This window comes from Drosophila kikkawai, chromosome 3L, assembly GCF_030179895.1.
Source record: "Drosophila kikkawai strain 14028-0561.14 chromosome 3L, DkikHiC1v2, whole genome shotgun sequence".
Lineage (NCBI taxonomy): Eukaryota > Metazoa > Arthropoda > Insecta > Diptera > Drosophilidae > Drosophila > Drosophila kikkawai.
In genome coordinates this window covers 20867664-21115408 of record NC_091730.1, presented here as the reverse complement: position 1 = coordinate 21115408, position 247745 = coordinate 20867664, and the positions used below count along the sequence as shown (strand labels likewise).

At 42.9% G+C, this 247745-nt stretch overlaps 33 protein-coding genes across 55 annotated transcripts; 16 read left to right on the top strand and 17 right to left on the bottom strand.

Moving 5' to 3' along the window:
• The first annotated feature begins 2008 nt into the window (after nt 1–2008).
• LOC108078819 (uncharacterized) lies at nt 2009–4843 on the top strand. Its single transcript, XM_017172903.3, has 3 exons — nt 2009–2941; nt 3008–3676; nt 3739–4843. Exons 1-3 carry the CDS (start codon nt 2147–2149, stop codon nt 4567–4569), a joined length of 2295 nt encoding a protein of 764 aa, XP_017028392.1. The 5' UTR covers nt 2009–2146; the 3' UTR covers nt 4570–4843.
• Nucleotides 4844–5537: 694 nt separating this feature from the next.
• On the bottom strand, nt 5538–9214 carry Aef1 (Adult enhancer factor 1). Its single transcript, XM_070284946.1, is given in 3 exon segments — nt 5538–7337; nt 7405–8414; nt 9085–9214. Coding segments are annotated over 2 exon segments (1413 nt in total). The 5' UTR covers nt 8225–8414; nt 9085–9214; the 3' UTR covers nt 5538–6744.
• Nucleotides 9215–10717: 1503 nt separating this feature from the next.
• LOC108078836 (uncharacterized) lies at nt 10718–16087 on the bottom strand. Its single transcript, XM_017172927.3, has 5 exons — nt 15769–16087; nt 14439–14666; nt 13630–13845; nt 10918–13554; nt 10718–10842 (listed from the first exon to the last, which is right to left on the bottom strand). The coding sequence occupies exons 1-5, from the start codon at nt 15905–15907 to the stop codon at nt 10718–10720; spliced, it is 3345 nt and encodes a 1114-aa protein (XP_017028416.1). The 5' UTR covers nt 15908–16087.
• On the top strand, nt 10726–23891 carry barc (RRM1_TatSF1_like and RRM2_TatSF1_like domain-containing protein barc). 2 transcript variants are annotated; one of them, XM_017172930.3, is made up of 7 exons: nt 10726–10867; nt 18709–19481; nt 19535–19737; nt 22722–22888; nt 22944–23130; nt 23187–23323; nt 23386–23891. In XM_017172930.3, exons 2-7 carry the CDS (start codon nt 18722–18724, stop codon nt 23564–23566), a joined length of 1635 nt encoding a protein of 544 aa, XP_017028419.1. In that variant the 5' UTR covers nt 10726–10867; nt 18709–18721; the 3' UTR covers nt 23567–23891. The 2 variants fall into 2 exon arrangements, with proteins under 2 accessions (XP_017028419.1, XP_017028420.1); XM_017172931.3 differs by having other exon boundaries at nt 10739–10867; nt 18693–19481.
• rgn (regeneration) lies at nt 19765–70875 on the bottom strand. 2 transcript variants are annotated; one of them, XM_017172928.3, is made up of 7 exons: nt 70332–70875; nt 34227–34275; nt 24456–24648; nt 24080–24391; nt 23909–24020; nt 23582–23830; nt 19765–22668 (listed from the first exon to the last, which is right to left on the bottom strand). In XM_017172928.3, the coding sequence occupies exons 3-7, from the start codon at nt 24505–24507 to the stop codon at nt 20982–20984; spliced, it is 2412 nt and encodes an 803-aa protein (XP_017028417.1). In that variant the 5' UTR covers nt 24508–24648; nt 34227–34275; nt 70332–70875; the 3' UTR covers nt 19765–20981. The 2 variants fall into 2 exon arrangements, with proteins under 2 accessions (XP_017028417.1, XP_017028418.1); XM_017172929.3 differs by having other exon boundaries at nt 23582–23806.
• sa (spermatocyte arrest) lies at nt 40655–42022 on the top strand. The gene is made up of 3 exons (XM_017172932.3): nt 40655–40872; nt 40942–41523; nt 41776–42022. The coding sequence occupies exons 1-3, from the start codon at nt 40758–40760 to the stop codon at nt 41925–41927; spliced, it is 849 nt and encodes a 282-aa protein (XP_017028421.1). The 5' UTR covers nt 40655–40757; the 3' UTR covers nt 41928–42022.
• Nucleotides 70876–80982: 10107 nt separating the features above from the next.
• Nucleotides 80983–81668, bottom strand: LOC108078669 (uncharacterized). The gene is made up of 2 exons (XM_017172600.3): nt 81321–81668; nt 80983–81267 (listed from the first exon to the last, which is right to left on the bottom strand). The coding sequence occupies exons 1-2, from the start codon at nt 81482–81484 to the stop codon at nt 81177–81179; spliced, it is 255 nt and encodes an 84-aa protein (XP_017028089.1). The 5' UTR covers nt 81485–81668; the 3' UTR covers nt 80983–81176.
• Nucleotides 81669–83466: 1798 nt separating this feature from the next.
• Nucleotides 83467–89872, top strand: LOC108078580 (nuclear transcription factor Y subunit beta). 3 transcript variants are annotated; one of them, XM_070285365.1, is made up of 4 exons: nt 83467–84478; nt 87715–87966; nt 88497–88927; nt 89086–89872. In XM_070285365.1, exons 3-4 carry the CDS (start codon nt 88925–88927, stop codon nt 89752–89754), a joined length of 672 nt encoding a protein of 223 aa, XP_070141466.1. In that variant the 5' UTR covers nt 83467–84478; nt 87715–87966; nt 88497–88924; the 3' UTR covers nt 89755–89872. The 3 variants fall into 3 exon arrangements, with proteins under 3 accessions (XP_070141466.1, XP_070141467.1, XP_070141465.1); XM_070285366.1 differs by lacking the exon at nt 83467–84478 and adding an exon at nt 87542–87577; XM_070285364.1 differs by lacking the exon at nt 83467–84478 and having other exon boundaries at nt 87674–87966.
• A 167-nt stretch (nt 89873–90039) lies between these two features.
• On the bottom strand, nt 90040–101824 carry LOC108078882 (uncharacterized). 2 transcript variants are annotated; one of them, XM_017173009.3, is made up of 5 exons: nt 101165–101824; nt 95273–95519; nt 95080–95203; nt 92493–94957; nt 90040–92053 (listed from the first exon to the last, which is right to left on the bottom strand). In XM_017173009.3, the coding sequence occupies exons 1-5, from the start codon at nt 101714–101716 to the stop codon at nt 90216–90218; spliced, it is 5226 nt and encodes a 1741-aa protein (XP_017028498.1). In that variant the 5' UTR covers nt 101717–101824; the 3' UTR covers nt 90040–90215. The 2 variants fall into 2 exon arrangements, with proteins under 2 accessions (XP_017028498.1, XP_017028499.1); XM_017173010.3 differs by lacking the exon at nt 101165–101824 and having other exon boundaries at nt 95080–95222; nt 95273–95515.
• On the top strand, nt 96325–101123 carry ebd2 (earthbound 2). 3 transcript variants are annotated; one of them, XM_017173012.3, is made up of 3 exons: nt 96325–96568; nt 99019–99303; nt 99920–101123. In XM_017173012.3, the coding sequence occupies exons 2-3, from the start codon at nt 99244–99246 to the stop codon at nt 100955–100957; spliced, it is 1098 nt and encodes a 365-aa protein (XP_017028501.1). In that variant the 5' UTR covers nt 96325–96568; nt 99019–99243; the 3' UTR covers nt 100958–101123. The 3 variants fall into 3 exon arrangements, with proteins under 3 accessions (XP_017028501.1, XP_017028503.1, XP_017028502.1); XM_017173014.3 differs by having other exon boundaries at nt 96325–96577; XM_017173013.3 differs by lacking the exon at nt 96325–96568 and adding an exon at nt 98737–98941.
• A 732-nt stretch (nt 101825–102556) lies between the features above and the next one.
• Nucleotides 102557–105281, top strand: Mcm7 (minichromosome maintenance 7). The gene is made up of 5 exons (XM_017173069.3): nt 102557–102743; nt 102810–103179; nt 103241–103742; nt 103807–104864; nt 104926–105281. Exons 1-5 carry the CDS (start codon nt 102713–102715, stop codon nt 105125–105127), a joined length of 2163 nt encoding a protein of 720 aa, XP_017028558.1. The 5' UTR covers nt 102557–102712; the 3' UTR covers nt 105128–105281.
• A 12-nt stretch (nt 105282–105293) lies between these two features.
• Nucleotides 105294–117717, bottom strand: TrpA1 (Transient receptor potential cation channel A1). Its single transcript, XM_017172552.2, has 17 exons — nt 117153–117717; nt 115404–115641; nt 114957–115112; nt 112136–112292; nt 111983–112073; nt 111684–111879; nt 111157–111264; nt 110019–110207; nt 109381–109609; nt 108745–109325; nt 108372–108686; nt 107479–107586; nt 107046–107269; nt 106511–106988; nt 106290–106452; nt 105958–106230; nt 105294–105900 (listed from the first exon to the last, which is right to left on the bottom strand). The coding sequence occupies exons 2-17, from the start codon at nt 115536–115538 to the stop codon at nt 105605–105607; spliced, it is 3699 nt and encodes a 1232-aa protein (XP_017028041.1). The 5' UTR covers nt 115539–115641; nt 117153–117717; the 3' UTR covers nt 105294–105604.
• A 584-nt stretch (nt 117718–118301) lies between these two features.
• Nucleotides 118302–125333, bottom strand: mfr (misfire). 4 transcript variants are annotated; one of them, XM_070285289.1, is made up of 15 exons: nt 125318–125333; nt 124983–125209; nt 124565–124926; nt 124382–124505; nt 124141–124318; nt 123631–124079; nt 122319–123571; nt 122094–122265; nt 120810–122034; nt 120614–120750; nt 119484–119665; nt 119248–119368; nt 118835–119125; nt 118671–118771; nt 118302–118615 (listed from the first exon to the last, which is right to left on the bottom strand). In XM_070285289.1, the coding sequence occupies exons 2-15, from the start codon at nt 125160–125162 to the stop codon at nt 118438–118440; spliced, it is 4953 nt and encodes a 1650-aa protein (XP_070141390.1). In that variant the 5' UTR covers nt 125163–125209; nt 125318–125333; the 3' UTR covers nt 118302–118437. The 4 variants fall into 4 exon arrangements, with proteins under 4 accessions (XP_070141390.1, XP_017028611.2, XP_017028610.2 ...); XM_017173122.3 differs by lacking the exon at nt 125318–125333 and having other exon boundaries at nt 124141–124339; nt 124403–124505; nt 124983–125293; XM_017173121.3 differs by lacking the exon at nt 125318–125333 and having other exon boundaries at nt 124983–125292.
• A 962-nt stretch (nt 125334–126295) lies between these two features.
• Nucleotides 126296–148464, top strand: Tsp66E (Tetraspanin 66E). Its single transcript, XM_017173089.3, has 7 exons — nt 126296–126542; nt 126737–126809; nt 142244–142364; nt 143151–143249; nt 144628–144756; nt 146679–147038; nt 147095–148464. Exons 3-7 carry the CDS (start codon nt 142299–142301, stop codon nt 147242–147244), a joined length of 804 nt encoding a protein of 267 aa, XP_017028578.1. The 5' UTR covers nt 126296–126542; nt 126737–126809; nt 142244–142298; the 3' UTR covers nt 147245–148464.
• A 1636-nt stretch (nt 148465–150100) lies between these two features.
• On the bottom strand, nt 150101–176499 carry LOC108078734 (translational regulator orb2). Of its 7 annotated transcripts, XM_041775442.2 has the most exons (13): nt 176120–176499; nt 175037–175622; nt 171429–171531; nt 170043–170473; nt 169114–169175; nt 153225–154751; nt 152954–153164; nt 152615–152890; nt 152361–152567; nt 152197–152277; nt 151910–152122; nt 151467–151855; nt 150101–151412 (listed from the first exon to the last, which is right to left on the bottom strand). In XM_041775442.2, the coding sequence occupies exons 3-13, from the start codon at nt 171451–171453 to the stop codon at nt 150986–150988; spliced, it is 3849 nt and encodes a 1282-aa protein (XP_041631376.1). In that variant the 5' UTR covers nt 171454–171531; nt 175037–175622; nt 176120–176499; the 3' UTR covers nt 150101–150985. The 7 variants fall into 7 exon arrangements, with proteins under 7 accessions (XP_041631376.1, XP_041631375.1, XP_017028226.1 ...); XM_041775441.2 differs by lacking the exon at nt 175037–175622 and having other exon boundaries at nt 176120–176498; XM_017172737.3 differs by lacking the exon at nt 175037–175622 and having other exon boundaries at nt 151910–152098; nt 176120–176497.
• Nucleotides 176500–177381: 882 nt separating this feature from the next.
• GNBP3 (Gram-negative bacteria binding protein 3) lies at nt 177382–179085 on the top strand. The gene has a single exon (XM_017173040.3). It carries the CDS (start codon nt 177443–177445, stop codon nt 178949–178951), a length of 1509 nt encoding a protein of 502 aa, XP_017028529.1. The 5' UTR covers nt 177382–177442; the 3' UTR covers nt 178952–179085.
• Nucleotides 179086–179231: 146 nt separating this feature from the next.
• mRpL12 (mitochondrial ribosomal protein L12) lies at nt 179232–180089 on the top strand. Its single transcript, XM_017172571.2, has 2 exons — nt 179232–179374; nt 179439–180089. Exon 2 carries the CDS (start codon nt 179450–179452, stop codon nt 179996–179998), a length of 549 nt encoding a protein of 182 aa, XP_017028060.1. The 5' UTR covers nt 179232–179374; nt 179439–179449; the 3' UTR covers nt 179999–180089.
• A 1365-nt stretch (nt 180090–181454) lies between these two features.
• LOC108078633 (uncharacterized) lies at nt 181455–183829 on the top strand. 2 transcript variants are annotated; one of them, XM_017172557.3, is made up of 3 exons: nt 181455–181810; nt 182694–182852; nt 182915–183829. In XM_017172557.3, the coding sequence occupies exons 1-3, from the start codon at nt 181591–181593 to the stop codon at nt 183787–183789; spliced, it is 1254 nt and encodes a 417-aa protein (XP_017028046.1). In that variant the 5' UTR covers nt 181455–181590; the 3' UTR covers nt 183790–183829. The 2 variants fall into 2 exon arrangements, with proteins under 2 accessions (XP_017028046.1, XP_017028048.1); XM_017172559.3 differs by lacking the exon at nt 181455–181810 and adding an exon at nt 182428–182533.
• A 468-nt stretch (nt 183830–184297) lies between these two features.
• On the bottom strand, nt 184298–187718 carry ValRS-m (Valyl-tRNA synthetase, mitochondrial). The gene is made up of 5 exons (XM_017173067.3): nt 187560–187718; nt 185735–187491; nt 185229–185678; nt 184546–185175; nt 184298–184485 (listed from the first exon to the last, which is right to left on the bottom strand). The coding sequence occupies exons 1-5, from the start codon at nt 187651–187653 to the stop codon at nt 184435–184437; spliced, it is 2982 nt and encodes a 993-aa protein (XP_017028556.1). The 5' UTR covers nt 187654–187718; the 3' UTR covers nt 184298–184434.
• A 184-nt stretch (nt 187719–187902) lies between these two features.
• Nucleotides 187903–189476, bottom strand: LOC108078639 (spermine oxidase). The gene has a single exon (XM_017172567.2). It carries the CDS (start codon nt 189422–189424, stop codon nt 188003–188005), a length of 1422 nt encoding a protein of 473 aa, XP_017028056.1. The 5' UTR covers nt 189425–189476; the 3' UTR covers nt 187903–188002.
• Nucleotides 189477–189894: 418 nt separating this feature from the next.
• LOC108078834 (myotubularin-related protein 9) lies at nt 189895–193583 on the top strand. Its single transcript, XM_017172924.3, has 7 exons — nt 189895–190524; nt 190620–190870; nt 190945–191329; nt 191403–191878; nt 191938–192350; nt 192416–192513; nt 192569–193583. Exons 1-7 carry the CDS (start codon nt 190354–190356, stop codon nt 192647–192649), a joined length of 1875 nt encoding a protein of 624 aa, XP_017028413.1. The 5' UTR covers nt 189895–190353; the 3' UTR covers nt 192650–193583.
• A 561-nt stretch (nt 193584–194144) lies between these two features.
• Nucleotides 194145–196908, bottom strand: pix (ATP-binding cassette sub-family E member 1 pix). Its single transcript, XM_017172925.3, has 5 exons — nt 196770–196908; nt 196222–196435; nt 195555–196165; nt 194778–195494; nt 194145–194712 (listed from the first exon to the last, which is right to left on the bottom strand). Exons 2-5 carry the CDS (start codon nt 196432–196434, stop codon nt 194418–194420), a joined length of 1836 nt encoding a protein of 611 aa, XP_017028414.1. The 5' UTR covers nt 196435; nt 196770–196908; the 3' UTR covers nt 194145–194417.
• A 232-nt stretch (nt 196909–197140) lies between these two features.
• On the top strand, nt 197141–199501 carry Srp68 (signal recognition particle 68). The gene is made up of 4 exons (XM_017173031.3): nt 197141–197298; nt 197411–197760; nt 197822–198487; nt 198540–199501. Exons 1-4 carry the CDS (start codon nt 197202–197204, stop codon nt 199245–199247), a joined length of 1821 nt encoding a protein of 606 aa, XP_017028520.1. The 5' UTR covers nt 197141–197201; the 3' UTR covers nt 199248–199501.
• Nucleotides 199481–201806, bottom strand: LOC108078900 (uncharacterized). The gene is made up of 3 exons (XM_017173032.3): nt 201301–201806; nt 200428–200717; nt 199481–200371 (listed from the first exon to the last, which is right to left on the bottom strand). Exons 1-3 carry the CDS (start codon nt 201563–201565, stop codon nt 199571–199573), a joined length of 1356 nt encoding a protein of 451 aa, XP_017028521.1. The 5' UTR covers nt 201566–201806; the 3' UTR covers nt 199481–199570.
• Nucleotides 201807–204213: 2407 nt separating this feature from the next.
• LOC108078916 (uncharacterized) lies at nt 204214–206010 on the top strand. Of its 2 annotated transcripts, none has more exons than XM_017173053.3 (2): nt 204214–204467; nt 205520–206004. In XM_017173053.3, exon 2 carries the CDS (start codon nt 205529–205531, stop codon nt 205916–205918), a length of 390 nt encoding a protein of 129 aa, XP_017028542.1. In that variant the 5' UTR covers nt 204214–204467; nt 205520–205528; the 3' UTR covers nt 205919–206004. The 2 variants fall into 2 exon arrangements, with proteins under 2 accessions (XP_017028542.1, XP_070141482.1); XM_070285381.1 differs by lacking the exon at nt 204214–204467 and adding an exon at nt 205186–205327 and having other exon boundaries at nt 205520–206010.
• Nucleotides 205995–208904, bottom strand: Galk (N-acetylgalactosamine kinase). Of its 3 annotated transcripts, none has more exons than XM_017173051.3 (6): nt 208766–208904; nt 207854–208035; nt 207621–207794; nt 206833–207566; nt 206364–206568; nt 205995–206303 (listed from the first exon to the last, which is right to left on the bottom strand). In XM_017173051.3, the coding sequence occupies exons 2-6, from the start codon at nt 208027–208029 to the stop codon at nt 206117–206119; spliced, it is 1476 nt and encodes a 491-aa protein (XP_017028540.1). In that variant the 5' UTR covers nt 208030–208035; nt 208766–208904; the 3' UTR covers nt 205995–206116. The 3 variants fall into 3 exon arrangements, with proteins under 3 accessions (XP_017028540.1, XP_017028539.1, XP_070141481.1); XM_017173050.3 differs by lacking the exon at nt 208766–208904 and adding an exon at nt 208261–208431; XM_070285380.1 differs by lacking the exon at nt 208766–208904 and adding an exon at nt 208103–208121.
• Nucleotides 208905–209640: 736 nt separating this feature from the next.
• On the top strand, nt 209641–212124 carry LOC108078945 (protein phosphatase methylesterase 1). The gene is made up of 6 exons (XM_017173094.2): nt 209641–209838; nt 209909–210107; nt 210184–210293; nt 210624–210935; nt 211001–211219; nt 211281–212124. The coding sequence occupies exons 1-6, from the start codon at nt 209765–209767 to the stop codon at nt 211588–211590; spliced, it is 1224 nt and encodes a 407-aa protein (XP_017028583.1). The 5' UTR covers nt 209641–209764; the 3' UTR covers nt 211591–212124.
• An 8-nt stretch (nt 212125–212132) lies between these two features.
• Nucleotides 212133–213329, bottom strand: LOC108078947 (UPF0193 protein EVG1 homolog). Its single transcript, XM_017173096.3, has 3 exons — nt 213018–213329; nt 212455–212826; nt 212133–212399 (listed from the first exon to the last, which is right to left on the bottom strand). The coding sequence occupies exons 1-3, from the start codon at nt 213208–213210 to the stop codon at nt 212224–212226; spliced, it is 741 nt and encodes a 246-aa protein (XP_017028585.1). The 5' UTR covers nt 213211–213329; the 3' UTR covers nt 212133–212223.
• Nucleotides 213330–213563: 234 nt separating this feature from the next.
• Nucleotides 213564–221017, bottom strand: smg (sterile alpha motif domain containing protein 4 smaug). 3 transcript variants are annotated; one of them, XM_070286135.1, is made up of 4 exons: nt 220572–221016; nt 216064–218555; nt 215419–216004; nt 213564–214531 (listed from the first exon to the last, which is right to left on the bottom strand). In XM_070286135.1, the coding sequence occupies exons 2-4, from the start codon at nt 218430–218432 to the stop codon at nt 214490–214492; spliced, it is 2997 nt and encodes a 998-aa protein (XP_070142236.1). In that variant the 5' UTR covers nt 218433–218555; nt 220572–221016; the 3' UTR covers nt 213564–214489. The 3 variants fall into 3 exon arrangements, with proteins under 3 accessions (XP_070142236.1, XP_017028382.1, XP_017028381.1); XM_017172893.3 differs by lacking the exon at nt 213564–214531 and having other exon boundaries at nt 214550–216004; nt 220572–221017; XM_017172892.3 differs by lacking the exons at nt 213564–214531; nt 220572–221016 and adding an exon at nt 219655–219958 and having other exon boundaries at nt 214550–216004.
• Nucleotides 221018–221570: 553 nt separating this feature from the next.
• LOC108078887 (ubiquitin-protein ligase E3B) lies at nt 221571–225813 on the top strand. Its single transcript, XM_017173017.3, has 7 exons — nt 221571–221977; nt 222036–222525; nt 222578–222958; nt 223012–223625; nt 223678–223796; nt 223856–225033; nt 225091–225813. Exons 1-7 carry the CDS (start codon nt 221823–221825, stop codon nt 225373–225375), a joined length of 3222 nt encoding a protein of 1073 aa, XP_017028506.1. The 5' UTR covers nt 221571–221822; the 3' UTR covers nt 225376–225813.
• Nucleotides 225814–229611: 3798 nt separating this feature from the next.
• On the top strand, nt 229612–231680 carry Doc3 (Dorsocross3). The gene is made up of 5 exons (XM_017172560.3): nt 229612–229837; nt 229907–230075; nt 230215–230482; nt 230847–230984; nt 231064–231680. Exons 1-5 carry the CDS (start codon nt 229747–229749, stop codon nt 231613–231615), a joined length of 1218 nt encoding a protein of 405 aa, XP_017028049.1. The 5' UTR covers nt 229612–229746; the 3' UTR covers nt 231616–231680.
• Nucleotides 231681–233130: 1450 nt separating this feature from the next.
• Nucleotides 233131–234409, bottom strand: LOC108078635 (uncharacterized). Its single transcript, XM_017172561.3, has 3 exons — nt 234148–234409; nt 233567–234094; nt 233131–233508 (listed from the first exon to the last, which is right to left on the bottom strand). Exons 1-3 carry the CDS (start codon nt 234337–234339, stop codon nt 233278–233280), a joined length of 951 nt encoding a protein of 316 aa, XP_017028050.1. The 5' UTR covers nt 234340–234409; the 3' UTR covers nt 233131–233277.
• Nucleotides 234410–237831: 3422 nt separating this feature from the next.
• On the bottom strand, nt 237832–245534 carry Doc2 (Dorsocross2). The gene is made up of 5 exons (XM_017172536.3): nt 245117–245534; nt 243732–243888; nt 240035–240302; nt 239835–239972; nt 237832–238765 (listed from the first exon to the last, which is right to left on the bottom strand). The coding sequence occupies exons 1-5, from the start codon at nt 245205–245207 to the stop codon at nt 237995–237997; spliced, it is 1425 nt and encodes a 474-aa protein (XP_017028025.1). The 5' UTR covers nt 245208–245534; the 3' UTR covers nt 237832–237994.
• Between the last annotated feature and the right edge of the window lie 2211 nt (nt 245535–247745).

Here is a 247745-nt window from a genome sequence, read left to right as displayed (position 1 = left end):
ATTGCCCAACTGGCGGTTTCGCACTTTGGTACATTAAAGCACTGGCACTGGGACTCGCTATGACTTCTGGCTTCTGGCCATTCGGCAGTTGGAAGCTGGAAGCTGGCAGCCGTGCCGCCGCTTTATGATAAAGTATTCCCGCCAATGGTCACGCAATAAATTTTTGACATGACTTACGCATGTCCAATAAGGCTGATGGGGGGCAATAGATATGAGTGGTGGCCGTTCTGCAGATCTAAGTGATCCGCTGCAAAGCACTTGTACAACTTTTATGGGAGTCAGCCAAAGGCCACACGGCGTATGAGCGATTAAATCTGAAGTAATATCTGGAAACCTTGAATGTCGTGGGGCTGTTAAAGTTGATCTTTAAATAAAAAAACATGTAATAGAATGGGGTTTATTTTTCAATGTGATATGATTTTGACAGGCCTACACCAAGGTGCAATTCGGTAAGCTAATTAAGTAGATTGTTGACTTTAAAATATTATTAAATAAAGTATATATGTATGTATTCTTTGTTTAGCTATTAAATCTATTGATTATTTTTCTTCTTTTGTTGTAAGACATAAAAATACTTATAGAAAAATATGACCTCCTTCTTGTTTAATTTAATCGAAAGTTGTCTCCATATATTTTGTTTTTTAATTTTATGTTATGCGTATTTCCCTTTTCTGAAGTCGCACCTTTATAATTGCAGCTCTGCCCCAGAAATGTCAGCGATTAGCCGGGAATTTAATTTGGCTGCACCCTAGCCACCAACAACAGACAATTTCCATCGGCGCGAAGAACCGCCTACCCTCAGGCCTATTTACATATGTAAATAATATATATAAATCAAATTTCCAATAACTCAATTTCACATGCACGCGGGCAGGTTCAAGTTGGGCAGAAACATCTGTAAATCGATTGATTGCACTTCGCCTAAAGATTGCAATTATCCAGCGGCAGTTAAACAAACGTCGTTAATTACATAGACAATCCTTCAGGCAGTCAGTCGGTCGGTCTGTGTGAGAGAGCAGCAATTATAATTGGCGTTTATTGAGATACAGCGATAAAAGCCACTGGTAATTGACATTTAAGGTAATTCATTAACGCGGCTAACACGTAGGGGAGTCAAAAAGCCAAATACCAAACAGGTGGACTGCCGAAAAAATACACCTTTAATCATGCACTAGATTTGGGGATCGGTTTTTTTTTTAGAAAATGTACGACTTAAAAAGTTGCCTCAATTTTTGTTGTCCAATTTTTCAGCGCACACATTTGCATACGAACCGCAACGGCGCCACGATTCTCTTCGGTTCCCACCAAGTTGCGCGGATTTGGAGACTCGAGTTGTTAGCGGCAATTATTGTAACATGCGGACGGGGCTGCATAAATCAGCTTAATTGCTATATTTAAATTCTAAATTTGGAGTTTTTGCCAAGTGCGCCGTCGTCTAGTTGTGCAAGTGACACGGTCAGGCGTCCGTTTTTGCGTCCGAAATGATATTAATGCGTGGGTTTATTTTTCGGGCAGCAACTGTAATTTATGCAAATTAATATATATATTTATTTTGACATTTTTTACCGTTTCTTGAAATAGTTTTGAATGGCTTTTAAATGAGAATTTGATTATATTCATTTTAAAGTACTTGAAAGCCAAAACGGACTAGATTTTGAGTAAATTAATCATTTAATATTTAAATACCTAACATTAAATGCTTATGATACATGGATTAAAATAACCAATGTAGAAAAATAAATCGTATAACATTTTTCTAATAAAAGTAACATTTTTAAATGTTAATTTCAAATTTAAATCCAACCGCCAAGTGTTGGTAAGCCTTATCCTTTATCGATAAATTGATTGATATTCGATTGTTCTCATGGGATCGTGGAATGAGTGGTGTTATTCGAAACCTTTTTAAAATAAGTAATTTTCAAATATTTTGATTTTGTGATCGGTGTAAACAAATTTGTACGATTTTTTTTACGATGTTATACATTTTCGTAATGTTTTATTCGTAGTCCGATATTTTATCCGTAAAAAAAATCGAAAATCGATAGTAGAAAATATCGGTTTTAAGCCAGCTGCTTTTCAACATCAAAATTCCGGCTAAAATACGCAAATTGCGCCTTTTATCTTCGTTTAATTTTGAGGCGACGAAATGTCGACGACCAACGACGACACACCGCTCAAGAGCGACAAGGATCTCGACTTAAACGAACTGGCCAAACGAGAGCTCTTCTCCTCGGACGTAGAAATGGAAGTGCACGAATCCGATACGGAATTCAAGGAATCCAATTTACCGTTATTGGGTAAGTCGGACAGCGTGGAGACGATTCCCTTTCGCCGGGACAGCGTGGAGACGGTTCCCTTTCACCATGAATCTGGGGATGATGCCAGGCCGACCAGCGTGGAGTCGGAGCCCCATAGTAGAGCCAGCGCAGACAGGAAGAGGCGTGGAAAGGACAGTACGGATACGGAACTCCATAAGACGGGTCGCCGTAAGACCGACAGCAGAGTTCCTGAGACGAAAAGTACCTTGACCGATTCGGATGTGGAAATGGTCTCAGCCAAATCGGATGCCAAAGAGTCGGAACCAACAAAGCAGGCGCGCCGCAGGAAGACCAAGGAGCGACCGGCACCCCCGCAAGCGCCACCGCAGAAGCTAAACTGGAAGCTGAACCTGCGTATCTTGATCTCTAATTTGTACTTGAGCAGCGAGGACCGCCTGCCTGGCGCCTGTGTGCCCAAGTGTTTGCACAACACCGGCCAGTGTGTGGACAAGCACCGCAACTCCATTCTGCCAGACGCCCCCAGCTTCACAGCCACTCAGGCACTGAGGACTACGCTGAATGGTCAGCACTACGACACCTTCCTGGACATCTTGGAGATGATGGTGCTGCAGTGTGTCTATCCTGGCGACCGGATCTTCGAACGGCTCTTAGACATGACCATGGTAAGGGAGGCTGGCTACCCCTGTTGCTTTAGTGCACTGCAATAATTGGATTAACTCTCCTTTCAGATACTCATAGCCAAGGACATGAGCGTCAAGGAGCTGGGCGACACCTACAACAAGCTGATACGCACCTTCTTCCTCCTGATCGATGCCTTTCCGCCCTGCTGGACGGCTCTGCGTCCCTACTACCTCAACTTCCTGGGCGTCGCAAAGCCCGCGGGGCGGGAAAAGCGCACGGATAATTCAACACCCCAGAAACTAAAGTTCTATTTGGATCTCCTTGAGGAGAACCTGGCTCAGTGTAGCGACGAGGACATCCGCGAAAACACAAAGTTCTACGAGAAGTTCGTTTTCAATTACTCCGAAGAGGAGGACGCCAACATGTCGCAGGAGACGGTGTTCCTGCGTCACGTCCATCAGTACGACTGGCTGAGTGGCAAGCTCTGCCTGGACGACTTCAAGAGGATGTCGGCTTCGGTGCGCCTGGCCAGACTGTGCGACGTGCTTAACATACTCACCTGGATCCTGGAAATGGAGTTTCTTTTGTGGCTGGACCACAATCGCCTGCGCCAGGCGGAGTCCGAGTTCTTTCAGGAGGACACCAAGCCGTTTGTATCGATCGTCTTTGAAATGACGGCCAGCACACGGCTTACCGACATCGTTCGTCAGGTGATGCGATTGTACGGACTGGCGGCGTCCAAGTCCATGTATCCGGAAAGACAAAGGATTCTCCAGGTGAGAGCTGGTGAGCAACCAGTTAGAAATACATTAAATAATGGTTAATCTACTTCCCCCAGCGCCTAATAGTCCTCGCTGTGGAAGCTAGCAACACGGCGGAACTGAAGTATGAGGATAACAAGGCGATATTTCCGCATCTGGGCCCCCAGACCCGCCTGCTGATCGCTGAATTCTTCAAGATTTTCAAGTCAAAGAATCCCAAGCACATCAGCACATACCTGAAGACCATTCCGCAGCTGGCTCAGCCCTATCTGCGCTACGAGTTCACAGATCACTTTCTGCAGCTGTTCTACTTTCCCAAAAAGCTGCCCTTCGGTCCGGAGAAGGTTTGCGACGAGTTCACCGCTCGCCAGTGGGTGAAGTACAAGCCCAAGAGCGAAATCGAAGAGGACGACGAACAATTGTCGCGGGAGGATTACCTCAAGTTGCTGCTCAATGCGCTAAAGGACTACGACGCCTGGCTGAACCTCGCAGGCTTCTGGAAGTGCCTGAAAAACAAAAGGCAGGTGCAGCCAATTCAGACGCGGACCAGCAGTCCGCTCGCCACGCCGGTGGGCGTGATAACCGGCGACACGGGCAAGGTGTTCATGCTGGACGAAATGGAGGAGGAGGTGCACACCTGGAAGAAGCGCATGGACACCAAGGTGATTATAGGCCGGCCTAAGGTTAATCTACCGATCGCCAGGATCAATACGGCCAAGATGTGCGTGCGCTATGGCGAGGATGTGCGTCAATTGCGCTACCTCCGCCGCCTGCTGCAGAACGAGGTGCAGAACGAAGAGGGGATCGATGTGTCCGATTGGCTGAGCTATCTGAACGCCTTCCTGGGCGACGATGAGCCCATGCCACAACCAGGGACTACGTCTGCCAACGAATCGGAGGCATCCTAGGCTATCATACTTGTATACATTAAGCTCACGAAAGTTCAAATCATGTTTAAGTTATTCAGAGTTCATTGAAGGAAGCGCTCAGCGGTATCGTTTTGAATAAGATGCATTATTTTGCCATTGTTTTCGTTTCTGTATTTCTCCGTTGCAAATATATATATATATTTATGCGGTAACTAAATACACAATTACGTACACATTTACATATATAAATACAGCTACTACGCTTGTACATACATTAATAAATATATATGTATATATGTGTATAATTATACAATATTATCGCGTTTTGTTTTTAAGCACTTTTTTGCTTGTTTGTTTTTGCCTTTGCAGCTTTCCATTTGCCTAACGATTCTTGTCTTTGTTCATTGTATGTCTAAATTCTTTGCGGTTTTACATTTTACACATTCCAACTAATCATTATAATTAGGCTCTTAAATGCTAATCTCACTACGTCACTTATGTTTGTAATGTATATAATAGGCGCAGGCGTGGGAGAGGGAGAGGGAAGGTAGGAATTGGAAGGAGGGGAAGCTGTGTGCAATTAATGGTTCCTCAGAGGGATGCTCTGCCAGGATATTGGGATGTGGGCTGTCTGGCTTTCAATTCGTTAACACTACACATTTATCAACATTTATTTATTATTGTTTATTCCATATAGGCTAGGGTTTTCGTTCTCTTCCCGGCTTTGCAATTGATTCGTATACATTTAAGAGTTTTCGTTTCGTTTTCGTTTTTGTTGCGCTTTAAAATCTCTAGGAACTTGAGGCAGGAGACGGAGAGCCCCTGCTGCAGGTTTTAAATGTATTTAAAGAGGATCTGAAAGGGTATAGTCACGATATATAGTCAGTCGGGGGAACCAAGGGTAACATATGTAGGATCAAAGACCTTATAAAACCAAGAAGATCTGTCCACAAAATTACTTGAATTCATGTGTGTGTATTGCTATTGTTTATCATAAAAAGTCGCAGTTTTGTATTTTTAGAAAATATATTATTTTCATCTTTTTAAAAAGGATTTCTTGTTTTTGTTTTTACAATTTAGTTAAACTCTTTTCTTAACTTCGCCTACGCCGCTCTCCTCGCTCTCTATCTCGGTCTTTATACATATACAAATTGGAGTTGGGCGTTTTTTGTACAGAACTTATGGTCGTAATTAATTAAGAATTAATTAGTTTGCGTTTACTTCATTAACTAATATTAGACAAGGGCCTTGTGTGGGTGCTCCAATCGATGCCAGGATGTAGAAATTAAAACTACCAGGACTAAAATCAATTAAAATTAACAAAACGCTGCTCTTTTAAAACTATGGCTCTTTAGGGACTACGAAATTAGGTTATTTTCGACCACGCTTACCGACTATTAGAATTTTCTTTGCAATTAAATAATTAAGCTAGGAATTTCCGTTAAAACAAATTGAATTTGTGTAGGCCCCCAAGCTCGGTAAAAATCGCCTCACAAGAATCGGCCACCGCCTGACTAAGTCAGCGAGTGTGTAAAACAATTGCCCTTAAACGTTAAAGGTCTAATAAAAACAGTTTAAAAGTGAGTGTTGGATTAACAAATTTAAAATTTGAAACGTATTTGCCACTTTGTGAAGCTCAGCCTGTCCGCCTTCGTTCGTTCATCTCAACTTACACGCAATGACTTTTAGCTTATCTTGTGTTAAGTATTTCCTTGTTTTTTTTTTTAAGCAATTTTTAGTTTTCATCTAGAGTTGCTCCTAGTTACAGTTAACGGTTAGGATTACTTTTAAGTGAGTAGGAGAGAGTGTGCTTTATTCTATTTCTGTTGAGAGGTCTTTTTGCTGCGGGGTTCTAGTTTTAGCTTAGACTTTAGGGACTTCTGTCTTGCGGCTATGCGGGAGCTCTCTCTGGGTGCTCTGGATTGGTTGCTTGGTTTCGGTTAGCTACTTTTGAAGCGTTTGCTATACATTCATCTTGGTAAGTTCTTACGTCACACATTTAAACCTTAACAACAACAACAATGTTTCGCTACAATTAAACAACTAACAACAACGTAAGCGTACACACCAAAACCTGGCTCACTTTCGGATCGATGATTGCTGCTCCTCTTGCTCAGGATCCTCCTCCTGCTGCTGCTCCACATCCTCCTCCTCCTCCTCATCCTCATCCACAGTCTCCTCCTTGAGCATGTACTCGAGGAGCAGCTCATCGACTCATCCCTCGCGCTGCGTCGACGCCGCAGCCGCTGACGTTGTGGCTGTCGTCACGCCATTCGATGGCGATTCGACCTTGATCACTCCCAGCTGCTGCAGCTCCTCGCGCGTATGCTGGATGCGGCCCACCACCACACCGCCCATGGTCACAAAGCTGCCGTCCGCTGTCACCGTGCCTAGCTGCATTGCACCGGACAAATCCCCAAGAGCGGCCACATTAAAGTGGTGTTGGTGGTGCGGCGAGCCGTCCTGCAGGTGCTGCTGCTGTGGCTGCTGTTGGGACGGTGGCGGAGGCTGCTGCTGGTGGTGCTGGTGCGGTTGCTGTTGATGTTGCTGGTGGTGGTGGTGTCCTGACAGGACAACACTGCTGGGCGGAGGCGGAGGCTGCTGCTGGTGATGGTGCTGCTGCTGCTGCTGGTGCTGATGGTGGTGTGCCGCCAACGCCATCCGTCCCAGTCACCCCTCCTCCTCCTCCGTTTTGATCTTGACAGGAACGTAGACCTTGTCCATCACATGGATCTTTATGTGGTTGTTGAGCGTGCTGGACTGACGGAACTGCTTCTTGCAGATGACGCACTCGAAGGGCTTTTCACCTGCCATAAAAAGGAGAGATGTGCAAGATGGAAGATAATCTGCGGCTGACCCCAGTCAACTACTCACCCGTGTGGATCTTCACGTGATTGGCCAGGGTGCTCAGCTGACGGAAATGCTTAGGACAGTAGTTGCAGTTGTAGGGCTTCTCGCCCGTATGGATCTTCAGATGGTTCGTCAGCGTCGACGATTGACGGAAGGTCTTATCACAAACGTTGCATTTGTAGGGCTTCTCGCCAGTGTGGATCTTCACGTGGTTGGTCAGTGTGCTCAGCTGCCGGAAGCGACGATCGCACACGGTACAGTGGAAGGGTTTCTCCAGCTCGCGGGGTCCTCCGCCTCCTCCGCCGGCATTGCCATTGCTACCAGGCCCACCCTCGCCGGAATGCTCGCCATGCCCGTTGGTGCCCAGATAGTGATCGCTGGACATTGTCGGACTGTGCGAGGTCAGATGAGCCAGATGCGGCGGTTGCGACTGTGGCTGTGGCGCTGGCTGCTGCTGCTCGGCCGCTGCCGCCTGGGCCGCCGCTGCCTGGGCAGCTGCCATGGCCGCTGCTTGAGCGGCGCTATGCGCCTCCGCCGAGATCCCGCTCAGGTGCATCTGGAAGGGCAAGGCCAGTTCCGTCGGCGGCGGCGGTGGTGCAGACGGCGGTCCACTGGGCTGCTGCTGCTGTTGCTGCTGGTGATGCTGCTGCTGTTGCTGCTGCTGTTGCACTGACGCCGCCGCTGCTGCCATGTGGCTGGGATGCGTGGCCTGGGTGACCGTATCATTGTTATTATTGTTAGCAATGGTAGTTTGGGGCTGGGTGGCCACAATGACGATGTCGCAGTTACTGCTCATCGCCGTGGCAGCGGCATGGGCATGGGGCAGGCTCTTGATATGCATCATGAACTGCTCGCTGGGATCGGGTAAGGGGGTTGGATTTGGACTTGGATTTGGTGCTGAATCTTCTGGTGGCGGGTAAACTGGATCACCGCCTGTGACTTGAACAGAAAGCTGGCTAACGAACTAAGATCGATGCTTCACAAATGCCACGACATGGTCATCGCTTCACTGTTGGTGTTGTTGCTGCTAGTGCCTGGAATGGAGATTGGATCGGAGATTGGGTTTTAGTAAAGAGTGGCGGCCTGGCCTTTTGGTATGCAAAAATATGTGAGGAATTCCCAGACACACAAAAAATACCTAACTGCGAAATTATAAATCTAAATTATTCAATAGCTGACACACTTCCCCAACTTGTGCCTCTCTCCCTCTTTCTATCTGCGCCAATCCCCGCCAGAATTATTTTTTTTCTGACATTTTGGGTGTTTTCCCAAGGGCATAAATTATGGAGCATTCCGATTATGCATTTTTAAAATCAAAATAAATAGGCGGCGGGCGCTCTTCAAAATGCATGTGAAATATTTTCAAGCGCTTTTGGTTTTTACGTCCGCTCGGACAGGTTACCTGCCCTTTATCCACAGTGGACACTCGACAGCAGCGGAAAATAGCTTGATTAAGCTTTGTAAATAATAACTAACTCAATAGGTGTACCGCAAAGGGTGATGGAGGCACCAGGCGATTCGATTTAGCTTCGACCGCCTTCGTAGAGCTCGAGCTACCAAATTTGATGACAATATTATTATAGCTGTGATACAGATATCGGTCATATGCAATCTCGGCCACGCCCACCAGCGCCCACAAAAAATCTTGCTCTATATGAAAGCCTGAAATTACTGTAGGAATTATTTATGACAGTTTAAAATCACCTTTCCTAAATGACACTCTTGAGAGAATAAGTTTTAACTTTAACTTGTTCACCGTAGCGAGCTTGCACTGTGCTTACACACACACACACAAACACATACACCCTTGAGCGCTCAGGTATCTCTCTTGGTTTTTTTTTTTAGTGGAACTGACAGCGTGTTACTTTCTCGCAAATTACATGTGTTTTCCTAGCAACTTGATCGAAATCCCGCCGTGCTGACCAACACGAAACGCTAGTAGACGACAGGCCACACCAGGACTTTCTTTGGATTGCAATCTCACTAATTTTGGGCGGGCTTTTGGTGAAAAATTTTCCCTTTTTCAAAAGCAGTTTTTCCACTAACACGTTGCCTTTGCTCCGCCACTCGCCCCTTTGGCCCACGAGCCACAACCACTTTCAGTCGCACACACAGACACCAGGGCAGCACACACATGCACTCACACGCGCACACACACAGTCGCGTACTCTCAGTGTAAAAGCTCTTTTGAGGTTAGGAGACTTTTAATTTTTGGAGCTCGGTGGCCCCATCAAAATGATCAATGTTTTCCACAGGGCCCTTAAAAAATCCTCCAAACTCCGGGCTCCATTTGGGTTTGTATTTGGTGGCTGGCATGCACAAACGCGCACACCTCTCGGCGCCCACACATTGACCTACCTTTCCATTTTGTGGCTGTGCTGTGTGGGGCCTTTGGCTTAGATTTCCCCCCGTTTTACATCATTTTCCGCATTCGATTCGCTTTGGGGTTTGGTAATCGGGAACGGTGCTCGCGCTTCGCTATCGCTGATCGAAAAGGGGGCCTCACAGCATTATCCGCGGCTGGTTGTTCATTTATAAAAAGCGTATAAATGTTAGAAAAATAGTACAAATATTTCTTTTTTTTTTTTTTACTGTTTCGCGTACAAAATAGACGCGAACTGAACTGGTGCAAATTGGAGATGGGCGATATTTGGGGGACCTGTTACTTGCTCCCAAGTATCGTGTCACGCTTCGCGGTCGTGAATAGCTGCGAAAGTTTTGCTCTTTGAAGGATTTTTCGGGTTGTAATTTAAGAAATATATATCAATTTATAGTTTAAAAAAAGTTTACATAGAAATTTAAATAGAAATTAAAACCATGTTGAAACCAGATCGAAACAGATTTACCTATCAAAAATTGATTAAGCTTAGCTTGGGATAGTTAAAAAAAAGACAGTTCTTTGTTTGCTTAAAAAAAATGTTATTAACCAATTGACATAAATATTTACTAATTTTTTTAATTTTTTTTAAATGATCGATGTTTCTAAAATTCATCTTGAATTAATTTTTGGCATGTGAACTGGTTCCAGTTATGCCATTCACCTGTGAATGTTTTAATTTTGCATGTGGTATTTTTTACAGGTGGAGAAACATCGATCTTTTTCGATATATGAAAGTAAAACATCGATGTATCATCGATGATTCCAAAAATTGTTAAAACATCGATGCATCGGTGTTCTATCGATGTTTCTCTACCTCCAGTATTTTTAACCCGCCCAAATACGGTCATACTGCCCGGTGCAGAACTTATTTGCTTTATTGTTTATTATTCTTGGTAAATTGTACTTTAAAATCAAATGCAATTGCTTAAAAAAGTGCTGGCGCGGTTAGTGCTTGTTTTATAAAATCGTGCAGACCCGCGACGACGCCTGCGGCTGGTCGCCATGTCCATTGCTTAAACTCAGCTCGCTGTTCACCTTGTTTGTGTTCTTGTTGTGCAGCGCAGCCGGCGGACGCGTTTCATCTGTTGGCGAAAAGAGTTGATTCAGGTGAGTCTCTTTTACGGGAATTGCTACAATGTAAACTGCCTAATGATTACCTTCGATTCTGACCGCCTTTTCGTTGCGGCACGAGAGCCTGTCCATCATCTGTTGCATGAAGCCCTTGGCATCCTCCTCCTTTTGCTGAACGACCGCCTGCACGTGGGAGTTGGCGCGCATCTGCATAGCCCGAATGTCGTCCTGCATTGCCTTTTTGCTGCGCTCCACCACCGCGTCGAGGGGATCTTCGTAGGGATTGCTCGAAGGCTCAAAGGGATTGCTCGGCTCGAAGATGTTTCCGTTCCCGTTGCCATTCCCTGTTGAATTGTGTATCGAGTTCACGGAGGCTGTGGTTCGCTCATCCTCTTCGCCGGATCCCAACGTGGTTGTCGTCTTGGGTGCCCCCTCTTTCGAGGACACGTCCGGCGTTGAAACTGGTGTGGTTTGCGGATCGGCCTCACGGGCCGCTTTAATCTGAAACAACGACGAGATATTCTCCTTGGCGCCCAGGACCTCGCTAGAAATTTTGCTGGTCACCGAATCCATAGCCCTGCCCATGGAGTCCTTTGTGTCGGACGCTGCCTTGGCAGCATTGCTGCCCGCCTGCTCCACGGCGTGCATGGCATTGCTGCCCGCCTGCTCCACGGCGTGCATGGCATCGCTGGCCATCCGCTGGGCACCTTTTCCTGCGGCACCCACAGCCCCGCCCACGGCACCTACTGCGCCTCGAGCTCCGGTGGCCATTCGTTCGCCGGCAGCCTCCATGGCATCCTTGGCGCCGTACGCCGCCTTTCTAACCGCTGTCTGGATGGAGCTGCGCGTGGAGTCCATGGCATCCATCGCTTCTTCCCCGGCCTTGGCCGCCGCCTCTTCTGTGTTTGTTACGATTTTGTCCACCTGCTCCTCCACGTGGTGCAGCATCTGCTCGCCATCCGATTCCAGGTCCTCTAGCGAGCTCTCGTGCGGTGTGTCCGGCATTTGTTCCTCCACCTTGGCCGTGACATCCACGCCGTTGTTGATGAAGCGAATCTCGTTGATCACCTTGCTGCTGTCCTTTGAGTCATTGGTCGTGGTTATCTCCACGGCCAGCTGCTCGTCCTCTTCTGTGGGCGGCGTTGGAGTGTTGACCTGAATAGTTGCCGCAGGCACCTCGGCCACTGTCTCCAAGCTGTCCACCAGCTCCGGCGAGGTGCGATCCAAATGATCGTGATCCATGGCCGCCTCGTACGAGAAATTCCGTATAGGTGTCTTCTTGATCGTTTGCGGTGTGCTGGAATCGCTGCTCTCGGGATATGGTGTTCGAGGACGCAGTAGCTTCTCCTGGCTGCCAGCACCCGCCGCCGTCACCATCGACTCTTGAGGATTTACTGAATGCATCGAATGCGCGGATTTGTTGGATCTTAAAGATTCCGTTGGGGATTTCGGGGGCGTGGGTGTGTGTGACGGGGGCGTGGGCATTTTCTGCAGGGAATTCATGGGTTTTATAGGAGATTGCTTAGCTGGTGATGCCTTCAAGGGAGAATCCATGGTTTTACCAGCTACTTCCTTGGTTGCCATTTCATTTATTGGTGATTCTAACGGTGCTGTGGGCTCCATTGACTCAATTTTCAGCTGACCTTTGTTTGTTGGGTGATCCTCCTTTTCCTTTTGCTCATCAGTTATGGAATCTTCCATTTCTTGTTTCTTATTTCCAGAAGTTATTGCTGATTGATCCTCCATTTGATTTTTTATCTCTTTTAAAGGACTGCTTTTTCTGTCCTCATTTCCGTTAACTTCTTCGAGTTCCTTGGCCTTAGACTCTTCGCTGTCTACATTTGCATTTGTATCCTGGGACTCAGATTTCTCTTCTTTTTCGTTTGCATCCTCCTCTTTGCTTAAATGCTTCACTGCCTCCATGGCTGCCGCTGTACCAGCACCGGCTGCGGCTGCCAAGCCCCCCACAGTGGCTGCCATCGATCGCTCCTCGGCCTCCTCCACTCCCTTTTGCTTGGTCAGACTCCTGCCACTGTGGGACCTAACGTGCTCCTCGTTTCCATTCGCATCTGGCGGCTGCAGGGCGAAGCTGCGGCTCGTATAGCGATGTGGGTCCGCTGAGCCGCTAACCGTAGCCGATGACATCGAGGATCTTGGTATGCCCTGCACGAGTATGTGCTGATCCCCGACTGCGATGTCCAGTAGTCGGAGGTTCTTGAACTTGGAGATCTCGCGGAAGGTCTTCAAGTGATGGCCGCTCTCCGAGAATGTGGTGAAGAACTTGTTCGCCTTGCTGAGAACCGCATAGAAGGAGAAGCCCTTGAGGAGCTTCCAAATCGGACCGTTCTCCTCGCTGTCGTAGTCATAGAAGCGCTGGAAGACCAGGCTCTTATTCCGCACGGATTCAAAGCTTCGGTAGATGCTGCCTGCATTGGTCACGATATACACCTCGCTGGTCTTGGATATGTGCATAAAGATAATCTGCTCCGTGGGCGGCAGGTTCTTCTGCAGCTCAGTGAAGCGCGGAAAGACGAACTCATTGAGGTGGCCAGTGAGGAAAAGGTTTCCGCTGGCGGTCAGGACAAGCGTGGACTCCGGTCCACAGGCAAACTGCTGTACCTTTGCATCCAGACGAATCTCTACCGGATGTCCATCGTAGTCTGCCTCAAGTTCGCCCAGCTGCTGACGGGCATTTGACCCGCAGCCAATAAGCCGTCCGGTGCCTTTTCAAAAGGGATTTTAGTATTTGGGATTAACTTATCTGTACTGCATTTCTGTCTCCTTTCTCTACTACTTACTGGTTAGCACGGCAAAGTGCTCGTTTCCCGCCTGAACTGCCATGAAGTTGTCCGTCTCCTCGCTCTTGGACAGGTAATCGTCGAATTCCTCCAATCGAAACGGCTTTCGGATAATAGCACAGGTCTGCTGCTCCACCAGTGCGGTGGTGAAGTGCTGGGCCACATGGGTGTCTTCGGGGAAAATGTTGCGACCCGTAAAGAAGATCTCATTGGAATCTGCGGAGATGGTGGTTTTCTTATTTATTTTTTAATTAATCAGAGAAAATTACTATTATGTACATATATAAAGTTTTCCCATCTAGTTTTCTTCAAATGTAACTACTTTCAATGCTAAAAATCAAACCCAAAAAGCTTGCCATAGCCACACAAAGAAAACTTTAAACTTTCTTTATATTCTAGAATATTAATGTTTACGTTTGTCTTTAAACTGTCTATAATCTTTATTATTTAAACAATCTAACAAACCTTGTACATAGATACTTCTTAGTAAGTTCTATCGGTAGAGTAAAATTGCCTGGATCTTTTCCAGCTAATAAGTCTGCAATACTAATATTAAATATATATATTAAAGCCTTGTCTAAATACATATGTCATAGGCTCTAAATATGCTCAAAATTATGCTTCCTTAACGGAAAATAATAGGAGTTGGAGCTAACTGAAGTAAGCCTGCAATTCAATTACCAAATTGCTGGCATTGACAAACTTTTGCAGCAACTCAAACTTTCTGTTGGGGCCAATTCCTTTAGTGGCACATTTCTCTCCTAAGTTAACCAACTTCCTTCAGGACTGCTATTTGTTGATTCACTCACGTGTCAGCATCACGGCCCAGTTGTTGCCGAAGGCGGCGTCGCAAATCTTTAATCCCAGTGTTTTCAAGGCCTTCACGCAGGTGGGCTTGGTCACAATGTCCCCATTGCTGGCGCTGTTGTTGTTGTTGCTGTTGCTGGCACCCTTCCTGCTGCCGGAGGCTCCTCCATGGCCACCAATCCCGAGCTGGCCGTAGTGGTTCTCGCCCCAAACAAATAGCCGGCCAGATTCTGTAATTGATAAGAGCGCGGTTTGACATTTGCTTTTGGCTTTCCTTTCTGCCTTTCGACGGCTTTTGTTTTTATTTCTGTTTTTGTTTTGTTTTATTATGTTTGTGGGGGGGTTGTTCCCTTTTCTTGACTTTTATTGATTGGAGAATGTGTGCGAGTGTGTGGGCCCTTCCCTCAATTCCCCATTCCCCCAATCCCTCAATCGCTCAACTGTTTAACTGCTCCCCCGCAGAAGTTAACGCCTCAATTACGATTGCCGCCTCGGTGTTCTAGGTTCAGTTTCGGTCTCGGAATTTGATTCGGTTTCGGTTTAATATTTGGGGGTTTTCTTTCGTGAGTTTGCTCCATATTTCAGGTATTTTTACGCCGCGTCTGACCCCATTAGTTGTCGATGTTGCCGTGATTTGAAGTGCTTGGTGGTCAGCTCGCCTCAGTCTAGCGCGGATTTTAAGCTTATGTAATGCGGGGTTAAATGTGGGACAAATGTGTACTACTACACGGTAAAATAATTAAATTATTTATTAATAGATACCAATGGGCTGTTAATTAATTAATAGTGAGTTGATCTTGCTGAGCTAGTCACTAAAGCTAAGTTATTATGTTTATTGCTCTCGGAAGTATACCTATATATTAAAACATCTTATTAAGGTGTGTTTGAGTGCTAAAAAGAGCCCTAGAATTAATCCTTTATTTATATTTAGTTGATTTAAACATTTCCTATTCAATTCCTATTGAAATTTAATTTAAAACTTGATCTTATACCAATTTATATCTTTTCAAGTGTAGTTTTCGGGCTTAAATATTTAAACCACCCCTGCAAATACACCTAATCCTGGTCAGCAATTTGTCCGGTTGCGAAAGCCGGGCTTTGTAGACGTAATTTAGTAATTCAATGAACGAAAAGTAGCAAGACTGGGCCAACAGAAGAAAGTGAAAGTACCCCCGGGCGTTCAGCTTATTATTATTTAAAGGAAATTGCACCAAACATGCAATGCAGCACCGGCGGCAGCGGGCACAGACAACCAACTTTGACTTGGCCACTTGACCGGTGGAGCTTCGGTGGGGATTGGACGTCGGCGGATTGGGGTCATGTAGTAGTTACCACAAATGACAGCGCTCTGATGGGGACCGGATATCAGGCGCTTCACCGGATCGTTCTTGATGTAGAAGTAGCTCTGCGTATTCTCCGCCAGATGGGATTTGCCCAGGGTAAATATGGCTCCGCTGCTAGGAATGTCCATGATGGGGTCACTGTCTGGTCTCTTTTTTACTTGAATTTAAATTATATATACGACGGATTTGTGTAAAACTTTATTATTGATTTTAGTATTAGGAGTGCGTTTTGGCTTATTTTTATTCGCCGGCTGCAGTTCAAATGTCTATCGGTGCCCCCGGGCGCCGCACACACTTATTGGTACACAACAAAGCCATTTGGAGTTGCGTGCTCCGGGCTGCGGATTCCCGATTCCCGAGGCGGAAATGCGGCTGGACGAGAGAGAAAGCGAGAGCTAGTTGGCCGGCACTTGCGGTCAGTCGGACGATTCAGCGCGTACTGGTCAGCGAGGACTAGGTCTAGCTAGGACTAGGACTAGCTAGCTGGCCACTAGCCACGACTCTAGCTCACACACACACACAGTCGGGGCTCGGGCACGACCCACAGCAGTGGGGGTGCCATCAATATTGGGCCATTTGAGAGCCGGCCCTTATAAGTATGCTACGAGTGAGTGAGTTCCCGGCCAAGAGTGAGTCACCCTACTCCTCCGGCCACGATTTTCCCGAGTTAAGTTATTCCGTGCGCCAAAGAGCGAGTATGGGAATTCGGGTTTTTCTTTTTTTTTTTCCCCCATTTTCTTTTTTTTGGCTTTTCCCACTCTCTTTGGTATTTATGGCATTTTGTGAGTAATGTTTGCAAATCTCTCGGAATACGGAGTCCGGAATACGAGCGGCCACGTTAAAAATAACATTATTATATATGTGACTGGGGAACTGGGTTGCTTTTCCATTTTCCCTTTCATTCCCCCCTCCCCGACCTGTTGACATTTGCATAGAACGGAGTGTCCAGCCGAATATATTCGCGGCATTTTTTCTGAAAAGTTAATTAATTCGTTTTGGGCCCTCCCCTCTGACTTTTGGTCGCAGCTTAGCCGAAATTGGATAACGATTTTTATGGCGGCGCCGTCATAAAAACGGGGCCTAGTTGCCGCAAGTCAAGTCTCTCCACATTTGCGGACTTTCGCAGACAATTTGCCACAATTAATGGATTTCTGTTAACATCCGAAGAAGGTCTTTCATTGGATTCCCGTACTTACTTATGCAATAAATGCGTTGTCCGTCGACTGGGAAAGGCCAAAGGTGTCCAGAGACCGGACACTGGAGAGAGAATAATAGCCACGCGTGGCAGGGATCTGGTGTAAAATTAAGAGTAAACTTAAGGGGAGAACAATCGGTATAATTTATATATTTTCTTTTATTAAAATAGTACAGATTTTCCCTCCTTTAAGAATATTTTTACTGGTTTTTAAACTTGTAATAATGATAACTTCTAGGTTTCTTTTTAACTCTCGTTTTCACTTATAGATTGAAGAACTTCCAGTCGGGATCTTTAATATGTGAAAACTTTACTTCAACTCTCACAAAATTCTACCTTCTTTAGGCCAAGTTAAAGAAGCTCGACTGTTGCGAGGACTGCATTCGTTCTGTTTTCCTTTTATTGGGCTTTTTGTATTCTATTCTGCATTGCAATGGGTTGCCAGCAGGCCTCAGTTTGGTGTCTAAACTTTCCATATAATATGTGCGCCAGCTCGTTGGGTTATTCATGTGAGAGCCGAGCCGTGAGCCGTGAGCCCTTCGAGCATGTACTCCAATGTCTATGTAATTTATGAATCCCCTAACAAAGTTGTTTGGCCTGCAAACTGCAATTGCGCGCCTTGTTGGCCGCCTCGTCTCGCCTTTTGCCGCTCTTCGGGATGCGGGTTACGGGGCTGTTGCATGTGCCAGTTTACCCAGAGGGGGAATCCCCGATGGTTCCGCCCTCAGCCGCTGACTTGGCAAAAGGCGAATCTTGGCTCATGCAAATGCTGCCCACTTGCTGAGCTGAGCGTTGAACTCGAGCGTTGGCTCTTTGTGGTTTTTGCGCCTATTTTTAGTGGCCTTTGACTCGTTGTAGTCGTCGTGACAATTAGCCGGAGTCCATTGAACTCCGGTTCGATTGGGTCAAGATGTTCCGGATGACGTAAGGTGAAGGAGGAGGCGGATCAACTAAAAAAACCCCGGCACGGGTCAGCTGCCGGAACTCTCAGACGATGTGTCAATAGGCTGACAAATCTATTGGGCCACTATGGATTGGTAGTTAACGGGCCAAAGGTTGATTGAACCTGCCATCGGCGGGCTCCTCTCCTCCTCAGCAATCCCGGGTTCAAAGCAATCGATCCGGGAGGCAAGAAGGGTTCCCCATTCCCGGGACCCAAAAATAAACGAAATTAGTTGACCTTCAGAGAGCGAATTACCCTCCGTGTGTTGTGTGTGTGTGTGCTTTCTTGGGATTTGTGTGTTGGTCTTTTCTTGGACCGCCCAGAAAGTGGCGTGCGCTTTTCATTTCATTTTATTACCTTGCCTCAAAGCTTGACCCACACACACACACACACACATTCATTTACACCCTCACCTTCGTTTTGGTGAGGGAAAATGGCAATCATTGTGTAAATTGTTTACCTGGCCAGGCCTGGCGAAAGGTGCAAAAAGGAAAACTTGTTATTTTCCTGCGAGGCTTCTCGGAATGCCCACTACCAGCTCCCCATTCCGAGCAGCCGCCCACTACCTCCCATTGCTTTCTTCAATGTCAAGCGATATGGGCACGTTCCTGCAATTTAGTCTTGGTTGCTTCACGTGGTGATTATTTGTTGTCCTGGGAGCCAACAAAAATAGGGGAAAAAATGTGAAATTAGCTGGGAATTAGACGATTGTCACGCCCACGTAGCCGTAGGAAAGGAAACGAAAGGAATAAACCAAATGTAGTCTACTTCTCAGCTTTCTTTAATTACAGAAACCCCCCCGAAATGAGCGACGAAGGTGAAAGTAAGTCGGAGCACGAAGAGCAACCCAATCCCAAACCTGAGACAGAGGAAAGCAAGCAGCAAGTGGAGGAGGCTCCCAGCTCGGATAATAATGAGGTAACAAAGCCAAAGGATGAAACTCCTTCCCAGGACTTTGCCGCCTACGAGGAGCACATGACCTATGCACCGGACGGCGGGGCCATCTACACGGATCCCAGCACCAGGCAAAAGTACAAGTGGTGCACCAGCCAAAACAACTGGCAACCACTAAACGATGCCGAAGAAGGCGGAGATCCCTACGAGAACGAGCACTACAAGTGGTGCCCCAAAACCCAACAGTGGCTGCCCAAGAAGCAACAGGAAACCGAGACGGAGCACTACAAGTGGGATGAAAAGCAGCAAAAGTGGCTACCCAAGCAAAAACAAGGACCGGACCAGGATGTGGTCTATGGCGTGGATGAGAATGGGGATCGTACTTACACCGACAAGGATGGCGCCGTGTTCTTCTGGGATGCGGCCAAGAATGCCTGGTTTCCCAAGATCGACGATGACTTTATGGCCCGCTATCAAATGAACTACGGATTCATTGACAACACTTCGGCGGGCGAGAAAGAGAAGGCTGAAAAGGAAGCGGCCGAGGCCAAGAGAAAAGAGGAGGAACTCAGGCGAATGACGGCGGAGGCAGAGGCGGCCATGGCCAAGGATAGTGAAGCCTCCACAACGGCAGCGCCAACGGGCAAGCGGAAGATCCAAGAGCCTCCGAGTAAGTATTAAAACTTATCTAAAGGATTATAGCCAAGGAACACTTTGTTGCAGAATGGTTCGATATGGATCCCACGCAGAACACCAAGGTGTATGTCTCGAATCTGCCCCTGGACATCACCATGGATGAGTTTGCCGAACTGATGGGCAAGTGCGGCATGGTCATGCGGGATCCCCAGACCCAGAAGTTTAAGCTGAAGCTGTACGCCGAGAAGGATGGCCAGATCAAGGGCGACGGCCTCTGTGACTATATCAAGGTGAGTGAAATGAGAACAACATTTGCTTTGGTTTTTTTTTTGTTTTGTGTTTTTTTTTCTTGTTTCAAACTTTATTTTTCTTTATTTTTTGTATCTTTACTTCTGTTGTTTGCTGGCTTAACTAGTTTTAATCTTGCATAAATATTATATGGTAATTTTATCATATGTTTTCGTATTTTCTGTTGCTGCCCTTCCTCTGATTCGCTGACTATTTAGGTTTATTCGCATTCATTTCTCCGTGTTTCAGTTTTGTTTTTGCAGAGTATGGTGATAATATTTAAAATTGGTTAGTTTACTATTATTAAAATGCTTTACTTGGCTATATAAAATTGCTTTTTCTTTTCGATTTCATCGTTCTCAACCGCCTGGGCCTTCCATCTATCAATTTCCATTCCTTTGAACGAGACAAAGAACGCACTGAAAGTCGCCTCGCGGTTAGACACTCTTCCTTTTCTCTTTCTTGTTGTTGTTGTTGAGGTATTAAAAAATACATAAAAATTTACATTTAAACATACTTTAGTTATTACATATACAAATGTGTGTGTAAAGTATAGTTTTGTAACCTAAGAAGTTAGTAAAGTGGCCAAACCATCCATGATGTTATCCAAAAAGATTCTTAGTAAAGTATTGCTTGGCTTAGGCAAACGAGTTGTGGGAGGAGGAGGAGTAGGAGTGGGAGGAGGAGCAGGACCTGGTGGAGGAGCTTCTTTCCTTTCCTTCTTCTCTGGTTCCGTGTGCTTGAGTTAAAAGTTCCCCCGGTTCGCGGGGCTTGTGGGTTCTCTCTAAAATTGATGGCTAACTTCTAGTTCGGTTATTAAGGAAACGTGCGTGACTGGTTGCCGTGTGGGGTGTGTGTGTGTGCGTTGGTGTATCGTGTGTGTCTATATCCTAGACCTATATATATAGTGAATATATTTACTGTACAGTACTAGAGCTTAGCGAAGTGCTTGGAGATTGGGCTGGTTTCCTGCGCTCGTTCGAAATGCAATCTGAAATCTGATTCCCCTTTTAACCGAATATAATTAGCTGCGCAGCGATGATCCTTGATCTCATCTCTCCCGGTAAATAATACTTTGCGTGTGTTTCTCTTCGTCATTTCAAGCACAAAGAAAAGCAATCGAAAAGGTGTGTTGTCGACTGGGCAACGGTGCGTATGCGGAACCAATTTGATCGATATGTGTCTCGTGTGTTAGTTATTGGTTAGTGTTGGGTTCGGACTCGGGGGGATCCGCGCTGGGACCGCTCTACTCGTCATCGTTGAGCCTCATGGCGTGCTGTATCCGCTTGAGCTTCTTCTCCCTGTTCTCGCGCTCCTTCTGCTCCTTGAGCTGCTTGCGCCGCTTGCGCATCTCGATGAACTTCTTCTGGTCCTCGGGACTCAGGGCCGAGATGCGGTTGGCATAGTCCTGCCGCTTCTTCTCCAGCTTGGCTTGGACCTCTTCGTCGGCCAGCTTCTTGGCCGTCTCGAGGCGGCGCTTCTGCTCGGCGGCTTTGGCTTCTTCAGCGGCTCGCTCCAAGGCCTCCTTGGCCAGACGCGCATCTTCCGCATGGCGGATATCCTCCTCCAGGCGCCGCTTCACCTCACGCTCCTCAGCGCTTACCTCCTTAGCCAGGCGCGCCTCCTCTTCGGCCAGCTTCTTCTCGAGTGCCTCGCGCTGCGCGATTTCCCGTTCTCGCTGGCGCTGTAGCTCCTCGCGCTTTTGGTTTTCCTCGTGCAGCCGCTTCAGCTCCTTCTCCTCGAAGATGCGCGTTTCCTCCAGCCGCTTCAGCTCCTGGCGCTTCTCCTCTTCCTCTTGCTCGCGTCGGATCTGCTCCTGACGTTCCTTCTCCTGGCGCTCCAGCGTCTCCTGCAGTTCCAGCTCTTCGCGGCGTTTTGCCTCGCGCGCCTCGGCTAGCTGCCTCTCCCTATCCGTCTTGGCCTGCTGCCGATGCTTCTCGTACTCCTCGCGCTGTCGCTGCTCCTCGGCCTGCCGCTTGGCGTCATTCAGTCGATCCTGCGCCTCCTGCTCTTCGCGCTGCTTACGGCGTTCCTCCTCCAGTTTTTGTCGCTCCTTGGCCTCCAGCTCCCGCTGCTTCTGGATGCGTTCCTGGCGGAGTTTCTCGGCCTCCTCGTCTGCGGCCCGTTGGCGCTCCGCCTCGGCCTGGTGCTGCTTTAGCACTTCCAGTTCCCGGTTCCGAAGTTGCTGCTGGTAATCCCGATCCTGTTGATCGCGCTGCTGCTTCGCCTTCAGTTCGCGGAGTTGCTGCTCCTGTTCCTTCAGATGTTGCTGGTGGTGTTGCTGCTTCCGCGCCTCTTCCTCTTGATGCTGCTCCTCCTGTCGCCGCTTTTCCTTCTCCTCCTTTAGCTTCTTTTCTTGCTCCTCCTTGGTGTTTCCCTTGTCTTCGCTGGAGCGCTGGCGTAGTTCATCGACCTCTTGCGATTTTGGCGCATCCTGAGCCAGTTGTTCCGCCTGTCGACGCTGCTGCTCCTCCCGCAGCATACGTTGCTGCTCTTCCCGCTGCAGGCGCTGCTGTTCCTCCCGCTGGAGACGCTGCTGCTCCTCCCGCTGGCGACGTTGCTTCTCGCGACGCTGCTGCCGGACGAGAGCCTGGCGCTCCCTCTTGCGCTGCTGGCGGCGACGCTCGCGCTCCCGCTGGCGCTGCAGCTTTCGGTCGTACTGCGTCATTTGCTGAGGCGTGGGCGCGGGGCTCAACACATCGTTGGAGGGATTAGCGGCTGATGAAGCCACCGGCGGTGCAACAGTGGAGGGACGCGGACGCTTCCGTTGCTGTGCTGGTTGGTAGTTCACATCATTGGGGTGCTGGTTCTGGTTCTGACGGTTCCTCTGCGGGTTGCGCTGCTGCTTATTGCGGCGATTGTTGTTGTTGCGCCGGCGTGCAGGTATAATCATTTCCTCGTCGCTGCCCTCGGCCTTCACGCGGCGATGGTATCTGGAGAAGAGAAGAGACATGTGTTAATTAAACATTCTATATTGTTTTTCCAGGTGGAGAGTGTGAATCTGGCGCTGAACATCCTGGACGAGTACAATCTGCGCGGTCACAAGATTCGCGTCCAGAGAGCTCAGTTCCAAATGCGCGGCGAGTACAATCCTGCCCTGAAGCCCAAGCGGAAGAAGAAGGACAAGGAGAAGTTGCAAAAGATGAAGGAAAAGTGAGTGACCTTCGAAGGACTAAAAGAAAATATAAATATTAATGACGCTTTCCAGATTATTCGACTGGCGTCCTGATAAAATGCGTGGCGAACGCTCCAAAAATGAGAAAACTGTCATCATCAAGAACCTCTTTACACCGGAACTGTTTGAAAAGGAAGTGGAACTCATCCTGGAGTATCAGAACAATCTGCGCGAGGAGTGCAGCAAGTGCGGCATAGTCCGCAAAGTGGTGATCTACGATGTGAGTTGTATAACAAATACAAGTTGTGTCCGCATTTCTAACAAATTTCTTTGCAGCGCCACCCCGAGGGAGTTGCCCAGATCAACATGTCCTCGCCGGAGGAGGCCGATGTTGTTATACAAATGATGCAGGGCCGTTTCTTCGGAAAGCGACAGCTTAGCGCCGAGTCTTGGGATGGCAAGACCAAGTACAAGTGAGTCATGGCCACATAGATCTTATAAAGATTCGACTTTTAACTTCTTCATCTTCTTACAGAATCGATGAATCCGCTGTGGAGGCGCAGGAGCGTCTCTCCAAATGGGACGAGTTCTTGGAAGTGGAAGAAAGCGAAAAGAAGGAAGAGCCTCAGGAAGAGCAAAAGCAGGATCAGGACCGGGACCAGGACCAGGATAGCTCCCCAGAGAGCCAGCTGTTGCCCGGCGATGCCACCCCATAGATGCCCTTCACCTACCTGCGATCGTTGTCATGCGGATCGATGATCTCCAGGACCACCTCGTTGGCCTGCTCGTTCGGATAGGTGGCGTTCCATCGATTGTAGATCTTGTAGCGATTGGGGCCGCTCACCTTCGGCATCTTGTGCTGGCAGATGAAGCGCAACTTATCCGAGCAGGGACGCGCCGACCAGCGGTACTTGAGGCTCGGGTCGTAGATGGCACAGTTATTGTCCTGCGGGTTGCTGTTGGAGATAAGTTGCACATAGCTAGAATTGTTGCTTAAGCGTTAAATCAATCTACGGAAATAAAGGTAGAGAGGAAAGAGCATTGGCGGAGTCACTTACGTGGGGTCCTTTTGGCTGAAGGCGTTAAAGGACAGGTTGCGTCCGCTCATGCTCCACTGCCACTTGTTGTTGTGGTGGTCATAGGTGGCACCCAGCCAGATGGGGTCGCGTTCTAGTAGGTGGAGTGCAAGGATTAGTTTACAACCCAAATATCCCAAGCATAGAACTCACCTCCAGAGAGAGCGTCCTGCTTCTGCAGGAACTGCCTAAGCTTGCGGTCGGCATGCTTGCCCGGCTCCGTGAGATTGGCGTTCTTATCCTTGCAGAAAAAGTGCGCCTCCAGCCAGCTGCTGCGCTGCTCCACCAGCGAGTAGCAGTCGGTGCCCACGCGCTGGAATTGCGGCGGGCACATGGCATACATGCGTCGCCTGGGCTTTGCCGTCGGAGCCAAGGCATCCGGGCTTTGGGCCGGCGAGGGACCGTCGAAGCTGATGCCGGCGCTCGCTGCACTGACATGGAGCTCTGCCAGGATTGTGTGTGCAACTGCAAGGGCAAGGGATGAAGCTTAATATAACTCAGAGGACGCTGCGTCTGCACGCATACTCACATAAAACTAAGATAAATACTTGACAGCACCACATTTTATGGCTGCCACTCATCCTGATGATCCTTCTGCTGCTTACTGGCGGTTACTAATGGGGGTTTCTTCCTGTTCTCTGTCTCTGCTGGTGATGAATCCTCGGCTGATCTCGTTTTTAGCTGTGGCCGCTGCTTACATCGCTCAACCGGCCGAAGACGGGCTGGAAAAAGATGTGAATGAAACGAAAACAAACGATGAACATTCGTTAATCTCTCAACTCGTCGTCTGCTTATCATAATTCTATTTCAGCAAATGTTTGTTTTATGCAAATATATTCCGAAGGAGGAGGAGCAGCAGCCTCTAACAAGTGTTTCCGTTGATGGATGGACACACAAACGCCTCCACACTTGGCCAAGACAAATTGAGCCGACGGGAATATATTTGAACAGATTTATTTTATTTATTGGCTCCGCTCCGCAGAACTGGTCGTCGTCAGTGGTCATCTCTTGGCCATTCAGCAGTAGCTTCTCTTAGCCTGGCTTTGTGTTTGGCGTTTCAATTAACACTTTCATAACTCCTAGCCACCTCGTCAAGACGCAGAGCAACGAGGGAGGGACAGGGTCTGTGGCCGCTGCCACCGATGCTTGTTATTGCATTCTATTTTCAATTTGTTGACACACACCGAGTGCCTCTGTCGAGTGTGTGAAATGGTGTGCGGCTGCAGTGACCCACTTTGCGCATATAAATGACTTGAAATGCCGACGGGTTAATCCGCTAACTGTTTTAACAGGGTCTCTGCCGAGTTTATTCTTGGCTCAACTACAGCTCAAAGGTCTTTGTCTAAATAAGTGTACTGATGTGTGGCATTAAACGTTGAAAGGGTACGCAAATTAAGACCTTAAATCGTGTGTATAAATTCCTAAAAACAACTAGAGTTACTTAATAAGTTGTTAAATAGTTAGCAGAAAAGATTTATGGCTGCCTGGTAACTATTTCTAGGTTCATAATTCTGTTACCAATATATTTAAATGCACAGATGTGTGGAATTAAAAGTTATAATATATATATATATATTAAAATACTACATACTTTCTTAAACGAAATCTAATTTTCCAATTAGACCCAGTGGAAAGTGAATGTACCTAGCGAAGATCTAATGATAAACCGAAAACAAATCGTAATTAAAATTTCCTCCAACTAGACAGACATGACTTTCATCTTTGACATTCCACTAAACTTAATTAAATGATCTATCGCCGGCAGGTTTCAGCGATGGCTGCAATGGATATGGATATCTGTATACCTGTTCCCGGCCAGCACACTCTCCCGGCAAATTATGGGCTTGATTGTGTCATTTTAATTGAGCCATTAGAGTGTGTGTGCGGCTAATTCGTCGCCTCCCCTTGCAGCGTTTCCCGTGCACATACGTATCCACAGAGCTAATCATATATAATTCCTGTAAAATAATTCATGCCCACGAATCCAAACAAATTAAAGGGGGGAGCAAGCGAAAGAGTTAAAGAAGTAAACACACGCCGCGGCCAACTGGCTTGACAGCTTCGCCAGACGGCCCGGCTTGGCCCGGAGTTGTTGGCTTATGCCTGCTGGGCCTGTCTCTTGGCTCATTGTTGGCTCTTGGCATGTGCCTCTTGGCTTTCCTTGGCCAACGGCAATCGACAGCGAATTCCTCAACGGTGACGACTTGACATTCATTATTATCATGGGCCTGATACACGGAAAATGTTTTTAGTTTGAAATATAATATTTATTATATATTTTTTACGAGTTACCTTAAATAGGATCTTAAAAGTTACACAATAATGCAATTATTCTACAAATCTCTACTAATTAAAACTAATATTTTTAGGTGTTAATCTCCACTGCTAATATTTGTCCCTGTGTACCGATCTCACCGAGGTTCAGTGGCTGTAATTGTTGTCTCCCCGGTTGGATTGTTTACTGGTTTTCTGGTTTGTTTGCTCGACCCGACGATGACGCGATGACGCGAGAGTTCCCGGCAGAGATAGACCTTCAAGACGTTGATGTCAACATTATTACAACTCGACATTTGTTTAAGTGGCCAATAAAAAGAGGAACAGAGACGGAGACGGCACCCACTCGCGGCCAAGCGCAGGGAAGTCATCGCGTCTGCGATGTGGGCGGAATTTGACTGATTTATGACCCACTTCGGATCCAGTTGGCTGTGGGAGCCGCTGTTTGGCCCAGACGACATTCAAATGTCGGCGAAAATTATGGAGGGGAGTACATATGTTACTTTAAATACAAACATCTACATATATCGCGACCTTGATCTTGAACTTGGGCGTGTCGCCGGGCCATAACTTGTGTTTTTCGAATGTTACAGCATCCAAAGCAACGCAGCGTTTGCAGCTGGAAATGTGATTTTAATTGGATCGTATCAACATGTTTCGGGGAAGCGAAGGGTCATAATTTTTTTTATCTTACCCCAAACCTAACTGAACCGAAAAATGCCAAAGACGAGCGAATCAATCAAGCGGCAGCTGGGAACCCTTAAAAAAAGGTTAGAAAACTGTGACTGTTTGGTAATTTTTTAAATTTAGAATTAAGACCCTTTGCCACAACCTTGTCGGTCAGCTTGGAGGCTGGAGATAAGCTCATCAGCATCAGTTTTGGGTATTAGGCCCGAAACCTTGGATTCATCTGGGAATCGCAATGAGAATGGGGAACGGCATTAAAAAATACACAAATGAAAATTAAAAACCCACGTGTGCGCCACTGATAAATGAGTTAGGGGCGTGTGTATGATTTTCTAAGGGGGTTTCCACCATTTGGGCAACGAATTTACATTAATGAGGTGCCATTTCAGTGCTATTTCAGCGCTATTTCGGTGCTATTTACTGGCCGGGAATTAGCATAAATCATAGCCAGTTCCCAGAACTGAGCGATAATGATATATGATATGTAATTTGTGCGTAATTAGAATCCCATCAAACGAAAGAGAGCTCCGGAAAGCGGCTATAATTGAGACCTCTTCAGCAGATCATCACCCACTCGCACACCCCATATATTTCGCTCGATTGGCCATCAATCAAAATGTCGAGAATTCGAGTTAAAAGCAAAAGTTGAATGGCTCCGCCAATGGCGAAAACAACATCTTTGGACTTAACCCCTCAACGTCGGGTTCAATGCAAACGACTGCCAAATAAATTAAAAACTAAACAGCGGCTTAAAGATGCTCCGACTGGGGCTTAGATTTTGGTATGTGGCTTTTGGAAGTGGACAAATTGCTGGCATTAATCTTGGCCGAGTTCTGCCCCTGTCAAACAGATATAGCGTATATAATATGTAGTATGTGTGGTATGTTGGGGGAGTTCCTGACTTGGCTAGCATATGTCGTAATCAATAAGGGGATCGCGGATGGCCGGAATTAACCCGTTCTTGGCATAATTAAGTTGCCGCGAATTTGCATTAATTCCGATTCCGTTTCGATTCGTAAACAAACACTCTCAAAATCGATAGCAAATTGCTGGCTAAATACCAGTTTGCGGTTTAATTAAAGGTAAATGTTTTTCTGCGGTTAATTTGTAGCTGTAGGAAGTTAAACATTTATAAATACATCACACACATGCGTGTCTTTTCGTTTGATTCGCGCACTCTGGCTTAATTAATTTATGCGCATTTCATTGATTTAAATGCAATCACAGAAAGCGTTTGGCCAAAAAAACAAAACAAAAAAAAATATATATAAAAGAAAGGTACGTCAGTAAATGTGAGCTATAAATCGTACTGCACATTTTCATTGCCTGGAATAAATGTGAAAACGGGAAAATCGTAGCTGGGCAATATAATTTATACGCATCTCTGCCAGATTCAAGCCAATCACCACCAGTAGCAGCAGCTTCGTCTGCCTCAATTGCATTGAAAAGTAGCCGAGAAACGTTTTCACAGCTGCCACTTGGTCTGTTTGCCCAGTCTTACCTTTCCGCTCCCCTCTCTTTGCCTTTTTCTCTTGATTTTCACCTGCATTTTCATGGTTCACCTGTGCGGAATTTCTCGGCAAGGAGCCGACACGTACTAGCCATACTATGTGGCTGCGGCGTCTCACTGCTATCTCCGCATCTGCCATGCCTTTTGACTGAAGTTTTCCCCCTGGATTCCCTTCGCCCATGGCCGAGGATTCTTCCTATCGTCAGCAAGCAACTTTGTCCTCTCGGAATTCTTTGGCTGTCCACTGATACACATCTTTCAAAGCGAAGATAGCCTTACACGGAAAGAAACGATGGAATTAAAGCAGCTTGGAGTATTTGGAGTAGAGGATGCACTTTAAAATTCAATCTACATGCTAAACAGTGAAAACAAATGCCTTGAGAGTGTAAGAATGCATTTTGGATTATATATTTTAACTAAAAAATGTATTACAAATAGATTTTAGCAAGAAGGAAAGTTTTCACATTCCCAAGTTTTAGTCACCCAATTCGTTTAAGAAATTAAAAAGCTTAGTTATCCGAGGTTATTTAAATATTTTAGAGATTTCTTTTAGAATTTTTGTGTTTAAACAGTTCCTTTATTTACCTATTTATTTTTAACAAAACCCCTGTTTATTTCTGTGCGTTTCCTGTGCATTTTTTAGACAACACCCGTCACTGTCGTCACTAGGAAAAGTGAAAGTCATTTAGTGTGCTGACAAGTCATTGTGTCTGTTGTATTTGTTTGTTGTTGCTTTGACAGGACTCGCAGATCCACAGAGTTTTGTAAGCTGAATGACTGCTGTGGTCCCCACGCGGCGTATGCGCGATATCAAGTATACGCAGTGCCTGGCAGCATGAGGCTGCACTTTTCAATTGAATTTAAGTGCATTCAAAGTTTTCTGTTTCTGTTTTTCCGCTGCTCTGGGCCAAGTTGTAATTAATTTACGCCGAAAAAAAAAGTTTTTTAATGAGTTTAGATGAATTTTAAATGGTTTCTTTCCTTTATGGCGTTTTTAGCTCTGTCTTTGGGGCGGGGCAGCATTATAAATCGACCGCAGTAAAAATTAAAAACGAAATAGTTCGCCTTATTGCTGCTCAGAGTCATAAATTCTGTTTTGATTTTAAGATTCATGCGAAAGCCAACAAGCAATTCATCAGAAATCATCACAAATCAACTCGGCTGCAGTTCGAGTCCCGCAGAGTTCCACATATCAATCATTTCTACCTGCTTGCCAGGCATCCATCCATCCGTCCGTTCGTTCGGCTTTGGTCCTACCCCAAAAGATATATGACATAACTCAGCCCCGAGCTCCAAGCGCCCCCTTCCCGACTTTGAAGAGCCGCACGTACCCACAATTCGAATGCGAGGCCCCAGTATTTTCCAACGACTTTTCGGCGTGTGTGCATTGCGAATGGGTATTGGAGACAACGTCATCGACCAAATAAAACCAGAGATTGAGATTTGCATTGGGCGCAGGCGCCGGCGGCTACGTCAGCATCTATATCACGTACTATATCGCATACTGGAACGGCAATTGGAGCCGCGGCTGTCGGTCGAAGTGATGTCATGCCCCTCGAATTTATTCCACACACACACAGACACTCGACGCCGGGGTGTCCCAGCCTATCAGACACCATCAGTGTCCACACGGTGAGAAAAACTTGTAAGTACTTGTATTTTTAACCTTATTTTAATATAAAAAGCACTTAAAAATTTAATGGCACACGTATTAATCTCTAGCTCAGACCAAGTAACATAAACATATATATGTATGTATATATATTTATTCATGCTTTGCTGATAAGCCAGGTTTCGAAAAAAGTAATAAATAAAAACGTTTTTAATCTAGAATTGTTAAATTGTGACATGGCAACATATGCTTCTATGTTCACACTAATATTTTGACTAATTTTGATTAAGTAATTTAACACGAAAATAATCACAGACATGGTATGAGTTCATGACATTGTATTAGGAAATTTATATAATGAAATCTTTCATTCTTTGAATATATTTACTATTTTATTCAATGGAAAATACAATAAATAAGGAATGTTTTTTCCTCGTAGCTATAAACTATAGAAATTAATGTTTCTTTGAATAGTTTTATAGTTTAATTCAATAGAAAATACTAAATTTAAAGACTAAAATAAATTTTGGCTTTATAAGTATTTATAAGAAATTAATCAGAAATGATGTATGAATTCGTAAAATTTTACTAAGAAATTTTATATGATAATATTTATATTCTTTGAATAGTTGTATAGTTTAAGTCAATATTTAATATTCAAAAGAAAAATAATTATGTAGATTCCGCTAAGCTCTCAATGATGTAGAGTAACACAGAAGTAATTTTAAAAATTCCCAAAATTTTACTAAGAAATTATATAAATATAAAATCTATGTTTCTTTGAATAGTTTTATTATTTAATACAATAGAACAAAATATTCAAATATTCAATTATTATTATTATTATCAAGAAGCACACATAAATTGCTAAATAATTTCTTCACGTGCATAAATAACTATCACCCTGCCAAGATAAATTCTGTTAAAGCGATCTTCGTTTTCTAGATCTGTTTTTCAACAGATATACATATATAATACCCATATAGATTGGTTTGTGTGCGGATTCCATTGACATTAAAATGTCACTTGGCGTATTTTTGTGTTGTTAATTTTAACGCTCCCTCGTCTGAGCTGTAAAAATATTTTCTATTAATTTATTTTTCAAGTTCAGGCTGTAGCAAAGTGAGTAAACAGCGAAAATACAAGTGAGCAAATATTTGTGAAAATTAAGGCTGGCAAAGCAAACAAATATTGCGGAACTTTGCTTTCAGATTCCGTTCTGTCTCTGTTTCTGGTTTGGGCCAAATTGTTTTGCCGATGCTATCGGAGGAGTGGGTGGGCGTCGGCGAGCAAGTTGACCATTCAGCTGCCCATTGTTGTCTGTGTTCGCCTCGTATTCTTCTTTCACAAATTTCGACACCCAAAAAACTCGCCTCATTTTCCTGCTACAAAAGCTGGAGAGAGTTTATGCCTGTTTGCAGCTTTTTGGGTGGCAGCCCACAAATTTGTCGGCGCGTGTCGTGACACACACTTGACACTGCCAGACCATGGCATGTGGCCAGCTGGGTAATTGCCTCCGATGCAGGCACACGGAGAGAAAACTTTATGTGGTCATGGGGATTAGCATGTGCCTTAAAAGGTGATACTTTTTGGGACCTGGATCCTGATATGCTGTATCAAAATCTCTCAGGAAGTAAGGAATTCTAGTGCGTTTAATTAAATATAGAAATAATAACAAGACAAGAAGCGAACTTTTGGGTAGCCGAAGTTTCATTATTCACTTGATTCATTAGAGAAAGAAGTCCATTACATTACTTTTCCCTAAATGTTAAATTAAAATAGTTTTGTATTAAATTGAAAACTAGACAAACGTATGCTAAAATAACCTAAATCAGTGATATTTTTCCCACACTGTACGATCTGCCTTTCGTTATCGACGCACGCATTTGTGGCCCAAGTTAGTTTCTAGTTGCCTCCCACTGGCCAAAAAATTCAGCAGGACTCCGTCAGGTCCTGGTCCGCTCTGGCTCTGCTTCTTTCTGTTCTTGTCGTTCGTGTCAACGATAAATCAAAAGTTTTATCTTGTTTGCTAGACCCGCACACCCCCCACACCCCCACACACACACACACACATGAGTTGCCTTGAAATCATTTACAGGCTCCAAAAATTTGTTGCTTCGTCTATGGTTTTTGTGCGTGTGCTGCAGAAAATGTTTTGGTTTCTTGGAAAACAGCTCGGAACTTGCATTGTTCCGGGGTTAATCGCATTATGGAATGTTGGTTTATAGCCCCGGCTAAAGGGCTAAAGGCTACGAGACCGTTGGCAGGATAAGTGGAAATTGTCCCGCTCTTCCGTTTTGCGAAAATTTGTTGAATTTCCGCTTCAGATTCCGCAGACGCAAACAGGACATTTTCATTTCGAGAGAGAGTGCTCTTTTTTTTTTTTTGTTCTGCTATTCGAAGCTGGGATGCAGGACAGGCATGCAAAATGATTTCCGTTTGACGGTAATTTATTGCCAACTGGTCTGTTGCACTCTGATTTGGTTAAAGGGGAACTCCCTGCACAGAGAGAAAAATAAATCTAACATACAAGGGACGTTCTTCTTCAGAGAAAATATAGAAAATAAGCAACTATTCCTTATACTTGAAGTTAAATTTTCTTTTTTATATTCATAAATAACAAAACGGTATATATAACAAGTAGTTATATATATACTTTTTCCCTCAGTTCATAACTGCTCCTCTCAATTCTCTATAGAACTCCCTCTCTATATAAAAGTACCCTTCACAAAGCCATCACCGGGTCCAGCTGCTGCTGCTGCATCATAATCATCCCATTCTCCTGGCCACTTTGTTGACTTTATGGCTATGCAAAGTCTGGCATATTTATAGATGGATATATATATAGTGTGGGCTGGGGGCGTGGCATTAACGTTTTTCTAATGGCCGGCAGATGAGCCGCTCGACCGTTTTTGGTGATTTTTAATCTATATTTAAATTTTCCACCACCAAAATGTCAAGGCGAGCCAATTCAGAAACGCCACAAAAATCACAAATCAAACTCGGCGATATCTGGAAATCAAATTACGGTACGTATATGGTCAGGACAGAGAAACTTTGACAGAACAAATGGCATGCAAATTGATGCTAGACATTAAAAAGCAAAAAAGATGAGGCGAAAAATAAGTTAAAATCTTCCGTGACTAAGTCGAGTGCAGCTATATAGGTGTGTTCATCTGAATCATCTGCAATTTGAGTCACTCGACACCGCAGACTTTTCAGTTCCACCACCACTGTATATCCACTTCATCGGAATATGTATGTATGTATGTCAGCGCTATGACTTTGAAACAAATTGTACAAATATTGGTCAAGCATCAATATTGGTCGGCAGCGGCGGCATTAAGCAAATTGTGGCGTTAAGGCCACGGAAATACCAATGGGAATTATTACGCATTCGCCACGTGCACCGGCAACGAGTTTTCCGTTCGCACTCTTATTAATTTATGGGTCACAAAAAGCGACTGTTGCCTTATCGCTAACTTATTGTACTAGCCTTCAGTGCAATATTTAAAAAAAAACATAAAAAATGCACCAGGCGATAGTGGACCCAGAGAATCAGCATAAATAAATACAAGGGAAAAGGTGGCGGACTTTAGAGTGCCGCCGCCGCCATGAGGAAATAAATATAAATAGGTGTAAATGAAAACCGCCTGAATCCCAAAAGATGAAAATCAAAATCGCCGCCTGGCATTGCGCAAAATGTGTGGTAAATGTTGACAACCAACCACATGTGTGTGGGAGGTTTTTTTTTCTATTTTTTTGGTAGTGGTTAGCTTGGCTCAAATTGCATTAGCCGTTTGAACTGCAGAAAATGGCATCGCTATCGAGCGAAGCTGTTGAATTATGGAATGTACTTAGCATTTTCCAGGGTGAAAATTTATAACACAATTTCATTACATGTTTGTTGGCTGAGAATTTATTGAATATGGCCAAGAGGAGAAGGCATACTACATTTGGCATAGCAAATTGACAACAGAATTAATTGAGCTTAGTTAACACCCAGCTTAGATATTTAATTAAGTTATGCAAAGTCTGGGAAACATTTGAATTTGTATTAGCTTTAAGATACATAAATTAATGTAATCTGTTTTCAATTAATTAACTAAAATACTTGAAAGAATTATTTAAGAGAGCTTGTCAATTGAAGTTGAATAATGAGGCTTGGTTTATTTATTATAACTAATACATTAAATAAGAAAGTATTTTATATTTACCTATTGGTTAGGCGTCTTTGGGTCCACTTCAGATCAGAAATTCACAAATCTGCAATAAAGAAATACATCAGAAATCAGTAAAAAGTTTCCAGCAAAGGAAAATCATGCAAATGATATTCCGAGAATTTTCTTTTGCCATAAATATTGACTCAATCGATGCACAAAACCAACTCTCCGAGGGCAAAGCAAAAAGCATTTTGACATTTTGAGAACCGCGCGAATAAAAATGCAAAGTTCTCCATTTGGCGTCAGCAAAATGCTGTGCCTCGGTCCAAAAATAATAATAATTGCAACAGAGTCCGCCTTGGATCACAGCCACTTGAAGATGTCAGGGATTGCCTTTTAAACCCACTATTCCCCCTCCGTGATGGCCAAGTCTTTGATCTGGAATTTCTTTCATAATTTAAGCAACTGCATTCGGTTTGCTTTGTTTGTTTATCTTCAATGTCTGTCAGCCGGAAATGTTTATTTGGGCGATATATGGAATACAGAAAGTTGGGCATTAAAACTCCTTATAGTGAAATCCCCTTCACTCCTCTAGGAATTCCGAAATATCTAAAGATAATGACGTTGGAGATGGGAACGGTTTAAAAATAACAAATACATTATTTAAGGATATTGGTTTCGATATATAAATAACTTTATATCCTTCTGTGGTGCACATTTCGATGGTTGATCATTCACTTTGTGTATTAAATATTTTTATATATTAAAATATTAACAATACCCTATCGATAATGTATTTGTTATAATTCAAATTTCGATATTCAATGCATTTCGATATTATCGATAAATTTAAATATTGGTGCATTCCTACTTTGGTTTAGTCTGCTTAAAGCTGATTTCGATTATTTCTGAATATTTTTATTCCCTTGCAGGGTATTATAATTTCAGTCAGAAGTTTGCAACGCAGTGAAGGAGACGTTTCCGACCCTATAAAGTATATATATTCTTGATCAGCATCAACAGGGGAATCTTTCTAGATATATCAGGAAGAAATCGATTTTTTGGCCATTTTTGCAAAATTTTATAAGAGGTTACATCATTAAAATTTTTGATTTTGATAAAAAATTGAATTTTCAAAATTTTTAAATGAAGTATGCAGATTTATTAACTGTAGAAAATCTTGCACAGAACAGTTTTCCGATTTAAAATTAATGCTTTTTTGGCCGAGTTATGATTTAATTTAAAAACAATCAAGAAGTTTTTTAATATAAAAAATCAGATTTTATAATACAAAATAATATTTTTCTAAGTCAAGGAATCACCCCATAAACCATATATATTCTTGATCGGCATCAACAGGGGAATCTTTCTAGACATGTCCGGAAGAAATCGATTTTTTGGCCATTTTTGCGAAATTTCTTAAGGGGTTACATTATTAAAATTAGAAAAAATTGACCAAAATTTTGATTTCTTAAAATTTTAAATTTGGTATGCATTTTTTTTTTAAATTAATAAAAACTAACATAAAACTGCTTTCCGAATCGAAATTAATGCATTTATGGCTTAGCTATGATATATTTTAATTGTTACCTGCAAGGGTATACAAACTTTGGTTGGCCGAAGTTAGCTTTATTTCTTTTTTTTTTATATTTTATATAATAATCTCTTTTCGATACCCTAATTTAAAATATTTTCTTAATTACCTTTCTATAATTTTAAGCCATTTCTAGCCGAAACTCTCTTTTCGCCTGCTTATGTAAGTCAAAAATTCGTAATTATGCTTAGAAAAGTAGAAGGTTTTTAGCACAAATTTTGCATTTTTGTTTCTGGAGCGGATGGGCACAAAAGAAGCGGAGACGGGAACCTGATGTAGATGTACCAAAATACTGCATAAATTTGCCGCCAGCTTTGAGAAGTTGATTTGAATTTAAATCGAATCGAAATCGGAGCAGACGAAGACTCCGTACGTTTCTCTCTCTGGCAAACTGAATAGAAATGGAATTAATAAATGTGCCACGCGTTCCGCACTTCCGCACCTCAGACCGCTTTTAATTTCGAGTTTTGCCCGCTTTCAATTGGCAGAAGTAATTTAATAAATTCCATTCGACATAATTCGCCATTTGTTTCGGCAATAAATTTCAATTTGGTCAATACAAAACGTTATTAAAAAAGGAAGATGATAAAAGAAGAGCAAGTCTCGCCAAAAAAATTGTGTCAATTAGAATTAATCAAGACATTTCGATCGCTAACCGAGTTTTCCCTTTACGATATTGCCACCTGCCCTGTGATTAGATAGGCGGCTCCGAACATGACACCGAACCCCATAAACCGGAGAGCAAATAGAAAGCGAGTCTCCAGTCTCGCCGCAAAATTACTTTGTCAACTTTGTCATAAAAGGCTAAATTGCAACATTGTCTGTCTGCCAGTCTCTATCTATGTATATCTCTCAATCTCTAACTCAATCCCAGTACCAATCTCTTCCATTCGATTTGCATAGCCTCGTCACAAAAAAGGAAGCTTTCTCGGAGCTCTGCGGAAAGTGCAAACAACCTGCAGTCGGCGGGGGTGGGAAAAGTTTTTTAGCAGACAAATGTCGAAGTGCAAAGAAGTCAGAGCAAAAGTTTCAAAGTGCAAGTGCCCTAATAATATCAAAAAAGCAAACAAACTGCAAATAAATACAGTGCCTCTTACTTGAAACAGTTCTTGTGGAAAATTTTAAAAGGAATATATATGTTTGGACAAATAAAGTGTAGTTCTATGCTTGCTAAAAGTTTGTATACACTGAAAATTAGGATTAAAAATTGTGGGAAAAATTAAATCATTTTAAATGTTTACAAAAGCTATAAAGCAAAGGTTTCCTTTCTGTAAATAAATAAAAATTATTTACATAAGTACAAAGTAAAGATAAAGGATTTTTCTTTACATTGGCTCTGAATATTGTTATATTTTTATAAACTCAAATATAAAATTCTGAAAAAATGCCCAATAAATGTGTGAAAAATACGAGAATTCTGTGCATTTTAAGTACCTTTTGCATTTTATCAATATTTATTTAAGAGGGGATTTAAAATTTACGAGCTTTCCACAATCCTTATTTAAACAATTTCTGAAAATGGCACCAAATATGAAAAATATTACAGTCCCAACATAAAATCAGTCAGAGGTAAGAGGCTTTCATGCCAACCCTTTTGTTCCCTCTTAACCTATTTTAACTTGGCAACTGTTTTTTTTCGCACTGATAAGATAAGACTGCGACATATCAAAAATTGGAAGAAAAAAAATAAATGTAGCTCACCGATTCCGTCATTGTTTGCAAGTACTCAGAGATTGGAGGCGGCAGTTTCTTTTTATTGTAACTGATTTCCCAATTCGGATACCAAAGATTGTACAGTAAATTATGGTGGCACCTGCTGGTCAGGCAAACTCGTTTTCCACGCCGCACAATAACTTACAATAATTGTAATTGTTATTGCCTTTGTCATTTTACCATTTTAACACAATTTGGCGGGTTGACGAATGCGCTTTGTGGCTACCGGCTTCCGTGGGCCCACTAACTGGGGCCATTGATCAAACAAATGTGGCCCAAAACAGTTGACCATCTGGCTGGCAATGCTCCTCGGGCTCTAATTACGCAAGTTTGCATTGATTGTGTCATTAGCGATTTGCAAGAGCCGGCAAAAAGTCGTGCTCTTGTCGAACTTTGATTTTAAATGGCCAGCGGGATACTAGGCTATAATGAGCTCTATTAGAGGGGATCATTAGAGCCAAGTGATCACAGATCAGGCATAAGTTTTATAAAGACTACACAACCTAAGCTAAAATCTTTAGAATTTCCCAATTTCTTTCTCTTCCAGGTGAATAGTTCAAGTGGCTCCATTACCCTTTCAATCTCTTTTCAGAAGAACGTGGCTTAACCTGTCCACCAGTTCCGGCAGTGGCCTGTCATAAACATCATGCCTACACCCTGATTGCTTCCAGAGAACGGAGAGCCCAGAGCCCAGAACCCAGAAGATCGTGATCCAGATGCACAGCCTCCTATCCAGAGGCAGAGATCCGGGGCGGAATGCATTTGGCCTGCGTGGGCTTAACGGTGCAAGATCGCTAGAGAAAAAGAGGCAGAGGATGGGGAGTTGCAGACCGGAGGTCGATATCTCAATAGATTTATCTGCGCCTCGGAAACTGGAACAATTTGCTGGTGCTTTGTAGTGTTCGCCAGCCGACGGGGCAATTTGCACCGGGCCTCTGGCCGGGATTAGAGGAGTGGGAGAGTAACTGCAACTGCAAAGGGGGACTGTGACTCTGACTTCCACAGTAATCGGCTGCTCAATCAATTTGCTGCGGGTTTTGTCCAACTGTCTCTTTGGCCCGTTTGTCCCGTCCGATTGGAGCTGCAAGCTTATCGAATTAATCGTTCGAATTAGCCCGTTTTGGCCAGAGACAGCTCAATTTGAGGCTACGGTGCCCGTCGGCTAAATTGCGGCAATTATTTTGTTTGTCGTCTGAGCAAACAACTTGCAATGTAGGATGCAACTAGCAACTGCAACGCGGCAGCCTCCATTCTCTCTGCAGCTCATCTTGTTAATTATGAATGAAATTTATGCGACAATGGGCGCAACCGCTAATGCGAGTGCATAAATTAGCATGTCAACAGAATTGTATCACAATTTTGCACAGAGAAAATAAAGGGGAGCAAAGAAAGAACGTTGAAAATAAATATAATAAATAAAGTAAGTAAAGGAACTTTGATTAAATATTTTAAGTTAAAGTTAAAATAGAAACTATAAACCGGATCCTAAAGACTGATAATTACGGTATTTTCATTAGTTTTTATTATCTGATTGTTTTTAATTACGTTTTAACTTTAGCTTAAACTTTACAGTAAACACTAGTCATAACCCACTGGAAAACTAAACAAAAATTTGTGGCATTTACTTGTAACAAAGTGAATGGTAATTAAGTTGAGCAAACACAATAAAAAGCCAACTTATCTTTTACAATAAATGGCTAAAAGACACTGCTAGCTGTAGGAACAACTAAGGAATTCATTAAAATGTTTACTACTTAAATTGAGCTTTCCTATTTATATTTCAGATTAAAGTCAGTTAAATTTTAAATAAGATTTTTGTTATATTAACTCTGTGCCATGTCTGTTAGTTAATATTTACAAGATTTTACATCTTATAGTAATAATTTAAAAGCTAAGTAGCCTAAAATCAAAACAAAAATCTAAGAAAATTCAGCTCTGCCTTTATTTGTATCTATTTTGTATGAATAACAGATTAATCTGTTCCAATTACCTCCAGCCTAAGATCAAGGTTTCTTGCTAATAAATTTGTAACCATTTGATAAGCATTTAAGATATATTTTTTCGCGTGTACGCCTTAAACGGTAGCGCTTCGAGGCAAAAAAACATGAGATCGCAGATACGACGGGCGAGTTCTTTGTACGTCTGTCAGTTATGGAACGCCCACAATGCACGACCGAGCGGAGCTGAGGCAACATAATGCCCATCATCAGCTCCATCATGACGATGATCGTAAAGATTGGAACTAGACACGGAGATGGGGACTTGTGTAGGGGCTCTAGGAGGTCGGACAATTTGTTCAATTGCAGCAGCCTGTTGGGCGTCGCAAGCGCGAATCTGTCTGCATCTTAAGTGCCTTTTCCACTGCGACACAGTGACCTCGTGCCTGGGTTTTCCCCAAGTCCCAAGTACCGCGTAACGAGTCCCGTTTTCCCCCTGTAGTTTTCCGTTCTCTTTTCGCGCTCTATGACTGATTATGCCTCACGTTTCGGCTTATCTGTGACGGAGTCTGGAAAATTTGTCATTGGCCAAACAATGGCTCCCACTTTTTGGATGGCCGAACGCTGGCCTGACCTGTCTCGCTATTATTTTCCTGGAAGCCGGCCATTCAGCTGCAAATATTTGCATAACTCATTAGGAGAGATGTTCGAGATATGGTCTTATGGATGGATCTGCAGGAGGGGCGGAGGGTTCGGATGCTAAGCAGTTTGCAGTTTGTCGCGATCGCATAAGGCGAAAATATTTTAATTAGTTTTCGGGGTGTGGTGGCAGAGAGATACATAGTTCCCCAAACGGTAGCTAATTTTGCTAAGCAGCGACGGCCTTTTGTGCTCAGCATCATGGAAAGATTGTGTAAATTAGTTAAGAAAAGTGGAGGCGGCTTTGGAGGAAATATGTATATACGAAGGGGAGTTGTTATTGGGTAATACTATTATTTATATGATTTGTTTTTCATGTTTTTTGATATTTTTAAACTATTAAGACATTGAGAAGTAATGGTCATAGATTGCTCAGGTCTGATATATTATGACATACATATATTTATAAATATTTTCTTGAAAGTGTACATAAACTTAAAGATTACTTTGGCTATCCTACAAGTCTATCAAATATCGATAACAAATAAGTCCTTTCTTACAACTCTGCAACTCTTTTTTCACAAGTGTTTTTCAGCAGTGTTTTTCCTTGACATTTCCTTCTTAGCTCAGCATAGTTTTTTCCATAGTAGAATTATAATTCTACTATGGTTTTTTCTTCCCTCTTATTTTCTTATTTTCAAAATGAATTGCTACGATAAAGCCTTGTATAAAGTGGTAGACCAAATGTTGATAGCCAAGGACTGCGAATTGGAGGACGGATTCATGCGTCATACGCTGGTGGAACTGTTGCGGAACAGTAAGTAACTCAACCCCCTTTCCTATTCGATAGCCAAGGAAATGATTAAACTTTCGTTATTCCCTTGAGAAATCCGTGAGATTGGCACTCGCACCAGTAATGGTTCCAATCATGCCGGCCGCCCTGTGCCCAGCTTCTTTGATCTGGAGCGCACCTTTGGCCAGATGGGCATCGCCGCGGCTGACCTCAGGGCCATGATTCGTAGTCAGGGACGCATCCAGCACCCTGTCCAGTGTCCAAAGCCGGAGACACGCGACGAAGACTTCCACAAGGGGCCAGAGCCGATGCTGACCGAGACCAACACCCGTGAGCTGGCCGGATGCTCTCACATCCCTGACAATTTCCCGCCCTTTCCCGGGGCGCACAGCTACAAGAGCACACTGATTAAGAAGAGGACGGAGAAGAGCTATGAGGAGGTGCGCCAATGCCATGCCGAGAACCAGCTGAGCGCCCAGCGGGCCCTCAATGGATTTTACCTGGGCTGCGAGCCGAATCTATCGCTGGCCGGTAGTGCCTTGACGAAGGAAGACAGCTTCAAGGTCCTGGTCTTAGATCCTCGCCAGAAAGTTGCCTGTGTGGATGCTCTAATGCCACGCAGCGAAGTCTTCGAAAAGGATATATACGAGGCCAAGGATGAGATAACTCATGCAGGTACTTATAGATTTTCAGATTTTTTGATTAGTTTTTAATTTTGCGACTTTAGTTCTCTTTAAATTACATTTTCCACAAGCTTATTTCTAGGAAATACTTCTTGATATAATTTAAAATCAATCTGCAACCCTTTTTTGCTAGAAAATATGCTTAAATTCCTTCAAGTACTGAACCGGGTTATCCCGAGTTAATTTAATTATGCAGCCATCATCATCATCTTCACCTCGTCATAACAACTTTTAACCCCAACAGCTCTCAACTCCGCCTTCCTGATGGAGCCAAAGATGGAGAGTTCACACCAATACAACGGAGGCGAGGACGTGGAAATGTACGAGGTATACAACGATGTGGAGCTGGACTCCACGTCCGAGGAGGATGGCATTAACTGGTCAGCGTCCGACTGAAAATGAATTAAGCTGCTGCACACGAAATGCTTCCATTACACAGACCCTCACAGTCCACGAAAAAGTGTGAGAAAAATAAATTCATTTCAATTACATTTCATTAAGGGCTGCCACACGTTGCCCGGGACGAAGGACGAATGGGGCAGAGTTCATCGGAGCAGATGCTGCCTGCCAGCCAGCCTGGCTGGATGCTACGCTGGCTCCTGCTGGTGCCGCCACCTCTGCTGAACGATTCCAAAGTATTAAATAACTTTGTAATTTAATTAACTTTGACGTCGTCGGCGCCGCCGCTTAACTTTGATTAACGTTTTGCAATTTTTCAACAACTTTCGCCCGAACTTCTTCTCGCCAGCGACACTCCTGAGTGGCAGTCGTCCGTAGGAGCCAAAGGATTGCGACTGTGATTTCTTCCTCCGGCTCGGATTACAAGGGATTTGCAGAGTCTGTACCCCAATCTTCCGCTCGAATATCCCTGGGTATTTGAAATTGTAGCTGCCAAGCAGTCGAGAGCGGAAAGGGGTACGGGTAGGAGAATATCGAATGCAATTAGAACTGCTCTGGGAGGGGGGAAGCAATCTGTTCAGATGACTAGCTAATAATCCCAGGGAACGGACATAATCGTTATCTTTAGATAGAAAAAAAATTAATCAAGAACAGGGAGGGGTTTTGGGTAGCAATCAAAGTTTGAGCTTCCTTTAAGGCTCCTCACTCTTAGCTTGTAATTATTTAGAGAGAAGTAATTAACCATACAGCTAGATAGAGCTTTAACAGCTTATTTTGTGGGACATTGCAACTATTTAATAAATTAAATAAATTTCACTCATTTGTAGTTGATTATTATTGTTATAGTTGGGACATAAAAACAGTGGACATAAATAATTTTTTCATTAAATTTTACGAGTTTTTTGAATATATTCCATGTTTATGGAATTATGTACAGTTGTAATTATTATTTAATAACATTTACAGTCTTTTGTTGAATGGTAAATAAACACATTAAATATAATAAATAATAAATACAATTTTAAAGCAAATCATTTGTGCAGTTGCTGGACTTTTAGAGCAAGCAGAAATCCTTGTTTTTTTTTCACCATAAAAATATGAATAAAATTTAACTCAATTAAGTGACTGTAATTATTTTCTGTTTTTTGTATTGCCTATAACAAAGAGAGACTTATGTTCTAATGAAAAAAACACATGTTCCCTGATAAAAGAAAGAACAATAATCATTACAAAGAAATGTCGTACATTATTTCCAACAAAATGCTCCTGGAATAATTCAAATCTCTCTCTGTTTTTTCGGTCTAAAGAATTTGCCTGTTGAATTTAGCTAATCAAATTGGTTCAATAAATAAATCTAATGACCTGGAAACATGACGCATTTGTTCCAAATTCCCGAAATGCCGGCCCTTTTCTGCCCATCACTTTGGCTCATCATTTAGTCATCAGCTTTGAATTGGTTTCAACATTTTCCGCCGCTGATGATTTTATTCGGCCTCAGAATTTTACACACAATTTGACTTTGATATTGTGCCAGGGTCGATGGGCCAGAGGGGTTTTATTCTGGCGGGCGGGTGGCCAGGGGCCAAAGATCAGACGGCTGGCAAGCGCCGGCTGCCTGCAGGCCGCTTCACTTGCCAAATTTTTCGACTTGGCTGCCGGTTACTGTGCCATTAAAATGCATAAACATAAACAACGGCGGAGAACAAATTTGTAAAAGGCCAATAAAAACGAAATTACATTTATGTGGGAAACATGGCCAAACGAGAAATGTGCAATAACAAAAAGGAAAAAATCAAAAAGTACAGGGCATATTTAGTTAAGAAAATGCATTTTTTACACTCTAAGAAGTGAAGAAATTTATAAAATTAACTGAATTTCAGCAAATTTCATAAATTTCATAAAAATATAAAATGTAGAAATTATATATTAATTGACTTTTTAAATATTAATAAGTTCAGTTATTAATTTAATATTATTTAATATCCTCCACATTTTTAAAAAATTGTTATCCTACAAATTTCCAATAAATTCTTAAAATTCTTACCCATTTACCTTATCGAGTGTTTACTGTAATGTCAGAGAAAAGGAAGCCACGCGAAGAAAGGCCAACAAATGTTTAACAAAAATGTCTTAGACAGACTAGAATTTGCTTTTTGTTGTTGTTTTTATTGTTGCTGTGCCCAATTGCGTTTGTCATTTTAACCCAGTTAACCCATGTTGGCCAATGTGCATAGATAGTTCTATGCACAAACACACACACACACACACATGCACACACTATTTGTTTTTGTGTTGATTGGCCACAAAATTGCTTTGGCATCTTTGTTTATTTTGCGGTCAACAGATAAAATTCAATTCAACATGAAAACGAGAATGAAAATTATGGCAGCTCAGATTATTATTTTGATATTCCATATATTTTTTATTTTATTTTTTCATAATGCTTAGGGTAAGGTGGGGTAAAGCCGACCTAGTAAATGGTTTTGGCTATAAAATGCTTATTTTACATCGGATAAAGTCGTTATATATACCAAATTAAAGGTTAGACTTTTGCGCAACGTTCTATGCATAGCATTTTATTCATACCTTTGAAAAGTTTTGAGATACAAGCGTTTTACGAAAAAGTTCATTTTTGCTATGTTCAAAAATGATGGGGTAAACCCGACCGCCTATGTTTTTGGTTGATATAGTACAGATATAACCTAAATATAGGTGTTGCAATGATAAATCAATCAATGTTATGTTATATAATGGTAAAAAAAGATAAAAGAATTAAAAAAATTTAAATAGCAAAATAATTAATCAGTATCTTCTGATTCGCTGCTCAAATAGCTTGCTGGCGTTTTTTGGTTCGAGTTGAACGTCTGGTTGACTGCGATGTTGATGGTTTTGGTGTGATTGTTGTTTTTTTTGGATTTTTTGCGGCAAGATTTACCCCGCTATTTAGAGGTCGGATTTGCCCCACCACGTAATTTTTCATAAAAACGCAATTAAAAAAGAAATTATGAAAAAAAATGAACCAAACTTATATGCACTTTGTAGGACTTTATTCAAAGAATCTAAATCCACTTACCTTTTCATGCGATAACTTTGACAAAAAGAAATATCCTGCAGTTAATTATGCACAAAAATGAAATTCAAAATTGTGAAAACAAACTTGTTGTCGTTTGACCATCTCAATGTTGACTAATAAAATGCTGTCATACCACCATTTACATTGTTTTCGATGCTCTACACGACAACACTAATATTATTTTGCGTAGTGCTTCCGATTTTCGAAAACAGAGGGAGGTCGGGTTTACCCACACTGTCGGCTTTACCCCACCTTACCCTATTTATGGTTTATAAATTGATAAATAAATTGGGGCAATATGCACTGCAATTTCCGTGTTAATCTGGCTTAATGCTACTATTTTTTGTGATATAAAAAAATAAAAACCAATAAATTAAATTAAATTTTATAATAAAAACCTCTCTTTCCTTTAATTCTATCAAAGGTAAATAATAAATTATTATTTTCCCATTAAATTCGCAGTAAAAGCCTTATAATATACCCTTAATTTTTTGCATGTAAGGTCACAAGTAAAGGGTGTAAGCCTAGCTGACCTCAGGCCATATAGTTTTTGATTTATTTATTCTAGTTGATAAAAATGCGGCCTGGCCTGGCTGTTGAAAAAAAAGAGCGAGACCCAGGCGGATATCCTAACGAACGGCGGGGCGCAGAAGGTCGAACGGCAGCGGTAAAAAAGTCGAGTTCTGTCATAAAGTTCACATTTTCATTTCCGTTCACGGACCTTCGACCGCATGTGTGTGAGTTTCGGGATGAGTGTGCCTATGTGTGTGTGTGTGTGTTTCGGCCATGTTATCTTGTTTACTTGCAAAGAGAAGCCCCTCGACGCACTGGGGGGAAGCAACCACAACAACAAGGACCAACAACACGGCCATAACAACAAAAGCCAATTTTTCATAAATCTTTTTTGCAGCTCACACTCCGCTTTGGCCCCGCCCCTTGGCCGCATGAATTTTTACAGCTGCATTTAACCTTTTTCTCTTGACATTCGGTTTAAATTTTATGCCCGTGTGTGCCATAAAAAAGTTCCTTACGAGCGTGTTGCTCATCCGCCGCGGTGGCTGCGCGTCGCTCATACGCCTCGTTGTCTGATCCGAGCCATACAAATTGCTACCTCGTTATAATTATGATGTTTTTACGCCTAACAAGAAGTGGTTCGGGTAACACTCTTAAGCAAATCAATTCAAGTTCACGCTTCTTATTTATTTACGTGTTTTTTTCCTGTCCGCCCTCCTTTACACATCTCCTCTTTTTTTTGTTCTGTTGTTTGCGTTGGCGCGTGTGTGAAATTTTACTTTCCATTGCCCTTTTCCCATCCTCACTTTCTTTGGCGTTGCGGTTTCAGTCATTTCTTCGACTTGGCCCGGCTTTATTTGATTTTTATTATCAAGCGGCTGCCTTAAAAAAAAAAAAACAAGAAAAAAAGGAAAGGAAAACGCAAAACAAGAGGAAAACCAAGCAGGTTTTTTTTTGCACGTGTTTTTCCTCGCCCTTGTTGGGCATCTTTTCTTCTTTTGCGGCTCGTGTTATTTATGCTGTCTGCCTTTTGACACACACATACTCTCTACTCTCCGGGATATGGAGTCGAGGAAAATAAAGAAAAAGTGCCAGTAAATCGCTCTTGGTTCGTGTTTAGCATGAGAATGCTGCACGGCCTCGTTTGGGAATTACAAATTTTTTGGGGGCCCCCCCAAAAGCAACTGGAGCAACATCATCCACCGTTTGGGACATTCCCAAAAACTTTTAGGATGGAATATACATATGTGTGTGAATTGAGAAGAAAGAAAGGAAATATTAATATTCAGGCACTAATAATCCAAGCGGGTATTTGTTTATTTAAAATTTTAGGTTTCATGGGAAAGAAGTAAACTTTTATGGCAAAATAAAAGTCCCTTAAATACATACAGCATAGCTTTGAAAAAAGTATTTTTATGAGCTCTTTTATCACGTATTTTATATTTATCCACATATTTTTATGATAATAAAATAGTAATAGATTGAAAATATACTGTATTCTAGAGAAATTCATTAAAAACTTCACCTTATAAGTATATTTATAATAAAAACCCAAACCTAATGGCTATTTGTTCATAGGGTTAAAAGTTACTTTATTTCACTGAAAATATTCTTAACAATTTGGAAAGTACCTAGTTAGTACCCTAAGAAAGGTAAACTGTATCAAGAATTACTTGTATCTAGGTAAGCTAAGAAGTTCCGGAGTCAAACAACAACTACTGCGCCTAGTTACCGCCTCCTGTCTACCATTCACCTTTTATTCCGTCCGAATTCCCGGAGAATGACTTTTCCGAGAAGTAGTTTTTCGCCAAACAGCAGCCGAAACTGGCCTGCTGGTGCGGGTGAATGAGACCAACACATCCCTTTTGGCTCATTTGTACGTGTTGTTAGCACGTTCTGTTGCTTTATGGCCGCTTTATTATGTTGCCGGGGAACTCACTTCCTTTTCGGCCAGATAGAGGAGGATTTCGCCCATGTGCGTTGCTGCGACGTTTGTTACTCGATATTATGGCGGCTATATAAAGACAAGTGTATACACCATTATATTTTTAGCATCGCTCTACGTGCGTAACGTGTTAAAAATAAAGCACAATTCCCAGCCACATTGCGTATACGCCGCTTTGGCTTCGCCGGTGCCTGAGCTCTTCTATTACCCATGCAGGGCCCTGCCCCGCCCTCAGTTGGTTTAATTAAATTGATTGAATTTGATTGCCGGCAGTGGCAGTGGCCATATGATGGCACCCATGACCTGGCCCCAGAACGACAGTTTATCATACGCTGGCAATTTTTGGTCGGGCCTTTGGCAACTTTGCAGTCTTTGCAAAGAGGATGCAATTACAGCTTTCCTCGCTCCACCTGACGAATGATTTCCCAGCTCTCTCTCTCTCTCTCTATTTCCCCCCTGACAACACTCAATTATGCAAATGTTTAGCACACTCCGGCCGATGCAAAAGGCAGCAATTTTGGCGAAAATGCATTCCGAATCGAATTAATAAACCTGCTGGAGAGGAGAGCTCGAAAACTCCATCGTCGTGGCACCAAATGAAAATGTTCTCTGAATACCTAATGTGTTTATAATGCCAGAAACGTGCCAGCGTGAAGATATTTTAGCATGTCAAAGTAGCTGCTGCAGCTATGTATCTTTGTATCTATGCTATAAAGCATACATCTTCCGTCAGGAGCCTGTCTCATTAGCTTGTCTCGCCGATTTGTGCATTCTAAGCAGCTCCTCCGCTTCTCCACACAGCACACTGGGCGGCCGATGGCAAAAGTCTGGAACTTTTCAACCGCAAAAGCAGTCGATTTGCAACTTTCGGGAAACCATTTAGCAGAAGTTGCAAAGAAAATTTTGGTGAAAGCATAAAATAGTTATGAATTCTAAAAGTGGGCGTAAACAAAAGTCAAAGGCAAGGCGTTTCGCCTGGCAAATGTATAGAAAAGTTTTCCATTATCTTTGTGAGTCATAAATGGTTTCTAAATTTTATGGGAAATTTTATGGGAATAATTTAAAGGCTACACAGAAAATGGGGTATAGAAATATAATTATCTGGTATCCTGAAATAATGTTAAAAATAAACTAAACTAGGAAAAGGAATTAAAAACTTAATTCTTTAGAAAAATTTCCATTTCAATGAAAAAACTAATTTTTTGATTAGTTGATAAAGTTATAATGACCATTTTCATGCTTTAAGAAACTTCTATACCTTAACATAAATAAAACAAATATTTAAAAATATATGAATTTATTTATTTATTACTTAACAATTAAATTCCTTTTTAAGCATATCAAGAAAACCACTGTGCTCCCATGACACTGATAGTCAGCTCATTTGCTTGGCCCCAGCGGGGGGTTTTCATTTCATAATCATAACAAAGTCGGGTGGCAGGCTGTCTGGAACAATGTCGGGGCAGCCAAACAATGGAATAATGACGACCATATAGCCCAGACAGCCATGAAAATCTGTAGAGATGCAAGATGGGCAAGGGCAGGCGGCGCAGGCGCAGCGCATTTCTCGTGTTTCCCGCTCGAAGGCCTCGGACCGTTGTGCTCCACTTCAGGTGGCAAGCTAAATTTCCGCAATCTTTCAAATCGCCTTTTTATTGTGTTTATAGTATGGAGGAGAAGGTGGAGGAAGAGTGAGCCAGCCACAAATCATTGCGAAATATCTTTAGCAGAAATGTCCCAGGGGCAGGTAATCCACAGGTGAGGATGGTAAGGATATAAGTAGGGGGTTTTCCGAATTGGGAAATAGCTTTTAAGGAATTTTTGGATCAATATTTTAACATATAGAAAGTATAATTGATTAAGAAGTATATTATTAAATGGTCTTTAAATAGTATTTGTATAATATTTCGATAAAAAATATTTAATAAGATGGAACAATTAATTAATTTTATGCCTTAATAAATTTTTGAAGCACAAAACCTAGTGAAGAATATGAGAAATTATTAAGTAATAAATATATTTTAATATATGTAGTAAATCTTATTTATATAATTAGCTTTTATCAGGTTTTAATGGCATAAAAAACCTAGTAAATATTTCATTTATATATTTTTTTCAATAGTTCCTTTTATTTTGCATTATTTAAGTATTTTCGAACAAAAAAATTTTACATATAAAATACTTAGATATTTTTTTAAATAAAAAAGGGTCAACATATAATCAACAATCATTCCAACTTCAAATCTTTTTCAATTTTCAGAGACCTATGAGCCCCCCTTGGAAATAGGCCTCTGTGTTTGGCGATCTGTGTCTCTAATGGGCTCGATGCTATCTTAAATGTTTATCTCAGACGATGCTCCGCTCCGCCGGCGGTGTGTATCGCTTCTCTCCCCCTGCCGCTTGCCTCTCTAATCAATTTCAAATGGTTTTCGGGGAGTTCGTGCCGGTCGCATTCACTCGCTCCTCTTATCAGCGTTTGGCAATCTTCCTTTGAAATATTTTTCCATATGGCTGCCGCTTCATCTCGACGAGATTAGGCCAGCCAACAACAACAATAATAACGAGGAATAAAGAAGAAAAAATAAAAATAAAATAAGGCGGGCTGTCAGCGCGCTAAAATGTGGCCAGCAACATGTTGACAAACTTTCACGCTGAGCGGCGGCGCCAGCAACATGTTGCCGCTGCCGGGTCCATAAAACGTTTATTGCTGCAGGTCATGAAGCAGCCCATAAATATGAAATATTGGAAAATATTTACACACAACACACACACACAGATAGACAGATAGCCGCCCGCCCCAAGTGGAAAATGCATTTGGCTCTAGCGCAAAAATTTTCATTTCTATAATGGGACGCGGCACAAGTCGTTGCAGTTCAGTAGCGAAGCGATCCCATGATTATCGAGTGTCTGTCTTGTGGGTTGAGCTGTTCCGCGTTTTATTCTCTTTTTTTTTTCCTTGTGTGTTGCTACTTCAAGTGTGGAGTGTGCAGCGGAAAAACTTGTTGGTTTTTAAGCACTTTTGTGACCTCTTGTCTTACATTTTAGCTAATGGAAATATTTAATATATATTTTTATGTATGGAAAGGAAATTTTTGTACAAAATCAGTAATTGTTTTTTGAAACTTATTAGGCTTGTCATAATGAAAACTAAATGTTATTGCGGAAATTTAGAGAACTTATGGAAAAACTTGCTAATAATAAGACAATGTGGTTTAGGTATTTAAGGTATTTCTAAGAAACTTATAAGGTTTTAACTTATTAAGATGGAAAATAATATTGATTTTGTAAAATTATAACAGAGAATATATTAAATGATAATAATAAATTATATTAGATTTATTTATTTATGAGTTTAAGATCAGAATACTTCGAAGTAAGCAGTGTCATAACTTCTGTTACACTAAAAACCTATTTAAACACAACCTATAATCCTTAAATCCAAATAATACAAGCTCAAAAATTATTTACAATATTTATTATTGTATTCTTAGTTTTATATATTTTTTTTGTGTATAAAATAAGTTACAGTTCTTTGTTTCCTAACTTTTGCCACAATGCAATGGAGACAATTTTTGTGTGTCACTCAGTACAATTCCCCAAGTCCCCCGGACAGTTGACTGCACTATTTCCTCCCTAAAAAATATAAAAATAAAAAATACACCACCCTCAATCCCCGGAAAAGCACTCCCCCCCCAGCTGCCACTTGCCACACATGAGATGGCACGTTTACGAATTTGAATTCAATTTGCGGTGCACTCCGAGGGGACTTTGCCTGCGGCCAGCATGACAGCTGAACATGGCCGACCTCCGGGGCCTCCACTTTGACCTTTGCCAGCTTCTATTTTCGATGCGATTTCGTTGGCCTGAACTTGAAAACGTATTTGCAGGCCGGGCACTCTGCCCCCTTCCCGAAATGGATTTTATTCTTAAACATTATTTATTTAGCCCTCCTCCTGCTGTCCTGGATGTCACACAGCGGCCAAAGAGTGTCCCCGGATGGGCTATATATAGGATGTATGGTATGTATTTATGGCCTGGCTAATTGAGCTCGACCTTTTGTTGCGGCCGGCAGTCGTGCATTTTTCATGGCATTTCCATTTGCGCTAAGTGTGTATTCTGCATGTTTTATGCAGATTAATTGAATCATTTTCGATACGGCCTATTTTATTTGGTTAAAAGCATTAAAATTGCAGCGAGCGTGCCTGTTGATTGCACAAAGTAAAGGAATATATGCATATTAAACGATATATATGAAATCAAATCGAATTCCGGAACAATGTCCTTAACAAGATGAATAAAAATTCCATGCACGAACAGAACAAATGTCAAAGGTGGTGCGTTCTTTAAAAAAATAAATATAAAAATGTTCCATTTCGTTTTGTCTACAAAAAACATCAATCACGCTGGCCAATTTATGTATATATCCCCCACATGCTGTTGACATATTTTCCAACTTATTTGACAGCTGCTGGAATGTCGCCGACAACTTATCCACTTTAATCCTCAGGTGTGGCATAATTTTGAAATAAAAAGTGGCCATGATTTATAATAGAACAAATACAATGCAATTGCTGATATTTATGGTCTATTCGTGTTTCGTTCTTAATCATCAATCATTCAGTTCCTTTAGTATATCATCAGAAAACATTTCAGTTCATGGAATAAAACAGAAGCAAAATATTTATTGTTTAACCCAAATTCTGTTCGTTTCAATGCTGCAATTAATCATTAAAGGCAAACATTTGATGATCTTCAAAGTAAGAGAAACTGTGACATAACGAAGCCCCAAAATGATTGCCAGTTGCCATAAATTTTAAAATAATCTCCGGCATTCGTGGAAACGCCAGCTAAATAGCCTCGAAGGCTCCCCGAGCAGAGACAATTAATTGTCAATTAGGTTCGAGGGAAGCCGAAGCCTGTCGCAACAAGTGTTTGCTCTGCCCTTCTATCTCTTTTAAATATATATTTATTTTTTGTTTTAGATGGAAAACCGTCTGAGTCTCGAATTGCGTTGGGGGATGACTAATTTAGTGCTAAAAATAAGTGAGGAAAATTGCCAAGAAAATTGGCACGCTTCTCGTTTCACAGACGCACTGAAAGTGTTTACCCCGAAATTGAGGAAAACTACGGCGAAAAGTGAAAAAGAAAATAGTGTGAACCAATTAGCTAACTAAATTATGGCGAAAAGCCTTAAGCTTATCGGATTTATATATAAGTTGATATATATATAGCATATGTTTGAGGTTTGTAGTGTGTAGAGAGAGTGCCAACAAAATGAGAAATAGAATTAAAATTATTTCACAGACTTGTTGTGTGTTTTTGATTATTTGGCGCTTTAATGTTTGCGAAACTAGAAAAGCCATTAAAAAGTCACTGAAAATAGAAACTGATGAAATTTTTTCTAAAAGAAATCATTGTAATTTGGGGAATGTTTGATATTGTAAGGATTTTCAAACTAAAAGGAAGAAACTTAGCTGGAAAATAAAGGTCATTGTTGAAATATAATTAATTATTGTTAAATATTTATAAAGGTTTCAGTGTGTTAAATGTGTGTTAAAATTAATAACAAATATATACATTTACCAAACAAAATGAAAAATATATATTTTTTTTTATATATTCCATTAGTTTTTTTTATTTAAATAAAAATAAATTTAAAATCTTGCATATAACATCATGTTTAAAATAAATTCTATGACATTCTGCAGATTTATTTACCTTGTCTTTGTGTCAGCAAAAACATTAATGAAATATACTGAATTGTGGTGTGTGTCACTTTTTAGTGTTTATACTCGTATCTTTCTAGTGTTTTTGCTTTTTCTCAAAAGAAATGTCGTGAAAATCATGATTTGCTTTTAATCATGAATGCTAGAAATTATTCACGGCCAGCTGGGAGAGTCCGCTGCTCATTTGCCTAAGTGAAGCCCCGGGCTCCGGATTCCGGCGAGGGGCTGGGATACATATATACATATACATATATCCGTAAATAAGACAAGTTGTGCGGCTGGCTGGCCTTTGGCTGATTTTATGATCATATAGAACCGAGGAACGAGAACCGACTGACATGCGAACTTCCGTTTCTCGGGGCGGCAGGAAATGCAAATAAACAAAAGGCCAGAGTGCTGCTGTGCAGAGGAGAATTGATTTTTATGGGCCGTAAGTTTGGGATATTTATGCAGGAGCACTCCGGATTTGTTTATGGAACTGCCGATGCCAATGCCACCACACACACTCGGCCAGCCCAAGTTTGCGGTATCTTTAATGGAACATTAGCACCACCGACTGGGGGCCGCAGGAGCAAAAAATGATTATAACTTCAGCCACTTGATTATGCTTGATGGCCAGAAGCTGCCAGGCACAAAAAAAGAAGCGGCCAGGGGAGGCAAAAAATTGGATTCTCGACCATATCCGGAGGGCGTGGCACGTCACTCGTTTTTTGTGCGATTTATTCCACTTCTCCTCTTTATTTCGCCTTTTCGGGCTCCTTTTTTTTATTATTTTAATGCGCGAGCATTAACAGCCCAAGAGTTTTGGCTTTTATTATTGCTCATTTGCACAGGCGCCTGTTGTCCTGGCAAACAAGAAAGACAAGAGGGGAAAACAGGAGGCAAAAGCCAGTCAAAAGCCGGGGAAAAGCAGTGGAAAAGCGGCAAGATTGGGGTAACAACATTATGTTTATTTCACTCACAATGAGCGATGGCACTTTGGTCAAGCGGAAATCCCCGGGATGGCGTGAAAGTTCTTTTCCGAGATTAAATAACTCGGACAAGTTGGCATTTCTTGGAATGCCAATGAAAAAGTTTGCCAAATTATACACCAAACACATACAATTCGGTTTTATAGCATTTAAATTATTAAAGTTTTTCAAGGGTCCCGGATGGCAAATTCTTTTAAGTAATTATTTAAATTTTATTAAAGCATACAGATCTTTTATTTAAGATTTTTCTAATTTCTGATATGTATTTAAAAATCATAGGGTAAACCACAAGTGGTCTAGGCCTATAAATGTTTTCTAATTTTTCCATTTCCTCGCTGAATCAAAAAGTTCATGAAAATTCAATAAGTTTTCTTTCAAATAAAAGTTGGTTTTCGCTTATATTTTATTTGGCTTTTCCTTTTGCACTTTTCAAGCGGATTCCTTCACTTTGCCTTAACCGTTTTTCCTTTTTTTCGGCGAGCCTGGTGGTGTTTCACAAGTTTTAATTAGCCGCATTTTATGCAAACGTATTTAAATCAACAAAAAAGTGCTGAAAACGAGGCACACGAGACAAAATTTGTAAAGGATCTGGCGGGTGATGGTGTGGGTGTGTGTTGGAAAATATGGAAGGCTCTCCATCTGCGGGTGCGAGAAAATCAATTAGCCCACGGCTGAGTGCCCTCAACTCTTCCCTAATCGACATGTGAGAGAGTGGAAAACACCAGGAGGAGAATAATGACGACGACGAGGAGGAGGAGCATGAGGACCAGGAGCAGGAGCATGAGTGGGTTCTCATATCTGCAGCGCACTGCGCTGTTTCCGTTGTTCTTCGCCGCCGCTCGTTTCCGCTTCCTGCCTGCACTGCGGGTTTTCACTGCTCCTCATTCCGACTCCTTCTCCTCATCCCCAAACCTCCTTCATCCATTGCTGATGACTTTTGTCCTTGTTCGCCTTTGGGCAAATATTGAAACAACTGATTAGTTTGAGTGAGCTCAACTTGTTCCGCATGCACATGTGTGTGGTCTCCTCTGGCTGCACAATGAAAAAATTAAGCAAATTTATAGCTTAAAGGATGGGGAAATTATTTGCAAGGGTTTGGGATAACTTTAAGAATATTTTAAAGTGTTGGGAAGGTGCTTGATTGTTGGAAAGGTTTTAAAGAGATATCAAGATCGACATAATCTAATTTTCCTCATCAAAGTAAAGGTCTTCTCAATCTCCCTCGTAGATAAATCTTATTTGTACTTTATTTAAACAAGTTTTTTAAACACTTTTCTCCCTGTGCATAAACATGGTCCAGTGGGCGTCAGCCTGTGGCGTATCCATTGTGAAAGTGGCTCAATTTGCCAATAATTATATGGCAATGTACTGGACGAAATCAGCATTGTGAAATATTCATTTGTGCACTCTAATTGATGTAAACTGAGCTGGCAGTTAAGGCAGCAGGCAGCAGAGCCTCCATCAATTTCAAAAATCGAACCCTAAAATATTCATATCTGTTTACCAAATTCAGGATTCAAAATCAAGAGAGCGTTTGTGTGGGTAAGGGCTTCCTGCTCGATTGCCCAGAAGTATGCAGCGGCAAATTGCATTTTCTGTTTCTTTGTAATTATATTTGCCATGCAAATGCCGAGTGTGTGTGGCTCGGTTACTCAGCTGGCATCCTGTCCCAGGAGTTCGCCACACAGACTCTCCTTCCACCGAAAAACTTAAATGACATTTGAGTTGCAGACTTTTCCTAATGGAATCACAATTTTCCAGCACATACATACATACACTCTCAAACATTCAGAGACACACGCGGCGGCGACACAGGAAAAGTTGGTCGAATAAATTTTTGTTGTCTTATTTAACTGCAAAGTTGAGCGCAAATAAACCGATCTCCCCGGGTGCTCGGTGGCTATGGGGGCTGGGTGGGCGTGGCAGAAAAACGTCGCACAAATTGGACTTAATCAAATTGCCAAAATGTTGACAACCAAAGGGAACAGAACGGAACCGTAGCGGAAAAAAATAAAGAAATATTTTGCACGCTCCGCCTTTTGTTTTCGTCGCCAACTTTTCGAAAAGTCCCCGTCGCCAATGGAAAAGTTGGTAGGCATTGTAGGAAAATTGAAATGTCTGCTTTTAGTTCTTGCTTGGCTTTTCCCTTTTTCCGCCACAAGAAATATTTTTTTTAGCTTAAATTGGGAGGGAAAAAGGAAATGGAAATGTACTTAAGGAGTCCTAGAATGGCTCTTACAAGATGGTTTTCAATAGTTTTAATTAATGTAAGAATATTTTATAATTTCAGATTATTTATTATATATAATTAAAGTAATTTTAATTACTATTAATAATCCTATGTTCTTAAATAAGTTTTTATAAATTATTTAAGTTTAATGACTCTCTTTTCTCTTCACATTTTTCCCCAGTGCTGCCTTTGCTGTATCATCTATACTTCTATACGTTTTCTACCATCCCCCTATGATTGCTTAGTTAATTAAATGCTTTGCGATTAGCCGACCAATTGATGGGCCATTGGCGGGGCCTGAAGTATCCGAGATAAATAGCAACTCAAGTGCTTGGCGGGCAACTTGGAGCCTCCTTTTGTGAGGGGGAAATCCTTTGGCAAGTTCCATTTAACTGAAATTTATTGTTCGAGAGGCCATTGTGCCGGGCCAAGAGCTGACCTACAAATTATGCAGAATAGGAAAGTTGTGCAAGAACTTGGGCTCTTGGCTAATTGAGTTGTGCTGCAGGTGGAACTGCGAACTGCGAACTGCGGACTGCAGACTGCGAACAACAATGAAAGTCAATTAAGTGGCTAAGCTGGAAAATCTTGGGAAAACATCTTCATTATGGCCCGGCAATTTGAGTGAGCGCTAAAAATTCATTTCGAGTGACCCAATTAACAAGGCAACACAGCAACAGCACCGGCAGCAATCGCATTAAACGTTTAATTACAGTGTCCTGGCAACAAAGGACAACTCCCCGCGACCCTCTCTTCCATTCTAATTGTGTCTCTCTGGCCCCCTACCCCATCGCCAGTCTTATCTGGGCGCCACTTCCGCTGCTAACAAGCGTATCCTTTCCGGCCAGTGGCGCCGCTCGGTCTGAAAAGGATTTCAGCAATTTGCATTTCTGTGTCTCCTCGGTGCTTTCCATTCAGCCAGGCCTTTTCAGATATGGTATGTATGTATATGTATATATTTTCCACCCCGCTTGGGCCTAGTAGTTGCCCCACCGCCAGCTCAAAGTCTAAAGTGCCAGTTGTTTCTAGTATTGTTTGCACCCATCGGCGGCTCGCTGTGTTTTGTGTGTATATTGAGTGGCACTCCATTGTTGACCTGCTTCGGCAACAACTGGGCAGTCCCGCCTACGCACCTGTCGTCTCCTCGCACCCGGCAGGTGCCACGCCATTGCACCACCTCAACTGGGTCAGAGTAACGCATTGAGGTGTCTTGTTAAGGGAGTATTGTATTGTGTATCCTTGGGAATATATTCTTTAAGAATAAGTTTTAGCAAATTAATATTCCCGTTTAATTATTATAGAGTTATATGATATCAAATTGTGCTTTTAAGGGGTTTTTTTACAATTGTTTTTATTTAAATATTGACAAAGTTTTCCCAAGATTCTGCCTAGAATCGGCCACTCTGTTCTTTAATAAATAGTTGTGGATGGAAATGGTATTCCTTATCGTCAAGGTATATTAATACCTTTTTCAAACAGCTTTCCTTCGTTATAAATTGTTTAATAAATCAATCAATAAAAGGCATTCATTCAACTACTTAATAAAAATCTTGGAAACACCCTCCTCGAAATATAAAAGTGAATAAAAATGGCACTCAGACTCTAAGAGGAGTAAATAAAAAGTGAAAAGAACGCGCAGTGCAAATTCCAAAAGCTGGAGTGAGTCAATCGCGATAGCTCAGTCCAGAGATCATTGGAATTGAAATTGAAAGGGCGGGAAAGTGGTTCTGGCGGCGATAACCGAACTAAAGCTGAATGGATAAGTGGATGGCGGATCGACTGGGGGATTGATTTAATTGAGAAACTGAACCATGGCGGAACCGGGACTTCCCCTGGGGACGCCCCTACATTCTACAAGTCCCCCTGCACCGCTCTGCGGCAAAATCTGCATTCAAAATGACCCCAAAGTGTCTGATTAGCCATTCGACATTTGGCGCGTGTCCCGCGCATTTGCACTTCGATAAACAAGCGAAACTGGCCAAATTGATGCGCCTAATTGGCTCCGACCGAAACCGAATGCAGTTGTTGCACTATCTGTGTGTCACAGACCACATATAGGTTGTATTTATATGCGTGGGCTGACGCAGGCAAACACAACAACTTCATTAACGGGCGCAACATCAACGTCCCCGTTTTGCCGGCTGATTGACTGATTATGGTCAAGTGGTTGGCTGTCTCCCTCTCCGCCGCTAAATGTTTATTAATTATCGTGCAAATTTCAAATATATATATTTATCATGCACACGCCGCCGCCTGTTAAATTGCGAATATTTTATGCTCGGTGTTAATTTTTATTTCGCGTTTTTTCGTTTATTTTTATGAACGCTCTGCGATCGCATTTTGTTTGGCTTAATTGCGCGTGGCGTGCACGCGGCGTATGCGTTATATAGTATGCCTCGTGTCTGCCGCCATGCACTGCGCATTGCACATACGCACTGTTGTACGCGCCGGGTTTTTCGGTCTTTTCGGTTTCGCTGAAAAATCAACATGCGAAAAGCTGAAATATTTCTGCCAACTGAACACAATTTGTTGTGTTGTTTGCATATCGAATGGGTGGAATGGCATTCTTTATTTTTAGTTTCAAGGAAAAAGAGTTGTGCGAAATCGGAGATTGGTATCGTTTCGATTTGATCAGCTGGAAATTTATAGTTACCCAGAGAATAATCCGATTGTTAAAGGGGCTTACCTGAAAGGAAGAAGAAAGCGAGAGAGTTATTATTTAATTCAATTGGCGAGAGTTTATTAATATTAATCTGTTTTTTTTCAGGCGAATTTCGTAAGTTATTTCAATCAATCTGCTGCCAAGTGCTCACTCTATTTACTGAGCTATTTTTCCTCGTCACTTTTGCGCCAAACAAACTCAAATTAAGCGCATCACGGGCAGCTCTGCCAAAGATCTATTCTTTTCCCAGTTGCCAACTGCAGCAAATGGCTTTTTGTCAGCCGAACAATGCTCGGAAAAATCTAGCACTGGATTAGCGATGCGGAGCAGCTAAGGAAAAACTAGGGGGGAGTCGAGTTAAATTGCAAAGCAGCTGCACAAAGCAAATGAAACTAACAAAAATAAATGCACAACAACACAGGAGAGGGGGGAGGCAGGGAAAGCACACACACATTTTTTTCTAGCTTGGCGCACATATTTCAATTTTTTCCTCTACATTTTCGCGTTGCCTTGTGCTTCAGCATTTTCCGCGAACTTTTACCCACATGCATGGAGGAGGAGAAACCGGAGGAAGATGTCAGGGAAATTACATTTTAAATGCCAGTGCAATCCTCTTTTCAGTTAACTGTCCCTGTTTAATAACTAATTTGGCAACCAAAAAATATACAGAAAGGGAAATATTATAATAACAAATTTATTTATAATTTGCTTTGGGCTGAAATCAATTTTCCATTAAATTTGTGTGTGTGGCAAATCATTGACCGAGCTCTAATTGAAAAAAAGAACAAACAAGCCACAAATATGAATTCCATTTTCCGCAATCATTTCGAGGCGAGAGGAAATGAGGACCTGGGATTGTTTGCAATTTGCATAAATAGCGGACAGCCCTCGGGGTGATATGAAATTTTGTATAGAGTTTGGGGGGGAGGACCCTCCGCCCCCTCAACATCCTGGGAAAGATTTATGGGACTGGAACGAACGGCGCCAATTTATGCCGGAAATTTTTCGGCATATTTTTGGTATTTTCATTGAAATTGAAAACATATTAAACGCACATTAATTTCATATGTCAAGGCAGAGTCTGAAAGCGGTACACAGGAGGAGGCACAGAGGAAGTTGCACGGAGGCCGGAAATATGATGGATGGAGTTAGAACATTCCGTCGACTGCTGTCGGAAATGTATTTAATATTCAACGAGTCCGCGTTTTTTCCGGGAGTTTTAATCCAACATTTTTTGTGAAAAAGTGATGAGTGTCAGCTAAGAGAAAATGCAAGAGGACAAACTTTAAGGGCATTAAATATACCTTTCTTATATAAATAAATACTAATAATGTTACAGGAACTTAACCTTTAATATAATAACTTATTTTTAATATTAAAAAGCTCAAAATAAAATTAAAAATCCGATTTCTGCTTGCAATTAACTTTTGTCGAATAAATCAATTCAATTTAATTCAAAATTCAATTTAAATTCTTTTAAATTCCGTTTTAATTAAATTATTATATTGTTTGTTCAATGATATGGCAAAATTATAAATATTATTAATTTAAATTAAGTTAAAATAAATCTTTTTCCGGTTTAAAAACACTTTAATCATAGTAGACCTTAAAGCCTCTTAGGCCTGCTTGCCTTTATGCTCTTCCTAGAATTTTCTACCAACTTAATGGAGAACACTTTTCCACTTTAAGTTTTCACTTAGCTGGAATCCCCCTTCTTATGCTGGGAGATAAGATTTTTAGATAAACTTGAGACCGCCTTTATCTTATCTGGGGAAAATGAGCACACAACTGAATTATAGCCGCCGTTCGCTATCTGGCCAAGTTTGCCGGTTACCGGGTTAAGTGGGAATGGCTTTCTTCCCCACGGTTATTGACTATGTCAACGCCATCTTGGCCATCATTTTGCATATTTATGGCGTATTCATTTACTTGGCGCAATAGAATTTATAATGAGCTGTGGCTGTCAGCTCCCTCTGGCTCAAGAAACTGGCCTAATGTATTACATCATTAATTCTGAGCCACCAAATTCATCAGGGGAGCGAGCGCTGCGATAAATAAGGCCCGACTTGATTAATTTCGTTGAACTTTAAGACCGATTTTATGACTACTTCCCACCAGATTGGCTTAATTACAAATATAATTTAACACCTCGTAGGCCAAAAACGTGTTTGTTGCCCTGTGTGTGTGTCTTTTTGTTTATTTCCTCAAATCAGAATCAAAGCAAAGTAGACAAAATAAAAAAAATATATAAGGCAATCAATTGTTTCTGGCCTGGCGACAACTTTAGCACGGAGTTTTTGGCGCACAGTGGGTTTAGTTTTATTTTAAGTTGGTAAAAAAATATGTGTAAAGCTTAGATTAAGAAATAAATCTTTAGAAAAGGATACAAAAACGCTTAACATTGAATTTAAGCTAAAGGAACCTTTTTATCTATTTTTATTCTATTTTTTATATATTTGATGATATTTACTTAAATTTAATGGAAAGTAAAGACAATGAAAGGAGTTATATTTTACATTCAATTAGCCATTTTATTCAATTCAAAATTTTTCATAATAATTTGAAATTACTTATACCTTAAGGAAGCAAGCAAACTGTCCCCTAAAATTAGTATTAAACTCTGACTTTATATTTCTTGTATTCCCCAAAAAAGTTCCCCCAAGTACCACTGTGCGGCGTCAGAAATTAATCCAACATGAAAGCCTATAAGGCAACAGTGTCTCGGGCTTTGTTTTCTTTTCGGACTGACCGCATAATTTATTTGATTTCTTGAGCACGATCGCTTATGATAAGGGAACTCGAGAGGCGGTGGTTCTCGGCTTCGGTCCCTTGTTGTTATAGTTCTGTTTGCTTAATTTTTTCGACTCTTTTTTTTTTTATTCTTCGTGGTGGCAACATGATCTCGTATATTTCGCATTCCGTGCGCACAATAAACTTGAAAGTTTTTTATGGATTTTTGGGACATTTCTGTCTCCTCTTGATTATGCTCGAGAGAGGCTCGAAAGGTTCAGGCTAATTGGCATTTTTGGCGAGTCCCAAACTCCCCCCCAAACTTCAACGCACCCAAAAAAAAAAAGCATATTTTATATGGTTTCGCCTTATTGTTCTTGACAAATTTTGTATGTCGAAGTTTTTTCTTCGCTTTCTTTTAGCAAAAAAGAAGAGAAAAGGCAAACCAAGTGTGGCTGTGACTGTGACTGTGCCTTTGCCTGTGCAATTATAATGGTGCCATATCTCACCGATTTGCGTTGGGTATTCCGTAGCCAGGGCCTGGGCGAAGCCATAAAAACTGATTTTACGAGTATGTTGGCAATTTGAAAGTTTTTCGATTTGTTATGGGCAAAGCGACGCGTTTAATGCTCTTAAAGGTGTGCGAACGAGGCGATTATGATGTAATTCATGCAAAATCGAATTCGAGGATGTTGGAAATGCCAATGATTGTGAATATTTTGGGAAATGGCATATTATGAATTCAAAAGGTATGGAGCTTGGGCTGAAACTTTTATTGAAATCGATTTTAACTGTTTTTTATGACTTGTAACTGTATTTTTTGTAAATTTCATACACTTTGGTTTGGTTTTTACTACTGATTTTCGTTCAAACTACAGGAAATTCCGAGAAATACTAATTAAATACATTTATATATATTCTTTACAACAAACTGGTATAATAAAAATATAATGTTTCTCTAGAGTATTAAAAATTTTAATTACAAAATGTGATTCATAGAATTTCAGTTATGAATAATATTCTAAAACAACAGGAAATCTAAGAACAATTATTCTTGTGAACATTAAAATTCTAAATAATAAAAATAAATTTAAATTAAAATGTTTATATTTATTATTCTTGAAAGAAAACCACATTTTACGAAATTTTTATGAAAAATAAGTCATACTTCTGTACAAATTAAGACTTAAAATATAAATCTTTACCACATTTTAACCTTAAACATTTCTTTTAAGTCCTTGAAACAAATATTTTTCCACACAAAATAGTAACACCCAATTTTTCCCAGTGCCCTTCTCGAATTATGTTGAGATCAGCCTGAAAAGAGTTCTCGAAATTCGTAAAATCATGCGCCGCCATTCCCATTCCCTGCTATTACAAGACATTCTTACAACTCTGTACTTTGCTCTTTTACTGTGAAACACATAAAAGAAAGACAGGGGAAACGTTCGCAGAATGACACTTCAGTTTAATGAACCGTCGATTCGCGACAGTCTGGTCAAAAAAAAAAAAAAAAAAAACAACGAAAAAAACTGAACTCAAATGTCAAAGTCAGCGAAACCCAACAAGCGAAGAAGCCGCCAAGCCCCCGACCAACAAAAAATCGTGGTAATTCCCGCTGAACTCCACCTAACTGGCGCATAATTAAGAGTAAAAACCGCAGAGAAAAAAACAATTTGGTGCCCCATGGAAATTGTCAAGCGGTTTGCCTGCTCGCTAGTTTGCTAAATTATCAAGTGCGTGTTTGTTTTTATTTTTCCTCTGACCAGTGCATTTTTTTTTTAGTTATTTTCCTTTCAAGGGGATTTTGCATTGAATTTAGCAAAACAGCAGACCGAAAACTAGAGGTTTCAGGGGTCGGTGGTGCCATTAAAAGCGCAGTGGGAAAGCCAAACATCGACTTAATTAGAGCCAGGCCTCTGTTGCAGCTTCAAAAGGAAAATATTAAATAAAACAGAGGCGGCTCCTGCTGCTAAAGGGCTTAACCCCTGAAAAGAGAAAAAGTTTTAAAATATTTCTGATAAGAGCTTAAACGAAGGTCGAAGATAAATGGTATAGCTTTTGATATAATATTTCGTAAAACCTTTTAAATATTTATCTCTTATAAAATGTAATTCATTACATAAAAGATTAATCAGGAACTAAAAGGTTTCTTACTCTTTACGAGCTGTAAAAATATCCTTAATCCAAGGACGATAAATTTAAACAATTTAATAAATATAAAAAAACATAAACTTTAACCTTTTCTGGGGTCCAAGGCGGAAGTTTAACAAGGATCTTTAAGGGGTTAAACCCCGTCTGGCAACGGGGCGTATGCGCAATGCCGCAACTTCCAGTACAAAGGCTGAAAGAGTGAAACTTTTTGGTGGGGGCGAAAAACATTTTCCGAGCCACATAATAGGCCTCCGCTGAATGGCGGCCGGGTCAAGGACGAGCCCGCCCACGGACTAACCGCTCCCAGACAGGAAGCTGAGCTGCGCTGAGCTGAAACACTTAGCCGCTAACCCCACGAGCTTCAAATGCCAAAGCCATTCGATCGATTAGATTGCCGGCGATTTGTAAGCAAAAATGGCAAGCGCAGAGCTGCGAAAATGCGCTCGTAAAACATTGCTGCTGGCCTGGTGCTATATACATACTACCAATGCTGCTCCGATGCTGTTCAATCAACGAAATTAAACCTATCACCGACGCCGTCTGGCCGTCGATTTGCCAGCTAATGTCAACAATTTATAATGCATCGACATGACAGCCGTCGGCTTTCGAGCGTCAAGCGCCAAGCGTCGAGCACCAGACTCATCGCCCCATCGAAAATGTGATGGGGCTGTGATGAGCCGAGCTGAGACCACTTCGAAAAAGGCTGCCATCTTAATGGCTGGCAGTTTGCTCACAAATTGATTTTTATTACAATATATATGGCGGATAATTTGCCACAAAATAAATATTCAAATTTGAGCATTTTCCATGTAATAAGTGGGGGCATTAAAAATTCTTAATGAATGATCCGTCATCGAGTGAGATAAATGATGAGGGAGGAGGCCTTGTAAACAAGATATTTGAGATGGATTTGAATGGATTGATAGATAAAGGGTTGAATACTTTAGTATAGTATAAAATATATATATTTAAAATACTTATTCCATGCAAGTTTTCCCTCATTTTTCATGGATTTTTATAAAAACACCGATCTTTAGCTAGACTGGATTTATTCGGAATTCATCCATAAGCTGCCAGAACTAATTGCTTGAGCAATAAGCATAATTCCACCAAATCATACCATTTACTTTGAAGAAATACTTTCCCTTCCCCGAGCATTTCAAAGTCAAGTGGCCAGTATGAAATGCTAAAAATCCAGAACTATTTCGAGATGCCATTCGGCCACAATAATAATTCCAGAAGTAGAACACTTCGAGGGAGGCGAGCAAGAGGGAATAATATGTTCACCATGTGCTCCAGTGACCGCTAATCTAATCTAAAGCTTATCTGTTTCACAGGCTACATACGTTGTGGTGGAATGCGGCTGAACTTGCTACAACATGAAAGTGAGTGAAAATATGTGAAAATAAAAGAAAATACGTTTTATAAGCGATTAAAGACACACGGGAGAAGCGGGGCCCCGAAGGCAGGTGTAGGTCAGGTGCAAGCGGTGAGTGGGTGAAGCTCATGCAATTAGCAGGAATTGCAAATTAATAATCATGTCTCGTGTGGATAACAAGGACAAAAGCCAGCACACACACACGACACCCACTTAATACAAGGTGGATACATGGGGCTTTCGGGTGAGGGTGCTGCAAAAACCATAACAATTTGCAAGCGTATGAAAAATGTATGCGGAGCAAACTTTAAATTCATTACACACACGCAAAGTCAGCAAAGGAGGTTGGCACTCAGAAAAAATATATAAAATAGTGACTGGGTTTTTAAGTTTTTAGGTTTTTTTTGTATGTGATAAAAGAGATTAATAATAAGTGGATATTTTATTCGTAATTAATTGTATAAGGAGATAAGCTTCTAGGGATTTTTATACAATAAAAAAGATAATCAATATAAGTGTAAATATTGTGAGATTTTACGGTGTTTAAAACATGGGATTAATGCTTAAATTGTAAATAAATTAATTAAATACAGAAATCATGTAGCTCATTTTACAAAATAATAATTTTAATAATTTTTCTCGAAGCCTTTTTTAAGCCAAAGAAAATCTAGTATAAATATATCAAAGAAACCCTCTTAACAGTATTTTCCAGTGCACTAAACGAGGAAGGAAAATGAGCCAAAGGTGGGGGGGAAAATAAGAGTGAAAGGGGATGGAGAAAGGTGACAACTTTTCCACATGGCATAGCCGGTGAGGTTGCGGGGTTCTGGCGAGGGAGTGATGAGGTGGGGCATATGGAGCATGGACATGGGCAGGCCAAGCAGTTTGTTTAAACTGCGGTCGCTTGGCAGGATGTATGCTCTTCACCCCACACCCACACATATGTATGCATGGGCATTTTCACTTGCGTGTGTGTTCGCACTTTCAATAAGTTCACACACACAAACAGTGACAGTTAAAAAAAAAAAAACGAACGAAGAGAAGAAAACTCGCCCTGCCTCAACCTCTTTGCTGGTAATTTGAAAAATTTTCGTGCCTCAGTTCTATTTACGCTTTTATCTCTGTGGCACATTTACCAAACCCTCACCTCCCCCTCCTATCTCCCACACACACACACACTTGCACACCTTCTCCGTTTTTTATACAATTTGTATTTCTTCATTTCTATTTGCCGGCTTTATCCGCCTCTTCTTCATTTTGCCAGAGTGTGTGTTTCTTTTTGTGCAGGTGCATCGAGAGAAATTTATCTCAACATCAAGCTTATATTCTTATATCTTTCAAAGATTACAATCTATAATAATAAAATGGGTATTTTTTAAGTTTAAGATTTTTTCCTACAAAGATTTAATACATTTTTTAATATTTTTAATCAATTCTAATACATAACCACATAATTTTAAAAGTATTCAAAATAATAGTCATTTTCAAATGACATTTCTGGATTTATTAACAATTTATTTAATTTTAGAACTCTCTTGAAATAATTTTACAGCCTTTCTTCACTTAAAGAACTTACGAAGTTGGCCATAAAAGTTTTATTTTTAATTTTTTAATTATTATTATTATTTTTCCCAGTGTCCCTTCGTGTTAACCTTGGGCAGGACATTAAAACCGTGCCAAGTGTCGAAGCCGGGCCCCCAAAGTTGGCCAAAAAGGCAGTGGCAAAGGCGGGGGCGGCAGTGGCAGCAGCAGAAAAAGCCGGACAACTGGACATTTATTGAAGGATCCACCGCCACCTCCTCCGTGAAACCTACTCGAAGCCCCCTAACCCTCCTCCCACCCGCCTTAATTCACCTGAAATGTTAGCTGACTCATTTAAAATTCGGCAAGGTGTGTCCACGTGTAGATGTGTGTGTGTGTGTTAGTGTTTTTAGTGTGCCTGAAATCCAAGCTACTGGCCCATTTTTTGTGTCTTCCATCCTCCTTCTTTTGGTCTAAATGCTGCAGCTTCCTCGGGCTCTTCCTTAGCATTTTCCCCTCCCTCCTTCCTTCCTTCCTTTCCCCTCTCCCCCTTAAGGCACATTCTGCCCGCCTTTTCTACCTTGGCTTTTTTGTGTTTATCTCACTGAACTGTTGCATTTTTTATGCCATTTTATTTCATTTTTATTTTTATGCTCTTGCCAAATGTTTTTTTCTGTCCGTTTTTTTGTCGTTCTTTCTTATATATTTTTTTTTGTTATGCTTCTCCGTCTCACATTCTCGCACACACACACACATATTCAAGTGGCAAGTTTATCATTTTTTGTCTCAGTGGAGAGCCAAATGAGATTCTAAGCAAGTTTTTAACGATCCGAGGGGAATTGTACCTTAATTTTTACTTTATAGTTGAAAACACAATTTTATTATGTCGGGTTTCTAGGACTTTTTTTTATTTTGGTTAAAATATTTTATATAATATAGGAAATACTGTAAAATTAAAATTACAGCTAAAAAATTTGATTAATATTTAATATTTATTTCAATGAAATCCATTTAAATTAACCTTTGATAAACTAAGTTTGACTTTTTGCCCTAAACTCTAAAATAAAATATCAGTCTTAATTTCTTAATGTTGTCTTTAAAATAAATATTTTAAATATTCAATCTCTGGTTAAATTCTTCTTTTAATTAATTAAATTCTGCCATTCATATTTATCCTTTAAAAAATATTCTTATATTATTTAAATCTTTTAAAGACCACTTTTCCTTCAAATTATGCAAGTTTTATGGCTCAATTAAAATGTAATTATATATTAAAAGGTAAAAATTACTTCTTAAATCTATTCCAACTACTAATCTTAAGGGTAATCCCTATTCTATCAACTATCAATATCGAAATGCCACGTTTCTCTGCCTCAGCATCGCCTTTTGTGCTGGCTAATGTCTATTTTCTTGTGTTTCAGTTTCTTTTTCTGCATTTCGGCATTTTATGATATCCCCGCCGCGAATTCTGTCGGTCGCCGAGTGCAGGCAGGGCTTTGTTTTCCCTTTTTTGTGGGGATATTTTTTCGGTCGTTCCTTCTAGGTTTTTATTTTGGTCCATTTTTCGCTTCCCTTATTGTGGGCTTTTGCTGAAGAAAGCAATGTATTTTTAGTGTGTTCTGCTAAACGTCTAAAAATATGCGCCATGTCGGGCACCTGAGTGACATAAGCCGGGAAGGGGGATCCAAGGGGGGCGGAGTGTCAGGGTCCAATCGGCTCGCTTTTTTATTTATGACCCTCGAAAAAGCGATTCGTGCATTTGGCTTAAATCTCCCCGGCTCTCAGCTTCGCGCAGGAAGAGGAGGAGGAGGAGGAGGAGGAGCAGGAGCAGACTGCTCTCCGTTGAAGGTCATCATTGCTGGCGTAGAGCTCTCCTCCCCCTTGCTACCAAATCGATTTTAACGATTATTATTTCTTGGCCCGTTGGTAAGTTGTCGGCTTAGTCACACTCACTCACATCGACTTGACAACTTTTATGAATATGAAATGCATTCGCACGACTCGCAAAAATACAAAAAAATAATACACAAAAAAATAAGAAAAAATCGAAGGAAAACACACTTGTGATTGACAAAAGTGTGGCAAGGACATTTAGCGAGCAGCCAGCACTGACGACATTGCCGCATTAACGTTAATTGATGACCAAGACTGACCGATGCCACGCCCCCTTAAACCTCGTGTCCCACTGCCCAGTGACAGCTCATTAATAAGCGGATTTGGCCCTTTTGGAGAGCATGTCCTTTGGCCTTCGCTTCGCGGCGTTGACGAGCTAATCTACTGCATAAATCTACAGTTTTGTTAACAATTCCAACAAGAGCTCAGATAGCAAAAAAAAACGGAAAAAAGAAAGGCCAATAACAGCGGCACTGAAGAGGCGGTAAAAAGTGCACGGCGACAAAAAAGTGTCAACAAATTTGCTAATCAGTTTTTCGGCACTGTTACCTCATAACTCTTATCATTATGACATTTCATTTATTTTAATCTCGGTTGAGTATTTTTAGCACAGCCTAGTTTTATTTGGCAATGAATTATTGAACTTTTATGATTTATTATGTGATGATAATTTAGATTAATATCGAAAGTCTAATGTTATGATTCTAATAAATTAGTTAAAAAGAAAGCTAGGTATCTACAACATTTGTTATCCTTTTAGCTACTTGTTAACTAACCCTAGTGGAATTAATAATTCCTATATTATTAGTTTCCTTATTATTTAAAAACTATATCAATTATAATTTTATGGCAATAGAAAAAACCTTTTTGTTTGGCATATCAAAAGTAGGTTAATCATATCAATAAAAAGCCATTGATTAACATTTAGTGATGGATGATTTTGTATAACATAGATAAGATATCAGTTCTATCACCTAAAATAAATTGAATAAAAAACGCAAGAAAATATAGACAAGTATTTCCAAAAAAAAGCATATAATTCTATAAAAATTAGATTCTACATATGGCTTATAAGTGATTTTATAAATGCAATTGATATTTTTAGAAAATAAAACACGTATTTTCAACTAATTAAAACAGTCACTTTTGAAAATAACACATTAATATTTTGAAATTCGATAAAAAGTTGCTACATTTTTTAAATCACTTAGCTACACAATTACTATAAAAATAAAAACACTTCAAGAATCTAAGATATTGCTACCTTTTTCCATGTGTAACCAAACCCCAGGGGTCAGAGGTGAAGCGAAAGGGTCGTGGGAGTGGCAAACATCATTGGGGCAGGTCTCAGCACTTAATTAGAATTGTGCCCGAATAGAATAGAATATCACGCGAGAGCGGGATAATTTATGCCACCAAAGAAAATGGTCGAGCAAAAAAATAATGAAACGAAAAAATTCAAATTTCTAGGAAGGCACACGAGTATACATATATATATCCCCATCTAGTTATGCAAATATCGAAAGAATATCCAGAAATCGAATTGAAAATTGTTCGAGTTAATTGTTCCATTTCTTGTTTGATTTCCACTTAGCCACTTCTTACCTTTTCTTTGCCGTCGAGAGTGCAAATAATTTGAAATGCAAATAGGCAGAGCTCCCTCGATGATGGACTGTTGCCAAATAGCATATATATTCTATGTCCGGATATATATACTTGCTTCCGCTGGCAGTAGGACACGGACGCGAATATTGAAACTCGATATTTATTAGCTGGTACGAAAATCAAGCCAATTAGCGGGATTTTTTGGCGCGGGCACTCTCGAAATCGAAGCGAAGCGAAGGTGTCAGGCTAATCTAACCGGCACGACAACGACGCGAAATTTCACCTGTAACAACACCTGCCAAGAGGAGGAGAGAGGCGGCACTGGACACCGGCGACCGAGTGGCACACTGCTGCGGCTATGAACTATGAAAATGAAACAATCGCACTTGTTGTGGTCAAGTCGTTCGGAGTTTCGGGCTAAGAGATGAGATGCTATTTCGTTATGGGCCACTATTTGCTACTTCTAACGGCCGACAACTCGGTGTCTCGACGGAGCGATGAGAAACGCGTCTGTTCGCCACGACCGGAAAATTGCGACTGGCGGCGACTGCCAACTGGCGACTGCCAATCGCCAAAAAGCGAACGCAAAGCTCGAGTGCCGCCGGCTTGATATTACGCTCTGCTATGCTCTCGCCTCTCTCCTTGCCGCTTTGGGTTTGTTGTGACGTCGTTGCTACTGTGATGCTGTTGTTGCCATGAGAGAGAGAGAAGATAGGTGCAGAGAAAAAAAAATTGTGCTAGTTCTTGGCAAGATAAATAAATACCAGAGAGGTCATAGAAAACGCTTTGAGTTTGAAATCTTTAATGGAGTATATCAAATATGCATAAATTAATTAAAATTTTGAAAATCGAATAAATGAAATTAATAAATGAAGTTAACTCATTATACAACAATTAGACCATCATTTTTACCTATATTTAGGCATCAAAATTGTTTAATTATTAAATATTTTTGCATGCTCTGGAAACTTTGATTTGTATAATCACGTATACGCCATGTTGCTTTAGATGGACGGTGAAAATAGGCATGATCAAAAACAAATAGAACTGTGTTGGATATTAAAAGATGGTATATGTATTATCAAATTTACTTACGTTTTAGATAAAATTCTCTTATATTCGGCCCAGTGTAGAAATTGTATTGAAATTGTTTCTTATCTTTTTTATTCCTTTAACTATTCCACATAACTTTAAAATTTCGATATAATTTTACTTAAAACTTTCAAATTCCTTTAGGAATTATAATTTCTAGAAAAGTTTTAAGCTCATAAAATTGCGTGAGAGCTTTGCTTTATTTTTTGAAATTTTTTTCCGTAGAAAAGTTGCAAACACAAATGGCCGGAAATGTCTTATTTTCCATTAGAATTAACAACTCATTATGATAGTTCTGAATATCATTTTGAGTAATACTTTATTTGTATCAGTTCTACTATATTTGTTTAACAATTTTTTCTAAAATTATAGTGTTACAAAATAATCTGTTATCATATTTAAGATAATATTACTGCATCTACAGCTGTTGGGTTTATTTTTATACCCTGACAAGAAGATAGTTTTCTTTACATGTAGAGAGAAGCGTAAACACGACACTCGCTTATCTCTGCCTCCTAAAATCGTCATAAAATGTGAGAGCGAGATTGCTCTCTTTTTGCAAATTTACCGGCTTTACTCGGGCACATGCTGCGCCGCCCGCTGGCAACATGTTGCTGAGCGAAGTTTGGCGCCGTTTTGATTTGAAGTGTGCTTCTCCGCTAATTTCAGTTGTTTTTTCATTAGATTCTCCGATGCCTGGCCCCTTTTAATTGGCAATGGTGATGCCTGATTTATAATTTATACAGTTAATTTTATTTTAGTGTTGGCTTGGGGTCCGCCGCTCGCGTTTGCTTATTTATAAAGACATTTGAATTTATGGGCGCTGACTTTTTGCATGAGATCAGAGTGCTTGGCCCAGTTAATTTATGGGCGCAACGGGTGCGTCGCGTCCCGTCTCGCAGTGAAAAGTGAAAAACGAAAAGAGTTTGTTTCAAATAACAGAGCAATAAACCGAGTCCGAATATCCATTTCTTGCCCAACGCCGGCTGACTTTCGCTTTGTTTACCTTCCGCGGCTTAGTCAACCCGAGAAATGGTTCAAAATGGTTCAGATGGAACGCCGAACAAATTCTTGACCACATTCAACGCAAACAAATGACGCCATCTGTCTGAACGGCTGCCAGCGCCGCCCATATTTATAAACAATTACGTAGATCGGTGGGCCTTATAGTACGAGGAATTACTCATAGCCAAGTCTGGTGAGATTTGCATATTACAGTGTGTCAGCTGGGAAAATTCTGGGCTGTTACACAAATGCAGTGAATTTAAATGAGAAAAGAAGAGCAGCAGTCGACCATATTTCCTAGAAAGCTCTTGAGTTTCGGCAACTTGTTGCTTGCCTGTAACAATAATAAAGCAGCAGCAACAAAGTAGCTAAAAGTAGCAACATCAACATCATGTTGCTGTCATGAGCTGGTAATATATGCAACAATAAGAACATTATCAACATCAGCAGCTGGATTTACATAGCCAGCAATTACGTAGCCATTTCAGCAACATAAGCATTAGCAGTATACATAATTAGTTACAACAATAGCTTCATCAACATTGACAGCTTGTATAGCAGCTAAAAAAGAAGCAAAAATATCAAGAGTCTCAGCAACAAAACAACAATAGCAACATTGAAGGTTGTAAGCAAAAGCAACATTAGGAAAAGCAGTTACAAGAGCAGCATCAACAGCAGCAACAGCAGCAACATATGTTTATAATAATAACAGTAGCTATAACAGAGGCAGCGATTAAGCTTCAGCTTTAACAGCAAAGGCAATAACAACAATAACAATAGCAGTAAAAACAAAAGCAGTAAAAACAATAGCAGGAGCAACAAGCCTACTAATGAAATCAGTTACTGTAGCAACATTAAAAGTTTTAAGAACTCCAAAACTATCAACAACCCAGCTACTTTAATATATTAAATAGAATAAATATTAGCAACATGAGCTTTAGTAGTAAATTAACTAGTTAAACCAACAGGCGTAATCCTTGTCATGTGGTATCTTTAGTTTCAAAATGAATCTAATGAAAACAAACTTTATTCGGAGAAAATATTGTCATAGGAAAAATATATGTAAGGTATTACTCATGGGTTTTTTGATTAATTTAAATCCATTAATAGCCTTTTTATTGGGTGAATGTGTGCGAAAGGAAAGCTATTAAAACAATAATGTGCCACTATATTATTTCCAGAATTCTAAAGATTTTGAGTGAATAAAAACTACTACTAATGCCTAAACAATAAACTAAATTCCAAAAACTTTACAAAAAGGTTTTTCTTTGAAGAATATAAAAAATAATCATTATAGAAAACACTTTAATGTTTTTTTTTCTATTTTAAAAATAGAAAACAAAAGTTGACGTGAAATTAGAGTGAGTCAAAGTTACCCAAAAATTAATTGCATTTTTAGGTACAACAAGAAAATGCTACCATTTCCGCCTTTTTCAACTAGGAATCAGCATCATCAACTAATTACAAACACAAAGGCATCAAAAATAATAAAGTAACACAGTCAGCATCCACATCCAACCCTCAAGTGCAACCTTAGCCAACAACAATGTGGGCCAGGAGCAATATTTGCATACATTGTATTTAAAAAACAACAAAAACGAATGAAAATTCGGGGCAAGTCACACAGAACCCAGTGAAGTGCCCCCAATTGACGCTTATTAATCCGCTGCACTTTGCTGCTGGCTGATATAAACAAAAAGCGGAATGTTTACACAGCGCACAGCAAATCGAGCGCACACTCAAGGAAATGTGTGTTGTGCGGACAAATTGTAAACAATGGAATATTCGTAATTAGAGAAATTACGAAAAGCGCGTGCGTGAAGACAAATGGATCATAATTTTGCGTTTGGGAATTCATAGTTTTCGATTCGAAATAGATTAATTTATGATACGCGAAAGAGTTGCCCTGCCTTCATGCCACACAGGGCGATCTCCATGCTCCTCCGCGCAGCCTAAAAATAGAGATGACATCCAAATGGAAATAGAATCGACTGGGCGTGTGTGTTTGGTGTGTGTGGGTGGGTGTGGCTGTGGGTGGGTGGGTTATGGTGTGTGCCTCGGCCTGTGCCGTGCCACCATATGCTCTGGACATTGGCATTGAGTGGGTGGCGCCTCGCTGGCAACATGTGCGGCAGCTGGCCCAAAAATCCGTGCATAAACATCGCCGTTCGTGTAATGTTACGATTATACACCCCAAAAAAAAATTGCAAGCATGCCTATAATTTTATTAGCACAAAAACATATAAGTCTGTGTGAATTATTATTATTGTTTGAATTATGAAATTAGGAATAAAATCTGTGACAAGGTTAGTTTAAATAGGAAATTGGGTTTCAGTATGGATATATTTGTTCTTACTAAGGCCAAGGAACACATTTGAGATTCTTTCTTTTAATAATAAATACAAAAGCAATATAAAAACCCTCAAATAAACTACCATTTCTCTTTGTGTAATAGTAATAAAAATCAGGCGATTTTTAATCACCGAATAGTTACGATAAAAAGTTCCAGTTTAGGAATAGAAACTATTTGTCCAAATGTTTCGCCGGCCATTAACACCCGGAACATTCAAATAAAAGTTCGATCTCGGGAGACTTTTATGTGGACCAGAACCGGAGGGAATGGCACTGGGGGAAGGTCAACGCAATGATTTATTCGATAGCTCAACTCTTCGGGGGCCATCAAAGGGCAGACCCATTAATTCCGTTCCATTCGCCGCCGTTCGTCTGTCCATCGGCACTCTGCACTTGACTCCGGCGAATGTGTTTGCGCAACTCTGGCAGCCGTATCTAATATTATACCCCTAATTCTTATAATTTATGGCAATTTAAAGATTTGTTCGGCCGCCTAAGCAAACACTTGGACTGAAGAGGAGCGTCATTTCTTGGCGGCGACATTGACCCATCGGAGGGGTCGCAGCACGTGGACGTAGCAAGAACTCTCAAAGAGCCTCCTATGCTCAGTGTAAAAATGTAGGAAAATTCTTTGCCACGTTATACCTTCGAAATCTAGGGTGAGATTTCTATAAGAAAAACTAAAGTGACTTGGCAAAGGTACAAAATAAATAAATCCCTTGGGGAAGGTTAGAAAGAAGTCTTGTCTTGTGTAGGTAAATGGGGATTTACAGGTACATATATCAGTAAATTAATTTATTATAAATTTCAATAATAATACATTTAAACGGTATTTACATATAGAAGTTAGAACTTGAAACCAAGTTTGTTTTAGTTTTTTATTTATTTACAACTGTTTGACTAAAGTTATAAACTAGTTTGATAAAATCCGAACTACTTGCCAAGACATACATCAATTTATGGATGAAAAGTCTAAAACTAATAACGGTTATTCATTTATTACCAACTATGTATAAATTCAAATGATTTTTTTTATTATTTTAGAGCAAAAGAATATGGAGTTTCTAAGGTTATAAAAATACATTTAAAATATATACACAGCAAATTATTATCTTATTTTTTTAATATATTTTATAATGTTTTCAATATTTTGCCTTATTTCTAGTAAATTTTACCCAAAAGAGTAAGGCATTATTTCCAAAATATAAATTTTCTAATATTAACTTCAATTAAGATAGAATTTCATAATTATACATTAAATTAATCATTAAACAGTAATAAAGATAAATAAGGATTATGACTTCCTAACATTGCTTCCAATCTTATCCATATTAGATCTATAATGAAGTAATTACATTTTTTTGTAGATAAAAATATGATACTATTAATTCTCCTAAACCTTTCCACAACTATTGAGCAAATTAACCCAGACAAATGATACCCGTCGCAGCTTCCTCCCCTCCGTTACAATTGCCAGATGTAGCAAATAAATTTCAGTTTTCGCACATTTCGGCTATATATCTATATATACACACACGTATGTATGTATAAAATATATTTATCCGAAAAAAGACCGGCAGGCAGGCGCAACATGTGTCAGTGCCTGGGGATTTGCGTCTGGCTATGCTCCACTAAGAGCAAATATTCGGTCCAGAATGATCGGCACAAAAATGTTGGGTACCGCACCAATGCAAAACCCCAATCTGAGAATGTGAAAATCTGAAAATCGAGAAAACAAGCCGATCATAAAAATGTATAATAATAAACATGCTGGGTGCGTGCGGATCTTAAATGAGAAATATGCAAACTTGCACTTGCTCCACTCCAAGACAATTGCTCAATAAGCGCAGCAGCAGATGCCAATGAGGTTTATTGTCGCCGATACAGTTAGGCTCTGAAATTCAAGGGATATATGTATATATAGTGGTGCTGTAAACAATTGAAGGCTAAGTGAGTCGTGAATCATCAAACTTGCAAAGTGAGTAATGCACTATGCAAATTTCTTAGCCAAGTGGCGAGGGAGAGAGCCGATGCTAACGTGTTTCCAATTATGCAAATAATCTCATAACATAACTCCAAGTCCGTCTGATAATAACCAGCCAAGTTTGGGATACTTTCCGTAATAAGTTTTCAATTAAAAAAATATTTGATAAGCAGCAGGCAGTAAGCAGAACGAACCCCCAAGACGGTGAAGTGACTTAATTGCTTTTCGCTGTTGAACTGCGATTGGCGCTAATTGAAGACAACTTGTTGGACAGCCCGTGCTGGCGTTGGTGAAGTGAAGGCGACGATGATGATGGTGGTCAGTGGTCAGTGGTCAGTGGTCACTAGTTAGTGGCCACTGCAACCTGTCCCCAGGCGGTGGGCAAAACTTTGTCATTGATGGCGGCTGGTTAGCACAGAGAAAAATATAAATTAAGTTTTAAAGGGGAAGAGAGTGGCATTGTTAACTGTGACAAAAAGTAAGTAAAATTTTAATTATTTTGTATAACCATTTAAGAAACAAGTAAGAGAGCTTTCCTTTATATTCCTTGTATTTTTATTTATTTATAACAAGAATCTAGTTTATTTCCCAGTGCACTTGCCCCGGAGGCCTCAAGAATTATGCGTGGCCAGCAGTTCCCAGAGCCACGTTGTCTGGCGTTGTCATTTCCATTTTGTTGATTTTCCTGTTCACTTTGCACTAATCGATTTTCAATATATATTCAGCGGTCTCTAGTACAAAATTGTTTTCTGTACCTCATGCATATTCAAAATATTCCAAAAAACATATTACGCAACTTTTGATAAATTGATTTCGGCGTTCTTTTTGGCAAGTGTGTGTGTATCGTATTACGCGATTAATTAGTTGAATTATACACTTGTTTGCATTCCAAGAATTATAAGCATGAATTGACCCAAATTTTGGGTACGAAATTAAGATATTTCAATTGCTGTCACTTAACATCAAGTTCAAGTTCAATTAGGCAAAGTCATTTGTTGTGTTTGATTGCCAAAAAAAAAGGAAAAGTAAATACTGAGAAGATCAATGACACAATAAGGGAAATACTTGTAATATCGCTGAGTCAATTCTATACATCTGATTCATCTGTTAGCTTTATCCTTATCTACAGAAGCAGTCAAAAGCCAACTGAATCACCTGTAAATTTTCAGCTGAAATGATTCATCTGGCCATTGTGTTTAGAATATAGTTTTTATGTGTTCATTGAGGCTATAATTCATGAATAATTGACAGGGTTATCGACAGATTTAAGCCATAAGCCTTTTAGCCCGGACATTCAGCTGTAATTGATTAACATTTTGCGCAAAAACATATTTCAAACCCAGTGGCTTAGGCTAATTAATCAAATTTTCACTAATTGGCAGAAAATAATTACAGAGAAATTGATCAAAATTGTTTCGCGCTTTGCGAATGCCAAATAACACGTATACGCCATGTGGGAAATGGAAAATGGAAAATCTCTCCTTCCCTCTCTTTCTACCTTCTCCTGCAACGTGCAGTCAAGAGTGAAATTCAATTTGTCCCCGAAAAAAAAAATCAGAAAAATAGTTTTGGTCACAAAATCGCAACCCGTAATGGCATTTCGCTGCTTTAAAGAGGCTTTAAAATTATGCAAAACGCATTTGGGCTGCAGGCACGAACCACGACGGCCATCCATGTCAATGACAGATACCAATCCACCCCCGAGTGTCCCCCGTAGCCACTTCTCTGCCGCCTGAGAAACGGCAGCAATTACAACCACAACAAGTGAAGCGAAATTTGGCCAGAGCAAAGGCAACCGCTTACCCCGGGCAAGCCCCCTTTTAGCCAATCACAATGCACTGGGAAAATGTTTTTTTAAGAAATATAAATTATTAAGAAATAGTTGGCTATGTTCTAAGATCTTTCAAGGGATTAAAATTATTATTTAGAAGTTAAATCTACGCTTAAAATAAACTTGCCAAAGCATTTCATGGATTCTTTGCATAAACTTTTGAGAGATTTCCGGCTTAGTACATTTTGAAAGAATTTACCCTTAAAATATTTATTTATTTTTCAACTTGGAATAATATTTAAATTTAATAAATATTTTCTGTACATCCTCTCAGTGTCTACAGCTCAAATTGTTGCAAGTGCAGTTGACGTTACCTCGATGGCTCTGCCAATTCTCGTGCATATTTAATTTTATGCTTATGCTCATGTTTGCCTTATGGAAATGTGAGATTTTACCACATAAGAGAGCAGGGCAAAAAAAAAAAAAAAACAAAAAGAGAAAACCAAATAAGGGGGAAATGAAAACACCGGCAGAGGCGACTTTGGCACTTTGGACTTTGAGCTTGCCAATATCTTTTATGCAAATTACGCAAAAATGTATGGCAAGAATTCTGTGTGGACACCCGACAAAGTTCAATTGTATCAAATTGGATCGCAGAGTACCGAAAAAAAAAACCCAAAAGAAACCCAAGAAAAATAAACGAAAAGCTTCGGCGGCGGCGAAGGCGACGTTTTGGGTGCGACTCCATCATCAATCATGGGCATCAATCAGAGGCGACCAGCGGAGAGTGAAACTTTGAAGTTTGCGGCACGCCGCACACAAATACAAACATCTTCTAAGCAATTTTGTGGTCCATTTCAATTAGAACACAGCAACAGCAGCAGCAAACAGGCCACATTCTGTGGCAAACCCAAATGCACATCATATATTGTATTTACAAACAGAGAGGAGAAGCGAGTTCATGGCAATACAGGCCACTAAATTAATATTTCGCACGACACTTTGCAAGCCATTTAATAGTTTCGATAAATTTTCACCCTAATTGCCCTATCCTGATCTCACTCTCACTCTCTGGTATTCATGTTCTTGATATAGCCTACAGCCAGCTGATGTCACTGCCACTTTCAACGCAATGGTCAGAGGACCATTTATAAAATGCACTTGCAATGCCAGAAATATGCAGCAAACAAATAGAAATTTGCAGCGGAAATGAGGCACACTCTTTGCGAATAAACATTTTGATTGACTGCCAAGGTTACCTGAGCAGGAAAAATGGCAGACCTATTTAGTTGTCTTTGAAGATTAGCCTATAAGCTATCTAATCTACTATGAAAAGCTACCCTGTCTTACTTTAATATTTTGTTACCCCAATTTAAAGATTTTTGCATCCTTGCCGGGAGTTCCATCTATATATCTACAATATATACAAACATATATGGCATTCAGCTGGCGGCAAAATAAATTATCTGGGTCAGACACTTCAGATGGGCTTTAAGCTGACATGTGGCCCACAGAGTGAACTCCGGGCACGAGAGTATCTGCGAGTATCCACCCATCTGCGGGCAGTGCCAAAATATTCAGTCTGCAGATATGCTAACGAGCAGACAAACAGATTTTGGCATGCTTGGAAGAAAGCTATTTTCGGAGCTATTTTCAAAAGCAGACAGACCATAAATTCATGCAGGGGGAACCACAAGAGTTCAGTTGAGCGGACAAACCACAATTGAGTATTATGTTTTGGGGTTTTAAATAAACTAGGCTTACTCAAATCAAGTAAGAGTTAAGCTCAGGAAAGGATTTGAAGCAAGGTGAATGTAGAGTTTAGCTCGAATAAATAATAATTGTATAAAACTTAGCTTTTTTAACATTTCAACATTTATAAATATATCCATTTAACTTGACATAACCACTATAAATATTATAAAGATAGCTTAAGTTGGGATTCCCCTTCAAGAATTAATTATATTAATGCTTTTGTGTTATGGGTTTATCTTTGATAAATTATTCATTGACTTGAATAATCGTATCATATCATGCCAAAACAATTCTCAAACATTTATCATAAGAGACAATGTGGATTTGCAAAAAAATAAGCATCAATTTCGCGACAATTTCACACGTTTCCAGAATTTCGAAGCTGTCAGATGTGTCAGAGTCGCGTCATTTGTCTCATTAAGCCATTATTTCCGCTTTAGATAGAAATGTCTCAGTTGACACTTCTCAAGAGCAATCTTGAGAATGACAATATGACATCATGGATGGGCTCTGCGATCGTTATGCATATAGATGTATATGGCGAGCATCTGAAGCGCCGGGGATCGGGCTCAATGACGGCGTCTCCATTAATCACAATCGTACGTATCACCACCAATTGCACCCAGCCCCAGCACAAGCATCATCAGCTCCAGCTTCAGCCCACACACAAAAATAATAAAAGTCCAATGATATATGCAGTGGCACGAGGGCGAATTTAAATTTTATATAACATTTCGCGACGTCTGATGGATGACTGAGTGATGTGTTGGCCAAGGACTCAATCGGTGAGCTTGCCATTGTGTTTGCAGGAAATCGATTTCAATTGAAATGCAGGATGTGTTACGGAGAAGCTGCGGGGGATGCGAGCTGTGCATCTGGGATGCCGCTACTTCAGGTCCTTCTCCTTGGCGGTTCCAATGTACAGGACGGACCAGGACTTGTCCGGCACCTCGTACTCCACATCCCGATGGAACACGCTAAGGGAACACAAAAAAGTAATTAAATTTAAGCGAAAGTAAGTGGTTCTCACTTGGTTTCCGAGCTGGTCAGGCGCTGGTGCATCGGTATGCAGGTCTGCTTTGGAGCTGGCTTCAGTTCAAGGGCAAAATTTTCCTCTGTAGGATCCATGGTCATCCGGTCTTCGCTGCCGCTGGGCCCGACGCCGCTGTCCCGCTCTCCAAAGCGAGAGGACATGGTGACTTATGCTGTGCTCCTCGATGATCAAGATGTTTCTTAAACGGACAATTTATAAATGGATTAAATTTGATTTTAAAGTCTAAAATTTGTACTGCTGCCAAAGAAAAATGTGAAACAACAAAAAATAAATAAATTGCGTTTTGCTTGAGTTACTACTATACCCCTGTTGCTTTGGTTTTATTTTTTTAATTCTCATTGAAAGACAAGAAAGGCAATGTTTACCGTTGTAGCAAATATAATATTTTAAGTTGCGAAAAAAACTGATTTACAATTGAGTGACTTAGTAGATACAACTTATGATTTCTTGGCTAAAAAATACTTCTATTTAACATAACAAATATAAATTGACTTTATTAGCTAATATTATGAAATATCCCAATTAAGTAGGTAATAAAATAACATTAATAATTATTGTTAAAGCTCTTTCGAACCCAATCGATCAGCCCCAGAAAAGAAGGCAACGTTGCTTATTGAGGAAACTAATGGCAAAGCCTAGAAGTATGCCATTTAAAAGGCTTGTATTTAGCTTCTACAACCTGTTGAGTATATTATTGTTATTTGTAGACTTAACATGTTGAAGTTTAAATTAAATATTTAACATCAAGAGTATATTTATCGATTAAAAATTGAAAGAAACAAGTATATGCCAATTAATCTTAATAAATTAAAATCCGTTATCTAATTTGTAATTTGATTAATATTTCTCTAGATTAGGATAAAAAGTTGTAATCAAAATATATAAGCAAATATTATTGTTTATAACGATTCATATATGAATATAGCGATCTCAAGAAGTTATCCAATAGTGTATAATAAATTATAATTAATTTCTTGTATATAAAACATCTGTGATTAATAAAACACTTTTAGTACATTTTCTTTTCTTTTTTTTTAATCTAAAAAAAAGAGAACTTTAAAAGTTCTTTAGTTAATCATATCAACACCATAGGAATTTCTAATAGTTGTCACTTCTTTAAAGAATTAAATTTTAAAAAAATTTACAGCTTTTCAAGAAATCAAACTGAAATAATTTAAATTTGCCGGCAGAAGTCACCGCTACTATGGCCGATATCATCCTGTAGCTTAAGTTTGCAACTTTAGCGTACAATAAATACAATAAATAAATGAAATTTGTAGGGATTTTTAAGATCAACGACGATTAACAAGTCTAATAGTGCATTATCCAACTGAAAAATTGTATTTCACTTAGGATTTATTGGTGTAGTTTTCAGTGCTTGAGTATCTACATCAAGGGGCTTCGAATTTTTAAGCTGAGGGTTGGGTTCTGCTGTGATGTTTACATAATGTATGTAGCTGGTGTTTCCGGCTGAGTTGTTGACCTTTCCAACATCCAGCATCAGAGAGTAGTACATTTCCGTTTTGGGACTTTCATCGAAAAAGAATCAGGCCTCAAACTCCATCTCGTTGAGGGGAGAAACGCCTTCCGGGTTTCGCATCAGCGTTGAGATTCTTGGCTCTCTGATATTTGTCCGGATTCTGGGATCTCCTGGAACTGGGCTCAGACCTATTGCCGATCGGCGCTATCGGAGCTATGAGTGGCTTTATCGGAGGCAGCATCGGCACCGGCTCATTCTCAAACTGGGGATTCCGTCGCAGAATACGACTGTCCCTTTGAGTGTTAAAGGTAGGGAACGAACCACCTCCGCCAGGCGGAGGATCCACTGCCTCCACTGCCCAGTTCGGCTTATTCTTTTTGTCATTCATGCCTAGTTGTGGCAGCAGTTGAACCCAGTGGAAGTGTCTTCGATGAAATTCCAGCCACACCTTGAATCTAATGATCGTAATTTCAGCACTAGAACATACTTTTTTTCTGATTTTGATTGTAACAAAAATAAAATTATTTCAAATACAAGTCAGTGGTGTCGCTTGAGTTTTCACCACCTGACAACTAAATTTATGTTTCTATTTCTGTGAACAATTTGTATATGTTTATATATTTGTCGGCGAGTTGGTTGCTAAGTGCAAATTTGGAAAGCTTGTTGCTATGGCAACAGAACTATTCGGCATGCTCAGGTATTGGTAGCCTGTAGGTGTCGCTGGCGCGCAGGCGCAATGACAGTTGAGTCGGTAACAGGAGTGTTACTGAGTGAGGTCTGTTCGTCTGTCGCAACAATAGGAGAGAATGAGAGAGACAGCTTGAGATTGTCTAGGAATGACATCTGAGTGAAAAGTAAGAAAAGGTGAAAGGGCCACAGGAAAAGTGGCGTGATGACAGATTCGATTTGACTGCGCAGGCGAACAGAACTCGCTGGCTCGACTACGGTTAAATTAAATAACGGATATCTCCGACATCAGAAGTGGGATTCACCATAGCCTCGCGGGCATTCTGATAAAGTGATTTTCGGTCGATATTAAATTCAGTAGCGCATCGAAAGCTTGCGCAGCCGCGCGGTGCGAGACACCGGAGTCGTGATAGGCAGTCAAATGCACTGGTCGCGTGTTGAGCCGGACGGTTGCAAGTGTCATCAGTGTCGGCCAGAAAATTTGGGGAAGAATGGAAGACAACAACAACAGCACACTGGCGGAACTGCGGCTGAAGTGCGGAGAGCTGGAGTGACGCACTTCAGGCGTGAGAACGGTGGTCACATTGCATCTGTGTGCACGAGATGGGTATCAGCGGCTGCGAGCGGCAGCGGCAGCTGCATGTAGAAGCGAGTTGATTTGTGTGATTCAACAGTGACAGTATCGGGTGAGCCCTTTCCAATTATTCTTTGATTTGGGAGCTAAATTGGCTAAAAGATGGGAATAGAGATGTGTTTGATTGCAGTGTTGTTTGCACATCTGCCTTCCCATTGGCGAGCCCTGTGCTACGATAGGTTGTGCTTAGACTATCGGAAGCAATATTCGAAAATGGTTTCGGACAGTGGCCTTTGCCGCTTATGTCAGACCCTGTGAAGGAAAAATGTTTCTGTTGAAAAATAATTAATTAAAATTACGAGTTGCCGTCTGTTTGGTCTGCCGTGCCGTTTGGTTTGTAGAGTGCATCTTCTACCTTCATCATGCAAATGTTAAGGCGTTTGGAATTTATCATGATTATTTGCGATAGTTTACATAGATGACGTGTTAATCATGGCAAACTCGGAAGAAAAGGCTTTCCGAAGGCTGAAAGTTGTATTAAATGTGTTGACTGTACCAGGGTTGCCATTTAACGTTACCAAATGTGGGTTTCTTGAACCTACTACGCAGTATCTGAGCTATGAGGTGTGCGGTGGAGAAATCAGACCCAATTCCTAGAAAATCCTTACGTTAAAGGTCCGTCCTTTTAATCGGTGCAATTAAGAGACCGTCGTAAGACCATTTATTGAATTGGTGCCTTATTTTCAAAAACGTGTGCCTCGATTTTCTCAGATCATGAGACAGATTCTTCGGCTTCAAGTATCTTTAAGTGAAATGACGATATTCAGAAATTGGAACGAACGTTTTTAATATTATTACAAATGAGCCTGTAATCGTTATTTGTGGGTTCGAAACATCTGATCAAATTTGAAACAGATATAAGCTCTTGTGGATATGGTCCAATGCTAATACACCTAATTAATGGAGACCCTTATGTTGGTGGATATATTGGTAGAACTATGTGTCTTGTGGAGTCCAAGTAGCCTTTGTATGAATTGGAAATATTGGTTGGCGTGCAATTATTCTGACATTTTTGGCATTGTTTGTTCAGATGAGAGTTTGTAGTCTATACTTATTGCAGATGTAATCATTTCTAAACAAAAAAAAAAAATTAACTGAAGTGCATCATAGAGTAGAGGAAGAGAAAGCGCAAGGCAATTGTGGAATTCTTTTTGTGTCCAGAATTCACATGACTGATTTAACTCCGATAAATAAAAATAAATTGACAGAAAAACGTCTGAACTTAGAATGGAAATCTCAAATGACCGACTGATCAACTTCAGGATTCAGGATTTATTGGTATAGTTTATAAACAACTAAAAATAATTGAAATTAACTTGAGTTACGAAGAGGGATTTTAAAGAATACAGAGAGGTGTGAGGCAATGTTATCTGCCAGTAGTGTCCCTTAAATTTTGTTGGATAGTTATTAATCAAGGTTATAAATCCGTTATGTGTTTGGGTTGGAAAAAATAGACCCAGCAATATTTATCAGAATTGTTGGAAATGACTAAGTTTAAAGATTGTTGAAAATTGTATCATGTGTAAAGTTGTAAAGTAGTCATCTGGCTGGATACCAGGACCGCAGAGGTGATGGGAAGATGCTCTTGGCGGGGTGCAACTTGCGGCGAACTGCACAGTTAGTAGTGCAACCAATGCAAGCCCTTAAGAGATGCCAATCGGACCCACCCTTTGGGCTTGATACCACCACATGACACAGAGAAAAGTATAAAGAAAGAGAAATTTAAAGTTACGTTATGCTGGTTCGGAAGAGCACTAATTTTGATAGGGCAAGATTAATTTAAAATGAAAAATGAAAATGGAAAATATGTTAAGAATGAGAGAGAAAAGAGAAAGAAATGAAGATGGAAAATGAAAATGAAGATCGGCACCAAACAGAGTTTATAGAAAAGCTTGATGGTGGCTGATATGTTTTGAGATATCTGTCAAGTAAGCGAACTTTTATAAGTATGCGCATGAGTTTTTGAGGGCATAGCCAAATAGACAAAATAAGCAATGACGTTGATTGATTAAAGATTAAAGTTGATTAAAGATTTAGACGACTCAAGTGGAGATGCGTCTGATTCCCATGTGGGGAATGATGATATGGATGGCACGGTTGATGCCTTGGAATCCCAAGAGGGGATATAAAGACCGCACCATAACAGAAGGAATTGTTATGGCGGGGGTCAGTGGAGACCGCACCATAACAGAAGGAATTGTTATGGCGGGGGTCAGTGGAGACCGCACCATAACAGAAGGAATTGTTATGGCGGGGGTCAGTATGTGGGTGTAAAAGGAAATACACCAGTTGATAAAGCTATGTAATTAGAGAAGTCTGAATTGTAAATTATGATTAAAATGAAGATGTAATTTGTTATGTTATCATGAAACCAAGATGCTTATTTTGTCTAAATGCCTCAATACTTATGTTTAGAAAATTAATGAAATGTTTGTTGACAATAAAATGTAACGAGTACCGAAATTTTAGAATACTGTGATTTAAAGTTAACACACGAGGACGTGTGATTTGTCAGGAAGGCCGTGTCGGATCACATGAAACAGGGCCTACTTTATTCCTATGGTCAGAATATGTGAAGCGGAGCCTTTTGAAATACGAAAAGAGCTTGTACTCTATGGTTTCGAAAGGTTATCCTGCCAAACTAACATTTGAAGACACTAGAAGTGTAAGCGAGAGATCGCCGACTGAGGCACTCGTTGGTGGAATCATTTATAAGGCTGTGAGGGTCCAGAGAGACCGTGACGCAAGAGGTGCGTGTGAGCGTTGCAAAGTGTGCAGCAAGAGCCTGTATAAATTGATGAAGAGATGTTGAGTAAGAGTTGTGGTACGAGCAGAGAAAGAAGATACAGATTTGGTACGAGAAGAGAATGAAGTGGCGAGAAGAAATAAAAGTAAAGCTTATTTGACATGAATAAAACAGATAAAATGAAATGTTAAGTTGAGACCAAAGAGAGAAAAAAAGAGAGAATGATAAATGAAAATGACAGTTATGTTTAGAGCTATTAGAAGACACGTCACGCGAGGACGCGTGAATTGTCAGGATGGCCGTGTCGGCGAGTTGGTTGCTAAGTGCAAATTTGGAAAGCTTGTTGCTATGGCAACAGAACTATTCGGCATGCTCAGGTATTGGTAGCCTGTAGGTGTCGCTGGCGCGCAGGCGCAATGACAGTTGAGTCGGTAACAGGAGTGTTACTGAGTGAGGTCTGTTCGTCTGTCGCAACAATAGGAGAGAATGAGAGAGACAGCTTGAGATTGTCTAGGAATGACATCTGAGTGAAAAGTAAGAAAAGGTGAAAGGGCCACAGGAAAAGTGGCGTGATGACAGATTCGATTTGACTGCGCAGGCGAACAGAACTCGCTGGCTCGACTACGGTTAAATTAAATAACGGATATCTCTGACATATTTATATTTTCGATATATACCTAAAAAGAGTAAATGGGAATTTAAATTAACTTTACTTAATAATTTATAAGTTTCAACAAATATTTATCATTTATTCCAACAAATGCCTAAATAGACAAGGAATTTATTAATTTTTTACCTCATTGTTGTTTGCTTTTCCGGTCAGGCCCCTTGGGGACACGGAGACATCTCTGGTTAAGTGCTGGGACCCATCGATTGACCGTGAAATCCGTCGGCGAGGGTCAAACAGGCAACGTGCGAAAATAAGTGAACGAAAAGCGAATTCGGGGTAAACCTTGGGTACATGTCCACGCTCCAAGCTCTCTGTGCACCATGCTCCAGTTTATACGCCTCGAGCCGCGAATCTCAAGCATAATTGAGATTGTCAAACGCCCCGTCAAGTGGGACCTGTCAGCAGGTAAAAACTGAAATAAAGAGAAAACGAATGCTGAAAAATTAGTTAGCCGTGTTTGCTAATGAAGAATTGGAAATACTCTAGATTTTTAAATTTATATATTTTTAAGGGGTTTATTTTATATACAAATTGTACTTATTAATATTGTTGATATATAAAAAGAGTAGATAAAATTCTGAATTCTCATAGCTCAGAATGAGTTCTGCGTAATTTTTGTCTTAATAAAAAAATATAAATAAAAACAAAAAGAAAATTTTAAGAACTACAATATCAATCTTACAATCTTGGTTGTTAACAGGAACTATAAAATTGATTCAATAAACAAAACAATTTGTAAACTAAACTCACATAACTCCATAAAATATAAATAATTTATAAAATTGGCTTGATTGCTTACCAATTTATAATTCTGAAGTTATCTTTCTCCTCATAATGATATACCTTTTCCGGAGATACAATTGCTTTCACAAGCGACCAAAATAGCACTTATTGTTTTTCCAGAAAACTATTTATAAACTGTTTATTGTTTTTAGTTAGGTGGCTTCCTTGTGGGCCCCGAAAATGATAATTACCCGCTGCAAGGGTACCCAAATAGCCAAAAGCGGCTTAAACTGAGTCCAATTGAGGCTTCGGATCGGATCGGATTGGTTTGGTGTGGTGGTGCCTGGCTTGGCTTGGGGGCCAGTGGCGATGATTCAGCTCGAATACTCGAATATTTGTTTGATTGTTTGTCGAGATGAGCCAAAACAAAAACGAAAAAATCATAACCAAGACCAAAAAACGCCGGCGACAAATCGATGGACTGAGCAAATAACGGAACCCGAGTACCCGAGCCCACTACCTAAACCCCTTGACCATTGACTGGGCCAACTGAAGGCCTCCTCGGAGGCTGTGCTCGTATAAATATCATCACATCCATCTCTTCCGACATCAGACGCTTCACAGCCAAACATCCAACAAGATGGTGAGTATTTGGCAAGGGAATACCGCCAGCAGGATAACTAAGAGTCAAAGGATATTAACTATACATCGATTTTTTAACTTTCCTTATTGTAAATAAATTTCTTAAATTTCTTAAATTTCTTTCTTAAAATTAAATAAATTAATTTAAATTTACAACAGAAATCCTTCTGCCTGACGCTTGCTCTGTGCGCCTGCCTGGCCGCCGCAGATGTGTCTCACCTGCCCAGCAGCTCCTACCTGCCACCTCCACGTCCGGAGCAAGCTGTCTCCATGAGCATTGAGCAGCAGGAGTTGCGTGAGCTGCCCGAACAGGTGGAGTACATGCGGGAGAACGAACATGGCCAGATGGAGGCCATGCCCAGCAGCCTGCTAACGCCCCCAGCTCCAGTAGATCAGCCGGAGGAGGCCGTGCCCGCCACTCGCTACCTGCCACCTGCTCCGGTTCAGCCTCAAATGGATGCCGAGCCCATGATGATGCCCCAGATGGAGATGGAGATGGCACCCCAGGAAGCCGCCATGGAGCAGCTGCAGCAGGCTCAGCCTGCCATGCGCTACCTGCCGCCCGCACCGGTTGCCGAGCAAAACCAGCAGCTTACCTACCAGCAGTTCCAGGAGCAGATGCAGCAGTTCCAGATGCAGCAGCAGGAACAGGAGCAGCAGCAGCAGCCAGCCGAGGAGCAGATGCCCTACATTCTGGATGTGCAGCAGCCCATGGCCCCCTCCGATGCAGAGACCCAAGAGCACCTGGAACCAGAGCCCGCCCACGAGCTGCGTGCCGATGGCTACCACTACAAGCAGGCTGAGGAACAGCGTCGTCTGCGCCATTAAGTCATTCGGAGAATTGAGTCACCGCTTGGCTAGCACCGAGATATCCGGCCATGAGTCATGCGATTGTTGTTAAATGTTTAGTTGCTTAGTTCTTAGAGACCCGATTAAATTTCGATTTGGAAGAGAGATGTGTGTGCTTGTTTTTGATTCCATCTGTTTGGGATTCTGGTTAGTCACAGTTTGGATAAAGCTAGATTGTTTCATTTTTATTGGAAGACTTGAAAGCCCATTAAGCCGATTTTTACATAAAAGCTAATGCCATAATAATATATAATTTATAACCCCTTTTCTATTAAAAGTAATCCCAAAAGAGATATCGCACTTTATTAAACCCATTTTTCGTCGATATATATTCCAAAGACAACGCATTTCGTATTTCAGCGTCTGACCCCACGAGCACCCAACAAAACTTCCCCAATATCTCCTTAAGCCAATCCACCAGCTCCATCTCCCGCTGCAGCTTACTCTACATCCTCGGCGCCGCCGCCCTCCTCCTCCTCCTCTTCGTTCTCCACGGTGGCTCCTTCGCGCAGCATCTCCACCTTGTGAATGCTAAAGTCGATGTTGTAGAAGGGCACGTTTAGGGTGACCACGATGCAGTAGAGCAGCACCTGGAGGTGGCGGGTGCGCAGCATATAGGAAGCTCCCTGCAGTTTGGGGAACAGCGGATGGTCCTTCTCCTGGCAGTCATACATAAAGTATCCGCCATCGTGGCCCGGACAGAATCCGATGGCCAGCGCCCTCTTGCGCACAGTCACGATGCCGAACTGGTAGTGGCTGAAGAAGAAGATCAGCGCCTCGGAGAGATTCATCCGATTGAAGGTGGGCACACGGTACAACTTGCCATAGCACACGTGCTCGATATGGACCACAAAATTGATGGTATCCATGGAGCAGTCGATGTTGAGGTTCTCCAGCGAGAACTCGTAGTCCTCCGCATGGATCTGGTCGATGCTCTCCTTGAAGTACTTGCTACCGCTGACCACGATGGTGTCCAGGAGGTGGGGACTCCAGTCCATCAGCCGGTAGACGCTGGCCGCACAGCAAGCCATCACGTAGCAGCCCAGGTACTGGCGACCGCGTAGCTCGTCGTCAAAGACCGGCGCCTCAGGATGCAAATTGCCCCACAGCGACCAGAGCCGGCCCTCGATCTCCACGTCGAACTTCTTGATCTTGGTGATGGGCAGGTTGCGGTACTTGCCAGCCGTGTTCCTCCTGTTCAGCCTGCTCCAGACGGGCAGGCAGTTCTCCAGCTCCAGCCAGCCCAGGGACTCGTTGGTGGCGCAGATCTCGTACTCCGGCTGGCCGTACTGCTTGTTTGAGCAGGTCATGGGTATGGAGAGATCGGTGAGGAGCTGCAGGATGCGGGCATTCGGTGCGGCCTTCTTGTGGGAGAGGACATCCACCACGAAGAACTTGTAATTGTCCTTCTCCTTCCAGTCCTTGGCGGCCACCCGCGTGTCGATGTACTTAAGCAAGGAGTCTATGTCGTAGAGGAGCACCCAGGAGGCGGTGTTTCGCTCGGGCCATCGCTTCGGTCCCTTTGGGCAGCGCTTCTTCTTCTTGCCGCCCTCCTCATCGCCATCGTCCTCCTGCTCCTCCTCCTCGCCATCGCCGGGCTTCTCCATGCTGCCGTAAGGATCGAACACGTGGAAGAACTCGTCGTGGTAGATGGCATAGCTGCCATTGGGCGTGAAGAGGATCAAGTACTTGCGCACCTTCAGCACCTTGTTGAACTTCTTCTTGAAAAGCATGAGACCGGTCTCCGGGGATCCGGGATTCTTAATGGGCTTCGGTGTCCACATGCCCAGCACCTGGAAGGTCCGAATCCAGATGTCGAACTCGTAGTCGTCGATGGTCACGTGACGGACGACGCGCTCATAGGCGGACTCCATCTCACAGACACCGGTGGCTATGCTCTTGGCATTGCTGATCACGCGGTCGATGCGGTACGAGTTCCACTGGTTCAGCGGGCGCAGGGAGCAGCTGAGGATGGCCAAAGCGGAGGCGAAGTAGCACGGCTTGATCGTGTCGAACGTGCCGTCCCCGCGTCCCTCCAATGCGACGCTTCCCTGGATCTTGAAGTTGCAGTCTTTCTCACGCATCCTATAACCGAACATAATGGGTCGGGGCTTGTACTGACGCCGCAGCTCCCTGGGCATCTTCTTGCCAGGCTTGTGCTTCAACTCCACTTCACCCTCGCCCTCTTCCTCACCCTCCTCCTCGCCCAGGTCTTCGTCCTCCTCGCCTTCCTCGCCCTCGCCTTCGTCGATGCCAGTGTCCCTGTATTCGGGCTTGGCTGCAAGGATTTAATGAAATGGTATTAGAAAAATAATATTTCATATTAAATTCCTAGTGTTAACTAATAAAAAAAAATGTATATAAGCTCTTTTAAAAGGTAAATGATAGGTTTAATTTCAATATAAACCTTTGATTTACCTGATAAAAAATGACCTACAAATATTAAAATAAAAATACTATTCATTGACAGCTAAGTAAAAACAAAGATCTAACATAAATAATCTTGAAAATACCAAAGAGTTCTAGGAAAATATTTATAAAACTTGATTACTACCTTTTTCTAGGAATAACTCGCAACTAAATTTGACCTATAAATAAATTGTTAAAAATCCTATATATTGTTTTAAAAGCAACTAAGAGCATTTTTCTTTATACCTTAAATGGATATTAAGTAAATCCTAACCTAAATCTAACCCAAATAAATTATAAATACTCACGTTTCTTTCCGGCCTTCCGGTCCAAGTGCTCCTGCTTCGCCTTCAGGAACGCCTGAATGCGCTCGTTCTCCTTCTTAAGCTCCTCGTCGATATAGCGCATCTTCTCCAGCCGCTGGTCATTTAGCTTCTTCTGCCTGGCCTTCTCCAGCTTGACCTCTTGGTCATCGTCCGCCTTGTTCCAGTATCTGAAACGTTGTTTTATGTTGTTGTCCACCATAACGATGCAGGCCACGATGAAGTTCATTACGGAACAGCCCTGAGGATTGCAGCCGAACTCTATGCGCTTGATCAGGGCGTCCAGCTCCAAGAAGCGGAGGAGACAGGCTGGACCGGATCCGCCCTTCCTGTAGCCAATAGCATTGCACGGAAAACCGATGAACATGTACACGAAGTTATAGCGTTTGAAGATCACGCAGGAGAAGCGCTGGCAGATGAGCAGCAGCCGGTTGTTGTCCACCAGAAGATCAACCAGAACCTGGCGCAGGGGTACCATGATGGAGGATTTGACCACCTTCTTCACCTCCAGGGTGAAATTGCTCATGCCAATGGCGATGTCCGGCAGCTTCTTGGCCAACAGGCAGGCCAGGACGTTCTCATAATCCTGGTAGTCCTCCCCAAAGCTGTTGACCGACTCTAGCGCGAACTCAATGAGGTCGGAATTCCAGGTGGAAAGCTTGTACTTCGAGGACACCGCCATGGCCACCAGGCCAGCCAGCAAGCCACCCAGCTTGGCCATCTCCTCGTCCACTTGGGGCAGGTATGTGGTGCCCATGATTATCCAGGAGCCATCCGGCAGCTGCTTAAAGTTGCTCTTGAGAGCCACCTCCTCCTCCACGGTGAGCACGCGCTTCGGATCTTCCTCCTCCTCCTGTCCCAGCTCGTAACCGCGCTTGATCTTCAACCGCAGAGCTCTGAGGTTTTCCTGGTCCGTGCGCAGCAGGACCTTCTGGGCAGGCTTATAAAGGTGAGGCCTCTTCAACTGTGGTTCCGGCAGCTCCTTGATAATACTATTGATGATCATGTTTATCAGTTCATCCACCATCTCGTTCTCTTCGACGGTGGGGAAGCGCTCCTCCTCCGGAATGCTCTCGATGCTCTTCTTCTGCTTCAGCTCAGGAAGCGGCGGTTCGTCCGTGAACGTGGGCAGACCCATTTTAAGATTCTGGAACTTATTCGCCTGCGTAGTTATCACCTGCAGCGGTCGGACGCATCCCGTTCGGATGCCGTGGATGAAGAACTTGCCGCCACGTCTCATCTTCAATGCATTCCGGTACAGCACACGGACGAAGGAGTCGAAGGTGGCGTGCATCTGCAGCACGGCCAGACCCTTGATGGTATAATCATCGGGATCCACCACCAAACCAGTGCGGTTCCTGCGGAAGGGATCGAACACGTAGAAGAACTCCCTATCGCGCCACACGGCCAGTACGGAGTTGTCGATCTGTAGGAGCGCCGCTGGCCAGTTGGGCAGGTTGAAGAGCTGGTGTAGCGCCATTGTCAGCTGGGAATCCAAATAGCTTCTGCAGTCTGCCACGTGTCCGTTGATCATGAAGGGATACTTGCGAACGGTGGCCTTGAAGGCCCCCATCAGGAACATCTCCGGCAGATCCACAATGTTCAGGTGGGGTTTCTTGTTCTTCCAGCGCTTGCCGTCCAGTCTGAACTTCTTACGCAGGGTCTTGTAGTAGGCCACGCCGTACCGCAAGATATCATCGACGGTGCCCGGTTTCCACAGCTTGGCTAGCTCGAATTCTGAATAAATCAGCGCTATCAGGGATACCACCAGCGAGGCGTTCTTCTCATTGCCAGAGATGGGCTGGTGGATGCCACCCGTGGCTGCTGTCTTTACCGCAAAATGCTCATTGACCACCGACCACAACTTGTGATACGACTCGTCCTCGGCCTTTGTATAGGGTTCCTCCTTCAGCTTTCCGTACTGTGTCAGCGCTATCTCAAAGATATTGAACTCGTCATCGGGCTGCAGGTCACTGAACTTGCTGATCAGGTGCACCAGGTGCTCGGTGAATCGTGTGGCCATCAGCGAGCATTTCCCCTCCTCGAAGTCTCGCTCGCATTGGTCGTTGCGCCCGTTGGGATCGAAGATGTAGTACGAGTTTAGGCAGCGCTTCCAGATGAGCAGGAAGAGATCGCGGGAGGTGAAGATACAGGCATTGTACTTGGAGAAGAACAGTGACAGAGCCTTGAACATATTGGGCTCGTTCTTCAGCAGCCCCGAGAAGTGAATCTTGATCTGCACGGCGGCCTGACGTTCGGCCACCTGGGGGATTATATCAAAGTCGTTCACCTCCGACTTAAAGTTTAGGGCGGCACTCTTCTTGGTCAGCTTCACGCCGCGCTTAAGGATGCCGTCCATAGTGGAGCCAGTCCAGAAATCCGGGTTCAGGCGGAAGCTCTCCACGAAGGCAATGATAATGGCCCCAATCTCGCTGGGCCGGTTATAGTATCTACGTGTGAGAGAATTATTATATATAATTAAATTTTGAGTTTAAGAGTTCATCACTATCTTCTATCTTCTCAATTATATATTCAAGGATCTGAAGCTTGATTCTTATTCTTATTAACTTACTGTAAGCGATAGGACTCTTGCTTCGGCTCTGGATAAATGTTTCGAGTCCCAAACACAATCTCAGCGGTAAAGGTCTTTTCCAATTGATTGGGAATGTTATAGAGCGTAAGTTCGCCGTCGTTTTCTGCAAAATTTAGATGGAACTAGTTAAGTGTAAGGCCCTATTGAAGGACAATCCCTTTTAGATACACACCATATTTCGGCAGGGAAGCGTTGATAAAGTCCTGATCCAGTTCCTCTTCGCGTCGTTGATAGCCCACGTTCCAGGTCCACAGATCCTCTGGGCTGCAACCTTCGATGAGGTCATAGGTCTTGAGGTTATCAGTCTCTAAGCCCTCTTGCAGGACACGGGGATTATAGGAGGGGAAGGGTAGTTCCTCCAAAGGACCCACTTCCGTCTCGTTCAGGTAGATACGACTCTTGGGACGCTTTAGCTCCAGCTAAGCAAGGATTGAATATGATAATGAAATGAAATGATACATAAGGAGACTATAAATAAAAAAAATGTATCTTTATCGATACATATACAACCCACTGTTTTGTAAAATTAATAATTTCTTAAAAGTAATATGTTAAAGACGTTTTAAAATATTTAAAGTAATGCATAACCTCGCTTAATGACGTTACTAATTAATGTCCTAATTAGCCTAAGCTCATTTTCAAAACATCTGGGATTACTGTATCATCGAAAGTTGCTGTTTGAGGCCAAGTAATATTAGGATATGCAGGCCATCTAAATTATTCAGCAATCAAATAGTTTTACGCTGGCAATTGTGTAACATATGGCCAGTTATCGGCGCTTGGCTCTGTGCAAGCTCTGTGCTTTCACTCGGCGACTCTGTTTTTGTGTTTTCCTGCCCATGGCCATAAGCTTTTAATGCGACTGAAAATAGCACGCATACGCCACCGATGCCCGACGTAGTACGTCCCCTATATAGAGCGTGCGTGTGTGTGTGTGTGTGAGTGTATAGTATATGTACGGACGTACGGACAGACGGGAGGCCTGTTTGTGTTCGCTTTTTTCTACTTTACTTCTCTGCGCTCATCAAGAAGTTAGTAAGCGGCATAAGGTAAGCACGAAATGCCAACTAGACTGACTATAACGACCTGATGTCGCCGCGCGCGCTATATGTGGGCCTGCCCGGGTGCCAGTGTGTGGGTAACGGGCTACGGCTGTGTCTGTGAGGGCCTCTATGGCTGGCTGGCCACAAAGCAGAGCTGACGGCCACCAAACAGAGGCGTCCAATGCACAGAGCAGTGAACAACGAGCAGCGCTTAGTGCCACATCACGGAATCTTATCGCTCTCGTTCGACAAACCCAGCAAAACTGAAAACCGAACTGAAACCCGAACCCGGACCCGAATACCCGCTATACAAATACGAGGCTGCCTCGGCTGCAGAACAAACAAGTCATCTAGCGTGCTGCAGCAACAACAAGAACAACAAGAACAGCAACAACAGCGGGCAAAGCAGTACGGCAACGGACCAGGTGAGCCAGGTGAGCGGCGCAGTATCGCGCAGTTATAGCATACGACCACGTCAACAGCAGGCAGGCCACCGGCCACCACTACCAAAGCCAAGGCGCAGTCGGCCAACAAGTCGCCAGTTTCACTACGCAACCCTCGCTGGCAAAATGTCAAGCCAGATGGAGGGGTTATCCAACAAGATCTTTTGTACCGAGAGCAGGTGCTGAGTTGGAGTTCTTTAGAAACAGGCTTTCTTTCTGAAGGGAATGTATCCAAGGACAGCTAAAGATCCTTTAAAGCTCTTTACAGCCTGAGGTCAAATAAAGGTTTTATATAGGAGCTATGGCTTGATTTCCATTTTAAAATAACATATTAATATAATCCTAAGCTCTATCTTATTTATGATTATAATTAATATTAAGCACTAATAGCATCTAGCAAATGAAATCATCCCTTATCAAAGGCCTTCTTCATTGATTTTATATCAAGAACACGTTGTTAGTACGAAAAACAGGTGGAAAAAGGAACCTGGCGACGTAATCAACTTAAAGGCATCTGTTTCCATCACAGTGCTGAGGCAGCAAAAGCAATCTCGGTGATGACTTGGAATTCGAATTAAAATTGGTATTTGCCAGGTGCAGCCGCCTAACGAAGCCCAGTTACAGATACAGACACACATTTAAGTGCATACGTAAAGCTAAAGTGTGCAAGCAAACAAGAGGCCTCTGGCGGCGCCACTGTGAAAAGGGAATGGCACAAACAGGGGCGTAGTAAACACAAGAAGGTGCTCCAAAGAGGGGGCTAAGCGTGAGGTTAAGGGTTTTAAATATTAGGATTTTTTTGGGTCTAAGGACACTTGTAAAAAAGGATATTTCTTAATTTAGCGTAAGAAGATTATTCTGATAAAACCCTGACTTGGGAAACAGTTTTTAATCAAATGTTTCCCTCAAGAAGCCTTTTAATGGCATTCCAAAGGGTTTACCTCAAAGATGTTAAGTCAAACAGAGAGGTGAATCGATAAGGCGCCACCACGATGGAAGCCCATAAAACATTAAAGCGTGTTTATATCACTTCCAGTATCAGACGAAACGAAAAGAAACGAATCGTTCGAAGCACTTCACTCTCAGTAGACAGGCTCTTATCTGAAACGCAAAAGTAATTAGCCAAGATAGAGCGCTCTTTCTGCGTGGAGAGCTACATTTGCAAAATAGAAATCGGATGTTAATCGTTAACCCAGCCACCCCCTCCTAACCACGCCCACTCCACTACACGCCCCCCCGACAACAACAATCGAAACATAACAAACAACACACACTCGCGGCAAAACGCAGACGCAAGTGAAACAAAAGCGAAGCGACAGCAACCGCACTGCTTTTGCATACATGTATGCACAATGCACAGTGCACTAGACCAAACAACACAGACACCTGCGGTCAAAAATACATTTACAAGGCTAAAAATAATAATAGCAGTAGATTATTAAACTTGTTTAAGTATTTGCCTGAAAATTGCATTAAAAAATACTTTACCTATATGGTTTTGAAGCTTTATAAATTTAATTGTGCATTTAAATTTACCAGAAATCGCATTTGAAGCTAAGACAAATAAAAACTATTTATTAAATTTAGTATAAGCATCATAAGCCCCGACTATAATAATCACACCAATAATGCAGCATACATAAAGGGAAGGACATTGGCTCTTGGAAAATACCTAACTTAATTTCTATAAGTGTCCTGCAAGAGTATTTTTAAATAATAACACGTTAACTAAACCTTTCTGTATCTATATACATCGACGTTTTTAATATTAATTTAATATTAATATTAATATTTTACCTTGTGACAGTATATTTATGAACGACAATTATTTCGTTATAAAGATCAAGTAATTAATTATTCCTTAGAGTCCAATCTAATCTTAATCGATCACCAAAATCTTTTTAATCATCTGATCTTAAATATTTAATTATATTCACGAGCGTTTAAAATCGCCCCTCCGTCCTTTTAGTCATTTTAAAATCCCATTGCTACTAGTTTTTTGTTCGCCGCTGTATAACCGTAACAGCTGCAAGTGTCATTTCTGTTGCTACAACAACAACGGCCGAAGCCGATGCGAAACAACAACAAACACACCACCAAAGGGACTGTGAGCGCATAGCGAACCGTTTTTATTTCATACGAAATACGGAGCCAGCGACGAGCTAACGCACACAGTCGAAGGCGCGGGCAGAGGAACAGGAAAGAGTACAGAGGAATGAGCAACGAGGAGAGCGGAACCAAAAGCAGGGCACAAGTGTTATTGCTCAGTAATTGTAAAAATGTCAGCGCCACAACAACAGAAATAAGCTAATACACAAACGAATTAGAGAACGTGCTTCGTGCCAGCAAAACAATGTGACTAATAACTCTTTGCCATTTGCATGGCCGGTATTAATAATGGTTTTATTTCTGTTTTATTGCGTTTTCTTTAGTGCTTCGAAAGGAATAGCCGCAGTCCACGTTTACACCCACACACTCTCTGGTTGTCTCTCTCTGAAGCCTGTTCGTTGCAAAGAGAAGAGGCGTAGGTGAGAGCGAGGCAACAACAACAGCGCAATTGGCTCGCAGGAAGCTGCTGCGCAGTTTGCGGAAAAGAAGAAGAGAAGCCAGAAAACCACAAAACTAGTTGAAAGTCTGAATTGAAGTAGACAATTGAAATGGCAGCCATAGCAGCATTACCAACGGCGACGCTGCGGCGCAACAATAACAACAAAGGGGTAAGTCCCAAGTGGAAGCCAGATATGTTAACTTGGCCTTTAAGCGGTCCTAGGAGGGTGGATTTTATAGCTTGTGGCCAACAGACAAACACGCGCGTCATCCAAAGACGCACAGGAACAATTACGTAATTGTGTTTGTACATACACTATACATATACATGCATACATATGTATATATGTATGTTTGTAGATCTCGGTTAAAAGTACTGCCTTTGTGCAGTGGAGTCAAGGATTCTTGTAGAGGTTAAACAAGGACACCTTATTAATTAAAGAGTAACTCAAATCATTGCCTGTTTTTAGCAGCTATATACAGGAAATACATAATAAAGAGAGATTTTTACCTAACATTAAACATGTTAAAATCGTTCTATCCTCTAAAAATGTAAAATGTGTGCATAAAAACAATAATTCGAGGAAGCCTTAGATCTCCTTAACTACAAAACAATTTAAGTAATGGCCAAAAGTATGCTATAAAATATTATGCCTAAAAGGAAACAGAAGGATGTGACCCCTAAAGGTTTTTTTGCTTCAGTTCTTATGTATCTAAAACCCAATTCTTATTAGTCTATATAAGAAATGAATTTTTTAATTAAATATTTTAACCTATATTCCCCAGGCCAAATCCCGTCGCAATGAACGTAATATCCTTACATTCTACGAGAAGATTGCCGTTATCCGTTACTATGAGGAGACCAATATATCAAGAAACAGTCTGGCCAAAATGTTCCACTGCTGCGCCACCCAAATACGTCGCATTCTGGAGAAAAAGAAGGAGCTGCTCCAGCAACTGGCCACCTTGAGCGAAGCGGATGCCTCTATAATAATTGAGGAGATGACGCGCAAGCGTCGAAAGTTCGAAATGAGCGCCATTAGTTTCTTGCTCCACGAGTGGGTTGAACGATGCCGACAACTCCACCTGAACCTGAGCATCCGTAATCAGAAGCTAAAAGAAACCGCCCTAAGGATGGCTGCCGTTCTAAACCTGCCCTCCTTTAGACCCTCCTACCGCTGGCTGAATCGCTTCCGCGGAAAGTACAAGTACGAGGAGGATGACTTGGGCTACCAGGGTGAGAATCCCATCTCGCAGGACCTGCCCGTCGAGGAGATCATTGTGGAGTTTAAGCAGGCTCTACCCAACTTCATGCAGCGCGAGCTGTCCGACCCGGCTGAAGGCACCGCCAACAACAAAGGACTACTGCCCAAACTACCCGACTTGGTGAATCTGTCCAGCGAGAACAGCCTGATGTCTGACCACCTCGAGGAGGGCGATGACGAAGTCGTAGAGGTGGTCACCTGTGAACCCAGCATGCTGGATTCACCGGCCAGCCTGCCGGACGAAGAGGAAAACCCCACTGAAGAGCAGCCCAATTCGGATGAGCAGATGATAGCCGGCACCAGCACCTTGCTCAATGGCGTCTTTCCCCACCTGGCCATCATCCACCAGTTCGCACTGATGAACTCGGACATTAAGGCCTTGGAGTTGATTTCGCAGCTGGGCGTGCACATGCAGCAGCAGGCTGCTTCGGGAGCTTACCGCACCCTCTCGCTGGCCACGAGCACAGAGTCCGGAGCGAATCCCGACATTAGCTCCCTGCCGGAACTACCACCGGGCAGTATATATGCAGACATCGATGACATCGAGCTGATCGAGTAAGAGCACCAAATACCAAGTCTAATCCTAAGCTAGCCTTACCTTCAATGCCATAAGATAGTCGGTTTATTTATAGCCAGAGGAAGTAATCATTTTAAGTTATTTTAAGATGTGCGATTAAGTCTATCGTCAACCGAGTTGAATTACAAATAAAATTAATGGAAACCAACAGTTTTGTGAGTTTATAAAGGTATACAAATCTTTACTCACCATTCGCTTGTCCGGAACGATGATCATGTCCGAGCTGCACTCAGGTGTGGCTTCTTGCGGCTTAACCTCCGATTCCTCCTCCTCGGCCCCTTCGTCCTCTTGTTCCTCCTCTCCCATGTCCATGGGACTGTTGAGAACAACGAGATCTTTGGGACACTTCCGCGCCAACTTCGCATCGTGCTCGACTAGCCCAAAATCCTTGCGGGCGGCTAGGAGGCGCTCACGCATCTCGGCGTGTACCTTCAGCTCGGTGGGAGTTCGCTGCGGAATGATGCACATGGTGTGCTCGTCGTAGAGAGCGCAGGTCTTTTTGAACGGACGGATGAAACGCGACTCCTCCGCCTTCTGGTTGATACGGCGCAGCTCATCTTCGATGGTCAGGACTTGGGAGATCGTGGAGTTTTGCGGCTTTTTCTGGCAGACACGGTCGCGGGGCGGGCAGTTCTCCGCCTTCCATTCCGGCGTGGTCTCATTGCCAAGGTAGGTGCGCACCTCGTACGGGTTCTTCGAGGGACTGCATTCCGCGTTCACTTCCACGAATTTTTTCAACATTTTTGCAAAAACACTAACGATTTTGCAGTATCGATGGGAATAAAACTAGAAATTTGGTAGTAGCACGACGCGTTCGTTGTGTTTCAAGGAAAGCATTCAAGTGAAAGTGTTTCCGGTTGAAAGGAAGAGCAATGTTTTTAAGATTCAAGAATTTTTAAAAATATTTGGTGATTAGGTTTTACAAAAAGAAAACAAAAGTCATAAAAAACGTGAAGTAAAAAATTTTTCAGACTCAAACAATTATTACATTAAATGCATTAAAATTAATTTAAATAAATTATAACAAGAATATAAAAAAAAGTTTTGTAGTTATATTCTTAAAACAATTTTTATGTTTATTTTGTGATTGTTATTTAATTATTATTTCCAATTTTAAGAATCATATAATAGATTTGTGCTAGTTGGACTAATTAAAACGGATAAAATAAAGCAAATTAAAAAAAATCTGTTAAGTACCTTTTTTAATTTAAATTTAACGCTTATTATTGCACGTTCACAATAGATAGAGTAAAGGGTCACACCATCGAATTCGTATAGCATCGTTAGCATAGTTTTGCACCTTTTGAGCCACAACTGTTTAAAAGTTTATTTAACATAGATATTATCATATTAAACCCTTTTGAGTAATGACAAATTTCAAATAACTTATTTATTTATAAAACTATCACCAAGTTTCTTTTTAATTCTCTTGTTAAACATTGTATTTTTCTTACGTCATTTTGCTTACGTTGCTTAGCCTTTTCCTACACCTTTTTTATGACGGTTTACAGCAGTTTATCCAAGTTCTCAGCCCTTATTTTTACCGCGTTTTACTGGTTTTTACATCTGGTCACACAAAGCTAAGTTGGTCACACCACGATCGAGCGCATTTTTGGCGGGAAGCATTTTCTGTGTTTTCCTCGCATTTTCCCGCAAACAGCGTCCGCAAAAACAACTTTGGCTTGCAGCTGCGCTCAGTTTAATTGTTCTGTTTTGTAAATTCAAGAGATTAAAACAATGGCCCGACGAGACTACGCCCAGGATAGAGGTGAGTGGAAAAGGTGGCTTAATATCAGTCAGAAGAACTACAACATTTCGTTTATCAACCGCATAGAGTCCATTAAAACCTTCCTGTCGGAGTTTTGCAAGTGCGACGATGACGGCAAGAAGGAGTTTGTGTACGGCTCCCAGCTGGTGAAGCTGGCCCATCGCGAGCAGGTCCTCATCACCATCGATCTGGATGACTTGGCGGAGTTCAACGAGAGCCTCGCGGAGGCGGTGATGGACAATTGCCGGCGGTATGCGGCCATTTTTAGTGATGTGATTGCTGAGCTGCTGCCCAGCTACAAGCAGCAGGAGGTGCATGCCAAGGATGCACTGGATGTGTACATCGAGCATCGTCTCATGATGGACGCCCGCACCAGGAATCCCATGGAGCAGCGCGACGAGCGGAACAGCTTCCCCTCGGAGCTGATGAAGCGATTGTAAGTGTTGTTAAGAAAACTTTTAAACCTTATAACCTTAACCTTAACATAATCCTTCCAGCGAGGTTGGCTTCAAGCCTCAGTCCACGGAGAAGGCTCACTCCATACGCGAGGTGAAGGCCCAGCATATTGGCAAACTGGTCACTGTTCGTGGCATCGTCACCCGCTGCACTGAGGTGAAACCCATGATGGTGGTGGCCACGTACACTTGCGATCGCTGCGGCTCTGAAACCTATCAGCCGGTCAACTCGCTCTCCTTTACCCCCGTCCACGACTGCCCGTCGGACGATTGTCGCGTAAACAAGGCGGGCGGCAGGCTGTACCTGCAGACGCGCGGCTCCAAGTTCATCAAGTTCCAGGAGCTGAAGATGCAGGAGCACAGCGACCAGGTGCCCGTTGGCCACATTCCCCGCAGCATGACGGTACTGTGCAGGGGTGAGGTGACCCGAATGGCCCAACCTGGCGATCACATAGTCGTCTCGGGCGTGTTCCTGCCGCTGGTGCGTAGCGGGTTCCAGCAGATGCTGCAGGGTCTGCTGTCGGAGACCTTTCTGCAAGCCCATGTAAGTGAATTTACAGATTTTTATGGTATTTTCCTTGATTTTGCATCACCTGAATCCCCTTCAGCGCATCATTTGCATCAACAAAAACGATGAGATCTCGGACAAGGACGCCGAACTCACACCCGACGAGCTGGAGGAGCTGGCCCAGGACGACTTTTACGAGCGCCTGGCCACCAGCCTGGCCCCCGAGATCTACGGCCATTTGGATGTGAAGAAGGCTTTGCTACTGCTGCTGGTTGGAGGCGTGGACAAGCGGCCGGACGGCATGAAGATTCGCGGCAACATCAACATCTGCCTGATGGGCGATCCCGGTGTGGCCAAGTCCCAGCTGCTGGGCTACATTAGCCGCCTGGCGATACGTTCGCAGTACACCACAGGCCGTGGATCCTCCGGAGTGGGTCTTACGGCTGCCGTGATGAAGGATCCCCTCACTGGTGAGATGACTCTCGAGGGTGGCGCTCTGGTCCTGGCCGATCAGGGTGTGTGCTGCATCGATGAGTTCGACAAGATGGCGGACACGGATCGTACGGCCATTCACGAGGTGATGGAACAACAGACCATCTCGATAGCCAAGGCTGGCATCATGACCACGCTGAATGCACGCGTCTCCATTTTGGCAGCTGCCAATCCCGCCTTCGGTCGCTACAATCCCCGTCGCACCGTCGAGCAAAACATCCAGCTGCCGGCGGCCCTGCTCTCGCGTTTCGATCTGCTCTGGCTCATCCAGGACAAGCCGGATCGCGACAACGATCTGCGACTGGCCAAGCACATCACGTACGTGCACAGCCACAGCAAGCAGCCGCCGACGCGGGTCAAGGCGCTGGACATGAATCTCATGCGGCGCTACATCAATCTGTGCAAGCGCAAGAACCCCACCATTCCCGATGAGCTCACCGACTACATTGTGGGCGCCTATGTGGAGCTGCGACGGGAGGCGCGCAACCAAAAGGACATGACCTTCACCTCAGCCCGTAACTTGCTGGGCATCCTGCGGCTGTCCACCGCCTTGGCCCGTCTGCGTCTCTCCGATCGCGTGGAGAAGGACGATGTGGCCGAGGCCCTGCGTCTGCTGGAAATGTCCAAGGACTCGCTCAATCAGATCCACGAGCACCAGAAGGGACAGTGAGTACTACACAGCTTTTTATCTCTATTTTTTGTGCTGACTCTTGACTATTTTTTACAGTGTTCCCAACACTTCGGACCGCATCTTTGCCATTGTACGCGAGCTGGCCGGCTCTGGCAAGGCGGTGAAGATTGCCGACATCATGGACCGTTGCACCACCAAGGGCTTCAAACCCGACCAGGTGGACAAGTGCATCGACGACTACGAGGAGCTCAACGTCTGGCAGGTCAACATGGGACGCACGAAGATCACCTTCATGTAGAAGGTTGGCACCTTTTTAATTACAAATTAGTAGTTAAGTTTCTGTATCTTTATCGTTATAATTATTCTCCATTATTCTCACACATTGCCACTTTACCATTGATCATTTTTATAAATAAATCATTAATATTTGACCCAGGGAAAGCATTGATTAGGTTGCTCTGGTTAATATGACTTTATTGTTTTAATAGACTTTTAAAAGACACCGAAACAGCAGCAATTGCAGAACTTTAGGTGCATATAAAACTACAGATAAATAGCAAACAAGCATGTGGTCCTTGCCAATAAATTCGTTGTACATTCCTTTAAGGACCTCTCACACCACACGATCTTCTCACATGCACACACAGACGACAATCCACGTTGGATTCTACACACAATAAATTGAGAATAATTGAAATATTTTGTGACATATACACAGATAGGATATATGTTTGTAGATATATGTATATAGAGCAGGTTCTGTAGGATCTCCCCCCTACATGCTCTTGTTGAAGCTCAAGGCGGCCCTCAGCTTGTTCCGGATGCGCGGCGAGTTCCAACGATTCCCGCCAGCCGATCCCAGCCCAACGACCGAGCGCAGCTCATTGGGGGATATGCCCTCGTCCACGTCGTCCGCCTCGGTCTTGATCTCCATCTTCTGGACAATAAGACGCACCAGGTGATGCTGCTGCTCCAGCATGCGGCTAATGTCACGCAGCTTGCGTCGCTGACGCTCTAGCTCGGCGTTTATATAGTCGTCGTTGTTGTCAAAGGATATGGCGTCCATGGAGGCTGCAAAGAAGCAGAACTTAATTCTCCTTTCATAAGGAGTATCCCCTATATACTCACAATCCTCAGTAAATGGATTAGAGAACCACTTGCGCAAAATAAAGTCGCAGAGGCCGAGCTTGCACTTGGTCTCATTGGGATACTCGATTAGCTCCATTTTGTCCACTCGCTGCAGCCAGACATGGGGTAGCTTGCGCTCCAGCTCCGTGTGGAGAACCACCTGCATGGCCAGGCGCTTTAGCTGGGCATTGCGACGCACCGATTCAATGTCGCCAACGGCCAAACCGATAAGCAAGTTCATCAGGAGAATGGGCATAAGGATCATAAAGACGCCTGGAAAGGAAGTAATAAGATAATAAAGGTAGAAGTTGGATATTAAGTCAGGAGCCTACTCAGAATCAAGAAGGAGGTCATGGGTACTTTCAGCTGGTCGCGATAGTAGGTGTTCACATAGGTGCCCACAAAGTCCAGCTCGCCCAGCATCATCGAGAAGGTACGCAGCAGGGACATGGGTATGTTGGAGAAGGACAAGTGGTTCGGTTGGGGGTCAATAATCTGCAAAAAATAAAGTCAATTTATAACCGAGTAATAAATAAAAACATTCTTAACCCACCTTTGACAGCAGTATGTAGAAAGCCAGGCCAAAGGCAATAATCAGTATGGAGAATACCATCAGCACCTTGATCAGCGTCTGCAGGATCTCCAGGAACATCACCACGTAGATGCCCACCTGATCGAAACGCTGAAGGAACAACAAAAGCCGAAACCAGGACAAGAAGACAGCAATTGAGGCCGCCGAATAGTGGATCGTATTGATGGCTCCGTCGGGCTTAAAGGCCGGCGTTACCATCACCAAAGCGGAGATGTACAGCACCCAGGAGATGATGTTGACCGTTTCCAAGATGTAGTGCAGCTTTTGCTGATAGATCTGTATAAGTTCCCGCATTGAGTTGAGCAGGATGTAGACCACAATGACGATGGCACAGAAAACGATGGCCGTGGTCCGGTTGATGCGCTCCTCGCAAGAATCCAAACGGATCTGTGAGGCAACCGCCGGATTCTGGGAGAGATTCAGAGTCAACTCTTCCCAGCTGAAAAATAACACTTGATAAAGTTTTCAAATATATTAGGCCCAGCCTATAACTCACCCCATGTTGCAGTACTGGCTCATCGTCTTGTTATTATTTCCCGCCCTCAGCTCGATGTTGTTCATCATCAGCGAGGAGTAGATGGTCACAAAGACCAGGAATATCGAGTAGATCAACAGGTTGGCCAGGTGAAAGTACTTGCCGTACGAGTTCCACTTCATCTGCAGATACTTCTGGCTTAGAGGATGGGCCAGCAGCTCCACCCTGCCGTGGGTAACCATGGTCTGACCGGGATAAGGGTGAAGGCAAATATATATTAGTTATGAGCTCTCAGAGATCAAGGAGACATTTACACATACACAACATATATAAGTTACAAAAGCCAGATACAGTGAGTTGGTTGTTAGTGGGTTAGTTTTTAGCTTTGGGGACGAGATACAATTGCAGAGCTGCTCGTTGGTGAGATCTTTAAGAGAGTTCGGGGCACACTCACATTCACCACGGCCAGGGGCGCGGGTCGCCAGCGGGGGTCATTGAACTCTTTGCGCTTGGCCTCGATCTGTTCGGGTGTCTTTTGGTAGGGCCAAAACGAATATTTTATCTGGATGGTGGTAGCCAACGTATTTTTATTTAGATATCAGCTTTTAAGCTATCAAAATAATTAATGGGTTATGATGTGTTACTCCTAAGTCTAAAAACCTTGAAACTCAAGGATTAGTTTGGATTTGTGTACGTGGGAGGTTGCTTTCAGAATCCAGGGGCGGGTTCAATCTGAGGGCATCACTGTCTTGAAATTCATCTTTACACATATTACCATAATCTTGAAGCAGTGTGCTGACCAAGGTTTATGTGAAGTAGAGCATCTTGAATGCTTAGCAAAGCATGCTATCGATTGGAGTTAAAAAAAATGTAAGGGTCTTTAGCTCCTTGTTTTCAGCTACCTTAAAGGACAGGCTTTCTGTCGTACACCATTTGTAAGTGTTTATAACTCTCATTCCTAAAGAAATATCATTCTAACTTTAAAATCTTAACCCTAATATCTTCAAACAATAACCTCACCTATTACAATCCCAAGTAAAAAGGAGCGGAAAAAACAACACTGAAAACAAGCATGCAATGGATCTGATCTGGTATCGATTCCAGGTTCCGCTTACATTCAATGCCGGCAACGGAATGGGATTCGTCGTCATTATCGACTCTCCGGTTTTCTCGTCAATCTTGGCAAACATAAAGGGGCATTGCAAGAATGCAAAAGAGTACTTGATCTGGTCAGGATATAGGTAAGGTAGGGGACGGAATAGAGAACGGTTAGCTTCGGTGGAATGAGAGGCGAATGTATTCGATGGGGTTTCCCCTGGGATGTCCCTTGGGAAACGGGCAACTTACGTAGAAGCTCTTCGAGTCCTTCTTGCAATTGGCTTTAGTGATGCACTTATCCTGCACTGCCTCGAATACCTTCGGCATGGATGCAATCAGCGCCAGAGTCACGCAGGGATGCTTGTCCGACCGCAGGGCCATCACCTCATTGGCCCGCTCCTCGTGTGTGACCATGGCCAGGGCCGCCTCCGGATACTTGTAGTAGATGGCATAGTCAATGGCGCTCATGTCCAGGACATTGTACACCAGCTTGCAGCCCATGGACATCAAAACGGAGATAGCGTGCGGCTTGTTCTCCATGGTGGCCAGGTGGAGAGCCGTGTTCTTTGGGGATTATAAAAAAGTAACTAAATTGATTTGACGTTTTTTAGGCACCACTCACCCCATCCTTGTCCACCTGATCAAGCAGATGCGAGTGCACCGAGTGCAGTAGCTCAATGGTCTCGGTGTATCCAGACATGGCCGCCAGGTGAAGGGGATTGCGACCGGTGTGATCGCGATGCAGTAGGGCCCCACGGTTTAGGAGCAGCTGCACCACCCGCGTGTGTCCCTGCTGGGAGGAGATATGCAGCGGGGTCATGCCGGCACCATCGCTCTCGTTGATGATGAAGGAACCCTTCTCCGAGTCCAGGAGCTGGCGCACCGTGTTGTAGCGACCATAGCGGGCGGCAAAGTGCAACGGGCTCTCGTTGTTGTTGTTCTTTAGATTGATGCACGCGCCTAGCCGGATGAGGTTCTCCAGCGAGCGAATGTGGCCATCCCTGCTGGCATAGTGCAGCGGCGAACAGCCCATGCTGTCCTTCTCGTTGAGCAGCAGCTGGAGCTGGGCATGGGTCTGGCAATTGGCCACCTGCTCGGCAAAGTCCGTCAACCTGCCGCCGTTCATAATGACAAAGTGCAGCACATTACGGGCGGCAGCATCCTTCACGCTAATACAGGCTCCCAGGCGGATGAGCAGGTGCACTGGAATATAAGAGAAAGTTAAATGTATTCTTTATAATAAATTAAAATCTCTTACCTGTCTTCCAGCCACTGCGCGAGGCGGCCAAGAGCAGCGGCGAGCGGTGCTCCTTGTCCAAAGCATTAATGTCCGCACCCTCGGCCACCAAATAGGACACTATGTCCGGGTGATCGAACATGGAGGCGCAGTGCAGCGGCGTCATCTTCTGCACGTCCGTGCAGCTCAAACAGATGCGCTTCTCCATGGGCTGCATCTCAAACATCAGCTTCACTATGTCAATGGCGCCCTGAAAACAAAAACAATGCAAATAGAAAAGGAACAAAAATCAAAAATAGGAAATGGAAAATGGAAAATGGAAAACCAAGCCGGATTCATTCACCCATGGTGTGCGTTACGCAACATTTGGGGGCGCCTTTGTTTTGCCAGCGGCAAAGTCACGTTCCTCTTGGTGTAATTTGCATAAGAATTTGTCAAATTAAAGTCAGCCCAGGACACGAGTCTGCGACTTCAGGACCCCGCATCTCCTTGGCGAGGCTTTAACACTGTTTTCCCTTGACTTACTGACCAAAAACGCTTTGTTTACGCACATCTCCATCCCCATTTCCCCTTGGAAATGCGAGAGTTGTTAAGCACTGAGCTCGCTCTGGCTGCCTGTCAGTTAACCCCAAACAAGTGCAGCTTTACACTTCACTCACCTGAGCGCAGGCCAGGTGCACTGGCGTTGAGAGATCATGTTGCTGGGTGGATATCTTGGCGCCGGACTTAAGGCACAGCTCCACCGCCTTGATGTCGCCGCCGTGCACCGCCGAGTGGAGTGGCACATTGCCCTCGGAATCGTAGAAGGATATCATTTCCTCGCGAGTGCAGCCCCGCTGTTCGCCCCACTGCAAGGTGCAAGGTAAATTAAGTAATTAGATGAGGGATTTGCAAGGATTTAGCTTCCGCTATGAACGTTTTCTTAAGGTTTATGTATCCATTCGGGCATCTTAGTTACTCTTAAACGCATTCTTAAATCTGTTCTCGAAAAACCCAAACAATTTTGTCTCTACAAAGTCAATGACCGACCTGTCTAACTTGGGCCCAACATTTGATATTTTTCAGCATCTTCAACTTTTCAGCTAAAGGAAAACATTTTTCTCTTTTTTTTTGGCCGACCTTACATCATGCCAGATACATATATTTTTAATCCGTAGAGATAGAGTGAGGCAGGCCAGCAGACGAATGAACCATTACAAATTTGATACTTTTTCAAGATGTCGCTGTCACCGCGGCGTATACGCAATTTCAATCGCAGAGGAAGGGAAATAAAAATAAACTCAAACCCAAACTCTAAGCTAGAGTGCACGAAAGGTCAAGGGGGGTTGGGTTAAGTGAAAGAAATCAAGCAAAGCGGCCCAAAGTCCACAGTACGAAGGGGATAACTTCCACAATGAGATCAAAGCCGGATGAGATGGCATAGTTATCGGTTGACGGGAACAATATCATGCAGCTATCTGTATACACTATGAAATATTTTAGTTTTAGCTGGAAATAATTGAAAACTTGGACTTTTAAAGTAACTTTTATAATGTGAAAAGTATGAGAGTTTTATAAAAAATATTTAAATAAGTTATTTTTCGATTTGAATGCTTATTTCAGGGTTTTTAATTATTTCAATTTATTATGTATTATTATGTTTATTTATGTATTTTAATATATAATAATTTAATATTATTATAAATTATATATAAATATTATATATACAATTTGGCTATCTAAATTATATATTAACTAATAAAAACATTTTCGTTTCGTGTACACTCAAATTATAAATAAGGAAAAGGAAACACTTGCCTGAAAGAAGACCTCCATTGTCTTGGAGCTGGCATTCTTGGCCGCTTCGTGTATGGGATAATAACCATTGTTACAGGGCTTACGTGGACATGCATCGAACTCGGTTATCTGGAAGATACGACGAGTTACAGTAAACGGAAGGCTATTTGAATAATTGACTAAGACTAAGACTAAGACTAATACTGATACTAAAACAAATGCTAGGAGGACACACACAAGCACTTCTAGAGCTGGGCAAAAGGCCGTAGCATACTGCTAAGGGCAGACAATCGAACGTACAAACCTTTTCACCGTTTTTCTTGCCCATGATAAATTAATCTAGAGAGCGAGTGTGTGTGTGTGTGTGTGTGTTGGAATGGTGTGATGTATCTCGGGTGAAAATTGATTAATGATTACAAGCGTGTGTGTGTACATGGTCCAATTGGCCATCAAAATGCAAATAAAATGCATGAATGAATACCCAAAAGCAAGTCGCTAAAAGATAAAGTGATTACATGGAACGATTGGGAAAGACTCACACCACTTACCAGGATGCGAGCGCACTCCTCGTGGTCGTAGATGGCCGCCAGGTGGAGGGCGGTGCGTCCATGTTCTCCGCCCTGCTGGATGTCGATCACGTTCCGGTACTGACCCATCACCCGCAGCGACTTGACCTTGTTCAGCTCGGTGGCCAGGTGCACAGGCGCCTGCTTCTTCTCGTTAAGCACTCCAGTGTCCACCGGACTGCAAGGATTGTCGGAAGAATAAGGAGGGTTTCCAGGAAAACCAAAGAAAAATATTTCCTTAAAGAGATGCAATGGTTGCTCCTCCTCAATAGATGACTTACATGGACAGCAGGTAATCCAACGCCTCGTAGGCATCGCTCTCCACAGCAATGTGGAGCGGCGTGTTGCCGGCATTATCCTTTGCATTAAAGTCTGTGTAAATCACTCTTAATAAGTCGGCCCATGGTTAATGGCTAATAATATCCTCGGCTTACCTCCGTTCTGGTCGCGAATATAACGCAAAATATTAACTCGATTACGGGCAGCCGCCTGATGGGCCGCCGTTCGTCCTTTGGCATCCTTTAAAGCGATGCGCGAGTTGTCCGCCATGAAGAGGCGCTTGAAGTCGTCCAGGTTCCCGGACTCGGCCGCCTGTTAATGGAGGGGAACAAAAAGGTGTCTTAGTTTGTAGCGACTTCAATTAAGTTCAAGAGAGCACAACAGTTTTGTTTACTTTCGCAGACACTGAAGGAAATATATAAAAATTGGCATGGAATAAGTTTGTATTAATAATGGGAAAACGTTTTTTTAAATCTAAAAATTATGTAGATAAATTTCCGATCTTGGTTTAGTATTATTTTCTACAGGCAAGACTCTTTTAGAATTTAATTTCGTAATAAAATATTATTATTTCTATTTTTTAAATCACTTTTGGAACAAAATAAATACTTTCACCCTCTAACTCAGATATTACTTTTAATTTGTAAATATATTTTAATATATTTTTATTGAAATTAGAAATTAAATATTATTTTCTTCCGTTCTCTGTGGGAACTTTGCAGCGTAAATCCTTTGAGATAAGTGGTAGTGAAGGGACCAACTCTATGAATTCAACAAGGAGGTCAAGTTCCACTTATTTCCTTCTGGAATTTTTTATTTGCCTTTCTGAGAGCAAGGTGGAGAAAAAAAAAGAACATTTGCCACTGCAAAATGTCAATAGATTTTTATCATTAACTCGTTCTGACGACTCAGTAAGTGTATTGTTTTATATACGCTTCAGCAAACAGATAATACAATAAACACAATTTCTGGAGAATAGAATAATACAATCAATGTTTTGAACACATTTTCTGGAACATTTTTAATTAACAAAGTTTTTCGTAAAAGCTTCGAAACGGGAACGCAAACTTTCTGCTCGTGGAAAGTGTCTTGTGATTTGCTCTTGGCTAATTAAATGGATTTTACCTCTAGAAAGTCAACGATTTGTATTTTCGGTGCGGAGGACATTCGAAGGATTCGTGCCCACTTGTTGGGCAAGTTGATTGGCGCCATCACGGTGAGCTCTGCTCCTCGGATACAGCCGCTGATCAGGTAACGCAGCGGATTGGTGAGTTCCTCACGCTTCGGAGTGTCCTTTTCCTTTTCCTTATGCTTTTCTTTATCCTTTCCCCTCTCCTTGTCGCCCGTGGTCATCGTTGGACTTAATTACTTGAACATTTGTGTTTGCTCTGCGGATTAATTTATATTGCTATTGCAGTTGCTGTTACTATTGGCCTCAGAGCCGAGTGGTTGACATCGAAGAAAGTTTCAAGGGCTCGGGCTTATGGGGATTCCCCATATGCACTTGTTTTTTGTATGAGGCTAGCTTTGATTTGCGGCTATTGTGGGTTTTTATTTGGTTTGAAATTGAATCTATATTGTATCGTTTTATTTAGGGTTTTTCTGTAGGAGTTTTGATCTGATTTATGGCTTTCAAGTGTTTATTATTGTGGCTTTACGTTGATTTTGAGAAATTATATTTGATTTTCTTTGCTTATGTTATATATTTGTAGGTCTTTGGGGATTTTAATTCAAATTATATTGCATCATTATATAATTCATGATATCCTGGCTTTTTTATTCTCACTTACAGCATTTTTAGACATTAGACAGTTTCTTCTTTAACTTATTTTTTCGTTTTTATAAATTTTAAATTATTTTAAAATTTCATGTATTTGTATTTCTTTATTTTTTTGACTCTATTAATTTTTTTTTTTTATTTATAAAGTCCTGTAGTTATGATATGCATTTGTTTCTTCAATTGCCAATATATAAATGTTTTTACTAGTTTTTCTGAATTTACTTTAAAAAAAAACCCTCCGTTCTTCTTTCCACTTTAAAAATAATTTGTTAATAAATCCAGCACTAGAAGGTTTATTAAAACTTTCAATAAACTCCAAGTCTTTTTTTTAGTAAATTCTCTTTAAAAATATACATTTCCTTTCATATTTTCAATTAATTTTCGCCTCTAAAAAATCTCTCAAATAAAACCAGCAGCCTTATTGCAATCATTGCCTGACATTTATGAGTATTTTCTGTCAGATTCTTCCACAAAGCGTTATTGAGTTATGTTACAAATTAGATTGGCTTGCCACTGATTTTCTAGCCAAGTTAACTTGATTTTTGGTTAGAGCACTGGTGAGAGAGAAAGCCACTGTTTTAGGAAGTGAGGTTCGCGTACGAGAAGCCGTTGAATGACTGAAATCTCGGGCCGAGTTATCCCGCTTTTATAGCCAACAGGCAGCAGCTTCGTGTCGGGTCCTTTCAGCAGGACATGCTTCGTGAGCTTCGTTCAATTTGGCAGTCAATTTATGTTTCAATTTCAATGGTTTTCTAATGGGCTTCTAATTTGCAAAGGACTTGTTGCATTCCATGTCCTGCGGGTATTGGGTTTCGGATGTACCACCTCGCACCTTAATTAATGTATAGCTTTTATATATCCCCTTTGAATGTTCCTATAGTAATTTGTTTTAAATTTATCTTCTACAAACTATAGCCTTGATAAAAACCTATAGAAATTTCATAGATACTTTCTATATTCTAAAGGTTTTTCAATCTAATATATTTTAATTTTTATATGAGAAGGGTTTTATATTCTTCTCGACTATTTCGGTTCTCGAAGGTTCTTGAAACTCGTGGGCAAGATTGATTCAAAAAGCATTTATCACAGCTCTCACCCAGGGACCTGGGTTCATCATTTTTCATCACTTTGGGGAATTACGGTCCGACGACGTACTTGCATTTAACCCACCGCCATAACATCCTGGATCCACTCACCCGCAATATCCTGAAGGGGCTGTCACGCAAAAGGCAGACCTCCGCCGGCGGCTCCGCGGGCAGGATGGCCTCCAGCGGAGTGTCCGCATCATCGCCATCGATTTCTATGCGCTTGGGACCCGCACTGCGCTCGATTATCATGGAGAATATCCAATACTGCAAATAAATACCAGTCATGTTCAGTTGGGGGTATAATTTAAGATATATTATTGGATTAAAATAGCGTTAAAATGCCATTTCAAAAGCATTTATTGGATTAATATTTTAATAGTCATAAATGAGAGATGTTCTGGGGTGCATAAAGGAATTAGTGGGAATGTCTACAAAGAATTTAACTCAAACCCAAAGTATTAAAGTTTTTCAAGGCTCCTAACTAACCCCAACTAACTTTCCCTATTTACTCTCCATAAAAAACCCCATAAAACCCGATATTTGTCCAACACTCACCTTGCTGTTCCGGCTATTGCTGCCGCTGCTGTTGCTCCTGGGCTTGGGAATGAGCTTCGGTTGGGCCTCCATCAGGTCCGGCGGCGAGAGGGCGCCGCACTGGCCACTGTAGACTCCGTTGTACAGCTTGGGCATCCTGGGAGGACAACTAGATCCTTTGCTGGTGCGGCTGCTGGTGCTGCTCGCTTGCCGTGCGTCCGTAGCGGCTGCTGTGATCGTGAAGGGCCGCTGGTCGCGACTGTACATGGCGGCGGTTAGTATATTCGGTATTTCGCAACTTATCTCAAATTATTGTAATCGGGGGCTAATTAGATACTGATTGGCCTAAACGGTTTTGTAGACGCGTAAGCTGACAGCAAACCAATTTAGATAACACCGCTTGACAGTCACATGATACGGTAGATAAGGATAGCACCGAGGAGGACGATTTCCCGGGGACGATGACTGTGCCGCGTCGCAACTGAACCCTGACTGCAACTAGGGCTAACTGTGAAGTAACCCTTGGACAATTACACGCACCGCAATATACAGACATATATATTTAGACAAATGAGCATGCTATATATATCAATGTGGGCAAGTGTGCGTAAGCCACCGAGTCAATGGCCGTTTGTCATCCTTCCATTCAGCCGTTGCCCGAGGGAATCCACGCTGCGGCCCATTAACTGGAAGTGTCTAATTAATGGCTTGTTTATTTTCGCCAGTCACCCAGGACAAAAATTTGCATAATGCCAAGCCTCCTGGATTCCAGCTAACAAATCCTGTTAACAATTCAGCGAAATGCGGCCTCATTTGAGAAGAAATTTCTAGGCGTATTTTGAGTTTAGAATGAAATAACAGAGATATTTAAGACACCATTAGTTATACTCTCTAAAGAGTATATTTTTAAGGTTTTTGGTGATATGAAATCACAATAACGGATGCGCAAAAGTATACTATTTCCTTCAACTATCTTTGTAATGAATAATTAAAGAGCATCATTCTAGGCATTATCTTTGACATTTTATGATATATCCGGGATTTATTTTATTTTTTAAATCCGAAATAGGGCAGAATTGTATATTAACTTTGCTCAAAAGTAACACTTTCTATTTTTTCTTCATTTTGAAGTCCCGACTTACTCCAATTCCTCCAGCCTCATTTCGAACCGATTTCTCCTAGACTTGAATGCGAACTGCAAGTTGTGCTTAGTTCCCAGGAAATTCCTAGTTGGCTTTGAATAACCTAATGAAATTACAAAGATATCCATCACGATTTGGGCCTCGATTTAGCACTGGCAGCTCTGTTCAGGGACTAATGAAATGAAGGGCTCTGCCCACCAGGTGAGACAGTGCCAAAGGGGCTCTGATTATTTCCACGCGCAGGTGGATGAGTTGACGAAATTTGAGGCATTCGATTAGTGTAAGTGCTGCCCGCTGATGGGCAAATATTATAGCAGACATCGGCCGACTGATGGGTAAATAAATCTATTAAGTGAGAGGTCATTTTAAGGGGTTACATTGCATCCCTTATTTTGGGTGTCTTAGGAACTATGAATTTTGTGTTCTGAATTAAATGTTCATCGTATGATTTAAAAATCAAGATATTAGTCAGGAAAGAGCCTAAAAAATCCACATAAAACTAGTGATAAAATCATAGCTACCTACTTAAATACGTTTTAATGCCAATTTAAAGATAACGAATTCAAAAAAAAATATTTTAAGCTATATAAATTAGTTCTTTGAAATGCAGAATGTATTCCACTCTCACCTTAGTTTGAATCACTCGTTTCTCTTCCTTTATTTTTCACTTTATCAGTGCGTTAAAAGTGTTCCTTGGTGAGCAGCGGGCGATGGCAATGCACTTACATCCTTCAGTCGACTTTAAATTTAAAGAACTTAAACTTGATTTTGATCTCCGCCAAGACCAGAACGGAGCACACGGAGCAGGCACAACTGCGGCAGCAGCAGGAATTTTCCGAGAATATTCGCACTGAGTTTAACCGCATTTAAGGCTGCTTGCCATATGTTGCCCTGGCGATCCTTTCCTTCGCCGCGGAGGAAGCACTACAAGCACTCGCGACAAGGACCTCAACGGCAACGCTCACAATTCCAGCTCAAGCGCTGATGGACAGGCACTTTAATTACAAAACCTAATTAGCACCTTTCAATATAAATAAAATAATAGTTTGCTCCTTGACACTATAGCTCCTTTGGCTGCTTTCCTTTTGAGGAATTTTCAATGTTGGGATAACCGTCAGCTTCGATGGCTGGACACCGACTAAAACGTGGCAGCCAGTGGGGCCTGTGAATCCATGGCAGAAACAGTTCACACTGGTTCGGGGCGGTCCTGATAACGACTGGCAGCCTTTCGTCACTTTGTCGCCTCGTTTCGCCGCCATTAACACATTAACCGTCCGGCAAAATGGCAAAATCGAACCGATATAGAGATACCATATGCATACATGGACATCCCAGCCACAAGTTCACAAAGTCCACATAGCCCCATCGCCACCCACATGGTGAAATACTCGAACTCAAGTGGCTCGGCGATAGTTCTGGATACTTTAAAGGGCTTCCAGTGGCCGGAAAAGCGGAAAAAAGTGATTTTCCAACAGCGATAGCGATTTCAAGTGGAGGAAGGATAGCTGAAGGGTACAGCTACTGCTATCTTGTAAGGAATTTTCTATATTTTCTAAAATAGTCATAAATGGGAGCTTCTGGAAGTTTATAAGAATATTATTGATTTCGTCAAGCATTTTCTTAAGAAATTTCCTCATTAATCTTATTTTGAGTTCTTATGAAAATCTATTTTAAATTAACAATTAAGTTAGTAGCCACTATCATTTTAGCCCCCACACAAGCATGGCCATTAGTAATTTTATTTAATTACTTTAGGAACCACACTGAACAGCGGGGCTATGAAAAAATAACGAAATTTATTGGAAAATATTTAAAAATGCAAACAGCAATTCAATTTAGCTCAGAACATAAAACGAACAACTAAACAAACATATAAACAAACAAACAAATTAAAAACCCTTAAAAATAAAACCTCACTTAAATGGAATGCCCATGAGCTTGGCGGGCAGGTCGGAAAAGGTGAACACTAGTCCCACGACAATGGCCAATATAAGTACAGTCCAAAGGACATACTTCCGTATGGCGGGCCAGAGAATGTGCTTGAAGGATTTCCAAGGATTTGTTAGGGGATTGAAAGAGGTATCTGGCCGGCTGAAAGTTAGAGAAAGATAAGTAAGAGTAGGAACTTTTGGTATCAAATTCTTACTAAGGTGCCTCTAGAGCCATTGGCGGATCCTGTCCAAGTCCAGCCGGTCGGTTGGATGCCTCCATATCCGTGCAGACTTCAATCTGCAGCTGCATCTTGCCCTAAAAATAACCCATGAGAGTCTTAAAATAGGACGACTCTAACCATGACCATGATGTACTCACCATCTTGACCTTTTCTCTTTCGGCTTGCGCGGGATGCGGATTACTCTCAAGGGGAAACCACCCGGAGATGACCTTGCGCTTGAAGAGATTGATGCGCTTTCGTTTCTTAGGAAACGGCTTGCACAACTGGGCGCTGCTGTATGGAACGTGCATGTTGGAGAGATTCAGCTCCAGAGCGGCCAGGTACTCGTCCCGTGTGATTACGTCCTTGTCCCACACCTGCAGATAGATAATGGGCGGCCTCTTGAACTCGATCTCCTCCTGCAGCCCATGCTTGCGCCGGATGACCATCTGCAAATTATAAAATATATATATTGCGAAATATAGAAATGGAAACCGGATAGAGACTGGGCGGATAATTAGTGGCGGATTGGTTACCGCCAGCAATTAGGCAAGGTCAAGGCAGGACTCACCAGGTCCTCGTTGGGGGAGTACTTCATGCCGAAGACCATGCGCCAATTAAAGGCCGCATCACCCGCAAATGAGCGGTAATGGATATCGGTAGATTGCTCCTTGTCCTCGTCCTCGCACCATCTGCAAAGCATCGCGAAAAACGCGAAAACATCGGTAATTGCATATCGCTTACACGGATCCCAGTTGTTTCCCGCAGGGTAATGTTTGTCCCCCTCCACCCGCACCCAGCACTCACCCAATCACGTATATGTCGCTCATTAGTTTCCCGAAAATGTTCCTGTCGCCGGCCTGGATGCCTACCAGTTTCTTGACCACGACACGCACCTCGAAATACGCAGGCGGCACCGGCGTTATGTCAATGGCATTGGGCACATAGATGTTCGCCTCGAATAGCTCGACCCACAGCTGCAGCTTACCCTGGAGAAGGATAATGGATAAGAGGAGGTTTGTTTTAGGAAATTAGGAAATTTAAATATAATACTAAATGGGTCAGAAGGTATGATAAACTAAGAGCTAGAGCTTATACTTATATATTAGCTTAAAAATAATAATTTGCATAATATTTGCAATTATTCATTAATTTTATTTTTACGTATTTAAAGTATTTAAATCCTTGACAATCTTCATTCATATAAATTTATTTATTTATTTATTATTAAAGATAGAGAAGTTTACAAAACTAAACTAACTTAGTTGGTAAAGCGCTGGAAACAGGGCCTTCGGCTTTTAAGATTCATGATATTATATATATTGTTTTAATTACATATTTGACATTGTAGTTTGGCTACTTAGTTGGTAATTTTTATTTATATACATTTTGGGTATGTTTTTATATTTTGTGGTAAAGATTGGAAGATCTTAAGAAAATTAAGATTTTTTCTAGATTATCTGGGTTAAGTTCGCTGAGGAGATTTGTTGGGTCTGTGTTTTTGAAAATGGATAGTTTGGTGGGGAGGAGTGATGGGCAGGAGTTTAAAAGGTGGGATATGGTATTGTCGCCTTGGCAAATGACACACTTTATGTTTATTCAATAAAATAAAACTCATGTTCTTATCAAAGATTATATGGTTTAGTGCTATATTTTATTCTAGATAACGCTTGTCTAGACCATTTTATCATAATTAACGACAAATATTTATTTATGACTATATTTAGCAAAGCTTATCTTAGTTAGTTCTGGCCATAAATCATAATGTTGGGTTAGGTTAGGCACAATAGTATGAAGGATATTATAGGAAATATGAAGTCAAATAATTATACAAAATTATAGAAGTTATCTTAGAAAATTCTAATTATTTCAAATGTAAATAAATGTAATTTCTTAATTATTAATGCTAGTTGTTCCAACTAAATTCTAGTACTGACCTGTTCAACGTTTGGATAATCATCACGATAAAGGGATCGGGTTTCCACATGCTCAGGCACTAGTTTATAGCCCAGAGAAGGAAGCTTCTCCAGGTTCTTGAGTACGGCCAGGCTGAGGCGCTCACCTAGTGACTCATCTATAAACACAGACATTTTCAGTAGTACTTAAATCCATATCCAATTATAACCATCAAACCTTTTGAGATCACAGTCTCATCCCCAAACAGCATGCCGTCTACCTCGATGGCATTGCCATAGTAGTATGGCGGGGGAATTCCCCTCTTTTTACAGAGATCCAAGAGGATCTCCGAGGGCAATTTGTGATCGTGCCAATGGTTGTAGCCACTCTTGCTATACTCGTTGGCCAAACCCACTGTGGCCCGATGCCTGCTCCTCCAGCGATCCTCCAAATCAATGAAAGTATGACCGATAATCTCATCCCTGACCTTGTCATGATCGTGAACAACGATTTGCAGCATGTGGTCTCCGGGTAGGTTTGCCTCCAGCTCGAATAGACGCCCGAATACAGGATTGCTGTGGTTGGGACTGTAGTTGGCTCGATCGGTAACGGTTTTGCCACCGAGGTAGATCTTCACGTAGCAATCGGAGTCACCTTTCAGATCCCTAGGACGCATCTGGATGCCCTGGACTAGGTACACCCTTACGATTAGCTTCACAGTCTCCTGCAGTGAGCGTAGCGACGCCTGGTCACGTTGATTTAGAGGATTGGTCATGGGACGAATCATGTCGCCACCGGCTTCCGGATCCTCGAGAACCGAGCACTGGCAGGGCGTCAGCTTAAACTGCAGCTTCAACGTGGCATAGACATCCTCTCGCGGAGGACCCTGCTTCTTGAACTTGACTCCGTGGACCAATGAAACGGCCAAGGCCCAGTCCTTGAGGTAACCGAACTGCGACTCCTTTTCCAGCTCGTTGGGATAGATGACCAGGCGGTGCTTGTGCTCATGGGTCATTTCCGCTGCACTCCAGTACATCGAGTTGTAGAACTTGGTCCACCAGGTGTACTCCCGCTCATCGCCCATCTCCGATTCGTCCAGGTTACCTTCGTACTTCAGCGCCTGCCGGTTGGCGTAGGCAGCCGTCCTCAGCCCCAAGATGAACAACAATCGCCTCCACCAGCTGGTAATTCTGGCTGGCGGGCCCTCCTCCTCCCATTCCAGCTCTGCATCTTCATCCGTCTCCTCCTCCTTCTCCTCGACCGCATCCATAGTGACCGTGGTGGAGGTATCACTGGAAGGCTGCCTCCTTGCGGACACACACCTGAGCGTCTTGTCGCGTTGAAGGAAACTCGTCGAGTTGGGAATAAGAGCAGCTCCCAAGGTGGACTCACTGTTGAAGCCGGAAAGCAGCACGTCAGTGGTTATAATGGGTGGCCAGTACTCCTGCTGATCGGGCAGGCTCTGGAAGGGATGGGCCACTGAGGATATAGGAGCTGAAAATTCCTGGGATATTAACCTACCACGACACCCGAGGCATAGGCCACCAGGAAGTTGATGGTGTTCCGAACGCGAGCCATCGAGGGTCCACTGGTCAAGACCAGGTCGCCCATCATCACCCTGATTTTCCGCTTGCCCGCCGAGCTCATGCTGCTCTTGGTATAGTTTCGTAATCCCACAAAGAATACCTCTAGGCTGTTAGGAATTAGACTAAAGCGATTCACTCTGGAATTTATCCCCAAACTCACATAAAATTCTGCATATTCGGTTTGATGGCTGCGGGAATTCCCGTGGCCAGCAGTGGCTCCTTGCGTGCATCTTGCATACTGTCCTCCAGAGACAGTTCGATGAGCTCTGCCGACATCAGGACCTCGGCCTGAACGGAACCCTTCCTGGATATTGGCACCCATTTAAGTGGCGGTGGAGTCAAATGCCTCAGCTTTTGCAAATTCTGAACTGGATTTGTGCACCACCAATGGCTACCTGTGTCCTCCCAGTTGGAGCCGGTGGCCCTATCCTCGCTGATGACGCTGGCTGACACGGAGCCCATGCCCACGATAGTATCGGAGATGATCTTTTCCGAGGTTAAGAACTCCAACGAGAGCAGGGGTGGATTCTTGGCATAAAGATTGACGCCTCCGGGAAGGGAGAGGGATTTGAAGGTCATCACGGTATTCCAAATGGGAGTTAGTGTCCCAGGGGATCTATAAGTTTCGCCGACCTGGTCCGCAAACAGGATCCTTAAGTGGGAGTCGACGGCGCTCTTCTTCTCGCCCCACTGACGAATCTTGGCCTGATGAACGTAGACGTGGCAGATAAACTGTGTCTGGTCTGTGGTTGGCTGCCACAACATGGGCTCGAGACTGTTCCAATCCGATCTGACCGATGTGAAGAAATCCGTTCTCTCGCGTTCCACAACGATAGAAAGGCATCCCGAAATAATGGCAGTAGTGCAACCACAATTGGGACAGGTGTGGGTACAACTGGAGGCCTTGAAGGGAAAGCTCCTCAGTCGCCAAGACAGCGTTTCCTGCTGCAGCGGTAAGTCCTGCTGGCGAAGGTGCAGAAAGAGTTTGGCATTCAGGCGACACCTTCCCAGTTCTTTGCCTCCCGCGCTGAGGGTCAAAACCAACTCCGGCCACTCGTCCTGCAGGCGGGCCATATTACACAAAGCTCCAATCTCAGCCACTAGGCGCTGCAGTTCATTGACCACATCCCCCATAGTGGCTCCCAGGTGCTCCAAGTAGCAGCTACGCAGTCGCTGCCTCAGCTGGTGGAGCTTCTGGGGCAGCTTGACGAAATAGTCCAGCAGGTACAGCTGCCGGTTGATGTCCCAGGTAGTTCGCTGCGGTTTCACCTCGTGGTCGAAGCGGTGGGCATCCAGACCCTCCTTGATCCTGGTCAGAATATTACCCACAATGGCCCTCAGGCATTTGGCCTGTTCCTCTTCCTGCATTGGATGCTTCAGCTGGAATATCTTGAAGATGTCCAGCTCAGAGTGCTGCAAGAATTTTTTAGAATATTATTTAAAGGCTCCCAACGATGTATCCTGCATCATACCATGAAGTTGGCCACATCCAACATGAAGAAATCACTCTCATACTTGGCTCGATTATCTGGCAAGCGGACGCGGAACATGCAGGATCGGAAGGGAGCCTTTCGGCGGAAACTCTTCGAATGCAAGGAGGATTGGAAGCGACCCGATGGCATCTTTAGCATTCCTTCCAGCACATTGGAGCTATGCTCGGCCAGACACGCCGTAATCTTGTACTCATTGTCCGAAGTCTGAATGTTATGACCCATTAACGGGAGGAACTCCACCAGGTATATTTCGTCGTACCAGTAACGTGACTCATCCAGGCCCACCACCGTTTTCGAGGACAGCGCGTGACTGGGCTGGGATTCTGTCAGCATCTCGGAACGCACTTCCATTAGCAGGCGACCCACATAGACCATTGGGTTGATGGGGTCGTAAAGGTGTATGTAGGTGGGTCCCAAAGACGGGGTGCCTATGAAAAGAAGAATTGACATGAGTTATCCCAATTTAAGGGAAGATTCTGAATTCCTCACCTTTAAAGGCGATTTCCTCGAAGGACAATTCGAACTCGGCCACACACTTCCACTGCAAATTCTCGTGGACTAAAATTAAGATGAGGAGCCGCTGGGCTACAGAGGGATACATCCAGGCGAAGTAGATCTCGTGGTTCCATACAGGCGTCGTCGTATTCTTGGCCACCGGGGTTTTTCCCTTGAAAGGATAGAATCTGTACTTTAAAAACGAAAACATACGTCAATGGCGAGTGCCAGATACATTGAAGCCGGCGAACGATACTTGGATCATGTAGCTGCTCTGCCGGAGGAAGTAGCCCCGGTAGAAGGCTATGAAATAGCGGATGTTGCTTGGAGCCATTGAGGTAGCGTTTGTCAGCAGATTTCTGAGGAGATATGTCATATGAAGATTACAAAGGATAATTCTTAAGCCACGAACACTCACTTTTCGACGTCATCGAAATCGTGGTCCACTGCCCACTTGTTCATCGTTTGGGTATCCGGATTCCCCGGTCGCAGTGAGCTACTGACCACGGCACTTTGCTGGGATACGATAGCCAAATCGATTTGCAGGTAGCCGTGGCTCTCTTGGGCCGCTTCCTGGGTGGGATTGTCCCCTATGGGTACCTCTAGGCGACCCCACTTCTTAAAGTACCCATGATTGACCTGGTTCCATACGCTGTGCAGATCTACCATCAGCTCGCTCACCACTACGTTCTTCTTGTAGGTCATGTGCTTCTTCAGCTCGAAGAGGATCGTCAGCCGAAGGAGTTCGGCCAGGGTGCAGTTGAACTCGAAAACAAAGTACTAAGGATGAAATATACAGTTACCATCCAAGGAAGAACATCCTTTCACTCACTCACCTCGTTAAAGAACGGGTTCTCGGTGTTGGGGTACGACTTGGTGCTTTTGGTCATCTTGTCCACGCTCATCCGCACGTACAGATCTCCGGTAGATACGCCCACCTTGATGGCCTTGTGAATGGTGATGCAGATGAGGAAGTCCTGCGTGGCTCCGGCAAAACAGTCGTCCATGTAGCTCATTCTCTGTCCAACTGGCCTGGTAATCAGGTTTCGGAGATATACATTTTCTGAGTCGGATCGAAATCGGAATGGAAAACATGGGCAGAAGGTGGATTTTGAAGCATTCCATGACCCAAGGCTCATGGCTTTGCTCGTTTGATTAGAATCGAACTTACAGTGTTAGGAGCCTTTTGAATGTTGTGATTTTCTGAGAATTTATTTTAATAAGCCAAATATAACTTTTTCATATAAATGATAATATAATTTACGGAAAATGATTAAATAAAAGTTAGTTTTTTAAATTCTCCCATGATCTTTAATAAATAATAAAAAAAAATAAATATTGCCAAGTCAAAAGAATGTTTATTTCCAAACGGTACAAAATAAACGCAATAGAACGTTCAAGGGTTAAAGCAAGTTTTTCAAATTAACGTGATTTTCAACGTTCTGGCAACTCTAAGCGATAAGCTCATCTTGAAAGCTCCCAGCAGACGCTTTTGTCCGGCCATGGAGTTACTCTTCTCCACTGTGGGTCCAACGACCACTTTTGTTGGGGAAAATTAAAAGCTCGTTTTAGAGATATCAACACGGAATCTGTTTAACAACTTTTATTGAAACGATTGATTTATTTTAATAAAATAAGTACATATATATTTTATAGGTCCAATGCTTTTCTAGTAGCATAACAGGCATTGATTAAGCTCATCACCATTTGAGGGTATAATGACTGTAAAATTCAAAAGAATATTTTTAATACAAATAAATAAGAAGAATTAAACTAATTTTCAGAGATAAACTCATCAGACGTTACTTATTGGACATCTTCAAAAGTTAGACATATTTTGGTAAATTAATTGTAAGAGGTTTAATATATATGAATCAATCAATTTTTTATTGAAATTGATTTCTAAATTTGGCATTCATAAATTGTAAACCTCTTACAATTAATTTACCAGAATATGTCTAGCTTAACTTTATTCAAGCCTGGCCTACAGTTATACAATTCATATTTGACCAGCAAAATTGCTGGCTAGCCCCACAGTGAGCCGGTGAGCTTTCAGCTGCTGGCCCTGCGCATGTATGCTGCAAGTGTTGGTGCGGCTGCTGCGCTGAACCTGCGAGACCGAAGCTGAAGCTGAAGCCAAGTCGCTGGAAAAACAGTTGAAAAGCACGGTTCAAAGCAGGCGGTCGCATTCTCGCGTGTAAAGTGTGTGTTGTGTCGCCCAGTGTAAGCCACGATTCGAGTTGGTATCGAGTACTGAGCACGCTGAGTCTGAGTAGTACTGGGTGCAGTTCGCGGTCGGTGCCTGGAATCGTTCTCTCTCCCGCTCTCGCTCTTCTCAAGCCGTCGGTGCGTCTCTATCTCGAGCCTCCAGCCAGCGGGTGTCTGTGTGTGCGAGTGTGAGTGCTGCTGATTTTGTGTATAATTTTTTGCGCGCGCTCAATCAAAACAGAGCTGCTGTGCGTACCATATTTACTGTTATTAGTTCCTTGGCCAAAAAATATAATATTGAGCCTTAAGCAACGAAAAGCTTAAACTCCGAAAATCCCAAAATCATAAAATCTTCAATTCAAATATTCCGGAATCATTGCAGGGTCGTAACTCTTCGACGTGCCCCGTAAATAAATTATTAAGAGCTCGCTCCGCAGCGTGCCCATATTTTACAGGTAAGTTTTTGCGCATTTGTCAAATAAGAAGAAAAAAAGAAAGTACAAGAAAAGCAGGGCATCGAAATACGCCGAGCAAATGCTACTGTTCGCAGGAAAAAGCATCCACCCACCACCACCCACCGCTGCCCACGCCCTTGGGCATCTCGTTCAGCCCATCAGCCCTTCATCCGGGGCCCAGCCCTCGACCATCTTCATCGCTTTTGTTGATACGCACACGCTTTTTGCGTCGTCCTCCCCATCCCGTCCCGTTTTTGGCTCCTTTTTGGCGCCCCACCTCCTGATTCCTGGGATGCTGATTGCTGATGCCCGCCCCCAGTGCGCTTCTGAATTCCCTTTTGCCCTCCTGGTTTGCGGTACCGTTGCCTTCTCCGGCCACTGCCCCTGGCATCTGTGCCACTTTTCAATTGCGCGGCATTTCTTTACGTTTATCACTTGTTCCCAGCCTCACCTTTCCTTCACCTTTGGCAGTGCAAAAAAAATCTATAAAAATTCCTTTCAAATTTTGGTGTTTTATAAATATAAAGTTTGAGATATCTAAATAGAAGTTGTTGGAAATCAAACCTTCTCTTATATGTTAATGCTGAATAAATGACAAAACTGTTGTATATTTTATATCACACGGAATATAAAAATTAAAAATCTATCATTTATTTAAGTCTTATCAAAACTTAATACATATTTTCTTCTTAAACCATCTTTCTTTAAGTTATGCCAATGAATACTAATTCTAACACTTTTATTTAGTTATATCCCTTTGATGTTATTTAAGAAATGCACATGACACTTTACTAAATAAAAGTTGTCATTAAAAATACATTTTTGGTAGAAACTAAGGCAGGAAAATGGTTTAAACTAGAAAAAGGAAATGCATTTGTTGAGTTTAAAAGGCAAACAAACCTCAAATTGAAAGTTCACAATGCAGAAGGAAGATGTTAAATCAGACCCTCTAACCTATATACATTTTTGATTAGCAATGTCAGTATTTTCAAATTCTAATTTCTTAATTATATTTGCATATTTATGATTAAATGATTTAAAAAAGTAATTGTCGCTTAGGTTGGTTTAACTTAGTTTACCCCACTAAAATTGTAAAAAAATATCGATTTAAATTCTCTAAAATTGGGCCTATTTTAGGTCTTAGTTAGTTTGTAACTTCTATTAGAAACAGACTTTTTTAAATATTTTCTCCTGTGTAAGGCTGCAGTGAAAGGTTCCCTTTTGCAATTTGCTCTTTTTCTCTCACGTTTTTATATTTTCTCCTCCTTCTTTCTTTTTGTGTGTAAATTTTTCTGCAATTTCTTTGGCTCAACCGCCATTCGCTTTTTGATCTTGAAAACATGCTGACTCCGGGTTCTCCAACCCGTTGCCCTTCCCCGCCAGCGACTCCCCCTTCGTGCACCTCCAATCCGGCGAACAACCTGTCCGCTCATTGAGAGCCGAACGAGTTTGTCAGGAAAACCAATAAAGCAAGCAGAATTGTTTATTGGAAACGAGCGGAGAAACGAGAGAAATAAGAGAGGCCGCCAGTGCAAAAGCCCAACAAATCTCGCATTTGATGTACCACTAAATGGGGGAATGGGGCTACGAGGCTGAATTATGCTTACTTTCCAGAACTGCAGACTCACTTTTATTTTGTTAGTTTATTCTCTCGGGAAATTACCAATTAAATTATTCGAAAATGCTGTGCTCTGCACGGAAATGTGGGGAATTATATAAACATTACGTGACCATAAAGATTAATAATAATAATTTTGCATAAAAATAGTTTCGGGAGATATTAATTTATGGTTTTCATGTATTAGATAACTTTGAAGAATTTAATGAATTAATTAACTACGATTTGTGCACAATTTACATTTCTTATTCACATATAAGAGCAGACAGTGTTGTTGACAATTTCATTAATGTTTAAACTGAAAGTTTTGCCAAACAAAACTATACAGTTTTCCTCTGGAATTTCAGGGAAATTAAATATTTATGGGTTGGTGAAATGCGCCACAATCAACAAGAGAGTTCATTTTAAAAAGCCAAAGAGAACAAAACAAATATTTAAATGAATTTATGATGAGCCAAGAAACGAATTCCAATGTATTTTATATTATGCCACTTTAAAATAAAAAGAGAAAACTATAAAACAAACGCAATAGTTTATGTCATATAATAAAACATTGACGGGAAGTTAAGTACTTTTTTCCTATAAACGAAATTTGTCTCTATAAATTGCACATCGAAATTATATTTGCACTTCCTGGAATTTATTCAAATGATGCTGACCTTTCTAGTCAGAAGTCCTAGTTCCAAAGAACCCATAAGTCCTCCTCTGCGGTTTTTTATTGCTTCCTTTCTTGGTATCATCCCACTCGCATCTCGATTGCTTGGGGGGTTCGGGCAAAGCACCTGCCAATTGAGATTGAATAATAGCCTTGCTTCTGGCTCCTCTATCTTCGAGCCAACTCAGTAAATGGAAAACTAAAAGGCTTACAAATCTCAGGGACCAAGTACTAAGCAGGTGCTGAGATAAGGAGTTATTTACTTCAAACAAAATCGAGGGGAAATGGTTGCCTTTTTACAGGTGCACCCGTAACTTTGCACAAACATTTTGAGGAGGGTTTTCTTTTGAAGCGAATCGCAGGCGTGACAAAACGATTCACAGCAGTCGGAAAACCGTTAACTGTATTTGCCAAGCCAACCCGTTTTGGCAAACAGAACTTGGTCTAAAGAGTTGCCCAAACTTTCCATTGGGAAATCGCTGGCGCAGTGAGTAGAAGGAGCAGTGAGGTGAGCTGAACTGAACTGAGCTTGGCTTGGCTCACGCTAATGCACAGCCAAAAGGCAATAACTCAATTGGCAAATATCCGCAGCAGTCGCAGAACCATGAAGCCTGACTCTCCGAAATGTGCAACATAATTCAATTAGTGGTAATAAAAGGTCTACAAAGCACACAAATAGAAGCCTGTCGAAACGTCCGCCCTAAAAACACTCAGCAAAAAAACCCCATTTCATCACTTAATAAGAAATGAATGAATACATTTATATCTAGGGAAAATTTTCTGAACTTTAAGTGCATTTATTCATCATTGCTTTCCATTTTCAACCAACAGTTTCAATAAAAAACCTTAAACCTTTGCTTTAATACCCTTCAGAATCAATTAAAATAAATATTACCTTTATTAAAACCCCTCACAAATCACCATAATCCCCCCTGCACTTTTCTTCGAGTGCAGATCGAGGTGACGCCTCGGCGAGCATGAAATTCGCCAAAGGCCAATGGATTTATCATATATTTGGAGCAGAGCAAACCCCTTCGTTTGGGGGATACATATATAGACGTTGGATTTCTTTGTCGCTGGTAGCCCCGAAACTCGGAGTTAAATGGCTTTTTTTTTTACAACCGTTCCAAGGTGAACGGGTCACCCTGAACAGGGCCGAACTGGACACAGTCCGTGTATCTGTATCGGAGGCAGCGACTCCACCAAAATGTATCTGCATCGGGTTACGATGTGTTGCGCATGCGTTGTCTCTGCATATTTTATGGTAATTCGAACTTGATCCACTCGCCGCCTTGGACTTTCACACACACACAGGTCCGCCATCACCACCCTCGGGAGAGAAGTTAGAGTTCCTCGATGGTCCGGTGGAATTTCCCACAGCCAACTTGGATTACACGGCCTTTCTGTTTGTGGCTCGAGTTACAGCCGCCCAAGTTCACTGCCTCCACTGGTCAGAGTCAGTCAGTCGGTGGCAATTAAAATCAAGCCAGCAATTCTTCGTCCCGGCAACACTCCATTCCAGCATTAGATCTCCACCAGATTGCCTCAAATTGCCTGCACTTTCAGCGGAAGCACATACATTTTTCGCGTGGCAGTCCCACTGTCGTCCCCCTGTGATTTGCGGCAATTGTTGACCATCTGGTTGACCACCTTTCCTGGGACACCTAATGGCCCGGCCCCAATTGCTGCGGCTTTCTTCCACTCCAATCGATTCGGATGTCGACTTGGTTGTCATTGTCTCAATGCAACAATAGTCGGTTGGAGCTAAAGTCCCTAACGTTTCTATTGCCAATGCAAGTTGTCATTGATTTAAGTTAATTAAAAGTCTCTGGCAGTTGTAGGGGCTAAGCTTCAAGAGGGGGAAAACGTGGAAGTACAACTAATCCGGGCTTTGAGCCTGAAGCACTGTTCAGATGCATTTGAGTGGGGGAAAGCATTGATTAATTTTCTGGTTGTACAGATTAGAAAGGAAAATCAAATTAGTTTAGGTTTCATTTAGTTTAAAAAGCAAAAGATGTTAGATAATACAGATATACAAAATTATAAAAAGTATTTAAATAGTCTAGTCTGTAGACTCTTGGCCAAAAGATGATGAGAAATAAATTTTGTAACTTTCTTTACCCCGCAAATTGTGTAGTACTCAATAACTATTATCCACTTTAAGCTTTCCCAGTTTGTTTTTAAAGAAAAGCCACTTTTCGGAGAGCAATCTTCAACTCTAGCTTGTTATGATTTGATAAGAGTTCACCTCTAATCTGATGCCTCTCCTAATACATAATCACCTCTCAAGCCCCGTGGCAATTTTCCTCTCTAATTCTCCCTGTTCCATTTTCATTTCCCATGCCCAGCAGGTGCACGCAGACATAAATATTATACATTTCCCCGACTCTTTTGCTCCACACATGATTAATGAATCGAAACTACTAATAACTGCACGCATTGTCCGCAAAGCGGACTGTAAAAATGTTTACTTTCGCAAGCCATGAAAATCTCCAGACGGCGAAAAAAGATCGTGATGATTGCGCAATTGGGAATGCGTAACTTTGATTTCTGGGCCTAATTGAGGCAAGGGAGACAAGCAGCGGTGCCAGCAATTAACGCGGCAACCACTTTAATCGCCGCTCGCCCACTGAACGCGGACTCGGAAGCCCCAATCTGGGAAATACATAATGTATTTATTTGTGTTTAACTATTTGTAATTGAACGACATGTCGTCGTGGATCGAGCAGCGCCATAAGTTCATTTTGACGTCTTACTGCTGACTTTTTATTTGACTCTTTTTTTTTTCGAAAAGAAAACAAAAAGTGAAAGTCCAAATATGCAAGGCGACGTGCTGCTGCTGCTGCTGCTGCTGCTGCTGCAACAATGCATATTAATTTCTGGGGGCTCTTTTCCGTTTTGTTTTCGGAGCTTGCGATGGCACGCCTCTGGACTTTTTGGAATTTTCTCTGGTGCGAGTTTTGCATATGCATAGCGATTAACACCCAAGAGCGACTTGGCCAATACACCCCTCATCTTGGCCACTGGCCATCTGCGCATGTGCGGCCCAGAAGGTCTGACTGGGGCCGCCTTCCGTTTGATATATACGTTTTTATCTGTGATGCAATTGTAGACGTGTTTTGAGAGACACTGGGCACAGCAGGTGGCTGTATTTATGGAGCTTACAGTTGCACTCAAAGTGGGTCTAGTTTGCTTATTTGGTTAAGTTTTATTTGCCATCAAAATCGGAGCTGACTAGCAGAGATTGCATAAGTAAGTTGGCTATAACGCCCAAAAGTTGGAGTAAGCGGAGTACCCTTTACTTGGCGATTACTTTTGTGTGGACTTTTTTAAACTTCATGAGTTGTAACTTTCATTTTGGACTTGTAGTAAGAGATAATGAGATAATAAGTCTATTGCCGACGACAATAATTAAAACCTTAACATGCTATAATGCTATATTTACTTCACTAAATAAAATGTAATTCCTGCAAAATATTCCTAGAGATAGGGGTTTCCACTGCTTATCAATTAATATATTCACTTAAAAGTTGTAAAAACACTCACGCTATCTTTCATGCAGTTTAACTTGTACCCCAACTTCTCAGGCTTCTTTTAGGAACATTTATTAAAAGATTTCTATCGCAGGAAAGTACAAAAAAACACTCAATCTGAAACATAAATCTTAATAGTGACTGAAAATCTAGCCAGATAAATTTAACCCTTTTTGCGCTGGCACATTCTGTTCTCACATTCCGGGGGAAAAAACAGGCCTGCCAGGAAGTAGTGGGTCTCCGTTATTAGATAAGTTACGTCGCCACCGCCGCCCCAGGGAGCAGGGCCTTAAAATTGCGAACATCACCCAGAAACTTCCCACATAAATTTAGCTGGGACTGGGACTCGTACTCGTACTCGCACTCATATTCATACTCACATTCACATCACACTCGGACTCTCGCTGCGATATTTCATCGTTGCAGCAACTTTGTGTGTGCACTTCTTTTTCCACTCCCATGCGTGTAGATACTTTTTACTCTTTGGGACTGAAACTGAAATGAACCGAACCGAGCGAAATACTTGCCCCACAGCCCGGCGAGTGAGTGAGTGAGTGAGCTTGCAAAATATCGAATGAGAAGCATTGATTGCATTGCACACTTTGCCTATTGCAATTGCCAAATGCAAAATGCCGAAATTTATTAAAGTTTTGTGTGAAAATTACTCCTATCTGTTCGTGTGTGTTTTGTTTTTTTTCGGGAGGAAGTGGCCAAAGGTTATGAATGTGAAAGTTGAGCCCGGCTGGAAGGAAAAGCAAATGGCGCTGTTAAGCGCATTGAACTTGGCCCCCAAGGGGCCAAAAGAAAGTTAAGTAACCAGCGAAGAGAGATCATAAAGCCGCAGTCGCGTGTGGATGCAACTGTCACTGCTGCCATGTATCCACCAGATACTCGTACTTATTTCATTTAAATGTACTATGACAACTGAGCACCTCTCTCTTACTCTTACTCACTTAAGGCCGCAATTTGCGCCCCGTGACTCGAGGTGGGAATTATCTAAACGGGAGGCACCTTAATCCACCGGGATCGCCGGCATCTGCTCGTTATCCGCCCACGCGGCTAAGGGTTACGAGTCCCTCCCTCTGGTATCCCACAACTTTAATGGAAATTTATTTGCATCTGTTATGAATTGAAGTGACAGCGGGCGTTGGTTATGTCTGTTCCATGTACCGAGGACTATGTACTCTGTGCACACTCTGTTTTTGTCTCTCAAATGCAGGAAATTGTCGCTCCAACGCAACACACAGGGCGTATGTGTAATCTCGCCGCTACACAATGGCATGTGAACTCTCAATTGAAAAGCCCCCAAAAAAAAATAGGAAAATTACATAGCTACTGCCGCTGAAATGGCACAATTGAAGTTGAATTGTTTTTATTTAAAGCTAGAATGGTAAATAGGAAGTGGGGATGAGTGATTTCTAAACAAATTGAATGAATTTTTAGTTAAAGAAGGTTAATAAATAGGAAATTTATCTGGAAACTTCTTAAAAATTAATTAATATAGGGAATCTCTCTCAAATACAGAAAGCTAAGTAACTGTTTGGCAGACTTTAAGCCCTTAGAGTTGTATTAAATTAAGGACCTTCTTTTAAATAAATTAATTTACATATTTCTTTGTTATTTAAAGCTAAGTAAGGTGCAGTTACTTTATTTCTTCTACAAATATTACATTCCCTTGTCGACTTTAATCATAAGTTGTAAAAGATATACATTTAAAAGTCAAATACTTTATTTGAATTCCCTCAATTCAATGAATTCTCAGTCAGTTTTAATTAAAATACAGAAAAAATACGTTGTATTTGTGCAGAAAAAACGCCACACACAGACTCACTGCCTGTTGAAGTTGTAAAATAAGTTGCACAAGAACAAGGCAACGTCCTACCATCATTCTGGCCAACTGATTTATATGCATAGGTTATATAACTTGACTCCCATTATTATTCCAAACTTTTGTATTTTCCATCAAACAACTTTGATTCGACTTTCCGCCTCTTTCTCGGCCTTTGTTTGTCTTTGTTGAAACGCCTCATTATGCTACGCAAACAGAGGGACAACAGAGAGACAATTTAAAGCATTTCATTATTTTATTGATGGAAAGTGAAAAAAAAAACCAGTTACAATAATGATAATAAAAATAGTGAGAAGGAAGAAGGCACACGAACACACACAAGGCAAATCATTTGCCAGCTCATTATGGGCCAAATAAATGTAAGTGTGTCAACCTCGTTCAAGCTTTGTAATTCAGACGGACAGCTGCAGATACATATTCATAGATAGAGATGGAGATACAGATACATTAACCGTCTTGCAGGCATAACTGGAGCAATGAGCAATAATAAACCAAAAGCCAAGACAAATTCTGGTTCTGAGCGTTTCACTTTTCAGCAGAAGGCAGCAAAGAGAGAATGTATAATTAAAACGAACAAAAAATTAATAAAGAAATGAAGTGGGCTGCTCGAGGGCGGGATGGGGTAGCTACTCAATTAAGTAAATATATGTATATATGTAGGTATATGCAAAGTTTCATTTCTTTGTCCACAATGTTGGTAATTGGCCCCAAATACGCTCATTCCTACTCGTTCTGCTATTTACCTTAAACTAGGTCAGTGTCTGAAATGTTATTCCGCGACTCGTTCGCGTTCTTGACAAAAATTTGATGCTAAAGCGAAAAATATTTGGGTGGGTCAAATAATTACTCTTCTCACTATTTCACTTGAAACCTACAAAAAGCTCTTTGATTATGAGTAATTTCTTATGAATTTTCCATTACTTCAATTTCTATCACAAGAGTGGCAAGAGAACAGAAATCTTTGAAATTGTTGAGTAGATTCCGTCGAAAAGATTACAACTTAATGGCATGTCAAGGTCTGGATTTTATCAAAGAAATCGAATCAAATTTGCATAAATCTCCCTTGAAAATCATCTTTATCCAAAAGTTCAACAGTATTTTTGGCATTTTCTGATTTACCTATCTCTCTTTTAGCAAATTAAAGTTTTGACATTTTACCTAGTATTTTCATTAAAAGTTGTCAAATCCATTTGCATATCAGCACGAAACCACCGCCGCCTTCCATGCTTTCGTAATCAAATCTAGAGTAAAACTTTTGAAAATTTCCTCAACCCGCTGCAGCGGAAAAAAAATCGCAAAAAATGTATCGCATAACTCTGCTAAATGGCCAGACGTGTCTGGGTATCTTTTGGCCGGTTAGCCAGTTGGCTATTTGGCTGGTCGGTTTGGTGACAGCCTGACTACCAGTTTGGCACAGCCAGAAAAATGTAGTTTTATTTATTTTTGGAGATTTTGTGGGTTTAAATATAATATAATAAATAAGTTTAAAAAATCAATAATTATTACCAGAAACCAGAAGAAAGTTTAAAGTAAATTCTAAAATATATTTTCACTATAATTCCAAACTGGATCTATCAGGCCCGCTTAAGGTTGAAGCTAGTTTAGATTCTTTACTGATGAGGAAGAGCTTGTTCTTTCTACAACAGGTGTACATCTTAGCCCTAATGATACAAAATTCATATTCTAATAATATCCTACTATACAGCCTCCTTTAATAGCATTTTCTCTCAGTGCATTTACCAAATGCGCTCTCGTAACACGAGTTGGTGGCTTGGGATTGGGGCGTTGGCATCTGCGCCCCGCTTATGGCACACAGCTTGGTCCAGTGCACATGGCCCAAACGGAGCTGTCAGGTGTTAAATTGGCAAGCCATCAAACGGCAGCAAACATGGCAACAAACATTGCCCGCGAGGCGAGGAGGAGAAGACCATTGACCTAAAAAAGCAGAGTCAGCGCGGAGTCAGAGCCCAGACAAAGGCGGCCTCCTCTTTAACTCTAAGACCTCCGAGTCTTCGAGTCTCTGTGGCTCTGACTTCTTTTCTCGTCTCGTGCTCGAGCCCACTAATTATGTCAAATTAACGCACTTCATGTGATTATATAAGCAAACTAGCCAAATAGCAACTTGAAAAAGAGTTGAATGACATTACAAAAGTGAAAAAAAATTAAATGGGCAAAAACTAAGTTTATTTGACACTCAATTAGCCTTACGTGAGATGAGAGAGAGACAGAGCTGAGTGTCTGGGTTCGTGAGATTCAATTAATTAAGCCACTCGAGGGTTTAATTTTGGCAAAAAGTCCTTTCTGGCAAATTCCTGTTGTAAATTCCGGGCCGCCTTTGCCTTTATTCAAATTTGCCACTCCAAAAAGCTAACAAAGTTATTTGCGCCCGGCTTCGTTCGCCTTATATTTGCATTAATTAAGCAAAATTTTATAAATAAATTGATTGTGTGGCTCGTGCGGCAACAAAGGCGATATCAAAGGCATCAAAAACAACACAATGAAATGCAAACAAGAGCGTCAATATTGCGCTATATTTTTGCTCAATTAATTGGATAAGTTCGGGTTTAAAGCCTTTTTTTTGTATTTTAAATTTTTATTGGGGACACAAATTTAGCAATCAGGGGAGACAACAAAAAAAGCTCGTTGACAAACCTTTTTTTGTCGAGGGACAGACAGGCAGAGTTTCCTAAAGTTTAAATCATTTAAATTTGTTTTTTAATTGATTGGAAAAATATGATATACCGCAAAAATGGGTGGTAATTAATAAAAAGGGTCGTTTGGGGGAAATAAATTATATAAATACATTTTTAATTAGTGCAATTAAATATGTAGTTTGGTATAATGATTCAAAAGTGGTGAAAACCTAAGGCAAACAAAAGTAAATAATGATTATTTGCATAGTAATCTATAGTATTGGAATATCTTTCAGCCTTAAAACATCTATTTTAATATATTATATTTTAATAATTAATACAAAACTAATAGATATCAATTTGTTTTACATTTACTGCATTTAAACTATACTATAAATATGAAATATTTTCCAGAAAGCTATATTATTTATAAAGAATAATTTAAGATAATTCCTTCATCCGGTCAACGTCATTCTACCCAGCTTCCCAAGCCGATTTAGGCATTAACATTCCACTCAGAGCTCCCATTTAACATACTTAATATAACATATATATATGCAAGTAGTTCCCACACGGGGCATCCCAGTCATAAAATCATTTTAATCCGCCCGCTCCCATATGCATGGGGGCCACCCACCCACCTGCATTTAAGTACTGTTTGAAGAGAGAGAGGAAGAGAGAGGTGACCCAATTGAGGCTTATTACTCCATAATTTAATTACCCAGCCGGGCCAAGTGTGACCGGGGAAGTGCCCATAAAGACATACCACCGAGAGAACACTGAATTTCTCACGCTTTGACAGATAGAAAAGTGGCTTCTGTGGTTTTCTCTGGCACTTTTGGTTTCGAGCGTGATGAGTTTTCCTCGATTGCTTGGTAGTAGCATTTCTCATACAGCAAATCAAATCGGAATCGGAATGGGAATCGAGAAGGGGAGTGCAGAGGGGAATAAGGGAAATAGAAAGCATTGGCAATACATGAAATTTCTAAATTCTTGGCAAGCCAGCGAACGTGACAAGTGTGAAACAGAAAACCAAAGGGGACAACATCTCCCATCGAAGTCGAACGGAAGAGTTATGGCCAAGGGTTTTGACAACCATTTCAGTGCCAGCTCTCAGCATTTTCCTCTGAACTCTGTCTTTTTTCCGCCAACTTATTATTATTTTTCTTTTTTTTTTAATTAATACAAGTTACGACTTTCTTTAACCCATTTGAAGAGAGATGCTGTCTGCAGGAAAATGACTTTTGGTCCCACAATTGAGCTCCGCTCGAATTTCCTTTTTGCAAAAAAATACTTTAATCACCTCTGCCGAAACCAAAAAAAAGTGCATTGTTGTGTTCGAGAGAGCAGCTCCCTGAGACTTCCACTTCCCCAGAAAACAAAACTTTCTACAGCAAAAAATATGCTGTATGTACGAGCAATGTGCAAGCATTTAATTACGCAAATACAATAAACAAGAGCCGAATGCAAGTCAGCTTCGAGGCCCATAAATTTGTAATTTATTTTGCGGTTTTACTGTGTTTTTGTTTCTGCATTTGTTTGCTGCATATTTAATTACATATAGAAAAAAAAAGATTAAAGCGAGAAGGCAAGATCAGTACACAAAGGAAAAATTTATTAATAAGGAAAATATTTAAGAGGAAATTATGATATATAACTTTAGGTAAATAAAGTTATTATTTATTGTATTTAAATATATATACAGATATATTTTGAGTGCTAAAAAGTTCCTCTTTCATTTTCAAGCTTCCTAAAAACATATAAAATCTCCTGGTTAAACCTCATTATAATTGCGGAATTAAGCTCAGCCTTCCTGGGAAAACCTAATTCCTGCATATTTGTTTTACATTATTCTGTAATGTTTTCCCAATCCAATATTTGTGTGTGTGCTGCACACCCATATATGTATGTATATGAAAGTCCTTCTATATCTAAAGCAGATCTTCAAACTTAATATTTGAGTTTAGATTAAATGCTGATGCTGAGCTGGCTGAGATGCTGCCAATATTTTCCATGCGCCCCTTGAAAGTTAATTACAAGATTGGGCCCAAACACGCGTGGGTGTGTCGTCTGTGTTACGAGTGTGTGTGTGTGTGTGTGTGTTAGCCACGAAGCCCTATATGTGTGTGTGCTAATGGCAAGCTTTTCAATTTTGTATGAAGCTCATGGCATCCGAAACGAGCGTCAAGAGACGAGAAACGAGAAACCAGTAGTGGCGTCGGTGGCTTAGTGGGTGGCAGTTAGAAGCTTTTCCACTCGGGCGGAGAATTAATTAAAGCTCCGATTTGCATTGCAGCATAAAAGATATGTAGATAAAGGTAAAAGTTGAAACCTTTACCGATAAAATCACAGTGGGGCACCAATTAAGTAAATATTTGCAAGATAAACATACATAGATTCAGAAAGTGAGAACAACCCGGCCATTGTCAATTGTTGGCAACGCACAAATATTTGCGCTTTTATTATGGCCAAAAGCTCTGTTGATTTCGATAATTATCAAGCAATCCGGTATTTTAATATGCAAATCCGGGGTTTGAAATTGGAATGCAAATAAGAAATAAAGATTCTCAGCTGCTAAATATCTCTAAGCCGAGACAAATGACTTCCAAACAATACCTTTGAGCCCCTCCATATTATGGATTCAATGTCACAGCCATTAGCCACTATATGCACATCCGTTAGACAGCCATTTGCATGGCTTTATCAGCAGAAATTTTAGACTAATTTAAAGGCAGAACGTCAAGTACAGAGCGTCGGAGTAACAATGGAAAAGCAATTAAAAATTTTTGATAAACTTTTGCTGAGTTAAAGGATAGAGTTGCTTGAAAAGGGGCTAAAAAGGGGGTAGAGTGTGGGAGCAGTGGGTGTTTTGGCACCCACAGAAGCCCGGCTTATGTGTGTGTGTGTGTGTATTTGTGGGCCCCTTGAGCGTTTCGCATTCAAGTACCTCATGCACTCAGTTTTCCTCTTTTTGTGTGTGTGTAAATGTGTTAACAATTGGAGTTAAAAAAATGATGCACTATTTTTATTTAATTTCAATTAATTTGTTTATTATTTTATTTTAAAAATGTGCTTAAAATGTCTGTTAATATTCATTTTATTTAAATATTATCACCTCTTTGAGATTTTTTTAGGTGTTTCTTGTACACATTAATTTGTTTTACTTAAAATCTTAAGCCAGAAATTTTTAGAAAAATTATATAAAAGCTAAAAAAGAGTCTGCAAATGATTAATTAACCTTTTTTTAAAGATAACAGACACAATTTCTCTTTTAAAATGAAGAAAAGAAAGTAAATAATCATGAATTATTTTTATAAAAATACACATTTAAGTTTAATATAAACAGTACACTCTCAGATTTGTCAAAACTTAATAAATTATAAAAAAAAACAAAGTTTCAAAAGACCTTATAGGAAATTGGCAACATTCTACGTTACAAGCCCAAGTAATTATCCAACAAACCTCCCTTTTAAAACCATATCTACACCATTTAATTAAAAATAAACCAGAATATCTTAGCTTAGAACATCTTAAGATCTATTTTTGTGACCTCAGCTGTGGGTGTAGTTATGTGTCTGTGTGCGTACACAATTACATTTCGGCCAAAACATCATTAGGGCCTCAGCGGGAGCGGATGAAGGGAGGCTTTTACCGGGCTCAAAGGGACCAGAAAAAGAATGAGAACAAAAATGTTGGCAAGGAAAATGTTTGCCAGTATTTTTTCTATTTTTTTTGTTTTTTTTTTTTTTCAGCCGCGACTTGGCAACAGCCTCCCAATAGAGAGAGAGGCAGAAAGAGAGGGCTTAGCTCCGCTGCCGAGTGCTCTACTTTTCAAACTTCAATAGCTCGTGACATTGTTTGTGTGCCTGTGTGTGTATATTTACCCAAATAACTACATACACACACACGCGTTCAGAACTTGGCCAACAGCAGCAACAACAGTTTCTGAAAAGAAAAGTGGAAAAACGGGGGGATAAAGCTGCTGCTGCTGCTGCCGCTTCTGTTGCTGCTGCTAATGAGAAAGTTAACGCGAAACGCGTTGCTGGAGATGCTGGAAATTGAGATTCTCGCCGAGACTCAATGAATTAATGAATGAACGAAAGCCTGTAATTTGACTTGAGCAATTTCTAGCCTCGCTCTAGGTCTTAATGTATCTTGTATCTCTGATGTAGCAGCCACTTATTAAGATTTAATTCACGTATCTACATATCTACTAGTTGAGCAACTCGGCTTTACGATATCATTATCATACGTAGAAAAATTATTTTATGCTTTCAAATTGTTGTTTTGACTGTTTGAACTGGAACTTGTAACCAGTTTAAGACAAAATATCTCTAAAAAAAAAGTTGATAAAAGCAGGTTATTTATTATAAGTATTAATTGATGCTTGAAAAAATATTTTTTAAAAATTTCTTTTAATTAAATACTCTTAATAAATGCAAGGCATGTTTAACTATACTGTTAGCCAATATTAAACTGCTTTATAAAAATATCTCACATAATGTTTGGTAAAAACTGCATTTTTTAATATAAATTAAACCTTTTTCAAAATATTTTTAAGTTAAAAATATCTTCTAATAATATTTTAAAAGGAAAACAAATTATTAAAATGAATATAAACTATATGTTTTGCTAAAATTAATATAAACTATAAAGCTAGTTTAAATTACAATCTAAAAACTTGAAAAAAATCTAAAAAATTCCTATTAACTTCAGCTTTTAGTATAATCACTTAAAATAATTTAAAAACTATACAATCTTTGCAACAAACTCCTGCATTTTGGTTAGGGTATTCAAGTACCACAGCAAACATTTCCTGCCAAAGTCATTCACTAATTTTTAACGGCCTCTTCACATGTTAATTTGTTAGGCACGAGGCACGTACATATGTATGTGTACATCCAAACTTGGCCGATAACGAATGCAACATGGCTAGAAATGCTTTTTTGTTTATTTACGCTTCTTGGTATTTTCGTTTTTGTGTGGTTTTTTCGTTTTTTTACCCCTTTTTTTTTGTGACACTTTCTTTACGCGTGTGTGCCCAGCCGGGTGTGTTTATGGCACTTGACGTGAAATTAGGTAAATTAAGTAAAAATATTTTAATTCAATTAGAAACTAACTGTGGAATTTCTCTTTGCCATTGCAGTTCGAGAGGAGCTCCCCGTGAGGAAAACAGCCGCAAGATTTCGAAAACAACGAAAATGGTCTTTGACTGCGGAGTCTGGTGTGCAAAGTATTTGCTTTGCATATTCAATTTTATATTTTTCGTAAGTATCCGAGATGTTTGTACTATAATTTGTAAGATAGATAGGTGCGTTTCCTCCCGTTGAAGCCATCAAATCCCATCCTATTCCATTCCATTCCGTCACATCACATTCCATGCAAAGTCAATCAAGCAAATCTCCGCGCAGGCGCTGCTGCTGCTTTTTTTCCCGCATTTTCAGCGCTTGGCAGCGGTTCATTGACTCCACTATACTATAGTCCACTAAGTCATCATCATCATCATCATCATCGTCAGCGTCAGTGTGTTGATTGCCAACCTCATCATCGGCATTTTCGAATGCAATCAACATGGGCAGGCAACATAAACATCATAATAATAACAATCATCAACTGCGTTTGCATGTCCAGGGGGGTCTTGTGTTTTATGCTTCATGTTTTATAATGCACTTGCCGGAAAAGTCTCTAAAAAGTAATTTGGAAACTTAAAGAGCCCTTAAATGAGTGTTATAAAAATAAAAGTATTTATCAGAAAACAAAAGAAACAAATTATTTATGTATTTTTGTGCTAAAAGATAACAAAAGAACATTTGAAAGAAATTCAATTATTTTCTAAGAAATAATAATTTAAAACGCTAGTAATATTAATACTTATTTTTAGGATTTTTCATACATTTCAAATAAAATTCCATAATTTAAATGTATAAAATAACAAACCAAATTTATTCCCAAAATTCCCCGATTTTTATCCCAGTGCATAAACGCATAACTACATTTACCTGTACCTGTACACATAAATATATTTACACGTTTATTTTCAATGTCTTTTGCAGGTGCTAGGCACAATTATATTCGGAGTCGGACTATGGCTGGCCGTGGACAAGCACTCGCTGATTGCTCTCCTCAAGCTGGTCGAGAGCGAGCGCATTGAGGTAAGACGAAGTAACTCCCAATCCAAAGACCAAAAACCCCGCCCAACTCCGGGTGAAAGTGTTGCCGAGGCGGCACACACCCCCAGCTGAGACCCCAAAACCAAAAAAACCACTGCACTCTATCCAATTATAACTCAATTTATAGTCTACGCAATTCATTGATATAGAAATCCTAGCTGGCATATAGGAAAAAAGCCACCCCACAAATATAGATCAACCTCACGTGCAGGTCCTCCTCCAATAATTGTCGGTACTGGAACTACGATTATTAAAAAAATATAATTATAGAATAAACATGCTGTTCAGGGGTGGAATCAAAAATGAAAGCCCTAATCAAAGTGCACACGATGGATGCATTGTGTGTGTTGACAAACTGGTCAACAATGGGGGATGGCTTTTAATGTTTTCTGTAACTGTAATTGGGTTAGATTACTTAGTACTTGTAGATCCACCCCCTTTTAGGTTACTAAGTAGGGAATTTTGAAATGGAAGAAGCTAATAAATACGAGCTTATATGTGTAGGTATTTAAAGAGGGATATTATTTGGGGAGTTTATTTATTCATTATGAATTTTGTATACCTTAAATACAAGCAAAAATTTAAAGACAAAGAATTAAAGTCAGAAATTAATCTTATAAAATATTAACTTTTAATAAAGTAACCTTTACCACCATTATATTCACCAAGAGTTCCTTAAAATGTATTAAAAAAATATTAAATACTTTTCTAAGAGCTTTTGGAGTCAAATTTCAAAAGAACTTCGCTCTAACCATAACTTTTTATTCAAAATAAACCCTTTGAAAACTCTGTGAAAACCCTTTAACTTTATGATTCCAAGCAAAAACGCTTGAAACTAGCACAAAATGTACAAATCGTTTTTTAAAGTGGTCTCCTTAGCTCATACCCACAAACTTTTTGCAACAACTGTGACAAATTCCATCAAAAGTTGCATGTCCAAAGTTTTTTGTGTGTGTGTGGAGAGTCCCTTTTTCCTATCTGACTCGGCCACTGAGAGTTTTTCGCTTTGGCAAAACAAATGAAAAGTGCATGTCCCTTCCCACACACACACACGGGGGGACTAATTGCGGGGTCAGCCAGGATAGACACGAAAAGAGAAGCTAATTGTAAGGGCTTAGCAAGAACTACATACCAGTGTGTATGTCAATGAACCGATGACTCCACGCTCATTTAGCTGAGATATTTCAAAATCTGCCTACGCCAATTGCGGGGGCTAAATATGCGTATAATTGAATTATACCAATGAGGAAAGAAACGTAAATTTCGTTTTGTTAGTTCAAAGTTTAATTACGTATACGCAGTGAAGACATCATCCGCAATTACGCTGACCATTTTGTTATCTTTGTATTTGTATTTGTAGCAATTTACACAGCCTCAGGTCATAGAGCAACTGGCCTATGTTCTCCTCGTCATCGGAGCTGTGATGTTCTTCATGAGCTTCTTGGGCTATCTGGGGGCCATGCGCGAGTCTCGTTGTCTGCTGTCTACGGTAAGTGAATAATAATGAATTGAATGCAATGGAAATTGAAATTGAAAGTTATGGGGAGAACAGAAAATATTTTTAGATATTTTTAGAAGGGTTAACTTGGGTTTTAGGACCATTTTAAACATCTTAAAGAACTCCTAGACTTTTCTATTTATTATTTAATATGTCAATGCTTTATAAGTATTTATTTTCCCTTAAAATTCGTTGACAACGTTGTTTTCAGTTGTAAAATCTGTAATTTTTCTGTTGCAATATCCAGCATTTTCTTTGCCAGACCCAAAACGCAATGTCGCAAATTTGCATTTCCCTCTTTGCAATCAATGAGCCCAATCAGAGCTCGCAGCTCTACGGTCTTGCATCATCGATACATTGTAAATGAAAGATGCCCAGTTACTTCGGGGACTGAGATTCGATTCGAGTTTTGGCCGTTTGCCAGGCATTTTCAGCTGCAGACGTTTTTGTTTGCATGCAGCCGAAACTTTTCCGTTTGTTGAAGAGGATTTCTTCTACCATTTGACTTTGACTTTTGGTTGGAAAAGCCAGAGAAAGTTGTATGTAGCCGGGTATAGATAAATTATCGGATATATGTACATAGATACAGGTATGCCTGAACGATTGGTTTCCACACAGAGAGCGACCCTCATGACAAGCCCTTCTCTTGGCCTGTGAGTGGAATGGTAATTTCTCCCGCTTGGAAGAATAATTTACATTTACAAGTGTCTAGGGGGAACTTTCTATGGCAGAGAGTACGCACTCAGGTGATTGCAGTAATTAATAAACATTTTATCGCATTTACCTGCATTATTTACACTCGCCGGTTGACTGACTGGTCGCACCCACCTTTTTTCTGGGCTTGGCTTGGCTTGGGCCAGTTTAATTGAAGCGACAAAAACAGGTGAATTTTCAATGTACATGTTACCAAGGGGAGCTAAGAGCTAAGAGCTGAATTAACCATGACAGAGGCGAGCGAATTGCGCATGCGCACCGTTGCCGAACACGCGACCTGCATGCGACCCTCTTGGGCGCAATTTGCACTTAAATTAGCCAAGGCCAGGCCATTTGGTTAACGCATCCCAAGGCCGTTAAGGCCCAGCTCAGCTCACCGCATGGCTAATGTGTCTTAGCATTGATTTTTTTATTATGTGTATTTATTTTAGCCCAGCCAAAAGCTAAGAGATTGCTAATAGCCGTCGCACTTAAACGCTTTCAAATCGCTACACTTGGCATGCAAGCAAAAACGAAAACGAAAAGTAAGTGAAGCTGAGCGACTCGGTGAGCTTGCATGTGTGTATCTGACAGATACATGGGCAGCCAGCCAGCCAGGCAGCTACCACCAACGCCCACGCTGGCTCAGATTAAATGCCGCCAGGCGTAACAGCCGCAACAACGGGGGCTACTAAAACCGAGCATATCAGGCCAACGCATCGTGCACAGCAAGAAAAGATTGTGTGTTTTCTATTCTTCCAGAATATACTTGTTCTTGAACGTTTTTAGCTATTTCTTTCGGTGCATTTCTTGGCCAGCCATCCGAGAGTAGAATAAAAAGCCGCAAGAGCTTTTTACAAAACATGCAACAAAACATTGAGGAATGACCTTCAGCATTATGCACTGCACGCTGCGACCTCCCCCGCCCCCCACGCCTGCCATCTGCCCATCCATATCCGAGTATCTGAGTATCTGTATCTATCCGTGGTATTCCGTGGGCATGTGTGTGTGTGTGTGCGGGCCAAAACTCACCACCAGCGACAAATGCTGCACATTTAGCTCAGGGTCAAATGGCTAGATGTTTCTGCACGGCTCACCAAGTGGCCAACGAATTGGGTCAACCGAGCACTCAAGCATTTCAAGCTATATAAATAATTCAATTCTTCTTGAAGTTAAATAAATTAATATAATACTTTATTTATAATTGATTACCTTTTCAGTATGGAACCTTTTTGATCCTGCTTTTGGTGGCCGAGATTGTGGCCGGCGGTCTGGCCGCTTTCTACAAGGACAAGGTGCGGGCTGAGAGCAAAAACTTCCTGCAGACAACCATTACCAGCTACTCGCTGGGCGAGAATGTGGACGCCACCTCGCTGATGTGGAACCAGCTGATGGGCAACTTTGGCTGCTGCGGCATCTCCGACTATCGCGACTTTGAGGCCTCGCCGGCGTGGGTTAGCGGCAAGGGTAATCGCACCATTCCCGATGCCTGCTGCATCCTCAAGGATGTGGCCAAGCTGGTGCCGCGCGACGAGGACTGCACAACCAATCCCAGCGACAGTAACAGTTTCTACAAGAAGGTAAGTAACTCTAGGTATATCTATGACTTTATTTATATCTTTACCTCTTTTTCTAGGGCTGCTACGAGGTCTTCACCGAGTGGCTGATTGGACAACGGGAGCTGATCATTGGCGTGATTGTGGTGGGCATTGTCCATCTGGTCCTCATAATCCTGGCCTTTGCCTTGTGCAAGGCCTTTGCCAAATACAACGACATGCGCCTGTAAATCGAAGGAGATGTTGTTTCGTGAGTTAGCAAAGTAACCGCATAGAGGAGCCAAAACAGCAGGACAGTGACAGCTTGAGTGACGTGACAGTGAAGAGCGACGATCCCTCCTAGAATCCCCCAGAAAATGATACAACAACACCCTACCGAACACCGCGACGTGCTCAACAACAACAACAACAATGGAAACCAATTACTCTGCATTTGCCGCATGGAACGGGTCAGACAGTTACACTTTCACACAGATAACAGATTAATACAAGCTCTACTCTAACGATAAGCTAAGATCATAGCCAGCATAATCCATTTACCGATAATATTCAAGAATATCTCTTAAAGAACAAGTGTTGCTCAAAACGGAGACGGACGGAAAACGACAGAAAAAAAGTTGATGATCGATCGTAGTTGAGGTTTTACGACGAAAAACTTACTTGGAATATTTATTTGTAAATCTGTTTTGATAGCAGTTTTAGTTGTTAAGTAGTAAACGGCAATAAGCGTAAATATTGCAACTATTTTTCTTAGTCTTTTTAACATTTTTGTTATGCGAAAGAAAACAAACCACTCAAAAACATCACACAGAAGATAAAACATAAAAATAAGATAACAAATTTTGAGATCAACGGAACGACGAACCATGAAATCAATTTTGAAAGATGACTTTTAACGAGGCATAAGTTTCGTGTGCCACATGGAGCATTACGGAAGCATAAATACAAGCACTCATACATACATACATACGTATATACAAGAAAATATTGAATGAAATGGCATTGACATTGTACTAGTATGTGTATTAGTTGGTAAGTCTCTAACCTTAAGTTGTAACTTTAGTTGTTTTTGCTATGGCTATCCTTCGAGTTTTTAACTACATATGCCGGCCAGCACGCACCGTGTCGTGTTGCGGCTCTTTTGTTAAAAATGAATGTTGTACATTTTTGAATTCTATATATACATATATAACTCTATTATTAATGCATATTATATACACGTATGTCTGTAGTTTAATTAATGTACTTTTTGGAAACAGCGCGCAATGAAAATCGCAATCGAAAACGAAAACGAAAGCATAAAAAGCATTAAAAACCCAAAACACAACACATAAACAAAAAACTAAAAAAAAAAAAATCCCCCATGAACGCGAGGCAAAATGCAATTTAAAAATGTACATTTCTGAACGTGAATGAAAAGTAATTAAAATAAAGAAAAATTAAAACCAAATCGATGGTGATTTTGAATATATAAAAATGGTTATTTAACACCTGGTTGGTGTTAGGTTATGCTTCGGTGAGTGGGCGCTCCTAAGAAAAGATTTGGTGTAAAACATGGAGAAGACCTACATAAAAAACAAATCTGAATATTTAAGGGGTGATTATGAGAGCCAATATATATATATATTTATTACTTCGAAACTACTATACTTTTTGTTGACACATCAAAGTTAAATTTCATATATTTCAACTCTGGAAATGTAATGTTTTAATATGCTTTCCTATGGTACTTCTGGTACTTAAAATAAGAAAGGCGAACCGAACATCCTTACTCTCCCCAGAATCACCCAAAATCGTAAAAATATATTGCATTCGTTAAAGGATAAGTGCCCGAGGTACTCACAGTGCGTTTTTATTTTGCAGGATATTATAATTTCAGTCAGAAGTTTGCAACGTGAAGACGTTTCCGACCCCATAAAAAGTATATATATTCATGATCAGCACCAACAGAGGAATCTTTCTAAATATGTCAGGAAGAAATCAATTTTTTGGCAATTTTTGCAAAATTTTATAAGGGGTTAGTTACATCATTAAAATTTTTGATTTTGATAAAAAATTGAATTTTCAAAATTAATTAATTGAAGTATCCAGATTTATTAACTGTAGAAAATCTTGCACAGAACAGTTTTCCGATTTAAAATTAATGCTCTTTTGGCCGAGTTATGATATTTTTAATTTTAAAAAAATCAAGAAGTTTTTTTATATAAAAAATCAGATTTTATAATACAAAATAATATATTTCTAGTCAAGGAATCATTTCCGACCCCATAAACCGTATATATTCTTGATCAGCATTAACACGCGAATCTTTCTAGATATGTCAGGAAGAAATCCATTTTTTGGCCATTTTTGCGAAATTTGATAAGGAGTTACATCATTAAAATGAGCAAAAATGGCAAAAAATTTTGATTTCTTAAAATTTTAAATTTGGTATGCAGTTTTTTTAAATTAAAAAAAAACTAACACAAAACTGCTTTCCGAATCGAAATTAATGCATTTTTGGCTTAGTTATGATATATTTTAATTGTTACCTGCAAGGGTATACAAGCTTTGGCTGGCCAAAATTAGCTTTCTTTCTTGTTATTTATAACATTTTTCCCAGATTTTTTATTAAAACCGGAAGTCAAAATCTTGGTTTAAGAATTTATGTGCTTAGTTGCAAAACGATTCGTCCAATAGATTTCGAGTTAATGTGTCACCGACTTTCAAAATTGAATTTTTTATACCCATAAAATAAATAAATTGATACCCATAAAATGAAAACGACACGACCTCCGTTCAACTAGTAAAACTTCGTAAATTTTGTTATAATTGATGTGAAACTTTGACAAAATATTCTTTAGATATTGAAGATTCATAATATAAAAAAACAACATTCCCCTAAAATAAGTAAACAAATAAAAATTAACATTAATATATAGGTTTTCCTTGCAGATTTATTTCCGCCTTTTGTAGCAGTCAGCTTTGGAAAGTATTCAACAACGGGTGGAAATGTTATAAGCTTAACACCGATGTTAACTAAATGTTATCCATAACATGAGCTTAAAGCTCAACCGCCTGAAAATTTGAATAAAAAAACACGGAGATGTGCTAGCAATTCGCTATCATTTATTTTGTATTTTTTTCCATAAATAAATTGTATATATAGACGTTGGTTTCTGCTGTAGCTAAAATGATTTAGAGTACTTAGTTGTTAGCCTGGAAAAAACAACCGTGTAAATGATATATATTTCTTAGTTGTCTCTTAAAGTTGCATAAAATTGGAACCCAACGGAATAGTTTTTTGTTCTTATTTGGCAAAATGTACGTACGGATATATAGAATGTACCCCCACCGCTTATTCTCGCTAGCATATACTAGTATTTTAAATAGTTGAAACGCTTTAAGTACATACGGATCGCGTCAAGTCGCAAATAAAATTCGATTTTCTTGTTTAAAAATCACACGCACTCTATCGCTAAGCTACTTGGAATATATAGTGTGTGTATAAATAGAGGCTGTATATTGTAGTTGTTCGTATATAGAATAGTTAGGGATACATATGCCTGCATTATGCTATTGGAATACTTGTCGTGATGACCTCACAGAGCGGCTGTATTAGCAGCATATTCTATATGCTATATAAATATGTATTCTAAGTCCCCTTCACCTTTGCCCGCTAATCCTCCGATATTATCTCAGTTGTGTAAATTATTGTAGCCAAGCCCATAAAGCTGGATTGGGATTGTGTGTTTCCTGGAGTGTGAACAGAATGTGTGATCAAAAATATAAGCGCCTTGAAACTTGTCCTTCTTTTTGGAATTATCTCTCTACTTATCGCATTTGGAATCAGAGATCGCAGACCTAAGCTAAACTTGGAGTTTACAAAAAATAAACCTAGAAAATCTCGCTCACACTTTGTGTTAAATTCAATACATAAATCGAGATAGATCATATCTCATCGCTCATCGTCCCCAACCAGCCCTTGGTCCTCAATTCCCAGCGGCCAGAGGATCCTCATCGAAGTTGGGATTGCTCAACAACGGCACAGAGAAGTCCACCATGTTGGGATAGACCAAAAACTTGTTAACAGCCTCACACAGCTTGCTCTCGATGACATTGGTCACGATCGACCAGTCGACGGATTTGTCGCCCACTTGGGGCTTGGTGGATATCCACAGGCGTGGCGGTCCCCGGAAGCTGACCCACACCCGATCGGAGGGCGGTGGCGGTATGTTCAAGGTGCCGCGCGCCACCATACCCTTGAGATCTACGCGCAACGTGATGTTCGCGTTCATGTTCTCCATGGCGCGCTGCACGTACGGCAGTTCGGTGGCGTATTGGAATAGATTGGAGGCGGCTATGCGATCCACAATCTTGAAGATGCGCCGCGCATTGCCAGGCGAATTCTGGAAGAATCTGCAAGGGGAGAAGGTTGGTTACATCAAAAAGAAAAACTCTTTCTATACTTACTCAGTCCCAGCGGGATTCTCCTGGGCATTGCCCGGCGGTGGACTCTCGGATTCCGTGGACGAGCCACCGGAACTCTCGGCGTCACTGTCATAGATGACATTCTCACTGCCCACATCCGTATTGCTGCGCAAATCCGGCGCCAGCTCGGGCGCAAATGAAGCGGCCGACATGGCGGATTCGGCAGTCATTGGTGACTTGGATTTACCACGAATCCTCAGTAGATTCAGCTTGGTGGTCACTGTAATGTGGGCCAATCCTTCGTAGGTGATATCTGCATCCATCCAAACGCCGCGCTCATCCAGCATGGGCTGGGAGACGCGATGACAGAGCAGCGGAGATCGGCCCATGTAGATATTCGTGATTACCACCTCCTCCATGAAGCTGGGTAGCTAAAGATAGAGCAGGTTATAAACTCTCATTAAAACTTTGAATAGATCCCTCACCTTGATGGAGTTCAGCTTCTTTTGCAGCACATCCTTGATCCTCTCGTGCAGCATAGTATCATGCAGGCAGCTGTATAGGAAGCGGCCCAGGAAAACATTTGCCCACACAATGCTGCCGGATGGCCCCAGGAACAGGGACTGGTCAATGCCCTTCCACAGCTCATCCTCCTGGCGTTTGGCACGGCGAGACTGCAAGGAGGAGGCTGTAGCTCTCTGACTCATTTAACCCCGAAATCCCACAAACAATAAGGGATAAATAAAAGCATAAAAACATAAAATAAACATACTTTTTTGGGGCGCTGTTTTTCGGAATAGAATTCTCCGACTGAACTTCGGGTCACGGGAATTGTGCGCTGGGAACAAGCTTTCTACCAAAAGCCAATTGGAAACACAAACGAAAAATGTAAAATAAACTAAAAATAAAGCAATCTAAAGTCCCGAGAGCGCCTACCTGATACACAGCCATGAATCGCACATAATCTGGCGAATTCCTGGCCACATTGGCACTCATAATCATGCCATCGAAGCTTTCGTCCTTTGGCGGGTCGATGAGATCCTCCTCGGTTATGCTCTCAAATTGTCCATCGGGTGTCTGCTGTTCGGATTCATCAGTGGGATTCGCCTCATCGGTTTTATCCTCGGTTTCCTTGCCCTTCGACTGTTCCGAGTTATTAGTAGCTGAAATCTAGTTCTCTAAGGACTCACCTTTGCGCTGGTCCCACCCAGGCCAGAGGCCACCAGATGCAGGGCCTGCCTGGCGGCAGCAGCCTGCAGATCGGTGTCCTCCACAAACCGGGCCATCGGCACCTGGAGATCCTGTTCGTGAACGAGACCCTTGCTGGCGGCCAAGAAGCGGCGATACCAGTCCTCCTTTTCCCGGTCACAGCGCGAGAAGAGCAGCAGACGCACCTCGTCGCCACAGGGCACGGTGATCTCGGTGAGTTCCTTGTCCGGGTTAACGGTGTTTTGCAGTTGCTGCAACTGTAAAATATGGAAGCAAGTAGAGGTTAGTAAGGGAGATTCAGGCAGAAATTGGTTACCTACATCCGCCTGCATCACCGTGGCCGCAAAGTCCACCTGCTTGTCCTGGTCCTCGGCGCCCGGTGGCGTTCTCGCTGAATTAGAGGCAGCTTTGGTTTCCTTGGCCTCTGGCTTAATAGTGGTATCGGAGTGGCTCTCTGCGGAGTTGAGCTCCTCGGGCACATCCCGACTGCTCTTGATGATCAACTGAATGGGATACTTGCGATTGAAGAACCTGTCAATAAAAAAACCTTAGAGTGTGCTTGGAGCAATGGAAAACCCCCGAAAGACTCACCGCTTCTTGGCCAAACCCAGGGGCAGCAGTTCGATGCGGCAGTCCCTGAGGTCATAAGACCGGTGATCCGTGAACAGGATCTTGTTGCGATCGATGGGCGGCTCGTTCCACATGCGACGCTTGGGAATCCTGGCATTCGTGCCCGACATCTTGAGGATGCATCCATCGAGGCGCACATACACGGATCTCGTCAGGGTAAAGGAGAACGTGTTGGGATCGTAGCTGCTGAGCTCGTTCATCCAGCCGGCGTACGTCTTGATCGTCTTGTGCTCCTCCACCGCCGGTATCTCGCAAATCGGCATGTCCTTGTAGTTCGGTATCACAAAGGTGTCTCGCTCCGGGTGCGTAGACAGCAGAAGATGCTCCAGCAGCTTATGCAGGCGGCTGCCCCAGCTATCCATCGCCACGAAAAAGAGTAGCGTGGCGAAAACGCCGCGTAGGAAGTCGGGTACCGGCAGGATCATCAGTATGACCAATAAGAAAGTTAGCAGGACGGGCAGGGCGAAGGCCGTGGCGCCTTGATGTTTCTCCCGCCATAGTTTTGCGCTAACCTGGCTGAAGCTGGTGAAGATGCTCTCCCTCGAGTCGCGCGCCGACTTCTGCGTCCCACTGTCATTGAATGAGTTCCGGCTGGACTGTGTTTTGACGTCCGGATCCAGGGCAAGCGAAAGAGCACTCACCGACTCGCTATGAACTGCGCCAGCATCCTGCTCATCCTGCGATTGGTGTTTTATGGCTTTCTGCAAGGAATCCCTCTGCAGCACTGTCACAGGTATCATGTCCTCGAGCACCTCCACACCCGACTCAATCTCCACGTCTTTGCGAGCCAACAGGATGCCCCTCTTCTTGACCTTCCCGCTCGCAATAGGAATCTCCGCCTGTTGGCTGGTGGACGGCTCACAGCCCGCCTCCACCACATTTCTCCGGCGAAGGAAGCCGCTGCGCTGCGGCTGTGGCCCTGGGACTGTGCCGCTGGACCCGGATCCGAGATCCTTCTTTGTCATGGCAGCCGACGCCTGGTGCTTGGCCTTCACCTTGGACCGAATGTGTGCCAGGCCCCGACGCAGGCGCGATCGCTCCGATCCTATAGCAGCAGCTGCTCCAACGTCCCCGCTGCCCAAACTGCTGCTGTCAAGCTGCAGCAGCTCGGCTTCCGCGTCCGAGTCAGAGTTCTGCCTGTGCTCCTGATCCAGGGGCAGCTCCTCGCTAATGGACGTATTGAAGGTGACGCACTCGGTGTCCGAATCGGGATCGGGATTGGTCCAGCCGGTCGATGGCGGATCAGCCACAATAATGGGTATCGTCGACGTGCTCGTCGGATGCTTGGCAGACTTGATTTCCTCGATCGTTTGCGAGACCTTGCCCTTGATAAGCCTCCAGGTACCGCCACCGCTGCTGATGCTGTCCCCAACGGAGCCACCTCCTCCTCCGCCACCACCGCCTCCCCCAGCTGCGCTGGCTGCCGACAGTGCGGATATAAGATTGGGGCCGCTCGAGGTAGGTGACACTCCCTCGATGCTGCCAGATCTGAAATTTGAAATTTATTTCGGGTTATTTTACAGAATAAATAAGTTTTGTCACGTTACTCTTGACCAACTGAAAAACGGCTGGCGAGTTTATAAAAACAATTCTTGAGTCCTCAAAGAAATGGTACATACATTTAGCTAATCAAAGAATTCCCCTCAGGCAGTTTTCCAAAGGCAAGTAAAAAATTTATTGATTTTATTTAAATTATTTATTTTATCTCTAGCTACATGAAAGCCAACGAAAGAGTCGTGAAACCGAAACCATTTATGGCAAAATGGTGTACAAAAGTGTACACACCACTTAAAAAATATTGCAATCTTTTAGACCATCTTGCACTGCTCTTAATAAATGCAATAAATAGCGTTAATATTAAAATTAAGAAGAGTATAACTCTTATTCGTAACATAAACAAGAACAAAACAATTCTTCGGGAGGCAGAAGTTTGTAAACCCTTGCAGTTTGCAATTGGAACGAGAAATGAAATTGAAAATAAATCGCTAAGCCAATTAATTTAAATTTAGAGAACTTTTCTGTGGCAGTTCTGTTAGAGTTTAAAAATTAACAAAATGATTTATTATTAGGCTTATGCCTTCAAAAAGACCTAAAATATTCCAATTCTTTAAATAAAAACAGATTGATATTTATAATAAAAGTTTTAAAGAATCATTACTAAGTCAAAAAGTAGGGTAAGGTGGGGTAAAGCCGACAGTGTGGGTAAACCCGACCTCCCTCTGTTTTCGAAAATCGGAAGCACTACGCAAAATAATATTATTGTTGTCGTGTAGAGCATCGAAAACAATGTAAATGGTGGTATGACAGCATTTTATTAGTCAACATTGAGATGGTCAAACGACAACAAGTTTGTTTTCACAATTTTGAATTTCATTTTTGTGCATAATTAACTGCAGGATATTTCTTTTTGTCAAAGTTATCGCATGAAAAGGTAAGTGGATTTAGATTCTTTGAATAAAGTCCTACAAAGTGCATATAAGTTTGGTTCATTTTTTTTTTCATAATTTCTTTTTTAATTGCGTTTTTATGAAAAATTACGTGGTGGGGCAAATCCGACCTCTAAATAGTGGGGTAAATCCTGACGCAAAAAATCCAAAAAAAAAACCACAATCACACCAAACCCATCAACATCGCAGCCAACCAGACGTTCAACTCGAACCAAAAAACGCCAGCAAGCTATTTGAGCAGCGAATCAGATGATACTGATTAATTATTTTGCTATTTTAATTTTTTTAATTCTTTTATCTTTTATTACCATTATATAACATAACATTGATTGATTTATCATTGCAAAACCTATATTTAGGTTATATCTGTACTAAATCAACCAAAAACATAGACGGTCGGGTTTACCCCATCATTTTTGAACATAGCAAAAATGAACTTTTTCGTAAAACGCTTGTATCTCAAAACTTTTCAAAGGTATGAATAAAATGCAATGCATAGAACGTTGCGCAAAAGTCTAACCTTTAATTTGGTATATATAACGACTTTATCCGATGTAAAATAAGCATTTTATAGCCAAAACCATTTACTAGGTCGGCTTTACCCCACCTTACCCTATTTATTAAGTTAAATCTGTACACCAAATTTGAAATTAAAAAAAAAAACGTTAAACAGTTTTATTCATGTAAATAACAACTTTTAAAATAAGCAACATTTTTGTGTCCTAACGAAACAGGGCCAGATATAGTCGGCTGTTTAGGCTGATTTAGAATATTTACAGTTTATAGGGTGAAATGGCACTGCGTTGTAAGCTTTTGATTGAAATGTTAAAACCTTGAAAGGGTATAAAAGGTGTTCTTAAACATCGAAATTAATCAAAAATATTTGTATAAGTATTTATTTAAAACATGAAAAAAATCTAGAATATCAATTAGTTGACATTGTCCACAAAGTTCCCACCCAAAAAAGTAAAGTACACAGTTTTTATGTTATTCCAGAAAAAGTATTTTTATTTATTTGAATGAAGATATATGTTTTTTTGCCATTTATGCTTTATTTACTTGCTCCATAACCTGCATTTTTCCTCAGGGACTGGGTGTGTGTGTGAATTGGTGTGTGTGGGGTGTGTTTTTTGTGTGCCAATTTCACATTTTCAAATACAAACGCCGATTGTTTGGTTTTTTCGCACAGTGTGATGCTTGTGAGGCGCATTAGAAAACGATTTGGGCTTTGAATATATCTTGTGTATAATATAATCCTATATGTATATTTCCCTTCATAGGGGCTTACATATCTTGTATTTTATTTGTTATTTCATATTTGATTTGCTGGATTTGGGTTTGGTTTTTGCTTATTCGGACTCGATATCCTTCTTCCTTGGAAATATTGCGTTGCAAGTACTGCTGATATTGGGGTTTGCTATTACAGTTTCAATTTTCGAGAGAGATTCATTAGTTAGGGGGCAAACTTCTTGCATATGCGTCTAATACATATATTTATTTCATTGCTATTTACTTTATTTTAGTACATACGTTTTATCTATGGTCTGCTTTTATTTTGGGCTTCGTAACATTTGTTTAAACATTGGTATTTGGTTTTCCGTTAATTTAATTGAAAACGCTTCAACGCTGTGGAGCAAAAACACGCATGGAAATCGAAACTGTTTACAATTATTTACTTTTAATCAGTGTTTACCCCTTCAGATTGATTTCTCGGGTTTTAGAAAACTACAAATATTTGTATTGATTTTTATTTTCATTGGGTTCTTATCTTTTTTTTATTTGTTTTCAAACTTCAATTTTGTAAAAATTAAAAAATTACGTTTATTGAAAATGACTATAAAATATGGAATATTTCGCTAGTTTCTGGTTTTCATACGCTTCATACAGATTACGTGTCATATATGTATATATATATTTATTTGATTCACTATATAGTTTTCATATCTGCCAACTTTTCGGTTTACTATTTATATTATTTTTTATTTTTTTTGTTCAGTTTTCAGTTATATTTTCACTTGTATAATGCTAAAAAATTATATGCCTTTGCTTGGTTTGTTTGTTTTGTTTTTTCTGAATATTTTGCTAAAAGGAATTCATTAGTAAGGGCGCTCAATTTCAGTTTATTTGAAGTACTAAACATTATATATATGTACATATGTATATATATATATATATAGAGTATGCATATGTAAACGCGCACGTCGCTGTATAATTAACGCGAAGGCGACAAAAGATTAAATTAAAATTAAAATGGAAGTGCGGGTGCGAAACACTCGCTTTACAGGCTACAATTTCTCAGTATCAATTTGGTTTTTGGTTTTTTGTTGTTTATAAAATTCATTAATTATGTTTAAAAGGTACCGAATGTTGTTTTTAATATTCATTAATAACCTTGTCGTTTGCAAATTTTCTATTCTTACTATTTTCCCTTCGCGGCGATCCAAGCTTCGATCCAATTAGCGTAAAATTGAAATTGAGTTCACATCGTTTTTGGAGACTAAAAAATTTTCTATTTAAAACGCGATTGGTTTACACACATTCGTTCTTTCGCTAACTACAAACCATACACTGTACAAAAATTGTGCTATGAAAATACTCAAAAAATAATTCAATTTCTCCGACAACTACGTACTGGGTAGCAAAACCGTCCCGAAACGCAGAGTATTTCCATTCCATTTCACTTTAGAGAGGAGTTTTCACTAGGCGAAATCAAAACGCGGCTCTAATTTGCATTATTTTGCACTACGCAAGGTTGTATTTTCTCTATTTATCGTTACTGTTTGGTTACTTTGCTGCCTTGGCAATTATTTGAAGCATTTTGTGGGTTTCTTTCAAAAATATTCACTTGTTTAGCGTTTACGTTTTAAGTTTATTGAATTGTACTACGTGTAAATTTCATATAATTACGTTTATGTATTTGTTTTTAATCATTTTGGTTTTGTTTTTCGTTTTTCGCTTTTTGTTTTGGTATAAAAACACATATTGACCAATTGGTTGTTTAGATGTTCAGTTAACATATTTAAGTTTTTAATAAGTTCGAATTTCAATACTTTTCCTTTTCAGAGTCTTTCGTATTAAGTATTTAATTGTATGTACTAACAGTTTATTCTTGTCATATTTCTGTGGTTTCAGCTAAGTTAAAAGATTTATTTATTTACAGTTTTTATAAAAAAGTACATACAAGATATATATATAAAAATAAATAAAACACAATTCACGTTATGTCCGTTTATTAATTTCAAAAAACTTTTTTTTTTCTTAGTTTTTCTTTTTTCCCATTTTTGTTTTTTGTATAAAGTGTATATATCAAATATTTATTTCTGTCGTCATATTTTATTAAGAATATATAATATGTATATGTATAAAAAGAATAAACAAAGTATAAAAATGTCTCAACGCAGTTGTTTTTATTTTAAAACTACCAGGAAACTACTAGCAACTACAAAACATACAAAAATATATTTAAGAATTAGGCGTACAAGTTTTCATTTCCGTAATTGGTATATATAACACTAGGATCCATATCAAAATCAACATAAACATTTACCTATAACAAGATTCTCTATCGAACTAAATCGGTCAGTAGTCCAACTTCATTCTATCCGTAATTCAAGCTCGGAAGTGGGCTAAAAATTAAATGTCTTTGGGAATCGAATCGAAACCGAATACACAAAACGGAACAGAACTGATTGCCTAGAATTATTTATTATATAGCACGCTACGCAAGATTCCAGATTCCTAAAAGCCATAACACCTCGTTAGCGGCAAAAACATTGAGCGGTTTGCCGTAAGGAGTTTCTCAGCTTTTCTATCAACTTTTTTGTTTGATAAGTTACTTTCATTTATAGCACATTTAAAGTTTTTTTTAGCCGTTTTTTGTAACATTTTCGTTAAGTTTTTGGTAAACAGTTAAAGTATAAAGTATATATGTTATATAAAAGTATAAAAATCTATAAAATATTAAATTTTACTACATTTAAAAAACACCATCATGACATACACAAGGTTATCGATAAATAGCCATTCACCGATTAACGATTAGCGGCTCGCCTTTCGGTTTCCGCTTCCGTCTTGTGTTTTTCCCTTTGTAACAGATTTTGTCTCTTTAAAGACTAGCATTTCATTACTTTGAAAGTTTTAGAACAACGCGTTTGTTTAAATATTTGCAAAAATTGTCTTTAACACTACATAGAGCAGGCTGCTTGCTGTATTTGATATTTAATTTGGGGCTTATTGGTATTCGTCTTTGTGTAGATTCTTCCGATTTTAATACACTTTTATTTTGATAATTTTTTAAAAATAAAAGAGTTAACAAAAATACAAAAACTAAAACAAACTAATGCTAATTAATTTGTTTTGCAGTTTACAAAAAAATATAGTATATATATAGTATATGATACATATTGGTTTAGTTCATTGTAATATAAAAATTCTAGAAAAATTGCTATAAACGTTTTTGTTTTTTTGTTTTTTGAAAGTGCCACGCGATCAACTTGAGTTACAACTTTGCATGACTTGAATTAGCTTTTTGTTTTATTATTTTTCATGTAAAGAAAGCGCGAGCAAAAATTTGCTAATAGATTTGACTATCGTTTTTGTTTATAATATATTTGGTAGAAGTCCAAAGCGACTGGGCTTTCCTGTCTGGTTGAATTAAGACTTTAGTACTTCCTTTTTGTGGTAGCATATAGAAAAAATATCGTATAGTTTGCCTCATGCACCGTAGCAATTTTTTTTGGTTTCGTATAAGTTACAAAATAAATTTGCTTTACATTTTGATAAACTTCCCTTAGGTATTGCCCTTAGTCTAGAGATATTCCATTTGATTTTGCCTAGGATTCCGATTCTGATTCTGATTCTGGGGGAGAGCTAGCTTCCGATCGCATGTACAAAAACGCATGCAAATTAGTTAACGCAGCGGAGATCGCAGATCGTAATATTTGACTACTTTGGTTATACGATTGCAGTTATATCATTCATGCATATATGTCTGTACAGATACATATCGCTTATATTGTGGTATTTATTAATACGAATTAGTATTGCACATAAGTTGTATATGTTATTTAAATTTCCTTTAGATGGTTTATAGCACGTCTATTAATCGTAGCTTCTTCCGCCTACCTCTTCAGTTATTGGACTAAACTAACTTTGAATATATATATATATATAACCATAAGAGTAATAAAAAAAGTTTATACAAAAAGTTTCTATATAAAAAGTTTGTCTAATACAAGTATTCATAGTTATAATAGATGTGTGTATGTCGTTTATAAAAATTGTTTTTACATTACAAATTACAGATATATATATTTGGTTTAATATATATTCATTTATATGTTTTTATCGGGAGTTAAGCCCTCTGTCCCGCGCTCGCAGCAATCAAAGCCTTAGCCATAAATTGTACAACGAAAAAACAAACAATTTATAAATAACTAAGGCAAATAATGACGGTAAAAAAAAACATAAATAAATCATAATACTGAACACAAGCAATTTGACTGATCGACAACTCTAGTTGTTACCTACTCTTTATATAACAATCTTTTTTTTATTATTTTTTGTCATGCCATTTGGCAAAAAAATGCAAACAAAGTATTCGGTGTATACATAAACATAAACAATTGATGTAGGTGTGAGTGTGTGTGTTACATCTGGTTATGAACGTGTGTGTGTGGGGTGTGTGAGATGGGGACTACATTTTAAAATTAAAAATGAGCCGTCGCTTTTCGCTGAGTGTCGATTTTGAACGAATCAATTGCGGACAATCGATTTATCAATTTATCAATGTATTTATCGCTTTAATATATCAGTTTACAGATTAATCGCTTTAATCGAATTATTAATTTATCAGTTTACCGATTAATCGCTTTAATCGAATTAATAATTTATCAGTGTATGAATTTACCAGTGTATAGATTTATCAATTTACCAGTGTATGAATTTATCGCTTTAGTTGATTTATCGCTTTAACCGATTTTCATTCAATATGGAGCATTACATTCGAACAAAAAAGGCATGTGAAAATCGTAGTGTAAATATGGTTAAAATGAGAAAATCTTTAGTCAAGATTCGGAGGATAGCCAATGCTGATTTAAGTGTCTCAATGAGCTGCTTTTTACGATTTTCACAAGCCACAAGTGTAATCAAAGGAGGATAGCAACGTGTTTGACATCATGTGGAAAACATCGCATATATTGGGTTTGGAAAAAGAATATATACGATGTATCCCCAGTGTAGAGTTTCATGAATTATAATGTTTGCAACAACAAAAATAAAATGCGTCTATCAAGAATATATCGCATTTAGAATTATATCTATATATATCGATATGATATGGTGTTGTCTCTGTTTTAGGTTAGGAAACCAATCGTGGAGTAAGAAATAGCACTGCAATGTCTGACATTTCGCCATCATATTGTCTTTTTGCATGTCTTTCTCATAGAAATTAAACTGAAAAGAATTTGTCACGATTTAGGAACTTCTTTACGAAATCATCACTCAAGCAAAAAAGCCGTACGTTCCAGCTCACTTATAATTTTAGGACTAGCCTCGAGAGATTGGCATGCAAGATGATGGCTTCTAAGCTTTGGGGTTTATCATAGATATAGCCTTTTGCGAGGGTTTTGGCTGACTACAGCAGGGAAGACCAACTCTTCCCTTACTCTTCTGATTTTTGGTGGTCTTTGATTGTGAGATTAAATGGCATCTTTGGGACGCCTTGGGCAACCCCTAAAACGAACTAAAAAAATTTGAAATATAAAAATAAAGTAAAAAAAATACTGTGCTGGCATCGAAAAAAAAAAAGGAAAAAAAATAGATTCCGGATAATACGAAATATAGACCTAAAACGAACCCGATTGCCGGATAAAAATATATACGCGAACTAAAAACTACGTTGCTTTCTGAGGGCTCTAGCGGTCGGCCACAGGAGCTCGTCTTTGCGCGACTTCTCCCATGGATTGTAGACTCTGGCGGCTGTTGCCGGGACACCTGTACCCTAAGTGGGTACCTTGATTTAGCCCCGTGGGAAAAAGTGTCTTTTGTGGCCGGGTATTTGGGTATCCGGGTAGTTGAGTGTGTGTGTGTGGTGTTGTGATGTTTCTAATTACTAATTTACTAGTTTCTCCTGCGTCCCTCCAGTGCTGAAGTTCCCGGCGCTACTGCCTCCGATGACCCTGGTCCTGAACCTGCTTCTCCTGCTGCTGCTGCTTCTGTGTTAATTCTGGGCACTGCCAGCGCTGCGTCCAACAACCGGTGACGCTGCTCCCTCTGGAGGCGTCTCTCGTCGTGCAGCGCGGCCTACCAGCGCCGCCGTTAACACCAGCGAAAGGGCACCGCACGCGGCCGGTCGGCACCCTCCTTGACCAGCGGCTTGTGGTACTCGCGTCCAGGCCTCGAGTGGATCACCGCCCAACAGTGCTCGCAGTAGTACTGCAGGCAGGTGACGTTGGCGCAGAAGAAGGGCGCAAACTTGCCGCCGCAACGCTGGCCCTCGCACTCGTCGCACATCTGGTCGTCCAGGACGTAGGGCTTCACCTCCACCCGCTTGTCGATGTCGCCATGCTGCAGCTGCACGAATCTGGCCGAGATGGCTGCGATGTAGCTCTGCTGATTCGAGAAGGCCACACGGCCAGCACCCTTGGGATACTTCAGCTCTGGATCCGTGTCTATGCCAGCATAACAGACGCCGCCATACAGCCGGTCCATGATCATGGCCAGCTCGAAGGCCTTGAGGGGACGCGGTACTCCGCCCACAAAGACAGTTTTGCGCGGATCCAGCGACATGGTCGCATCCAGCACATAGTCGGCATCGGCCAGGCGCCACGGGCGGATCTGCACGGCCTTGTCCTTAATTGTCGGCGAGGAGACGCACAGGTACAGCTTGTCCTCGTCCGTAATGCAAGAGTCGATCAGCTGCTGCACACTGCCCTCGTCCTGGAACAGCAGGAAGGCATAGCCCTTGGGCGGGAAGTATGACTTAGACTCGGCCTTGTGCGGCCAATCGACGACCAGCGGCCCGAAGCGCCGGAACGATGTGGTGATCTCATCCTCGTCGATGTCCGGCGGCAGACCACCTACGAATACCTTCCGCGAGAATCGGGCCGTACCATCGCCGGGGTTGCCTCCATTTCCGCCTTGGATCGGGGAGTGCGGCGAGTGGGGCGACAGACGCGACGGCGAGCCCATCTTGAGGGCGTTCAGGTAGACAGAGGGATCGTTGCCGCTGGCCGCAATGGCCATGGCATCAGCCTCGCTCAGATGCTTGGGGCCTCCCATCACGCGCATCCTGTCCTGCAGCAGGGCCAGATTGCTGGCATTGTCGCCGCCGCCACCACCTCCTCCGAGGGACATGCCGCGCATGTAGTCGCTCAGCGAGTTCTCCAAACCGCCGCCACCGCCCCCATGGTGCATTTGCCCGTTGGCCGTCATCATATTGCCATAGCTGTTGCCCATATAAGGAGCATCTCCGCCGCCAGTGGCTCCCGCTGTGACCATACCACCGGATCCTCCGCCACCGCCGCCTCCGTTGCCGATCGAGAGCGTCGGTATGTTCATGTGGCCGCCCCCCATGCCGTCCATATGCCCGCCGCCGTACAAGGCCGTTGGCGAGCTGCCCTTGATGGGAAAGGATATGCTGCGGCGGTACTTGGGCGACACGCCTGACATCTGCGGAATGGGCGAGATGCCGCCGCTGCTGCAGCCCGCCTGAGAGCCGTTGTACGGCGATCCTCCGCCACCACCAAGTCCTCCTCCCGGCGACGAGGGGCTGTGCGATCCTCCGCCCTCGCGGTGCTGGTGATGGTGCTGCTGCTGCTGCTGGTGGTGATGATGGTGCAGGGCACTCAGGTTCGGCGACAACTGCTGATGCTGCTGCTGCTGCTGGTGGAGCTGGGGCGGCTTGCTGAGATTGAGATTCGGCGGCAGGCCGCTGCAACTGCAGGAAGAAGGGACAACAAGATGAAGAGGCATTTACAACAATTTGGCAATTTCAGTGGATGATTTTGGGTTCTGAGATATTGTGAGTCGGTTCTGTACTCTTTGCATTATGAAAAAGGAGCAATTTGTTCAAGGATTTGCTTCGGATTCGGTTAAGTCTAGGTAAACATAATGCAATTAGTTTGGTGTTCGTTCGCTTAACCCATTGCCGCCCGGCGTTCGAAAATGAAAAATATGAAGGTATATATCAACAAACGAAACATTGAACAACTGATAAAAGTATTTGGATTAATAGGCTATGGAATTATTACGGGATATACGAGTTTGTCGTGGCCTTGCACCTATAATTTTTTTGTATATTAAGGATTTACTATACATTTTGATTATTCTACTTTTTAAAAATTGAATTGACACGCCGAAAAGTATGCTATACGTTATTTTAAAACCTAAACTGGCACCTCTGGGATTTAAAATCAGTTAAAACGGTATTCAAAAGCATGACAAATTCAGTTTTATGACTAACCGATTGGAAATATCTTATTGGCAACGAAGAAAACATTTTAGAACTTTTTTTTACCAAACTTTAATTGTTTTGAAACAGCAGCAATATTTATAGCATACTTTTTTGCACTTTTTTAATGGCTTTCGATTAGCCAATTTTAAACTAACACATGGTAAGACAATTTTCTATATTTCTTATACCAAGAAATTGAAATATGTGCCCGGACTATGCAAAGAAATTTTCATTTAAGACTTTTAAATACTTTTGTGAGTGATCTCATAACCTATCCTATTCTAAAAACCTGCTTCTCTAGCTACTCAAATCCTAAATTGCTCCTTTTTTATATTACTTTATCATTCTCGGACGTTGCTTTGGTATTATTTATATTCTTTTGAATAAACATTTTTCTCAGATATGTTGCTGTTGTTGTTGGCGCTTGGTGTAGGATTGCTGTTGCTGTGGTAAATGGTGTGGGTTGCAATTGGTGGTGGTGGTGGTGTTTGGTGGCTTTTGGTGGTTGGTGGTTGTGGGGCGAGTACTGTTTTTTTTCTGGTGGTTTGGTGGTGGCTTGGCGACATCCAATCAAAATGAAAATTTCAAGTTGCTGTTCGCTTAGGAAGTTTATTTTTGTTTTGTTTTTTTAATTATATATTTTTTTGGTTTGTTTTGGCGAAGGTTTAGCTTTTGGAGGAGGCGGCAGCTTAGTATATCTTTGGATTTGTTAGTTTGGTTTGTTAGCACACTTTAATCCTTTGATGGTATTCGATTGAAAGGGAAATCCAACACTTTCTTTAGCAGCTGCACTGACACTGAGGCGACATGTTATCTTTGTATTTTTGTTGTTGTTTTCCAAACTAAAAGGCCGAAAACAAATGGCCCAAAAAGAACGAAAGGAAAACCGAAAGAACGAAAAAGAAAAACGTGGCTTAAGACGCGACACGGTGGGCGGCAAGGGGTTAATACGAGAGTATACCAGAGTACCTAGTATGTGTGCTAATAGAAGACTAAACTAGTTCAAATGTGTATCAATTCGTTATGCCTATGTTTCGCTGCTGTTGTTGTTGCTGCTGCTGCCGCTAGTTATTTGTGTTTGTGCTCGACACGCTTACGCTAATTGTTGGACGACAGTGCATGCCAAACTGTAAGGCCACCGAGTACGACATGAAATTGCATGGAATTTTTTTTAAGCTAAAGTCAACCTAACAGGCAATCAAGGTGGGGATGATAATGAGGATGAGCATCTCTTAAGAAGTGCGAAATGTAGGTGGCTACTACGCCAGGATTCTGGCTGATTGCTGCTGCAGATGACTCTGATGCTGCTGCTGCTGCAGATGATGATGGCGACAACGACGAGGAGGATGATGAAATGTGTGTATAACAAACATGCAAGAAACGTGTACAAGTGTAAATAGATAAAAAAAACAGCAACAACGTTGATGGTAGGAGGTGGTTACACTGCGAGAATTAACTGGGAAGTCTGAATTTCACAGAAAAATCATCAGATAGCATATAAATCATGCTGTATTGTAGGGATACTAGAAATCTATTAATCAGGAAAAGGAAAGAAGTCAGTAATTAGTTTATTAGCCTGACACTTTCAGATTCTTTCAGTGTAAGTGGGGGTTGTGACGGGATGGGTTTGCTTTGGGTATCTGTAGTCTGGAACCATTTGATAAGGGCACGCGTAACAAGAGCATCGGCAAGGCAACGGTAAAGCTACCCCCCATCAGCAGCAGCAGCAACAAAATCGACACGAGGCTGGTGCGATAGCGACAGTGTTGAAAAATGCAATTATAAAATGCAATTAGCCCTCGAAACTTAATTAAAAAGGCAACGGAAATGAATACAGGAATACAGAGGCAACTCTACGTGCATACAGAGTGCTGGGAAAACGAGGCGACACAAAATAGTTAAGGCTGATGGACGGCAAAATTGAAAATCGGACAGCAAAGCTGTCTTTAAGAACGTATATATAGATATATGTACATACATTTATACATACTACACGTGCATACGATATCAGCTCACGAAAATCAATAAAGCGAATCAGGCGCAATGACGTCAAAGGGGGGAGGTACTGAGGTCTAGAAGGGAAATGGGAATGAAGGTAACATCTCAGGTAGCAAATCCAAGTTTGACTTGCTTGATTTACCCTGGCAGAGAGTATGGTAATTTGAACAAGCTAAATAAAAAAGTGTAAAGAAGGTAAATTTAACCCTCTAACAACATCAGGCGAGTTGATCCAGCCATAAAATAATAATAAGAACAAAGAATTTCATTTAAAAACAGTCGGTTAAAGAAAATCAAGGGTATTTAAATTTCGGCTTGCTTGTAGTTACTATTCCTTCTCGTTAATATTTAAAATGAGAAACGAGGAAAAGCCGCAAATGGAAATGGAGAGCATACACAAAAACAAAACTCGGCCGGGACGTGCCTCGTGACGTTGATGTCCCGTTGACGATAGACCCCTTCAGCAACCTCAACCCCCATAACCACTACCCCCGGCAGTACCGCCTACTCAGCCAGACGGGGCGGCACTTGAGCTAAAAGTTGCAGACGGTCTGGCATGGTAAAACAAATTAACAACACCTAAGTCGCGTGCCCGACTAGGATATACTCGGTAATCATACAAAAAGAAATTTAATGAAATGTAAACAAATTTCTGTGGGTTTGAAATCTTTAGAAACGGCGCTCAGAAGTATGCAGCAATAAATAAGATAATATCTTGAAATTTATTTTTGTGATGTTTTTTTAAAGAATCTTTCTTACAAATTCCAATGTCTTTTAACTTTTGACCTATTTTCCAAAAGTTTTATAGCTTTAAAATCAAAGGACTTCTTGCATTAATATTTACAAATCGCACATACCTTTGCCACCTACGATGCTACAGGGCATGAATAGAAATGTTGCATGTAGTAGGCAGCATAAACAAAGCACCCACCACCGCTGCCACCGCTTCTGATGATTCAGATCCTCCTCCAGTTAGTGCACTCCACAGATGCTCCAAACAACAACAACAAGCTTGGCGGCAATGGCGATGGCGGGTAAATGCAGTTGGTGACAAAGCAACAAAAGCAACGCAGAGAGAGAGAGAACGAAGACCGTGGTGCCGGCCGGGCAAGTTTACGGCCATTGGCAGACGGCTGCAGCCGAGAATGCATTAAAAATGCACAAGTGGCGCAGGATATATGTATGTAAATACGGGTAAAATATATATGTAGGTATGTGCATGTACAAAATCAAAGTCACAAAACTGCAGGCAAAGTAATTTGTTGTAAGGGTCAACGGTCAACGAACCTAAGGCCAAAGAGAAAAAAAAACGGGAAATATCCTAATTTAAGAAGTAAATTTAAGTTGATATTACAGGAAAATATCACTTAAGATCTGGCAAATATGTTTTCTAAGAGCCTAAGGGACTAGAAAATATTGAAAACATGGCCATCAGAGTAAAATTAAATTAATAAGTCCCTCCCTAAGCACCACATAACTACCAGCAGGGAATTTTTGTGCCTTATCAAAAAGTTTGAAATTTGTAATTTTTCCCTTAAGAATTAAAACAAATCCACCGAGGAAGCTCATAAATTTTATAAACAGCTAAACTCCAGAGGATTAGAAATATAAGTTAAATTATATTAATGATCGGAGTGGGAGCGATATGAAAATAAAAGCAAAGCTTTATTATTTTGTCGGTAAGCATGCACTTCCGATGGATTTCTATTGTGCTGAACTATGTATAAATGTAAATGTAAGTGTATTTTATTTTGTTTATGACGCATATGTAGCAACAACAACATCAACAATCAGGTTACGACGAATTCTGAACTACACACTTGGACTCGGTTAGTGTACAAGACACACATAAACATTATTTATGTTATTATTATTATCAAAATCATCGTAATAGTTAAGACCCCCTTTTGGAAAGTGTAACTAAAATGTAATAAGCCTTTTGGGCACTCACCTTTTGCGATTGAAGAAGCCACCGCCTTGCAGGAAATTGTTGCGCAGATTTACTTCGTCGTTCTGTTGATCATAAGCATAGCCATGGCATCGCAGGAGAGAGAGAGTGAACCGAGAATAAAAAGAACATTTTGCAACAGTGAGTAATACTGCCAAATGGGTTTTGCAATCGCCCATCGACGGCGGCACATCTGTTGCAAATTTTGGCAAGCGTTCCGCGTTTGCAACAGTCCGTCGTCGTGTCGGTCACATATTTATGCCGGCCCGGCCCACAAAAATAGCTCACACTTTGAATGACAAACACACACGCGACGCGATCTTCTGCCCGCTGCCAGCGAAAAACTACATAAACAAATTAAAAACACAAAACAAAAATCCTAAACCAAATCCAATCCCAATTTGGGCTGCTAAAAAGTGAAATGATTGCGGCACTGTGGCAGGGGGGCAGAAATCAAAAGCTAAGTGCTCCACTAATTTGGCCAGCCGAATTGCTAATTGGTGACCAACAGACTCGTTGACGATCGGCGGACGTATGCCGGCGCGTTCTGTACAATTTATGTTTAATTGCGGACAAACTTGGACTCGCGACGGATGAGAATGAATCATAATTTACGAAGCCTTTTATCGGAACAACAGATAAGCATGCGGTGGATACCAGGAGGGGACGAACAGAACGGAAACAAAGTATCGAGTTCATTGCCAACAGCGTCTAGATTCTAGTTCAGCGTTTGCTTTGAAATTATTTACTTTATTTTTAAGCTCAAGAGAAAATTTCACGAAAGGAAGACCCTCAGAAATGGTTTTAGCAGAAGCCAGAAGACTGGAATATCAATGCAAATTGTCAACCTAAACTAGGGTTATTTTGACAGAAAATAAAAGGAAGCTAAGATCCCTACGAATACGGATATTAAATCTTTAATAAAAACTTACGCCGAAGAGCGATGGACCGCCGCCCTGCATCTGGGGCTGCGAAGGACTGCTTGAGAGCGAGTCACAGGCGCCACCCACCACCATGCCCGTGTTGAGGCCCAGACCGTTGTTCTTCATCCCAAGCAGATGGGAGGTGGGCGAGGCATCGCCACCGCCACTGGCCCCGCCGCTGGGGCTGTGCTTGTTGTGGTGGAAGGACTGCAGGATATCATCCAGGGACTCCTCGTTGGCATTAAATCTCACGGTGATCGGTGTAGTGCTGCTCAGTCCAGGTGGCGACTTGGAGGCACCGGGCACACCACCACTACCAGCAACACCAACGCCCGCCGCATTGGCAGACGATGTGGGCGATGTGGCGGCGGACGCGGACGCGGATGTAGAGACGGACAGGTTGCTGTTGCTGCCGCTGGCACTGCTGGTGGCACTGTTGGCTGTGGAATGTAAGAATGAGTTAATCACAATTAAAACAACGGTGTAATACATACAGTTCTTGCATTTGTGTTTTCTAAAAGAGGAATGGGACTGTCCCATTTTTGACGTTCACAATTTCGAAACAAATAAAGTGTATTTATTAACTACTAACACTAACCCGGAAAATTCATGAATGACGAGTGAAGCGAGCTATTCAAGCTCGAAAGCTAAAAATGGAATGGAAAATATAGCTAAGAGATATTACTGTATGACATACAAATCTAGGAAAGTGTGATAAGTGTCTAAAATCTATTCAAAAAGGCTCAATAACGAATCTGTTATGAGCTGTCAAAAGGTGACATCTTTTTACTAGAGCGACACACCGATAATAATCTGTAATTTTGTCATTTCTCTTTTAATGGGAACCACAATATTTAAATCCTTTGATACGTTATAAATCCCTATTTATTTTAAATACATATTGGGATTCCCTACAAAATGTTTTTTACTTTTCATATCTAAATGTCTCGCTTATAATATTATCTTACTTAAAGAAATGAATAAATATCTAGTATTAATCACCATTAATCTATATTAATCACCATTTTTAAAGTAAAATCCCCATTAATCTATATTAATCACCATTTTTAAAGTAAACAAGACTCTTATCTATAAGATATAATTTGCTTAACATAACTCCAAGATATAATTACTGTTTATAATCTATAATTTTTTCTACGCTTCTAACAATTTATAATGACTCATAAACATACATTTCGGGGACCTGGCTTATCAATTTGATTTGGTTAAATGAGCTATTCCTTATCTTTTCCTATTTTTATAGAACAAAAACGAAACGTGCTAGCTGAGTACATATCAAACTGTTATGATATACGTGTAAAAACTCAGTGACAACATTTAAGTCCTCTCAAAGACCTCTCATGACACCTCTTTAGCCAACGTGGACACACTTACCCTTTGGTAACTTGAGCGAGTCCATGGTGCCCGCACCAAAGCTTTCTAAGGCTGCACTTGGGCGGATCCGCTGCGCCTCAGTTCCGCTGCTGCCCTAGATGCCCTGCACACAGAAAGTGGAGCAGGTGGGGGACGAGTTCGAAATCGGAATGGGAATCCAGCAGGGAAATCCGAGTGTCCAAAACATCAATCGGCGACGGCAAATGAAAAGATAATGAAAGAGAAAGGGAAATGTTAGCTGGGCAGAAATACATAGTTGAAGCGACGATAGGTTCATCATATTTTCCGCTGAACACTTGCTGTTGTTTTGTTCAAAATGTCAACGCCATGCGTTCGTGGAAACGAGCCCCCTGCTACGCCCCTCGCAGCCCAGCATTTAGACCCGCACGTAATTGCGTTTAAAAATAAATAAATCGTACAGGAAAGCGAGAAAAAGCAACAGCAACAGCAGCAGCAGCAAGGCAGCAATAGCTCTTTGACATTAATTTTTATTTTCCTATTTTTAAAACCCTTAATACATTTTTGCCGCTGCTGACCGTTTGGCCGATTGTCGCGCCGCCAGCTCATCACAAAATCATTCTAAAAATTAAATTTTTACCCTCAAAGCTGAAAGTGAAATGAGTTGCACACTTCCAGCTTATATTAGTATTAAGCTTTGCCAAAAATGAGGTCAGTCAGGCACTTTATAGTAACCACAATTATATAGGTCAAAGTCAAGTCATTTTTAGATGGGGCTCAAAATTAGGAATTGAAAATAAAACAATGTTGGATTTATACAAATGGCTATAAATACGGAATTATTGCTTCATAATGGACAGAGAAAATATAGGATTTAAATAAATAATATCACATTTGACTACTAAAAATATATTTAAACAAAATAATCAATTATTGATATACTTCCTGCTTACAGAAGAGTCCCCAATTTAGCTCGTTTTATGGCCAAGAAACTGACTGATGGTATTGGTAATGGCGTTTCTATGAGACTGGCCAACTTTTATGGCCAACAAAAAAGGGTACTATCACTCCACGTTCGCCTTATATCGGGCTAACAACAAAAAAGCCGCGATAAAATGGGCCATAAAATGTGCAGTGCGTGTTGTGGGGAACAGCCGAACAGCAATCAATCATATTATTGATAAAAAAAAAGAGTCTTGGCAAGCGACAGAACAGAAATAACACACACCAAATTTTGTTGTTATTTTTTCTAAACTTTTGCGTTTCGTATTTTGTGCATGAGTAATAAATGTGTGTAGATATGGCCTGATAATGGGGTAGCGAGTTCTAAATTTGTAGCGCTATTCAAGTGAAAACAGACTGCTGGGGGGATTACAATTGATCGCTTTTCCAATTACAAAGCCACCCCCGAGGGCAAATGATTTTCAGAGCCCGCTGTGCTGGCCGTTCCCAATGTCGGTCAAATATGCTGCCCGTTTTGCATACAAACTATACAGCATATATTTATACACCACAAGAAAATGGGGGAAAATATGTAAAATGCAACAGCAGGAACTTTTAAAAATTATTTTCTTTAACATTTTCTGATAAATAACTTAAATAAAATAAATAATTGCTTCGGTGGGAAGTAACTATTGCATAAATTTGGGTGACATTATTAAGATTCAAACGATTAAATAACTAAAAATTTGATATATGTACATATTCATAATAATTTTTTGTTATTTTGTTAATACATGTTAAAAATATATAATTTTAAAATAATTTAAAACAGTGTTCAAAATCACTTTTATTAAATAACTTGTTTGTTAAGGTCTGTACATTCTGTAGCCTACTTATGCGCATTTTATAAGGAGATACAAAAACATTACGAATTTCAATGAAAAACATCAATTTTACCTAAAAAAAAAATATATCAATATTTTCGTTCCGTGTTTTACAATATCCAATTTCTAGTGCTTACCGCCGACGTCCGCTATCCGTCCCTGGACACGCACTTCATTTTGGGCTGAGCGACCGGAAAACGTCTATTGTTCGGAGGAAAAACAAAAGGGGGAAGACCAGTGTGGACTGACTACGGGCAGCGGGGCTTAATTAGTTAAATGCGGAGACAACAAAATCGTTGTGCCAATGAAATGGCTCACTCGGGCATGAAAATTTCAACCGCAAGTGCCCCAGTCCAGCCCCAGTATCAGCTCCACTCCTTCTCCATCCACGAAAGAAAATGGAGACGAAGTCCTGGCAGAAGGAAAATAAAGCTGGCATAATCAATACATAATTTTGCCCTACAAACGAGACGACGAAAGCGACCCCCAAAAAATAGCCGAAGAAGAAACGACGACTGCGACGACGAACGCACAGCAATAACAACAATGACAGTAACGCCCCCGTGGCACACACATACACACAAAACACTGGCACACACACACACACTTGAAAAGTAAACAAGTGTAATGTGCCGCCAAAAGCACAGACTGCTTGGCTCAGCCTCAAGAGAGCGACGATGGATTGTATTGGATTGGACTAGAGATGGGGCCGATATTTTGATATCGGGGCATTCCCCGAAAATGACACGAAAGAGCACAGGAGGTGCAAAGCTATTGCTATAAACGTTTAAAACTTTTTTAATGAATATTATAGTAAAGATCTTTTAGCTTACAATAAATAAATTCTCTTTAAAACACTCATTTTATGCTTAGTTCTTAATGAGGAGTATTTCAAGAAAAACTAAGGAGTTCCTAAATAAAAACTTATCAGATACATTTTTCAAAGATTTTTCAATTAATAAACTTTTCTATATATCTTTTATGATTTAAGTTACTTCCCAACTGTTTTTTAACAAAAACTTAAGATCCCATAATCCGTAAAATCTTGTTGGTCACCAATTTATCATCATGAATGAATTAGCAAGCTCTGACTTTAAAGGTAAACTTTTCGGGGATACTATTTTTTAAAGGGAAGTAACATCAAAAATCGTTTAAAAAACCCACCCCTGATTACGGGCAAGTGTTAATTTGAGAACCAGTTTATAAACCTGCTCCCAACCCCGAAAACGCGAACGAGCCCTTTGTTTACCATCTCTCGAGAGTGGGAAGAGCGGCTCATCTCTGGCCGAGATGCAGTTAGCTGTGTCTGTGTTTAGTATCTGCAAACAGAATTTGGTTGAAAAACCCTTTAGCAAACGAAGTTTGTTTTTATTTGCTGTATGCTTTATGCTGTGTGTGCCGCTGCTGTTTCTGTTACTTTTGCTACCTCCCCTGCTTCGGTGCGTTGTGTGCACTTCTATTATCACGTCTGCAATTAGAGCCAAAGTAACTGGGCCAAGTTGCAGCAGCAGCAGCAGCTTTCAGCTTTTTTGCCCAGCTTTTCTCGCGTTTTCACGGGGTTGGAGAATTTTTAGGGGTTTATTGCGGCGTTTGCTTTGCTCCGCCGATTCGTTGCCGTATTTGCCAGTTGCCCCAGTTCCAATTGGTTACGTACACACTCGCAAAACGCACACGAACACTCGTACGCGTACACACGCACACTGCGCGCACCTAACGGTAGATAATGCCAGCCCTGGATGAAAACTGGGGCAAATAAACCAAGAATTTCAAATGTCAATTTTTGACAGGTGTTGTGTTGTGCACTGAAAAAGCGAAAAAACTAACCTTTAGCTGCCTTCCGAATGCCTCTCTTCGCAGCAGGAGAAGGAGCAGGCGCACGAAGATGAGGGGAAAACACGGATGGATACACGACGACGATGAAAACTTTCAGGTGCAAGTTTTTCCCACTGCGCCAGTGTGCGTGTTACATTTCCGGGGGTGCACAAACACACACACACGAGCACTCTCACACGTACACGCAGCCTGTGACGTAGATGATGATGGGTGCTACTCTTTACGTGCGAAAATTCCTTTGAAGGATATATGCACAGGCTTTAATTTCGGATTTTCATTAGCTTGGAACACTTCACATAAATACAGCTCGTTTAATTTGTCGACATCACTGAAAATTTTGGTTGAACAACAATTTAACTATTTTTGCACTATTTTCGATTGAATTTTCATATCCAGATTGACTAAAAAGGGGCCTGTGTGTGCTCGCGTGTTTTTCTGTTTTCCGTTTTCCTTGACTTTTCCGAGCTTGCGGTCCCGCGAGTTTAAGAGAGTAACAGAATTTTGCGATGAAATGTTCAACAACATCGGAGTCACAATCGATGTTTTTAAAAGGCGATATATCGATTCATCGATAGTGCTAGTGGATCAAAAATGAATTTGAATTAAGATTTTTTATGAATTTATAGCAGCAATTATTTATTCTATTAAAAATAATGTTGATATTGTAAGAAAATTAAATTTACAATTCCGTTGATTTAATTTTTTTTGTTTTTAAAATAAAAGTTTTGTTTACGTTAAAAATACAATTTTTTATTTGAACTTTCGGAACTTAAAAATGTATTGAAAAATTAATAATAAAAATAAAAATGGTTACAGCTGCTTGGCAGTGCTGCCAGGCATCGTCGCAATCGATATATCGATAACCTTACATGACCCTCCCCCTTGATGGGCAAGAAAATAAATAATTCCCCCCGTTATGCTGTAACAATTATAGAAGCACTACAATTAGCCAGTAATTAAGAAAAATTCAAGATTACATAAAACACCCAGCTGTCTGGCAACGCCACAGCTGTTTGGCCCTCCAAGAAACAACAAAAGAAAACAAAATGAATTACATAAAACTACATGACTTACAAGAACAACACGGTCCTCCAATGGTTCTTTTGTTTATCTCCGCTTCTTTTTTGGCACAACCCCGTAACACCAACACACACACACACACGCGCCGCGAATTGTTGCTATTATATTGTTATTGTCTTTGGTTGTTTTCGTAGCGCTGCGTTTCGTTTTTGGCCGAGTTTTTAATTACAAGCACTTTTGTAGGAAAAGGCGAAAACAAAATATCCGCGCACCCAGAGTCTTGATCCCCGTGTCTTGTCTTTTTGTGGTAAATCGTGTTTTACAAAAATCCGTACATTTTTTTATTATTTTTTGTGTGTGATATTTTCTACAAATTTTCCGGCCGAGACCAAAGCTACTCGGGTAAAAGCACACGACAAACGACAAAACTCAGAATTTCATCGCCTGCTGTTGGTCGGAGCTTATTGGCTATTGGATATCGATTGCTGGATACCCTTCACTTGAGCGTACACGCTCGAAACTTGGGTTTATTAACTAATAATTAGAGTAAAGTTCTTTGGATAATTCAATTTATTATTTGTGATCATTTCAGATGGGATATTTTAGGTTTAGCTGAAGGAATTGATCAAATATGATTTTAATTGGAGTGTTGATTTACGTACCTTTTAATACCCTACTTCGATATACTCTCAGCGAAATTATCGAAGGTACACAGCTGATTAGGCAGAGCTGCCACCTTTTTCTTGTGCTGAGCGCGGATTTTAAAAAGCACTGAATATATATTTTAAAAGCTGAGATCAAGTTTATGGTTTCTTTTCGGTTTTCTTTACGTGTTTATTTATCTGAGACAATAGGAAACGCTGTTTTCTTTGAGTCACAAAGATTTACTCAAGCCTGATTTGTTTTTATAACTTTTTTATAACAAAGCTTCTGAAATTCCCCATTTTAAGTACAGAGAGAAAAATTATATTAATTCTTGCCAATGTAATATTTTATTACTTCCCAGTGGGAAGTTCCCACCCATATTATTTTTATTTAAATTCAAAGTTTTTTGTTTTTTTTTTTATTAAGGTATTAAGTATTAAGATATTTTTATTAAGGTAAGGAGCCAGGTAATTCATGAATATTTTTAAAATTTACTTAAGAATTACCATTTAATTCTTTCAAAGTTTAAATGATCTTTTTTATTTAACCTATTTCTGTGATTTTCTGTTTACTAATCTAAAAATGTACATTCATTACACAAAGGCTATCGCAAAGCTTTTTTTCTCCGTGTCTTTGTTAATAACAAGATGAGACCGGTTCTTGATAAGCTTCTGAGATTCTCAAGCTCGACTTGTCTGACCGCTCGTCGCAGTTACAATCGCGATTCTCATCATGACGGATGCATCTCGTTACGGCGACGTCGGGAGCTGCAGCCTCCAGTTGCTACCCCTCATCTTTCTCCTTCTTGGTACAGTCCAGGGATACGAGGTGCCCAAGGCTCACATTGAGGTGTTCTATCCCAAGGGATTTGAGGTCTCCATACCGCACGAGGAGGGGATCACACTCTTCGCCTTCCACGGAAAGCTCAACGAGGAAATGGAGGGCTTGGAGGCCGGCACCTGGGCCCGAGACATTGTCAAGGCAAAGAACGGGCGCTGGACATTCCGGGATCGGAATGCAGTCCTCAAGCCCGGCGACATTCTTTACTACTGGACGTACGTTATCTACAACGGGTTGGGTTATCGCGAAGACGACGGGTCGTATGTGGTGAATTCCTTCAGTGACCACAACACTTCGCGACCTCCCGTCCCGCCCGTTCGTGTCGATCCCACTACGTCGTGGGCTTCGCCAGACGATCCGGGTCTGGACATACGAATGGGCGGGTGCCAGAGTCCCAAGACCGAGGTGAATGGAGCGCCAACTCGGTGTGTAGGCCAACTGGTCTTTGTGGATGAGTTTAATGGCACTAAATTGGATCCCAACAAGTGGCAGGCGGAGCGCAGGTTTTCTGGAGAACCCGACTTTGAGTTCAACGCCTATGTGGACGATGCTCCGGAGACCTTGTGCCTGAAGAACAGCCAAGCTATTCTCGCCACTACCACAATGCGGAAACTATACAAAAAGGGACCCGAAGGAAAACTGGACTTGTCGGAAAATAACCATGTCTGCACGGGGGCGGCCAACACGCACGACTGCGTCCGTGACGGGAGGACGAGAAGGGACGGCCTACCGCCTGTTGTCACTGCCCAGTTCACCTCCAAGCAGTCCTTCTCCTTCAAGTACGGTCGCGTCGAGGTTCGAGCCAAGATGCCGCGGGCCGACTGGGTTACGCCGCAAATCTGGCTGCAGCCTAAACACCATGTCTACGGGACAAGCGACTACAAGTCGGGCCAGATCAGGATTGCCTACACCCGTCCGGCCAACCGTATGTTGGATCTTTATGCCGCCGCCGTGCTGTATGCGAATGAGCCCCTCCGTTCCGCAAAGAGCTGCTTGAAGGCTGGAACCGGCGACACCTCCGAGGACTGGAGCGACAGCTTCCACATCTATACCTTGGAGTGGACGCCGAGTCAGCTGCGCTGGCTAGTCGATGGCAAGGAGTGGTGCGTCCAGGGCAGCGACAAGGGAGCCTTCAGCGAGACATCCGCCGGCGGTCAGCGACTGGTAAATGCCCAGAAACTGGAGGAGGGCACCGGTCTGGCGCCCTTTGATCAGGAATTCTATTTAACCTTTGGCCTGAGCGTTGGTGGGTTCAACGAGTACCAGCACGTGGTGAAGGAATGGAACGAGCAGTCGCCGCAGGCCCAAAAGGACTTCTGGAATAGCATCAAGCGACATCGTGACCACTGGATGGCCGAGGGTCAGATGGTGATTGACTACGTCAAAGTGTATACTTTGTAACTAAAAACTTTTTTTCATAAAACATTTTCATAAACTTTAAATATTAAAAAATGTAATTCAAGACAATAAATTTCAAGTTTCTGAAATCTCAAAATAAACATTTAATAATACCCTGCAAGGGCATAAAAACGAAACCTAATTCACTTATGGGATTCAATAAAATCGCTATCACTTCCTTCTAAATCGGGATTCGGGAATGTAGCATTTCAATCTTCTGGCAAACATTTAAATAGCCTACAAGGGTAAAAATATTTAAAATTGGCAGAGCTTTGAATTCTTTTAAAATTTAAACACTCCCAACGGTATTTTTCCGTTATACCTGTTCAGTATTTCTGACCAGGCTTTGTATTTTACGGCTCACTGCCAACGGTCACATTGATTTGCTCACATAACCTGCTGGACTTATTTTGCCGAAAACCACAAGTAAATCGTAAAATAGTGATAGTTTATCAACATTCTAACTTAAACTTGAACCACCCACGCACAGATACTAGCAAAATGCAGATCACTCGCCTCGCCCTGCGCCAGATCACCCGCCAAGTGCGCCTGCAACGCATGTACAGCGTCGCTGCCCCGGCTGCCGCCGTCTCTGGAGCGGAGAAACTGGTGCCGCCGCCGCCGGAGGGTGCAGCCAAGCCACCGAATCCCAAGCTGGACAGCATAGTCAACAACATTGCCGCTCTCAATCTGCTGGAAGTTGCCGAATTGAGCACGCTGCTCAAACAGAAACTCAACCTGCCTGAGACCGCGTTTGCCCCCCAGTTCGCCGCTGGACCGGCACGTGCTGCTCCCGCCGAGGATGAGGAGGAGGCGGCGCCCAAGAAGGTGCAGACCTCGTTCAAGGTGAAGCTGGTCAAGTTCGATGAGAAGCAGAAGGTGGCGCTGATCAAGGAGGTGAAGAACCTGCTGGAGGGCATGAATCTGGTGCAGGCCAAGAAGTTTGTCGAGAGCGCCCCGACCATTGTCAAGGAGGACGTACCCAAGGAGGAGGCCGAGAAGCTGAAGGAGGCGTTGGCCAAGGCGGGCGCCATCATCGAAATTGAGTAGAATTGTGGTTTTCGTTTTTCTATTCTGCGTTTAGCTGCTAGTTATTGTTTTAATAAAAAGCCAGGCAACATTTGCTGTAAACTTAACAAAACGGGATTTTATTTTTAAACTTGATAGAGAATTTAAGATTTAATAAGAATCAAGTATATTTAACGCATTAGAGAGCTCTAAAAGTTATGGAAAATTAAATATATGTATCAGCTTAAAAATAGGGTAATGTTAATGTTACACAAAACTAAAGAACATAATTTATGAAATTCCTAGTAATTTTTAATTTAATTAGAATTGAGGAAACTATGAATTATTCATATAGTTTAATAAATAAACTTTGTAATTACATTTAAAAGTTAACAGACCCTTAACAGCCCAGCGCAACTGTTAACAGATCAGGAAGTTGGCAACGCGAAGGCTTGCGCTACACTTGCTACTTTCTATGCTTCGCCCTGGAAAACAATCCAAGTGTCAATCCACTTTTACCTTCCATTTGGGATTAAACATTAATTAGTGACCGGCATACTCGGTGATTAGTGTTATCCTGCTAATTGGCGTCGTGCGTGGCGCGTTCTAGTAAATGCAGCTATCTGCGGCGCACTTACACACACGCGCCGCCGCGGCCATCTTCACCGTCGCGTTGCCAACTCAGCCGAATTGTACCGTTACATCATCTGTAACCGAAAATCGAACGCGTTTTCGATTTTTATTTATAGCCACAAAATGGCAGCCGCTCGAGCGGAAAGAAGATGCTAGACGAGCGCGTTTACAGATCGCCGGGTAAACATGATCGACACTTTCTTTTATCTCCGGCAATCCGGTGGGGCCAGAATCATGCGGAGTTGCACGCGTGTGCTCTGGGTGCCAGGCATTTCTATCACTTTCCTCGCCCAGAAAAAAAATCTGTTTGTTGTCGTCCAGAAGCGATACGCGTAAATTCGGGTAACAAATACGGGGGGAACAAGCCGCCCAGCCGACCACTTCCTATGCGTGAGTGCTCCACATTCTCTCCCGGCCAAACGAAATAAGCCTCACACGATCTCCGGACAGGAGCGGAATTTGGAGATACGGAAAGAATTAATAATCTTATTAATTAGCAATCAAATATTTTAATTTAATTATAAATATCTAATAAATATAATGCAAACCTATTAACTAATGAAAACCTAATAATCGCGTATGTTCGATTATTAGGAATATAATAAATTTATATTTTTCAGAATTTAAAAAATGTATATTAAGTTTATTAATTTTATTAGATTAAATTTCTACTATTTTTTAAACCCAAATAAATTTTTTTAAGATCTAAATAATAAATACGAGGGTTAAAGTAATATGCATTTCAGAGAACCCCCTCGGTCGCCCATGGCCACGATGCATGGCGCGTCGGGTTCTCTCAATTAGCACCTGCGCTGGCCACTGGCATGGAGCACACTGTGCCCCCAAAACTCGGATCTCCATCGGATCAGTCACCATTGAGTCACACGCGCGAGTGGACGTCTCTCTTACTGTTTGTCGATCGGGCATAAATCCGTTCCAGCTACGTTCCAGCCTCCAGCTTAGCTGAGTGAAAACCGAAAGTGATCCATCCATTCATCATCATGTCTGTCGGCAACAGTTCCTCGCGTTTTATGGCCTTCGTGGCCATCTTCTTCAGCAGCTACATCGTGGGCATTTACAGTGCGGCACGGGCCTCCAGTAGCCTGCTTGTAACTCCGGATCCAAGTGTTAATCAGACCCTGAATGATACTATCCTTGAGGAGGTGGAAGAAGTCTCCTCCTCCAGTGGCCTGGCCCGCAGTGGCTCTCGACATCCTCGCTGTAAGTTTTAGCTGGAAGAGATTGCAGCTTTAAGATCCAAGATCATGCCGGATGAGTGGCGGTGGTTTGTTTTTCCATCGTGGTGGCAGTAAGTGGGTCATGCCTCAATTATCACCCACTGTGCATGATGTGCCGCAGGTGGATTCTTTAGTCTTAGCCGTCCCCGGGACCTATTGGGGTCTGCTGGGTAAAGTTTTCCAATTGCGCACTGCAATTTGTGAGAAGAGGAAACCCGCTAAGGTGCACTGCATATGCAAATTAAAAACAAGACATTAAGGTGATGTTGGGGTTGATATTTCTGCGGACATGGCTAGATGGACTCGGCTGTTGATGCTGATATAGAATATTTATGTATAGGGTCGGAAATGACTTCTTCAATGTGTAGGATATTAAATTGTAAAAGATATAATTCTTCTTGTTCTAAAAAAGTCTTGGATTAAAATAGTTAACTAGGATGATCTTACAAAATTTTTTCCATATATTGTTTCTATTCAAAAGCATTTCTCTTTAATTTTTTAATGCTATGCAAGCCTAGTATTTTCTTGTCTAAAGTTAATTTTAGTTTATTATTTCAATATTTAAAGAAATCTTTGTCTTACTATTCTTTTTTTAAATTATAAGAATAATTATTTAAGAATTTAATTTGATTTCTTATTAATATTTCAATTGATACCAGAACTTAAGGTCTTAAGGTTTTTTAAAAGAACGTACTAAAAAATATGTGTATGTGTTCTAATCTAATTGTTAGTTATCTCTGGGAACACCTGTGATAATGGGTTGCTTATATGTACTTTAAAGATCTAACATAATAAAATACGAGAACCCTAGAATCTCTTTTCTGCAGTGCCCTTTGAATGACACTTTATTTCCATTATCTTTTTAGGGTTTCCGTTCTACACCATTGGCCGTTTCTCCAACGATATTTGCACGGGCAACAACCTGCTCCTAGGCACCTGCGTAATCAACGGTGAATGCACGGACAACAGCGGTGTGGCGGCGGGCAGTTGCTCCTCCATTACAGCCCAGGCCATCTGCTGCATTTGTGAGTAACTTCAGGAATAATATTTATAGGCATTTTATCAGACTGTTCCTATCCCATTACAGATCAAAGGACTTGTGGAGCGAGTACGTCCTACAACAACACCTACTTCTACAACAGCAACTATCCGGCTCCATATGCGGGCGGTGGACGCTGCTCCATTGTGGTCACGCCGCCGGATTCGAGCATTTGCCAGCTGCGCGTGGACTTCCTTTCCCTATCGCTAGCTCCGCCCTCGGGCGATGGATCCTGCAGTACCGATGCCTTGACCATTACCGGAGGAGCCTCGCAGGTGCCCAGCATCTGTGGCGAGAACTCTGGCCAGCATGTGTATGTGGATTTTAATGGCGTCAGTCCCATCACCATTTCGGTGGCCACTTCCTCGGGCTATACCTTCAACCGCAACTGGCAGTTCCAGATACGCATGCTGGGCTGCACGTCGGCCACCTTGGCCCCCGCCGGATGCCTGCAATATTATATGCCCAGCAGTGGCACCCTCGCCAGCTTCAACTACGTTTCAGCCGCCTCCTCCGCCCTTAACTCTATTGGAGTCCAGGGAACCAGACAGCTGGCAAATACCAAGTATGGGATCTGCATCCGCAAGGCAGCCGGCATGTGCTCCATCACCTACAGCCAGGTCAGCTCCGATACGTATTCCTTTACGCTGACAAACGATGTGGGAGCCGTGGATCCGGCGCTGCTGGCCACGTCTTCGGTGCAGAGTCAAGAGTGCACCACGGATTATATCGTCATACCGGCGCCCACGCAGGGAGGTGTCTCGCTATCTAGCGATCGTTTTTGTGGCCTGGGCCTGGTGTCCACGACAAGTGCGGCAAAGCCCTTCGTGGTGTATACAGTCACGGACGGCAATGAGGATCTGGACATATCGAATCGGGGATTCTATCTGTCTTACTCACAGAACGCGTGTCCAATTCTGTAATTTTGGGGGAAAATAAAAGACTTGATTTATGAATAGCAAAGCGAAGTGGATATTTCTGGCTGGGAAGGACAAGTAAAAAGCTTGGAAAGTTTTAGAACTAACCATGTTGAAGTCTGTGAAAGTAACAATTAGCAAAAATGATCTAATTAGAAACCAAAGTGTTTTCCAAGAGATATAGATATCTTTCAGTGAAATAAAAATAGTGGCAGTCGTGAAATATAACTTAAATGCAAAAATAATAATTAACAACTAATCGTTTTTGGTTGTTCCAAAATAAGTCTTATTTATCGACCCTTTCAGACAAGTATTAGATAGTTTTCTCTCTCTGTGGGAGAACGGAAGAAGTAAAGGTTCATCAGAGAACAGTCTACTAAAGACCAAAAGGAAGAGAAAGGGTTTTGTTTAGAGTTTTGAGTTTCCATGTAATATTTTAGAGCACCTTGAAACATGTAGACGCATGAATTATGCGTGTAATTAAGTATTTAAAGTCGCAATTCCAATGAAAGCCTTTTTTAAATACTTTCAGTCTTTATTAGTTTTATAGTTTTTTTTTTTTAATTATTTATTAATTCTAAAACATAACACACGACCAAGTCGATTCGGCAATTAAACAACAAAAGCATTTTCTAGACTAGACAATCACGATTACGCAGACAGCCGGATGAGGCTGTCGATTTCCGCCTCCAACTCCTTGACCTACAATGAAAATCAAATTCAATCTTAAAAAAAAACGAGAGAATACTGACTCCAACTTACCTTATTTTCAAAATGCAATTTGGTGTCCTTGTTGGCCATCAGCTGAAAGGCCTCGTTGTCCAGACGCATGCGATACTTCTGCAGCTCGTTGACCAGTTTCTTGAGCTTCTTCATATTCGCCTGATGCATCTCGTCGCGCTTCTCAGAGGCCAGGCCCACTTCCTCGTTGACGGTGATGCCAAAAGAGCAAAGTGCACCCGCCGTCGAGTAGAAGTTCTGCTTCTGTGGGATATTCGCGTTCTCGTCCATAAGCTCCAGCTCCACGGCCTCACAGCGCGTTAGCACCTTGATCTGTGGCAAGTGGCGACGCAGGATGTCCTGGGACTCGGCATTCTGGGCGAACAAAGTGAGATGCGGATGGTGGCGCTTGCTGATCTCGTTGCGACTTTTAACCTGCCGCACGCTCTGGCAGATGTTGACCATTTCGTTGACCTCATCCTCCAGCTTCTGGTCTCTTAATTCGGACAGCTTGAGTTCGACATTCATAGGCACGTGCTGCAGCAACTCGCTGGCCACAAAGGGTGTGAACGGGGACATGGCCTGCAGGCCCCAGCTGAGGCAGGCGGTCAGAGTGCCCACATGGATGTAGGCGCTGTCCTCGCGGTTGCTTATCGCCGTCTTGGTGGTCTCCTGCATGCACGTTTAAGAGGTAATTCACAAAGAATAAAGACACACACACTCACCAAATAAGTATCACAGAGATTTTGATAGAAAAACGTCTTCAAAGCGGCTGTGGCCACATGGAAATTGTAGTTGGTGAAGCTATCGGAGACAATAGACAAGGTTTCCGCCAGTCGGCCCAGGATCCAGCGATCCCACACACCCAGACTGACACCGTTGAGTGTCTCGAAATCCTTCAACGAAACGCCCAGTCCCTTGGCAGAGCCCATGGTGAACCGCATCGCCTGCCAGATCTTGTTCAGGAACAGCTTATTGGTGTAACAGGCGTTGACATCGAAGCTGATGAAGTGGCTCTTGATGTTGTGGCTCATCAGGGTGAAGCGCAGGGCATCTGTGCCGCATTCCTGAATGCCCTTGGGAAACATCTTCATCAGGCCAGCTGTGGAGGTCTTGAGCTCTTCGGGCTTGATGATGCCCGCCTCGCAGGACTGCTCCAGACCAGCCTTAAGGCTCTGCAGGTGTAATCTCATAATGAAAGTTATATAAAGTATCTTAAGTGGGTTCCTACCTCCAAGCTGGCGCCCTGCACCACCTGCTGGGGGGCCACAATGTTACCCAGACTCTTGGACATCTTCCTGCCTTGGGCATCGCAAACTATGCCATTGAGGAGGATCCTCTGGAAGGGCGCCTCGCCCGTCAACTTCAGGCCCATCATCATCATGCGTGCCACCCAAAAGAACAAAATGTCGTGGCCAGTCTGCATCAAGTCCAGTGGATACCGCTCCTTGTAACTCTCATCCGGCCAGCCGGCCACGGAGAACGGCAGCAACGAGGAGGAGAACCAGGTGTCCAATACGTCTGGGTCACGTGTCAGAATGAATTGATCGCTGCCTACCAATTGCTTGGCCTTCCGACGGGCATCTTCTTCGGTGAGCGCGGCCACCCAGTGGCTGGTGCCGTTGGCGGAGTCGGTCACCTGGTAGGCTGGGACTTGGTGACCCCACCACAGCTGCCTGGATATGCACCAGTCACGACTGTCCTGCAGCCAGCGTTCCCATTCCGTTTCAAAGCTCGGCGGATGGATCTGCAAACGGCCGCTGTGAAGCTCGGAGAGGGCATCCTGGGCCAGATCCTTGCACTTGAGGAACCATTGCGGCTGGATCATATACTCGATGATGTCCTTGGAGCGCGAGCAGACGGGCAACTGCATGCTGTGGGCGCGCACCTCGCGCAGTAGCTCCATTTCCTCCAACTTATTGACGATCAGTTCTCGCGCCTCGAACCTGGGCTTGTCCTTGAACTCCGGATGCGTCTCCGTCACAAGGCCAGTTTCGGTGAAGACCTGACGCGGCACCAGCTTGTGGCGAGTGGCCACCTCAAAGTCGAACTTGTCGTGGGCGGGCGTGATCTTCACAGCTCCAGTGCCGAACTCCTGGTCCACAGCGATGTCAAAGATCAGCGGTATGGTGTCGTCGCGGAAGGGATGCTTCAGCTTAACCTCCTCCCTGTTTCGATATTTGCTGTAGCGCGGATCCAGAGGATGCACGGCGACGGCTACATCGCCCAAAATGGTCTCCGGTCTGGTGGTGGAAACTACAATCTCCTCGGCACTGCCATCCGGCAAAGTCTCACCATCGACGACGCGATAGGCAAAGTCGTAGATCCGGCCAAAGAGCACGTTCCGCTCGTAGCCCGGAACGGGGATCTCCATCGGCTGCTTGATGTCCAGCAAATCAACCTCAATATCGGAAATGGCTGAGCGCAGGGAAGTGGACCAGTTGACCAGGGAGTTGCGCCGGACAATGAGACCCTCTTCGAAGAGTCGCTCAAAGGCCACATTCACGGCATGCGCCTGCTTCTCATCCATCGTGAAGTACTCGCGCTCCCAGTTGAGGATGCAACCTAGTTGTCGGAGATCCTGCACGATACCTGCACCCTTTTCCGCCTTCCAGCGCCACACCTCATCCAGGAAGGCCTGCCGTCCCAGCTCTTGGCGCGTTTTTCCCTGAGCAGCGGCAATGGTGCGCTCTACCACCACTTGGGTGGCTATACCAGCGTGATCTGTGCCCGGCACCCAGTCCACCTCATAGCCCAGCTGACGGCGCTCGCGAGCAATCACATCCTGCACGGTGGCCATCAGAGCGTGCCCCAAATGCAGATTCCCGGTGACATTTGGCGGCGGTAGCAGCATGCGGTAGGTTCCACGCTTGCAGGCTCCGCTCTTTGGCTTGGCTATGTCCGCCTGGCGATTTTCCCGCTCCCAATAGGCTTCCTCCACCGGCTTGGGCTGGTATCCAGCGGCCAGAGGCAGTTCCTTAGATGCATCTGGCGGTGGATAGTCAAGAATCCTTTAGCCGGCGCTGGATTTGTGAATGAAAACCGCGAAGACTCACCTTTAGCTGTGCTGAAGTACAGGTAGGACACCCTTGGCGGGCAGAGGTATTGGTGTTTAAGAAGTTTTCGGCTGAAATTTCGAATTATTTGCATTTTTATTAACTAAAATTGTTATTTGTTATGTCAAAATAACAGCTGAGCCCGACTACTTACGATACTATCGATAGACTACGGCTTCGATAGCGATATCAATAAACTGGGCGCCAATTTTAGTTTCAGCTTCAATCGAGCTTTTAAACTGAATCTGTTGAGATGAAAAACGTTTTAGAAAGCATAAAAAAACCTTTTTATGACTTTTTTAAAGTTATTTCCAAATTAGTTTTTTAGTAGAAATAATACACAAAAAGTGACTAATATTTATTGATAAAGATAAGTTTAAAATCAAAATTCCCATTGATATAAAACATTTTATGAATTTTAAATACACCGCATTTTATGGATTCTATTCACATGAGCTGTAGTATTCGATCAATCGATCTGCCTCTCGAAAGCCCGCCTCCGTAGCGCCGTGAACCGTGGAAAAGTGCCTCTGGCTGGTGGCTTCACCCGCAAAGAGCAGTCTGGGATGACCGGTGGTCCCCATAACCGGCAACGCCAGATCCGATGGCCCAGTGTCCAGTTCGTCGGCTCGCATGGTTCGATAGCTGTAGCTACCTCGGAAGTTTGGATTCGAGAACCACTTGGAACGCAAGAAGCGATCGGGCGGCGGAACCTCGAAGCTCAGGAACTTGCCGAAGAGCCACTGCAGGCCGGAGAGGACTATATTATCTGTGAGTAACTCCACGCGGCGACCATGCAGACCGCCAATCCAGACCAACAGCAGGCGTGGTTGGTGTTTGATCTTGTGGATGCCGGTTATGCCCTCCAGCCAGGCAAACTCCGAGCAGCGGAGTTCCTTCACCTCCTCCTCCCGCCACAAGCAAAAGAAACCGACAAAATCGTCGGGAAATGGCTGCTCCTTGAACTCCAGGAACAACTTGTCCACGGTTCCCAGCTGGAGACTTTGGATAGCTTTCACCTTGGCCGGCGACAGGGGTGGATTAAAGAGCCGCTCATGCTGCTCCTGCAGGACACCCAAAGATGCAGTGCAGATGACATGATCCACGTTAAACACGTCTCCGTCCTCGCAAACCACTCTCACTTGGTCGGAATCTACTAATTCGATCTTGACTGCCTTCTTTCCGAGTCGGACGCAGCCCTCAAGTACCCCCAGCTCCGTGGGTTCATCCTCGCTGACCTTCATCAGAAGCCGGAGGAATCCCGCAAAGCCCTTGTCGCGCCAGTTGATCAACTGATCGCCACTGCACTTGTCGAGCTCCAAGTGCAAGCGGCCGGATACGTCGAACAGGTTATCCGAACCCAAAATGGAGCTCTCGTGTCTCGAAAAGAATTCCAACGCTTCGGCAGCCACGGCACTTTCCACCTCTGGCAGCTGCGACTTGATCTCCTGCCAGTAGTGCTCAGCCAGGTGGCTGCCCACGGATTCCTCTACTGCAGTGGATTCTTTTGGCATACTCATCGCTGCGATGCCATACAGCTTTTGGCCAAGTTCGAGGGGAATCACCTCCTTGTTGGAGCGCACCATGCGCACACCGCTGAAAAAGTCCCCTGTAAAGTCCATGAAATCGGTGTCCTTTACCATCTCGTAAACGCTGTTTCGATGCTGTCCGTAACACCATTGGGCGCCCAAGTCGATGACATTATCCCCAAACGGAACGGTGTATATCCGTCCGCCGATTCGGTTCTCCGCCTCGAGGATCTGCACGTTGCCAAAGTTGTTCTGCAGAAGCCGGGTGGCGGCAGCTATGCCGGAGACCCCGGCTCCAATTACCAGTATCCTGGAGGAGGCCCGGCACTTTTTCATCTCGATCTGGCAGTGTCGTCCGTCAAACAAGACAATCAATGCGCTACTGATCGGGATTTTGAGATGTAGCTCAACCTGGAGCATTGTTGAAGCTGCATTTCCATGGCTTCCGTTGCGGTTTCAAGTCACCACCACCTGTTGCATGCGCACCACAAAAATGTAGCATTGAGTAAACTGGGTCAGCTAATCTTAGACCTGACATTTTATTTATTAAAAAAGAAAAACTTAAGAAGCTGAGCCAGAAAGTTGGGTCCACTCTCAGAAACAAGATCTTGAAGTAATCTCTCTAATTTGAGGATACATGAATTATTAAATTAAAAATAAAATTAAGCTAAAAACTTTAATAGAGTACCAGTTTTTTATTATAACAGCTCATTCTTTAATTACTTTAATTGTAATTTAAAATACCCCAATTCATTGAAAAGTAACGGTTCTTTCGCAAAGTCGGGCTTTTCGCAACAGTTCGCGACGGTCACACCGACGCAAAAGCTCTTCAAAAACAGAAAACAGTCGGACGGAAACAGAAAAGAAAGAAATGCAATCTGGGCAGTGAGCGGGGGCGTGAAGCGTATTTATCAATTGTCCGGAACGAGTTTAGGGGATTGCCGCCGATCAGCAGTGCTGGAAAATCCGCCCAAACCGCAGCCAGCGCCCGTACAGCCCCCACCAGCGGCTGGTTCAAAAACGTGAGAGGAAGGCGGGAGAACACCGGGAGAGAGAAGCAGGAGGCCAGGAAGCGGCGACAACAGAAGCAATCAAGTGGCACAACGCAGGAGCAGGGAGCAGGAGCCGGGGTTTGGCTGGTGGCCAGGCAAAGCACGATGCTAAAAGTTAATTAGTTTGAGCGAAATCAAATTGGACACCCCGCAGCGGCTGCTGGGGTTGTGGTTGTTGTTGTCGTTCTCCCGACTCCGGGCGGGGTGTTCGCCATGGAATTCGCCGACCTGATAAAGACCCCCAAGCTGGACGGCGTCTTGCTGCACGATCCAGGGCAGGCGGGGACAGGTACGGGTGCGGGTGCACCCACGGTGGGGACGTTATGCATCACCGGACATCATCTGCTGCTGAGCGCACGCCAGGAGAACAGCCAGGAACTGTGGGTGAGTGCAAAGCCAATGTGCTTCGGCTCCAATGGAGCGTAAGGTTGTCAGGGACTAATTGAATTTCCTTCGCTTGGTATCGTAACCCCTTCCAGCTGCTGCACAAGAACATCGACAGTGTGGAGAAGAGGCCCAGTCTGACACAGAACATTGTGGTCGGCGGCATAATCACACTGAAGTGCAAGGACCTGCGCATCATCTCGCTGGAGATCAAGAGTGCCAAGGAGTTTTTCAATGTGGCCACTTCGCTGGAGGCACTCAGTGCGATACAGAACACCGAGCTGCTGTATCCTTTCTTCTACAGGCCCATGTACACCATCCTCGAGGACGGCTACACGATGTTTAGGTGAGGCGTAGGCAGTGCCAGCAAATGGGCCACAATTCAATTATCCTCCTCCTCCTCCTCCTCCACACACACAGGCCCGAGCTGGAGTTCGCCAAGCTCATCAGCGGTGTGGGCATGGGCGGTGTTTCCTCGCCGAATGTGGCCAACATAACAATTTGCATGCCGTCAACATCAACGACATCGACGACACTGGGCAGTGGCGGTGGTGGTGGCATTCCCCATCCCCTACAGAACGGCTATGCGATGGACGCCCTCCAAGGTGGTCTGGGTGGCGGTGGCAGCGCAGCCATCGCCTGCGAGTGGCGCATCAGCAACGTCAACAGAGACTTCAGCGTCTGTGCCACATATGGCGCCACGCTAATTGTACCTAAAGCAATTACGGACGAGCAGATAGTGCTCTCCGCCGCGTTCCGGGACGGCGGACGCTTCCCAGTGCTCAGCTACAGGCACGAGAATGGAGTAAGTTAATGCAGCCACGCCCGCAAATTCGATTAGATAAATGCACTAAATGATTCACCACTTTTTTAAACAGGCCACACTGATGCGCAGCTCCCAGCCGCTGTCGATTCAGGGAATCAAGCGCTGCCGGGCTGACGAGGCCATCCTCAATCTGGTCCTTGGGCGCAGCAGAAAGGGCTTTATCGTGGACACCTGGGGCAAGGGCAAGTCCAACACGGAAACGGACCTGCACTATTCGCAGTGGAAGAAGGTGAATCGCTCGATCGGAAATGTCAGCTCGCCGGCTTCCATTTTGGACAGTTTCTCACGGCTAATAGAGGCCTGCAATGATCTGAGCTGCAGCACGGACAAGTGGTTGTCGCGACTGGAGGGCAGTGGTTGGCTGAGTCTGGTGCTTAACTCGCTCAATGCCTCCTGTGTGGTGGCCCAGTGCCTGGATCAAGAGGGCAGCCCTGTGCTGGTGCACGGGGCCAAGGGCCTGGACTCGACGCTGATTGTCACCTCGCTGGTGCAGATCATCCTCAATCCCGACTGCCGTACTGTTAGGGGGTAAGTTGATACATCAGCTAAGAGGAGGAGTTACTAATATTTCTGGCTCACCTATGCAGTATTCAAGCGCTCATTGAGCGCGAGTGGATCCAGGCGGGACATCCCTTTGCCTCCCGTCATCGGTACTCCTGCTATACCCCAAGTCAGACGCGCCAGAAAACCTCTGGCGCCACCTTTGTGCTCTTCTTGGACTGCCTCTACCAGCTGTACACCCAGTTCCCCTGCAGCTTCGAGTTCAGCACGCAGCTGCTGATCCTCCTCTTCGAGCACAGCCACTTCTCGCAGTACGGCACGTTCCTGTGCGACTCGGAGCGGGAGCGTCGGGAGCTGAATGTGCACACGCGGACTACGAGCTTGTGGTCCTACCTGAACCGGCCGGACGTCCTGCAAACCCTATTGAATCCCCTCTACGAGCCCAATGCCAGTGTGATATGGCCCTCGGTGGCGCCCATCAGCTTGGAGCTATGGAGCGGTGAGTAATGCGTGTGTTTCTGCTGTAGTTAATGGTTACTTATCAGAGATTTGAATCACCCGCAGATCTCTATTTGCGTTGGGTGATAGATCAGCGCAGCTGTGCCACAGTCATGTCTCAGATTCAGGAACTGGTGACACGCGAAAAGGAGCTCAGAACTCAGGTGAGTAGTATAGATCGCAAATAACGAAAGGATTATCTAATCGTAGCCCTTTCAGGCCCTCAAACTACGTAAGCAGGCCCTGGAGCTCGGCCAGGAAGTGTCGGAAATGATGAGTGGCAGTGCAGACGATGCATAGGAAAGGATGCCTACCTCAGCAGCACCTCTCTATCTCTTTTATCTCTATCTTTCTTGCATGATATACATTTATTTTTGATACGTTCTGTTGCAAGATTTCGATAATTATTAAAGCAAATAGATAGCAACACTAGGGTTAGGTCACTTAAAAGTTCCATTTACAAGAAGATTTAACTCAATCTTGCAAAGACCTAATAATAGCAAGATGAGTAACGCCACTTGAATTTTTTGTAAAGGCTCCAAGCTCTCTTGAAAAACGGAAACTAAAACGCAGGATCTGATTTTGGATTCACCTCGAGCACAACTCACTCAATTTTAGGCATATGTATGTCCATTTTTACCGAAAACTATAAATCTACAGGATAACGACAAAGTGAAACGAAAAATAAAACGGAAACTCTTGTACTACTCTGTAAATCGCTCTCTAATCTCAGATTTATGAAAAACTGAAACTGCAACTGCACATGGCATTAACTATCAAATAATTTGGGTCAATTTTTGACGCATTTACATTTATGGAATTTTTAGCGCATAAGACTCCGAGAATTACCTATGAATAGTACTTACCTCTCGGATCGATCAAATTTAGTATTGTATAAATTCAAAAGATTTGCCTTTTTGTATGTACATTTTTGATTAAATCGTATAAATCGGAAGCTTCAAAAGCGTTTTACATTTACAATTATGCTGTGCATGCGTTGATACACACTAAATATGCAAAAACATTACATATATTGTACATTATACACACCTCTATTAATGTTTTGTAGCTGTTATCCCCCACTCTATAGTATGTGTGTTTATTTCGGATTGTGATCGTATATTTGAAATGGCAGAAATTTGTATGTAATTTATATTCAGATATTTACATATTTCTATTGTGCGTATTTTGTGTAATTATTCGCTTAAGTGCAATAAATACATGTTAATTTGCAGACGGGTGTACTGAATTTTCTACTCATGGAGGGGTTCTTCTAGGAATTTAAGCCCAACAAAAACGGGGAAAATTGGGTGTCAATATCGTATTGATAGACTCGTAAAATCATAAATCACATAACAGTACATTGTGCCATCCTTATCTTTAGTCTTTTTCTTACATACAACACAGATTGACAGCTTCTTGGAACCGAGAACAGGAATCCTGTTTTAAAAAAAATACCTTATGTCAGGTTTTCAAAATATTTAAACTTAAAAGTGCTATAACCTAAATTCGATTTATTTTTTCTAAACAAACGTTACGTTACGTTTTTGGTCTCCGAGATATCGTGTCTTGAAAAATGTCCATATAAATTCAAAAGACGATATCTCGAAGATCCATCAAGATTTTTTCAAATTTTAAAAGCTGGTTGTACCTTATGTTGGTGGTACCTTATGTTACCAAGTATTTTCTGAGGTCGGACTTAAGTTCATTCCATCGAGTAATATTCCGGTTCTTTGTTTTGCGATTTTTTAAGATTTTGCCATCCTTTGTGATTTTTAATTGAAAACTCTTCTGCTTTGTATAAAGAATTTGTTTATTTTTCGCTAGACTCATATTTATGACAACACTTATGTTTCCTGCTGTTTTTGGGCTCACTATTTATTTTTCGCTGTATATAAACGTATATAAAACTCACTTTAATTCGATTACAAATAATCCCCAAAAAATCGAAAACAATAACAAAAGGTTAGTTGAAAGCAAATGTTGGTGTGTTTGTTGAATTTAAAGAATGAACTGAAGAGCAGAGGGAACGAGGGGAAACGAGGTGCTGAACCCTGTAGCTGCTGTCTTAGTTCGACGCCTCGTCCTCCAGGAAGAAGAACTGGCCGGATCGCTTCTGTTCCGTATCCTTGACCGAGTTGTTCTTGTTGATGCGGGGCCTGAAGTTGTTGGGGTCGCGTCGGAAGGTGATGCCGAGCAGTTCGAGGAATCGGTTCATGCCGTTCAGCAGCGACTGGGGCGAGTAGGCCGTCGTCTTGACAGAGGGCTGGCCTTCAATAACAATGACACGGTCGGCAAGGTAGGTGGCCATGATGAAATCGTGCTCCACCACAAATCCTGTCTTCTTGGCGTGCAGAATGTACCTAAAAGCAAGCGGAATTCCCATTGGGTTAGCCTTTAATTAATTAGCAAGCTTTGTGGAACTTACCGCTTGATAACCTTGGCGGCCACCAGACGCTGCTCCGAGTCCAAGTAGGCCGAGGGCTCGTCGATGAGGTAGACATCCGCCGGCTTGCCCAAACACAAAACCAAGGCCACGCGCTGCAACTCACCACCAGAGAGGTTCTGCACCTCCTGGTCCATAATCTCCTCAATCTTCATGGGCTTCATCACATCGGCAATGAACTGAGGATGCACGTACGCGTCACGGATCTTGTCGTGCAGCAGATGACGCACATGGTTCTGGAATTTCGGAGAAATCTTCTGCGGCTTGTACGAAATGTTGAGCATGGGCAGATCCACCTGGCCGTCGGGCTGCAGGTTTCCGGCCAGCATTCGGATGAACGTCGTCTTGCCCGTACCGTTCTCGCCCAGCAGCACCAGGATCTCGGAGTCACTGAAGTGACCCTGCTCCACGGTCAGCTCGAACTTGCCCAGCGTCTTGACCATGGCGGGATACACGTAGTGGTTCATGCGCTTGATCTCCTCCTCGGTGGCCGACTCGGAGACCTTAAACGTAAGGGACTCTGTGCGGAAGCGCATGTTCTCGGTGGGCACGAAGCCGTCAAGGAAAATGTTGATGCCTTCGCGGACGGAGAAGGGCATAGTGACAACGCCATAGCAGCCGGGCACTCCGTACAGGCAGCAAATAAAGTCGGACAAGTAATCCAGCACGGACAAATCGTGCTCCACAACAATGATGAACCTAAAACGAGTTTAATTAAGCATCAAACAGCCGAGAGAATCTGGCCAGGATCACACTTACTTTGTGGGATGCAGGAGTGATCGAACAGTCAGAGCAGCGTTGAGACGCTGCTTCACATCCAGATACGAGGACGGTTCGTCGAACATGAAGATATCCGCGTTCTGAATGCACACCATGGCGATGGCGAAGCGCTGAAGCTCTCCACCAGACAGCTGCGAGATCTCTCGATCCCGAATGTGCGAGAGGTCCAGCATGTCGCAGATCTTTGTCTGCAGGTCGCGCTCGTCCTTCTTGTCCAGCAACTCACCGACAGCGCCACGGACCGCCTTGGGGATCTGATCCACATACTGCGGCTTGACCAGCGCCTTCAGGTTGTCCTCGAGGATCTTGGTGAAGTAGTTCTGCAGCTCAGAGCCGCGGAAGTAGCTAAGGATCTCCGTCCAGTCGGGCGGGTTGGCATACTTCCCCAGATTGGGCTTCTGCTTGCCCGCCAAAATCTTCAAGGCCGTGGACTTGCCAATACCGTTCTGTCCCACCAAGCCTAGCACCTCGCCGGGTCGCGGAATAGGCAGGCGATGCAGCTTAAAGGAGTTCTTGCTGTAACGATGCGTTGTGTGCTTGTCCAGGTTGCTGGGCAAGTTGATGATTGTTATGGCCTCGAAGGGACATTTCTGGGGGAGAAAAGAAAAATTAGATTATAGCTCGGGCAGACAGACAGCTAACCCACCTTGACACAAATGCCGCAACCGATGCACAGCTCCTCGGACAGCGAGGCAATCTTGGACGTGGGCGTCACCTCGATGCAGAGCTTGCCCATGCGCACCACCGGGCAGGTCTTCTTGCACTCCTGCCGACACCGCTTGGGCTTGCACTTGTCATCGCTGACGATGGCAATACGCGTCTGCTTGTCCGTCTCTTCGTTCTCCTTTCTGCGCGACATGCTGTGTGGAAGAGAAGTTAACAAGCGGAAAGCGAACAATTAGCCAGCTGTTCTGCTGCGATGTGTATTCGTTCCTAATCACTGATCTGTATGGCAATCAGTCCACTGTCAACGTTGCAAAATCCACAGCCCCGGCCGTCAAAACAAATCTGGTGCACCGCTCTATGGGAGGCGGGGCAGCTGGTGCGGGGGCTGCGTTCGCCTGCTAGTGAAAGTATAACCTCAAAGCGTGGCCAAAACAACGGTTTTCCACGCTGAATTTTCTTCGTTTGACAGGCGGTAGGCGTTGGCCTAAGTGTCCTCGTTGACAGTGTTTAGAATTCTTTGGGTTTTACCTGCGAACTAGGCCGAAATTGTTGTAAAACAGACAGAACGCACGCTCTTGCGTGTCAGCCAACAAGTTTCAAAAGGGGGGACTTTTGAAGGGTTACTCAACACTACCCCAGATAGAGATGTGATAACTCGACTATCGATAGCTATGAGAATAGGTTTTTGTTTTTCCAATACAATTAATAAACTTTTTTTTAATTAAAAATTATATTAGCAAGCATATTAAATTTATAAAATTGATTTTAAAAATTCATTGACTCTTCATAAAATCCTTAAATATAGTTTTCATTGAAACTTGAAAGGCTTTTGCTTGCCGATACATATTGCCAAGTCATGTTGATAATATCGATATCGCTATGTTTTTGACAATCCCAACTGGCGACCCATCCCTAGTTTTTACACGTCGTTGATTTTTGTTGGACTGGACAGGCTTAAAAATGGTCGTACAAGATGATACCATAAGTTCAGGGGAGCCCGAGAAGACGGAATCTGTGCCGGTGGTGCCTGAGCAGGCCAAGATCTTCACGGTCGAGAGTGAGTACGGCGTGGGCTCCGTCCAGTCTGGGGCCAATGGGACGCTCAGCACCGCTCCCTTTAACCTAAAAGTCTGTATGCTAATTTATGTGAACTTTCACTCTCGCTGTAGTCCTGCACATGATCAAGGATGCCCAGCAGCAGCATGGCCTGCGTCACGGCGACTTCCAGCGCTACCGTGGCTACTGCACCCGCCGCATACGTCGTCTGAGGAAGGCACTGAAGTACCCGCAGGGCGACAAGCGACACTTCAAGCGACGTGACGTGACCATCGGTCAGTTGACAGGCAAGAAGGCCGACGAGCGTTTTTTCCACATCCCACTGATCAGCGCTGAGCGGGCCTGGGCTTATGCCATGCAGCTGAAGCAGGAGTCCAACACGGAGCCGCGAAAGCGCTTCCATCTGATCAGCAAGCTGCGGAGGGCCTGCTTCTACGCCCTCCAGCTGCAGGAGTTGTGCAATGTAAGTGGCTGTATGTCGAAGGGGAAGTTTATATAAAGTTTAATTGATCTTTATCCCGCAGACGGAGGCCTTCGATGCCCGCACGAAGCTGGAATGCGAGGCCTACGTGGCCTGGATGCACGGCAGCCTGCACTTTGAACTGCAACTGTGGAAGACGGCTGGCGAGCACCTGAAACGCGCCCAGGTGGTGTACGAGAACCTGGCCAAGGCCTTGCCCGATGACGAGCAGGAGCTGTACCGGGCAAAGGTGAACGAGTTCACGCCCAATCTGCGCTACTGCGCCTACAACATCAGCGGCGGTGCCACCAGCGGCGGCAAGATCGACGAGATCCTGGAGCTTCGCGCCCAGGGAGTGCTCGAGAATCTGGATGTGCTGGTCAGCCAGACGAAGACGGAGAGCAGCGAGGGCCTGCAGACGATCGACTGGCGCGGTCGCAAGGTCACCGTGCGTCCGGAGAAGGTGCGCCTGTTCCTGCTTAGCGCCCAGGAGCTGGACAAGTCACTGGCGAAGGCTACCAAGCCGGATTCCAAGATCGAGTTAATCGAACGCATTTTGATGGACTGCAAGGACGCCATTCAGGCGGTGCGGGACGAGATTAAGCAGGATCCCAAGCTGCGTTCGCTGACCACAGGCCAGACAGTGTCTGGAGTGCAATATCTTCTGGCCTACTTGAGCTACATCCGACACAGCCGCACGTTGCAGCGCAATCTGTGCCTTGTGGAGCAGGTAATTCTCGAGGAAACTCATTAACAATCAACGCTAATACGATTCCTTCCAGGCAAAGCTCAACTTTGACGATCCCAACCAGCAGTCTCAGCAGAACGTTGGCGACGGCAAACGCGTGCGGTCCCAGGATCTGGCCCGCCTGTACGAGATCATCCTCCAGAACGTGACGGAAATGCAGCAGATCAACGGCATGGAGGACGATGCCCAGTACCAGGCCGAGGTGGAGAACCTGGCCATAACCTTCAAGGCCTTCCGTTGCTACTACATTGCCCTCACCCTGATTGATATGAAGAAGTGGAAGGAGGCGGTGGCGCTATACGAGCGTGCCTCCAACTACGCCACCGAGGCGCTCAAGGGCAGGGCCAGCGCGGAGTTCCAGCTGCAAGCGGAGCTCAAGAAGGTCGTGTCCACCATCGAGGGCTGCAAATTCTCCGCCCACGCCTACAGTGTGCTGGAGGATGATAACAGCGAGGAGGCCGGAACCACCACCAAGGCGCAGAAGACCACAAAACCGCTGTACGAACGCTTGTCGCTGTACAAGGAGGACCAGTCGCTGCACACCAAGACGCCCAACGTGTTCAAGCTCACCCCCGACATGGAGCCCATACCCTGCAAGCCCCTCTTCTTCGACCTGGCCATGAACTACGTGGAGCTGCCCTCGCTGGAGGACAAGCTGGAGTCGCCCGGCAAGAAGGCCGGTGGCGTTACCGGCTTCGTCAAGGGATTCCTCGGCTGGGGCGGCGGTGGCGGCAACAAGTGAGGCGACAACCCAGCACGGACCACGACCACCACCACTCTTCTGGAATTCCATGCATCCTTGTTACACTTATAAAGCCTTCAGATCCATGTCCATGCCGCGGTATGTCAGTTCTTCTTTATAAGTTCCTTGTTTTTTGGCTCGTAATCCCGCCAGATTTGTTTGTCTACGAACCCTTTTGTAAGTTTAAAAAAGTGAACAATTATTCGGTAATAAAGGAACCTTCAACGGAGCGCTAAAGTTCCTCTAAAGAGAAATCTATCATCTATATTTATCGAGAGTTAAATCCTAACGCTACGTGACTATGAATACTCTTTAAGGGTTCGTTACTCCGTGTGGAGATAACCCAGCTCGTAGAACTCCATCACCAGCTCCCGGACGCGCAGATGGTACTCCGACGTGAGGGTCTGGGTGCATTTGATCTCCTCCTTGCCGGTCAGACTGAGCTCGCTCATCACGTCCAGATTGGGCAGGTTGTTCGGATCAAAGGTGACGGCCGGCAGAATCCACATGCCGATTGCCAGGCCATAGTGCACCTGACGCACGTACTCGGCACTGAGGCGCTGAAGCGAAAACGCCTCGCAAAGTTCCTGCAGCCGTTCGGCAGCCGGACTGCCCTCCAGTTGGTGCATCAGTTCCAGGCCCAAGGCCTCGGAGTACGCGGCCAGCAGCGTGTCCGTGTGCACATCCCTCAGTTCCCTTCGCGTGCTGGTGTATATGAAGTGGAGTATATCGAACACGGGAGATGTCCTACGCATCGCTTGCAGGTCGAAGAAGATCACCTCTTCCGGCTCCGAGCGAAACATGATGTTGTTCACCCACAAGTCCCCGTGACAGATCACACTGAAGGGCGTCCTTGCCGTGGCGTTTATCTCGCGCTTCAGGTTCTCAAACAAATTGGGTCGCAGCTCATTGAGTAGGCGAATGGGCGTGGTCAGGCTGCCGTCGGAATTGGAGTCACCCAAACTCTCCAGGGCCTGCTGTACAGATGTATCCAATATGGTGGCATAGAAATCGGCCGCCTCCTCGCAATAAACGATCTCCTCGAGATGCTCAACCTCAGCGGAGAAGCTCACAGAGTCCAGTTCTTGGGCGGCCAGTGAGGCGGCGTGCAGTTGCGCCAGTTTCTTCAAGGATGGTAAAAGGATAAAGGATAGCAAATAAGCTTGGACGATTAACTCACCTTCATCACTAGGAGACAGTGACGCAGCTCCAGCCCCACCAACCGATCCCTCATCCGAAATCCCAAGGCCTTGAGGTCCTGCAGCACAATGATGGGCTCGCCGCTGTCCGGATCCCGGCGATCATGGCACTCCGCGATGTGGCACACCGGAAACAGCTGCTGTCGGCTGTGGGCGGCAAGGAGAGGAGCCAGGTGGCGATAGGCGTTGATCTCGTTGCTGAAGGCCTCCTCGCAACGGTAAAGCTGCCGGCGCGAGAGGCTCGCAATCTGGCGCTTCACAATAACGGTGACTGCAGAGTGGAGGGGAAAAGAGCCGAGGGTAGAAGGAAATGCAGAGCAAAACAAAAACAGTGAGAGCGTGAGCGACGAACAGCTGACGTTTGTTTACATCGCGGCCAAAGATTTATGAATGAAATGGCGCTGGGCCTTGTGTGCGGGAGAGCGAAGCGGCCGCCTCTCTCTCGCGTCGCTCTCTGGGCCTGCCTGTGTGTGTGTGCGTGTATGGGTGTGCGTGCTGACCTTTAGCGAATCTATATTACGTATACGCCGCATTGCATTTAGAATGCGTGGCACAAGGTCAACCCACTCGACGCCGTTGCCGCTCAGCGGTGCAAACAAAAGCGAAAAATCTGAACTACAAGCGCCTGCCTCTGTTTCTTACGGTTCTGAGTTGGTTATTACCCTCTGGAGCTACTCTAAGGGAACTAAAAATGTAAGCAACTGGTCTAAATATTAAGTTAATATTAAACGCCTATCAGATTATTTTCACCTATTTTGCATCGTTTATGCAATCTAATTCATATTCTGTTCATTATCTTTGCCTTAAAAACCTTATACGTTACATGACAATGTCTCCCCTGATACACTTCTTACCTATTTCCCTCATTGCCTCGTCCTCTGTGGCCTGGCTGATTGTCACCCGCTTGACCACGGACATGTAGTTGTCCCCGCTGCTGCTGCCGGCGCTGCACGAGATGTGGTCAATGCTAAAGGACACAAGCTTGCTCCGGCTAAACAGCTGCCGTAAGTGCTCGGCATTCTCCTCGTATTGATTGACAGCAGCGCCACTATTCACGGCCATTGCCAGGCCACTGCCATTGCTGCGCGAAGGTCCTGCAATCTGCATGGCCGCTGCCATTGTTTCCACTTCACTTGGCCGCCGCCCGCCTGTGAATGGCTGGCACTGGGCCTCTGGTGCTGCCAAATCGAGAGCTGACAGTGGCTTTCTGCCGCTGCAGCATTTTTTTTCTAGCACTGACACAATTGCGAATTCAGTCCAGGTCAACTTTTTCGGCCAATTATTATACAATTTCCGCTGGCCAAAGAAAAATTGGTAACACCTCAGCAGAGCACAGAGCACACACAACAAGCCCGCCCCGTCGAACAGCAAAACGTCGACTGGCGCAAAACTGCACTACAGCGATTTCACCGAGAGCTGCGAGAAACTGCATTGAGAATTGCTGAGAATTCAAGTGGGAAACCTCTGCGCTCTCGGCTCTCTCACCAGCTCTCGGTTCTAAATTGAAAAAATGCACTTTTCGAAAGCCGGTAGGAGGTGGTTCAGGGTCACAGCTACAGCTACGGTCGAAGCAGCAGTACTTTCACTCGGTCGTACGGTGCGTATACTTAATGTTTCAAAGCGGATGTTGCTCATACGCCGCATCGACCGAGAGTCGTTCGCATTGGCCCCACAAATTCGTTGCACTTGAAATTGCAACGGCTGCCCTTGGCAGGCGCTGCGTGTGGGTCGAGGCAATGTGCAATAAAAAACTAACAAATAAATACGTAATAAAAAGGGGGCTTAGTTTACACAAAAACATACAGTAATGGCTTCAAATAAAGCCTTTAACAAGCTCTTTATTGCGTTATATTAATTATTTATTTATTATATACTAGATAAGTAGTTGAATTCTGTTTCATATTTATTTAGCTTGTTGTTTCCTTAGAAGGTTAAAGAAGTCAGAGGCATTTGCTTCGAAATGTTTTTATTAAAATTAGTCTTATTCTGAATTATATTTTAGTGATTAGCTTAATTTTACATTAAAATGAGTTACTTTGAAAGCGAAAGAATATATTCTTTAAATACTTATGTTCCTTTTTCAGCTTCTAAAAAACTTTATTTAGGTCTTAAATGCTTTAAAAGTGTATTATTCATATAAAATAAGGCACTCATTGTTCTTCTATATATTTTTCTTGGAATCATCCGAGTTACAGCCATGGAGTTCCTTGAAATTTTCGGTCGCATAGCCGCAGACAAAGCCCAATAAAGTTCAAAGACCAAGCTCATTAACAGCAGCCGCAGCAGCCAACCCACACAATGCACGGGCCCGGCCAATTTGTTTATTTAATATGCATCCACAAAAGCCGCTAAATGGCCATTAATTAAATATCAGATCTGCCACGGCCAATAAATAAGAGACCACGACCACTCCCAGAGAGACGTCGGAACGAGCCCCGCCAAACAATGTAAATACCAATCGGCTATGCTACGCACCTGAGAGATCGGGAAAGTTCAAGGTTGCCAGCCAACCGGCGGGTGATGGTGATTATGCCAACTCTTCCACTGCGGGCAACTCCGGGCTAATGCTTCCGCCTTGGCAGATCGGTTGAATAACCCCAACTGGGACACCCCGACACTCCGATACCCGTGGCAAATTAGGGTCAAACATGTGCAGCCATCGAGCTTGGCTTGAAAATTAGACTCAACTTCGGCTGAGCATTAAATTCAGGGTCAATCTAGGCACTTTCGAAATATCGCACGGAGCCACGACTTGAGTCGGACATGGATTCTAAGCAAACTTGTCAATCATTGTTGTAATCGCTGTACTACATATACAGTGCATACACTGAGAGAAACCAATGGTGGCTTCAGAAGAGGTATTGAGTGCAACCAAACTAAAAGCTCCTACACAAATATCATTATTTATTTTGATATTATTGTCTTCCAGTTTAAAACATATAAATTAGGGCGCTAGTCACATTATATTTGACTAAAAGCTACAAATATTTTAACGATTTCAGTTTTCTTATTATTATTGGAGTATTTTATATTCTTATTTATCAATTCACATCATATCTTTACATCCTACCGATAAGGATTGTTTTTTTTATTAATATGCTCCAACTCACATCAGGTGCCCAAAGGTAAGGACACGTGTTTAATATTTGTATATTTTAGGTTAAACTTAATCCAAAATGCCTTTTTGGGGTTTTTAGGATTGAAGTACGTTATAGGAACTTTTTAAGCTATTTTCTCCAAGCATTTAAGTTCAGGAAATCTTATTATTATTTTCATAAACTCCCTAAATAGATAAACTCCTCAGGTTAACAATATTTGGGCATAATATATATATATTATTTTTCTACGTGACTATGTTGATATTAAAGAAATGGCAATGGTAACCTCTCATTATAAGATACCTTTTTTTCTGAGTACATGGAACTCAAACATATGAAAAATATACCTACATATATGTTCATATGTAACATCTGTGCGACTTTTGCCATGCGTAACACTGCCGGCAGGCAATCCAATCCAAATCCGACCTTTTTTGGGGGGCACTTTTATGGAGCATGAGAAACCGGAGGAGACAGACAGATATCATTGCTTTTAATTGCCCCGATCGCAGCGCCTAGGCCTAGGTCAGTCGCAATTGCAGTCTCCGCCATCTCGGGCTCAGTCTCGCAGTCTCTCTCTCAGCCTCAGCGCCATAATTAATTTAATAAAATGTAAAGCAGCCAGTTTGAAAAAAAAAAAAAATAAAATAACAAAACAAAAAACTTGACTCATTCTCGTCGCTCAGAAGCGACGACTTTGAGCGCGTTTCGGATTGGATTCGGTTGACTCACAACTTTTGAGTTCAACTCGTTTTTGTGGCATTCAACGGCAAGCGAATAAAAGTTCGCTGCCTCGAAATTCTATGATCAGTTTACAGTCTCAACTTCACCCAGACCCAGGTGTTCCAGTTTCGGTTAAAGGTGCCTTTGCCTTCCTTCTTCCCGCAGAGGATTAGCCCCCGCTGAAAAGTATCCATAACAAAGTGAGTGCCAAGTGCCGTGAAACCAAATCCCCTCCATTCGGATCGGTTGTGTGGGATCGTAACCTTGACTTTGGCTTTAATCAAAAAATAACAAATTTGACTCGGAATATATGTAATGGCGCCATTATACACACAGTGAACATATGCATTTAACAGTGGCTGTGATCTTGGAATTAATAAAGTGGAAAATGTGTGTGACCTTTTTAAAGGATATGAAATTATGTAAAAAAGGAATTGAATATTTAAATTATTAAAAATCATATCATCCCTTAAATTTGTCAAAGAAATTATTAAATGAAAATCTAAAGAAAATTAAAGAAAGAAATTAAACAAAAATAAGATTTCAAAATCAAAATTTGTTTTAATTAAATTTTAAATGATTTAAAGATTAATTTGAATTGTAAAAAATAATAATGTTTTTCCTACCTTTCGAGTTTGTTTAGATGGATAAAACTTTTTTCTTAAAATCTTAAATTATCAAAAAAAAAAATACTGCGATTAATGGATGTATCTAAATAATAATTTCCCTTACTTAAACTCCCTTTAAACATCTAAATTCATTATATAAATTAATGAAGAACTCCCAGAAAGACCACTGTGGCTGTATCTCTAGCCCGAGCTTGATTGCTTTGTTCCAAACCAAATTGGAGCACTCTACGTTTGACAATTAAAGCTCGCCATTCAGCCTGAGCTGCAGCCAGTCCAATTCTTATCAATAAAAAAGCCAGTTTCAGTTGCAAAAAGTTCACGGATTAGCAACTGTAACTCATTGGCGCAAATAGTCCGAGTCCGAGTGCGGGTTCGAGCCAAGATCTCCGCGCGCTGCCCACTCTCGACCATATGCGATAATTGATTTTCCCGTACATAATTTATGACGCACGAAACTGACAGCCGACTTGTAGATTAAAAACTGCCACTGACCGACCGACCGACCGGCGGACCGACAGGCGGCAATAAATCTGTCCATATCAGTTTATTAGAACGTCGGACAATATAATAATGCCAGCTCCTGCTCAGCTCCTTTTTAACCCCCTCTCACTGCCTCTCTGCAGCCAATCATCATGCTGACCGCCTGCCAAGTAGCGCTGATCGCCGGATGCTTGGCCACTCTAGCCGTGAGCTCCGTTCGGTCGCAGTTCTTCTACCACCAGGCGCTGGGCTTGCCTTCCACTCACTCCGCTTCTTACGAACCGGCCAATCCCTACCAGGGATATGCCACCGCTGATGCTCATCCTTCGGTGGTGCGGAATGCCCAATGGGAGGCCGAGCTGCCGCCAGAGCTCTCCAAAAGTGCGCGCTTCTATAATGATCCTGTGATTGCCGCCAACCTGGCCAAGGAGTCGCTGCTGACGAGAAAGGAAATGGCCGTGGTGCATCGTGAGGCTGAAAAAATACCCCGGGAACAGGTCTACAAGCTGTTCAAGAACGCCGGCTACCTGAATCGCAGATAGACAGCCGTCGCGTAGCCGAGCTGAGTTCCATTTCCCACGTGCCTTGTTGTATTCTAGCTTCTAAAAATTGTTAATATATTGTAAATACGATTAAATGTTTTTCTTTACATGTATAAAAGATTTTCATGGAATCAAAGTAGTGACTGACTAAGTTCTACATTTGCTTTTGGTATATAAATGCTGGAGGGGGGGAATCCTTCACTGAACATACAACTCAGCTCCGTTCCCGGGAAGCGTGGCAAAGACCACCTCGTTGAAGTCGTTGGGCTGATGGCGCTCCAGCAGATGGGATGGCAGCTGAGCATAGTAGTCCCGCTTCAGAGCCTTTATGTACGCATCCGCGGCTTCAACGGAATCGCACATGGCCACTATACAGCCGCCCCAACTGGAAAAGTACACAACAATTAATATAGGCACAGAATTGTACAGTTCTGTATAAGCTTACCCAGCTCCCGTGACACGAGCACTGACTTGCTGCTCATTGGATATGGCAATTAGACGCTCCACATCTGGATGCGAGCATTCGTAAAGCTCCCGGAGACTCTCGTGAGACTGGCGCATGAGCTCTCCCAGCTTCTTGGCATCCTCAAGACTGGGTCGCACAGCCAACTGCTCACAAATCTTCCGGAATTTGGCCACTCGACCAGTTTCTGTGAGGCCAAAAATAAAGTCAATAACTTGTGCGAAATGTAAGCGAGAGTTTTACAAGTAATATTTTTCAAGCTGGTAGAAAAACACTGTCAATGACTCATGAATTACCTCTAACTACTCGTTTAGCAATCAGGGATCGGAACATCTTATTTGCGATCCCTTTTTGCAATTAGTTAAATAAGCTAATTAATTGATTATAAATAATTTGTACTTAATTTATAAATTTAAAATATAAAATTGAATTTGTAAGACCCCAAACTCACCCTGAATAACGTGCAGGGCCCGCTGCCGCAGCTTGAACTGTTCCATGTGCCGCGTGTTGGCGGACAGAAACTTGGTCTCCAGTTCCTGCTCCGTGATGCCCAGCTCCTTGCAGATGTCCGCTCGCGTATAGTTCCATTTGGTGAGGTTGTCCTTGATCAACTTCTCGAATGTTTCGTTGTCCATTTGGCAGGCCTCCTCCAGATCGATGAAGCGCACAATGTCCTGCCAGTTGGCCAGACCCTTGTGCTTGGCCAGCCAACGCGTGGCCAGTCGGCACTCCACCACCCGTTCGTTGTAGTCCGATGAGGCGGCCTTGTTTTTCTGCGCCAGACTGTTGGCCACCACAAAGCACTTGCCCGCTGGCAATGTCACCGGAGTGCCCTTGAGCTTGGGATGGAATTCGATGTGATGGGCACAGCCGACGCGACCCAAGTAGGCGATGGCCTGGTCCATGCCACCGCTGTGCGTGCCAATGTATTGCTCACACTTGGCCGAAATGGAGGCCAGCTCCCGGCGATCCAGCTGCTTGCCCTGAACATGGGCCGTGGCCAGAACAGCGGAGCTGACCATGGCACTGGAGCTGGAGAGACCGGCGGCCAGGGGCACGTTGCCGTCCACAGCAATGCGCATACCAATGGATTTCCATTGGCTGCCCAGATTCTCCTGGATGCCCTTGATGCCGCACAGGAAGTAGTTGTACCAGGCGGGACCTCCACTTTTTGGTAGCTCAATTCTGGCATTGGAATTTATTAATGAAAAGCTTTGTTATTAGATCAATAACACTCACTTGAGAGTCTTTAGGTCCGCATCATAGCCCTGGAACTTGGCCTCCTCCAAATTCCTTAGCTGCAGCTGGCTGTCAGCAGGATTTTTGGCCACTGCCAGGAAGATGCTTTGGCTCACAGCCATGGGCAGCACCGAATAGCCGCAGTAGTCCACATGCTCCCCAATGATGTTGACTCTGCCACGATTGCAAGTAAAAGTTAAAAAAAATTAACAACAATTAACAACGTAACCAACCTTCCTGGAACACGAACGTAGAACTCGGGATCTACTCCGAACTGCTGCTTGAAGAAGGCGCCCAGGTTCTGGACACGTTCGTAGATCTTGGAATTCGGCTGAAGCTTCTCCGGTGCCACGAACTGAACGCCGCCGGCATCCGCAGCCCTAGCAGTTCCATTCCCGTTGGCAGTCATGTTCACCTGTCGGCGGTTGAAATTTTAATAACACTTCATCATCATTCCAGCAACCGTAGCTGGTGCGACGAACCGTAAACGTGTCGCAAAACAACTCGTTAATCTTTATTTACTGCCCAAAACACATTATCATACGTAAACAAACCGCACACACACACACGACACGTTGCGTCGTTGCACCTGTACGTCAGCGAGGGTGTGCAAAAATTAGCTTATCAGGCCGGTGCTTACCTTATCAGAATGTCGAAGTAGCTATTGGCACACAAAGTGGTGAACTAACATGTTATCGGTTGGGGAAGCAGTAAGCAAAGCACTGAAATCCCAGATTGAGAACTTATTTAGCGCTTTAATTGGAAAAAACAAAGTTCAAAAATGCACTCTGCCGGCAAATGAGAGAAGGGCGTGCGAGAGCGAGAGGGCCAAGGCTAACAGCTGTCTATTTAGAGTGGCCAAAGCGTGCGAAAGCTTCTCTCAGGACATGAACGGGATTTTGGTACCGTTACAATTTGTTTGTTTCTGATATCGTCAAAATAGATAAATTTAATTTAACCCTTAAAAACATAAGCAATGAAAACAACTACAACAATTTGCTGTTATCTCACATCAAGCACATATTTTAACATTTGTTTTAATAACATTTCAAAATACCGTTGCATCACTTGTTGTTCACATTACAAATTAGACCTTGATAAAAATTGCAATTGTTTAAGAGTTTTGCTTTTTTGCCGATACATACCCAGAAAATTTCTTATCTTTCTCTTTATGAGGTCAAATTAACTTGGAGCGGTTCTCAGGCCTTATCACAGAAGTTCTAGTTTTCGGTGTGAGCACGTCTCGCGTTGCGTTCCATCAAGCAACTGAGCAATCCGACCCGTGCCGTTTCCGTTTTTGTTAGGTCCGGAATTCATACGGTTGGACGTCTTTATGGGAAACCAGCTTGGTTTCAACTTGTTTAGTTGCTAATAGAGTACTTAAATGTTTTCATTTTAGAAGGAAAAGTATTAATTAGTTGTAATTTTTTATTTGAATACCAATGATATCCATCTTAGCGATGCCCTACTGTAAAGGGGGTATCAGTAGGAACTTGTTGAGAGTTTTGTTTGTTTTAATGTTGCTGTCTTCACCGTTATATAGGTCAAACGTTCTTCATAATATACACACCAATGCTCTCTGGCTTGCGTTCTGTAAAACAGGTTTCTGAATTTCTATCACCTTAAAATGTGGTTTTTGGCCCCCACTTAAAGAAAGGCCATTACCTTGGTCATCATTTTGTCATTAAACTGAAGTATTTGCTCAGATGATAAGATTCAAAGTGTTTGTGCAATTAAATCATAAGTGAAATATGTGAATCTAATAAAGATAAGATTAAGCATTTTAAAAGAAAATATATGTATAAAAACTATTCTCGAAAAAAACAGCTTGAATGTTTCAAATCAGTTAAAACATTGTTTATATTTTTGATTTTTAAATAAATTCCGTTGTCATACATACTTGCCAGATGGTAAACAGCCACCTGAAAGCGCTGCCAGCTCGTTTTTCGCCTTCCTAAAATCGATATTTTTATAGAATCGATAGTCTCAATATTGAAATCGTTTTTTTTGCCATCCCTATCATCACTTGAAAGATATTTGTTTTTGAAAACGGATTTTCCCGAGCCAGAAAAGTGCAAATTACCATTTGCACCTGCACCCAAGTAGCACCTGGCGTTGGCCCCACCGCGGAGACAATCGAGACAATGTCGAGCTTGCAGCGCACGATGCTGAAGGGCAAATTGCCACCCACAATTCCTGGCGGGCGCATCGGAAGAGCGTAAGTGCTGCTGCTGCTGCGAAGGAGGGATGAGGCGTACGCGGTTACCACCTAATTTGGCTAATTGCAGGGACTCCTTCAAGAAGTCGCGCATCCGCGACTACAAGCCGGGCATGTGGAACGAGTTCTTCGCGGAGAAGGAGGACGTCACGGTGGATGAGCAGCGTACCTTTCGGGTCTACCGCACCAAGCAGCCGGATAAGCCGGGACCAGTACTGCTTTTGCTCCATGGCGGCGGCTATTCGGCGCTCACCTGGGCGCATTTTTGTGTAAGTATCTGGGAAATTTGCTACGCGTTGAGGTTGTTTATTAATTGGTTATTTGATTAACTACGCCCACCTGTAGTCGGAGGTAACGAGTATGATCCACTGCCAGTGCCTGTGCATCGATTTGAGGGGTCACGGCGATAGCAAGGTGGATGACGAGGACGATCTTTCAGCGGATACGTTGGCCAAGTGAGTTTATTCCATCTGAAATCTAAAGAATGAACAAAGTTATAGAACCAGTTTTTTTTTAAGGTTTTGTTGCAATAGTTTATAATTAAAAAATATGTTTCTAAAATGTTCCTAATTTTAACCTTCGGTAAGAATTTAGTGACCTTTATATTGGTTTTTTCTTACATGTATATATTTGAAAACAATGACGTAATCCCATTGGTAAAATGTATATTATATAAACTGTTTTTTTGTATTTATTATTTAAATTATTTTTTTAATTCAAGTTTTTTACAAACACTACACAAATACCCACATTTTAAAATTGATGTTGAAATTCCCTTAAAACAGAGACATTGCCGACTTGCTCCTGAAGCTTTACCCCGAGGATATGCCACAGGTCTATGTCGTTGGCCATTCGATGGGCGGCGCCATTGCCGTGCACTTTGCCCACATGGCTCTGGTGCCCAATTTAATTGGAATAACCGTCATCGATGTGGTGGAGGGCACTGCCATGGAGGCTTTGGCCAGCATGCAGAGCTTCCTGCGCTCCCGTCCAAAGTATTTCCAGAGCATACCAAATGCCATCGAATGGTGCATCCGTAGCGGCCAAGTGCGCAATGTAGACAGCGCCAAGGTGTCCATGCCGGGTCAGATAATCAAGTGAGTCCAACTACATTCCTCTAATTATTAAAGTACTAAATATAGTGCATATTTCGCCCCTTAAGCTGTACAACGAACAAACTGGCAACGAATGACCTGCCATTGCCCGATGATGTCCTGGAGGAGGCTCACCACACCAGTATGTTTCCCAATCCGTTTAGCATTTCCGAGGATGAGGAAGTGTCGCCGCCAGGCGATGAGACAAGCGAAGGCGAAAGTGCAGCAGCGGGCACTGATTTCAAGAAGCCCGTCACGACCAAAGCGAATACCGATGCAGCCAAGAAGTAAGCTCAAAATTACTTACTGTGACCTTTAATCTGATTACACATCCCCACTTTTTTTCAGTTACACCTGGCGTATTGATCTGTCCAAGTCAGAGAAGTACTGGGTCGGCTGGTTCTCCGGTCTGAGCGACAAGTTTCTGAACTTACGCCTACCCAAGCAGCTGCTCCTCGCCAGCATCGATGGCCTGGACCGTACGTTGACCGTTGGCCAAATGCAGGGCCGTTTCCAGATGCAGGTCTTGGCCCGTTGCGGCCACGCTGTCCACGAGGACCGTCCACACGAGGTGGCTGAGGTGATTAGCGGCTACTTGATACGAAATCGGTTTGCGGAGGCCGCCGGCGAGTTTCGCTGCCACATGCCGTCGTGCTAAGCGAGCCGTAGCTGCAGCCGCCCCTGAATCCAAGGTTGATGAGCACAAGCTGAGGTCACAACAAAATGTCTATTTTTGAATGGAGCATTACATTTTGAACTAACACAGATGCGTGCATATATATATATATATATATATACATGTAGTGAGTAGGTGCAGATATATATATATAGCCGTATGTATATTCTATATACGCGTATAATCAAGTAATTTATTCGGTACTTTTAATTAAATCTATGAATTTCTAACGTTGTACTTTATACTCATTTTTGCCAAAATCAAAACCAGCGAAACCAACGAGGAAAGCAGGAGCAAAGACCTTATAATAATAAGATGCATAAACATCGTAGGGCGTTACTCATCTTGTTAATACAATGTCTTTGGCAGGCGGCTTCTTAGATTGTTGTTACAATGAGTGTGTATTAAATATGTGCCAGAGATCAAAATGAAATTTAACGAAATCCAAATTATACCCATACGAATGCAAATAAGTTGAATAAAGCTATTTATTAATCGAATGTTAACTGAAATTCACGCTCGACTGGAATTAATCTTGGCATTTATTGAATTCGGTTTGCTCGTTTTGAAAAGAAAAACATGAAACTTTGCCAACAGGGAATAACACACACATTTTTAGTCCACAAAACGGAAGCCACCATCGGACTTCATCTTCATCTTGGACTCCAAGGCCTGGATGCGACGCAATCGCTCGGCGATCTGTTCGCGTATCTCCGGACGATACTTCTTGCCCTGGCCCAGGGACTCCATTTCCGTCAGCCACTCGGCTCGCTCGTTGATCTGGTCCAAAACTGTCAGATGGTAGGGGTTAATATGGAACCTAAAGCTTCAAGTCTTTCCACTTACGCTCATTGATGAGATCCTCTTCGGTTACATTTTGCTCTTCGCGTGGACGACGACGCGGCTTGATGGCCGGATCGGGCAGATGAGTGCCCGCCATGGTGAACTGCAGCTGAGACTTGGCCTTCTCGCCTTGCATACGATTGTCGGTGGGCGGACGGTAGTAGCTCTGCTTGTAAGCCCCGCTGGCCTCGATCTGGCGAAGATTCTTGCGCTTGGCATTGCGTGCACGCTCTAGGATGGCCAGTGTCTCCTTGTCCGGATCATTGTTGGTATTGGGACGCGGCGGCGCTGGCAATGGCAAAGGATCGCCAGTACGAAGGCTCTCGTCGATCTGCTTGCGCACCATCATCGACATTTTGGACTCTTTGACGAGTACTATTCAGAGATTGCAGAACTTTTATTAGATTCACAAGAAACAATTGGGAATCTCCCGAGTCCTTTGTGGTGTTGGTTAGTGGGGACTCGGGAGATTTCCAGCAACTTCTAGGCCTCTACTTTTTGACCATTTTGCTCAGAATATACCTAACCCCCCTCTAAGGTATTCCCTCCCCCACAAACCAACTTACATCGAATCAGATCGGCGGTCTCCTTGCTATACTGCACCTTTGCCGTATGAAAAGCCCCAGCACCGCCTGGAACAATCCGTTCGCTTGGCCACATCGGTATCTTCTGCCCGCCATCTCCCTGCGGCTCCTGCTGGGCCATCAAACCCCCGGGCAGGGCCTTGATCTGAACATTATTAAAGCGATGTCGACTCATTTTCTGCTAAAATCTATGTAATTTGGGTAGAATTATGCGGAAATAGCTTCGTTAATTTCGTCGTGTGGCGTGTTTCAAGAATACCTTCGGTATGGGAGTTGTTTTACGACGGACAACAAACCCGGAGACGCATGGCAACCTGCGTTGTTAGGCAAAAGGCAAACAGCATGGGTATTTTTTGTTTGTTTTTAATTCTCGAAATAATTTATTGAAAATAAATATATATGTGGGGGTGTGTGGGGGGGTAGGTACACACATCCTGATAGACTATCCTTTGCACACATTCTTCGTCTACGAGTAGTTGCACTTTACATTAAACCATTTAATTTTGTCGCTAAAATACAATTTTAGGCTATTTCTTTATCCCAACTTGCGCCGTACACAATCTAGGCTGTTGTTTATTAATAAATAAAAGCATATCAGCAATTTACAATGTTGCGGTTGTTGTAGCTATTTTTGAAATATCGACAAGAAATTAGAAAACGAAAAACATTTCCAAGCAAGATTTACACATGCGGTTTGTTCGGTTTCTTTTGTTTTTACACAATTAAAATTAGGCTACGCGTTTTTACGCTCTCTTATTGGTATTGATTTTTTGGCTGCCTTTGCCTCGCCATCGTCGTTAATTAAGCTTATTATGCTGCGACATACATTCGTTCGTACATCTAAATCTATATATAATGTATAATTTCTTTGAAAACAACTAAAACATAACATCATCATATTGAGTGGTTGATAAACAATTGACTAAAGCAAACATAATGGTAAGTGGTAGAGATAGATGATCGAGGATTATTATGCATATGCTTATGCACTGCTCGGGGGTCGGGGACTTACGCTTACTTATACAAAATACAATACAATTCCTCCTTCGATTCCAACACAACAATATAGACAGTGAAACATTGAAGTTTAGTGTTGTTCCTCCTCCTCCTGTCTGGGGTTCAGCAAACATGTTCCCTTTTTAATTTAAAATAAATTATGTGTGTACGTGTATATACTACATAAACATATCCATTGTGTGACTTTTACTACATCATTCAGCAAGCAATGTTTTTGATTCGCGCCAACAGCTCTCTCAGCTTTCGTTTCTAGTTTCTCATTCCATCTCAAGCTTCCCTTCAAGTTTTCTTTAGTTGCGAAAAGTAATCTTAGTCAGTCTCATGGTCACGATGCAGAGTTCATTTTATAATTTTCACTAGATAAACCTTTTTCGTCGTCGTTCAGCGGGGGTATTCCTTTAATCCTTCGTTTGGGTGGATGGTGATGGATGTTTGAATTAGAATAGCGTAAAATGTTGATCGAATTTGGCCAAATTTTCCTACGTAGAGAGAAGTTATTGTGTATTGTGTGTGTGTGGTGTGTGTGTGTTGTTAGTTGAACTACAGAAATGGCGACGAACATTTACGAAACCTAGACATTAATAACATTGACATTGCCACGCCCCGCTGCCCGCCAGCTGACCTGGGGATGGTGCAGAGGCAAACTGGGCTCCATGGGTTCCCAACGGCCAGCCGTTGGACCTGCGAGCACGACCAGCTGGAGAGCAGCTTCTGGGAGCGTCTCTTGGCACACATAATTAATAAACTTAACATTTAAACAAACTATATATCGGCTTACGAACTAAAAACGATTACAAAACGGCATGACAGGGGGCAGAACTAGACGCGTCACAAACATAGATACGATTTTTACAAAACTATATATATATATATATGTATAAAAACATTAATGTTCGTTTCTTGCAAAATCAAACTTTAAACACGGTTCAAAGCTAGGTGTGAACACAAAAGAGTGTGTGTGCTGGCAGCTGGCTCAGTTCATGGCCTGCTCAGTCATTTGGCGGCACAGCGTCTCGAGTTGTTCCAGACTCTTGAAATCGTTCAGCTTGTACTCGGCGACGTGGGGCGACATTCCGCCCAGGCCCACCAGTCCTGGCTGGGACAGGCAATGATCAACGGCATTGTTATTCTTGCTGCTTTGCTGACAGAGATTGTGGCCACAGGCACTACCATTTACACCGCCACCATTGGAGCACAGACAGCTGCCATTGCTGACAGCGGCGGCGGCTGCAGCCAGCAGTTGCAGCTGCTGTTGATTTATCAAATTGTTATTCAGCATGCTGTTGTTATTGTTGTTGTTGCTGCTGATCAGGATCTGCGGCTGCTGATCATGCTGCTGCTGCTGCTCCTGACTTTGATTACTAACCATCACAACGGCGGCCATTGTCTTCTTTGGTTGCTGCTCCCCACTGGACAGGGTTCCTCCATTTCCGCTGAGCTTCCGCTGCTGCTGCTGCTGATTGCGCTCCATCACCAAGCTGTCGTTGGATCCACTGTTGGTCAGCACTCCCTGGCCGGGCTTGAAGATCAGCTGCTGTGGCTGCTGCGGTCCGCCGGCCACCAGGATCAGATTGTTCAGCGATCGGCGGTGCGACTGTGGCGGTGTCTGCTGTGGCAGAGCCGGAAAGTGATTGTGCTGCTGCAGCATCTGTTGCATTTGCTGGGCATGATGGTGCGGCTTGAGGGGCTGCTGCTGCTGCGGATTACCCATGAAACTGGGGTAGGAGGAGCTCTTGTACTGCGGCTGATGCGACGGACCGCCACCGTAGCCATTGTAGTCGAACTGCGGCAACGGCGGCGGCGGGAGCGGCTGTTGCTGCTGTGGATGGTGGGGCAGCGGATGCTGGAGGCAGTTTAACGAGAAATTCAGCATGTCGTTGGAGTTCTTGCGGTTGTTAATCCTGTCGTTGCTGCCGTTCTTCGTATCGCACTTGCGAGTCTTGCCATTCCATCTGTGCAAAAGGCGAGAGTTAGTTACTAATTCGAATCTTTCCGGAACACCAACACTTACCTTGGTTTGTTTATGCTTCCATTGCTGGGACCGCTCACTACTCCCGGCTTCACATGATGCAACTTCGGCACCATGGAGATCTTCAGCTTGGACAACTTGAACTTCAGCTCCTTAAGCTGATTGGCATGGTTCATGAATGCCTCGTTATGTATGGAGCGGTCCAGTATCCACATAAACACTCCCAGGGTCTCGTCGTCCTGCGCAGCATACGGATCCTGCTGCAGAGTATTACTCACAATATCGATGACCTTGAGGAAGCGCAGTCCAATGTTCTCCTCCGGCGGCCCAATGGCCTCCACTGGTTTCATCGGCGTCAACACAATGTTCGTTAGCTCCTCGACCGCCGTGCTCAGCTTCATTTGGCCCGTAATTAGCTCCTGTTCGACACGACCAAGAATGTGGGCTCGCTCTTTCAGCTTTTCGATACACAGGGCCAGCTTGTGGGAGGCCCCTTTTGTCACTCCAACGCTCTGCAAAAAGTCCTCGGTGATCAGCAGCATCTCCTCGTACGTCATGTTCTTGAACAGCTCGATGTACTTGTGCAGGCGCAGGGACTTTAGCCAGAGGCCAATGCCTGACATGCCCACATTGCGGGTGTGGAACTTGATGTAGTTGGGCTTGAACTCGTCCAACCGCGTATCGGAGCCACTGTTGGCCAGGGCTCCGCGCTGGTGCTCAATGGAGAGGGAGAAGCTACGCGGCTTGTTGGCAAACTGGGCCAGGTTCTCCGTGGAATTGGAGCAGTTGTCGTTGACGGTGATCACCGATGAGTTGGATGAGCTGGAGCAGCTGGAGATCGTTTGTGTGGTGAGACTGTTGGAGCGTCGCGTCTTCAGTGCCGCAATCTTGCTGTCCAGACTCCAGCGATTGATGTCGCCAAACTGATCGCCTACATTGCCCATCAGGATCGAGGCATAGGGCGGGGCCTGGAGGAACTGCTGCTGCTGGAGATGCTGCGGCGGCTGCAAGCGATCGTTGAGGGCGTCCACTGCCGACGAATTGCGGCATAGATTACTGGTGCTGGCCAGGCTGCTGCTGCTGCAGGCCTCTCCCATGTCCGCCGTGGACGGATCAAAGTCAAGTATTTCCGTGCCATTCTTGCTGAACGACGTGTCATGGTCGTCGCCGCCACCAATTCCAAGCATCGAGCCCGCTGCCGCTCCAGCAACGACGCCGTTGACCAGCGAAGAGCTGCCCTCAAGTGACAGGCCGAGGCTATTCTGACTAGATGCTAATTCGTTCAGGGTAATACCATTTAGATTATCACAGAGTGGATTGATCGATCCGTTGGAGCTGCCGCCGGCTCCAGCTCCTCCTGCGCTGCCGCGCCAGTCTCCACTGCCGGCCAGCTTGAGCTGCAGCTGCTTGCTGGGCGGAGCAATCGTTTGCCAGTCGTTGGTACGCGAAGATCGGCTGCCACTGGCCACCGACGAACAGGAGGCTGTCGAGGAGCTGGCCGCTGACGAGGAGCAGCTACCACTGCCTGTGGAGCTTCCACCGGCCACCAGTTGCGGGGAGGGCTGCAGGAAGTAGCTGCGATTAGTCAGGCCCGCCGCCGCCGCCTGGATGTGATCCTCCAGGTGACGCAGCCAGATATTGAGCGACCGTCGGTCGTCGCTGGTGATAGCCGGATGGATGAGCAGGTATGAGAAGATCTGCTGCACCAGCTCCGTGGGCACAATCTGCTGCATGGTGTCCTTGACGGCCACCGGAATTAGGGTCAGGTAGATGAGCTTGGCCTCCTCGTTGCCGGGCTTCAGCAGCGGCAGCATGTTGAGCACCTCGTGCAGTATGTCCTCCTTGCGGGCGTACAGCTTCCGCTCGTCGCACTGCGCCGATGTGGTGATCTGAAAGTCACTGCCGTAGCATGGCATCGAATCCTTATCCGATGACGAGGAGGACATGGCATCGAGGAGATCGCAGGGCTGGAACGTCTTGTAGGCATTCAGCAGATTCTGCAAATACGCCGGATTGTTCGCATTGATGTCTATGACCACGCTGCTGAGGTTCGTCTGCGAGGTGCCCAGATTCTGGGTCAGATTGCTGTCAATCGAATACTGAAGGAACTTGAGGCTCGGGTAGCGCAGACGCTTTAGCAGCGCGTACATCACAACGGTTCGCTCGCAGTCGTTCCACTTCTCAAAGAGATTTGTCACTGTGGTCACCTGCTCGCAGAACAGAGCATTGGACGCCTGGTTCTGGTTCTGGCTGGGATTGGGGTTCGGGTTGGAATTGCCATTGGCCTGTGTGGCCGTCGTCGTGGCTGCAACTGCTGTTGCTGCTGCCTCCTTGGGCGTGGATGTGCTGGGGAGCTGGTGCATCTCGTGCGCTGATGCACTGTTGTCAGTTGTTCCAGTTTGGTACTTCATCTCGTTGTTAGTTATAGTTTGCTGCTTGTTTTGGTTATGTTTCCTCTTGGTTTCCTATTATAATTTATGGTATTATAATTGTAACGGCTTCTTGGTGCTTATTTTTGGTTGCGTTTCCTTTTCCTGAAATAAACAAAAGTTTGGATTTTATTACTGGTTTGCACCTATAACCACGTGATCGGCTTCCAATCACTTGTCATATTTCCAAGAAGACAACACTTGGAGTGGCGTGCGTGACAATAAAATCAACTTGAAGCTCGAAACTTAATCAAATCAGTTTTCGCTAATTTGTTAAATTTACAAGCCGAGCAGTAGCAGCAACAACTACACCAATAATAGCAAATAATCTGTAATTGACGAATGGAAATTAGCATTTGCATGGACTGTGTCGGCTGTCGGCTTATCAGGTAAGCAAATAAATAACAAAATATATAACACCTTCGTTTGGGCGATGGCGCAAGTGACGAGCAGCAGCGACGACGGCGATATATAAATCAATAAAATAACAAACATTTTAACTCGATTTCGGGATTTCGATTGCAGGGGAGGCAGGGGAGGACTGGGGATTAGTGGGGGTGCGACGTCGACCCAGAAGTTTGGTTAGGTTTCATGCAGTTCGCAGTTCGCACTTTTCATTTAGTTTCGTTGTTGCCATTGCTGCTCATTGCTTGTCTCTTGTGTGTGTGTGTGCCCATTTTCGAATCTTGTTTCTTTCGCCTGCTGTTTCTTCTCCCCTTCTTGCTGCCAATGTTGTTGTTGTTTCTGGTGTTGCTCTGGCGACTTTCTTCGATTTTTTTCTACTGTTATAATTTAAACCTCTCAGCAATGCAGCTGCGTGTGTGTGTGTGCGTGTGCGGCGGGCAAGCACTAAAACATAACGGAGCCCAATTACTGCATTAAAAGCACAGCACACCAGCTACTGCCGCCGTGGAATTTACCAATGTTTACTTTTTTACTATTTAACGCTTTTCGATGAAAAGTTTCACATTTTTTGCCAGCGACGAGAGTAGCGGTAGCCATCATTTTTCCTGTCGCACCTCGATCTAACGGTACCCCTGTCGCGATCTTTGAGGTTATGCGTCACTGCACCGCTGCAATTGCTGTTATTTTCTAACCGGCTTTTGCTAAAAGTTCCCAAAGTTCAATAAACGCGCTCACACAAAGGCACATCCACACACACGTACAGTTTTTGCGAAAAATCCTGGACGAACTTGAAACTCACACAATATTGCGCCTTGCGAATATTTGCCTTTTCAGCAGCAAGCGCGATCACAGCCGTTTGGCATACTCTTTATTTACTTTCTCGCATGCACAATATAAATTTGATTATCTGTAGTTGGGCAATCGCACTCAACATACAGATGGAGAGACAAACACAAAACAATGCTTGTTTTTATTAAATAAGCAAAGATGAGGACTGCACTGAACCGAGCACTGGGATGAGATGCGATGCGATGCTGCAGTGGGGGCACCGCGGAGGAGGAGCGGCTGATGGCGAATGATTGGCGATTGGCGATGGCGCTGCCGCTGGCGTCAGCGAAATGTGTGTGGCGTTTTAGAAAGAAAATGGTGGAGCAAGCGAATCGGACCAAAAAGGAAGCAGCGGGAGCGCGCCTTTTTTCTGACAGCCCCGAAAGGAACGGGAACGCAACGATGCTGCTTCTGTCACGGAAGATGGGGAGAGAGAGTGAAGGGGTGGGGAGGAGACCTTGCCAGTGCTGCTGACGCGCGCGTCAGTGTGAGTGAGGGAGAGTGACACACTGAGCTAGCGAAATGCATGAGGCAATGCACGGGCGAAATTGCGGCAAATTACATGAGAGAGCATTACAGGGCAGCTGGCTCTCGCTCACTCTTTTGCTTTCCGCTTTGCTAACATGCATTGCACACAATTGTTTTCATTTCCACACTCACTTTCCGTGCCTGCCGTCCGTCGTTTTCTTGCAAGGCGAGCGGGGAGAGCAAGGGATGAGGCTGGCTCTTGGGGTTTGTTGTTTCCACAGCACACACACACACCCAGATTGGCCCCCAAAATCACGCCCCACCCACCTTAGCCACGCCACGGTCGGCCAGACAACAAAAATATATGGCGTTTGGCAGTGTGCGCTTGTGCCAAAATCGTTCGTTCTATTTTTCAATTACCTTTTTGCCTTCTATTCGCCTGCTGCAAACCTTGAAATTATTTTCTGTTGCAATTCACAGTTTTTGATCGCTCCGCAGCACGAAAACCGAGCATATTTCGCTAATTTGATATGCTATCGGACCTCGCATTTATTAATTTATAATTTTCACCTTTGCTATTCCTGCGCGCGCGTATGTGTGTGGCGGTATGGGTGTGTGTATTTTTTATTAGCACTTTTGGGCCTTGTTGTTTTTGCTAAATCATAACTGCACATCGCCTTTTTTTAGCCACACACTGCCTGCGGGTTCGCGCAACGTGCTTTCACAAATGCCCGGAAACGGAGAACTGCGCTCGGCCGTTGTTGCACATAGTTGTATGCATGTTTTCGCCAGCGTTTTTAGTTTTCAGCAAATAATTAATTATTAATTTTCACGCGTTGGGACAGTGTGACCCGCGGCTTGTTTTTCGAAAACGCGGTAGGGTTGTTGATTATCAAAATTTCGAAATCGCAATATTTTTGATATTTGTTGATATTTTCTCCTTGGTCACTCTGAATTTCAAAGTAAAATGTCAATTTACATCTTGGGGTCGAATTCTCGTTTTTGGGGTCGAATTCTCGTTTTTGGGGTCGAATTCTCATGTAGAGTGTAAAAATGTAAGTATATCAAAATACCGAAATTGCGATATTTGGTATTTTCTCCCTGGTCACTCTGAATTTCAAAGTAAAATGTCAAAACAAGCTTTTACATGTAGAATGTTAAATGTAAGTAAAATAGTCTGGCACTTTTGGTCGCTGGGACCCAAAAGTCTGGCAACTCTGGTCGCTCGTGCCGCGGTGTTGCCAGACTTTTGAGTCCCAGCTACCAGAGCTGCCAGACTTTTCGATCCCAGCTACCAGAGTTGCCAGACTTTTGGGTCCCAGCGACCAAAAGTGCCAGATCGTCAATGTCCAATGATGTTCCAATGAAAGCGGTTATTTAGAGTGACCCATGGGCCTGTGGTTTTTAGGCGGAAAAGAGCGGCGGGCACTCTGCAGCCTGGACGCAAATCCCAATTGGAATAAAAACTAATGTAAATTCGGTTTTAAAATGCAAATTCCCAGCTATGCACTAAACCGACGACGATCTGGGACAGAGCACGACACAAGGCAGTGATTATATTGCGAGAGAGTTAGGCCACACAAGCCAAAGGAACCCAGAAACGCCCACGGCAACTACAGGATAGTAACCAAACATCACAATCGCCTTCAACCTGCTGCTGCTGCGATAACAATGTTCGCCCAGACGCAGAAGAGCAGCTTCCTGGAGCAGACAAAGGCGGCGCGCGAGGAGCGGGCATTGGAGAAGCGCCGGGAGCTGGCCGCCATCCTGCTGCAGTCCACGCTCAAGGGATACGCGGCGCGCAGGAAGTACCAGAAAAGAATCATGTAAGAAGGGATTCCATGGTTAACTCTGACACTAAAGCATCCTCATCCCATATTTTAGACTCGACTTTGATGCCGTGTTCCCCGACTGCCAGGATGACAAGGACACGGAACTGGAGCTGGTGGCCATTAATGTGTATCCACTGCTAAGGCGCTACCTTACACAAATCAAGCTGGATAAGACGGATCCTAGGGCCAGAGAGCGATTGGAGCGCATCTGCCGGTACGTCATCAAGGCCATGGAGGCGGAGAGCCCGAAACTCTCGTACGCCGCCCTGTGCCTGCACAAGGAGCGCAGCCTGCCGTGGATAGCGCACATCAAGCTGCTGCTAACCAACTGTATGCTCCTGCTGCCTGAGCTAAAGCCGGAGAACCATGCTGACAGCCTGTCGCTGGCCCTTTTCCTGCACACGCTGGTGGTGTTTACGGCGCCCAAGTCCTGGGCGATACTGCGCAACTCGCAGTTTGAGCGACTGCAGCCCGCCATGCAGAAGGTGTGCTGCAATATCCAGGGGCATCTGGTGCAGAACGACTTCTACAGGATCATGCGGGTGGGTTTGTTGGGATTTGCAAGTAAAAAACTTAATTATTCCCCTCTTACAGCTCGTCCTGCTGCGCGGCACTGTTCGCGAGGAGTTGTCCATGAAGCCGGTCACTTTTGTGGCCATCATCACTTTGTGTCTACGTCCCTTGATCGACGGGGACTTTAGCCGCAATCTGCTGACCAAATTCCTGTCGGAGATTCTATCGGTGCCCGCCTTGATCTACCATTTGCATCAGAGTGTGCCGCAGTGCCTGGAGCAGTTCGCGACGCTGGGCCTGCTGAAGAAGGCGCTGAGCATCTCTGAGGACTTCCAGTGGTTCGAGGAGTTCGGTGCTAGCATGCCGGGCACCAAGTCCCTGGCGTTCCTGGGCAACATTGTCAACCTGTTCAACATTGAGGGCCAGGCGGAGTCCAAATCGCTGGCTTATCCCCTACTGACTGTAAGTGGAAACACAATCAATCTCTGACGAGTCTGACAACTCTTGTCCCTCAGGAAACCACCACATCGCTGCTGGAGCTAATACCCAACACGGTGACCACCAAGGGCGTCTTCACTCAATGGCACGAGCTGCTGGGCTGGCACACTCCGGGGCCAGAGCCAGCACAGAACCAAAATGTGGCTCTGATCAAAAAGCAGTTTCACATGCTGTGGGATCATCGCTGCATTAAGATGCTGCTGGGCGATCTCCTCAAGGATATCAATCGGAATTACGAGCGCATTGAGTTCCAGTCGCCCCAGCAGCCTTCCACCTCAAACCTGTTGCGTCGTGCCCTGGAGCGCAGCTCGACGCGAGGCGGAGGAGCGACTAGCAAGCAGACGAAGCAGCAGTGGCGACGGCTGGACAATGCGGAGGTGCTGCAGGTGTCACGCATTTGCGGCATGTACTATGCCGCCCTCAACACGCTCTCCCAGATGAAGCTGGACATCCTTACGGGGATTTGTTACAACGATAATGTGCTCTACGATATCTGGTTGCTGATCACGTCGCTGGGCCCGAACTGCGGCATGAAGGAGTACCTGGAGCTGCTCAAGTGCGAGACGAACCTGCAGAAGCCCCAGACGGCCATGCTGATGCTCTTCTGCGACTGCATGACCCACTATGTTACGTAAGTGGTTTTAGAGTGACTGCTGATCATTGTTACATATATTTTCCTGCAGAATTCTGGATGAATATGAGATGTACACGGAGCAGAATCCCTTCAAGCTGAACGACTATGTGATGCTGACCTATTTCCTCAACAATATGCTCTACAAACTAATAAATGATAATATTTTGGGTGAGTTTGGGTTGATATTTAATATCGTTATCTGTCTTCATACAATCTCCCACCATCAGGAGCCAAGAACATAGTCCAGAATCCTGTATTCCTGGCCTTGCACACACTGATGCTCTGCCTGTATCGCCGCGATTGCCGTCGCCCGTTTACCCCGCCCAACCACTGGCTCATACCGGAGGTGAAGCCCTCGACGTTCATCAACGACCTGGAGAAGGCCAAGCGGAACGCCATGCTGCTGCTGGCCAAGATGCCGCACATTATCCCGCACGAGGATCGGGTCAAGCTCTTCCGCAAGTTTGTGCAGAACGAGAAGGCGGTGATGGGTCTCACGGAGAGTGCCTGCGCCTCGCCGCGCTCCGCCTTGATTGTGATCCATCGCGAGCGGATCGTGGAGGACGGGTACCGGCAACTGGCCGCCCAGCCCACGCAGGCCCTCAAGGGTGTCATCCGTGTGAGATTCATCAATCAGCAGGGACTGCACGAGGCGGGCATTGACCAGGATGGCGTGTTCAAGGAGTTCCTCGAGGAGACCATCAAGAAGGTGTTTGACCCATCGCTGAATCTGTTCAAGACCACCTCCGACCAGCGGCTATACCCGTCGCCCATCTCCTACGTCCAGGACAATCACCTGCAGCTGTTCGAGTTCGTTGGCCGCATGCTGGGCAAGGCCGTATACGAGGGCATCGTGGTGGACGTGCCCTTCGCCTCCTTCTTCCTCTCCCAACTCCTCGGCCAGACGCAGCAGGCCCTGTACTCCTGCATGGACGAGCTGCCCTCGCTGGACAACGAGCTGTACCGCAGCCTGACCTTCATTAAGCACTACAAACAGGATGTGGCCGATCTCAACCTGACCTTCTCCGTGGACCAGGATGTGATGGGCAAGATAGTCACGCACGAACTGCATCCGGGCGGCAAGGCCCGCGTGGTTAACGATCACAACAAGCTGGTTTACATCCACTACATGGCCTTCTTCCACATGAACACCCAGATCCGTGAGCAGACGGTGGCCTTTAATCGTGGCTTCCGCAGCATCGTCAACCCGGAATGGTTGTCCCTGTTTTCGCCACCGGAACTGCAGCGCCTCATCTCCGGGGACACGGTGCCGTTGGATTTGCGGGATCTACGCAAGCATACGCAGTACTATGGAGGCTTTCACGATTCCCATCGTGTGGTGGGCTGGCTCTGGGACATCCTGGCCAAGGATTTCACGGAGGAGGAGCGCAAGCTGTTTTTAAAGGTATGTATTGGGGGAGTCTTATACCGTTTCAGGGTAGTAATTCTGCTCTATTTCCAGTTTGTAACGAGCTGCTCGAAGCCTCCGTTGCTGGGCTTCGCCCACCTGGAGCCGCCCTTCTCCATACGCTGCGTGGAGGTGGGCGATGACGAGGACACCGGGGATACCATTGGTAGCGTGATCCGTGGTTTCTTTACCATACGGAAAAAGGATCCCCTGAACCGCTTGCCCACCTCCTCGACGTGCTTTAACCTGCTGAAGCTGCCCAACTACCAAAAGAAGTCCACGCTGCGGGACAAGCTGCGCTATGCGGTGAGCAGCAACACCGGGTTCGAGCTTTCCTAAGGGTTTCCCGCTGAACTATTTGCAAATCTATTCACATTTTCCATGTTATTCCCCCCTAAGCAACTCCTTTTCGTAGGCAATTTGGTGTGAATGTGTTTGTTTATTGACTTTTTAAATGTTTTCAAACGAAGAGAAACATATTCAACGGTAAACACACAATTATTAACAAGTAAATATAAACGTATAGCTGTGATAAAACTATAATAAACTAAAACGAAGAGTACACAATGCGAAACCAAGCTGAATTACTCCACAAAGCCACATTTGTGCTGAACAAACAATGATAAATAATATAAAAAAATAAAATAAATGAGAGAAGATACACAACTAATATCTAACCCACGTAATGGTGCAAGCCAAAAGTTACATTGTAAACCACGAACAACATAAAAACAAGCAACAATAAATCTATGTGTCTGATTCATGTGCAAAATGTAAGCCTGCTTCTGCTTCTTTGCTTATCAGATCTGTCCTGCGTTCGGTAAGCGCGTTCCCAAAGATAACAAACATGCAATTAGCGAGAGAACGGGGCAGCTCGGATTTCCCCGGGTTTTTCCGCCCCGAAAACTGAATGAACAGCGCTAATGACACAAATCCGTCTGGACGCAAGGAAAACTCCTATCCTCTCTCTCCGCTAATTGCCTGAGTCACACTCAGGCCTGGGTCTGGGTCTAGGTCAGTCAGGGGCACTTAGAGAGCGACCGGAATAAGCGGAAATATGGAAGCAAGGAGTTTTATGCAAAGCTAGTCGAATTACGAATTACCGGAAATTGCATATCTGCAGGCACTGCGTAATGACCGGAGACGGGTACTGGAACCTGGTTGGGTAATGGAAATGCGAGCAGTAGCCTTAACCACAAGCACAAGTGCTATCAAGGATCCGATCCATTGACAGCAAACGGAGGAATCATTTTCTATGATTCACTTTGAATTGACATCTTAACCTTTTAAAGATCATTTTCATGTCACATGTTTCTTATCTTCGGAGTTCAGAGAAATTATGGGAATTCGTTGGAAATTAATAGAGATTTCAGCTATTTTCTACTTTCCTTTAAGAAATGAAATCATTGCTAGTAAATATATAAAGGTTTCAAATTTAATTAGTTTGAAATGATTTTGATTTAAAATGAATTTCTAATTTAAACAAGAAAGAAAGCTAACTTTGGCCAGCCAAAGTTTGTATACCCTTGCAGGTAACAATTAAAATATACATATCATAACTAAGCCAAAAATGCATTAATTTCGATTCGGAAAGCAGTTTTGTGTTAGTTTTTATTAATTTAAAAAAACTGCATACCAAATTTAAAATTTTAAGAAATCAAAATTTTTGGCCATTTTTGCTAATTTTAATGATGTAACCCCTTATAAAATTTTGCAAAAATAGCCAAAAAATCGATTTCTTCCGGACACGTCTAGAAAGATTCGCATGTTAATGCTGATCAAGAATATATACGGTTTATGGGGTCGGAAATGATTCCTTGACATAGAAAAATATTATTTTGTATTATAAAATCTGATTTTTTATATTAAAAAACTTCTTGATTTTTTTAAAATTAAAAATATCATAACTCGGCCAAAAGAGCATTAATTTTAAATCGGAAAACTGTTCTGTGCAAGATTTTCTACAGTTAATAAATCTGCATACTTCATTTAAAAATTTTGAAAATTCAATTTTTTATCAAAATCAAAAATTTTAATGATGTAACCCCTTATAAAATTTTGCAAAAATGGCCAAAAAATCGATTTCTTCCTGACATATTTAGAAAGATTCCCCTGTTGATGCTGATCAAGAATATATATACTTTATAGGGTCGGAAACGTCTCCTTCACTGCGTTGCAAACTTCTGACTGAAATTATAATACCCTGCAAGGGTATGATCACTTAAAAAAAAAAAATCTTCCCCTGTTTTGGATTCTGCACAAAGCTGACCGTAATTTGAGATTTTTATCCTGGTCATCGATCCTTAGGACTCTTTAAGGTTTCCGTTCCGGTTCCCCTGCCCCTGCCCCTGCCCCATTTACCATACCCCCAACCGATGTCCTTTTGCGGTTTCTGTCGGCCCGCTTTTGTCGCCAAGAAGCTGTAAACGGCGAGACACAATAGCAAACAAATTGTAGAACAGCAGAGGACCCACAAAAACAGGCAATAATCATAACAATAATTTCCGAATTTCAAAAACTGCAGCGACACACGAACAGTCGGCGGTCGTCGCACCAGGTCATAAAACCCACATCGACATCTCCTGCCGCCGCCGCTGCCGCTTTTGTTCCTCTCAGATCTCTCAGATGAGAACGCGTCTCGGGGACAAAGTGTGATCATTTTTATGACTCGCCTGTTTGATGTCGCCCAAGAAACCGAGAAGACAGGACAAGTGGCAACAAGTGACTGTGATCCGTTAGACGGATCCTGCCTAGCCTTCCCATCCCACTTCACTGCCACTCCTCCTCCGCCACTGCCAGTGCATCTTGAGCCTCTCTTCGCCGCTCAAGTGGCCCGCAGGCGACAGTCGCTTGGCGCCAGTTGAATTTGATGGTGCAATTTGTTGTGGCCCAGTCGAGTACGAGTACCGTTTAAAGGTTTTGATTAGCCCCGCCGACTTATCGCCGGGGCGGATCTCTTTCTAGAGATCTCCCTCTCCGCCGCTTCAAACGGTAGCCGCGAGATTTCGATGCTGGCCTCGAGAACATCATGTACAAGATGCCGGCCGATAGCTGGATAAGCTACCGAACAGATGGAGACTGATCATTACGGCAAGATATGACTGGATGTACTATACTACATATATCGAGCGGATATCAAAGGTTTGACACTCAAGTGGACTCTCTTTAAAATATTAATGATTCAGAAAAGGTTGAAATACATTGGAACTGGGACATTGGATTTAGGTTTTTGAATTGTGGGAAAATTATTTAAGGGTTATTCAACATCTTTCAAGGTATATAGGCTTTATAAAGAGAAGATTTATAATTTATACAGCATGCATTAAGATATACATGAATTTTTATTTTTTAAACAGGTTTCTACATAAATTTCGAGCCTTGATTTAAATTAATAAATCAAAAAGCAACTTAATCTTAGCTTGTCATAGATAAGCAGCGGGGTTTTTTGTATATGAGTATTTATATATTGTTACATTTAAAGTAAAAAAACGGATGTACATTAAATAAATGTTAGCTTTTGTCTAGGACTATATTTGGTGCATTTGCTCTAATTCAAGATTATTAACTAAAATTAAAGAATTCGAAAACAGAAGAATTATTTCAATGAAATAATTCTAAAATTAATGGGATTTTCGCTTTTACCACGAAAGTTTTTAATAAAACTTACCTACAGATTTGACTTAATTATTTTTGGGGTCTTAGTACAAAATTCAGTTTAATTATTAAAAGCTTTCTATTTATTTCATATTCATTTAATTTCTCATCGTTAAAACATGAAAATTGTTGTACGAACAACATAATCTACATTTTTTAGTTCCTATTAAGCTATTATCAATTAAAACCTACAAAACGTACTTGAGTTCGCAACGATTAAAAAGTTCAAACGATTTAGCGCCTAGGTTCATACTAATACTACTATTAATAGGTACATCACATTATTTCTAATCTTTAATACTAATTTTTCAAAGCACTCTTCAAGCTTTGAGAAAAAAGCGCTCGATCTTGTCTGAGAATAATTTATAATTCCAATCAAAATACAAAAATTTACCACTGCTTCCACATTTTTAGGGGCTCTTAATCTTAATGAACATTACTAGTTGGCCCATATCCAAAACGTTTTCCTATTCCATAAATATTACCAGCGATTAGCCGACTTCAAAGAGCGTCTCCCCAAAATTCTACCGGAGAAGAAACCCCATCCAAGCCCATTCCCATTCCCATTAAGCGCTATCAGCAGCAGCAAGATGGGTGCCGTGCCCCCATAGCTCCAGGGGGAGGAGGTCACTGAATCTCAGAGTCCCCCGCTCCCAAGAGAGCCATCTGAAAATGGCGTTTCCCATGACCAAGTAAGCGAGAGCGAGACAACGTACCGCTCGCTGATAAGCGACCAATGGCAGGGGAAGAGCGAGAGCTACCCAAGGCAGAGTGCGACCAAAAGAGAAACCACTGACTGCCACTTGAGCGGGAGAACAGGTCGAGCAACTACCTGAGGATCGGTGCGTGCGGGAGGGAAACGAAACCCATCCGACCGGATTCGGGCTGAATCGAGGTAGTGCCCGCTCCGAGGCACAGAGAGACAGTCTCAAGTCGAACAGCGAAGCGATCAGTTCGTTGACGTCGTCGTATTTCAATCGATTTCCCACGGTTCGTCTTAAAAAATAAAAAATAAAAGTTAAGATCTAGTAAGAAGCTAGTGAAGAAGTAACCAGAATGTTGACCTTGCCCAACATTGCCGATCTGCGTTTGCAGCAGCAGATCGCCCATGAAATATACCGCCAGCAGATTATGCAACGTTTACCGGGTAAGTTTGGAGCAGACTCCATATCCGTTTTGCCGACGGCTAATTGATTTCTCTTGTTGTATCTTGAAGATCCCCTTTGCGGACTATTGCCCAACTTTGGACATTTTGTGGCTCCACCGCCACCGCCGCCGCCACAGCCCTCGCTGCCCGGCGATGTCGAGGCCAAGCTGGAAAACAACGAACTGTGGCGACAGTTCCACAGCATAGGCACCGAGATGATCATCACCAAGAGTGGCAGGTTGGTACCTATCTGTTTGACTTATCTCCCGCTGATAAGCCGCCTCCTCCCCTTCCGGGGGTTTATTATCAGTCTTACGGTTGAAACGTGTCACTAACAGCCATCCATCCTCTGTGATCTCTGCTCTTTCCCCCTTTAGACGCATGTTCCCCTCGATGCGTGTCTCTCTCAGCGGTCTGGAGGAGGAGGCCAGCTATTGCGTGCTCCTCGAGATGGTGCCCATCGGTGACTGCCGCTACAAGTTCTCTGGTTCGCAGTGGGTTCCGGCCGGTGGAGCAGAGCCCCAGAGTCCACAACGGATGTATTTGCATCCGGAGAGTCCAGCCACGGGCAAGCACTGGCAGTCCCAGGCGCTCCTTTTTAGCAAGGTGAAGCTGACGAACAACACGCTGGACAATAATGGTCATGTAAGTATTTAAATTATTTAAAATCTATAGCGATTTCTGTGAAAAACTCCAGCATACATCACTTTTTTTTTCAACCCGCAAAAGATAAATTACCCTGATACCCTTTCTGTTTTTCTGGGTTAAAATGTCAGCAACGGAACAAGGCTACATATTATTTATACAAGTGATATGTGAGATGTCTACCCAAAAAGATAAATGCACAGAAAAAATCTTTCTGTTGTTTTGGGTTAAGACATCATACTCCACATTTTATTCACACAAGTGATATATGGAAATATGAAATGGAAATATAAATAGAAATAAAATATTATTCTAAACATGGAAACCCTTAACTTATCGCCCATATCCTCCTCTTCCTTTTCAGATCGTCCTGGCCAGCATGCACAAGTATCAGCCACGGCTGCATGTCATACGCACCTCCGACCTGGGCCAGATCCCCTGGGCCCCCCAGCAGGCCTTTGTGTTCCCGGAGACGGAGTTTATCGCCGTTACGGCTTATCAGGTGTGTACCAATCCCACATCTTCGCCATCCATAAAGAGCGCTGTGATAACCAACTAATCCCCTGTCTTTGCCTTTGCAGAATGACCGCATAACCAAGCTGAAGATCGACAACAATCCCTTTGCCAAGGGGTTCCGTGAGTCGGGTCAGTCGCGTTGCAAGCGAAAGATCAGTGACTCCCCTCCTCCAGCCTGCCCGCCAGAGGAGGAGCCCCAGGAATCGCCGTTAGCCAAGCGGTTAAGACTCGTAGAGGAGTTGCCGCCGCAGCATCATCTGCAGAATCAGAACCTTGTGCAGCATCGCTATCTGCTGGATACCCTGGAGGCCAATTTCTATGTGCCAGCGCCACCACTACCGCCACAGCCGCCGCAGCAGCAGCAGAAGTCCGCCTTTGACTATGCCAGGCACATTGCCGGCTATCCAAGTTGGGCCTACACACCGCCATCGCCGGCCTCCTCGGTCTCCTCGTCATCGGCGGGCTCTACAAGCGGCGAGTCCGCTGCCGATGCCGACACCTTTGTGGATGTGGTGAGCACAACGGCTGCTCCCAGCGAAGCTGCGGTGCCGCCTGCCAAGCCCAAACGGAGCAGCTTCAGCATCTCGGACATATTGGGAACCAGCGTGTCCATTTAGCGCGAGCGATGTGCTCCCATTTGGAGATCGGCATCGCTGCCTTGTACATTTAATTAGCGTTTAGTTGCCATAGTGTAGTGTCTAAGCTGAATTGTGATATTTTGCAGTTAATTAGGATTTCCAGGTATTTCTCTGCCATCAGTATTTATCGTATTTATTATGCAATTTTAATTGTTCGCATGATTTCGTAATGGATTTATTGTCTTTGGCATTTCATAAATGCGCGGCATAAATAAAATATATATGTTCAAATGCATTCACTCGTGGAATTTGCTTTGGAATGGGCCCAGACAGAGAGATTCCCCCGATCTGTGCTGCTTCCCACACTGGCCGACTGCCTGCCTGCCCATTGAATCCTGTTCCAGCAATTTGTGCGTTGCATGCTTCCATTTGCCTGCCTGTCGTCGTCGCCGAATACATAATTCGGACTTGGAGTCGGTTTCGGTTTCGATTTCATATCTCTGCGCATGCGAGGCATATGAAAAACCAGTTCCTGTGTCCAAATCCCCAGCCTCCTCTTGAGAGCTGAAGAACCCACCCGGCAACCGGCAACCGGCAGGCAACAACATGGACATGGGCTTATCAGCAGATCAGAGCGAGCCGCATCTTAAACGCTGGCGCCGGCGCCAAGTTAAATGCGCTGATTGAGCGCCACGATCCTGGCCAGCCAGGTTCCAGGTTCCAGGTCCCCAAATCCCCATCCACATGTAATTGATGTTTTCACATTGTAGTTGTTAGCGAAACTGTGGCCATTTACATGCAATTGTCCGGCTGTCCCATCACACATCTCCCCACCCCATGCCAGGCGGAAACGTGGCGGCGCTCCTTTGATGCTGCGCCTCAGCCAGTGGCAAGTGTTTGCCCCCAAAGAGAGGCCGGCTAGATGATTGGCCAACTTCGACGGTGGCATTTCGCTTCAGTTCGCGTTAAGAAACAATTGTCAAGAGCCCCAAGAGGATGGAGTCCAATCGGACCCCAATCCCCGAGTACCCACACACGTAGCTGCAACCTGTTTTTCGGCCCATTCATGTTGCCGCTGGAAGTGTTTATGGGCTCCACATTAGCCACACTGCATATTCATGTTAAACGTCGCCAAAAGACTAACGACAACGTTTGGTCCATTGTGTTGTTGCCGTTCGCCAGAAAATTTATTGAATTCTCATTTGGGGGGCCAGCAGCATCCGCCGCGAAAGAGAGCGTCGAGTCCCTACTTGGAGGAGCCTCCGCCAGAGGCCCAGACCCAGAGCAAACGTTCGCATGTCAGCGGCAAATGAGCTCCGCGACCCAAGCTCACTCGGCGAGATCTGCCAGCTGAGATAAGCTCCAGGTTCCCCTCGGCGGGCATGTGTAATTTCCTTGGAAATTAATGTTGCGGCGGCCGAAATCAAAGTCACGGGCAACATATTTCGCTGGCGACAATTTTATCGGCAGCACAATGAAATCATTTGGAGCCCCCAGCGACGACGCTGGCGATATTATGTCTTTCCCGAACTTTGACAGCTCCAAATACTTGCATACATTTGCTTGGCGCTCGTTCTAAATGCTAGGAGGAGGCTCTTAAGTCCTTTATTTCAAGTCCAGCTTATAAAGTTAATAGATATTCCATCGGTGGTATAGAGGTAATAGAAGTAGCTACTAGTCCGAGAAACGATTACAAACGATCTAGAAGACCCTGTCGCCGGTGCGTACGTGCTGGCGACGAGCCCAGTGGTTTGGATTCTTAAACTCCACCAAACGGGTCAAATCAAAGCCAGCGGGCACTATTACAGGCTTTTTGGCTCCGTCCAGCAATGAAGTTTCCTTTGGTGGTCCTGCCGGAACTGGCATATTCTCGAAGGGCGACACATACTCCTCAGCGGGCTTAACACTTGCGACAGGAGTCTTCTTAATGGTCTGGAATAGGAATAACGACTTGTTTAAAGGGATGCCTCTTCTGGAGCGAAAGTCTTACTTTAGCTGGTTTCATCACAGGCTGGACAACAGGATCGTCGTGCTCTTTAGGAGTCGTCATTTCGTCCAAATCTTGGGTGAAGTAGGCATCCAGGGCCGTCGAAAACTCGCGCAGAGGCGAGCGCTTGAGATCATTGCACTTCTGTTGCGAACCAACCCAGATCTCGGTGAAGGCGTGCTTATGCTTGGCCTCAGACCTTGGATCAGACTCCAGGTAATCTTTCAGACGCAGTTGCGGCGGTTCCATGTCGAAGAGCTCCTCGTTGGGCACCTTCTTCGAGGCGAGTTTCGGCACCTTCCTGAGGCACATGGGCAAGGGCTCCTCGATGTCGTTTAGCGGCGAGACCACAAACTTCTTGAGCGTCTTGAAGCGCTCCGTCTGCGGCTGAGCACCGCCGTTGGTGGACACACCATCACAAGCAGACGAATCGCTAGAACACTCGCTCTTTTGATCACCAGATTTTGGGTCCGGTTTGCCAAACAAGGCCTTTGGAGGCGTCTCCTTTGTGGTCTGCGGCTGCTGCTCTATCTGCGGCGGGACTATCCTAGTAATGCGTGGTGCTAAGGGGTACCTACACTTACCGAAAGCCCATCCTCCAGTGAACCCGAAGTCTCATGCTCCGACATCCCCGCGGCGCTGTCGCAATCGCTGCCAAGCGACGATTTCCAGGATGCGCTCAGAGCTCGCTGATTGGAGATCTCGCTGTCGTTGAACGAGTGAAAGGAGTCACTGTCCTCGTTATCGGAAACATCACCCCCAGGAGAAAAGCTCATCTTGATTTATTTTCCACTTATTTGCGGTCAGCTGAAAATTATTTTGTTAATGGCGCAAAAGTCAAAGTGACAACCGAAGGGGATGTCAACTCGACCGAAATTCCTTTTTTTTTTTTATCGTTTTAAGCTGCGTTCTAATGTTTCCACTTCCACAGTGTTTGGTTTTAATGCAAACTTAAGAAATATATATTTTTTTAAATTATCAAGAATATTTTGCAGTTTTAATTGTTCCTGTTATGCTTTGTTTATGTATTAAAAATATATTTTTACAATGAAAAGAATTTTTTTTTTTTAATTTTATTAACTAAATTTACCATTTTAAGCTCGGGAAAGTTAATTATAATTTTTTTATTATTACGAAATTTACTTGTGTGCCTTTTAATATCGATAGATAAATGCAGCTCCTACCAGTGTAAGCACTCAATTAAGTGCTTGCGTTTAAAATGCGCTTCAACTAGTGTAATCACTTAATTAGTGCGTGCTTTGCGATTAGATTGGCAGCACTGCCGAAGCTCCGTTATTAAATGGCGCGCAGTTATTCCGCATTTGATTTTGCGGTTTGTCTCCGGAGACAACACAAGTATGCAAATAGTTAGCCAGAGACAATGCTGCTGCATTTTGCACTCAATAGACTTGTAAACAAAGCACAGACAATGCCAGGAGGTCCTCTGCAAAGGATGCGTACTTGACGACGGCCATTGTGCTCCGGTTTTAATTGTTCCCCTTTCGAGTACTTTCCAAACTGATCCCTAGATTTGCCTATATGATCATCATATATGCATGTAGGGATGCACCTTCCCATGGTACCATTGTAGCACTGTAGTGGACCTGCTTATGTGGGTGATTTTCATTATCCTCTAATTGTTTGTGCCATTGTTCACGCGATAGGTTTGAGAAATTACACGCTTTGTTAATTGTGCCAGCCCAAAAAGGGACGCCGCGCCGCTCCTCACATGACCACCACTGCCTAGCCCTAGCCCTAGTCCTCATGTGAGCCCATTTGCATAAACTGCTTTTACGGCCCTTTGTTGGCCGCCTCGGCCCTGGTGGTGGGTTTGTGTTCTGCTCTAGTTTAAAACCCCAGCTTAGCCGCAAACACTTGAGCTGGGCAGGGCAGGAATGGCCGATGCAGGTCGATACTGGGCCGGTGCATCCGCTTTTATGGCTTGGCCCCGGCGACACGGAAACCTTTCTTTGCCACGCTTTGTTGCATTCTCCTCGCGACCAATATATTTGCATTGGCCAACAATAAAAACTCAAGTACCGGGCCATTGTTGCCATCTTGTTTGGCTAACGCCGGGCGCAGCCTGAACAGAGCCGAAGCTCGGGAATGGGCTCAGACGGAGGGAAGGATGCCTGGGATTTGTAATCTTCCCGGTCTCCTAAATCCCTTAAATGAACTCTCTCAGGGAAAAGTATAAGATCGCCTAGTTTTATACAGTTTAAAGTTGTTTTTTTTTATATTTTTTAATAATTATTTCCATTTTCATTTACCATAGACAAGATATATATTTTCTTAATATAACTTTACCATATTATCTAACTTATATATTTATAGCAACACAATCCCGAGATCCCCTCCCGAATCAAGTCTCAAAGTGGCAGCCACGCGTGCGCTGCCTAAAATGCTTTTCCCACTCATTAACGCCGCCAGTTGCAGCACTACCCAACCCCCCGCTTCTAATAACTAATTAACTTTCGTTTAGGAAGCAATTTTCCCCTTTTAATTTTTTTTTTTGGTTCCCCAAAATTCGTGTTTACACAACAGAAATGCTGCTCGACAAAGTGTATCTAATTTCATAAAATAACAACAGAAAAAAGAGGCAACTTGCAGCGGCAACAAATGTGGCAGCGTAAAAAGCAACAGCCATAGTGCATTAATTATCCGGAGAGACCTGCGACATCTGCCGCGGATGGAAGAGGGGTCGGGGACTGACTTGACTCTATGGAGGAGGATCCGAGGAGTATGGACATTTAATGAGGCATTCATTGCACTCACAACCTTGCGCTGTCAACACACGCACTCGCACACACACGGCCGACATCTGTCACCCGTTCTAGACCCGGAATGGTATGGTCTATGGTATGGGATAGCAGTCTCAATCCCCTATAAAACCGCAGGCCTTCGGATCGGAACCGATCCCCAGAGGCACCCAGAGACAGCCAAACAAACGGCAACTATTTCAAATCGATTTGGTGCACTGATAAAATCAACTACAGATTGGTTGATTGATTTTTTGTTTTAAAATTTAGTGTTTCTAAAACTTCTTTTTAAAGATTGGGATAAGCTAATATTATACTTTATTTATTCAATAATATTGTTCTTTAAAAGTCTAATAAAAATGTATTAAAATGTATTATGTAATAATGATTACTGTGTATTAGTTTCCTTAGCCTTAATTTCTTAAAGTCTCAAGAATATTTAAGAATTTTAATTTCTCAAAAGTCTCCTAATTTATTTGTTAAATATTTTTCAAAACCAAATTTCCAGCTTAAAGTAACCTTCTTGAGTAACTTACCAATTTCCACCAATTTATATAGATTTTCCAGAGCTACTTTCGTTACAGTGTGGTAAATTGATTCGAGCGTGTTTGTTTTTCCGATTGCTGGGCGGGCAGCGGCGTCTGCACCGCCCCTGGACAGCCAGCCCCTGCAGCCATGTAGCCAGCCATCAGGGGCCATCAAGGGCCGACGGGAACGAGACGTGGGTGGTGACGCATGTCATCGTAAACTTCATCATTGGCTCCGTTCCTTCGGCCAATTTCTGGCAGCTCTTCGGCGACTTACATAACGAATCGTCTATTTTCTTTGGCTTCGTCTCAGTCTCTGCCCATTTCATAAATATGAGAGGGTTCCAGTTGCAGTAGGAGAGCCGGATCGGTCTCTGGGGTAGCATCCGAGATCGGAGATGCGAGGGCTGCAACCGAATTTCATGCCTTGTCGAGCTATTTAATTGCAAACAAATTATGTTCTAGCCAGTCGCATTTCTGTGTGGCTAATGGATGCGGATGCTGATGCCATGCCGATGCTAGAGCTGTTGCTGTTGCCCTCTGATGATGTTGTCGAAACCCGAACGTTTATCTTGTAAATTGGTTGGGATTAATGTCTGGCGGAAGTTGTGATTTCCAGCCCCCAGATCGGCCAATGATAGAGGCTGGCTTGGTGTTCTCTTCCTTTTCTCCTCTCTGAGATGTTCATTTACCTACAGCATCGGGTGGGCGTTTAGGCTTTGAAGGCCGATCGCAGCAGGATAATATATATGGTATACATATATCTTTGTAAAAATCCCAGATCTGTAGGGATTCTCAGTGAACTAAAACCAATTGATTCTCTTATGTTAGTGTAACTTTAATGGCTTAACATTTAGTTTGGCTTAGTAACTAATCAGGCTAAGATTTTTATACTATAATATCAAGATGAGTACAGCGAACTAAAGAAAAACATTATCTTAAATCATGAATAATGTATTTGGAACAAGAACAAATGGGATAATTTAAAATGTTGAAATGTTCTATTGAAAGTTGTTGTATATTTTAAACGTTCTTTCTTTAATATTTCCACTTAATTTCCCTTTTGATTACCAAAAACCTTTTCATGATTCCATTGTAAAGTTTATCCCAATTTTCCTTAAATTAAAATCTCCTTGATTGTTCTTCTAACTTCCTCCTCCTAGGATGGCCGATATGCTGAAGCCCTTGCTCCTGGTAGACGGTTCACCAGGTGGTTGTTCTTGCGTGGATTGCTCCACTGTCGTCGTCGTTGTGGTCGTTTCACTGCCCACATCCAGTTCAAGGTCATCGGCACCAGATTCATCCGAGTTGGGATCCAAGCCAGAAAGACCAGGCGGCAGGTTCAGGCCAGGATGTGGTCCCAAAATGGAGGCAGGGGGATACAGAGAGGTTGCGGGGAGACCTGCTCCTCCACTTGGTCCGTATTCCTGGGTGGGTCGTCCGAAGTAGGTGCAGGCCAGGTCCACCAGCGAGGGTCTCAGAAGACTTTGCATATTCTGCTGAAAGTGCTGCATGAAAACGCTGGAGGCACTGCGCGCCTGGAGGGGATGGTGGGGCTGAAGATGTAGCTGGGGCGGCTGAGGCGGCAGTGGCGGGGAGCCCAGGCCCAAGGAGCTGGCGCCAGGCGCCGACTGATCGTCCAGCGATGAAGATAAGGAGCAGGCGGAGCCATTTGATCTCAGTCGCTTAATTTGCTGGCCATCGGGATTTGGATTTGGGTTCGGAATCGGGTTCGCTGCCTCACTGCCCTTCGCCGGCGACATGTCAGACTCGGATTGGGAGTGCGACAGCGACTGATCTTGATCCTCGCCGGTTGGCGATGAAGACATCTTGCGCTTGCAGCGCGACTGTCCCGTTTCGCGGAAGCCCTTGGCAAACGGATTGTTGTCGATCTTCAGCTTGGTGATGCGATCGTTCTGCGGAAGAGAGGACAAGACATGGAGAATGACGATGAAATACGACTATGATGATGGACAGCACAATCTTGGGTAACTACAGGGAGAGAAATACCTTAACCTTATAGAAATATACCCTGTTTATTCAAATTAAAATAGAATTTAAATTAAAAAGTAATACACATAAAATTCCTACGTTGATTTTTTAGTAGACGGATATATCTTAATTAAGTTGCGCTTTATTTTTCTCTGTGTATGGGTGTCCAGTAGCCGGCGTGTTAAGTAACATGGCCACTTGACACCGCCTTTGGGCTGAAGCTGACGCTGCTGCTGCAGTTCCAGTTCCCCCTGGCCACTCGAGATGACTTGACAACTCTCTGTGATCTTTGGCTGGCGCATCTCGGACGATCTCGAGGCGATCTTGCTAATTAGAGGCAGACTGGCGTCGGCTGTATGTCAATGGGCCCAGACCTAGACAAAAACACAGCGAGGCGCTCAAATTTACAAGGATGTGGCTATCCAACTTCCTAAAACAACAATCCGACCCGCTGACTTTCTGCCTGCCCAGCCTCATCCTCATCTCATTTCGGTTCCCACTCCACTCCCCTAAGGAGCAGATCCCGAAGGCGTTCCATGCTAATTCCAGCCGCTGACCAAGCAACCCACGGCGTGAGCGATCGCCCGCTCGTTTGCCCAAAATTAACCAATTAGTGTGATCGGTCCCAGTCGAGACCCTGGACTCAGTCACTGCTCAATGAATTGGAAAAAAAAAAAAAAAAGTGTTAAGTGCAAGGGAGATCAGGGCTAGCTACGAGGACACCAGCTACGAATACCCTTGGCAAGCTAATTTTGAGAGAGATACCATTAATCTGTAGTTAATTTTATGAAGTTTTCTATTTATTATAATCACCCATTCACCTATGCTACTCTACAACTTAAACATTATATGTAGCTTGATTCACAGGATATTCCATTCAAATCTTAATTAAATATAATAAAGTCTCGCCTAAACTCTACTATTTATTTCCCAAATATTAAAAAGCCCCTCAGAAAGTGTATATAAAATCCCAAGGGAGATAGCGCCACTTACCTGGTAAGCTGTCACAGCCACGAACTCGGTCTCGGCGAACACAAAGGCCTGCTGTGGGGCCCAGGGAATCTGCGCCAGGTCGGCGGTGCGTATGACATGGAGTCGCGGCTGGTACTTGTGCATGCTGGCCAGGACGATCTGTGGATATGGGTATGGGGATCAGTAACCGGAGACCGCTTCAAAGCTTTGTCCGCACTTACATGTCCGCTGTTGTCGAGCGTGTTATTGGTCAGCTTCACCTTGTTGAAGAGTATGGGCTGCGCCTGCCAATGAGATCCAGTGGCAGGGCTATCCGGATGCAGATACATCCGCTGCGGACTCTGGGGCTCAGCACCTCCAGCCGGAACCCACTGCGAGCCGGAGAACTTGTAGCGACAGTCACCTATAGGCACCATCTCGAGGAGCACGCAGTAATTGGTCTCGTCCTCCAGGCCGGAAACACTGAGGCGCATCGAGGGGAACATGCGTCTGGGGAGGAAATAATTAGGAGAATTTTAATATAATTTAATTTTTAATTATATTAAATATTTATCACTTTATTAAGTAAAAATTTTCGAGAGCTTAAGGAAAAAAGAACTAGTCTAAAGCTTAGTAGAATCCTTCTGTATTTGCTTACTTAAAAAACCTTTTGGCTTTAGTTTTGTTTAAGCTAAGAACCCTAAGAGCTGATTCTTTCATACAAACACTAAAAATCTAGTCAAATTCTTAATTTTACCGAATTTTTCCTACTGTCTTAATGCAACTTAAGCCCATCAAAGCCAAATTAAGGTGTGACACCAAGGGGTGCGTTAGATTTCCAATTAAGAAGTTCCGGTCCCATTTGACTGAATAATTTGTATTCCACCCATTTATATTTGATAAGAAATATGTATATCTTTCAATTAAAAACAAAAAAATAAACGCCCACAAATAAAATACACTTTGCTGCAAACAAATAGCGGGCATTCTTGGGATTTAAACAAACACCAAATGGCTGTGTTATTTTCTTCGAGTGTGCGCTGACGGGGATGGGGAGAAAAATCCAAGAAAACTCCAGGAAAAATCTATGAAATTTGTAGAGCCTTTGTTTACCGAACAAACTCAAATATAGTCATGCTAGATCGACAAAAGGAGCCCACGTTCACGTCCACATCCACGTCCGCGTGGGCGTTACAAATATTTAATTGTGAGATTTCCCTTCCATGCGCCATGTAATTAGCCCCGACCAAATAGAGATTGCCTGGACGCGAAGGAGGAAGATCTCAGCTAGGAGGGACGGGGCCGGCGCTCCTCCTTGGTTTGCCCTGTGCTAACAAGGATGCAACAAGGATGGAACAACAGGCAGAGTGAGCCGTGGAGTGACCCTCTCGGATCGCGCAGCCGCAGACGCAGCAGGTGGTCACCGATCTTGGCGCCAGGCCGAGACCGAAAAATATGTTTGCCCTTCGCCTTCGAACCCGAGACCGAATCTGAATCCAAGTCAGCCTCCTCCGCTCCGATCCTCGAGTGGCTGGCTTGTTTTTGGCAATGATTCCGTGTTTCTTCGGGCTCCGATGATTAATTAATTGAACTCCGCTGCGCTTTGGTTTGCTCGCCAGCTTGCCTACGTTTAATTTGATTCTGCCTTTCTGTTTCTTTGTTGAATTCCATTAGAGCGACGGGCACCGAAATATTTCGACATTTGTGCGGTTTAGAATTTCATTTTCAATTTGGTTCTTCTTTGTCTTTTTTTTTGGCAAACAGTTTGCTGTCTGGTTTTCGGACAAACGATTTGTTAAGATCGATATCTTTGGCGCGTCTGCGCATAATTAACGGCGGGAATGCTGGCTGCCAGCGAGGAGCACGCTGGAGATTTGACGGCATCCCACTTGGCGCTTGGCAGGTGCAGGGAACACGATCCAGGAATGCGTCAGGCAGTCCTTGGAAGGTTCTTTAGGCTGATCTAGAAATGTTCGACTTTTTTCAGTAGTCTTTGTACTATAATTATGAATAAACTGGTTGATTTTGAACTCTAGGGTTGGCATTAAGATTTATCTAATAGAAATTCTAATAATATATTCATAGATAGCTTGAAAAAGCTGCGGAAATTGAATTTCCTTAAAAGGTGACTTAAGAAAGTCAACAAATTCGAGGAATATACAGCAAAGCTGTTTTTTTTAAATCATTTTTGATTGGAGTTGGTGTCAAACTTTGCTCTAAATTTCCCATATTTAACCAATAACCACAGTATAAATTTTTTAGTGCTTAAAGTTAAAATATATAAAAAATATATCTCAATTTTTTAATAAAATAAAAAACCCTAATGTTATCACTGTTTTCTAGAGTATTTTTCAAATACTTCCCTCCTATCTGAGCGCCTTCCGTCAGGGGTTAGCTTGTCGCTTCTGTTTACCGCCTTTCTTGGCGCTTCCCATTTAGCCAACGCGGGTTATGGCCTTATGGTTATGGCTGCGGCTGTGCCCACACACACTTAAGAGCTTCGTGACAAAGTCATTTCATTTCCCGCTGTCAGAGCATTAAGGGATACGCTTTGTTCTATCTAAGTTTAATGGCCGTCTGCGCTTTTACCACCCAAACAGATCGAAAGGTTCAAGTGGCCCAGACAACCAACTAATTAGTTTTTATGGTAGAGTTATAGTATGGATCCAAGCCGATTCGAACCGATCCGTTTGGAGTGGAAAATGCAGTGGAAATTGGGACTGAGACGGTGGCACTCTGGCGCCTAATCATTAAAAATTCAAATCGATTGCAACTGGCGACTGGCAGGCACTCACATAAAACATTTTTTGATGGGCATAAAAAGTATTTAATACGCAGACTTTATGAATAATTCATTTTATATATATGTATATATATTGCTATAAAAAACAAAAGGGTTCACCAGGGAGAGTCCAAAACTTTATGCTAATGCCTTGGGAACGCAGCAGAACCCTTGCTCGGAGATCGAACTGTCGCCGTTATCGGCAAGTGTGAAATTGCTCGTATCTGTCGACAAGCTGTGGTCACTCACCAGCAGTTACAGATACAGATACAGATACACCCGAAGAATGCAGAAGATATTTCGGTGTTTCTCGGTTCGTCTGCTGCAGACAGGCGCCACAATAAAAACGCTAAGAACTACAGATATGACGACAAAGTATCCTTGACGCTAAGATTTATGCCATAACTGGACGGACTTCGGTCTGTGTCCGAGTCCAAAAGGAGCGCCGCCGCGCGCCGACCAAAAAGGACGTCCCACTGCGTTCGGCCTGCAATAAATTACGATGACGCCACTTTACGCACATTCGAACAAGTGCCGGACACTTTTAGGTAGGTTTTTGGTCCGAGATCGAGATGCTCTATCCCCGATCCTCGATAAACTAGCCCCGGGGCGATTGCGCTATGCCTTTGATTCGAGTGCGCATCTCGTTTCTATGGCAAATTCCAGTATCAGTATCAAGTATATCCAATCTGCAGATGGGCACGCAAAGTGCCGGCCAACTTGTCCGCTTTACGCCTCGCGCGATAGGCCCAAAAAAAGTGCATTACTCCTATGTACCTGCTGGCGGCTTTTCACATCCTGTCAGCCAGCGCATCCTTCCGCCGTGTTTGCCTGTGAAAATCGTTGTCGCGACGCCGCTGTAAACAATTTGCAGGCGCCTGCATCTAATGAGCATTTAACAGCAGCAGCCACGGAGCTAGATCCTAGCCAGGATCGGTTTCAGTGCCAGATCGGGTGCTTTAAGTGCCCTCCGCCGCCTCGATCGGTTTTTATTTTTCTTTGCCCTGCTGCGTCTCGGGTATTAGTTTTCACGTTCGTGCTAATGCATCGCCCGATCTCTGTTTGCTTCTTGTTCGATCTCCGAAGTTCTTTGATATCCCCATTTCTATTTTCTACAACCATTTTCATTTCATCAAGGACTCTCCTTGGGTACCTACCTGCCGCTCTTGGTGATGATCATTTCCGTGCCAATTTGATGAAACTGCTTCCAGAGATCGTCGTTCTGGAGAGTCATCTCCACGCCGGGCAGGGTGACTCGCGGTGGCATGATCACGTGGCGGGGCATGGGTATGGGCAGCATGGGCGGAAAGGGATCTGAAATTGGGAGAAGGAGTTAAAGTAGACCAAGAAATGGGGATCTTGAGATTAGGGAGGAGCTAAGTCCGATTTTGGAGTATCTTAATCTTGAAATATGATAATAATAGGGTTGCTTTAGGCAGAGATCATAGCAGACATTAAAGACATAATGTATTCTTAAAGTTAATTAAACATATTAAAGTATTAAAAATATGAAATATATTATAATATTGTTCTACATGATATTTTACTCATTTTAAAGCGTTTGAAAGGTTTTGTAATATTTTCGAAAGGACAATTTTATAATTATAATAATAATAATATTGTTCAAAATAAAATCTATGTCTTTTATAATATTTTTAAAATATTCTGATATTTTTTAAATGGCAATTTTGAAACTTATAGATTAGCATAATATAATTCATAAGGGAAGTGTCTTATATTTCTCTAAAATAAGACTCTAGTGTGTCTTTCCTTAAACAGTTAAGTTAATATTAGGTAATTCATGAATTATAACCATTTCTTCTCTAATCTTTGGTTAAAATTAAACATTAACTTGCTCTTTAAAAGATAATTAATATATCATTAACAACGTCTAACGTGAAATCTTACAAAATCAAATACAAATTCTGAAGAGGTTTGCAAATTGGTTGATTATTTAGAGCTTTATTTTGTTTTTGTTTGTATTTGTTATCATTAACAGCAGTTTATTTTTCATAAAGCATTGACAAATTGTTAAGAAACAAGAATTAATTAATTATTTACTACAAAATAAACGGTTCATGTCTCTAAGGTAACTTATAAAATAATTAAGGTACAAATAAAGAGAGTGTTCGAATCAAAGTGACCTCTTCTGTGTTTATTTTCGTTTTTATCATAAGTTATAAGATCGCTATTTTGGGAGAACAAGGAACATTGATTCTTCAACCGATTGTCAGCTTAATGCCAAACCATTAAGGATCCAATTTGGCTGGGTGATTACATGCAAAGATACTGCGTTTAAGGGGTAAGGTACGCTGATCCCGCTGCTTAACGATCGTCAGCGACAAGCAAAATGCATTTGATATCAAGTTCCCGGATCACTTTCCCACATTACTCAGCTTTATGATCGGTCCGCCATAAACACTCGAACACACACACACCGCTCACACACCCCGCTGATCTTGGCCAGAAATGGCCATTAATGCTAATGATGTTTAACGGGGCGTATGAGTGATTTGCAAAGGTATAGAGACTGAGAGCTTACCCGGTATGCGCTGCATGATCTGCTGGCGATATATCTCGTGCGCGATGTGCTGCTGCATGCGCAGATCCACCAGCTCGTTCATGGTGATCATAATTGTATATATTTAGCCTTAGCTTTGCCTTTTTTTTTGTCACTTGGTCACAATGGTTTCCACACACACACAAAGGGTACGCCCGGCGACATATGGCGGAGGGGGGCTCTTATTTTCGAGTACGAGAGTTGTATTTCTGTCACCGCGCTTCTTTTTTGGCGAGCACGAGACGCGGTTGATTAGCGTCAATTATGCAAATCAAGGCGCAAAGTCAGAGTCTCATGTGCGTGGGTGTTAATTTGATTACGACGGGGTGTCAAGTGTCTGCTATGTGGGTTATTTCGAGTGTTTTGAGTAAGAGTATGGATTTAGCCGACGGTCGTGTCTGGATCTCGCCAAGTTCGCATTTCAACTGAGCAAGTTCCGTTGCGATCCGTCGAACCGTCGATCCGTCGATCGAGCTGCAAACGAGCTTGACTCGTTTGCTTCCCCCGAGCCATTGATCGAGATTACCTGCTGCCGCCGACTCGGCGGAGGCCCCTCTCATTGGCCAGAGGGCCCTGTTAGCCATCTCGCTCTGCGTTGGCACCTCCATTTTGAAAAACCCGGGTCTCGATTTTCCAGCTGCTCTGGCTCCGCCCACGACCAGTGCGGTGCTCCGTCTTTGTCTTCTGTTATCCCGCTCTAATTGTGTTTAATTCTCAAGTGCGAAGTTGCACAGTCAGCGGAGCAGCAGCAGCCAGCAGCAGCGGCAGCAACATGTTCCCAGTTCGCCGATCGCCCTGTGTGTTGCCTTTTAATTATGATCATGATGATTGAAATTGTTTTTTCTCCGTCTCCGCTTTTTGGCATCTTTTTGTATCGTTTTTTGTTGTATTCTTTTTTGTATTTCGTGTATATATTTATGTTATGCTTTGCCCATTTGTAGCCGCCTGCCATCATGGTGGTCCTCTTGTCTGCCTCGAGAGCAGTCGTTGCCGTGTGTGTTTTGTCGTTTTGCTGATCATTTATTTCGATTTACTTCGGCCTACAGAGAGAGGAATAAATGATTATTGTTTTTGGATTAATTAATTAACTGAGTTATCTGAAAAGTTGGTTTTAATTAACAATAGTTATCAGAAAATATCTGGATTTTCTTATTGATATTAACTAGCGGTTTCTGAACGTAAAATAATTTATTAAGTATTTTTCAAAGTTCTCTTAATTAATTGGTTATTTATTTTATTCAGTAATTATAAATGCAAATTGCGAAAATGATTAGAAATAAATTAATTCATGATCTATTTGCTTAAATTAGAAAATAACTGGTATTTAAAGATTGATTTAAATTTTAAAATATGTAGTACTTCTTTAATTATAAACATTGCATTGTTTTTTTCATCAATGAGGCACAAAATAAAAAATAAGATGTTTAAAGAGAGTACATTAATCTGTATTGATTGCAAATTAACTTGTTAATACCGCTTAAACAATATGTGCTTAAGAAATGTCTTCAGAGATTTTAAATAAATTACTTTGGATTAATTTGTTTAATGTTTGGTACTCTGTGCTAAAGTTTAAATTGGTTTAAACATTTATTAAACTGACTTATTTGATAAATAATTATGTAAGCACGTAAAACTAACAATTTAATAATTGTTTTAATCAAAAGATGTCATCCTTATCAAAAAAGATCTTATCTTTAGGTTTAATGTATTAAAATCAATTCAAAATCTATCTATATCTATATTTTTATTATTATTCTATTTAAATGTTGTTTAAAAGACAGCTCTTTGAATTTTTGGTCGATTTTTCAAAGGCTTAATTAAAGGACTTTAAAAGATTTTATCTCCCACAATCTAACAACTCATCTTCGATGGAAATCTATCAGAAATCCATTTTTTCTCCGTGTGCCTGTGGAATATTATTTTAGATTTGACGCTGCGTCATTTGGCCATTGATATGGCGGCATCCCATGGCCCGATATGGCCTCGCTAGTTGCTACCACTATATGTTGTGTTTGTTACCTTCCACAGATAGATAATGCCGGTGCTGGTGCGATGCAGGTGGCGGCTGTGGTGGATTTTGACCTTTTTTGGGAGAGAGCTTGGCAAAACATTTGTTCCGAACGACGGAAACGCGTGTCTATGCTGCTTGCTTACAAATTCGTGGCTAATTAAAGTGCCAGCCGGGCTGAACTTTGACTGAAATTAAGCATGCGCCATGTGGGCCGTCGACGATGGCGAAACGTGATCGTACTCCATTTTTTCTTTATTTTGGGTCTCGTGTTTGCCTCCATTGCTATTTCCTTTCGAGATTAAGACTAAGCCCAAGACGCTTATCGGGGCCAGAAGCATTACTGCGAAATTCTTGAGGCTCCCGATGGGCAAATATGTAGTTAGCCGGGCTAATTTACACAGCACTTAGCCCGGCCTGACACATCCACGCATTATTTCCAGATATCCATAACCAGGTTGGCGGCGATAAGCGCCAGAAATTAATTTACTATTAGCAGTCCCGGCATTCTGTTCCTCTAAGTATTTCTCTATTTCTTTACTTATTTTCGCCCAAATTGCGTTTCGGCCATGTGCCGTCGTCTGCGCGTAATTTATGCCTCGC

Coding starts and splice junctions, on each gene's coding strand:
- LOC108078819 (XM_017172903.3), top strand. CDS start 2,147: ATGTCGACGACCAACGACGACACACCGCTCAAGAGCGACAAGGATCTC. Junction 2,942..3,007: donor GGCTCTTAGACATGACCATG/GTAAGGGAGGCT, acceptor CTCTCCTTTCAG/ATACTCATAGCCAAGGACAT. Junction 3,677..3,738: donor AAAGACAAAGGATTCTCCAG/GTGAGAGCTGGT, acceptor TACTTCCCCCAG/CGCCTAATAGTCCTCGCTGT.
- LOC108078836 (XM_017172927.3), bottom strand. CDS start 15,907: ATGGACATTCCTAGCAGCGGAGCCATATTTACCCTGGGCAAATCCCAT. Junction 14,667..15,768: donor TCAGAGCGCTGTCATTTGTG/GTAACTACTACA, acceptor TATCAATTACAG/AATCTGGCCGGCTATTTGTT. Junction 13,555..13,629: donor GCACTTTGCCGTGCTAACCA/GTAAGTAGTAGA, acceptor CCTTTTGAAAAG/GCACCGGACGGCTTATTGGC.
- barc (XM_017172930.3), top strand. CDS start 18,722: ATGAGCGACGAAGGTGAAAGTAAGTCGGAGCACGAAGAGCAACCCAAT. Junction 22,889..22,943: donor TTGCAAAAGATGAAGGAAAA/GTGAGTGACCTT, acceptor GACGCTTTCCAG/ATTATTCGACTGGCGTCCTG. Junction 23,324..23,385: donor GATGGCAAGACCAAGTACAA/GTGAGTCATGGC, acceptor ATCTTCTTACAG/AATCGATGAATCCGCTGTGG.
- rgn (XM_017172928.3), bottom strand. CDS start 24,507: ATGAGTGGCAGCCATAAAATGTGGTGCTGTCAAGTATTTATCTTAGTT. Junction 24,392..24,455: donor AGTATTTATCTTAGTTTTAT/GTGAGTATGCGT, acceptor TTGCCCTTGCAG/TTGCACACACAATCCTGGCA. Junction 23,831..23,908: donor TTCAGCCAAAAGGACCCCAC/GTAAGTGACTCC, acceptor CAACAATTCTAG/CTATGTGCAACTTATCTCCA.
- sa (XM_017172932.3), top strand. CDS start 40,758: ATGAATTGCTACGATAAAGCCTTGTATAAAGTGGTAGACCAAATGTTG. Junction 40,873..40,941: donor GGTGGAACTGTTGCGGAACA/GTAAGTAACTCA, acceptor TATTCCCTTGAG/AAATCCGTGAGATTGGCACT. Junction 41,524..41,775: donor GGATGAGATAACTCATGCAG/GTACTTATAGAT, acceptor TAACCCCAACAG/CTCTCAACTCCGCCTTCCTG.
- LOC108078669 (XM_017172600.3), bottom strand. CDS start 81,484: ATGTCCTCTCGCTTTGGAGAGCGGGACAGCGGCGTCGGGCCCAGCGGC. Junction 81,268..81,320: donor CTGACCAGCTCGGAAACCAA/GTGAGAACCACT, acceptor GTGTTCCCTTAG/CGTGTTCCATCGGGATGTGG.
- ebd2 (XM_017173012.3), top strand. CDS start 99,244: ATGGCAGCCATAGCAGCATTACCAACGGCGACGCTGCGGCGCAACAAT. Junction 99,304..99,919: donor GCAACAATAACAACAAAGGG/GTAAGTCCCAAG, acceptor TATATTCCCCAG/GCCAAATCCCGTCGCAATGA.
- LOC108078882 (XM_017173009.3), bottom strand. CDS start 101,716: ATGTTGAAAAAATTCGTGGAAGTGAACGCGGAATGCAGTCCCTCGAAG. Junction 95,204..95,272: donor CGCTTCCCTGCCGAAATATG/GTGTGTATCTAA, acceptor TAAATTTTGCAG/AAAACGACGGCGAACTTACG. Junction 94,958..95,079: donor CAAGAGTCCTATCGCTTACA/GTAAGTTAATAA, acceptor TCTCACACGTAG/ATACTATAACCGGCCCAGCG.
- Mcm7 (XM_017173069.3), top strand. CDS start 102,713: ATGGCCCGACGAGACTACGCCCAGGATAGAG. Junction 103,743..103,806: donor AGACCTTTCTGCAAGCCCAT/GTAAGTGAATTT, acceptor AATCCCCTTCAG/CGCATCATTTGCATCAACAA. Junction 104,865..104,925: donor CACGAGCACCAGAAGGGACA/GTGAGTACTACA, acceptor TATTTTTTACAG/TGTTCCCAACACTTCGGACC.
- TrpA1 (XM_017172552.2), bottom strand. CDS start 115,538: ATGCCCAAGCTGTACAACGGAGTCTACAGTGGCCAGTGCGGCGCCCTC. Junction 112,293..114,956: donor GCCCCTTCAGGATATTGCGG/GTGAGTGGATCC, acceptor CTCCATTAACAG/GCGGCCGAGTCCGGGAACCT. Junction 108,687..108,744: donor ATCAGGTGGACAAGGATGGG/GTGAGTGGTGCC, acceptor TAATCCCCAAAG/AACACGGCTCTCCACCTGGC.
- mfr (XM_017173122.3), bottom strand. CDS start 125,285: ATGAGCCTTGGGTCATGGAATGCTTCAAAATCCACCTTCTGCCCATGT. Junction 122,266..122,318: donor CCGAATATGCAGAATTTTAT/GTGAGTTTGGGG, acceptor AATTCCTAACAG/CCTAGAGGTATTCTTTGTGG. Junction 118,772..118,834: donor AAAGAGAAAAGGTCAAGATG/GTGAGTACATCA, acceptor GGTTATTTTTAG/GGCAAGATGCAGCTGCAGAT.
- Tsp66E (XM_017173089.3), top strand. CDS start 142,299: ATGGTCTTTGACTGCGGAGTCTGGTGTGCAAAGTATTTGCTTTGCATA. Junction 143,250..144,627: donor TCGAGAGCGAGCGCATTGAG/GTAAGACGAAGT, acceptor TTGTATTTGTAG/CAATTTACACAGCCTCAGGT. Junction 147,039..147,094: donor GTAACAGTTTCTACAAGAAG/GTAAGTAACTCT, acceptor CTCTTTTTCTAG/GGCTGCTACGAGGTCTTCAC.
- LOC108078734 (XM_041775440.2), bottom strand. CDS start 170,573: ATGGGACAGTCCCATTCCTCTTTTAGAAAACACAAATGCAAGAACT. Junction 169,176..170,042: donor GCGGTCCATCGCTCTTCGGC/GTAAGTTTTTAT, acceptor TATGATCAACAG/AACGACGAAGTAAATCTGCG. Junction 153,165..153,224: donor CTGGGTTTGGCCAAGAAGCG/GTGAGTCTTTCG, acceptor TTTTATTGACAG/GTTCTTCAATCGCAAGTATC.
- GNBP3 (XM_017173040.3), top strand. CDS start 177,443: ATGACGGATGCATCTCGTTACGGCGACGTCGGGAGCTGCAGCCTCCAG.
- mRpL12 (XM_017172571.2), top strand. CDS start 179,450: ATGCAGATCACTCGCCTCGCCCTGCGCCAGATCACCCGCCAAGTGCGC.
- LOC108078633 (XM_017172557.3), top strand. CDS start 181,591: ATGTCTGTCGGCAACAGTTCCTCGCGTTTTATGGCCTTCGTGGCCATC. Junction 181,811..182,693: donor TGGCTCTCGACATCCTCGCT/GTAAGTTTTAGC, acceptor TTATCTTTTTAG/GGTTTCCGTTCTACACCATT. Junction 182,853..182,914: donor CCAGGCCATCTGCTGCATTT/GTGAGTAACTTC, acceptor ATCCCATTACAG/ATCAAAGGACTTGTGGAGCG.
- ValRS-m (XM_017173067.3), bottom strand. CDS start 187,653: ATGCAAATAATTCGAAATTTCAGCCGAAAACTTCTTAAACACCAATAC. Junction 185,679..185,734: donor TGCAGGGCGCCAGCTTGGAG/GTAGGAACCCAC, acceptor TTACACCTGCAG/AGCCTTAAGGCTGGTCTGGA. Junction 185,176..185,228: donor ATCTCTGTGATACTTATTTG/GTGAGTGTGTGT, acceptor ACGTGCATGCAG/GAGACCACCAAGACGGCGAT.
- LOC108078639 (XM_017172567.2), bottom strand. CDS start 189,424: ATGAAAAAGTGCCGGGCCTCCTCCAGGATACTGGTAATTGGAGCCGGG.
- LOC108078834 (XM_017172924.3), top strand. CDS start 190,354: ATGGAATTCGCCGACCTGATAAAGACCCCCAAGCTGGACGGCGTCTTG. Junction 191,330..191,402: donor GCTACAGGCACGAGAATGGA/GTAAGTTAATGC, acceptor TTTTTTAAACAG/GCCACACTGATGCGCAGCTC. Junction 192,514..192,568: donor AAAAGGAGCTCAGAACTCAG/GTGAGTAGTATA, acceptor TAGCCCTTTCAG/GCCCTCAAACTACGTAAGCA.
- pix (XM_017172925.3), bottom strand. CDS start 196,434: ATGTCGCGCAGAAAGGAGAACGAAGAGACGGACAAGCAGACGCGTATT. Junction 196,166..196,221: donor GTTGCGGCATTTGTGTCAAG/GTGGGTTAGCTG, acceptor TTTCTCCCCCAG/AAATGTCCCTTCGAGGCCAT. Junction 194,713..194,777: donor GCCGCCAAGGTTATCAAGCG/GTAAGTTCCACA, acceptor GCTTGCTTTTAG/GTACATTCTGCACGCCAAGA.
- Srp68 (XM_017173031.3), top strand. CDS start 197,202: ATGGTCGTACAAGATGATACCATAAGTTCAGGGGAGCCCGAGAAGACG. Junction 197,299..197,410: donor CAAGATCTTCACGGTCGAGA/GTGAGTACGGCG, acceptor CTCTCGCTGTAG/TCCTGCACATGATCAAGGAT. Junction 198,488..198,539: donor ATCTGTGCCTTGTGGAGCAG/GTAATTCTCGAG, acceptor GATTCCTTCCAG/GCAAAGCTCAACTTTGACGA.
- LOC108078900 (XM_017173032.3), bottom strand. CDS start 201,565: ATGGCAGCGGCCATGCAGATTGCAGGACCTTCGCGCAGCAATGGCAGT. Junction 200,718..201,300: donor CGAGGCAATGAGGGAAATAG/GTAAGAAGTGTA, acceptor TCCACTCTGCAG/TCACCGTTATTGTGAAGCGC. Junction 200,372..200,427: donor ACTGTCTCCTAGTGATGAAG/GTGAGTTAATCG, acceptor CCATCCTTGAAG/AAACTGGCGCAACTGCACGC.
- LOC108078916 (XM_070285381.1), top strand. CDS start 205,529: ATGCTGACCGCCTGCCAAGTAGCGCTGATCGCCGGATGCTTGGCCACT.
- Galk (XM_017173051.3), bottom strand. CDS start 208,029: ATGACTGCCAACGGGAATGGAACTGCTAGGGCTGCGGATGCCGGCGGC. Junction 207,795..207,853: donor TACGTTCGTGTTCCAGGAAG/GTTGGTTACGTT, acceptor CAATCGTGGCAG/AGTCAACATCATTGGGGAGC. Junction 206,304..206,363: donor GCTCGTGTCACGGGAGCTGG/GTAAGCTTATAC, acceptor GTACTTTTCCAG/TTGGGGCGGCTGTATAGTGG.
- LOC108078945 (XM_017173094.2), top strand. CDS start 209,765: ATGTCGAGCTTGCAGCGCACGATGCTGAAGGGCAAATTGCCACCCACA. Junction 210,936..211,000: donor ATGCCGGGTCAGATAATCAA/GTGAGTCCAACT, acceptor TCGCCCCTTAAG/CTGTACAACGAACAAACTGG. Junction 211,220..211,280: donor AATACCGATGCAGCCAAGAA/GTAAGCTCAAAA, acceptor ACTTTTTTTCAG/TTACACCTGGCGTATTGATC.
- LOC108078947 (XM_017173096.3), bottom strand. CDS start 213,210: ATGAGTCGACATCGCTTTAATAATGTTCAGATCAAGGCCCTGCCCGGG. Junction 212,827..213,017: donor GACCGCCGATCTGATTCGAT/GTAAGTTGGTTT, acceptor ATCTCTGAATAG/TACTCGTCAAAGAGTCCAAA. Junction 212,400..212,454: donor AGAGGATCTCATCAATGAGC/GTAAGTGGAAAG, acceptor ACCATCTGACAG/TTTTGGACCAGATCAACGAG.
- smg (XM_017172893.3), bottom strand. CDS start 218,432: ATGAAGTACCAAACTGGAACAACTGACAACAGTGCATCAGCGCACGAG. Junction 216,005..216,063: donor GGAAGCATAAACAAACCAAG/GTAAGTGTTGGT, acceptor CCTTTTGCACAG/ATGGAATGGCAAGACTCGCA.
- LOC108078887 (XM_017173017.3), top strand. CDS start 221,823: ATGTTCGCCCAGACGCAGAAGAGCAGCTTCCTGGAGCAGACAAAGGCG. Junction 223,626..223,677: donor TGCATGACCCACTATGTTAC/GTAAGTGGTTTT, acceptor ATTTTCCTGCAG/AATTCTGGATGAATATGAGA. Junction 225,034..225,090: donor AGCGCAAGCTGTTTTTAAAG/GTATGTATTGGG, acceptor CTCTATTTCCAG/TTTGTAACGAGCTGCTCGAA.
- Doc3 (XM_017172560.3), top strand. CDS start 229,747: ATGTTGACCTTGCCCAACATTGCCGATCTGCGTTTGCAGCAGCAGATC. Junction 229,838..229,906: donor GATTATGCAACGTTTACCGG/GTAAGTTTGGAG, acceptor TGTATCTTGAAG/ATCCCCTTTGCGGACTATTG. Junction 230,076..230,214: donor ATCATCACCAAGAGTGGCAG/GTTGGTACCTAT, acceptor TTCCCCCTTTAG/ACGCATGTTCCCCTCGATGC.
- LOC108078635 (XM_017172561.3), bottom strand. CDS start 234,339: ATGAGCTTTTCTCCTGGGGGTGATGTTTCCGATAACGAGGACAGTGAC. Junction 234,095..234,147: donor CACTGGAGGATGGGCTTTCG/GTAAGTGTAGGT, acceptor GTCCCGCCGCAG/ATAGAGCAGCAGCCGCAGAC. Junction 233,509..233,566: donor CTGTGATGAAACCAGCTAAA/GTAAGACTTTCG, acceptor TTCCTATTCCAG/ACCATTAAGAAGACTCCTGT.
- Doc2 (XM_017172536.3), bottom strand. CDS start 245,207: ATGATCACCATGAACGAGCTGGTGGATCTGCGCATGCAGCAGCACATC. Junction 243,889..245,116: donor GATCATGCAGCGCATACCGG/GTAAGCTCTCAG, acceptor TCCCAATTTCAG/ATCCCTTTCCGCCCATGCTG. Junction 238,766..239,834: donor TGGCTGTGACAGCTTACCAG/GTAAGTGGCGCT, acceptor TCTCTTCCGCAG/AACGATCGCATCACCAAGCT.